The sequence below is a fragment of the Rhinoderma darwinii genome, chromosome 3 (assembly GCF_050947455.1).
Source record: "Rhinoderma darwinii isolate aRhiDar2 chromosome 3, aRhiDar2.hap1, whole genome shotgun sequence".
NCBI classification, from domain to species: Eukaryota; Metazoa; Chordata; class Amphibia; order Anura; family Rhinodermatidae; genus Rhinoderma; species Rhinoderma darwinii.
In genome coordinates this window covers 274,205,447-274,493,804 of record NC_134689.1, presented here as the reverse complement: position 1 = coordinate 274,493,804, position 288,358 = coordinate 274,205,447, and the positions used below count along the sequence as shown (strand labels likewise).

The 288,358-nt window shown below is 43.6% G+C and overlaps 1 protein-coding gene across 1 annotated transcript; it reads left to right on the top strand.

The window, feature by feature from the left end:
- The first annotated feature begins 73,842 nt into the window (after positions 1–73,842).
- LIPC (lipase C, hepatic type) lies at positions 73,843–280,617 on the top strand. The gene is made up of 11 exons (XM_075857942.1): positions 73,843–73,923; positions 74,086–74,212; positions 135,504–135,572; positions 175,072–175,262; positions 176,914–177,093; positions 215,734–215,851; positions 225,215–225,448; positions 230,282–230,524; positions 270,952–271,072; positions 276,498–276,707; positions 280,194–280,617. Exons 2-11 carry the CDS (start codon positions 74,134–74,136, stop codon positions 280,306–280,308), a joined length of 1,560 nt encoding a protein of 519 aa, XP_075714057.1. The 5' UTR covers positions 73,843–73,923; positions 74,086–74,133; the 3' UTR covers positions 280,309–280,617.
- The last annotated feature ends 7,741 nt before the right edge of the window (positions 280,618–288,358 follow it).

The following is a 288,358-nucleotide window of genomic DNA, read 5'->3' as shown; positions in this document are numbered from 1 at the left end:
AGGGGGCCATTCAACTGGCCCACGACGACCAATCTACTTTCCAGGAAACTGTTCATCTAGGAATGCTCGGACCTGACACCCATAATGACATAAATAACTCATGAAAGAATAAAGTAACGTTAAAACCAAGCACACCATTGTTTTTCTTGTGAAATTTTCGATAAGTTTGATGTGTCACATGACCCTCTTCCCATTGAAAAAACTAAAGTTGGATACAAAATGGCCTACTTCAAAATGGCAGCCATGGTCAACACCCAGCTTAAAAAGTTTCCCCCTCCCATATACTAATGTGCCACAAACAGGAAGTTAATATCACCAACCATTCCCATTTTATTTAGGGTTTTACACTTTTTCGTAAAGACAGGACAAATAGGAAAGGTGGTGGTGTATGTCTGTATGTGAAAAGTGATATGAAGGCGAGTGTGAAAGAGACAATAGTGGGTGAAGACTGTGAGGAGGTTGAAACCTTGTGGGTGGAACTAGAAAGGGAGGTAAACACTGAAAAAATTACTTTTGGTGTAATCTATAGACCCCCCAATATAACTGAGGAGATGGAAGGTCAGATATATAAACAGATGGAGCGGGCTGCACAGGCGGGTACTGTAGTGATAATGGGAGATTTTAATTTCCGGGATATTAATTGGTGTCATGGTTCGGCTTCAACTGCAAAGGGGAGACATTTCCTCAACCTGTTGCAGGAAAATTTTATGGGCCAGTTTGTGGAAGACCCGACTAGAGGTGAAGCTCTGTTGGATCTGGTCATTTCTAATAATGCAGATCTTGTTGGGAATGTCAATGTTCGTGAAAACCTCGGTAACAGTGATCATAATATAGTTACATTTTACCTATACTGTAAAAAACAAACGCAGGCTGGGAGGGCAAAAACATTTAATTTTAAGAAAGCCAATTTCCCCAGGATGAGGGCTGCAATTCAGGATATAGACTGGGAAGAACTAATGTCAAATAATGGAACAAATGATAAATGGGAGATTTTCAAATCTACTTTGAGTTATTATAGTGCAAAATTTATTCCTACAGGTAATAAGTATAAACGACTCAAATTAAACCCCACATGGCTTACACCTTCTGTGAAAGGGGCAATACATGACAAAAAAAGGGCATTTAAAAAATACAAATCTGAGGGTACAGCTGTAGCCTTTGTAAAATATAAAGAGCTTAATAAAATCTGTAAAAATGTAATAAAATTAGCAAAAATACAAAATGAAAGGCAGGTGGCCAAGGATAGTAAAACAAATCCTAAAAAATTCTTCAAGCATATAAATGCAAAAAAGCCAAGGTCTGAACATGTAGGACCCCTAGATAATGGTAATGGGGAGTTGATCACAGGGGATCAAGAGAAGGCAGAGTTACTAAATGGGTTCTTTAGCTCTGTATATACAACAGAAGAAAGAGCAGCTGATGTAGCCGGTGCCAGTGCTGTTAATATATCAGTTGATATACTGAATTGGATGAATGTAGAGATGGTCCAAACTAAATTAAATAAAATAAATGTGCACAAGGCTCCGGGACCAGATGGGTTACACCCTAGAATTCTTAAAGAGCTTAGTTCAGTTATTTCTGTCCCCCTTTTCATAATATTCAGAGAATCTCTAGTGACTGGTATAGTGCCAAGGGACTGGCGCAGGGCAAATGTGGTGCCTATTTTCAAAAAGGGCTCTAGGTCTTCCCCGGGTAATTATAGACCAGTAAGCTTAACATCCATCGTGGGGAAAATGTTTGAGGGGCTATTGAGGGACTATATACAGGATTATGTGACAATAAATAGCATTATAAGTGACAGCCAGCACGGTTTTACTAAGGACAGAAGTTGTCAAACTAACCTAATCTGTTTTTATGAAGAGGTGAGCAGAAGTCTAGACAGAGGGGCCGCTGTGGATTTAGTGTTTTTAGACTTTGCAAAGGCATTTGACACTGTCCCCCATAGACGCCTAATGGGTAAATTAAGGACTATAGGTTTAGAAAATATAGTTTGTAATTGGATTGAGAATTGGCTCAAGGACCGTATCCAGAGGGTTGTGGTCAATGATTCCTTCTCTGAATGGTCCCCGGTTATAAGTGGTGTACCCCAGGGTTCAGTGCTGGGACCACTATTATTCAACTTATTTATTAATGATATAGAGGAAGGGATTAATAGCACTATTTCTATTTTTGCAGATGACACCAAGCTATGTAATATAGTTCAGACTATGGAAGATGTTCATGAATTACAGGCAGATTTAAACAAACTAAGTGTTTGGGCGTCCACTTGGCAAATGAAGTTTAATGTAGATAAATGTAAAGTTATGCATCTTGGTACCAACAACCTGCATGCATCATATGTCCTAGGGGGCGCTACACTGGCGGATTCACTTGTTGAGAAGGATCTGGGTGTACTTGTAAATCATAAACTCAATAACAGCATGCAGTGTCAATCAGCTGCTTCAAAGGCCAGCAGGATATTGTCGTGTATTAAAAGAGGCATGGACTCGCGGGACAGGGATGTAATAATGCCACTTTACAAAGCATTAGTGAGGCCTCATCTAGAATATGCAGTTCAGTTCTGGGCTCCAGTTCATAGAAAGGATGCCCTGGAGTTGGAAAAAATACAAAGAAGAGCAACGAAGCTAATAAGGGGCATGGAGAATTTAAGTTATGAGGAAAGATTGAAAGAATTAAACCTATTTAGCCTTGAAAAAAGAAGACTAAGGGGGGACATGATTAACTTATATAAATATATTAATGGCACATACAAAAAATATGGTGAAATCCTGTTCCTTGTAAAACCCCCTCAAAAAACAAGGGGGCACTCCCTCCGTCTGGAGAAAAAAAGGTTCAAGCTGCAGAGGCGACAAGGCTTCTTTACAGTGAGAACTGTGAATTTATGGAATAGCCTACCGCAGGAGCTGGTCACAGCAGGGACAGTAGATGGCTTTAAAAAAGGGTTAGATAATTTCCTAGAACAAAAAAATATTAGCTCCTATGTGTAGAAATTTTTCCTTCCCTTTTCCCTTCCCTTGGTTGAACTTGATGGACATGTGTCTTTTTTTTCAGCCGTACTAACTATGTAACTATGTATCCATATAAATAGAAAAATTAATAGAGACCCTAGCAGCTGGCAGGGATGATTGAAATAGACGAACAGATAAATGTGCTAGGCACAAGGGAATCCCCAATTTCCCAGCTGCTATAGAATTGTTATAATCATTAAAATATAACTTTTATTGTTTAAATTAGAAACAAGTTGCAGCAGATAAAGTAGATAATTGTACAATAGTTAGTTGAGTTAAAACTGTTTTCAAAGATGGTTAATCTAACATTTGAGATCTAGTGTATATTTAGATCTCAGGAGTTAAGTGTGTCAGGCATGGACGGCAGCTGCAGACTGCTCGGACAGCCTCTAATATCACACAGTAATGGAGTTCATTTGTTAGACCAGCAATGATTTAAAAAAAGCGCTAGCCCCCGCCGACATGTTTCACTGCTTCAGCAGCGTCCTCAGGGGATAATTTCAGGGCTATTACTCGCGCGTGCGATTTCCTCTTCCTTATATAGTGGGGAGACACACCTATCAGGTGTGTCGTCACCCCTGGGGCGGCCAATAGAGATTATGGACAGAGACGAGCCTTCTCTGTGTTTGACTGACACAGAGACCAGCCTATACAGTGAGGAGGCCGTTGTTCTAGATGCATAGTGTTCTTGGCGCATGCGCACCACAGTTAAGTCAGATGATAGAATTTCTAGCTCTCGAAGGATCGTTGTCATCACCAGACGAAAAGGTAATGACTGGGGCTGAACGATGCGCTATGTATACAAGTGCATACTGTATTGCCGGCTGGGTCTTAATTGTTCACCGTACAGTGGGGGTATTTGATGAATGAATAGACGGTTCCATAGATGTATATATCTGTATGTATACAGATGGTGAGATTGTTGTTGGGATCAAACTATCAGTAACGGCGCATGTGTGCCTTAGTCAGATCGGATCATAGAGTTGTGATGTTAAGGAGAACCGCTGTCATCATCAAAGACGCCGTAATAGGAAAGAATGCGCTGTGTGTTCAGACGCACTGCATCTTATCGGTTACGTTTGAGTTTACCTATATATAGTGTAACTCACCGTGTTTGTAAGTAGTTACACCTAGAGATATATATATATATATATATATATTGGGATGGTGATTTAGTGTGGCCATTGTTAGGACCGCTGTTATCATCAGTAAGTGCCGCAATGGATCAATGCGCTGTGTATTCAGACGCATTGCATATTGTCAGCTGAGTTTAGGTTTACATACGTGTAGTATCGCTATTGTATACCACATCTAGATTTACCTACATGTGGTGAGACTGCCATGTGACAAATACTCTTACTAGGGCTGTCTCGAGAGACGAACTCCTATATGGAAACAAACATTTAGTTAAAAATAAAGACAAACACCCCCCTAAGATCAGATGCATTGGAAACTTTGATACCTGTTCACCTCTTGTATCGAACATACTACGCAAACACTGGCCCATTCTGCAAGCAGATCCCGATCTATCTGAGGTAATCACTGACAGTCCAAGTATAACGTATCGACGTGGCAAGAACCTCCGAGAACATCTCACGCACAGTCACTACACAACAACATCCATTCCTCGTCAGACATGGCTCCCACCACCTGCCACAGGTTCATACCCCTGTGGCAGATGTTCCTTCTGCCCTTATATGTTAAAAAACAAAACCTTTAAAAACCCAGTGGACGATAAACAATATACTATAAGGCAATTTATCAACTGCCAGAGCAGCGGTGTCATATATGCTGCCATATGTCCATGCCTAAAACTCTACATCGGTAAGACCGTCCAACAACTAAGAAGAAGGATCTCAAAGCACATCAGCACTATCAACACACGAGAAGACACACCCCTCTCGAGGCACATCAGATACTTTCATCAAGGAAACACTAACACTCTCAAATTCTGGGGTATCGCACAAGTCAAATTGGGTCCAAGGTCCGGAAACTTAGACAAAAAACGACTACAAGAAGAAGCACGTTGGATACACAGACTCAATTCTCTCAGTCCCAATGGTCTTAATGAAGGCTTCACTTTTGCTGCCTTCCTGTAGTCTACTTCATAGCTCTCTTATAATCTTCTTCACAGCTCCCCTTATGTATCTACCAACAAAAATTTCCCCAGATACTCACTCACCTATACCATCACAGTCACTAGTACTGTCAAACACACAAAACACTAACTACTACTTACTAACCAATTAGTATGTAATACAGGACTTTTTCAAAAAATATACTAATATTAATATATATATACCAGTACACTCACTTAAGCAGACCTTACAATAGGCCTACAATTCACTGTTCTGTACAATTTGAAAATAAGACAATTTTCCTCTCCTTTATATATGTCATCACCATGGACACTACTGCCAGCATTCCAATTACTATTACTGTCCCTAAAGATACACATACATTTATACAGTCAATCTAAGCAGTATAACTACACTAGAGAATGGAACTAAGACGTAGCTGTCAATATCTAATGCGCCAGCACACACGGCGCTTCTCTCGGCCTCTGTCAGAAAGAGTATTTGTCACATGGCAGTCTCACCACATGTAGGTAAATCTAGATGTGGTATACAGTAGCGATACTACACGTAGGTAAACCTAAACTCAGCTGACAATATGCAATGCGTCTGAACACACAGCGCATTGATCCATTGCAGCACTTACTGATGATAACAGCGGTCCTAACAATGGCCACACTAAATCACCATCCCAATATATATATATCTCTCTAGGTGTAACTACTTACAAACACGGTGAGTTACACTATATATAGGTAAACTCAAACGTAACCGATAAGATGCAGTGCGTCTGAACACACAGCGCATTCTTTCCTATTACGGTGTCTTTGATGATGACAGCGGTTCTCCTTAACATCACAACTCTATGATCCGATCTGACTAAGGCACGCATGCGCCGTTACTGATAGTTTGATCCCAACAACAATCTCACCATCTGTATACATACAGATATATACATCTATGGAACCGTCTATTCATTCATCAAATACCCCCACTGTACGGTGAACAATTAAGACCCAGCCGGCAATACAGTATGCACTTGTATACATAGCGCATCGTTCAGCCCCAGTCATTACCTTTTCGTCTGGTGATGACAACGATCCTTCGAGAGCTACAAATTCTATCATCTGACTTAACTGTGGTGCGCATGCGCCAAGAACGCTATGCATCTAGAACAACGGCCTCCTCACTGTATAGGCTGGTCTCTGTGTCAGTCAAACACAGAGAAGGCTCGTCTCTGTCCATAATCTCTATTGGCCGCCCCAGGGGTGACGACACACCTGATAGGTGTGTCTCCCCACTATATAAGGAAGAGGAAATCGCACGCGCGAGTAATAGCCCTGAAATTATCCCCTGAGGACGCTGCTGAAGCAGTGAAACATGTCGGGGGGGCTAGTGCTTTTTTCAAATCATTTTTTTTTTTTTAAATCATTGCTGGTCTAACAAATGAACTCCATTACTGTGTGATATTAGAGGCTGTCCGAGCAGTCTGCAGCTGCCGTCCATGCCTGACACACTTAACTCCTGAGATCTAAATATACACTAGATCTCAAATGTTAGATTAACCATCTTTGAAAACATTTTTAACTCAACTAACTATTGTACAATTATCTACTTTATCTGCTGCAACTTGTTTCTAATTTAAACAATAAAAGTTATATTTTAATGATTATAACAATTCTATAGCAGCTGGGAAATTGGAGATTCCCTTGTGCCTAGCACATTTATCTGTTCGTCTATCCATATAAATGGCCCACCCTGTATATCGACGGAAAAATAAAGACGTTATGGCTTCTGGAATGTGGGGAGGAAAAAACGAAAATGAAAATCTGAAAGTTGTTTACGACGGGAAGGGGTTAAAGTGTTTAGCTGTGTTCAAATTGAACAGATATAACAGTAAACAATATTGAGGAAAAGTATGTCCTAAATGTATTACCTTCTCAAGTAACACAGATAACCAACGACAAGGTGTGCAAGCAGATGATGAAGATTCTAACTGTGATTCTGATCTTAAAGAGGAAAGTCGATCCATGACAACCTCCCGTTTGTACACAGTCTCTTAGTGGATTCACCAGTGTATAATGTCATATCTTTCCTCTTTATAGCAATATATTCTTACTCTTTATCAATTTTAATATATTTGTGTATTTATTTCAAATAAAATTCTTTACTTTATGTAAAGATCATTTCTAACTTTTATGTTATATGTATAGTTCTTATTCATGTAGTTTTTCTTCATTAGTCTCAATGGCTTTTAATCTGTCAATTTGCTGTAGTATAGTTCTATCCCCTGCTATCATCTGCATTTTGTTGTAGATGGCTTTTGGCTAGATTATGAACCAGGTCTAATGACTGAATAAAATAATAAACCTAATGTTTAGGTACCGTATTAAGAACATACAGTATGTACATGTACCTCCTGCACTGGAGAAGTGTCTCCTCTCTACGTTTCTTGTTCAGGCCAACAAATTAGAGGAGACTGCCTGTTGTCAAAGTGTCTTCTGGATAATTGTTCTGAAATTTAACAGCTAATAAAAGAATTTCACCCAAGTCCAGCATTGAAAAAAAAAAAGCAGTTTACATCAGTTTTTAGCATAAAATAGCAGCTAAAATGGCACAAATTATGACATTCAACATTTTAGCTGTAAAATTTGCGACTTTTTTTGTCACTTGCCAAATTTGGAAAGTGACCCGAAACGTAGGCATAGTCTCCAAAGGAGACATAGTTAAAATCAGTTTTATTATATGCATAAGATGAAAATGGTGCAACATTTGGCAGAAATTGACGCCTGCTACACCTGACTGTCAAACAGTTAAAAATGCACAAACATCATTAAGAGGTATGCTCCTTTTAATACATTTTTCGAAAATCACTCTGACGAGCTTCTTTACTAAAACAAAATGCCAGACTTAGTAAATATGGGCCATTGACTTTTTAATGTTACATTCCTGCTGAAGAGATTCTCACCAACCAATACTGCCTGTTTCATTTCTCCCTTTGGATGATTGAAATACTGGATAACATTTCAGGAATTCAGTTGATTGTGAATTAAAAAAAGTCATTGTAATATTTTTTTCCAAATGGCAGAACAAATATATGTGCAAGGACTAAGAGCATAAAATATACAATACAAAAGTACTGCATATAATATATAATATACTTTGCACCAAACTAATAAGGCGCTCTTCACTCATCTGCATTATGAGTCTTGTAGAACCTTACTAAACACTGTCCTTTCATGAGTTAGGTTAGCTTCTTGCGAGCTCCGTCCTTTCATTTGGCAGGTTAACAAAAAGTAGGGGACAGATGGAAGGGGGTTTGACTGCAGGATCAGACTACAGAGGGTCGTCTTCTGCTGCCCATTATTGTGTCAGAGCCTGGGCACGTCAAAGAATTCTGGAGGGCCAATTCAACTCTGCAAATGAAGGAATTTGGATTAAGCTGAACCATGTGTGATTCGGCTGCAATGACATTCCATATGGCATGTCATGTGTCTCTATTTCCACAATTCTGTCATCATTGTTTCTAATGATGAGAGTTCTTGTCATCTATTACACATTTCATAGTAGAAATGTTGCCATATTTAAATGGGTATTCCCATCTTAGACATTTATGGCATATCCAATGGATGCCATAAATGTCTGATAGATGTGGGTCCCACCTCTGGAACCCGTACCTAAATTGAGAACCGGGATCATCCGAACCCCAGTTCGACCGGTGCAGCAGCCACTGGCCGCAGATTCCAGATGGTACTAGTGGAGAGAGGACCGCGCATGCATGCGGCTGTCTCCATTCTGTTCATTTGGAGTTACGGAAATAGCCAAACTAGCACTGCTCGGTTGTTTCCGTAACTCCCATACAACAGAATAGAGAGAACGGCATGCATGCGCGATCTTCTCTCCACTAGTACCGTGTGGAATCTGTGGCCAGTGGTCACCGCACCAGGCTAAATGGGGTTCAGGTGACGCCCATTATCGATATAGGTGCGGGTCTCAGAGCTGGGAACTGCATCTATCAGAAATGTATGGCATTCTTTGTATTTCTAAAATGGGAACATGCCTTTAAAAGCAGCTGATATTTGCTCAAATTTAATATCCAACATTGATGTGCAGTGGAATGAAGCTGTAGTCAACCAAAACAGAATAAAAAAACCATCCCTCTTTAAGTCTGGGAAACAGTATTCTGAGATATAATAGATCTTCCTGTTCCCAAATTATCTGAATAAATAGTTAATACTTTTGAAATGACTTCAATGAATAAATCAATAAAAAGGAAGATGAGCAAAAAGCTCTCTGCAGATTTCCCTGGACATTTAACATGGCATAGTTTATTTACTTTTTTCCCTCCATATTTCACTACTAATGCATTGTATACAAATTGTCTTCAGCGGCATGACAAACCATGTATCTCTGCTTTTTATTCTAGTGCAATCTGGAAGCTGTCTGCTCTCAAGGACTTAATCTGTACAGCTTTACAAAATAAATTAGAAGGAAAAGAGCTTGTGTGAATGGGATGGCATTGCACAAAAGAGAATGTAATCAGTTAGTCTAGTGCCATAAGTGTGATATAACTGTAACCACTATTATATATCACGATAATTGCAGCATGGCAACCACAGGTCAAACAAGTGTGTCTATGTTTGTCCACATATTTGGTCATTAATTTGACTGAAATTTAAACCTAATGTGACCTAGGCTACCTTCACACGGCTGTTTTCAGAACAATGAAGTTCTACAGGTACATTCACAAAACTATTTTTTTTAATAGCCTGTGATTACTGGCTGTTAAAAAATAGAACATGTTCTGTTTACGGCCATTGTTTTTCAGAAAGCTATCCTTGGGATAGCCGTTAAAATTGATCCTGGCTCTTACAAGGTGCTCAAAAATACTTTAAGCGCTGACCTCGGTGATGCCCCTGACATCATTGTCCATATATGGATAGTGATGTCAGGAGCTTTTAACTATGGAGTCCCAGGCCAGAGCATCGCTCTCTTGGGAAAGTCCTCTTTGTATGGTGAGAATCCCTGGCCAGAGTGTCGGCAATGCTTTGGCCATGGATTCCCTCCTAGAGGAAGCCACTTATATCACTGCCATATATGGACAGTGTCCACAGGGGCTTTGAGATGCCGGATAATATCCGATGCTCTGGCCAGGGTTTTAATGCATCTCAAAGCCCCTAACATCACTGTCCATCGGAGGATTTGAGATGGTGGAATCCCCGGCCAGAGGGTCGGCAACACTCTGGCAGGGGATTCTGCTCCTGGAGGAGTCGCTGGACAGTGACATCAGGAACGGAAGCCCCGGGAGGGGGGAGTGGCGCTATCTACAGTGAGCGTGTGCAACTATCTACATGGACACTGTGGCATTATGCAGGCCCTATCTACATGGGACACTGTGGCACAATCTACATGCGCACTATGTGTGGCTTTACCTACATGGGTACTGTGGCAATATCTATGTGGGCACTGGCACTTTATATGTGGGCATTATCTAGAGTGGGCACCATTGTACTATGTGAGCACTGGCCACAGTGGGCACTGTAGAACTATCTACAGTGGGCACTATCTACAGTGGGCACTGTGGCACTATCTACAGTGGGCACTGTGGAACTACCTAGAGTGAGCACTGTCTATAGTGGGTAATGTGGCACTATCTACAGTGGGCACTGTCGCACTTTCTATAGTAGGCACTGTGGCACTACTTATATGGGCACTGTCTACAATGGGCACTGTGGCACTATCTAAAGGGGCGTAGTGGCATTATCTACATGGGCACTGTGGTGTTTTTAGCAGGATGGGACCAAAAACATCCTGACAAATGAAATCCAAACAGATTACAAGCGGGCATTAAAAATGGTCAGATGGACTTGAAGTGGATGAAATTTTAGAGACACACTTATGCAAAACGGCCATAAAAAACTGACAGTTGATCTGTTTTTAACGGTCGTTTTTTTCACTGTCGTGTGAATATGGCCTTAAGCAAAATATCTACTAAATAGGACAGCTACTTCATCACCCACTATGTAAGGTTTCCCATGTAAGGTTTGTCTTCAGTTAAAATAAAGTATCTTTTTTAATTATATTATTTTGCATCTGGTAGTGGCTTCACGGTGACATTTCGCCATGTGCAAGTCGTGGTAAAATCGCAAGATTACTACAAAGCAATTTCAGTGTTTTCCAGTGAAAAAATAAAGTAGCAAGCAAACTTGTGAACATCGCAAAAAATCCAAAACACTCAGTAATTGCTTGTCACCAGATTTTGCAACCCCTATCTGCTATTGCAGCAGATAGGCGCTGCAATGTAGATTACAGTAACGTTTTTATTTTTAAAAAACGAGCATTTTTGGCCAAGTTATGACCATTTTTGTATTTATGCAAATGAGGCTTTCAAAAGTCCAAGTGGGCGTGTTTAAAGTAAAAGTCCAACTGGGCGTGTATTATGTGTGTTACATCGGGGCGTTTTTACTACTTTTACTAGCTGGGCGTTCTGACGAGATGTATCATCCACTTCTCTTCAGAACGCCCAGCTTCTGGCAGTGCAGACACACAGCGTGTTCTCGAGAGATCACGCTGTGACGTCACTCACTTCCTGCCCCAGGTCCTGCATCGTGTCGGCCACATCGGCACCAGAGGCTACAGTTGATTCTGCAGCAGCATCAGCGTTTGCAGGTAAGCCGATGTAGCTACTTACCTGCAAACGCTGATGCTGCTGCAGAATCAACTGTAGCCTCTGGTGCCGATGTGGCCGACACGATGCAGGACCTGGGGCAGGAAGTGAGTGACGTCACAGCGTGATCTCTCGAGAACACGCTGTGTGTCTGCACTGCCAGAAGCTGGGCGTTCTGAAGAGAAGTGGATGATACTTCTCGTCAGAACGCCCAGCTAGTAAAAGAAGTAAAAACGCCCCGATGTATACACATAATACACGCCCAGTTGGACTTTTACTTTAAACATGCCCACTTGGACTTTTGCAAACCTCATTTGCATAAATACAAAAATGGTCATAACTTGGCAAAAAATGCTCGTTTTAAAAAAATAAAAACGTTACTGTAATCTACATTGCAGCGCCTATCTGCTGCAATAGCAGATAGGGGTTGCAAAATCTGGTGACAGAGCCTCTTTAAATGCAACATCAACTCTATTTAAGTTTTAAGTATGTTATTATTTAATCTGGGTGGTAACATTATGTTGGAGTTTGTGGCCAAAATTTCATTGCACTTAAAGATTTATGGCATATTCACAGGATATGGCATAAATGTCTGATAGATGTAGATCCCAGCTCTGGAACACGCACCTATCTCGAAAAGAGGACTCCCCTAACCCCCGTCTTTTCTGGTGAATGTGTGCATCTCTCTCTATTGATTTCTATGGAAGTTACGGAACCGACCGAACCCACTTGCGTGGCCACCTCATCAGGCATGACCCCCATTATCGAAATAGAATCCCAGACCTGAAAACCACATCTATCAGACATTAATGGCATATCCTGTTTATGGCCATAAATTTTATAAGACGGAAATACCCCTATAAAGTGTTATTAATGTTATTGAAATTTTATGATTTTGTAAAATCAGTTATGGCTAAACAAACCTCAGTAATGGATACATTTTATTATTCAAAGATATAGTAGAGTTCCTTTAGTCCAGTACCAAATAGTCTAGAAATAAAAAAAATATATATATTAATAACAACTCCATAACTCCTACAAATTCAGTATTGTCTAACATTTGGTATTTTGAAGTGTGTGCATTTATATATTTGTGTCTTTATACATGTCTGTGCATGTGCATATATATATATATATATATATATATATATTATATACATAGATATACATATGTCAGCGTTCATCTATGAGTATATATAAATGTAGATCTGTTATTGCTGATGTTTAATAACCATCTTTATGCCATAAAATAATTATTTTATTTTTTCTCTAGTATTTATAGTACAGTGCATAGTATACACACAACAATTGGTGCCACTTTGTGATTTTCTGACATTCTATAGATTACAGACACCCTTTTACAACTGGGGTAACATGTCACATGTAAGAAGATGATCTTAGTTGGAGTTACCTTTTAATTACAAAGCACCTGTGCACACCAGCATAATGACAGAAAAGGAGAGAATAAAAATAAACTAAACCTGCTTTATTTTTGTAGAAACAATAGAATAGCCAGCTCATGATAGCAAAAGTGAATGGGGACGTACATGTATCCTACTCAGTTTGGGTGTCACTGTTTCAGCGAAACATCCTCTTTGCGCTTTACCTAGCAGTTAAATCTAGAGATCAGTGGGGATTCCAGCAGATGGACCCTCACCGATCAAATGTTATTCCGACATCTTATGGCTATGTCATTAACATCCCTCATGGGAAAACTCCTTTAACTCCTATTTGACACCCACCAAGCACTCACATGCAAGATGGAAGCAGATGGAATGGGAAAACAGACAGTTGCCTTGAATTATTATTGAATTATAATTAATCCACATTGCAGAAAAACCAAACAAAATATAAATGATAAGCTTGATGTTCTCAGCTTAGATTAAAAGCAAAATCATGTCATACTCAAGATATATTGCTACCTTCCAAAGTCCTGCAGGAAGCCAGAATAAAACGATATAAATCAGTCTAAGGCAATGAGCAGCTCATTGGCTACACTGTAAGTTTTAGTATGTATCAGTTGAACTGTAAATTCCTTTTCAGAAACATTAAAGAATAAGCTAAATGTGCGGAGATCAAAATGTCCTAGATGCTCCACTAAGTATTTCTTGCAATGTTTCCGTATTTATTTGTAACAAATGCAAAAGCCATTAAAGCAGAGAACATTTCCTATAAAGAAGTAATGGCCTGCATAGCAATTTTGTGAACACAAATGGGAACAATATGAAAAGCAAAGATACTTTTAGTTAAATGAATCTACAATGTTTTCAGCATTGTGTCAATGTTTCACTTATTTTAAGCAATTGAGCAAGATCAATAACTGAAAATATATATTAGATCTATGCAATGTGTCAAATATAATACAGAAAAAAGGTGTTTTCCAGGAGCTTAAGAAATGTGGCGCACTATAATAAAGTGTAAGGCCTCATGCACACAACCGTATTGGCTTTGCGCAAAACTACGGGTCCGTTGCCGGCCATCAGACCACAAAAAACCTTTGTTGTGCATCCACGTGTCATCAGGATTCACGGATCCACAACAACTTCGCAAGTAGTGTGAACCCGCAAACTTGGACCGTAAAATGACATGTCCTGAATTTACAGCCCAAGCACGGATCCATGAATTACCACAGTCGTGTGCATGAGGCCATAGAAATGAATGGGTTCGCTATTTATCTGCAAAAATGCTGATAAATTGCGGCCACAAAAGCGCGGTGTCATGTGTCATGTGCTTGGGGGTCTAACTGTACATTTGAAGCTAAGAAATCCTTAATTATTCCGTACTACCCTTTACTATGTTGCCCCTATTGTTTACACTGCTGAGCAGCTCTTTGTGGGTGTGACTGTAAATTAGATACTGTTTGAAAGCACTATTTTAAAAGTATAGGTACTATTATTCTGCAGTCATCACATGTTTATAAGCGCTGTGCTGATCTTTGTGAAAACCATGTGAGGGACCCCACATCGTTTTTTCCAATTTTATTTATTTTGAAATAACGTGAGGTCTTTCCCATTTTTGATAACCAGCCAGATACAACATAGCAGCAGGCTAACATTACAAGCATGGGAAGGGCCACAGTTTCTGACCTTTCCCAGCCTAATAATACCAGCCTGCCCCAGTGCCCAACCGTCACTACAGATGGTCGGTTACTGGATCACACCTTGCTCTTCCCGGTACCCCTGGTGGCTGTGTATATCGGAGTAATAATGGGGGTTAGTGTTAGCCTCTGCACCAGCAGGCCCGCCTTAGTAATGGACGCTGTCAATCAGCCATCAGCCACTACTAAGGCGGAAGTAATAAAGTTGAAAAAACTACAAAGACATAGAAAAAATATATTTATAAAAAAAACACACAACCCTCGTTAACCATTTTATTGAAAATAAAAAAAAACTGTCATTGAAATAGACCTCAAATTCTACAAAGTCCAACAACCGAACCTGTAAAAAAAAAAATCACAAACACAAAAGAACCCCATTAGTAACACATAAAAAAGCAAAACAATTATTATACTTACCTTTCTTGGGTCCGTTACAGTTAACAAAGCAGTGACAGCTCTAAGCTGTCATTGGGTAGTTTATATCACGTGGTGAGAGAATAAACTCAGGTAACTGGGCACTACATGATGTAAGCTTAGAGCTGTCACTGCTTAGTTTACTGTTGCCTTTAACCCCTTCGCGCACCCAGACGTGCTGTTACGTCTGGGTGCGGGGTGTTAAGTTTGGAGCGCGCTCCATATGCTGCGGGTGTCGACTGTATTTGGCTGTTCCTGGCTGTTCAACCCCTCAAATGCTGCGGTCAATCGCGACCGCAGCATCTGAGGCGTTGAAAAGAGGGGGGCAACCCCCTCCGACAGCTCATTGCCCCCCCCCACAGTGAGATCGGGGGGTGATGACGGTTGTTATGGCAGCCTAGGGGCCTAATGAAGGCCCCCAGGGCTGCCTTCATTCGGCCTCTGTTAAGCTCTGCCTATGGCAGGGCTTAACAGATGCCTGTAAAAATGACGATATACTGCAATATACTGCAATACGTTAGTATTGCAGTATATTGTACCAGCAATCTAACGATCGCTAGTTAAAGTCCCCTAGGGGGTAATAAAGTGTGTAAAAAAAAGTGAAAAAAGTTTTTAGTAGTGAAAAAATAAAATAATAAAAGTTCAAAAAACCCCCCTTTTGCCATTTTCTCCCTAAAGTAATGTAAAAAATAAAAAACAAAACAAAATTGGTATCGCTGCATCCATAAAAGTCTGAACTATTACAATATAGCATTATTTAATGCGCACGGTGAACGGCGTAAAAATAAAAATGTAAAACGCCAAAATCACCGCTTTTTGGTCACCTTAGCTCTTAAAAACAATGTAATAAAAAGTGATCAAAACGTTATACATACCAAAAAATAGTAGTGATAAAAACTACAGCTCATCCCGCAAAAAAATAAGCCCTCACACGGCTCAATCGGTGGAAAAATAAAAAAGTTATGGCTCTCAAAATGTGGCGACACAAAACATTTGTTTTCTTTAACAAAAAGTTTATTATCAATAAAAGTAGTAAAATATAAAAAAAAACACTATATAAATTTTGTATCACGGCAATCATATTGAGCCACAAAATAAAAATAAGTTGTCGTTTATACCGCACGGTGAAAGCCGTAAAAACTAAACCCAAAAAACAATTAAGGAATCGCAGTTTTCTCCAACTTCAGCCCACAAATAATTTTTTTTCAGTTTCCCAGTACATTATATAGAACTATAAATGATACCAAAAGAAATTACAACTCCTCCCGCAAAAAATAAGCCCTCACACCACTCTATTGAGCGAAAAATAAAAAAGTTATGGCTCTTGGAATGCGGGGAGTGAAAAACTAAAATGAAAAATAAAAAAATGGCTTAGTCTCGAAGGGGTTAAGGGGTGAGGAATCAACACCAGATGTGGCAGAATTTTTGCGCATCTCGTGTGCGTGCGCCACTAAAAAAACAGTCATCTGTCAGAGGAGTAGAACAATGAAAATTACGTAATTGCATGAGACAACCGACGCCCGAAGAAACCCATTGACTTAATGGGTTCCATCGGGGTGTCTGTGGTTTTACTAGACACAACTGCGCTAATGTTTTTGGTATTTTCGGCAGAATCTGCGATGGAGGCCCCTAACGGAGTTTCCAACGCAGATGTAAATTAGGCTTGGTTGACGGATGCAACTGTATGGCATCCATCACAGATATACGTTAAACTTATACCTAGGGAAGCTCCCAACATCACTGTCCATATATGGACAGTAGAATTGGAAGAAAAATGTATGGATATACACTGGAGCGCTACTAGTAAGTAAACGGTTAACAATGGTAAATTCCTTGATTTATTAAATATAGGCAACGCGTTTCAACACAGGCCATGTGTCTTCGTCAGGCCAAGGAAGAAAAAACAGTGCAAAGAGACATCTTAAGTAATAAGCCAAACATGATTAAAAAATCCAGAGCAGCCCAAAAAAACCGCGAAAGAAAAGCTCAAGGAGAGAGCAGCTGTCAGTGACGTCATATAACCGTTTACTTACTAGTAGCGCTCCCCTGTATAGCCACACATTTTTCTTCCAATTCTACTATTACATTGCGGTACCACGTTTCCATGTTACCGGCATCTGGATTGGGGAGCAGCAGCTGTTTGTTTAAATTCTTACATGCTTACATCAGTGTTGTACGTGACTTGTACAACCTGTAAAGGTGAGCGCTATCACCTTCCTTTATATTTGTTCTACCTTATCCATCAGGTTTATCTTGCACCATGTGGCGCTGTGTACTCTTTTTTTTCCCTTAGGTTTCACATATATGAACAGTGACGTCGTGAGCACAGCTGGAGTCCCCGGGCAGAGAACTAGTGCCTAATGGCAAATACGGGCCTGGATACAGAGCCCAGCATACAGTATCACACCATATCTGATACTCTCTCCTGGCCCCTGTATCTAAGCCTACCACAAGGTAGGCTTAGATACAGTGCCCAGCTGACAGAATCACACCATGTGTGATCCTGTCTGCTGGGCCCTAAACCTGTAAAAAAAACCAATACAAATATCCTTAGATTCAATGCTGTATCTAAGCCTACTACACGGTAGGCTTAGATACAGGGCCCATGTGTGATCCTGTCTGCTGGGCCCTGTATTTAAGCCTACCACATGGTAGGCTTAGATACAGGGGCCCAGCAGACAGTAATGTTATACTTAGTGTCCTCTTTGGCTCCGGGTGCAGCCGAGGTCCTGACACCATTCAGCATCACGATGTTGTGCGCGGCACACATAGTGTGGTGAAGTCATGTCACGGAAAGTCATCAGAACCTCCGCTGCACTCAGGAACGAAGAGGTTAAGTATACTGTTCCTATAGTAACGGGCCCATGTAGTTTATTACATAGGCCCCAGTTACTATAGTGGAGAAAAATAGAAAGGAAGAACGGGTATTTCTCAGCGCCAGAGAAATACCCGTTCTTCCTTTCTATTTTTCTCCATTCCATCATTGAGGCTTCCTGCTAAGCTCTCAAACAGGGTCCCAGGCTGCAAACCAAACTCAATCACCACTACACCTTCGAGGTATCCTGGATTTTGCTCTACTGGATGTTATGCTTCCTAGCATAACCGCACAAGGTTAGCATAACTTGAACCCAGTACACACCCAATTTTGTACCGTTTCATGCACTATTGTGCGCTTTGATTTTTTCTGTCATTTGTCCAGTTACTATAGTGACTTTTAATAGACGTGGTCCGGGGGGTCGTGGGTCCCCCTGGCTTCGGGTCCCAGTTGCATTTGCGATCACTACGACCCCTATAGCTACGCCACTGCTTAGATACCAGACTATAAAAATCATGTTTCCTTTTTCTGAAGCAACCATTGGGGGATGAGACCATGTAGATTTAATGTACATTAGCAAAAAGTTTTTTTTCTATAACCCCTTCGTCATGGGTCGCATGCCTAAAATGAACGTCATGGAGCGGGGGTTAAAGTTTGGAGTGGGCTCACGCGCTGACACGCATAATACACTACAGGTGTCAGCTATGTTTTACAGCTGACACGCTGCTCTTATAGCCAGGAACAGCGATCGCGCTGTTCCTGGCCATTTAACTAGTTAAATGCCGCGGTCAATAGTGACTGTGGCATTTAAACTGCTAGAAGGAGGGGGGCAACAGCCTCCAACACTATTGGGGGGTGCCGCTGGTTGTCATGGCAACCCAGGTGCCTAATAAGGGCCCCCAGGTCTGCCTTCTGTCTGTAAAAATGACAGTATACTGCAATACATTTGTATTGCAGTGTATTCCACCAGCGATCTGATGATTGCTGGTTCAAGTCCCCTAGGGGAACTAATAAAATGGGTAAAAGAATGTTAAATAAATTTTTCAGGAGCGTAAAAAAAATACAAAATATTAAAAGTTCAAAAAATAACCTTTTCCCATATTTCTCCAAGCACAATGTAAAAAATAAATAAATAAACAAAATTGGTATCACCGCATGCGTAAAAGTCTGATCCACTATAATATAGCATTATTTAACTCGCATGGTGAATGGCGTAAAAAAAATAATTAAAACACCCAAATCGCAGTTTTTTGGTTGCCTTAGCGCTAAAAAGAAATTAAATAAAAAGTGATCAAAAAATCATATGTACTAAAAAATGGAACCAATAAAAACGACAGCTCGTCCCGCAAAAAATAAGCCATTCTTTGTAAAAGTAGTAACATATAAAAAAAACTATATAAATTTGGTATCAACATAATCATATTGAGATACAGAATAAAGTTAAGTTGTCATTTTTACTGCATGGTGGAAGCCGTAAAAACAAAACCCAAAAAGCAATATAGGAATTTCGTATTTTTCCAATTCCACCCTACAATGAATTTATTTTTCGTTTCCCAGTACATCATATGGTACTTTAAATGGTACCAGTAGAAACTACAACTCCTCCCACAAAAAAATAAGCCCTTACAGCACTCTATTGATGTAAAAATAAAAATGTTATTGCTTTTGGAAAGCGGGGAGTGATAAAAAAACAAAACGTAAAAACGAAAAATGGCTAAAGCTTTATGACTATTGTCTATTAATTACACTTTACAAGAATCTTTTTAGAACTTTCAAAATCCTCTTACACTAAGTAGTGACATTGTGATCCACAACCATCTTTTAATACAGATTCTATGTAGAAAATTTATGTAGGAAAATGTGCCAGATTTCCACCGCACAAGGGGCCAACGAAATAGAGCGCATGTTATGCCACAATGCAATACGACATATAAGAAATGCTTTTCAACATTTTTATACTTATCTTTGTTTGGAAAAGCGTAAAGAGAAAGGGGAGTGGCAAAAATAAGTTGTTAAATATGTATTAAACTAATTAAAAATGAGCCTTTTTTTTTTATATTGTCACATATGTGCGCCAGCCATTGGGTGGAATAAGAAAGACATATTTGCCTGGTAAATATAATATGCCACATGTTTCATTTTGATATATTTAGTGTAATTTGCACTGTATTTGCCTTGATAATCACCCATAAATCATTTTATTTAAGATACACTATATGGCCAAACGTATATGGAAACTTGATCATTACACCTATAAGAGCTTGTTGGACATCCTATTCCGAAAACATGTCCGTTAATGTAAAGTTGGGCCCCCTTTTGCAGCTATAACAGCTTCCACTCTTCTGGGGAGGCTTTCCACAAGAATCGTCTGTGGGAATTTGTGCCCATTCAGCCCAAAGAGCATTTGTGAGATCAGGCGCTGATGTTGGAAGAGTAAGTTGGCCTTCCAATTCATCCCAAATGTGTTTGATAGGGGTTGTGGTCAGTGCTCTGTACTGGCCACTCAAGTTCTTCCATAGCAAACCTTGTCTTTATCGACCTCGCTTTGCGCACAGGGACACAGTCATGCTGGAACAGGAAAGGTCTTCCCTAAACTGTTGCTGAAAAATTGGAGGCATACAATTGTCTAAAATGTCTTTGTATGCTGTAGATTTAACATTACCCTTTACAGGAAATAAGGGTCCTAGCCCAAACCCTGAAATACAGCGCCAGATTATTAATCCTCTTCCACCAAATTTTACAGTAATCCATCAGACTTCTAGAAAGCGAAACAGGATTTTCATTTGCAATACATTACTGTACCTTATACACAGTATTTTTCAGTTTATTTTCAATGCACAGAACTATTTAAAAACAAACATACACTAGATGGACAAAAGTATTTGGACACATATACTTTACACCTATACGAGCTTTTATGACATCTCATTCTAAATCCATAGGCATTAATATGGAGTTGGTCCCCCCTTTGCAGCTGAAACAGCTTCCACTCTTCTGGAATAGTTTTCTGCAAGATTTTGGAGTGTGTCTTTGGGAATTTTTGCCCGTTCATCCATAAATCCATTTGTGAGGTCAGACACTGATGTTGAACGAGAGGACCTAGCTCGCAGTCTCCGTTCTAGTTTGTCCAAAATGTGCTTGATGGGGTTGAGGTCAGGGCTCTGTGTGGGCCAGTCAAGTTCTTCCATACCAAACTCACTCAACCGATCGCAACCGAACCGATGCCTTTATGGACCTCGATTTGTGCACTGGGGCACGGTAATGTTGGAACAAAAAAAGGCCTTCCCCAAACTGTTCCTACAAAGTTGGAAGCATACAATTGTCCAAAATGTCTTGGTAGGCTGAAGCATCAAGATTTCCCTTCACTGGAACTAAGAAGCCCAGGTAAATCCCTGAAAAAAAAACCCATAGCCTTATCCCTCCTCCACCAAACTTTACAGTTGGCACAATGCAGTCAAGGCAGGTTACGTTCGCCTGGCATTCACCAAACAAAGACTTGTCCTTCAGACTGCCAGAACACTCCACAGAACACGTTTTCCACTGCTCCAGAGTCCAGTGGTGATGTGCTTTACACCATTCCATCCAACAGTTCGCATTTCATCTTAGGCTTGTGCACAGCTGCTCGACTGTGGAAACCCATTTCATTAACCCCTTCCCGACATTTGTCATAAGTATACGTCATGGAAAGACAGTGCTTCCCGCAAAATGTTGTATACTTACGACAAATGCATGGCACCGGCTCAGAAGCTGAGTCGGTGCCATCATCCTCGGATGTCAGCTGTATCTTACAGATGACATCCTGCTGTAAGGGCGGGGACCGAAGTTAACTTCGATCCCCACCATTAACCCCTTAAATGCAGCCGTCAAATGCGATCGCAGCATTTAAGGTGTTTGCAGCTCATCGACACCCCAGCAATGAAATCGCCGGGGTATCGGTGGCTGCAATGGCAACCGGAGGCCTATTATTGGCCCCCTGGTGTGCCTAGCACGGAAAACTTTCAGCCCCCTGAAAGGCTCAGAGGCTGAGCCGGCGTCATCAGCGGTGGATGCCAGCTGAACTGGCAGGAACTGGCAGGAACTGGAGCTAGCTCAGATCACTGCCATTAACCCCTCAGATGCAGCGATCGGATGCGATCGCTGCATCTTTGTGGTTGATCGCAGATCGGCAGCTGTGCTCTGCAATCACACGACTGCCGACTACTATTATGGCAACAGGAAACCTAATAATGGTCTCCTGTCTGCCATTACGGAAGCAGATTAGGCCCCGCCCGGAGGTGAAGCCTAATCGGCTTGCTGTCAGTGAATGACTGACAGATCTAATACATTGCATTACATAGGTAGTGCAATGTATTAGAAAAAAACATCTGACAGTTAGAACTTCAAATCCCTTAGTGGGACTAAAGAAAAGTGTAAAGAAAAGTGACAAAAAAAGTTGTAAAAAATATAATAAAAATTTCAAGTAATAGAATAAAACACAATCAGCCTCTTTCCCTTATCAAGTCCTGTATTATTGAAAAATAAAAATAAACCATACATATTTGATATCGCCGTGACCGTAACGGCCTAATTCCACGTGGTGAATGGTGTAAATAAAAACGTAAAAAAACAATGCCAGAATTTTTGTTTTTTGGTCACTTTGACATACAAAAATGTAAATAAAAAGTGATCAAAACGTCGTATGTATCCAAAAATGGTACCTATAAAAACTATAGCTCGTCTCGCAAAAAACAAGCCCCATACAGCTCCGGTGACAAAATAATTAAAAAGTTATGGTTCTCACAACATGGCGACAGAAAAAATACATTCTTTTAACAAACTTAATTTTGTTGTGCAAAATGTTGTAAAACATAAAAAAGTGCTATAAATTAGGTATCGCCGGAATCGGACTGACCCGGAATTTGGTCACCTGGCCCCCTAAAAAATAGGATAAAAAGTGATAAAAAACTTGCATGCACCCCAAAATGGTACCAATAATAACTACTGCTCATCCCGCAAAAACACAGCCCTCATACCACTACGTCTATGAAAAAATCAAATTAGTTAAGGCTTCAATAAGTCAGGAAATAAAAATAAGCGGTTGTGCAGATCAGAGGGGAACATTTCCTCTGTTTCAAGAGGCAATTTATCGGGGCCCTAAAATTAGGGAACCAGGAAGGGTAGGGCCCAAACATATCTGCTAGAAGCGAGGGCGCCCCTATTATACCAGGACTACAATTCCCAGCAAAATTCCCCAAACTGCAAAGGTGCGAACTGTGGACAAAAAGTGGGATAAGTAAAGACACCATTTATCAGTGCGACACTGGCCTGTGCAGAATGGATTATTTTATTGTTTACCCCATTATTATACCACCTGACTATGCCCCTGATGTACTCCGCACAGCTTACATGTGCCCCACATTATAAACTGAAACACCAGCAATACTCAAACAAAACTACTATCAAGCAAAGCCTATCCTACAAAAGCCAAATGGCGCTCCCCCCTCCCCCCCCCTCTGAACCCTACAGCGTGCCTAAACAGCAGTTTACTTCCACATATATGGCATTGCCATACCCGGGAGAACCCTTTTAACAATTTTTGGTTTGGGTGTGTCTCTCCAGTGGCTTAAGCTGGGCACGACATCTGGGGGAAAAATAAAATTTTTACTTTGCACCATCCGCAGCGCATTCATTTATGGAAGACCTGTGGGGTGAAAATGCTCACTACTCCCCTTACTAAATGCCTTGAGGGGTGTCGTTTCTAAAATGGGGTCACTTCTCAGGTGTTTATTTTATTACTTCACATCAGAGACCTGCAATTGTGAACCAATACTTCATATGTCGCCAAATTAGGCCTCAATTTCACATGGTACTCTTTCACTCCTGAGCCCTGTCGAATGTCCAGGCAAAAGATTAGTGCCCCATGTAGGGTGATGCTAAAACCGGGAAACACAGCGTAATAATTATCGAGCTGTCTTGTTATGGTGGTACAAGCCAGGCACCACATATTGGCATATCTATTGAAAAATCCAATTTTCACTCTGCAATATCGAGCGCACACTAATTTATACAAAACACCTGCGGGGTTAACATGCTCACTACATCACTACATCCCTACATTCTCACTACATCCCCTAGGTGAATACCTTGAGGGGTGTAGTTTCCAAAATGGGGTAACTTTTGGGGGCTTTCCACTGTTTTGGTCCAACAGGGGTTTTGCAAATGCGACATAGCGACCACAAACCAATCCAGCAAAATATGTACTCCGAAAGCCAAATGGCGCTCCATTCTGAGCCCTGCTGTGTGCCCAAAAATTAGTTTATGACCACATATAGGGGATTGCCGTACTCTGCAGAAATTGCTTTACAAATGTTCGGGTTGTTTTTCTCCTTTATTTTTTGAGAGAATGAAAAATTTTGCGCTAAAACTACGTCCTATTAGAAACATTTTTATTTTGTATTTTAACTGCCCAATTCAAATAAAATCTATGAAACACCAGTGGGGTCAAAATGCTCACTACACCCCTAGATGAATTCCTCAAGAGGTGTAGTATCCCAAATGGAGTCCCTTTTGGGTAGTTTCCACTGTACTGGTACCTTAGGGGCTTTGCAAAAGCGACATAGTGTCAAGAAACCAATCCAGCAAAATCTGTGCTCCAAAAGCCAAATGGCACTCCTTCTCTTCTGATCCTTGCCGTGTGACCAAACAGCAGTTTATGACCACATATGGGGTATTGCCGTACTCCGGAGAAGTTGCTTTACAAATGTTGGGGTTCTTTCTTTCCTTTTTTTGTTGAGAAAATGAAAAATTTTCCGCTAAATCTACGTCTTATTGAAGAAAAAGGATTGTTTTTATTTTCACTGCCCAATTCTAATAAATTCTATGAAACACCTGTTGGGTCAAAATGCTCACTACACCCCTAGATGAATTCCTCAAGGGGTGTAGTTTCCTAAATGGAGTCACTTTTTGGGCATTTTCACTGTTTTGGTTCCTCAGGGGCTTTGCAAATGTGACCTGGCCTCCGCAAACTATTCCAGCTAAATTTGAGCTCCAAAAGAAAGCAAAATAGTGCTCCTTCCCTTCTAAGCCCTTCCGTGTGTCCAAACAGCCATTTATTACCATACGGGGGGTATTGTTTTACTAGGGAGAAATTACTTTACAAATATTGTGGTGCTTTTTCTCCTTTAGTCCTTGTGGAAATGAGAAAAAATTGGCTAAACCTACATTTTCTTTGAAAAAATGTAGATTTTAATTTTTTACGCCCTACTTCTAATAATTTCTGCATTGAACCTGTAGGGTCAAAATGCTCACTATACCCCTAGATAATTAACTTAAAGAGGCTCTGTCACCACATTATAAGTGCCCTATCTCCTACATAAGGAGATCGGTGCTATAATGTAGGTGACAGCAGTGGTTTTTATTTAGAAAAACTATCTATTTTTACCACGTTAGGAGTGATTTTAGCTTTATGCTAATTGGTTTCTTAATGCCCAAGTGGGCGTGTTTTACTTTAGACCAAGTGGGCGTTGTACAGAGGAGTGTATGACGCTGACCAATCAGTGACCAATCAGCGTCATGCACTTCTCCCCTTTCATTTAGTCAGCGCATAGTGACACTGCGTTGTTCACTATGTGCTGTCTTATACTGACATATTAACTTTACTGAAGTGTTTAGACAGTGAGTAGACATTCCTTCCAGCCAGGACGGGATGTCTATTCACAATCCCGGCACTCCGTTAATGTTTCTGCGGTACTTACAGCAGAGCAAGCGTAATCTCATGAGATCACGCTGTAAATGACAGGTTACAGCGAGATTACACTTGCTCTGCTGTAAGTACCACAAAAACGTTAACAAACTGTCGGTATTGTGAATAGACATCCCTTTCTGACTGGAAGGACTCAGAATCGGTTGGATAGGTGAAAGCATTCCGAAGTTATTACCACATAAAGTGAAACATGTCAGATTTGAAAAATGAGGCTGTCAGGATGGTCAAAAGTGGCTAAAGAGGGAAGGGGGTTAAGCTCCCGACGCACAGTTCATGTGCGGATGTTACTTCCAGAGGCCGTTTGGAACTCCGTAGAGAATGATGCAACAGAGAATAAGCAATCCGTGGCTGAGCTATTGTTATTTCGAAACACTTTTATTGCACTATAATAGCATTTACAGTTGATGGAGGGAGATCTAGCGGATCAGAAATTTCACAAACGAAATTATGGTAAAGCTTGAATTCTCCACGTTTTAGGTCACTGTGCAATGTTTGTCTATGAAAATTGTATAAGTATGTGCTTGATTTTATGCACCTGTTTAAGCTGGGTGTAGCTAAAACACCTCAACTCAATAAGCAGGAGGGTTGTCCACATACATTTGGCCATATAGAGTATCTTTAACCTCTTCGCACTCAGCGACGTACTATTCTGTCGTGCTAACCAATACGTTCGCGCTCAGCGACGGAATAGTACGTCGCTGGGAAAATGAATCGCCATTTTCCATCGGCGCGTGCATGAGCTGTGACAGCTGCTGTTTCCGACAGCAGGCTATCACAGCTCAATACGCCGGGACCTGACGCGATGATCCCGCCTCCACGATCGCCACTATTGGTCAGTTAGTGTGTAACTGTCCAATAGTGGCGATCGGTCACTTCACTTCCTCTCTGTGACCTCACATCCTGCCGCTCCCGCCCTGAACGCCTCTGTTGGAGATAGTGAGGCATTCGGAGCGGTTGTGAGATAGAGAGAGAGAAGATAAAGTCAGAGAAAAGTTAAAAAATTGTCTAAAAAACAGCTTTTTTCAGGATCCCACCTCTCCCATCCACTTCCCATTCCTGTACCCTTCCTCCTTGTGTTCCCCCCACATTTTTGGTCAGTGATCACCTATCACTGACCACTTCTTAGTCTTCAGGACCAATTTATTGGTCCCTGGGGATTATTTTTTCTTTTTTTTCTTTATAAAAAACATATAAACAAAAAAATATATAAAAATTGAAAAAAAAATAAAAAAAAATAGTTAGTTTAACCAATTTTGACAATTTAACTGGTTAGTTTAGTATTAGGGTTAGTTAGTGTCAGGGAACCGTCCAAGAGCGTAGTTAGGTATAGTGTCAGGGAATTTAGCGTCAGGAATCCATCACCGTAGGTAGATCTAGCGTTAGGGATCCATCACCGTAGTTAGGTTTAGCGTCAGGGAAGCTCGGAATAATCCAGATAGGTTTAGTGTCAGGCACCCGTCACCGTAGTTAGGTTTAGTGTTAGGGAAGCTCGGAATAATCTAGTTAGGTTTAGTGTCAGGGAATAGTCGCCGTAGTTAGATTTAGTCTCAGGGAAGTTCAAATAAAATCTAGTTAGGTTTAGTGTTAGGAACCCTCGCCCCAGTTAGGTTTAGTGTCAGGGAAGCCCACTCGTTCTATATAAACATAATATTTTTGGCTGGTTTAGGTAGCAGCCGATTGCCCCTAGTTAGGGAAGCAGTCAAGCATGTCCAAACGGACATTTAGTGCTGAAGAGGCATATTCATTTCTTGCCTCTGACACAGAGTCATAGGGTGGTGAGACTCTGTTTTACCTATCCACCTCCTCATCCAGTGATGAAGAAGAGGAACCCCCTAGGAGACGCCCCAGGACCACTACCACAGTTGAAGCCCCCGAGCGAGATGACCCCGCCGCAGTTCAATCCCCAGAGCGAAGTGACCCCATTTGGACCCCCACACCAGACATTTATGAGCCCCAAATCCCAGAGTACACGGGCAGCTCAGGGATAAAATTTAATACGGCAGGGCTCAGTGAAATGGACTTTTTCAAGTTCTTCTTCACTGATGACTTTATAGATCTTATGGTCTCCCAGACTAATTTATATGCCCAACAGTATATTACTAAGAACCCCACATCATTTTATGCCCAATCCCACAGGTGGACCCCTGTAGATGCAGCAGAGTTGGGCAAGTTCTGGGGACTTCATTTGAACATGGGGCTTCTGAAAAAAGCCATCCATTAGGACCTACTGGAGCACGGACATCTTATACCACACCCCGATGTACCGTATGGCCATGTCCAGGATGCGTTATGAGGCAATACTTCGCTTCTTACATTATACGGATAATGAGCAGTGCCCACCCCGAGATGACCCCAGTTTTGACCGTTTGTACAAACTGAGACCCCTATTAGACCATTTCAGTGCCCGGTTTGCCCAAGCATACACCCCCGAGAAGTGTATTTCCATTGATGAGTCCCTGGTACATTTTAAAGGGAGGCTTCAATTCCGCCAGTACCTGCCGAGTAAGAGGGCACGGTATGGCGTGAAGATGTATAAGCTGTGCGAGAGTGCATCAGGGTATACCTACAAATTTAGGATATATGAAGGGAAGGACAACAGTATTCAGCCCCCAGAATGCCCCCACTTATTGGAAATTAATGCAAAAATTGTGTGGGATTTGGTGCACCCACTGCTGGACCAGGGTTACCACCTCTACCTGGATAATTTTTATACCAGCGTCCCACTCTTCAAGTGCCTCGCTTCCAGAAGTATTGTGGCATGTGGCACTGCTAGAAAAAATCTGAGAGGCCTCCGTAAGACTCTGCTTGGGCAAACACTCAGAAGCGGTGAGAGCAGTGCACATTCTAGCAGCAACATATTGTGTGTCAAGTACAAGGACAAGAGAGATGTCCTTGTATTGACAATAATACATGGCCACACCAGTACCCATGTACCTGTACGAGGTACCAGTACAGAGACCCCCAAACCAGACTGCATCCTGGACTACAATAGGTACATGGGAGGGGTGGACTTGTCAGATCAAGTCCTGAAACCCTACAGCGCCATGCGGAAAACAAGGGTGTGGTATAAGAAGCTGGCCGTGCACATCATACAGATGGCATTGTACAATGCGTACGTGCAGGCCAGAGGGGAACTTTCCTGGAATTTCAAGAGGTGGTTATCAAGAACCTAATCTTTAGGGACCAAGAAGGGGGGGCACCCAGTACTTCTGGAAGTGGGGCCACACGCATCGTACCAGGGCAACACTTTCCAGGAGAAGTTCCCCAAACTGGCAAGAAGGGAAAAAGTCAAAAGAGGTGCAGAGTCTGCTCAAAGAGGGGGATAAGGAAGGACACAACATACCAATGCGACACGTGTCCCGAAAAACCAGGGCTCTGTATGAAAGATTGTTTTCGAATTTATCATACATCCCTTAATTTTTAATTTACCCTGATGCACTCCGCACAGCTTATCCCCCTCATCTTTCCCTTCTGAGCCCTGCCGTTTTCCCAGGCAGCAGATAAAAGCCACATGTAGGGTATTGCCGTACCCGGGAGAACCCACATTACAGCTTATGGGGTGTATATCTCCGGTGGCACATGCTGGGCACACTATATCGGACACTGACATGGCATATATATATATAGAAAATTGCAAATCTCACTCTGCACCATCTGCTGTGCATTATCTTTTACACAGTACCTGTGGGGTCAAAATGCTCACTACACCTCTACATGAATGTCTTAAGGGGTGTCGTTTTTAAAATGGGGTCACTTCTCGGGGGTTTCAACTGTACTGGTACCTCAGGGGCTTCTGCATACATGACTTAGCACCAGAAAGGCTCCAGTAGGCCAAATGGTGGTCCTTTCCTTCTGAGCCCTGCCGTGTGCCCAGGCAGCTAATAACAGCCACATGTAGGGTATTGCCGTACCCGGGAGAACCCACATTACAGCTTATGGGGTGTATATCTCCGGTGGCACATGCTGGGCACACAATATCGGACACTGACATGGCATATATGTATAGAAAATTGCAAATCTCACTCTGCACCATCTGCTGCACATTATCTTTTACACAGTACCTGTGGGGTCAAAATGCTCACTACACCTCTAGATGAATGTCTTAAGGGGTGTAGTTTTTAAAATGGGGTCACTTCTTGGGGGTTTCAACTGTACTGGTACCTCAGGGGCTTCTGCATACATGACTTAGCACCAGAAAAGCTTCAGTAGGCCAAATAGTGGTCCTTTCCTTCTGAGCCCTCCCATGGGCCCAAACGGCAGTTTATCACCACAAATGGGGTATTGCCGCACTAAGGACAAATTGGGCAACAAAATGGGGTATGTTGTTCCCTGTGAAAATAAGAAATTTTGATCAAAAATGACATCTTATTGGAAAAAATATCATTTTTTTCATTTCACAGCCCAATTCAAATAGGTGCTGTGAAAAAACTGTGTGGTCAAAATGATAACAAAAACCATGAATGAATTCCTTGAGGGGTGTAGTTTCCAAAATGGGGTCACTTCTGGTGGGTTTCCATTGCTTTGATACCTCTGGGGCTCTGCAAATGCGACATGGCAGCCAAAAACCAATCCAGCAAAATCTGGACTCCAACAAACACATAGCGCTCCTTTCCTTCTGAGCCCTCCCATGGGCCCAAACGGCAGTTTATCACCACAAATTGGGTATTGCCGCACTAAGGACAAATTGGGCAACAAAATGGGGTATGTTGTTCCCTGTGAAAATAAGAAATTTTGATCAAAAATGACGTCTTATTGGAAAAAATATAATTTTTTTCATTTCACAGCCCAATTCAAATAGGTGCTGTGAAAAAACTGTGCGGTCAAAATGATAACAAAAACCATAAATGAATTGGTTGAGGGGTGTAGTTTCCAAAATGGGGTCACTTCTGGTGGGTTTCCATTGTTTTGATACCTCAACACCTCTTCAAACCTGGCATGCTGCCTAAAATATATTCTAATAAAAAAGAGGCCTCAAAATGCACTAGGTGCTTCTTTGCTTCTAGGGCTTGTGTTTTAGTCCACGAGAACACTAGAGCCACATGTGGGACATTTCTAAAAACTGCAGAATCTGGACAATACATATTTAGTAGTATTTCTCTGGTAAAAGCTTCTCTGTTACAGAAAAAAATTGAACAAAATTGAAATTCAGCAGAAAAAATGAAATTTGCAAATTTCACCTCCACTTTGCTTTAATTCCTGTGAAATGCCTGAAGGGTTAAAAAACTTTCTATATGCTGTTTTGAATACTTTGAGGGGTCTAGTTTTTAAAATGGGGTGTTTTATGGGGGTTTCTAATACATAGGCCCCTCAAATCCACTTCAAAACTGAACTGGTACCTTAAAAAAAAGGCTTTTGAAATTTTCTTAAGAATATGAGAAATTGCTGTTTATGTTCTAAGCCTTGTAACGTCCAAGAAAAATAAAATAATGTTCAAAAAACGATGCCAATCTAAAGTAGACATATGGAAAATGTGAACTAGTAACTATTTTGGGTGGTATAACCGTCTGTTTTTCAAGCAGGTGCATTTAAATTCTGAAAAATGCTATTTTTTCTACATTTTCTCTAAATTTTGCAATTTTTCACAAATAAAGTCTGAATATATCAACCAAATTTTACCATGAACATGAAGCCCAAAGTGTTACGAGAAAACAATCTCAGAATCGCTTGGATAGGTTTAAGCATTCCAACGTTATTACCACATAAAGTGAAATATGTCAGATTTGAAAAATGGGCTCTGAGCCTTAAGGCCCAAACTAGGCTGCGTCCTTAAGGGGTTAATTCCTTGTTATTTGCAAATCTCCAAGAATCTAATGCAACTACATTGTTAAAAAACAAATTGCTATTTATGATCTGGCCAATCTGGCGAAAATCAGCTTATATCTAGAATCATATGGCTATTTATGCCTCCAAAGTTTGATTGCTTGAGATCCTCTGTCAGCATAGGAAATATTTCAACTGGCAAATGCCGTAAAGAAAGTCTACACAATGGCCTCAGCAATATTAGAATAACCAAATCTTCATTCATATCAAACCCTACCTGAAATTAATGGTGACAGCAAGGATGTTGACATTGATTTGTGTGAGGATTTGGGTTTTGTGTATAAAAACTATTACAGACATCAAGAAGAGCAGCTGCTGATGGATATCAATTAATATAAAAAAATCTGTTCTCACCCGAATTGTAAAAATAAGGGCCGGGATCTCATTGGTTGACATGGGCAACTGTTTCGCTGTTTGTCTGCAAAAGTAAATATCAGGTCTCACGATCCTGCTGTTCCCATGACAATAGTAAACTGTTGGAGCACAGGTGAAGTAAACTGGCACAGATGTGCTGCTCAAAAAGGAAAAATGCAGCAAAAATATCATGTTTGGCGACCACAAAAATGTAATTTCAAAAAACACAGTGAAGTAGACCTGGATTAGGAAATGAAGTATATACAAAGATCAGCCATATTATTAAAACCACCTGCCTAATATTGTGTTGATCCCCCATGTGCTACTAAAACAGCTGTGACTCGTCGAGGCATTGACTCCACAAGATCTCTGAAGGTGTCCTGTGGTCTCTGGCACCATGACGTTAGCTGCAGATCCTTTAAGTCTTGTAAATTGCGAGGTGGGGCCTCGGAGGGACAAACTTGCATTTCCAGAATATTTGACAGATCAGATTGAGATCTGAGGAATTTGGAGGCCATCCCTTTAAACTCGTCGTGTTTCTCAAACCATTCAAGAGCAATTCTTGCAGTGTGGCAGGGCACATTATTCTGCTGAAAGAGGCCATTGCCATTAGGGAATACCATTGCCATGAAGGGGTGTACTTGGTCTGCAACAACATTTAGATAGGTGGTACTTGTCAAAGCAGCATCCACATGAATGCCAGCAGGTTTCCCAGCAGAACATTGCCCAGAGCATCACACTGCCTCTACCAGTTTGTGGTCTTCTCATAGTGCATAGTGGTGCCATCTCTTCTCGGCCTTCCACATGATGTAAAAGAAAATGAGAGTCATCATACCAGGCCACCTTCTTCCATTTTTCCACGCTTCAGTTTTCATGGTGAATTGCCTATTGTAAGCACTTTCGGCGCTGGACAGGCGTCAGCATTGAACTCTGACCGGTCTGTCCATATACAGCATTAACTTTTTCAGCAGTGCATCAATGAGACTTAGGTGTTCATGACCCTGTCGCCAGTTCACAGCTCATCTTTCCTTGGGCCCCTTTTGGTAGGTACGAACCACTGCATACCGGGAATACCCCACAAGACCTGCCTTTTTGGAGACCCAGTTTGGAGACATCCTTAGAAAGCTCTTTGGTCTTGCCCATGTTGTAGAGGTTAGAGTCAGACTGATTAATTGAGTCTGTGGACAGGAGTCTTTTATATAGGTGACCATTTAAGACAGCTGTCTTTAATGCAGGCACCAAATTGATTTGGAGCGTGTAACTGGTCTGGAGGAGGCTGAACTCTTAATGGTTGGTAGGGGATCAAATAGTTATTTCTCTGTGCACAATGAAAATAAATATATATAATTTTGACTATGTGATTTTCTGTTTGTTTTTTTTAATATATAATCTATCTCTAACTGGTAAAATTAACCTAGCCTAAAAATTCTAGACTGTTCATGACTTTGACAGTGGGCAAACTTACAAAATCAGCAAGGGATCAAATACTTATTTCCTTCACTGTATATATATATATATATATATATATATATATATATATATATACATATATATATTTTTATATATATATATATATATATATATATATATATAATTTTATTTTATTTTTTTTCCCTGTGGCAGACAGTTTTTTGCTTGTAGGCGTGGAATTTGGTACACATCCAATTAAATTTGCAGCATTTATCTAAATGTACCCCAGTATGCTCTGTGTAAAATAGCGCACGTACAAACGCCAATGCAAATGTCCTGTGTCGACTCCAACTTAAAGGGAAGGTGTCACAAAAAAATTTTTTTTATATATATTATTGCTTTTAGTATGTTATTAAAATACATTTTATTTATTTGTGTTCTTGTGTTGTACTTTTTTCTTTCTTTAACTTCTCTATGGGGGCTGCCATTTTTTTTCCATCTCTGTATGTGTCGATTAACGACACATACAGAGATGGAATACGGCACATACAACCCCATAGAGAATGCCGGAGCCGTTCCATTCACAATAGCGTAAGCCGTCTGTGTGGGAATGGCGCATGCGCCGCGCCCACACAGTCCAAAAGGAAGGTCTTTGGCAGAGCGACATCCGGCGCCATTTTCATGTGGACCGGAAGCCGCGGCCGGACAGTAAGATGACGACAGCAGGAGCAGGTAAGTTATGTTTCTGTATGTGATGTGTGTGTATGTTCGTGTTATACTGTCTGATTACCACTGTATCTGAACATTAGCTCTAGCCAGGATAAAGGAGGGGGGATTGTGTGAGAACACTAGAGCGAGTGTGTCTTCTCCAATTTTGCAGCATAAAGCAATGAGGTTGCTTTACCACATGCCAATGCTGCCATTTTGGGAATTGCTCCCTCTAGTGTCCAGCACATGGAAATGTTATAAATTAGAATCTAATTTATAATATTTCCTGACTTGTGAAAAAATGTAAAAAATTAAAACAATGTGTAATCATTTATATACTAACTGTTTTTAAAAAAAAAAAATTCTAGCGACACATTCCCTTTAAAAATAACTATTTATGCAGGTTTCGATACATCTGCTCAGCAGAAACTATCAGCAGTTATTCCTGGAAATCATTTCAGTACAGTATGTTGGCAACTTTGCCACAGTGGTGTTTACCTAGCCGGCACAAAATGATTAATCATTTGGCAAGTCAAAGAAAGCTATTTAGCAACAACCACAGTGCCGCATGTTATAATGTTATATTACATTATACAAGTACCTGTATCCTTATTTGAACTTTGACACTTTATTCGAGAGAGAAATGAAAGAGCATTTTGAATGTGTATGTGTCTTTGTCTGCTTACACATTAAACATTATTCTGCTGAGACGCTTCTTCACAGAGATCTCGTACAGGAACAGCTTGAAACATGCTCATTATTTGATTGTCTTTATGAAAGTGCACAAATAAAGCAGGTAAAGCCTTTGAACCCCCGTGGCTATGGTTACCTCCAGTGAAAGATTTGAACAGCGATAAGAGAGATGAAATGCAAATGCTTGCTGCTGTTTGCAGTGGAATCCAGAACATTTGCATCATATGAATATTGCACGTTCAGGCTTCAGGATTTCTATATCACATGTGGCAGATCTATTTCACACATACGTAAATAAGAACAGAGAACCGATTTTGCTTCATGCACTTACGCATTTTATCTCTTTTAATATCAAGACATTTAAAAAAATGCAGAATCTGAAATGGACAATCTACATGTTAGAGTTATGTGTGCAGAGACCAAACACTATATTCAAAATTTTTGCACAACCATCATGAAAAATTTGCAACAGGGTCCCTACTTACCATGTGCCTTTTATAACACTGGTGTCTACTTATCTGGCAGAGGGGCACTTAGGCCCCCTAAAGTGCCAGGGGACCACTTTTGCACCCCCTGTAGCGTCATTACTGTCTGTTAAAGGAGCGCCAAATAACGATACAGACACACATAGCAGCCCCTGTCGGCCTCATGTGATTTTACTGCAACTCAGCTTGGTTTTCAAAAGATTGTTAATGTCTACGCAATTTATGCAGGTAACCAATTTGCAATAATGACACATGTCGCATTTGTTTAATCAGTTTTCTGCAGCATAGTGTCCACCCCTCACCAGACAGGGGCCGCTAGATGTATCTCTACCCTTAGACTTTTCATTGAACAGTCCGTGTCTGCTGATCAATCTTTAAGCCAAACTCAAAGATTGTAGAATTTCCCGTAACCCTACAAGTTATAAGATAATAATTGAATATTAAAGAACATGTCCACCAAGAACGTAAAATGGTCATATATTAGTAAATCAGAAGCAGTCGCCAAAGTGTAGTAATTATATTTTATTTTCTACTGAGATAATGTCTTTTTTCTATTTTCTTGTATCAGGATTTTTGCATACGTGACAAGGAAGTGCATCTATTGGTTGTCACCATTGAATATGCTTCTCAGATACTGATAGCATTTTTTTAGCATGTCTTTTTAACAACAAAGTGACAGATTTACCATCAGTTCCCGACAAGCTAAGTCACAAGTGACAACCAATATTGATGCACTTCCTGATATCTATAAGTAAAACGAAGAACTTTTGAATTGTTATGTCTACATTACTATTTAACGTCGCTGCAAGGGGGGCTTATATGACAGGCATGCCATTATTCTAGAAGCAGTTATCTTCAGTGCAATAACTTAGCTTCCCAATGGTATATACCTAATACAAATGATTATGGAACTGTCTCTGAGCATTATGATAATAATTGCTGCTTGGAAAAACAAACTTCTATGCACATTCACAGAGGATAGGACAATACATCACCAGTTAATCGCCTACTAAATCATATAGATAACGTTTATTGCTCAGAGATGGGCTATTAAAGCTATCAAAGGGTCAACCTATAAGTAAGATTAATACAGAGATAATCATAGTGACTTGATTTCGCAAAGATTACAACCAGTAATGTAAACAGCACTTTATTATTAATCATTGGTTATAGAAATGGCTGATATAAAATCATGCCTGTTAAAATTATTAGAAAATGAACATATTTTTATTTCTTTTTTTATTTTAGGTGCCTTGGGGCAATAAGAAATGGTTACAGCATTGGACATAGTTTTTATGTAACATTGCTGTTGCCTAGAAAAAGTAGTCATGAGTTGTCCATATGTATTTACATACTGGATGCCAAATACTAATTGAAGGCCAGTAGAGTTGGTCGGGTTGTCATCCAGCTTTTTACATAGGGATCTATGAGGCTATAAATTCTATTTTATACAGACACTTAAAGGGATTGCCCAGAATTATTATAAAGGATCTGCTTTTTTTCCCCACAGAAATAACACCACATATGTCCATGGCATGAGTCTAGTACTTTAGTTCTATGCCATTAACCTGTCAGATGCGCCCCCCTGGCCTTGAGTACATTCACTTGGTGTTCTTGCTCTAGGGAGACAGTACCTGTACAAATGCCACATAACTGCCATTATTCAGGCTCAGACGAGGATTGTATAAATTGTTACCATAGAAACATTTTATTTGTTTAAATTATATTGTTTACTTTATTGTTTCTTAAAAACTAGTAACTAGTTTTATTTTTTTTATTTTTATGTTTTTTCCACCTTTTTATTTTATACCTTTTGCGTACCGAACATTTCTCTTTGTAATTAGCTTTCCCCTGCCTCATCTCTCTCTGGATAATAAAGGTAATATAATAGCTTAAAACATAACATTTGTATGAGAAATACTCAAATATACTTATGAGATAAAGAGGAAAGTGGACATAAAATGAGATCAAGAAAAGAAACACATTAACATGGAAACTCTGCTTGCGGTTGACAAAACAGTTAAGTTAAGAGATGACGATTTAACCCCTTAATGACCAGCCTATTTTGGACCTTAATGACCAAGCTATTTTTTACGTTTTTCAATCGTCGCATTCCAAGAGCTACAACTTTTTTATTTTTGCGTCGACATAGCTGTATAAGGTCTTGTATTTTGCGGGACAAGTTGTATTTTTTAATAGCACCATTTTTAGGTACATATTATTTATTGATTAACTTTTATTAACTTTTTTTTGGGGGGGAATAGAAAAAAATCGGAAATTGCGCCACTCTTTTTTGCGTCCTAAATCTACGCCGTTTACCGTGTGGTATAAATAACACAATAACTTTATTCAGCGGGTTGTCACGATTGCAACGATACCAAATTTGTATAGTTTTTGTATGTTTTACTACTTTTACACAGTAAAAACTTTTTTTTTTCAAAATTATTTGTTTTTGTGTCTCCATATTTTAAGAGCCGTAACGTTTTTATTTTTTCGCCGATGCGGTTGAATGAGGGCTTTTTTTTTGCAGGACGGCTTGTAGTTTTTATTGGTACCATTTTGGAGTAGATGCGACTTTTTGATCACGTTTTATCACATTTTTTTAAAGTCAGTATTCACAGAAAACAGCAATTTTTCCATAGTTTTTTATTATTATTTTTACGGCGTTCACCGTGCGGGTTAAATAATGTAATAGATTTATAGTCGGGGTCGTTACGGACACGGCGATACCAAATATGTGTAACTTTTTAACTTTATTTTGTTTTTTTTAATAGTAAAGCATTTTGTGAGGGGAAAAGCTGGGTTTTTCATTTTTTTTCAATTTTTTTTTTAAATTAACTTTATTAAACTTTTTTTTCACTTTTATACTAGTCCCACTAGGGGACTATAATATGCGATTCTCCAATCGCATTTATAATACACTGCAATACTTTTACTTTTACTGCCTGTCCGTTTAACACGGACAGGCATCTGCTAGGTCATGCCAGGCAGACCTGGGGGCCTTTATTAGGCCCCCGGCTGCCATAGGAGACACAGACACTCGGCGATCGTATCGCCGGGTGTCGGTGGGGGAGAGAGGGAGCTCCCTCCCTCTCTCCAAAACCACTCAGATGCGGTGCTCACTATTGCGCACCGCATCTGAGGGGTTAAACGTGTGAGATCGATACTAATATCGATCTCACACGGCAGAGCAGGGACGCTCCCAGCCCTCAGCTGCCTCTAGCAGCTGAGAGCAGGGAGATTTGACAGCTCCCTGCTCTGTAAACTTATTCCGATGCCGCGACGTAAAAAGTCTATGGCATTTGAATAAGGCCCGTTAGTGACCGACGTAGAAACACGATCGGCCGGTCACTAACGGGTTAAGTGTAACTTCCTCCACTTAAAGGGAACCTGTCACCAGCATTTTAGCTATAAAGCCAGTAATACCTGGTGAAAGTGGGTGAAAAATCATTGTCATCTAAGCTATAAGTATGTTCTAAGTAAGCTCTGTACCTTTAGTATTCAATTTTTCAGTGGTCCCACGCCGTATGCAAATGAGCAGAAAAGAGTCAAATCTTCATCTGAAAAGAGTTAGATTTTCATTCCTCCAGCATCTCAGAGTGGACTCCACCTCCTTCTTTTTGATTGACAGCTCCTTAGCCAGTCAGGGCCGGACAGGTGGCAGCGGTGGGCGGGGTTAAGAAGCTGCATCCCAGAGGGAAAAATAATTACCATAAAATGCGGGAAGAGTGTAAATGACTACATTTACCGACAGAGGAGGACTTCAGGAAAGAAGAGAACAGGAACGAACTCTGGACAGCTGCGGCCATTGAGGGGGTCAGGCGAGTTTGACAGGTAAGATGTTGATGACAGGATCCCTTTAAATCACTGGAGTAAAAAAAGTTCAATTGCAATTTTTATACAGTATTGATTTGTATCATTTTTTTTTTCAATTTAATAATAGCAATCAGACATTACCTTCTCTAGTCCTGTCCATGGGTACGACTACAGGAGTTTAGGGTCCTGTAATTTGTGCATTATGAGTTTGGCACCTCAGTACCATTTTGGCCTAAAGCCTGATTTCTATACCAAAAAAGTCAATTTCCCACACCTGACTAGCCCAATGACTTCCCTCCCTAATGGAATGGATAGTAGTTAGATAATATCTTAACACAGGAATAGTCTACAATTATGACAGCACTGGGTCTCCGCATGGCCTTGACCCACTTCAACCAGAGAATGCTATATATATTATACCACCCTTGATTAGGAAACTTATAACCAGTCCTATGAGGACAGGTTCCCTACCTATATCTTCTCCCCTATGCCTCACACTCTATGCTGCTAATTCACTTGTGAATCCAGGATTGAAAACTTGAGGTGACGAGGGGTAAAACTGGGTCAAGCAACGTGCTTCACGGCTAATTGTGCCTTATGTGGGCACCCCTCTTCACCACTCTCTTAAATATGTAAACCACATCATTAACACAAGAAAATAAAACATAAAAACACCTGATCATGTGGTCAACAACAGGCATCCCTTTCTCAGTAGCAAAAAAAAGGTATGACCCTGCACTTTGTGAAGAAGTCTCAGGACTTCATTTTATAAACATAAAAAATTCACCCAGCACATAAAGACAAAGGACCAGTACGCTTATGCGTTCTTAATCATAGCACCTGGTCAAAGAAACAACATACCATTTCAAGTGGATCAGCACCAATCAGTGTAAAAAACAAGATCACATGTAAAAAGAGTTGGAGCAAGGTGTGTGGGAGGAGGGTAAATGTGAACATTCCACTATTAACCCCTAACTTCCCTGCCAACAGCTATAATACGAGCTTAGTGTTAAAGAGGCTCTGTCACCACATTATAAATGCCCTATCTTCTACACAATGTGATCGGCGATGTAATGTAGATTACAGCAGTGTTTTTCATTTAGAAAAATGATAAATTTTGACCAAGTTTTGACCTATTTTAGATTTATGCTAATTCGTTTCTTAATGCCCAACTGGGCATGTGTAAAGGATCTGCCAGGCACAGCTTCGGGGTTAACGCCCATAGACAATCAGTCTGCACCTGCTTCTATGTCTGTGAGACTGACTGCATCTTCCACCACTCAGGGTGGCAGGCTTAGGAGTGGGAGAACCTATCACAGCCTGGCCAGACGGAGCTAGCTCCCGCCCTCTGTCTATTTATACCTGCCTTTCCTGTTCCTCCTTTGCTTGTGATTCTTCTCGTTTGGTTTCCTGGCCCTTCTGCAGCTTCTTGTACTTTTGTCCTTGCTTCATATTGAACCCGGCTTGCTGACTACTCTCCTGCTCTGCGTTTGGTACCTCGTACACTCCTGGTTTGACTCGGCTTGTTTACTACTCTCTGCTCTGCGTTTGGCACCTCGTACTCTCCTGGTTTGACCCGGCTTGTTCACTTCTCTTGTTGCTCACGGTGTTGCCGTGGGCAACTGCCCCTTTCTCCCCCTAGCTCTGTGTACCCTTTTCTGTTCGTCTGTCGTGCACTTATTGAGCGTAGGGACCGTCGCCCAGTTGTACCCCGTCGCCTAGGGGTACAACTGTCTGTCTCCCCACCCCCGTCATTACATAATCACAAGCCCATACCTAGTCTACCCTGGTCCCTGACACCACTATGGACCCCCTTGAGACCCTGGCTCAGCAAATGCAGGGTCTCTCCCTACAGGTCCAGGCCCTGGCTCAGAGGGTCAACGAGCCTGATGCTACCATGGTAGTCCCCCTCACCTCACCTCTTGAACCCCACCTAAAGTTGCCCGACCGGTTCTCAGAGGACCGGAAGACTTTTCTCTCCTTTCGGGAGAGTTGTAGGCTCTATTTGCGTTTAAAGCCCCACTCCTCAGGTTCTGAGAGCCAGCGGGTGGGTATAATTATGTCCCGGCTCCAGGAAGGGCCCCAAGTGTAATGATAGGGGAAGGGAAGGGGACAAGTGAGCCCTAATCTACCCGCCACTCTGTCCCTGCCTACTTGCAATGACCCGCCCTAGGCGACGGGGTACAACTGGGCGGCGGTCCCTATGCTCAGTAAGTGCACGAGACAAACAGATAAGGGTACACAAAGCTAAGGGAAATGGGGCAATTGCCCACGGCAACACCGCGAGCAACAAGAGAGGTGAACGAGCAGAGTCAAACCAGGAGTGTACGAGGTACCAAACGCAGAGCAGAAGAGTAGTCAGTAAGCCAGGGTCAATATGGAGCAGGATCAAATAGTCAGGAGCTGTAGCTGGGCCAGGAAACCACACGAGAAGAATCACAAGCACTGGAGGAACAGGAAAGGCAGGTATAAATAGACAGAGGGCGGGAGCTAGCTGAGTCTTGCCAGGCTGCGATAGGCTCTCCCACTCCTAAGCCTGCCAGCCTGAGTGGTGGAAGCTGGAGTCAGTCTCAGAGACATAGACTCAGGTGCCGACTGATTACCTATAGGCGTTAACCCCGCTGTGCCTGGCAGATCCAATGTGCACATGCTCAATGTGGGAGGACAGGTCCTTGGAAAACACCAGTATGTCATCAAGGTACACTACAAGAAAAACTCCCAGGTAATCCCTTAAAATTTCATTTATGAAATTCTGGAAGACCGCAGGAGCATTACACAACCCAAAGGGCATGACGAGGTATTCGAAATGACCTTCGGGCTTGTTAAACGCAGTCTTCCACTCATCCCCCTCTTTGATGCGGATAAGGTTATACGCCCCCCGTAGATCAAACTTAGAGAACCATTGGGCCCCCTGAACCTGATTAAAGAGATCAGGAATCAAAGGAAGGGGATACTGGTTCCTTACAGTGACCTTATTCAAGTTACGGTAGTCAATGCATGGCCTAAGACCACCATCCTTCTTCCCTACGAAGAAGAAGCCAGCTCCTACCGGAGAAGTAGAGGGGCGAATGTAACCCTTGGCCAGGCATTCCTGGATATACTCTCTCATGGCTTCACGTTCGGGACAAGAAAGATTAAATATCCTACCCTTAGGGAGCTTAGCTCCTGGTACCAATTCGATAGCGCAATCGTATTCTCTATGAGGAGGTAACACTTCGGAGGCCTCCTTAGAGAAAACATCAGCAAAGTCCTGCACAAAATCAGGTAGCGTGTTCACCACCTCAGGGGGAGAAATAGAATTAACAGCAAAACATGACATCAAGCATTCATTACCCCATTTGGTAAGCTCCCCAGTATTCCAGTCAAACGTGGGATTATGCAACTGCAACCAGGGAAGGCCTAAAACCAAATCGGACGATAATCCCTGCATCAACAGTACAGAGCACTGCTCCAAATGCATGGAGCCAACAAGGAGTTCAAAAACAGGGGTATGCTGTGTAAAATAACCATTAGCAAGAGGAGTGGAGTCGATACCCACTACCGGAACAGGTTTAGGCAAATCAATCAAAGGTATAGCTAGAGACATAGCAAATTCAACAGACATGATATTAGTAGAAGACCCTGAATCCACGAAGGCACTGCCGGTAGCAGACCTACCACCAAAAGAGACCTGAAAGGGATGCAAGATTTTATTACGTTTCATATTTACGGGAAATACCTGTGCGCCCAAGTGACCTCCCCGATGATCACTTAGGCGCGGAAGTTTTCCGGCTGCTTATTCTTACGCCTAGGACAGGTGTTCACGTGATGCTTGTCATCCCCACAATAGAAGCAGAGACCATTCTTCCTGCGGAACTCTCTACGTTGTCTGGGGGACACGGAGGTCCCGAGTTGCATAGGTACCTCCGAGTCTTCCGTGGAAGAGCGAAGCAACGGGACCTCGGGAGGCATCATGGGGGAGTCAGAGGGGAAAACACAAAAACGTTCAAGTTGTCGTTCCCTGAGACGTCGGTCAAGTCGTACCGCTAAAGCCATAACCTGGTCTAGGGAGTCAGAAGAGGGATAGCTAACTAGCAGGTCTTTCAGGGCGTTCGACAGACCCAACCTAAACTGGCACCTTAAGGCAGGGTCATTCCACCGAGAAGCTACGCACCACTTCCTAAAGTCAGAACAATACTCCTCAACAGGTCTCTTACCCTGACGTATGGTCACCAGCTGACTCTCGGCAAAGGCAGTCCTGTCAGTCTCGTCATAAATGAGTCCGAGAGCAGAAAAGAAACGATCAACGGAGGAAAGTTCAGGGGCGTCAGGAGCCAAGAAGAAGGCCCATTCTTGGTGTAAAGGATCTGCCAGGCACAGCGGGGTTAACGCCCAAGGGTAATCAGTCGGCACCTGAGTCTATGTCTCTGAGACTGACTCCAGCTTCCACCACTCAGGCTGGCAGGCTTAGGAGTGGGAGAGCCTACTCATGCCCTTTGGGTTGTGTAATGCTCCCGCGGTCTTCCAGAATTTCATAAATGAGATTTTAAGAGACTACCTGGGGTTATTTCTTGTAGTGTACCTTGATGACATACTGGTGTTTTCCAAGGACTGGTCCTCCCACATTGAGCATGTCAGGAAGGTGCTCCAGGTCCTTCGAGAAGACAAACTATTTGCAAAGACCGAAAAATGTGTGTTTGGGGTGCAGGAGATACCATTTTTGGGCCAAATCCTCACTCCTCATGATTTCCGCATGGACTCTGCGAAGGTCCAGGCTGTGGCGAAATGGGTCCAACCTGCCTCCCTGAAGGCGTTACAGTGCTTCTTGGGGTTCGCTAATTATTACAGGAGGTTTATTGCTAACTTCTCGGTCATCGCTAAGCCTCTTACGGATCTCACTCGCAAAGGTGCTGATCTCCTCCACTGGCCTCCTGAGGCTGTCCACACTTTTGAGGTCCTTAAGAAGTGCTTTATCTCGGCCCGGTGCTGGTTCAGCCCAACCAAATGGAGCCATTTATCGTGGAGGTTGACGCGTCCGAGGTGGGAGTGGGGGCTGTCTTGTCCCAGGGTACCAGGTCCCTCACCCATCTCCGTCCCTGTGCCTACTTCTCCAGGAAGTTTTCACCCACTGAGAGTAACTATGATATTGGCAACCGCAAACTCTTAGCCATTAAATGGGCATTTGAAGAGTGGCGCCACTTCCTGGAGGGGGCTAAGCACCAGGTAACGGTCCTTACCGACCACAAGAATCTGGTTTTCCTAGAATCTGCCCGGAGGCTAAACCCGAGACAAGCTCGTTGGGCGTTATTTTTTTACCAGATTCAACTTTGTGGTTACCTATAGGGCTGGGTCTAAAAATGTTAAGGCTGATGCACTGTCACGTAGCTTCATGGCCAGCCCTCCTTCGGAGGAAGATCCTGCTGGTATTTTGCCTCCAGGTGTAATCATTTCCGCTATTGATTCTGATTTAGTCTCTGATCAACGTTCAGCTCCCGGGAGCCTTCCTGAGAACAAGCTGTTTGTTCCCCTGCAATTCCGGCTAAGGGTACTTAGGGAAAATCATGACTCTGCACTATCTGGCCATCCAGGCATCCTGGGTACCAAGCACCTCATTGCCAGAAACTATTGGTGGCCTGGGTTGCCTAAAGACGTTAAGGCCTACGTCGCCGCTTGTGAGGTTTGTGCTAGGTCCAAGACTCCCAGGTCCCGACCAGCGGGCTTACTATGTTCTTTGCCCATTCCCCAGAGACCTTGGTCGTTGCAAGTAGGCCGGGACTGAGTGGTGGGTAGATTAGGGCTCACTTGTCTGCCTCCCCACCCCGTCATTACAGCGTGTTTTTACTTCTTACCAAGTGGGCGTTGTGGAGAGAAGTGTATGACGCTGACCAATCAGTGACCAATCAGTGTCATACACTTCTCATTGTTCCAGCCCAGCTTCTTTCACTGCACAATCACGCTGCAACAATCACACTGTGCAGTGACACATGCTGGGCTGGAACACTAAGAAGTGTATGACGCTGATTGGTCTGATTGGTCAGCGTCATACACGTCTCTTTACAACGCCCACTTGGTAAAAAGTAAAAACATCCCCAGTGGGTGGGCGATCTGATGACAAAAAGTAATACCCCCAGTAAACGCTAATATAGCGACTAAATAAGAGAATAATAACTTTTTTAAATACGATATTACAAGTACAGCCGTAAAATAGACAGTTCTAAACACCAATTATAGGCATCAATTAAAGAATCCTTCATTACACCACTGTCCCTATAGATAGCGCCACACAGTCCGCCTGTGGATAGCGCCACACAGACCCCTGTAGATAGCGCCACACAGACCCCCTGTAGATAGCGACACACACATACCCTGTAGATAGTGCCAAAGACCCCCTGTACAGAGCGCCACACAGCCCCTGTAGATAGTGCCACACAACCCCTGTAGATAGCGCCACACACGTCCCCTTGTAGACAGCTTCACCCCCCTGTAGAAAGCGACACACACAGCCCCCGTAGATAGCATCACACACATCCCCCTGTAGATAGCATCACCCCCTGTAGATATCATCACACACAGCCCCCTGCAGATAGCGCCACATGCAGCCCCTGCAGATAGTGCCACACGCAGACCCCCCTGTAGATACTGCCACACAGCCCCCCTGTAGATAGTGCCACAGAGACCCCCCTGTAGATAGCGCCACACAGAACCACTGTAGATAGAGCCACACAGACTCCCCTGTAGATAGTGCCACACAGACCCCCCAGTAGATAGTGCCACACAGACCCCCCTGTAGATAGTGCCACACAGCCCCATGTAGATAGTGATACACAGCAATTCCCTCCTGTATATAGTGCTACACAGCCCCCTTCTCCCCTTGTATATAGCGCTACACAGCCTACCTCTTCCCCTTGTGTATATAGTGCTACACAGCCCCCCTCCCCTTGTATATAGTGCTACACAGCAATTCCCCCCTGTATATAGTGCTACACAGACCCCCTCCTCCCCTTGTATATAGAGCTGCACCGCAATTCCTCCCTCTGTATATAGCGCTACACAGCCCCCTCTCGCCTTGTATATAACGCTACACAGCCCCACTTCTTCCCTTGTATATAGCGTTACACAGCTCCCTTTCCCCTGTATATAGCGCTACACAGCCCCCTCTCCCTTGTATATAGCGCTACACAGCCCCCCTCCTCCCCTTGTATATAGCGCTACACAGCCCCCCGACTCCCCTTGTATATAGCGCTACACAGCCCCCTCTCTCCTTGTATATAGCGCTACACAGCCCCCCTCCTCCCCTTGTATATAGTGCTACACAGTCCCCCTTTCCCCTTGTATATAGCGCTACACAGCCCCCCTTGTATATAGTGCTACACAGACCCCCTCCCCCTGTATATAGAACTACACAGCCCCTCTCTCCCCTTGTATATAGCGCTACACAGCACCCAGGCACCATGATGTCAAATCCACATCCAAATGACACATATCTGGGAATAACGACCGCAATACACAGAGGTAAAGGACAGTTGAACACATGGTGCCCTGCTGGTCAAGTTATTGTCCCTATTAATGATGGAACATCATTTCCCTTTTTAAATTAAAGCCTGCAGGGTACATTGTGTTCAAATAAAATATCCAAAATGCCTCCCTATCAAGAAGGATTCGCTTTAGATCACCCCCCCCCCCTGTTCCTTACTAATTTCCTGGTCTTTTCTATAGCATATACCTTAAAACAATTCGTTGTGCCCCCTTGTATAGAAATGATAGATGCACTCGAAATGTTTAGATCCCTAGGATTGGATATGTCCCCTAAGTGTTCTAAAATTTGTACTTTCATTTTCCTAGAGGTACATCCTACATAGTATTTGTTGCAATCGGTGCATTGTATGATATATATAACAAATTCACTTTTGCTATTTGTGTATTTCTTAATGGGGTAAGACGCAGAGTTATCTGTATTGAAAAAGGACTTGCATGGAGCTGGAAAAGTACATATATGGACAAGTGACATCAGGGGCAGCTCCTGAAGCGGAATCCCCATCCACAGCGTTGCCGACGCTGTGACCGGGGATTCCACTCCAGGAGAATACCCTGTCGCCTGTGTCCATTTATGGACAGAGACATCAAGCACTTTGTTCAGGAGGGGAATCCCCGGCCACACAGGGATTTCGCTCCTTCAGGGAGCTACAGTGGTGCTACTAGATAGCAGAGAAGGATGATACCTCCCTGCTCTGCTATAGTGGCGTCGCTACTGCTGTAGCAGCCACAGCGGTGGCTAGCGTTGCTGCCGGCCATGGGGAGCCAGGCACGGGCGCCCTCATGCCCGCTGTCGGCGCTAGCAGCCGCTATGACTGCTACAGCAGTAGCGACGCCATTGAGTGAAGAAGCGCCCGGGCGGAAAGGTGGCTGCTGAGTCGCCAGGCCAGGGCGCTTCTGAAACAAGCAGGGGAAGGGAGCCAGCGCAGTGCCCTCTTCCACCTGCTGGAGTGATGCGCACTGTGTCATGGCACAGGTCGCACAACCCTAAGGCTGGCCCTGCGCACATACATGCACATATATGCAAAGACACACATATATAAAGTGGACATAAAACGTCTATACACCCCTGTTAAAATGCCAGGTTTTTGTCATGTTACAAAATCAAACCAATATAAATAATTTCAGAACTTTTTCCACCTTTAATGTCGCATATAATCTGTACAATTGTATTGAAAAACAAACTGAAATCATTAAGGGTGGAAAAATAAAAATAAAGAACAAAAATAATGTGGTTGCATAAATATGCACACGCTTAAACTAATACTTTGTTGAATTAACCTTTGACTTTATGACAGCATTCAGTCTTTTTGGGTCTAATTGTCTTGGCAATTGTTGCCCACTCTTTCTTGCAAAAGCGCTCCAAATCTGTCAGATTGTGAGGGCATCTCCTGTGTACAGCCCTCTTCAGGTCACCCTACAGATTTTCAATGGAATTCAGGTCTGGGCTATGGCTGGGCCATTCCATATCTATGATCTTCTTCTGGTGAAGCCATTCTTTTGTTCATTTGGAAGTATGCTTTGGGTTGTTGTCGTGCTGAAAGGTGAAATTCCTCTTCATCTTCAGCTTTTTAGCACAGGCCTGCAGGTTTTGTGCCAATATTGTCTGATATTTGGAACTGTTCATAATTCCCTCCACCTTGACTATAGCCCCAGTTCCAGCTTCAGAAAAACAGCCCCAAAGCATAATGTTGCCTCCACCATGTTTCACTGTGGATATGGTGTTCTTTTGATGATGTGCAGTGTTGTCTTTGCGCCAAACATACATTTTGGAATTATGGCCAAAAGCTTCAACCTTCATCTCATCAGACCATAGCACATTTCCCACATGCTTTTGGCAGACTTGATGTAGGTCTTGGCAAAACATACCCGGGTTAAGATGTTTTTCTTTGTTAGAAAAGGCTTCCGTCTTGCCAACCTTCCCCACACCTCAGACTTATGAAGAATACAGGAGATTGTTGTCACATGCACTACACAACTTGTACCTGCCAGAAAGTCCTGCAGCTCCTTTAATGTTGCTGTAGGCCTCTTGGTAGCCTCCCGGACCAACTTTCGTCTTATCTTTTCATCAAGTTTCGAGGGATGTCCAGTTCTTCGTAATGTCACTGTTGGGCCAAATGTAATCCACTCCTTAATGACCGTCTTCACTGTGTTTCATGGTATGCCTAATGCCTTGGAAATTCTTTGGTACCCCGCTCTAGACTGATGCCTTTCAACAATCAGATCCCTTTGATGTGTTGTAAGCTCTTTACGAACCATGGCTTTTGCTGTCACATGCAACAAAATGTCAGGAATGTTACCAATGCTAAACTTGACCTGCAAACCTGACCCGGTAGTTCTTAACCTAAACCAACCTCCTGTTCGGTTATTTAACATGCACCCCACCTATCAACTCATTTGTACGCTACCTGAGGAAGAAACCGGTCTGGTTTCGAAACACTCTGCTGTTTTTTCGTGTACTGAATAAAATAAATCCTTTTTTTCACTTACCTTGTCTTCATCACCGAGACGAATGAACAACTCTAACCTTGGATAATTCACCGATCGGCTGCGCCAGGGAGACAATCGTCCTGTTTCCATACTCTTGCCCATTCATGGGTAAGGCACTTTGTCTCTGACATCTTGATGGGACTCTGTGTTGTACATATTTCCATTTGGGGAATTTTATCTTTGGTAAATTAATCTGGGTTGTCTTATTTACATGCAACCCTTACCTCTCATTTTCTATTTTCATATTACTGCTAGTTTATGACTCTTTGTGTTCTCTTGTTTTGTTTATGATATTTTGGAGTTTCTATCTTTTCCACACTTTGGAGGTGGTATGCTGTACACAGGAACCACCTAGCCTTTGACCCACTGTCTTGTGAGACAAATGTTGACCATCAGGTGTATTGTACAGACTTCTTTTCTGGCTCTTCCAGTGACTCTTCCCTGTAGTGTACTCTGACGTGCACAAGCACACACACACACACACACACACACACACACACAGAGACTCAATGTCCCAGTTCCTGATTGATGTCATTAGGAGCAGCCCGGCTGTATGGTATGGACAGGATAGGGACAATGTAAAGTGTACAAACTTTATTCATGTTTATTGTGTTTTTGTGTTTGTTTGTTTGTGTGTGTGTGTGTGTGTGTGTGTGTGTGTGTGTGTGTGTCTGTGGGGTGCAAGTGCTTGATGCAACTTACTTGACGCTGTGATCCGAATGCTGGTAAATGTCCAGTTCGTGAAGTCAATAAAGAGCCCAGTAGTGTAGCTAGCGGGGGGCAGGTGGGGATGGTAGCCCCGGGCCCACTGAGGTGGTGGGACCCACCGCGACCAGCGCGCCGTGCAACTGAAACCAGCCGCCGCCACCCCCTCCTGCACTAATTGTACCTGGTCTGTAGGACGCAGTACAATTTCACGCATAAGCGCTGAATGGCCAGGCACGTTCCGTGCCCGACCATTCAGCTTCTAACAATGACACTTATTGGCAGGGCAGAATGAATCGCCACACCAATCAGCACCTTTCAATGATGCTAAGCGCTTCTGTTGTTGAAAGGTGCTTATTGGCGGGGCAAGTCATTCTGCCCTGCCAATCAGCGCCTTTCAACAACGCTCACCATGTGATGATTTCTTCGCGCCGCTTGCGTCGTTCAGCCACAGCAGACCTGCTCAGAAGAGAGCAGTCCTCCACTGACACAGGACGGGATCAAGGTGAGTATGTAAAGTTGTTTTTTTTACTTAAAAGTGTGAGTGGCATTATCTACAGGGGGAGCTATATGTGGGGCACAATCTACAGGGCAGGCTATATGTAGGGCATTATCTACAGGGGAGGCTATATGTGGGGCACTATCTACAGGGGTGGGCTATATGTAGGGCACTATTTACAGGGGGCTATATGTGGAGCACTATATACAGTGGCGCTATATGTAGAGTGTTATCTACAAGGGGGCTATATGTGGGGCACTATATACAGGGGGTGCTATATGTGGGGCACTATCTACAGGGGGCCATATATAGAGCGCTATCTACAGGGGGCTATATGTAGAGCGCTATCTACAGGGGACTATATGTGGGCACTATCTACAGGGGGGCTATATCTGGGACACTGCCTACAGGGGGCTGTATGTGGGTACTATCTACAGGGGGCTGTATGTGGGTACTATCTACAGCGGGATCTATGGGGGACACTATCTACAGGGGGCTCTATGGGGGCACTATCTACAGGGATCTCTCACGAAGGGTCTGTGGACCCACTGGGCCTTACCGCCTTGGCCGTATGGCAGCTGGCCAACAGGGCGCAGGACAATGTCTATAGTTCGTATAGGTACCTGTGGCAGCTCGGACAGCAGTTAGGCAGACTCGGCTGGGACTAGGCAGCAGGTAGACGTCAGGCGAGGTGAAGCAGATCAGACGTGGGATACAGCACGACACAACTTTGGCACAACACAGTGCTCGACCAGGATAGTATGGAAAGCAAGGAACAGGAACCAGGAACAGGAACCAGGAACAGGAAACAGGAACACACTAGGAGGCCATCACATAGACAAACTTAGAAAACATCAACAACGCTCAGGCATAGAAGCAGGGGGCTGGACCCCTCTTATAGTCCAGGGTACTCACGGGTTCAAAGTTCATCAAAGGTCCAGTGCGCGTGCTGCCCCTTTAAGAGCGTGCACGAGTGTGCACGCGCAGCCTATGGGATATGGCTGAGGTGAGTGGACGCGAGCGCTGGCATCCCCTGAGGAGGAGGCTGGGGCTAGTGCTTGCCGACTCGTGGCTGTCAGGTAGTGGTTGGAGCTGATGGCCCGCAGCCACGAACATTACAGTATCCCGCCTCTTACGCCCCCTCTTCTTGGGACCAGAGCGAGAGAGAAACTTTTTCAGAAGAGTAGGCGCATTGAGATTCTCCTCTGGCTCCCAGGACCTCTCCTCAGGACCAAACCCCCTCCAATCCACCAAATAAAAAGTTTTTCCTCTCACTTTCTTGGTGTCCAAGATCTCCTTAACCTCAAAGGTGTCCGAAAGGCCGCTGGAGGCAACCGCAGGGCTGGGAGTCTTGGAATAGCGGTTCACAACCTCCGGAAGGAGTTGGGGATCCTGAGGGTAGGAGGCAGCCGAAGCTTGTAGGCGACAGGGTTGATCTGCTGCAGGATCTCGAATGGTCCGAGGAACCTGGGAGAAAATTTGCACGACGGCACCCTCAGTCGGATATTCCTAGAAGACAGCCAGACCCTTGTGCCAGGAAGAAACTGAGGAGATTCTCTTCTCCTTGTGTCCGCCTTCTGTTTCATGCGGTCGACCTCCAGCAGGATGGAGGATCAAGTCTGCTGCCAGATCTGCAGAAAGTCCCTAAAAGCCGTGTCGGCAGCTGGTACCTCGGACGTATCAGGCACCGGGAGAGGAATTAGTGGGTGTTAGCCGTAGACAATGAAGAACGGTGTCGTCTGTGTGGACTCGCTGGTGTGATTGTTGTATGAGAATTCAGCCCACGGAAGCAACTGCACCCAGTCATCATGCTGCTTGGAGATGAAGTGGCGTAAGTAGTTCTCCAAGATCTGATTGATCCTCTCGACCTGACCATTGGACTTAGGATGGTAGGCCTAGGAAAAGTCCAACTTTACACCTAGGAGTCCACAGAGGGCTCTCCATAACTTTGAGGTGAACCGAACCCCCCGATCAGACACAATATGCTGCGGTAAGCCGTGCAGGCGGAAGATGTGTTGGATGAACAGCTTGGCCATTAGAGGAGCAGAAGGAAGACCTGTCAGAGGAGCGAAGTGGGCCATCTTCGAAAATCGATCCACCACCACCCAGACAGCACTGCATCCAGCAGAGAGAGGCAGGTCAGTAATAAAGTCCATAGCTATATGCTGCCAGGGAGCATCGGTCACAGGCAATGGCTGGAACAGGCCAGCAGGTCTGGAGTGAGTGACCTTGTTAGCTGCACACACTGAGCAGGAAGAAACAAAGTCCAAAATGTCCTTGGGCAGCGAAGGCAACCAGAAATGATGGGCAATCAGGTCTCGGGTCTTACGGGTCCCCGCGTGACCTGCCAGTCTAGAGGAGTGTCCCCAGCGTAGGATTCTCCCTCGCTCAGCCAGGCGAATAAAAGTCCTCCCCAACTTGCAAGGGATTGACAGAGACAATACAAGAAGGATCAATAATGTTCTGTGGCATCTCCATAGTGTCCTCTGTCTCGAAAGACCTGGACAAGGCATCGGCTCTCACATTCTTGTCGGCCGGGCGATAACGGAGCTCAAACTGGAACATGGTAAAGCGGCCACCTGGCCTGATGAGGATTCAGCCGTTGGGCCGTCTGGAGATAGGTGAGGTTCTTATGGTCCGTAAAAATCAGGATGGGATGAGTTGCGCCCTCTAGTAGATGTCTCCAATCCTCCAGAGCCAACTTGATGGCCAGTAACTCCCTACCCCAATCGAGTAGTTGCGTTCTTGCGGAAGAGAAGAACTTAGAGAAATATCCACATACCATAGATTTACCCTTGGAACCTTTCTGGAACAGGTGTGCACCAGCACCAACAGAGGATGCGTCCACCTCCAGCGAGAACTGTAGAGAAATGTCAGGATGATGGAGGATAGAAGCTGACGTGAAGGCACTCATCAGGCTATTGAATGCAGACTCTGCCTCAGGAGTCCACACCTTGGCGTTCATGCCCTTGTTAGTGAGGTCAGAGATAAGAGAAGTCAGTGAGAAGTTTCGAATAAACTGTCTGTAAAAATTGTCGAATCCCAGAAAACACTGTATGGCCCTCAAGCCTTGAGGGTGTGGCCATTCCAGAACGGACTTTACCTTTTCAGGATCCATCTTGAGACCTCTATTCGAGACAATGTAGCCAAGGAAGGGCAGAGCATCCTTTTCAAGCACGCACTTCTCCAACTTAGCGTACAAGTACAAGTATCCCATTCTCTCTTAACCGCAGCAAAACTTGACGGACATGTCTCTGATGAGTCACAGGATCTAGAGAAAAAATCAAGATGTCATCAAGATAGACCACAACACAAACATAGAGGAGGTCACGGAAAATTTTATTAACAATCTCCTGGAAGACCGCGGGAGCATTACGCAGGCCGAGGGGCATTACTAGATACTCATAGTGTCCATCACGGGTGTTAAATGCAGTTTTGCATTCGTCACCCTGGCGAATCCGGATTAGGTTGTAAGCCCCACGCAGGTCTAGTTTGGAAAAAAAAATTATCCAAGTTCTCCTTAACAAAGATGGACATGGACAGAGTCTCTGGCAAGGAGAGGATATATCCTACCACAGGGAAGGGATGCACCAGGGATCAGCTCGATAGGACAGTCATACGTCTGATGTGGGGGCAGTGTCTCCACCTCCTTTTTACTGAAGACATCCGAAAATGCAGCATAATGACCAGGCAATCCTGCCAATTATCGAGGCAGAGAAGGCTGGACCGAACGAATCTGCACCAGGCATCGGCTGTGACACTCGGGATCCCACTGGAGAACCTCTCCAGCGTTCCAGTCCAGGACTGAGGCATGTAGTCGGAGCCAAGGCAGAGCCATCAGCACAGGGTTAACAGCCTTGGACAGAACATAGAACGGTAGAAGTTCGGAGTGGAGAGTCCCTGCTTGGAGCCTTAGCGGCTTGGTCACAGCTATAACTGGGTCTGGCAGAGGTAGTCCATTTACTGATGCAACCATCAACGGTCTCTCCAGAGGGGTAGTAGGTAATTGGAGAAGGTCCACCACGTCTCTACAAATGAAATTAGCAGCGGATCCAGAGTCCAGATACGCAGAGACCTGATGCGTTTTCTCACCAGACACTATGGTCACGGGTATGGACAACATCTTTACCCAAGGTTGTCTCTCCTACCAACTTTGGGGCTTTTGGGGACACAGACGCACAAGATGGGTCTGTGTTGTCTCTCCTGGGTAGATAGCTTACATTGGTCCAACCTCACAGACTCCTGAGTAGGATCGGCATCTGAGGACGGCAGGGGTTGCTGCAAGGTAGGGGCCAGACTAGGAAGGCCTCCCTCCCGACGAACCTCTTGGAGCCGTTCTCGGAGCCTTCTATCATTCCGGGCAGCCAGGAGGTAGATGGCAGGTCTCAAGCGGCAAGTTCGTCTTTAATCTTAGTGTTAGGGATCTGCCAGGTACTTCATCTAGGTATACTCCTGGGATTAATCAATCCACACCTGAGGCCAGACCTGTTCGACTGACACCATCTCCCACCAACCAGGGTGGCAGGCTCAGGAGTGGGAGAGCCTATCGCGGCCTGGTCTGTCGGAGTTAGCTCCGCCCCCTGTCCTTTATTACCTGCCCTGTTCTCTCCCTCAGTGCTTGTAATTCTTTTGGATTCCTGGCCCCACTGCTGCTTGCTCCAGCCTGCTTCTGCCGTGCTTCTGCCTTGCTGCAGTTCTGCTTGTCCTGCTTTGCTTTGCCCCTGGCTTGCTTCTGTCTCCTTGCCCGCTTGGGTGTACTCACTTCGTCCTGGTCCTGACTGTCCGTTCGCCGCTCCGTTTCCTCGTGGCGTTCCGTGGCTACTGCCCCTTCCCTTGCATGTTCCCTGTTTGTTTCCCTGTGCACTTAGACAGCGTAGGGACCGCCGCCCAGTTGTACCTCGTCGCCTAGGGCGGGTCGTTGCAAGTAGGCAGGGACAGGGCGGTGGGTAGATTAGGGCTCACTTTCCCTTCACCTCCTTCCGGCCATTACATAATTACAAGCCCTTACCTAGTCTACCATTTCTCCTACGCTGACGCTATCATGGACCCCCTTGAGACCCTGGCCCAGCAGATGCAGGGCCTCTCCCTACAGGTCCAGGCCCTGGCCCAAAGGGTCAATCAGGGTGACGCTGCTTTAGTAGTACCCCTCACCTCACCTCTAGAACCCGACCTCAAGTTACCTGACCGGTTCTCAGGGGACCGTAAGACGTTTCTCTCCTTCCGGGAGAGTTGCAGACTGTATTTCCGCCTAAAGCCCCACTCCTCAGGTTCCGAGAACCAGCGGGTGGGTATCATCATATCCCGACTCCAGGAAGGGCCCCAAGAGTGGGCCTTCTCCTTGGCTCCTGACGCCCCTGAACTTTCCTCTGTTGATCGTTTTTTCTCTGCCCTCGGCCTCATTTACAACGAGACTGACAGGACTGCCTTAGCCGAGAGTCAGCTGGTGACCTTACGTCAGGGTAGGAGACCGGTTGAGGAATACTGTTCTGATTTTAGGAAGTGGTGCGTAGCTTCTCAGTGGAACGATCCGGCCCTAAGGTGCCAGTTTAGGTTAGGATTATCTGACGCCCTGAAGGATCTGCTGGTTAACTACCCCTCGTCTGACTCCCTTGACCAGGTTATGGCCCTAGCAGTACGACTTGACCGACGTCTCAGGGAACGTCAGCTAGAACGCTTCAGTGTGCTCCCCTCTGACTTTTCTGCGATCCCCCCCGAGGTCCCGTCTCCTCGCCCCTCCACGGAGGACTCGGAGGTACCTATGCAACTCGGGGCCTCCATGTCCCCTCGACAGCGTAGGGAGTTTCGCAGAATGAATGGTCTCTGCTTCTACTGTGGGGACGACAAGCATCTACTGAACACCTGTCCCAGGCGCAAGAATAAGAAGCCGGAAAACTTCCGCGCCTAAGTGATCATCGGGGAGGTCACTTGGGCGCACAGGTATTTCCCGTTAATGTGAAACGCAATAAAATTTTGCTTCCCTTTCAGGTCTCGTTTGGTGGTCGGTCTGCCACGGGCAGTGCTTTCGTGGATTCAGGGTCATCTGCTAATATCATGTCTGCGGAATTTGCTATGTCTCTAAAGATGCCTTGTATTGATTTACCTTATCCTATCCCTGTAGTAGGAATCGACTCAACTCCCCTTGCTAATGGTTATTTTACTCAGCATACTCCTGTTTTTGAACTCCTTGTTGGCTCCATGCATGTGGAGCAGTGCTCTGTACTGGTGATGCAGGGATTATCGTCTGATCTGGTTTTAGGCCTTCCCTGGTTGCAGTTGCATAATCCCACGTTTGATTGGAATACTGGGGATCTCACCAAATGGGGTAATGAATGTCTTATGTCATGTCTTTCTGTTAACTCTATTTCTCCCCGGGAGGAGGTAAACACGCTTCCTGAGTTTGTTCAGGACTTCGCCGATGTGTTTTCTAAGGAGGCCTCCGAGGTGTTGCCCCCCCATAGAGATTACGATTGCGCTATCGATTTGGTGCCTGGTGCCAAGCTTCCTAAGGGTAGGATATTTAATCTTTCATGTCCTGAACGTGAAGCCATGAGGGTGTATATCCAAGAATGCCTGGCCAAGGGTTTCATTCGCCCCTCGACTTCTCCTGTAGGTGCTGGCTTCTTCTTCGTGGGGAAGAAGGATGGTGGTCTTAGGCCGTGCATTGATTATCGTAACCTGAATAAGGTCACCGTAAGGAACCAGTACCCACTTCCTTTGATTCCGGATCTTTTTAATCAGGTTCAGGGAGCCCAATGGTTTTCTAAGTTCGATCTACGGGGGGCATATAACCTTATCCGCATCAAAGAGGGGGATGAGTGGAAAACTGCGTTCAACACACCCGAGGGTCATTTCGAATACCTGGTCATGCCCTTTGGGTTGTGTAATGCCCCTGCTGTCTTCCAGAATTTTATTAATGAAATCCTGAGAGAGTACCTGGGTAATTTTCTTGTTGTGTACCTTGATGACATACTGGTGTTTTCCAAGGACTGGTCCTCCCACGTGGAGCATGTCAGGAAGGTGCTCCAGGTCCTTCGGGAGAATAATCTGTTTGCTAAGACTGAAAAATGTGTCTTTGGGGTACAGGAGATACCATTTTTAGGGCAAATCCTCACTCCTCATGAATTCCGCATGGACCCTGCCAAGGTTCAGGCTGTGGCGGAATGGGTCCAACCTGCCTCCCTTAAGGCGTTACAGTGTTTTTTAGGGTTCGCCAACTATTACAGGAGATTTATTGCCAACTTCTCGGTCGTCGCTAAGCCTCTTACGGACCTTACCCGCAAGGGTGCTGATGTCCTCCATTGGCCCCCTGAGGCCGTCCTGGCCTTTGAGACCCTCAAGAAGTGCTTTATCTCGGCCCCCGTGCTGATTCAGCCCAACCAAGAGGAGCCATTTATTGTGGAGGTTGACGCATCCGAGGTCGGAGTGGGGGCCGTCTTGTCCCAGGGTACCAGCTCCCTCACCCATCTCCGCCCCTGTGCTTACTTCTCTAGGAAGTTTTCGCCCACGGAGAGTAACTATGATATTGGCAACCGCGAACTTCTAGCCATTAAATGGGCTTTTGAGGAGTGGCGGCACTTCCTGGAGGGGGCCAGACACCAGGTAACGGTCCTTACGGATCACAAGAATCTGGTTTTCCTAGAATCGGCCCGGAGGCTTAATCCTAGACAAGCTCGGTGGGCACTATTCTTTACCAGATTTAATTTCTTGGTTACCTATAGGGCTGGGTCCAAGAATATTAAGGCTGATGCTCTGTCACGTAGTTTCATGGCCAATCCTCCTGAGAAGGATCCTGCTTGTATTTTACCCCCTGGTATAATCGTCTCTGCCACGGATTCTGATTTAGCTTCTGATATCGCGGCTGATCAGGGTGCAGCTCCCGGGAACGTCCCTGGGGACAAACTGTTTGTTCCCCTGCAATACCGGCTGAGGGTACTCAGGGAAAACCATGACTCCGCTCTATCTGGTCATCCTGGCATCTTGGGCACCAAACACCTCATTACCAGAAACTATTGGTGGCCTGGGTTGCCTAAAGACGTTAGGGCTTACGTCGCCGCTTGTGAGGTTTGTGCTAGGTCCAAAACCCCTAGGTCCCGACCTGCGGGCCTACTACGTTCCTTGCCCATTCCCCAGAGACCTTGGACCCATATCTCCATGGATTTTATCACCGATTTGCCTCCATCTCAGGGCAAGTCGGTGGTGTGGGTGGTAGTCGACCGCTTCAGCAAGATGTGCCACTTTGTGCCCCTTAAGAAGCTACCTAACGCCAAGACGTTAGCTTCTTTGTTTGTGAAACACATCCTGCGTCTCCATGGGGCCCCAGTCAATATCGTTTCTGACAGAGGGGTACAATTTGTTTCCTTATTTTGGAGAGCTTTTTGTAAAAAGTTGGAGATTGATCTGTCCTTCTCCTCCGCCTTCCATCCCGAAACTAATGGCCAAACGGAAAGGACCAACCAATCCCTGGAACAATATTTAAGATGTTTCATCTCTGACTGTCAATTCGATTGGGTCTCATTCCTTCCCCTTGCTGAATTTTCCTTGAATAACCGGGTCAGTAACTCGTCAGGGGTCTCCCCGTTTTTCTGTAATTTCGGGTTTAACCCAAGATTCTCCTCCGTCTCCCCTGGTTGTTCCAATAATCCTGAGGTAGAGGATGTTCATCGGGAACTGTGCACTGTCTGGGCCCAGGTTCAGAAGAACCTAGAGGCGTCCCAGAGCGCACAAAAGATTCAGGCGGATAGTAGACGTTCTGCTAACCCCCGGTTTGTCGTCGGGGATTTGGTCTGGTTGTCGTCCAGGAACTTGCGCCTTAAGGTCCCGTCCAGGAAGTTTGCTCCCCGATTTATTGGACCTTATAAGATCATTGAAGTCCTCAACCCTGTATCCTTCCGTCTGGAGCTCCCCCCATCATTTCGCATACATGACGTCTTCCATGCCTCCCTCCTTAAACACTGCTCCCCGTCCTGGTCCCCCTCGAGGATACCTCCTGTTCCCGTTCTCACCCCTGAGGGGGTGGAATTCGAGGTGGCCAAGATTATGGACAGTAGGATGGTCCAGGGCTCCCTCCAGTACCTGGTCCATTGGAGAGGATACGGGCCGGAGGAGAGGACTTGGGTACCTGCCCGTGATGTTCACGCTGGGGTATTGATCAGGAGGTTCCACCTTCTCTTCCCCACTAAACCGGGTCCCCTTAGTAAGGGTCCGGTGGCCCCTCATAAAAGGGGGAGTACTGTTAGGGATCTGCCAGGTACTTCATCTAGGTATACTCCTGGGATTAATCAATCCACACCTGAGGCCAGACCTGTTCGACTGACACCATCTCCCACCAACCAGGGTGGCAGGCTCAGGAGTGGGAGAGCCTATCGCGGCCTGGTCTGTCGGAGTTAGCTCCGCCCCCTGTCCTTTATTACCTGCCCTGTTCTCTCCCTCAGTGCTTGTAATTCTTTTGGATTCCTGGCCCCACTGCTGCTTGCTCCAGCCTGCTTCTGCCGTGCTTCTGCCTTGCTGCAGTTCTGCTTGTCCTGCTTTGCTTTGCCCCTGGCTTGCTTCTGTCTCCTTGCCCGCTTGGGTGTACTCACTTCGTCCTGGTCCTGACTGTCCGTTCGCCGCTCCGTTTCCTCGTGGCGTTCCGTGGCTACTGCCCCTTCCCTTGCATGTTCCCTGTTTGTTTCCCTGTGCACTTAGACAGCGTAGGGACCGCCGCCCAGTTGTACCTCGTCGCCTAGGGCGGGTCGTTGCAAGTAGGCAGGGACAGGGCGGTGGGTAGATTAGGGCTCACTTTCCCTTCACCTCCTTCCGGCCATTACACTTAGGAGACAGTCCATGCCAGAATGTAGCCACCAGGGCCTCATTGTTCCACAACAGTTCTCCCACCAGAGTGCGGAAGTGGATGGCGTACTCGCCCAGAGAGATGTCTCCTTGGCGTAGGTTCAGCAAGCAAGCCGCAGCAGAGGAGACTCGTCCAGTCTCCTCAAACACTGTGTGAAATGTCCGGAGGAACCCCTGAAAGTCATTGGTCTCTGGTCCTTGTCTCTCCCAGATAGGGTTTGCCCATGCAAGGGTCATGCCAGTAAGAAGAGAGATGATGAAAGCGACCCTTGCACCATCAGACGAAAATGCCCTTGAATACAGGATGAAGTGGATCTGGCACTGGTTCAAAAATCCACGACAGGTACTTGCATCTCCATCATAGCGGTCAGGAAGTGGCAAAGAAAAATGAGGATCAACACTGCCAGGAGGTGCAGTCTGAGGAACAGTACTGCCAGGAGGTGTAGTAGGAGGAACGGCAGCTCGTGTCTCCTGCCGACGTGCGAGAATGTTCAAAGCCTGGAGGAGTTAGTCCTGTAGAGACCGGAGTTCTAGCATATCCGCCCGCATCTCTTGTGACGTCATCATGGTCTTGGATCGACTAGCGGGCTCCATGGCCTGAGCGTACTGTCACTTAGGGTTTGTGGACTCACAGGGCCGTACCGCCTTGGCGGTATGGCAGCTGGCCAACAGGGTGCAGGTCAGAGTCTATAGTTCATATAGGGTACCTGTGGCAGCTCGGACAGTAGCAAGGCAGGCTTGGCTGGGACTAGGCAGCAGGTAGACGTCAGACGTGGAGTAGCAGGACAGGCGTGGTATACAGCATGGAAACAGCCCAACACGACACTAGATCAGGTTACAGGATACAGGAACAGGGAACACTGGGAGAAGGAAACACTAAGGGACCATTTGCAAGACAAACTTAGGATACGACAACAACGCTCAGGCGTGGAAGGAAGGGGCTGAACCTTCTTATAGCCCAGGGTGCTCTTGGAGCAATCAGCTAAATCTCCCACATGCGTGCACTCTAGCTTCTTGAGTCTGGACTGAGCTCGCGAGCACACCCTGGTGGTCACTGTGGAACAGGACGGCCGTATGTGCAGACATCTCTGGAGAGAGGGGCGTCGACTGGATGGAAGGAGTTCGTGGTCAGCGACTACGGACGTTACAAGAACCTTCCTCGACCGGAATCCCTGGACAGAACATTGCCGACGCTCTGGCCGGGAATTCCTCTGTTGGAGGATCCCTGTCATCACTGTCCATATATGGACAGTGACGTCTGGGGCTACCTCTAGGAGCGGAATCTCTGGCCAGAATCTCTGGCATTTTTTTGGCTGGGATTACGGTCTAGAAGGGAGTCCCAATGGAGCTACCTACATGGAGGGGGTGTGTAGCGCTGTCAACAGGGTGGGGAGTGTGGGGCACCATCTACAGCACAGAAATCCAGGTCAGTGCGTCGGCAGCGTTCTGGATGGGGATTCCGGTCCTACAGGGAGCCCCAATGGAGCTATCTACAGGGAGGGGGGGTGTAGCACTGTCAAACGTGGGGTGTATGGGGCACTATCTACAGGGGAAGGTTGTACTACAGGGGACTGTCGTGCCACTGCTCACCTACCCCCAATGCGTCGGCAGCGTGGGAAAATGACTGATGTCATGTAGGAGCGCCTGAGCGCTCCTCCTTCTGTCTGCACTCTCCTCTCCCCATGGGGCGCAGATGACAGCCTCGGGCCGTGTGTTTGAGACCCCTGCTCTAGACTGTCTCTCATACAGTGTGAAGCAGCTGCATGCTGATAGGACAGCGTCAGAGGCTGTGACGTAGCTCCACCTCAGGAGAATCGCTGCTGTTACCTCCCACTTGTCTAATCAAGGCTCATTTACATATTTAGAAAAAAGCTCATACATTTTTGGGACACAATTTTCACTCTCATTATCAGTGTGGCGGCGCCTATTAGATTAGCTAGGATATAGGGCATTACTAAACTGTTTATTCAGTATCCCGACACTTCGTTAACGTTTCTGTGGTACTTACAGCACAGCAAGCGTAATCTCGCGAGATCACTCTGTAAATGACAGGTTACAGCGAGATTACGCTTTGCTCTGCTGTAAGTACCAAACAACCATTACCGAAGTGTCGGGATTGTGAATAGACATCCCGTCCTGGCTGGAAGGAATGTCTAGTCACTGTCAAGACACTTCAGTAACGTTAATATGTCAGTATAAGACAGCACATCGTGAATAACGCAGTGTCACTATGCGCTGACTAAATGAATGGAGAGAAGTGCATGACGCTGATTGGTCAGCGTCATACACTGCTCTGTACAACTTGGTCTAAAGTAAAAACACGCCCAGTTGGGCATTAAGAAAGTAATTAGCATAAAGCTAAAATCGCTCCTGACGTGGTGAAAATAGATCGTTTTTCTAAATAAAAAGCACTGCTGTCACCTACAGTACTGCACCGATCTCCTTAGTTAGGAGATAGGGCACTTATAATGTGGTGACAGAGCCTATTTAAGCCTCTGTGCACACTGCGTTCTGCTGTTACAAAATCATTAGGAAATACTATCAATGTTTGATTGGTAGTAGTCCAACCTGCATGACCCCTACTAATCTGCACAATGAAATGGAGGAGCTACCACGTACGGACCAGTCTCTTTGCCTATTCAAACAATGGGTCTGTGCTGATCATCGAGGGGTCGAGGGTCCCGGATTTTGGACCCCCACCAATTAAATATTGATATCCTACTTTAAGGATTTCCTAGCAATGTCCTAGTGCTGGAGAACCTCTATAAGGCTCTCTATGAACCTCTACATTCATTTTTATTAGTTCGGTGTAAGATCCTAAAGAATCCCATTGACACGTAATGATTCAGGCATATTTCCATTCTCTTTATTGGCCAGAATAACGCAGTAGACTGTCAGACATCAGGGGCAACTAAAACATGAAATAATGAAACAATGCTGCCAGAGAGAATAGATTCTAGTGATATGATTTTATTTAGCTATGATTATTATTATTTATATAGAGACATTTTATCATTATCAGTCTATATTTGTGAAGCAGTGTACAAAAATATAGGGACGCACCTCTTAATCATTGAATTTAGGTGTTTCATTCAGTCCCATTGCCACAGTTAGAGATGAGCGAACCGGGACAACCGAACCCGGTTTCGGTCCGAACTTCAGGAAAAGTTCGGTTCGCAGCGAATCCGAACTTTACCGGGTTCGGCCGAACCCGTTTTGACCGAACCCGGCTACATTTTGGCGCCTGCCACATGTTACATCTAAAATGGAGGATTACAGAAGATCACCTGACATCAGGCTACCCCATAATGCCTTGCAAACGGCTCTCCCAGCCAATCGGGAGGCAGCATAGGGGCGGGCTCAAGCCTGCAATAAAAGTCTATGCACGGAGCTCAGCGGCCATTTTACAGACAGGAGCTGTAGGAATAGCATCTCTGTGCAGTAAGGGAAAGCTTTAGGAATCTAAAAGGCAGGAATTCAGAAATCGAAGGGGCTCATCCACTACTCACTACTCAGCCAGTGTGTGAATACGCTTTTATAAGGGGCTCATCCCCGTTGCATCCAACTTGCAATACAGGCAGCCTAGTAGTACTATAAGGCCCAGCATTCCCTGAGTGCACTGCAGCGAGGCTGATTGAAATTCTCATTCATTGCCATTTGCCAAGCCAGTGTCCGTGTGTGAATACGCTTTTAAAAGGGGCTCATCCATGGAATAACAATCCAACTTGCCATACAGGCAGCCTAGTAGTACTACAAGGCCCAGCATTCCCTGAGTGCACTGCAGCGAGGCTGATTGAAATTCTCATTCATTGCCATTTGCCAAGCCAGTGTCCGTGTGTGAATACGCTTTTAAAAGGGGCTCATCCCTGGAATAACAATCCAACTTGCCATACAGGCAGCCTAGAAGTACTACAACGCCCAGCATTCCCTGAGTGCACTGCAGCGAGGCTGATTGAAATTCTCATTCATTGCCATTTGCCAAGCCAGTGTCCGTGTGTGAATACGCTTTTAGAAGGGGCTCATCCCCATTGCATCCAACTTGCAATACAGGCAGCCTTTGTAGTAGTGGTAGTAGTAGTACTACAAGGCCCAGCATTCCCTGAGTGCACTGCAGCGAGGCTGATTGAAATTCTCATTCATTGCCATTTGCCAAGCCAGTGTCCGTGTGTGAATACGCTTTTAAAAGGGGCTCATCCCTGGCCGTTATTAACAGGATAACAATCCAACTTGCCATACAGGCAGCCTAGAAGTACTACAACGCCCAGCATTCCCTGAGTGCACTGCAGCGAGGCTGATTGAAATTCTCATTCATTGCCATTTGCCAAGCCAGTGTCCGTGTGTGAATACGCTTTTAAAAGGGGCTCATCCCTGGAATAACAATCCAACTTGCCATACAGGCAGCCTAGTAGTACTACAAGGCCCAGCATTCCCTGAGTGCACTGCAGCGAGGCTGATTGAAATTCTCATTCATTGCCATTTGCCAAGCCAGTGTCCGTGTGTGAATACGCTTTTAAAAGGGGCTCATCCCTGGAATAACAATCCAACTTGCCATACAGGCAGCCTAGTAGTACTACAAGGCCCAGCATTCCCTGAGTGCACTGCAGCGAGGCTGATTGAAATTCTCATTCATTGCCATTTGCCAAGCCAGTGTCCGTGTGTGAATACGCTTTTAAAAGGGGCTCATCCATGGAATAACAATCCAACTTGCCATACAGGCAGCCTAGTAGTACTACAAGGCCCAGCATTCCCTGAGTGCACTGCAGCGAGGCTGATTGAAATTCTCATTCATTGCCATTTGCCAAGCCAGTGTCCGTGTGTGAATACGCTTTTAAAAGGGGCTCATCCCTGGAATAACAATCCAACTTGCCATACAGGCAGCCTAGAAGTACTACAACGCCCAGCATTCCCTGAGTGCACTGCAGCGAGGCTGATTGAAATTCTCATTCATTGCCATTTGCCAAGCCAGTGTCCGTGTGTGAATACGCTTTTAGAAGGGGCTCATCCCCATTGCATCCAACTTGCAATACAGGCAGCCTTTGTAGTAGTGGTAGTAGTAGTACTACAAGGCCCAGCATTCCCTGAGTGCACTGCAGCGAGGCTGATTGAAATTCTCATTCATTGCCATTTGCCAAGCCAGTGTCCGTGTGTGAATACGCTTTTAAAAGGGGCTCATCCCTGGCCGTTATTAACAGGATAACAATCCAACTTGCCATACAGGCAGCCTAGAAGTACTACAACGCCCAGCATTCCCTGAGTGCACTGCAGCGAGGCTGATTGAAATTCTCATTCATTGCCATTTGCCAAGCCAGTGTCCGTGTGTGAATACGCTTTTAAAAGGGGCTCATCCCTGGAATAACAATCCAACTTGCCATACAGGCAGCCTAGTAGTACTACAAGGCCCAGCATTCCCTGAGTGCACTGCAGCGAGGCTGATTGAAATTCTCATTCATTGCCATTTGCCAAGCCAGTGTCCGTGTGTGAATACGCTTTTAGAAGGGGCTCATCCCCATTGCATCCAACTTGCAATACAGGCAGCCTTTGTAGTAGTGGTAGTAGTACTACAAGGCCCAGCATTCCCTGAGTGCACTGCAGCGAGGCTGATTGAAATTCTCATTCATTGCCATTTGCCAAGCCAGTGTCCGTGTGTGAACACGCTTTTAAAAGGGGCTCATCCCTGGCCGTTATTAACAGGATAACAATCCAACTTGCCATACAGGCAGCCTAGTAGTACTACAAGGCCCAGCATTCCCTGAGTGCACTGCAGCGAGGCTGATTGAAATTCTCATTCATTGCCATTTGCCAAGCCAGTGTCCGTGTGTGAACACGCTTTTAAAAGGGGCTCATCCCTGGCCGTTATTAACAGGATAACAATCCAACTTGCCATACAGGCAGCCTAGTAGTACTACAAGGCCCAGCATTCCCTGAGTGCACTGCAGCGAGGCTGATTGAAATTCTCATTCATTGCCATTTGCCAAGCCAGTGTCCGTGTGTGAATACGCTTTTAAAAGGGGCTCATCCCTGGAATAACAATCCAACTTGCCATACAGGCAGCCTAGTAGTACTACAAGGCCCAGCATTCCCTGAGTGCACTGCAGCGAGGCTGATTGAAATTCTCATTCATTGCCATTTGCCAAGCCAGTGTCCGTGTGTGAATACGCTTTTAAAAGGGGCTCTGAAATGTCTGGGAAAAAAAAGGTTGTGAAAGGACGGGGTAGAGGAAGAAACACCCATGCCGTCTCCTCTTCCAGTCCAAATGTTGGATCTGTTGGTGCCAGACCCAGTAGCAGCATTTGTGGCACAAGACATGTGCCCAGTTCCACTAGTAGCAGCTGCCATGTGCCTGCTAGTAGTAGTATCAGCAAGCCAGACTTGTCCATCTCCTCCGGTGGGCGGGTTACTTTAGACAATACGGCCATTGTGGACTGGTTGGCTGGCTCGCGGTCATCTCAGCAGGAAGACTCTGACCATCTGGCTTCAAGCCAGGTTTCGTTGGATTCCAGATCCTCTACAGTTCCTTGGCACGGTGACAGTAGTAATATAGGTATTTCTAGCGTTTCCATTCCATCATCTATGTCTTCGCTCCCCCTTCCTAGCGGGAAGCCATCTTTCCTGAGAGTCCTAAGAGACATCTCCTCGGGTGCGAAGGAAGATACTGAACAACATAGTGATGATGATGATTTGTTTTCCGCGAGTCAGCCAACGGAGTGTGTTGCGGCGGTGGTGGAGGTGGAAGCGGTGACCGAGACGCATAGCTGCGGTAGTGGGGGTGTTGGTGGTGGTAGCCGTGGTGGCAGACGCAGTAATGAGGGGGGGCATGGAGCCCGCCATGATGTCACATCACATTCACAACACAGTGACAGAAGTGGCGGGGATGATGAGGAAGGCTATGATGATGATGTTGTTTTAGACAGGACGTGGGAACCAGGTGACGAGGTGATGACGGCGTCAGAGGAGGAGGGTAGTAGTGGCGGCACTGGATGTGATAAACAGCCAAGCCGAGGTAGGGGCAGAAGTCAATCTGCAAAACGTTGCAGCGGTAGGGTCAGCTCAGGAGCCGGTGACGGCGACACAGATGCTGGTGTAGGTTCCCGAAAAAAGCCTGCCAGACAAGGGGCAAGCTCGGGTGGTTGTGGTGGTGGTGGTGGTGGTGGACGTGGTACTACCTCTTTACGGTACTCTGCCGTGTGGCAATTTTTCTGTACCTTCCCAGAGGAGGAAAACATGGCACAGTGCCGTATCTGCAAGCAGAAAGTAAGGCGTGGGCAGGGCAGCAATGTAGGAACTACTGCTCTACGTAAACACATGGAACGGCATCACAAGGCCATGTGGGACAATCAACATGCCCCACCATCATGTACATCTAATGAAGACCCCTCTTCCGCTGCTGCTGCTGCTCCGAGTCCCTGTCATCTAAGTAGTAGCCAGGCCTTATCCACCATGTCGTTGTCATCATCATCATCACTGTCATCTAGTGCTCCTCCTATGTCCCGTCAGTTATCCATTACGGAATCGTTGTCCAATAAGCAACAATATATACCCAGTCATCCACTTGTCGTGCGGCTTAATTCACACCTGGCAAAGTTGTTGGTGGTGCAGTCGCTGCCGTACCACCTGGTCGACTCCGCCGGCTTCAAGCAATTGATGGCGTGCGCTCAGCCTAGGTGGCGAATACCTAGCCGACATTACTTCTCCAAAACAGCTGTCCCTGCCTTGCACAAGCATGTGGAGGAAAAGGTGTCCAAGTCCTTGCAATTATCCGTGTGCAGCAGGGTACATGCCACCGTCGACACGTGGAGCAGCAACTATGGGCAGGGACAGTACATGTCTTTCACGGCCCACTGGGTCAATATTTTGCAGTCCGATGCACCACCGCAGCAATGCCAGGCATTACCACCTCCACGCTTGTATGTTTCTAGTTCAACTCCGGACACCAGGCGCCTACCATCCTTCTCCTCCTACTCCTCCTCCTCCTCCTTGCCTTCCTCCTTGGAGGTCTTCCCGTCCCCGACAGGACACAGCGTATCTTCCACTCCTCCTCCCTCCTCTTTTCATAGGTGCAAGGTGAAGCGCCACAACGCTGTCTTACACCTGCTGAGCCTGGGCGAGAAAAGCCACACAGGGCAGGAGCTGCTGCTGTGCATCAAGGAGGAAATCGCACGCTGGCTGTCTCCTCTGAAACTCACACTGGGCAATGTTGTCTCTGATAACGGCAAGAACGTTGTGGCTGCACTGCGTCTAGGTCACCTGACACACGCTCCTTGCATGGCACATGTGATCAATCTGGTCATAACACGCTTCTTAAAGTCATATGTTGGTTTGAAGGGTGTGCTGGCCATGTCCAGGAGGGTTTGCGTTCGCTTTAGACGTTCGTATGCATTTAAGCACGCCCTCCTGGACTTGCAGCGTCAAAACAATCTCCCAGAACACAGCCTGATTTGCGACGTTCCAACACGATGGAATTCCACCCTGCACATGTTGGACCGTCTGTACGAACAGCGGAAAGCCGTGAATGATTTCCTGATGCAGCAGACGGGCAGCGTTTGGAGCCAGTGTAATTTCGAGCTCAGGCACTGGCAGCTGGTTAGAGACGCATGTCGCGTTTTGAGGCCCTTTGAAGAGGCCACACGATTTGTGAGCCGTGACGCTAGCGGAATGAACGATGTTATGCCGCTGATATTCATTATGGAGCAAACGCTCACAGCGATGATTCAGCAAAGGATGGAGGAAGGATCACATCTGGCTATGGATGTTGAGGAGGAGGAGGAGGATGAGGAAACAGGACCTGAAGAGGAGCTGGATTTGGAGATGGAATCACAGGAAGGGATAGGGGACGAGGCAGCCGCACAACATGACAGTGATGGTGGTGATGACGAGTCTGACGACGACCTTGATGATGGACAACCATGGCAGTATGGGGCGGAGATGGAACCAACCGGGCCCTCTGAAACGCTGGCCAGGATGGCGAGCTGTATGCTTCGTTACTTGCGCGCTGACTGTCGTATTGTTAGCATGAAGCAAAGAGATGACTACTGGATAGCCACACTTTTAGACCCTCGGTATAAAGCCAGAATGGGGGAGTTTTTTGCGCCTTCCGAGAGGGAGGCAAAATTGGCTTATTATAGAGAGAAGCTATGCAGCCAGCTTGTCATGGCTTTCAAACGGCAGACACCCGCTGCAAGCATGTCTGACCGGGGGGCCACTCTCCGCTCCCCACTGTCTCATCGTTCCACCGCCTCTGGCAGAGCTACCTCTGCAATAGGCGGCAGCCGTGGCAGCAGCGGCAGCAGCAGCAGCAGCCAATTCAGTTTGGAAAATATGATGACAACATTTTTACATCCAATACCCCGACCTGACACACATCGTAGCACTAGTCACCAAAGGGATGTTCACCATCTCCAGGTGCAGCACCTAAACAACCAGGTTCACTCGTACTTGGACTGTGCCCTTTCTCCGTCAGAAATGCTGATCCCAGACCCCATGGACTTCTGGGTCAGCAGATTGGATCATTGGCAAGAACTGGCCCAGTTTGCCATGGGTGTACTGTCTTGTCCACCCTCCAGTGTAGCGTCAGAGAGGGTATTCAGCGCAGCAGGGGGCTTCGTCACCCCTAAGCGAACAAGATTGTCCGCCAACAGCTTGGAAAATCTCACGTTTCTGAAAATGAATCAAGCGTGGATCGGTGAGGATTTTAAAACCCCTGTACCTGATGCCACTGATTAGATCTTACATTGCTGCTGCTGCTGCCACTGCCGCCTGCTACTGCCGCCTGCTACTATGGGATTCTGTCCTGTCCACTCTTTTTTTAATGTGCCGCTGTTGGTGCTGCAGCTGCTACTACTTCTACCACCAATCCACCCCAGTGCCGTCTGCTACAAGCAGGCCTGCCCCACCAGAGGGCTTTGTCCTGTGACTCTCCAGTCTCTTTTTTTAATGTGCTGCTACTACTGCTACTACTGCTTGCACCCTTGCTGTCTGTGTTGGCTAGTACCTCTACTACCACCAATACACCTACACTGCCATCTGCTACAAGCAGGCCTGAGGCCTGCCCCACTACAGGGCTTTGTCCTCCTGTGACTGTCCAGTCTCTTTTTTTTAATGTGCTGCTACTACTGCTACTACTGCTTGCACCCTTGCTGTCTGTGTTGGCTAGTACCTCTACTACCACCAATACACCTACACTGCCGCCCGTCTGCTACAAGCAGGCCTACCCCACCACAGGGCTATGTCCTGTGACTGTCGTCCAGTCTCTTTTTTAATGTGCTGCTGCTACTACCAGTCCTACCACCCTTGCTGTCTGTGTTGGCTAGTCTACCTCTACTACCACCAATACACCTCCACTGCCGTCTGCTACAAGCAGGCCTGAGGCCTGCCCCACCACAGGGCTTTGCCCTCCTCTGACTGTCCAGTCTCTTTTTTTAATGTGCTGCTACTACTGCTACTACTGCTTGCACCCTTGCTGTCTGTGTTGGCTACCTCGGCTACTACCACCAATACACCTCCACTGCCGCCCGTCTGCTACAAGCAGGCCTGAGGCCTGCCCCACCACAGGGCTTTGTCCTCCTGTGACTGTCCAGTCTCTTTTTTTTAATGTGCTGCTACTACTGCTACTACTGCTTGCACCCTTGCTGTCTGTGTTGGCTAGTACCTCTACTACCACCAATACACCTACACTGCCGCCCGTCTGCTACAAGCAGGCCTACCCCACCACAGGGCTATGTCCTGTGACTGTCGTCCAGTCTCTTTTTTTAATGTGCTGCTGCTACTACCAGTCTACCACCCTTGCTGTCTGTGTTGGCTAGTCTACCTCTACTACCACCAATACACCTCCACTGCCGTCTGCTACAAGCAGGCCTGAGGCCTTCCCCACCACAGGGCTTTGTCCTCCTGTGACTGTCCAGTCTCTTTTTTTTAATGTGCTGCTACTACTGCTACTACTGCTTGCACCCTTGCTGTCTGTGTTGGCTACCTCGGCTACTACCACCAATACACCTCCACTGCCGCCCGTCTGCTACAAGCAGGCCTGAGGCCTGCCCCACCACAGGGCTATGTCCTCCTCTGACTGTCCAGTCTCTTTTTTTAATGTGCTGCTACTACTGCTTGCACCCTTGCTGTCTGTGTTGGCTACCTCGACTACTACCACCAATAAACCTCCACTGCCGCCCGTCTGCTACAAGCAGGCCTGCCCCACCACAGGGCTTTGTCCTGTGACTGTCGTCCAGTGTCTTTTAATGTGCTTCTACTACTCACCCTTGCCAATAAAAAGGGTCAATTTTTGGAGGGCTTGTGAAAAGCCATTGCTTGTTGCTTTTACATCCATGTATGGAAGAACCCCGGCAGGCATCTGCCAATAAAAAGGGTCAATTTTTGGAGGGCTTGTCAAACCCATTGCTTGTTGCTTTAATGCTTTTACATCTATGTATGGAAGAACCCCGGCAGGCATCTGCCAATAAAAAGGGTCAATTTTTGGAGGGCTTGTCAAAAGCCATTGCTTGTTGCTTTTACATCCATGTATGGAAGAACCCCGGCAGGCATCTGCCAATAAAAAGGGTCAATTTTTGGAGGGCTTGTGAAAAGCCATTGCTTGTTGCTTTTACATCCATGTATGGAAGAACCCCGGCAGGCATCTGCCAATAAAAAGGGTCAATTTTTGGAGGGCTTGTCAAAAGCCATTGCTTGTTGCTTTAATGCTTTTACATCCATGTATGGATCCATGTATGGATAGAACAAAAAAAATATTAGCTCCTATGTGTAGAAATGTTTCCTTCCCTTTTCCCTTCCCTTGGTTGAACTTGATGGACATGTGTCTTTTTTCAGCCGTACTAACTATGTAACTATATATGTAACTATGTAACTATGTATGGAAGAACCCCGGCAGGCATCTGCTAATAAAAAGGGTCAATTTTTGGAGGGCTTGTCAAAAGCCATTGCTTCTTCTTTTACCACCTTATATGTATGAACCCTGGCAGGCATCAGCCGCCTAAAATGGTAAATTTTTGTACCTTTTTTAACAATGCATTAAGCATACAACATGCACAAGTGCAGTGGTTTCTGTTAGTTATCTCCGTGTCCCATCCGTTTTCCTAGAGCCATACATGTTGGCGTAACTTTGACACCAACTTTGCATTAAAGACAGCTCAAAAGTACTTGGATACACTCATGGGTGACCTAAGAGTGTTATACAGGGCTTCTAGGGCTTTAAAACAGTGTTATACACGATTTTTAGGGGCTTTCTTGTATTACAGGTTCGGTCAGAACTAGTTCGGTCCGAATCGAACTTTTGCACGAAATTCGGCGAACTTGCCGAACCGAACTTTTCATAAGTTCGCTCATCTCTAGCCACAGTTGTATAAAATCCAGCACCTAGCCATGCAGTCTGCCTTTAATAACATTTGTGAAAGAATGGGTCATTCTAAAGAGATCACTGAATTCAAGCATGGTCCTGTGATAGAATGCCACTGTTGAAACAAGTCAGTCCATGATATTTCTTCCCTCCTAGATATTCCATGTTCAACTGTGAGTGGTATTATTGCAAAGTGGAAGCGTTTAGGAACCACAGCAACTCAGACACAAAGGGATAGATTTACGAAGCGGGGTCGCTGAGTACTGAGGTGCATAAGTCGCCAACACTCTGCTGACTCAATAACCACAGAATTCCAAACCTCCCGACATTAACATCCACATAAAACCTGTGCACCGAGTGCGTCATGGCATGGGTTTCCATGGCCGAGTAGCTGCATACAAGCCTTACATCACCAAGCACAATGCCAAGCGTCAGATGGAGTGGTGTAGAGCACGCCGCCATTTGACTCTGAAGCAGTGGAAATGTTTTCAGTGGGGTGACCAGTCACCCTTCTCTATCTGCCAGTTTTATGGACGAGTCTGGGTTTGGTGAATTCCAGGAGAACGCTACATGCCTGACTACATTGTGCTAACTGGAAACTTTGATGTAGGAGGAATAATGATGGGGACATTTTGGGGAAAGCCTTTTTCTGTTCTAGCCTGTGTCCAAGTGCACAAGCAAGGTCCATAAAGGCATGATTGGGTGAGTTTGGTGTGGAATAACTTGACTGGCCCACACAAAGCCTTGACCTCAACCCCATCGAACACCTTTTGGATAAACTAGAAAGGAGATTGTGAGCCAAGCCGTCTCATCCAACATCCGTGTCTGACTTTACAAATGCTTTTCTGGATGAATGGGAAAAAAATCCCACAGACACACTTCAAAATCTTGTAGAAAGCCTTCCGAGAAGAGTGGAAGCTGTTTTAGCTGCAAAAGGAGGACAAAATCCATATTAATGCCTATGGATTTAGAATGTGATGTCATGAAAGCTCCTGCAGGTGTAATGTATAGGTGTCCCAATACTTTTGTCCATATAGTGTATGTTTGTTTTTAAATAGTTGTGTGTATTGAAAATAAATTGAAAAATAATGTGTATAAGGTACAGTAATGTTTTGCTAGTGAAAATTCCTATGTATTTAGAAAAGAAGGTAAGAGTATTTATCTGCTGGAATATATGTATAAGAAATTCCCTTCATGCTGTATAGGCGTAATTTACACCGGTCTGATATTTAACACGTTTGTCAAAACCTGCTTGTACTCCTAAGTAAGTGAAAGTAGTAGGGGAACCTTTGTTTGTGTCTAGGTTATGGCCATTTCCCAAGGTAAATGAATTGAACCATTTATCATCCAGCATGTTTCACGTGACTTATTACAAGCTTTAAAAAGGTGTGACACATATTTTTATTTTTTTTTCCAAAGCCAACAGTGACATCCTTCTAGTATCAGGTATTTACAATGTCTCATTTGAAGTGATTTTTTTTCCAATATATTTTACATTCTAAAAAAAATGGGCAGATTATTTATTTTATTTTTTTTGTCTTTAAAATTAAAGTTCAAAGCTGTGTGGTAAAAATTTAATAATTAACATGTCTCCTGACTTCTGTGTAGGTACATAAAGTACAGACACATTGCGTCAGCAAACTCATCTCGGTGACTATGGGGAAAATTCAAATTCTCTGTCTCTTTCTGATTTTTCTGATCTTTAAACAGACAGTTGCAGAAAAGCGATGCAAATGTAAGTAAAATAACATTCTATACATTTTACTAATGACTTAATATTACAAATAATATTCAAATCAATGTATTCAAATTTAAGTTTTTTAACTATTTGGTGGTATACAATTACTTATTAGATTTACAGCAATCCAAAACACCCAAAGTAAGAACAGTGGATGACAAAGTAAGAACTCATAATAGTAGATAATGTTTATTTACATTTTAATAATTAATGTTCATCAAATTTTGGTGAGAGAAAAGCCGACTTACAGTAAAATAAGTTACCACACAGAATGTCAGCATGCAATATGCATTCATAATGATGTTGAAAATCTAACTCACACCCTATGAAGACCTGTGAAGAAATCTAAGTTGTTATAATTTATACAATGCAAAATATAACACTACTAATTCCAAAGATAAAAGTTTCATCCTAAACACATGGACACAAAGTAATGAGTTCTATTAAAGACCCAGCTGGAAGTAAATACTATATGATACTTACATACAAACCAAATACACGCTCCAGTTTTCTCTAAAAAGAAGCAGGATCACCACTAGAGGTGAGCTCTGTTGGTTCGCAGAATAACTTATCGGTGAATTTTGCTTATTTTCTCAATGGAGGCTAAATAGAAATTCCCGTTTAAAAAAGAAACACTTTCCTAGTAAGCCTGTAATAAGATTTAAAATAGATTACCAATATAGTTGTATTTTCATTTTCGTTTTCACCAACAGTATGTGCCAAAACAGCCCCATGTGACTTCTTGCTGCTTCTTACTACCGTTGGTGTCGGCACGTCAACAAACATGTGATCAAAACCAGCCCCTTTCTAAGTCCCGGCTCTCTACTATTCAAGAGGCCAAACAGAGGGAAGTTGTGGGCGGCAAAACGGCTGCCGAGAGGGCAGTAATGCATGACAGGACATGTAGTAAAGCAGCAATAGTCCAGCACTAAGTCCCGCCTACAAACTGGAAGTGTGGGAGCGTTTTGGCTGTGATATTGGGGGTAGGTGACAGACACAAGAATATACTCTTTCTTTAGATAATGATCTCTTAGCATTAGTTAGGCATTTTGTATGTGTTTGAGGAGTTCTTTTTTTTTTGGGGTTGGGCCGTCGGACAACCCCCTTTAAGCTTCTGTAGTCTTAAATGAGGCAAATACAGAATAGAAATAAGTAATTTGTCAATCAGTAAATCTGCAAAATTGCTAATTTTCAAGGTTTACCTAATCACCACCAAAAGCTGTCATTAAAGCCATCGGTATTCCCTATATCACAGTGAATGAACTGTGAACATCATCCTTCCCATTTCGATCAGAAAATCTAAGACAATCATTCACAATAGTTATCATATTCATCTGGCCTAGTGTTAGGAGAATTTTCCATTCTTATCAATAAAAATTCAAGGATTCATCTGAATAAGTGATTCAATTATTCTTGCGGCAAGGAGACAAATGGCAGATCAGCAGTTGTCTGGTCTTCATCACATAAGCACAGGTTTATATACACATATCAAGGAATATAGCGATTCAGACTAACTGAAAACCGTTTGTGGCTTTCCTGTCATATGAAATGTTTTACACCTCAGAATGAGATTAGGCCACAGTTGAACTTCCTCTGGAGAGTGCAATCTTTATTCAGAAGTTCAACCGCCTCACACACTTGATCTGTACAGCATATTTAACACTTTGTCAGCTAAAACATTTTCTCGGAAGCTTGCATAGCTTAATGCACATTTAATATCCATTACATGAAGTTAATATAAATTTAGAATAAAACTTTCCTGACACCTAGTCATCAAACTGGCCTAGTAGAACCTGAATCAGTCCAAGTAGGTTAAAATGAATTAAATTGCAACTCCCAATGGAATTTTAAGTGCAAAACACAAAAAAAAAAACACATTCAGCTGCATACCATTCAGTACAAAAGAACAAAAATAGTCAATTTCCACTATCGCCTCTAATATGTATTGAGTAGAACTTTTCCAGCAAGGTTATGATACGAAGCATGTATATTATTTTCTGGTTTGTAATAAAATGTATTAATTGTAAAAAAAAAAAAAAATTAACTTTTTCCATTGTAATTTCTTAGTCATTTTTAGTACTATTTTTGTAATGCCATAATGGATGTTTTATTAATTATTAATATATTTACATAGTAACATATTTGCATACACATTATGTAATTATGTATGCAAGTACACTAGCCTGTGAACTAATAAGTACACAGGCGGTGGCTACGGCAAACCTTAGTATGCCCTAACAACAAGTATCATAGAAGCCCTGGGGACTAACGCATTAACAATACTGAAGTGCTTAGACAGTGAATAGACATTCCAAAGGATGTCTATTCACAATCTCTGCACTTCGTTACTGTTTTTGTTGTAGTTACAGCAGAGCAAAGCGTAATCTCGCTGTAACCTGTCATTTACTGCGTAATCTCGCGGGATTACACTTTGCTCTGCTGTAACTACCACAAAAACAGTAACGAAGTGCAGAGATTGTGAATAGACATCCCGTGGAATGTCTATTCACTGTCTAAACACTTCAGTATTGTTTCAGTATTGTTAATGTGTTAGTATAAGACAGCACATAAGGATCTAAAAGGATCCCTATGCGCTGCCTAAATGAATAGAGAGGGGTGCATGACGCTGATTGGTCAGCGTCATACACTCTGTACAACGCCCACTTGGTCTAAAGTAAAAATACGCCCACTTGGGCATTAAGCAACTCATTAGCATAAATCTAAGATCGCTAATAAAGTGGTGAAAAAATATGGTTTTATTAAATAAAAAGCACTGCTGTCATTTACATTATAGCGCCGATCTCCTTATGTAGGAGATACTGCACTTATAATGTGGTGACAGAGCCTCTTTAAGGCCAAAGTGTGCAACTATACTGTGCAAGCCAAAGTGTACCCAATTCCAGCAAAAAAAAAGTGAAGGGGAGACAGCCAGGGTATCATGCCAGCCTTCTCTCCTACAAAGGATAGTAGCTGTAGAAAGGCATGGTATGGGGCAACAAGGCCTGGGCCATCGTTTCCCAGGAAAGTAGGGAGTTAAGGCATCAACTATCCCTAGCAGAAGGGTCTGTTTGGGTTTTGCTTTAGAGACCCTTCTGCTCTAACACATACCAATAAATATATTTATACATGTTCCTGGATTCCACCATAGCAACCAAATATTGTTTTAATTGGTAGCTTATATAATCGAAGAAATATAAAATGTTGCACAATACAAAATATTTTATATCGCAAAATTACATACTAGTATTTTTTTACTAAAAAGCTTTATTTGCTAAAGTAAAATAAAAATAAAAAATATGAGTCTACCCATTTAAGAAGTGCACAGACCTGTTGATTTTAAGATGGGCTCCACTGATCACCAATCAAGAGCAGATGTAAATATGGATAAGAAAAAGGATTCATATGCCAAGCACAGAGTGTGGATATATCTGTGATAGGCTGAAATGAGAACTGCGCTGCCATTTAGATGAGGATGATAATCTGTATTAGCATTCGAGGACTCTGGACTTGAAGCATAAGAAGGGGCTAAAGAGGGGACATACAGATGTGTCCACCCTTACCTTTGCATTATTTTGGTTAAAGAGAACCTGTCACCACTCCTGACATGTCTATTTTAGTAAACAATTCTATTCCCCATAAAATAACAATTCTGTAACATCTTTTCTTAGAACTCTGCGTCATACGGTTCCTTTAATATTCCTCCGATAAATTTATGAATAAATTGTTACCTGGGTGTTACCAGTTGGGCGTGTGTCCCTACGCAGACTGAGACTGTCCAATCAGTGCTGACAGAGTGAGACTGTGTAGGAACACGCCCCTTTGACAAGGGAAATGGTAACACCCAGTTGTCCATTTATTTATAAACTTCTAGAAGGAATAACAGAGGAACGGCACAACTCAGAGCTCTGAGAAAAGATGCTCCAGAATTGTTATTTCACGGAGAATACAAATATTTACTAAAATAGACATGTCAGGAGAGGTGACAGGTCCTCTTTAAGGACATTAATTTCCCATGAAAGAAATTCAATGAAATATCACACCATGATGCCCTTGACAAGCTGTAGCTCACATCACAACCACTGGGTGGCCACACATAGACACATATAGCATAGATATTTTTTGACAGAATATCGCAAAATAATGTTTTTTTTCAAAGTTGGTCATCACACGCCACACATCTCAGGATTTGTTGAAATTTGACGAAAGGTAAGGAAGGACACATCTGTAGCGGGCTTTAGACTGTGATATTCGTGAAGCTAGTAAGTATGAGTATGGTACATTTCACTAACTAGGTATAACTACCTTTGGTGGATATATGGATGTGTATAAAGGGTAAGATGCTATTATACTGGACATAGTATTTTAAATTTTATATTTGAGTCTTTTTGTTGAGGTTTGTTGGCGACTTTTTGCTAAACGTTGTTATTTGTAAAAGTTTATTACCTAATTCTGCATACTTTCCAGTATAAAAGACTTTTATTGTGCAACCATGGTCTTTGCCTTTGATCCTATCTTTCCACAATTGGATTTGTGTCTAAGTAGAGCTCTCCTATAATAAATAGGTTGTTGTGCAGTGTTGTAAAATTATTTTTTATAACAAAGTATATGCATATAGACAGATTTTCTTTCTTACAAATATTACTTCTATTCCTTTTATTTTATTTTTGTTAGTCAAATTACTTTTATTATGGTTGCTATTATAGCTATGGTTCTAAGTCCATAGTTGCAGGTTATTTTACATACACAGCTAGATTTTTTTTTGATGAAGTAATGTTGGTTTATTCCATACATGGGAATGTAGGCTGATTGTACTTTGTGTAACTGTATTGTTTATTTGTGCTCTGCAAATAACTTGCAGCATAGATGCCCTTCTAAAATGTCTTTGAATGTCAAAGATGACGTGGGGTAGTTACAGTTAAACATTTCCATTTAGAAAAAAGTATTTTTAACCACAAAATACTGGCCAGGATGAAAAAGCTTTATGTGGTTTTGGGCGCATGGATTGCTTTGTCACTTATATCAAACTTTATATGTCAACACGAGTGTCCATTCAGATGATCATATGTTGTCAGGGCTAAATAGCGATATTTAACCCTGATATCCTATCTTTAATCTCGCAATCTCGGGTCTCGGGTCCAGACATCCTTTTCCACGTCTCCATCATGTCCACCGGTATGTTTTACAGCCATTACTGACTTTATGCCTGCCATTGGCCTGTTACCCCTTTGTAAGCCCATGCACATTGTTGTTATCTGAAACATTGATTCTGCAAATACACATTATGGCTTATATTAGTCTATCACATACATGCAGACAATCACTGCACTCAGGTACTCACATGTAACGATTGCCACACATTTTCTCTCACAGAGGTGACCCAGGCATTACATACATGCATCTTATCCCATGTGGATCTTTTTTTGTCATCACCCATTTGGCTCTATTAGCTACAGGTCTACATAGGTATATGTACTATTCTCTTTGCTGTATTAACAAACAAACAGTGTTGTATAGATTTATGTTACATCTACAACTGGTACATGATCGTTCTCGATGTCTTTTTATTGAGTGACTCATTCCCTGTTCCAGTTTTAACCTTGTTACATTTTCATGTTAATAAAATTTTGTATTTTTTGTTATTAATCTGTTGTGCTTTAGTCGATCATTTCTTCTTTTGGGTTTACTACTTGTTCAGCAGCCTGCCTGACACAGTGATCACTGACATAATGTGTCAGTAGTGCTGCTGCGGGCTCCTGGCCTACTTCCAGATGAGTCCTATTCTGGCAGGCGGCGGTAAATGCGGCACTGTCGAGTTCCAGACTCAAAAAAAATGGCGGTCTCAGAGAACACCCACCCTCCCATTATATATCAGGACTCCAGCTCCTCCTATTCTCCCATAACCACGCGTAACATCGATGTAAAGGAGGATAGGAGAGTAGAAGAGGGGGCAGGCCTGCGCTGTCATGTCTGTAACTGGCATCTGCCAGCATGCTGCGCTATTGTTTCATGTATTTTCAGTCAGGTCTATGATGGGGCCCCTAACGATGCCTTCAACGCAGACGAACTAAGAAATTATTGCATTCTGGTAAAAAAAAAACATTTTTACTCATTTTATTTAGACACTACATTTTAGAATATTTAAGAACTGTGTGGTGTTGGTATTTAGCTGTATACCTTTCATCTTTTACCTGTAGTGGGATTTTTCAGAGATATTCTGTTTGGTATCTTCCAAAAAAAGCGAAGGGGTCCAGACAATGTTTTACTTGCTAACCCCTACAGATCTTGATCCAGCTGTACTCTAAGGGCTGGTCCACAGGTAGCGGAATTGCTGCAGAAAATCTCTGCAGCAATTCCACAGAAACTAGTAGGATTTCCGCTGTGGAAAAAGCGCACCATTTCCTGCATTTTTTTACTGCAGAGAATGTTGTGGATTTTTCTCAATGCTGGGAGATGGTGACATCTCCTCTGAAAAATGCAGCAATTCAGTCCACTTTCCGCAGCAGGAATTGACATACTAAAACTTTGCACTGCAGGTCAATTTCTGGTCGGAAATTTTACACAGCGAGTGGATGAGATTTGTTGAATCTCACCCACTTTGCTGCTACTGTATTCTGCTGCGTATTTTCCGTCCGCAATTCTGGACGGAAAATACGCAGCAATTCCGCTACGTGTGGACAAGCCCTAGGACTCCACTACCCTCACCTTTCTATATCAGGGAAATAATTTGCTTCTGAGTTTAGGGGCCTCATCCTCTAGATCTAGACTGCTTACTTATAAATCAAAGAGCAGTGAGCTGAGTGAGTGATAGCCTGAGTGAGTGATTTAACATACATTTAAATATATTGTGGTAAAGTGATCACGTTTTATGCCATCTGACTAGCTGTCTAGCAGTGAAGATCATATTGTAGCAAAATCACAAATTAGCTTACGTTCAGCGAATCCAATCACTTATTAACGGAAACAACTCATTCATCTCTAGTAATTTCATCACCTCTCTCTCCTTGTCATGTTCTGGAAGAAAAATTGTAATGTGTTGTTTATATTGTTGCAATGACTTTTCAGCTGCGGGTCTTTGAAGTTCTCAATTCAGTCAGACAGCTGTCGCGTTTTCAGGAATTAAATGAGGACTCCACTTTGATACTTATGAAGTAAACGAGTGTTGCCCCATGAAATAAAAATCACCAGTAAATATAAGATCTTGAGCTGTCTTCTTCTGTGAAATTGTTGTAAATTCTATTGAGCCATTTCTTAGTTATATCTGTTCTTTGAAAAGCAGGCTTACAACCAATATGGCTGACATTACAGATTTTACCGGGTTATCATGGCATATTTCAATACCTATAAATTCCAAGCCAGACAGAAAACCTGTTTCAGCAATAATATCAATATATATCAACACTGGAAAAAGAATACCTATCAAGACATATATAGGCAAAAATTCTAGAACTATAAGTCACCAATAGTACAAGTAAAGCACTAACCAATATATCAAAAAATATCTTTATTTAGAAAATATTTTATAAAAACATACATCACATACAATATAAAACAACACATAATAAAAATGTAATAATGTAATAATTGTATCACATTACATATACATGTGATCAGGCAGTATAATATCAAGGTATTGACAACACTGTACAAAAAACACATCTAAAAAACTATCGATACATAAATATGTAGTCACTGGATAAAGAGTACAGGTGAAAAAGTCAAAGAATGATCCAAGATCCAAGACCCAAGATCAAATTCATATTAGATAACAACCGATATTTTGTATGTCTGCCCCACAAAAAAAACATCATCTTGCTGCAGATCATACAGTGACTACAGTACTGATTAGAGGCAGAATAAACATTTACATTAAGTGACTCACAGGTGACGTCTTCTCAAATTCTAGTTGTTCCTTTTCTCTTTTCTTCTCCATCCGGTCCAGACCTCTATGATGACTTCTCCCGCCACAGCCAATTTCTGCAGTTTTTTGCTCAGATGTCTTCAGCTTCTTTGTTTTCAAACATTTCTGAACCTATAAACGAAGATAAAATTTTCATGGTGCCACACACTACACCCCTAAATATAATAGCGCCCTACACTGCCCCTCTAATTATAATAGCACAAAACACTGTGTCCATTACTATAATAGCACCATACACTGTGTCCCTGAATATAATTTCACCATACACTGTGTTCCCCCCACACACACACACAATGCCCCATGTAGATAGTGCCCCCCATAGAGCCCCCTGCAGATATTTCCCCCCAAAGAGCCCCCTGTAGACAGTGCCCCTATAGAGCCCCCTGTAGACAGTGTCCTGCATAGAGCCCCCTGTAGACAGTGCCCCACATACATAGTGCCCCCTATAGAGCCTCCTGTAGATACTGCTCCTCACAGAGCCCCTGTACATAGTGCCCCCATAGAGCCCCCTGTAGATAGTGCCCCCTGTAGATAGTATCCCCCAATAGATCCCCTTGTAGATGCTAGCCCCTCTATATAGTGCCCCACATACAGACCCCTGTAGATAGTGCCGCACATGTAGACCCCTGTAGATAGCACCCCAAATATAGCCCCCCTGTATATAGTGCCCCACATATAGCCACCCTGTAGATAGTTCCCCACATATTGCCACGACACAACAGTCGCAAGCAGGGGCGTAACTAGGAAAGACTGAGCCCCATAGCAGACTCTTGACTGGAGCCCCCAGATGCCACAAGCAGCCCCCCTTATAGATAGTGTCCCCTGTAGAATGTGCCATACAGTCCCCCTGTAGACAGTGCTATACAGCCCCGCCTATAGACAGTCACACCCCACTAGTAGATAGCACCCCACCTCCCCTGTAGATATCGCCATAAAGCCCCCCTGTATATAGCGCTATACAGCTGCCACTGTATATAGTGCCACACAGCCCCTCCCTTGTATATAGTGCCACACAGCCCCCCTTAGTAGATAGTGCCACACACAGCCGCCTGTAGATAGGGCCACAGCCCTCCCCCTTGTAAATAGTGTCATACAGCCCCCTAGTAGATAGTGCCAAACAGCCCCCCCTTAGTAGTGCCACACAGCCCCTTATATATAGTGCCACCCAGCTCCCCATGTGTATAGTGTATAGTTACACACAGCTCCCCCTTGTGTATAGTGCCACACAGCTCTCCCTTGTGTATAGTGCCACACAGCCCCCCCTTGTGTATAGTGCCACACAGCCCCCCTCCCTTGTATATAGTGCCACAAGGCAATGGCTCATCCGACAAAGTTGTATCAGCCAGGGGGATGTCAATCAAACATGGAAAGGTGGGTTTGGAGGCAGGACTATGTGACTCTTCAGGATAGCGGCACTGCCCCATGACCCTCTAATGAGTAATTAGCATATAGTGTGCGACGTTTTTAAAGTGGATTTTAAAGATTTTGCTGCATCTGAAAAAAACATACATTTGGAAATATTGTCTTGTCATGTATTACCGCATGGGGGTGGTTCAAGGATTTAAAACTACCAGACAGGTTCCCATGAAATATACAATGAAATGAGAACAATTCCATCTGCCCTGCAATTTTGTTATTATAAATATATCCTATATAATTACAGCTCCAGAACCACATTCTGACATATATACAGTACCACAACCAAGCTCAGTACATAAATACAGCACTAGAACCAAGCTCTGACATATATACAGCACCAGAACAAAGCTCAGTACATATATACAGCACCAGAACAAAGCTCGGTACATAAATAAAGCACTAGAACCAAGCTCATACATATATACAGCACAAGAACAAAGCTCATTACATATCTACATCCCCAGAACCAAGCTCATTACAAATATACAGCACCAGAACAAATCTCATACATATATACAGCACCAGAACAAAGCTCAGTACTTATATACAGCATCAGAACCAAGATCAGTACATATATACAGCCTCAGAACCAAGCTCAGTACATATATACAACACGAGAACAAATAAAGCTCAATTTAGTGCAACCCCTGCCGTATAGGTTTGTACAGAGTAAAAACTACAGCTCCCAGCATGGCCCGACCAATGGTAAGGATACGCTGGGAGATGCTGTTTCACAAAAAAATATCATACCACCCATTATCTCGCTGCAGATCATACAGTGACTACATTACTGATTAGAGGCAGAATAAACATTTACATGAAGTGACTCACTGGTGACGTCTCAGATTCTAATTCTTTTCTTCTCCCTCCGGTCCAGACCACTATGATGGATTTCTTCCGGCCACGACCCATTTCTGCAGTTTTCCGCTCAGATGTCTTCAGCTTCCCACTTTTAAAACATTTCTGCACCTATAAACGAAGATAAAATTCTCAACACTTCTAAATATAGCAAAGGGTCATAGACTGCACCTCTAACTATAATGGCGCCATACACTCTGTCCCTGATTATAATAGTACCATACACTGTGTCCCACACGCACACCGTGCTCCCTGTAGATAGTGCCCCCATAGCCCCTGTAGATAGTGACCCACATAGAGCCTCTATAGATAGTGCCCTACATAGAAGCCCCTGTAGATAGTGTCCCACATACAGCCCTCTGTAGATAGTGCCCACATATGGGCTTCAGAGCTGCAAAGCAACAGTGCTAACCAGTGCTCCACGTATAGCCCACCTCTGTAGATAGTACCTCACATATAACTCCCCCTGTATATAGTGTCCCACATATAGCACACCCCTGTAGACAGTGCCCTACATATAGCCTCCCTGTATCTATTGCCCCACAGGTAACCCACCCTTCTATATAGTGCCCCACATATAGCCCACCCCTATAGATAGTGTCCTACAAATAGCTCCCCTATAGATAGTGCACTACATATAGCCCACCCTTGTATATAGTGTCTCACATATAGCTCCCCTTATATATATTGCCCCACATCCCCAAATATAGACCACCCTGTATATGGTGCCCCACATCCACACATATAGAACCCTCTGTAGATAGTGCCCCACATCCCCACATATAGACCCCCCTGTATATAGTGGCCCACATCCCAACATATAGACCCCTCCCTGTAGATATAGCCCCCACTGTAGGTAAAGCCACTCAGTTTTAGTAGATAAAAAATGACATACTCACCCTGATCCCGTTCCCGCGCTGTCCGGTGGCAATGCAGATCTGATCTCTTCTGAACAGGTCTGCTGGAGCTTAAAGACGCAAGCGGCGCGTCATTCAAAGGCGCTGATCGGCAGGGCAGAATGACTTGCCCCGTCAATCAGCGCTTTCAAGCACGGAAGCGACACGATGATGTCATCACGCCGCTAGCGTCGTTGAAAGGTGGTGATTGGCGGGGCAAGTCATTTTGCCCCGTTAATCAGCATCATTGTAAGGGCGCTGAATGGTTGGGCTTCCGTGTCCAGCTATCCAGCGCTGATGCATGTATTTGTACCTGCGTGCTATAGGCGCTGGTGCAATTACTGCAAGAGGGGGTGACTGTCGCTAGCAGCGGGGCCCCCTCCGGTGCTAGCAACCCTCCCAGGCATGAGAGGGCCTCTGTCGCCCGGCCCATACATGTTAGAGGCTCGGCGGCGTGGGCCCCGTAGTAGCGTCACTACCGCTGTAGCAGCCATAACGGCTGCTAGCGGCGCCACCGGGCATATGGAGGCCCTCTCAAGCCGCCGGCCCCACTACAGCTGATACCACGGTAGTTACGCCACTGGTCGCAAGGAAGTCAAACCTGCTGGATTTTTTTTCAACTGTCATGTCATGATAACTCCTAATACTGTCCATATGGTTAGCAGTAAAGACAAGTCCCGTGCACGGACCAAGGCTATTGTGATTAAATTAGGTAAACTTTGAAACCTTTATATTTGTGCTATCTATATGGATATCACAGATATCACAGTACAGATGGTCATCTGTTTCACACTATTTGTGGTTTCCAAACTTTTATTTCTGTATGGATTCTTATAAAGGAATTATGTGACAATAAACAAGGTCTCTTTATCACATGCATAGGCATGTACTTAAAGCAAATCTGTCACCTTAAACTTTTTATATTAATTAATTACAGAGGCCCAATAGTCATTCTCAAGCTTTTTCATTTAACCCCTTCCCTCACCCCACAGGGGGTCGATAGGTAGCCATCGTTAAATGCTCTAAGCATGGTCTAATAGGAGACTGTCAGTGACCGATGACAACAATGCCTTGGAATACATAAGCATTTCAATGAATTATTTCTTAAAAGTAAAAATCATTAAGTCCCTTAGTTATAAAAAAAGTCACACAAGATAGAGCTTATGCACATGACAGAGCCGTGTACATGAAGCCTGTGAAGCCGCGGATGGAGGCTGTACAGCCCCATAGTACGAAGCTGCATGGCCTCTGTGTGTTGCCATACAAGTTTTGTTGGGTGCCAGAGTTACCCAGTATACCCAGACTTACCCAGGTTCTAGAGCAAAATACCTCTATACATTTGGAATCTAATACTAGATGCCCCTTTTTTTGTTGGCTTGGTTTGCAAACCAACAACAACAAAAAACTCTGTATGGCTCCATATAAAATTGGAGGTATACTGTACCGAGTTAAAGTAGGGAATCATACACTTGTATCAGTGCTCTGTACACAGGACCGGCCTTAGGGGTGTGCGAGCTCACAGGGCGCTGCCCCCTTCAAGCATGTAGGGGGCGCTACTGGGCTACTAAGTAGCAGATAACAGTAACAGATAAAATTAAGATATCTGTGCTGCCTCCTATATACCCTGCTGCCCCTATATACCCTGCTGCCCCTATATATCCTGCTGCCCCCTATATAACCTGCTGCCTCCTATATACCCTGCTGCCCCTTATATGCCCTGCTGCCCCTATATATTCTGCTGCCCCTATATATTCTGCTGCCATTTATATACCCTGCTGCCCCTATATACCCTGTTGCCCCTATATAATCGCCTGCCCCCTATATATCCTGCTGCCCTATATATACTCTGCTGCCTCCTATATACCCTGCTGCCCCTATATCCTGCTGCCCCCTATATATCCTGCTGACCCTTATATAACCTGCTGTCTCCTATATACCCTGCTGCCCCTTATATACCCTGCTGCCCCTATATATCCTGCTGCTCCTTAAATACCCTGCTGCCCCTTATATACCCTGCTGCCCCTTATATACCCTGCTGCCCCTATATACCCTGTTGCCTCTTATATACCCTGCTGCCCCTATATACCCTGCTGCTCCTTATATGCCCTGCTGCCTCTATATACCCTTCTGCCCCTATATACCCCACTGCCCCTATATACCCCATTGCCCTTATATACCCATTCTGCCCCTTATATACCTTGCTTCCACTTATATACCTTGCTACCCCAATATACCTTGCTGCCCCCTATATACCCTGCTGCCCCTATATACCCTGCTGCCCCTTATATACTCTGCTGCCCCTTAAAAACCCAGCTGCCCCTTATATACTCTGCTACCCTTTTATATATATATATATATATGCCTCTGTGTGTGTGCGTGTGTGTGTGTGTGTGTGTGTGTGTATAGTTATCATCTATGACATTATCTGTACTCAGAGAGTTATCACTGTGTTATCAGTGGTGTTACATAGGACTGCAGGTAACATTTACGGCATTATCTGTATTCAGAGAGTTATCACTGTGTGCTATATGTGGTGTTACATGGGACTACAGGTAACATCTATGACATTATCTGTACTCAGAGAGTTATCACTGTGTTATCTGTGGTGTTATATAGGACTGCAGGTAACGTCTACTACATTATCTGTACTCCTTATTATTGTGTGTTATCTGTGGTGTTACATAGGGCCGCACGTGAAATCTACGACATTATCTGTACTCAGAGAGTTATCACTGTGTGTTATCTGTGGTGTTACATAGGACTGCATGTGAAATCTACTACATTATCTGTACTGGGTATATATGGGTCTGTTTGTGAATGTGTCTCTGTGCTTGTATTTGCCTTTTATGTGTTTTTCTATATGTTCCTGTCTGTTTACTTATCTGCTGGTGTGTGTGTGTGTGTGTGTGTGTGTGTGTGTGTGTGTGTGTGTGTGTGTGTGTGTGTGTGTGTGTATATGTGTGTCTGTATACCTATATTTTTACCTGTATGTATATATTCCAGATGTGTGTATGTATATTTGCCTGTATGTCTAAATATCTGTCTTTCTGTCTTTATGTATGTACAGTATATATGTTCCAGTATGTGCATGTCTATATATGTGGTTAATTTTTGGTTTGTGTAGAGGGCGGCAATAGAGAGTCCCGCACAGTGCACCATCCAACCTAAAGCCGGCCCTGTCTGTACCACTCTGAGGTTTTTTATGAAAATAACAAAAGTAATTAAACATAAACATAACTATACAGATTTAGTATCCCTGTAATTTCTGTGATAACCAACAAAACATAGTTAACATGTTGAATCTTTGGTGAACAATGTAAAAAATAAAAAATAAAAAATCGCTGGATTGCATTTTCTGCACTCCTTCTGCTAGAAAAAATAAATAAATGAATAAACGTTAAAACTATATGTACCTGAAATGGTGGCACGCAAAATAAAACTTGCCCCACAAAAAAACAAGACCTCATACAGCTACATCAACTGGAAAAAAGTTATGGCTGCTGGAATGCTGTGAAGCAAAAATGAAAAGATTAATTAAAAAAAAGAGCTCCTACAATGTGCACAGGAAACAGAAAAGTGACAGGTCTTCTTTCAAAAGCATTAACCTGTAACATAAAGCAAAATCTAACACTTTAAATTGTCTTTTGGTAAGGTACAGTATGACATAATTTCAGCTATTTCTTAACTTAAAGAGGTATTCCCATTTCATACATTTATGGTATATCCACAGGATGCCATAAATGTGTGTGATAGATGCGGGTCTCACCTCCGGGACCCACACCTATTTGGAGAACGGGTGTCCCCTGACCCCCGTCTCACCTGGTGAGGCGGGTGCTGACTGACGCATCCAGGTGGGGAATGAATGGAGAAGGGGGCACACATGTGCATGGATCTCTCCATTCTGTTCTATGGAAGTTAGGGTGCAGTCACATATAGCAGATTTTGATACAGAAATTTCTGCGACTGAAAATCAGTTCCATTCATTCGAATGGGGTTGTTTCTACAACAGATGCATGGATTTCTGCAAGTTCCATTAAGATGAATGGAACTGATTTTCAGTTGCAAAAATACCTGTAACAAAAACTGTCATGTGTAAATCCACCCTTACTCCGCAGCTCGGCTGTTTCCGTAACTTCCATCGAACAGAATTGAGGGAGACGCACGCATGCATGGCCACCTCTCCACTAAGCCTCTGCCTAGAATCGTCTGCCAGTGGCTGCCTCACCAGGGTTGACGAGGGTCAGGTGACCCCTGTTCTTGCTATAGATGCGGGTACCAGAGACATTTATGTCATGTTCTGTGGATATAAATATGTGAGATGGGAATACCCCTTTAACGTATCACTTTGTAGGAAAACTGGTAAGAAAAATATGGTAGCCTTTACAGTTCCCACAGGAGTGTTTACCCAACTTCCCTACGCAGCCATATCTGAGATTTTTTTCTTTAAGGGTCTGGGCAACAACCACATAGGAGCTGTAATAAGGACTCAAGCAGCCGTGAGCTAAAGTTTAAATGCACAGAAGTATTAGAGGGGTGAATTCATTCCTCATTCCATTTCTTTTATTTTATCAAAAGCAGAAACAGATCCCAGAGGAAGAGCAATTCCTCAATTTCCCTTCCCTTCTCCAGATATCGGTTCCAATGTTTCATTTAAAAAAATGTATCCTTTCAGTGTAAATGGATAGTTCTTGGCTTTGTACAACAAACATGTTAATGTTTTGTGTCCAAAGGTCGAACTACAATTATTTTTTCTATGTTCTCTGCTTCTTACTATCAATTCTGTAATAGACTTTGTCACGATCTAAGGGTATGTGGACCCACTAGGCCGCTCCGCCATAGACTTACTGTGTATATGATGCATTTTTTGATCGTGCAGTTTGTGAAATATAGTACTGTTTCATTAATACTACATGTTATGCTGCTGAAAAACGAAACTCAATTTCATAAGAGACTACCGCAGATCGATTTTTTTCAAGAAACTTAGTTGTAACAGACAATGAAAGATCCTCTGTAAAGAAAAATGCTTTAGAGAGTTCCCCTTTTGATATATTAAATCTAGCTTATGAGATATTTGTAGTGAACAGTGTCTTTCTTCAACGAACATGAAAGGCAACAGTACCGTGTTAGCATATTCAATTCAGAATACAGTTACATTCAAGACTACACCTAAAGAATAGACTCTTTCACCTCCAGTGAACCTACAGAAATATGTTTAGAAATTACATTCAAATTGAATACAGATAGATAGATAGATAGATAGATAGATAGATAGATAGATAGATAGATAGATAGATAGATAGATAGATAGATAGATAGATAGATAGATAGATAGATAGATAGATAGATAGATAGATATGAGATAGATAGATATGAGATAGTTAGATAGATATGAGATAGATAGATAGATAGATAGATAGATAGATAGATAGATAGATAGATAGATAGATAGATAGATAGATAGATAGATAGATAGATAGATAGATAGATAGATATGAGATAGATAGATATGAGATAGTTAGATAGATATGAGATAGATAGATAGATAGATAGATAGATAGATAGATAGATAGATAGATAGATAGATAGATAGATAGATAGATAGATAGATAGATAGATAGATAGATAGATAGATAGATAGATATAGTAAACAATCTGTGGGTAAAGTAGTTGATGGCAGATATGTGTCATTGAGGCTTCTTGTCTCAGTAATGTAAGTAACTGGAGTTTGGGTCCGGGCTTTATGGGTGACTAAATATGTAAGAAGGTTGCTCTATACTCCATGCCTGGTGTTGTCTACCTGGAGTCCAGGTGTGTCCAGAGAGACTAATAAAGAAGACTGCCAGGAAGCAGGGTGGAGTGTGTGGTGTTGCAGGAAGACCAGAATGGGAGTGCAAAGCCTGAATTCACCAGGGTGCAAATAGCAAGTACATTTGGACTGAACCTACAAAGCTTGGTGAGAAGCATTGAACTTGAGTTGTATGTTATCCTGAAACTAAGGACCTTTTATTTTCTACATTTCCTGCTAAAGCAAGCCTGTTTACATTGCTGTTTGTCACTGTGCACAATAAACTCTGGACAACTGTACATGTAAATCTGCCAGTTTCTGCCTGATTGTTTGGCTACAAGATTGACTGGAAGGTCTCGTCTTATAGTATATATGAGGCAATTATGGTCATGCAATTTTCTAATGTATATCTGTAAATTAATCAAAAATTGACCCTACATGCATAGAAAAGGCTCATACATACGCTTTTTGAGGTGCTCAACTACTTAGACTATGAGGTCTGTCGTGGTCTGGGCATCATCGACTACATGGCAGTGGTGAGCTAAATTTCTTGGTCACTAATTGTGAGACAACTATTTGATAAGAGAACAAGTTACTTACTTTAAGGTCTTCAAGAAAGGGTTTGATAGTAAATAGACATAAAATAAATATTCAAGTTACTCCAAAGAGTTTGGGTGCTTAACAGAGCAACATCAGACCTCCATGTGGAAATTAAATAGGTGTCTAGTTTATAAAACCCATTTTCATACACCCTATTCGGGAATATTGCATTAATAGAGAAGGTTCCTATGTTCAGGATCTTCATCTTTAGGCCAGAGTGGAGAGAAAATACAAAAGCATCTCTCACTGTGGAGGACCTGCCCTGCCCTGCGTTACGCAGACATCCATTGTTTTGAATGGGCACTGTGTAATGCTTCATTTATTCTGTGACGGTTCTGAAGGAGAAATTGAACACTAAATGCCCTTTTATATGGGCCAATGATCAAGCAAACCAGTGATTCATATGTGTAAACATGGCCAATGAACATGCAAATGCTGGTTTATTTGCTCATTTATGAGGCCAATAAATTGGTCGCTAGTTGGTAGCACATAGTGTAAATAGGGAGATGTGCTGCTGAGATGACGGAAATGCATGAGGATGAACAATCATGGTAACGATCGCACATCCCCATACAAAACCGATCATTGCTTCTTGTAAAAGGAGCAAATGAGTGCCGATCAATAAGCTGTTTCAGCACTCGTTTTCACGGCCCAAATCGGGTCATGTAACAGGAACATCAAATTATCAGCTCATACGAACGATCCCTCCAGCAACAGAAGATCCCTCCAGCAACAGAAGCGACTTAAAAGGGTTGTCCACTACCGGACAACTGATGACCCATCCACCAGATAGGTCATTAGTATATCATTGGTGTGGGTCCGACACCCGGACCCCGCAACAATCAGCTGCTCTGGTGGCATGCGGGCACCGGATGTTACTTCACATTATGTGATGAATAGAGCCGGAAGCAGTTGGCTCCATACATAGCATAGCCAACTGCAGCTCTACTCCTATTCACAGTACTGCAGCTCGGCCGCTATTCCGTGGCAGGAGCCAACTGCTTCCGGCATGTACGTCCGGTGCCCAGAGGCAGTCAAAACGGCTTAACGGTGCGTGGTCCGGGTTTTGGACCCCCACAGATCATGTACTGATGACCAATACTGGACAGGTAATCAGTTGTCCAGTAGTATGCAACCCTATTAACTGGCCAATCAGGGTGTTCGTTTTAAACATTTTTCGGCCAACATCTCATATGTGTGGGCAGTGGGAGACCTTTCAATTATTCAAACATAATTTTCCTAGACTTCCGGGTTTAAGGCCTTATTGCAACGGCCGATTTTGGCCGGGGCAGCGAGCGCCGATCAACGAGACAGCTCGTTGATCAGCGCTCGTCTGCTCCTGTCACAAGGAACTATATATGGGGATGAGCGGTCGTTACTCTGATCACTCGTCCCCATACATTATCATGTCAGCAGCACAGGGAGATGTGCTGCCGACAACGATAATATTTAACTTTTTTAAAACTATACGATTAGCAGATAAACGAGCATCGTTCATCTGCTGTTCGCTGCCCTTTTTACACTGGGCAATTATCGACAACGAGCGTTCTATGAACGATCGTTTGGCCGATGATTGCCCAGTGTAAAACCCCTTTTAGTCTGACTCATCGCAGCAAACATTCTGCCCAATCTATTATCGGATGTGGCTCAACTGACATTTATCATTGGGCAAACAACCAAAAAAGTGACTTGTATTTCCACAAACTGGACCTATTTATGAGACAAAAATCCCTTTGTTTTATCTTTAATAACATGTGTTACAGTGGCTACTGCAATGTTGCCTTCAACAATGAACCAGCAACCGACACCAGCCAATTGGGGCTAATCCTGATACAATTACACACCCAGGCTTCAGTAAAAAGGAATCACTTTGCCAAGAGCATTAGGCATTGTCACTGCCAAATGTAGTACAACTGTATAGAAGCACACATTTGTCTATGAGCACATGGGTGCACATCTTCAAATAATGTAGTCTGCCACCAGGTCTGCAATTCGTGACCAAGCTATTTTTTGTGTTTTCCGTTGTCGCATTTAAAGAGCTGAGTTTATATACTCCATGCCAGGCACAGCTTCTGTATCCACGCCCATAGGTAATCAGTCTGCACCTGCTTCTATGTCTGTGAGACTGACTCCATCTTCCACCACTCAGGATGGCAGGCTTAGGAGTGGGAGAGCCTATCACAGCCTGGCCAGACGGAGCTAGCTCCCGCCCTCTGTCTATTTATACCTGCCTTTCCTGTTCCTCCTTGCTTGTGATTCTTCTCTGTTGGTTTCCTGGCCCTGCTGCAGCTTCTTGAACTACTTGTCCCTGCTTCGTATTGACCCTGGCTTACTGACTACTCTCCTGCTCTGCGTTTGGCACCTCGTACTCTCCTGGTTTGACTCGGCTCGTTTACAACTCTTGTTGCTCACGGTGTTGCCGTGCGCAACTGCCCCGTTTCCCTTTGTTCTGTGTTTCCTTGTCTGGTTGTCTGTCGTGCACTTACTGAGTGTAGGGACCGTCGCCCAGTTGTACCCCGTCGCCTAGGGCGGGTCGTTGCAAGTAGGCAGGGACTGAGTGGTGGGTAGATTAGGGCTCACTTGTCTGTTTCCCTATCCCTGTCATTACATAATCACAAGCCCATATACCTACTCTACCCTGGTCCCTCACACCACTATGGACCCCCTTGAGACCCTAGTTCAGCAAATGCAGGGTCTCTTCCTACAGGTCCAGGCCCTGGCTCAGAGGGTCAACCAGCCTGATGCTACCATGGTAGTGCCCCTCACCTCACCTCTTAAACCCCACCTCAAGTTGCCTGACCGGTTCTCAGGGGACCGAAAGACTTTTCTCTCCTTTCGGGAGAGTTGTAGGCTCTATTTTTGTTTAAAGCCCCCCTCCTCAGGTTCTGAGAGCCAGCGGGTGGGTATAATTATGTCCCGGCTCCAGGTATTTCCCGTAAATATGAAACGTAATAAAATCTTGCTTCCCTTTCAGGTCTCTTTTGGTGGTAGGTCTGCTACCGGCAGTGCCTTCGTGGATTCAGGGTCGTCTGCTAATATCATGTCTGTGGAATTTGTTATGTCTCTAGCTATGCCTTTGATTGATTTGCCTAAACCTGTCCCGGTAGTGGGTATCGACTCCACTCCTCTTGCTAATGGTTATTTTACACAGCATACCCCTGTTTTTGAACTCCTTGTTGGCTCCATGCATTTAGAGCAGTGCTCTGTACTGTTGATGCAGGGATTATCGTCCGATTTGGTTTTAGGCCTTCCCTGGTTGCAGTTGCATAATCCCACGTTTGACTGGAATACTGGGGATCTTACCAAATGGGGTAATGAATGCTTGACGTCATGTTTTTCTGTTAATTCTATTTCTCCCCCTGAGGAGGTGAACACGCTACCTGAGTTTGTTCAGGACTTCGCTGATGTTTTCTCTAAGGAGGCCTCCGAAGTGTTACCTCCTCATAGAGAATACGATTGCGCTATCGATTTGGTACCAGGAGCTAAGCTCCCTAAGGGTAGGATATTTAATCTCTCTTGTCCCGAACGTGAAGCCATGAGAGAGTATATCCAGGAATGCCTGGCCAAGGGTTACATTTGCCCCTCTACTTCTCCGGTAGGTGCTGGCTTCTTCTTCGTAGGGAAGAAGGATGGTGGTCTTAGGCCATGCATTGACTACCGTAACTTGAATAAGGTCACTGTAAGGAACCAGTATCCCCTTACTTTGATTCCTGATCTCTTTAATCAGGTTCAGGGGGCCCAATGGTTTTCTAAGTTTGATCTACGGGGGGCGTATAACCTTATCTGCATCAAAGAGGGGGATAAGTGGAAGACTGCGTTTAACACCCCCGAAGGTCATTTCGAATACCTCGTCATGCCCTTTGGGTTGTGTAATGCTCCCGCGGTCTTCCAGAATTTCATAAATGAGATTTTAAGAGATTACCTGGGGGTATTTATTGTAGTGTACCTTGATGACATACTTGTGTTTTCCAAGGACTGGTCCTCCCACATTGAGCATGTCAGGAAGGTGCTCCAGGTCCTTCGGGAAAACAAACTGTTTGCGAAGACCGAAAAATGTGTGTTTGGGGTGCAGGAGATACCATTTTTGGGTCAAATCCTCACTCCTCATGAATTCCGCATGGACCCCGCTAAGGTCCTGGCTGTGGCGGAATGGGTCCAACCTGCCTCCCTGAAGGCGTTACAGTGCTTCTTGTGGTTCGCTAATTATTACAGGAGATTTATTGCTAAGTTCTCGTCATCGCTAAGCCTCTTACGGACCTCACTCGCAAGGGTGCTGATCTCCTCCACTGGCCTCCTGAGGCTGTCCAGGCTTTTGAGGCCCTTAAGAAGTTCTTTATCTCGGCCCCGGTGTTGGTTCAGCCCAACCAAATGGAGCCATTTATCGTGGAGGTTGACGCGTCCGAGGTGGGAGTGGGGGCTCTTTTGTCCCAGGGTACCAGGTACCTCACCCATCTCCGTCCCTGTGCCTACTTCTCCAGGAAGTTTTCGCCCACTGAGAGTAACTATGATATTGGCAACCGCGAACTCTTAGCCATTAAATGGGCATTTGAAGAGTAGAGCCACTTCCTGGAGGGGGCTAGGCACCAGGTAACGGTCCTTACCGACCACAAGATTCTGGTTTTCCTAGAATCGGCCCTGAGGCTAAACCCGAGACAAGCTCGATGGGCGTTATTTTTTACCAGATTCAATTTTTTGGTTACCTATAGGGCTGGGTCTAAAAATATTAAGGCTGATGCACTGTCGCGTAGCTTCATGGCCAGCCCTCCTTCGGAGGAAGATCCTGCTTGTATTTTGCCTCAAGGTATAATCATTTCCTCTATTGATTCTGATTTAGTCTCTGAAATTGCTGCTGATCAAGGTTCAGCTCCCGGGAACCTTCCTGAGAACAAGCTGTTTGTTCCCCTGCAATTCCGGCTAAGGGTACTTAGGGAAAATCATGGCATCCTCATTGCCAGAAACTATTGGTGGCCTGGGTTGCCTAAAGACGTTAAGGCCTACGTCGCCGCTTGTGAGGTTTGTGCTAGGTCCAAGACTCCCAGGTCCCGACCAGCGGGCTAACTACGTTCTTTGCCCATTCCCCAGAGACCTTGGACCCATATCTCCCTGGATTTTATCACCGATTTGCCTCCATCTCAAGGCAAGTCGGTGGTGTGGGTTGTAGTAGACCGCTTCAGTAAGATGTGCCACTTTGTGCCCCTCAAAAAATGACCCAATGCTAAGACATTAGCTACCTTGTTTGTCAAACACATCCTGCGTCTCCATGGGGTCCCTGTCAATATTGTTTCTGACAGAGGGGTACAATTTGTTTCTTTGTTTTGGAGAGCCTTCTGTAAAAAGTTGGAGATTGATCTGTCCTTCTCCTCTGCCTTCCATCCTGAAACTAATGGCCAAACTGAGAGGACTAATCAGTCTCTAGAACAATATTTAAGGTGTTTTATCTCTGACTGGGTCTCATTCATTCCCCTCGCCGAATTTTCCCTTAATAACTGGGTCAGTAACTCGTCAGGGGTCTCCTCCTTTTTCTGTAATTTTGGGTTTAATCCACGGTTCTCCTCCGTTTCACCTGGTAGTTCCAACAATCCCGAGGTAGAGGTCGTTCATCGGGAACTGTGCACAGTCTGGGCCCAGGTTCAGAAGAGCCTAGAGGCATCCCAGAGCATAGAAAAAACTCAGGCAATTAGAAGACGTTCTGCTAACCCCTTGTTTATGGTCGGGGATCTGGTGTGGCTATCGTCAAAGAACTTGCGCCTTAAAGTCCCATCCAAGAAGTTTGCTCCCCGGTTTATAGGGCCGTACAAGGTAATTGAAGTCCTCAATCCTGTCTCCTTCCGACTGGAGTTGCCCCCTCATTAAACGCTGCTCCCCGTCCTTGGCTCCCTCGAGGAAACCTCCTGTCCCCGTTCTCACCCCTGAGGGGGTAGAATTCGAGGTGGCCAAGATTGTGGACAGCAAGATGGTCCAAGGCTCCCTCCAGTACCTGGTCCATTGGAGAGGATACGGGCCTGAGGAGAGGACTTGGGTACCCGGGATGTTCACGCTGGGGTATTGGTCAGGAGGTTCCACCTTCGTTTCCCCAATAAACCAGGTCCATCTAGAAAGGGTCCGGTGGCCCCTCATAAAAGGGGGGGTACTGTTAAGGATCTGCCAGGCACAGCTTCTGTATCCACGCCCATAGGTAATCAGTCTGCACCTGCTTCTATGTCTGTAAGACTGACTCCATCTTCCACCACTCAGGATGGCAGGCTTAGGAGTGGGAGAGCCTATCACAGCCTGGCCAGACGGAGCTAGCTCCCGCCCTCTGTCTATTTATACCTGCCTTTCCTGTTCCTCCTTGCTTGTGATTCTTCTCTGTTGGTTTCCTGGCCCTGCTGCAGCTTCTTGAACTACTTGTCCCTGCTTTGTATTGACCCTGGCTTACTGACTACTCTTCTGCTCTGCGTTTGGTACCTCGTACACTCCTGGTTTGACTCGGCTTGTTCACTACTCTCCTGCTCTGCGTTTGGCACCTCGTACTCTCCTGGTTTGACTCGGCTCGTTTACTACTCTTGTTGCTCACGTTGTTGCTGTGGGCAACTGCCCCGTTTCCCTTTTTTCTGTGTTTCCTTGTCTGGTTGTCTGTCGTGCACTTACTGAGTGTAGGGACCGTCGCTCAGTTGTACCCCGTCGCCTAGGGCGGGTCGTTGCAAGTAGGCAGGGACTGAGTGGCGGGTAGATTAGGGCTCACTTGTCTGTTTCCCTATCCCTGTCATTACGCTATAACTTTTTTCTTTGGGCGTCAACATAGCTGTATAAGGACTTGTTTTTTGTGGTATAAGTTCTATTTTTTTTACCACTTTTGGGTACATAGAATTTATTGATTAACTTTTATTAACTTTCTTTTGGTGGGGGGGATAAAAAAAAACAGCAGTTTCGTCACCTTTTTTTTTGCATCCTAAATTTACACCGTTTACCGTGTGGTATAAATAACATAACTTTATTCAGCGGGTCGTTACGATTTGATACCAAATTTATATAGTTTTCTTAAGTTTTACTATTTTTACACTGTAAAACCACTTTTTTTTTTCAAAATTATTTGTTCTTGTGTCACCATATTCTAAGAGCCATTTTTCGCCGATGCAGCTGTATGAGGGCTTTTTTTTTGCGGGTCGACTTGTAGTTTTTACTGATACCATTTTGGAGTACTTGCGACTTTTTGATCTCTTTTTATCAAATTTTTTTGAAGGCAGGATGAACACAAAACAGAAATTCAGGCATTGTTTTTAATTTTATTTTTTATGCCGTTCGCCGTGCGGGTTAAATAATTTATTAGCTTTATAGTTTGGGTGGTTACAGAAGCAGTGATACAAAATATGTGTAAATGTAACTTTTTTTTTTCATAATAAAGAATTTTGTAAGTGGGTTTTTCATTTTTTTTACTTGGAATTTTTAATTATAATTAACTTGATTAAACTTTTACTTTTTTTAGTGGTACTCAGGGACTTCACTATGCGTTATTTTTAACGGCCATCACACGGTCGTTTTTAGAACAATGCAGTTCTATGGGTGTGTTCACACTGCCATTTTTTTAACAGGCATATTTTCACGGCACCACAGATCCCATAGAAGTCAATAGATCAGTTTTTAACGGCTGTTTTTCAGGAATCAATCCTTGTAACGGCCGGTAAAAACTGATCCTGGCTGAGGACACCCAGACACAGTGCTACTTGAGCGTTGAGCCCCTAATATTACTGTCCATATAGGGACAGTAAAGTCAGGGCTTTCAACTATGGAGTCCCGCCCATAAATAGCACCCATTGTAGATGACACCCCCCCCCCTGTAAATGGCACAGAGGGCTACTCCTGGAGCAGAATCCCCTGGACAGTGACGTCAGGGGCTACTCCTGGAGCAGAATCCCCGGCCGGAGTGCTACTGACTCTCTGGCAGGGGATTCTGCTCCTAGAGGGAACCCCTGATGTCTCTGTCCATATATGGCCAGAGGGATTCCGCTCCTATAGGCAGCTACAGTGGCACTATCTACAGGGGGGTGCCATTTACAGGGAGCTTCGTGCTATCTACAGGGGGTGGTGCTATCTACAGGGGGTGTGTCGCTATCTACATGGGCACTTTGGAACTATATTAGGGGGTGTAGCATTGTCTACAGGCAGTGCCGGCCTTAGGGGTGTGCGAGCTGTGTGAGATGGTGAGTGTCTCTGTGTGTGTGTGTGTGTGTGTGTGTGTGTGTGTATACAGTATGCGACTGTGTTTGTATGTGTATATGTTACAGTGTGTGTATACAGTGTATGTCTGTGTATACAGTATGTGTCTCTGTGTTTGTTTGTTTGTTTGTTTGTGTGTAGGTCTGCTTGTGTTCATGTCTCTTGTAAAAGTGCTTGTTCAATATTAAAGTAGAACAGATAAAACAAAGATATCTGTGCTGCCTCCTATATACCCTTCTGTCCCTATATATCCTGCTGCCCCTAGATATCCTGCTGCCCCCTATATAACCTGCGGCCCCATATATACTCTGCTGCCTCTATACATCCTGCTACCCCTATATATCCTGCTGCCCCTTATATACCCTGCTGCCCCTTATATACATGCGTGTGTGTGTGTGTGTGTGTGTGTCTGTGTGTGTGTGTGTGTGTGTGTGTATTTATATGTGTCTGTGGGTATAGTTATCATCTACAACATTATCTGTACTCAGAAAGTTATCACTGTGTTGTCTGTGGTGTTATATAGGTCTGCAGGTAACGTCTACGACATTATCTGTACTCACTTATTATTGTGTGTTATCTGTGGTGTTACATAGGACTGCATGTGAAATCTACTACATTATCTGTACTGGGTATATATGGGTCTGTTTGTGAATATGTCTTTGTGCTTGTATGTGCCTTTTATGTATTTGTATATGTTCCTGTCTGTTTATTTATCTGCCTGTGTGTGTGTATATGCGTCTGTACGTCTATATATTTATATGTATGTATGTATGTATGTATGTATGTATGTATATATTCCAGATGTGTGTATGTATATTTGCATGTATGTCTAAATATCTGTCTTTATGTATGTACAGTATATATGTTCCAGCGTGTCTATATATGTGGTTAATTTTTGGTCTGTGTAGGGGGCGGCAATAGAGTCCCGCACAGGGTGCCATTCAACCTAAGGCCAGCCCTGTCTACAGGGGACACTGAGGTGATATCAACATGGGCACTGTGGCTCTATCCATGTGGGCTCTGGCACTTTGTATATGGGCACTATGTCACTTTATATGTGGGCACTGTGGCACTATCGACAGTGGGCGCTGTGGTACTATGTTGGCACTGACACTTTGTGGCCACTATCTACATTGGGCACTGTGGCACTATCTACAGGGACATTGTGGCACTATCTACATGTTTTCAGGGTGTAGGGACAAAAAAAAACAAACACACTAAATCCATCTTTTTTTTTTGTTTTGTTTTGCTTTTTTAACGGCCATGAAAAACGGATGGCAAACGGATAAGGCCATTAAAAACGGACAGAAGAAATGGGTGAAAATTTGGAGACACACTGATGCATAATGGCCATGAAAAAGTTGATTAGTTTTTAACCCCTTAAGGACGCAGCCTAGTTTGGGCCTTAAGGCTCAGAGCCCATTTTTTAAATCTGACATATTTCACTTTATGTGGTAATAACGTCGGAATGCTTAAACCTATCCAAGCGATTCTGAGACTGTTTTCTCGTGACACATTGGGCTTCATGTTCGTGGTAAAATTTGATCGATATATTCAGCGTTATTGGTGAAAAATTGCAAAATTTTGAAAAAATAGCATTTTTCAGAATTTAAATGCATGTGCTTGTAAAACAGATCGTTATACCACCCAAAATAGTTACTAATTCACATTTCCCATATGTCTACTTTAGATTGGCATCATTTTTTGAACATTATTTTATTTTTCTTGGACGTTACAAGGCTTAGAACATAAACAGCAATTTCTCTTTTTTTTAAGAAAATTTCAAAAACCTTTTTTTTAAGGTACCTGTTCAGTTCTGAAGTGGCTTTGAGGGGCCTATGTATTAGAAACCCCGATAAAACACCCCATTTTAAAAACTAGACCCCTCAAAGTATTCAAAACAGCATTTAGAAAGTTTTTTTTAACCCTTCAGGCATTTCACAGGAATTAAAGCAAAGTGGAGGTGAAATTTGCAAATTTCATTTTTCTTGCTGAATTTAAATTTGATTCCATTTTTTTTGTGTAACACGGAAGGTTTTACCAGAGAAACACTACTAAATATGTATTGTCCAGATTCTGCAGTTTTTCGAAATGTCCCACATGTGTCTCTAGTGCGCTCGTGGACTAAAACACAAACCCCAGAAGCAAAGAAGCACCTAGTGCATTTTGAGGCCTCTTTTTTATTAGAATATATTTTAGGCAGCATGCCAGGTTTGAAGAGGTGTTGAGGTGCCAAAACAATAGGAATCCCCCAATAGTGACCCCATTTCGGAAACTACACCCCTCAAAGAATTCATTTATGGTTGCTGTTATCATTTTAACCACACAGTTTTTTCACAGCACCTATTTGAATTGGTCTGTGAAATAAAAAAAATTAAATTTTTTCCAATAAGATGGCATTTTTGATCAAAATGTCTTATTTTCACAGGGAACAAAATACCCCATTTTGTTGCCCAATTTGTTCTTAGTGCGACAATACCCCATTTGTGGTGATAAACTGCCGTTTGGGCCCATGGGAGGGCTCAGAAGCAAAGGAGCGCTATGTGTTTGTTGGAGTCCAGATTTTGCTGGATTGGTTTTCGGGTGCCATGTCGCATTTGCAGAGCCCCAGAGGTATCAAAGCAATGGAAACCCACCAGAAGTGACCCCATTTTGGAAACTACACCCCTCAAGGAATTCATTTATGGGTGGTGTGACCATTTTGACCCCACAGTTTTTTCACAGAATTTATTTGAATTGGGCTGGGAATTAAAACAAAATTATTTTTTTCCAATAATATCTAGTTTTGGCTGAAAATTTCTAATTTTCACAAGAAATAAAATACCCCATTCTGTTGCCCAATTTGTCCTGAGTGCGGCAGTACCCCATTTGTGGTGATAAACTGCAGTTTGGGCCCATGGGAGGGCTCAGAAGGAAAGGACCACCATTTGGCCTACTGGGGATTTTTTGGTGCAAAGTCATGTATGCAGAAGCCCCTGAGGTACCAGTACAGTTGAAACTCCCAAGAAGTGACCCCATTTTAAAAACTACACCCTTGAGGCATTCATCTAGAGGTGTAGTGAGCATTTTGACCGGAGACATACACCCCATAAACTGTAATGTGGGTTCTCATGGGTACGGCAATACCCTACATGTGGCTGTTATCAGCTGCCTAGGCACGCAGCAGGGCTCAAAGGGGAAAGACGAGGGGGGATAAGCTGTGTGGAGTGCATCAGGGTAAGTAAAACTGGGGTAGATTAAAAATCAAGGGTTGTATGATACATTTTGAAGCACTCTTTCATACGGAGCCTTCGTTTTTCAGGACACGTGTCACATTGATATATTGTGTCCTTCCTTATCCCCCTCTTATAGAAGACTTTGTACCTCTTTTGACTTTTTCCTTTCTTGCCAGTTTGGGGAACTTATCCTGGAAAGTGTTGCCCTGGTACGATGCGTGTGGCCTTGCCTTCAGAAGTACTGGGTGCCCCCCCTTCTTGGTCCCTAAAAATTAGTTTCTTGATAACCACCTCTTGAAATTCCAGGAAAGTTCCCGTCTGGCCTGTACATCGATGTAGCACGTACGCGTTGTACAATGCCATCTGTATGATGTGCCCGGCCAGCTTCTTATACCACACCGCATGGTGCTGTAGGGCTTCAGGACTTGATCTGACAAGTCCACCCCTCCCATGTACCTATTGTAGTCCAGGATGCAGTCTGGTTTGGGGGTCTCTGTACTGGTACCTCGTACTGGTACATGGGTACTGGTGTGGCATCTCTCTTGTCCTTGTACGTGACACACAATATGTTGCTGCTAGATTGTGCCCTGCTCTCACCCCTTCTGAGTGTTTACCCCAGCAGAGTCTTAGGGAGGCCTCTCAGATTTCTTCTAGCAGTGCCGCATGCCGCAGGACTTATGGAAGCGAGGCAGTTGAAGAGTGGGACGCTGGTATAAAATTTATCCAGGTAGAGGTGGTAACCCTGGACCAGCAGTGGGTGCACCAAATCCCACACAATTTTTGCATTAACTCCCAGTAAGGGGGGGGGGCATTCTGGGGGCTGAGCACTGGTGTCCTTCCCTTCATATATCCTAAATTTGTAGGTATATCCTGATGCACTCTCGCACAGCTTATATCTCTTCACGCCATACCTTGCCTTCTTACCCGGCAGGTGCTGGCGGAATTGAACCCTCCCTTTAAAATCTACTAAGAACTCATCAATAGAAATACACTTCTCGGGGGTGTATGCTTGGGAAAACCGGGCACTGAAACGTTCTAATAGGGGTCTCAATTTATACAAACGGTCAAAACTGGGGTCATCTCGGGGTGGGCACGGCTCATTATCAGTATAATGTAAGAAGCGAACTATTGCCTAATTTTTTTTTTTTTTTAGGTTCCAGTTCAGTTCTGAAGTTGCTTTGAGGGGCCTATATATTAGAAACCCCTATGAAACACCCCATTTTAGAAACTAGACCCCTCAAAGTATTCACAACAGCATTTAGAAAGTTTATGAACCCTTTAGGTGTTTCACGGCAATTTAGAGCAAAGTAGAGGTGAAATTTACATTTTTTTTTGTCAGAAAATCCTTTTTATACCATTTTTTTTTTATAACACAAAAGGTTTTACCAGAGAAACGCAACTTAATATTTATTGCCCAGATTCTGCAGTTTAGAGAAATATTCCACAAGTGGCTCTAGTGCGGTAATGGACTGTAGCAGCGGCCTCAGAAGCAAAGGAGCACCTAGTGGATTTTGAGCCCTCCTTTTCATTAGGTACCATGTCCGGTTTGAAGAGGTCTTGTGGTGCCAAAACAGTGGAAACCCCCCAAAAGTGACCCCATTTTGGAATCTAGACACGTTGAAGAATTTATTGTAGTTTTCATGGGGTGCATGCGACTTTTTGATCAGTTTTTATTCTATTTTTAGGTGGCGCGGTGACTAAAAAACAGCAATTCTACTATTGTTTTTTATTCTATTTTTTTACAGCGTTCACCGTGCGCTATAAACTGCATATTCACTTTATTCTGCGGGGCGATATGATTACAGCGATACCATATGTTTATAGTTTTTATTATGTCTTATGGCGTTTGCACAATAAAATAAGTTTTGTAAAAAATAATTTACTTTTTGTGTTACCTTATTCTAAGAGCCAGAACTTTTTTATTTTTCCATCAATAAAGCCGTGTGAGGACTTATTTTTTGCGTAACGAACTGTAGTTTCCATCAGTATTTTTAGGTACATGTGACATTTTGATCTCTTTTTATTCAATTTTTTTGCGAGGTGAAGTGACCAAAGAATTGTGATTGTGGTACGTTTTATTATTATTTTCTTTTACGGCGTTCACCGTGCGGGATAAATAACAAAATAATTTTGTAGTTCAGGCCGTTACGGACGCGGCGATACCAATTATGTATAGTTTATTTGTTTGTTTATATATTTTTATTAATAATAAAGGACTGATAAGGGAAAAGGGGGGATTTTTACTTTTATTACTTTTAAATCTTTTATTTTCTTATTTTTACACATCTTTTTTTTTACTTTTTTACTTTGTCCCACTAGGGGACTTGAGGGCAGGAGGCCCTGATCGCTAATCTAATACACTGCACTACATGCGTAGTGCAGTGTATTAGAGCTGTCAGATACTCACTGACAGCAAGCATAGTGGGTCCTGACTTCGTCAGGACCCACTAGGCTTCCGTCGATAGCATAGCCGGATGCCATTGTTTGGTGTCCGGTTGCCATAGTCACCATCGCCGGCCGCTATCGTGTAGCAGGCCGGCGATGGCAGCTTAACCCCTAAAAGGCCGTGATCGCTATTGAACACGGCTTTTCAGGGGTTAATCAGCGGGGACACAGCGATGGGTCCCCGTTGTAGGAGCTGCGGCAGCTGCTGTACGAGACAGCAGCTGTCACAGCTCCTGTATGTGTCGGGAGGACGGCCAAAATGGCCGTTACTCCCACGACGTACTATTCCGTCGAACGTATTGGTTAGCGCAATGGAATAGTACGTCGCTGAGCGCGAAGGGGTTAATGGGAATTTTTTTTCGCTGCTGTATGAATGTAGCCTAAACCGGCGTAAGAGATGCCAGTCTTAGTACAGTAAGTTTGACTATTCTCCCATCTGTTGATTTGGTACGGTTTTGACTGTCTTGATTTTTTACACCGCTTTACTCTGTTTTATGATATTAATTATCATTTTGGCTCTGTCACTCACCACTCTGTTACTGACATTTTCTAATTTTGACATTTCTAACTGTTCGCTCTACCGCCAGCAGCTGCATGGTGAACGCAACATATCCCTTACCACCAGCAGGGATACTCAGGGTTTGCTAGCTAGGTTCCTAATTTTTTTATTGAAAGCCCGAGCCGTGCTTTCTATCACCCAAGTGCATAAAAAGTGAAGAGGTGCCACACAAAAAGTGCACAAGGATGCGGTCTATTGCAGCCCTTCTCTTAAAAGAGAGAGGCCCCGCATAACCATTCCCCGACCCTCCAAACCATAGGCCTAGAGGATTGAGGATCGATGATCCCCCCTCGCCGAAGCTTAAGGAGACCCAAACACACTCCTAGGCTTCTACCTGGGCTGCCACCCCAATGTCCACCTAGGAGCCTGCATCAAGGTTGCACCTCCCCTCCGAAGAAGGGAGGCCGGGTTGCAGCGGAAAACTGAACCAGATGGCCACACATTTTCACCCTAGACCTCAGGAGGGTCCCAAAAGGGCACCGCATCCCAAAATCCTTGTGACAAACACACAGTGAAAAAACCAAATTAAATAAGTGGATGTGCGCTGTGATACAGCCTGGACATCCGCCAGGTATAAAAAATTCCTCATATCCCAGCCAAAATGCCGGGAGAATAAAGGTGTGTGCTCATATAGTGTGAAAGAGAGTGCGTGCAAATGTGCCTTCACTCAGTGGGATCCCACCCCCAATGAGTTAGGGCACCCCAGGGTCACCAGCCCTGGGGCACATAGCAACTCGGGCTTCCAAACTACTCGACCTCCTGACCTCGATCCGGTGGTCGCCTGGTCACCTACAAATGGTACCTTTAAACCAAATGTGTACACCAGTGCGATGACCGTTGTGGTTCCCTAACCTCACCTCGGCGTTCTGTCATCCCCCTACGATGGTCCAAGCTTCCACCAGCAGGGATGATTACTAACCTCAGCTTGAGCAGGTGCTACACTTGATCTTAGCCAAAAGGCCGAGAAGCGAGGTTCCTGATAGTGGGTTTGCTCTTATCAGGGCGGTTTATCTGCTTTAGACAGGGCCCTAATACTTTTAGGTGGTCACAGGGCTAGATCGCCACCTCTTGCTGAGTTGGGCAGCTAGCACGAAGTCTGGCAGTGGGTACACATAACAGTACATAGTACCTGGAAACCCTCCTCAGAGCAGTTAAAGAGGATCTGTGACTTGTTTAGTAATGCCCAATCTCCTAGCTAATCTAATAGGCGCTGTCGTGCTGATAATTCTAGTGAAAATTGTGTCCCAAAATGTTTAGTTTAAAAGTTATGAGCTTTTTTCTAAATATACAAATTAAGCTATACTAGCCAAAGGTGCGGCAACACTGCTCTTTCTCTGGGGGCGGTGTTTGGGTGGGCGAAGCCCTCCCAAACTATGTAGCTGGAAGTATATGCCTCACGCTACAAAGTATAATATATCCATCCAAAATTGCATTGAAAAATAGCATTCGAGGGATGGCCTTTTCAAAGAAGATGGCCAGTATAAATGCTAGATGATGAAACTGAAATTCTGTTACATAAAATCTGGCGATGAAGAGGCAATCTCAAAGAGGTGATCTTTTGGAGAGGTATCACTGTATGTTTATTAAATGCTTCCCTACCTTTTAAATCTGCTGTAATAAATATTGTAATATTCTAGTAATTAATAAGTTTTCATTTATTTGTATTATATTCTAGTGTTATTCTGAGCAATTCTTCAATTAAAAATTACCATGTGTCTATTGAGTCAGTCAGCCATATCGAAACAACACATTTGCACCTGGAGAGCATTCCACAGAACAAAACAAATCATTTCCTCTGCTAATCCTGCCAAGAAAAAATGAGATTTAAGTTGGATGCATGGGCAAAATACCTAGTTTTAGAGTGTGCTGGTACAGCAAGGATTTTATGTCATGTTGTTTCTGCTGTTCCCCCTTTAGATGATTATGAAGCTGAAGGAAAAGCCTGTGGCATGTGTTGTTTGTTGAGAATTATATATAAAGGTACTGGAGCATTTAATTGGATATTCTAAATGCGCATTAAGTATGCCCTTTCCTTCGAGACGCGCACCAATGGTGTTGTTTAGTAGAAAATATCCCCATATATTAAGTGAGGGGCTCTATGAAAAATTGCATTACAGCTAAGGTTGACAAGTTAAATTGAATCTCCACCATGTGTATTTCAATGTGTCGCACTTGTTGAAGCAATTGTAGCAAACATAACAGCCAATAGATATGAAGTTTCCACAGCTTTACCAATGTCTAGTGAACCTCTTTTGGCCAGTAAATATTTTTGGCAGGAGGTGCAGTTGGAACCTCCACTTTCAAGAAAACATATTTAAAATTTCCTGGCAGAGCAAAGAATGCTTGGCATGTGAAGTCATAGTAACTATCCATCTGCAAATATAAATCTCGGATGATAAAGTTTTCTCTTCTGATAAAATGCCAATGTATGTACATTTTTCCTGGAGATTTTCTTGGCTGAGTGATCTCATTCCTTTCCTTTAAGGTTAACTTTTGCAGATGAAAGTAAATAAGGCAATGTATTCAGCAAGTGTCCATAGCAATTGAAGATATTTTCTAGCAAACCAGATAATTACCAAGGAGAAATGTTTGTGAAGCAACAACCTTGATGATTTATTGCAATTTCTACTTTGATGTTTCTATAAATTCAATTCAACCTAGTCATTGCAATAAAATATTCAAACATTATTGCAAAAATAGCTATTTTGTAGTATAAAGAGGAGTTGGGATGGTGTCATGGGTAGTTGACTGAGGTGCTGACTAAAATAAGCAAATTGCTTAAATTAACCCTTTGCCAACCCCATGTAACTTAATGGTCTAATGATGCGGACCCTGTGCCATTAGTCCGTTTATTTATGTTCCCTCTTTAATGGCAGTGACACGGAGTATACTGTAACACGGAACTGAAATAATCAGTTCCCTACGTGTAAAAAAAAACATGAATTCAGTACTTATATGGAGTGTTGTGTTCTTGAATAAAGAAGTTGCAGCATTCGGCCAGTTGCTAGGGAAACCTGGATTCCCTGTTGCCCAGAGAGCTGAAGGGCATGCAGAGTCAACACAAACTGTGCCTTCTCTGCATGTTCCACCAAACATATCATTGGTAACAGTGTTGTAATTGAGCTGTATAGGGGATAGTAAGGTAAACACAGGCCATAGTTTCCCTGCTAACCTGAGCACCAATACTAAAAAATAAAGAAATTAATAAAAAAAAACACAGGCCTACACTTGACACACACACATAACAACTTGATGTCTAAGTGTCTACAATTTTTTTTTAAATAAAGTATGACTGGTCCTATACATCCAGTTCTCAGTCACATTTAGGACCAGTCTCATTTCATTTTATTTATCAAAAAATTGTACAGGGTGGGCCATTTATATGGATACACCTAAATAAAATGGGAATGGTTGGTGATATTAACTTCCTGTTTGTGGCACATTAGTATATGGGAGGGGGGAAACTTTTCAAGCTGGGTGTTGACCATGGCGGCCATTTTGAAGGCGGCCATTTTGTATCCAACTTTAGTTTTTTCAATGGGAAGAGGGTCATGTGACACATCAAACTTATCGAGAATTTCACAAGAAAAACAATGGTGTGCTTGGTTTTAACGTTACTTTATTCTTTCATGAGTTATTTACAAGTTTCTGACCACTTATAAAATGTGTTCAAAGTGCTGCCCATTGTGTTGGATTGTCAATGCAACCCTCTTCTCCCACTCTTCACACACTGATAGCAACACCGCAGAAGAAATGCTAGCACAGGCTTCCAGTATCCGTAGTTTCAGTTGCTGCACATCTCGTATCTTCACAGCATAGACAATTGCCTTCAGATGACCCCAAAGATAAAAGTCTAAGGGGGTCAGATCGGGAGGCATTTCTTCTGCAGTGTTGCTATCAGTGTGTGAAGAGTGGGAGAAGAGGGTTGCATTGACAATCCAACACAATGGGCAGCACTTTGAACACATTTTATAAGTGGTCAGAACCTTGTAAATAACTCATGAAAGAATAAAGTAACGTTAAAACCAAGCACACCATTGTTTTTCTTGTGAAATTCTCGATAAGTTTGATGTGTCACATGACCCTCTTCCCATTGAAAAAACTAAAGTTGGATACAAAATGGCCGACTTCAAAATGGCCGCCATGGTCAACACCCAGCTTGAAAAGTTTCCCCCCTCCCATATACTAATGTGCCACAAACAGGAAGTTAATATCACCAACCATTCCCATTTTATTTAGGTGTATCCATATAAATGGCCCACCCTGTAGACACTTAGAGATCAAGGTGTGTGTGTGTGTGTGTGTGTGTGTGTGTGTGTGTGTGTGTGTGTGTGTGTGTGTGTGTGTCAAGTGTAGGCGTTTTGCGAATGAGTATACACATGTACATATATATGTAAAGAAAACCATTTTTATAGTGACACACTGTTAGGCTGGGTTCGCACGAGCATGTTCGGTCCGTAAAGGGCGGAACGTATTTTGGCCGCAAGTCCCGGACCGAACACACTGCAGGGAGCCGGGCTCCTAGCACTATAGTTATGTATGATGCTAGGAGTCCCTGCCTCTCCGTGGAACTACTGTCCCATACTGAAAACATGATTACAGGGACAGTTGTCCTATGATGCTAGGAGCCCGGCTCCCTGCAGTGTGTTCGGTCCGGGACTTGCGGCCGAAATACGTTCCGTCCTTTACGGACCGAACATGCTCGTGTGAACCCAGCCTCAGAGATAAGAAGCAGTGGATACTCAATCCCCGAAGTGATCCGTGAATCAATGTGTTGGGTTGAAAACAACCAATCACTTAATCCACTAAAATATTCCTCTTTGTCCTGGGTCACTGTACACCTGTTCTCTTCCTTTCTGACAGTCCACGTTTTGAACCATGTCGGCCACCGTAGACAGGTAGGTTTATCACCCATGCAGCAGCGGTCAGGGATTTAGAAACGCCTTTTCATAGACTGGGACCAACCTATCGCCACTCAGAGCCTCTATAGTCATAACCACAGAAAAACAACAAAAAAAGCTCCAACTGATTGACCAATCAGCACAAAGTCACAGTTACGGGAAAGCTTATAGAAGTACAAATGCGAAGAAAGTGTTCAAAGTATTGGCCATCGAATTGAGGATCAGTCTTTCGAACAGAGGGTCCAAATAATTAATCAAAAACCAATAGGAAACGTAGAGATGAACTGATAATAGATAATAAATATAAAATAAATAACAAAAAATGAAAAATAAAAAACAAAAAATAACAGGATAAATTGTATTAAAACACCAGCTCTCAAAGTAAAGCACTTATCCTTCTCAGCTCCCTTAGGAAATTTCCTAAAAGGGTGCAGTATATGATTTAAGGGAATAGACACAGAGGGAGGGAGCTCTCTCTGCACCCCATTGGCCCCCCCGCGAAAAATCGCGGGGTGCCGATGGTTGCTATGGCAACCAGGAAGCCTAGCAACCACTTCCTGGTCGGCCAGATACGGAAGACTATTAGGTCCTGCCAAAGGCAGGACGTAATAGGCTAAACTGTCAGTTGTAAAATGGCAGTTACAATACACTGCACTACATAAGTAGTGCAGTGTAATGTACAGGGAATCAGAACATCAGATCTTCAAGTCCCCAAGTAAGTGTAAAAAAAAAAAATAAGTTTTAGAAAAATAAATACGTTTTATCTAATAAAAACCATAATCACCCTGTTTCCTTGATCAAGTCCTTTATAATTATAAAAAAAATAAAAAAAAATATACATAATGGGTATTGCTGAATTTGTATCAGCCTGAACTATAAAAATATATGATTTACCCCGCATGGTGAACACCGTAAAAAGATCAAATAAAAAACAATGGCAGAAATTCCTTTCTTGGTCACATTGTTTCCAAAATAATTGAATAAAAAGTGATCAAAAAGTCACAAGTACCCCAAAATGGCACCAATAAAAACTACAGTTTGTCACGCAAAAACAAGCCCTCACTTCGCTTAGTCAGCAAAAAATAAAAAAGTTTTGTCTCAGGATAAGGTGACACTAAAACATTTATTTAGTAAAAAGTGTTTTTATTGTGTAAAAGTAGTAAAACATTTTAAAACGTTATAAATTTTGTATTGCCATAATCGTATCGTATCGAACCGCAGAATAAAGTAAACATGTTGTTTATATTGCAAAGAGAACGGCGTTAAAAATTTATAAAAAACAGTGAGATAATTTCAGTTTTTTGGTCTCCTCACCTCCCAAAAGATTGAATAAAAACTGATCCCAAAAAAATCGCATGTACCCCAAAATGATACTAGTAAAAACTACAAATCGTCCCATGAAAATCAAGCACTCACACAGCTGGTCAACGGAAAAATAAAAAGTTTTGACTCTCGGAACGCAATAATGCAAAACGACGATCCAGACTAATTTATTTGTGCGGCAGTTCTTCACCTAAAACCCCACGTCATCATTTGCTATGCCCCCACTGGTAGACCCTGTAAATGCAGCGGAAACTATGACATTTTGGGGTCTGTGTTACATATGGATCTAGCGAAGAAGTCAAAGATTAGTCAATACTGTAGTGCGGATATTTTGTACAATACCACGGACACCCTTTTTAAGTGTGATTCCTGCACCCAAAAAACTGGCCTGTGCATGAAGGATTGGTTCAAAGCGTACGATATCCATGGATAATTCATTTTATTATACATTTACCCCATTATTACATCATCCTATTCTGACCTGATGCACTCCGCCCAGTTTACATATATCCTGATGCACTCCGCCCAGTTTACATATACCCTGATGTACTCCGCCCAGCTTACATATACCCTGATGTACTCCGCACAGCTTACATATACCCTGATGTACTCTGCACAGCTTACATATACCCTGATGTACTCTACACAGCTTACATATATCCAGGGGCGTAACTAGGAAAGACTGGGCCCCATAGCGAACTTTGACTGGGGGCCCCTCTCCCCTGGGTATCACACAACCCCCCCCCCTTGTAGATAGTGCCTCCCTATAGATTCCGCCACACAGCGCCCCCTATAGATAGCACCATACAGCCCACTGTAGATAGCGCCATACAGATCCCCCTGTAGATAACACCATACCGCCCCCCCCCCCTGTAGATAACGCCATATAGACCCCTTTCGGTCCCCCGTTCTCCTTATCGCGGGGCTTCCCAGCGATCACACATTTATCCCCTATCCTGTGGATAGTGGATGCATGTCTTTTGTAGGAACAACCCCTTCAGTGGCGTCGCACTGTAGCAGCCATAGCGGCTGCTAGCGGAGCCTCCGGCCATGGGAGGTGGGGCCCGTGCCGGCGGGTGGCACGGGCCCCGTCATGCTGCTGGACCCATAGCAGCCGCTACGGCTACTATAGCGGTAGTTACGCCACTGCATATATCCTGATGTACTCCATCTAGCTTACATATACCCTGATGTACTCCGCACTGCTTACATATACCCTGATGTACTCCGCACAGCTTACATATATCCTGATGTACTCCGCACAGCTTAGATATACCCTGATGTACTCCGCACAGCTTACATATATCCTGATGTACTCCACCCAGCTTACATATACCCTGATGCACTCCGCCCAGCTTACATATAGCCAAACAGCAGTTTATGACCACATATGGGGTATTATTGTACTCTGGAGAACCCACTTAACAATTTATGGGGTGTGTGTCTCCAATGGTACAAGCTGGGCACAACACATTGGGCACTGAAATGGCATATCTGTGGAAAAATGGCAATTTTCAATCTGTTTTGTACTAATTTCTGCAAAACCTGTGGGGTCAAAATGCTCACTACACCCCATGATAAAATTCCTTAAGTGGGTGTAGTTTCCCAAATGGAGTAACTTCTTGGGGGTTTTCACTGTACTGGTACCTCAACACTATGCAACATGGCGTCAAAAATCTATTTTGTAAAATCTCCACTCCAAAAACGAAATTGCGCTTTTTCCGTTTAGACCCTTGCCGTATGTCCAAATAGCAGTTTAAGACCACATATGGGGTATTTCCCTACTCAGGAGAAATTGTGTAACACCATTTGGGGTGTCTTTTCTCCTGTATTCCTTGTGGAAATGAGAAATTATGAGCTAAAACGACATATTATTGGAAATAAAAATATTTTTCAGTTTTCACGTCCCAATTCTAAGAAAATATATAAAACACTTGAGAGATCAAATGCTCACTACACCTCTAATTTAATTATTTGAGGGGTATAGTCTCCAAAATGGGATAACACCAGTGGCGTAACTACCGCTATAGCAGCCGTAGCGGCTGCTACGGGGCCTGCGGCAAGAGGGGGTCCGTGTCACCCGCCGGCACGGGCCCCCACCATGGCCGGATGCTCCGCTAGCTGCCGCTATGGCTGCTACAGCGCGACGCCACTGAACACTACGGCAGAGCAGGGAGGTATCTCCCCGCTCTGCCATTAAACGGGTTGTTCCTACATAATACATGTATCCCCTATCCACAGGATAGGGGATACATGTGTGATCGCAGGCAATAGGGAGAACGGGGGACCGAAAGTCCCCTGAAGTTCTCCATGAGAAACCTCGGACTTCCGGGGTCTGTGTCGGCAGCTCCGTAGAAATGAATGGAGTGCCGGTCGTGCTTGTGCGCATGCATGACCAGCGCTCCTTTCATTTTTATTGAGCTGCGCAGACTCCGGAAGTCAGAGGTTAGTCATGGAGAACTTCGGGGGGCTTTTGGTCACCCGTTCTCCTTATCAGTGCCAGCAATCACACATGTATCCCCTATCCTGTGGATAGGGGATACATGTCTTTTGTAGGACACACTATAGGTCAGATTTTTTTGGGGGGTTGGGGCTGCATGGCGTTACCTACAGGGGGGGCTGTATAGCGTTACCTACAGGGGGGGCTGTATAGCGTTACCTACAGGGGGCTGTATGGCGTTACCTACAGGGGGGCTGTATGGCGTTACCTACAGGGGGTTTGTATGGCGTTACCTACAGGGGGGCTGTATAGAGTTACCTACAGGGGGGCTGTAAGGCGTTACCTATAGGGGGGCTGTATGGCGTTACCTACAGGGTGGGCTGTATGGTGTTACCTACAGGGGGGCTGTGTGGCGTTACCTACAGGGGGGCTGTATAGCGTTACCTATAGGGGGGCTGTATGGCGTTACCTACAGAGGGGCTCTATGGAGTTACCTACAGGGGGGGCTGTATGGAGTTACCTACAGGGGGGGCTGTATGGCGTTACCTACAGGGGGGGCTGTATAGCGTTACCTACAGGGGGCTGTATGGCGTTACCTACAGGGGGGGCTGTATGGCGTTACCTACAGGGGGCTGTATGGCGTTACCTACAGGGGGGCTGTATGGAGTTACCTACAGGGGGGCTGTATGGCATTACCTACAGGGGGGGCTGTATAGCGTTACCTACAGGGGGGGCTGTAAGGCGTTACCTACAGGGGGGCTGTATGGCGTTCTCTACAGAGGGGGCTGTATGGCGTTATCTACAGAGGGGGCTGTATGGCGTTATCTACAGGGGGCTGTATGGCGTTATCTACAGGGGGGGCTGTATAGCGTTATCTACAGGGAGACTGTAAAAAAGCCACTATCTACAAGGGGGGGTTGTGTGACACCCAGGGGAGGGGGGGCCCCAGTCAAATGTTTGCTATGGGGCCCAGTCTTTCCTAGTTACGCCCCTGGATCACACCTAGGGAATTTCTACTGTACTGGTACTTCAGGGGCTCTGCAAATGCGACATGGCCCCCAGAAACCAATTCAGCAAAATCTGCGCTGCAATACCCAAATGGCTCTCCTTCCTTCTGACCCCCGCTGTGGGTCCAAACAGCAGTTTATTATCACATATTGGGCATTCCCATAATTAGGAGAAATTGCTTTACAGATGTTGGGTTGCTTTTTCTCCTTTTATTCCTTGTAATAATTAGAAAATTCTATGTTTCTTCAGAAAATAAGTAGATTTTCATCTTCCTAATTCCAATAAATTCATCAAAAAACCTGTTGGGTCAAAATGCTAACTATACCACTAAAATTCCTTGAGGGGTGTTTTTTCCAAAATGAGGTCACTTTTGGGGGGTCTCCACTGTTTAGGTCCCTCCAGTGCATTGCAAATGCGACATGGCACCGAAAACCATTCCCGTAAAATCTGCGCTCCAAAATCCAAATGGCGCTCCCTCTCTTCTGAGTTCTGCCATGGGACCAAACAGCAGTTTATTACCAAATATGGGGTATTTCCGTAATTGGGAGAAATTGCTTTACAAATTTTGTGGTGCTTTTTCTCCTTTATTCCTTGCAAAAATGTGAAAATATTTTTCCAGAAAAAAAAGTAGATTTTCATTTTCACAGACTAATTCAAATAAATTTAGCAAAAAATCTGTGGGGTCAAAATGCTAACTATATTATCCCTAGATACATTTTTTGAGGGGTGTAGTTTCCAAAATAGGGTCACTTTTGTGGGGTTGCGACTGTTTTGGCACCACAAGACCTCTTCAAACCTGACATGGTGCCTAAAATATTTTCTAACAAAAAGGAGGTGCCAAAATTCACTAGGTGCTCCTTTGCTTCTGAGGTCTGTGTTTCAGTCCATTAGCAAACTAGGGCCACATGTGGGATATTTCTAAAAACTACAGAATCTGGGCAATAAATATTGAGTTGCGTTTCTTTGGTAAAACCTTCTGTGTTGCAGAAAAAACTGTATTACAAATGAATTTTGGCAAAAAAAATAATTTGTAAATTTCACCTCTAATTTGCTTCGATTCCTGTGAAACGCCTGAAGGGTTAAAACACTTTCTGAATGCTGTTTTGAATACTTTGAGGGGTGCAGTTTTCAAAATGGGGTGATTTATAGGGGTTTCTAATATATGGGCTCCTCAAAGTCACTTGAGAACTGAACTCGTCCCTGAAAATATAGCCTTTTGAAATTTTCTTGAAAATGTGAAAAATTGCTGCTAAAGTTCTAAGCCTTTTAACGTCCTAGAAAAATAAAAGGACGGTCAAAAAATGATGCCAACATAAAGTAGACACATGAAATATGTGAAATAGTAACCTTTTAGTGTGGTATTACTATCTGTTTTACAAGCAGATACATTTAAAATTAGAAAAATGCAAATTTTTTCAATTTTGGTGTTTTTCACAAATAAGCAATGAATTTATCGACCACATTTTTCCACTAACATATAGTACAATATGTCACGAAAAAACAGTCTCAGAATCGCTTGCATAGGTAAAAGCATTCCCAAGTTATTACCACATAAAGTGGCACATGTCAGATTTGAAAAAATGGGTCTGGTCCTAAAGGCCAAAATTAGCTTGGTCCTCAAGGGCTTAAGAACGACAGAAACCTCTTCCCTTTATTATGCCCGATTAAGACCTGGGTCCTAGGTTGAAACGTGAAACATGTTGACACTTTTTGTTTTATCCAGTTGTATTTTGTTCTATCATAAAGAAAATTTTTATCTTCCTAAAATAAATTACTTTTATTACCAGAAATACATACCAGGATTGTGGAGTTTTCTTTCCTAAAATGGAATACCAAAAGCTATCTACCAGGACTACAGGAGCACCACAAGAAATAGTGATCCCTCTTTCGAAATCCATTAGATAAGGAATGGTAAACGCATGATTTCCCAGACAGTCCCAGCATAAGTTTTGTCTTACAGACAAACAGATCCTTCAAACTATAAAATGGATTCTTCATACTAAATGGAGTCACATAAAACATACTTTATTCACTTTCACACTAACTTCTATATGTTTGTTTTTTTCCTTTTTACACTGCTTATAAACAGACATACTTAGGCGGGATTCACGCGACCGGGTCCCGCCCGAGCCCGAGTATCGGCCGGTAAAATCGGCCATTTTGCCCGGCCGGTTTGCATAAAGTTTTGCATCCGTTCCGGGCCAGGCAGATCTGGACAGTGACATCAGCGGCAACTCCTGAAGGGGAATCCCCATGTGTTCGGGGATTCCGCTTCAGGAGTTTCCTCTGATGTCACTGCCCAGATATGGACAGAGACATCAAGCGCTCTGTCCAGGAGCGGAATCCCTGAAAAATGAGGGATTCCGCTCCTTCAAGGAGCTAAAGTGGGGCTAGCACATAGCAGAGCGGGGAGATACCTCCCTGCTCTGCTATAGTGGCGTTGCTACAGTAGTAGCAGCCGCAGCAGCAGCTGCTAGCGGCGCCATGGAAGGTGTCGCCGGGCCAGGGCGCTTTTAAAACAAGCAGGGGAAGGGAGCCAGCGCAGCACTCCCTCCACCTGCTGTACACCCCGGCCCTGCAACACAGTGTACAGCGTACAGCCATTCGTCCGAATGGCATCAACTCCTCCTCCTCACATGCACTCTGCGCTGTTAGGAGGAGGAGATAGAGCGCAAGCCACGGAAACCCCAGCCATCACTCGGGACACATTCCGGTGATGGCCGTGTATTACCCGGCCCCATAGACTTCTATGGGAGCCGGGCGGCCGGGTACCCGGCCGAAAATAGAGCATGTCCTATTTTTTGATGGCCGGTTTTCCCGGCCGTCAAAAAATCGGTCGTGTGAATAGCCCCATTAGCGGTCTATTATTCCTAATGCAGCCGGGTGCCGGCCGATTTATGAATGGCCGGCACCCGGCCGGGAAACCCTGTCGTGTGAATGAGGCCTTAGATCGCTTAAAAAAAGACACATCCATCAAGTTCAACAGTTGTCACAACTATCTATTTGATACACAGGAAGAAAAAGCAAATACACCGTTTTTTCCAGAAGTCGGGAAGGAGAACAACTGCAGAAAACATTATTGCATTTTGTTAGAAATTAAAAATGCCTAATTGTAATTTTTCTTGTGTGAAAATACTAATACACTAATATTTTTATGTCATTGTCTAGTTAGACAGGAAATAGTTAATTTAGAAATTGTCTACAACCACACATATTCACCTTACTAAATGTCAAGAATAATATGCACTGATGTTCTTCTAAGATTGCATCGTGTTTGCCTTTGGGGTTTGTTGGCACAATTTTCAAATTATTCATGGTTCTACCTTCGACCAGTGACAGCAAAATGTGCCTGCTGTTCTGATTTTAGCGGCTGAATGTCTGAATATACAGTAACCTTAAATGTTATAACTGCAAATTCTCTAGATGAATGGATATCCTGGAAGTTTCTTGGCGCACATTTTAGAATGCAGCAATAACGGGAAACATCACTGTGTTTAGGGAATAATTTACCCAAAGGTAAAATGCCTGGAGCAGAACAAGTTAAGCATATTACCTGAAGCGTTTAACAAGATTACTCATAAAAAAACGAAAAAAGAAACATTGTACATTTAAAGTAAAAGAGGTCTCAATCAAAATAGAATATTGCATAACACAAAAAGATAAAGGGGCCTCATGTGTAAAACTATGTGAACAGATTGCCTGCTATGGGCAACTGCTACACATCTTACCTGTTTTAGATTTTATAAATGAAACTGATACATTGTTTCTATTATACAGCATAGCTGGATACATTTATTCCCAGGAATTGAAAGCAATGTAGCATCAAAATATTTCAGTAGCCCTGGTTCAGGGTTTCAGCCAGCTATCCAACCATCATTACATATACGTGAATGACCCAGGTCTATTCATAGACATGTTCCATTTTAGACATTCTCTGATCAAAATTCTTTATAATACATTGCAATTTACACAAAGTTATGCAGAAGTCAGAGTCAGTGAAAAAACATCAATGTAAAAAATTAAAAGCCCTATTCAGTGGTTTTATGGGTGAGGAACAGGACCCCGGGCTAGGTATGCTTGTCATTGGGAAGATTACTCATTAATATATTTTATCATTCTGAAAATCCACACTTTTTTCCAACCATTTGTTTTTCAATATTCCTTTGATAGGCCATAATAATAACAAAGATTATTTTTATTATTTAGCACCAGCATAATCCACAGCACTGGACAATTCAGAGAGTACATGTAAAGACAATATCAGACATTACATAGCGACAAAACTAATGAACAATGTAAACAAGAAAAGTGCGGGCCCTGCTCACAAGAGCTTACAATCTATGAGGAAATAATGGAGACGCAAAATGTAAAAGTTCTTGTTCAGTACAATGGTCCAGCCATTATACAAATGGGGTAGTACACATAAAGCTGTATGAGCCGGTCACCATCCAGTATCTGTGTATAACAGACATGAAGTGCATTAGGGTGCAAGGAGTGTGGGGGATACTGCTGAATGAGGGGGTCAAGTTCTCATGACTAATGTAATTGGGGGGGGGCATAGGAAAGGTGTCAGATTATGGAATATGATAGGCCTGTCTAAAAAGATATGTTTTTAGGGCACGCTTAGAACTGTGAATGTTGGGAACTAATCTGATTGTCCGGGGTAGCGCATTCCAGAGGACGGGTGCAACACGAGAAAAATCTTGGAGACGGGATTGGGAGGTTCATATTATGGAGGATGTTAATGTAAGGTTTCTGGCAGGAAGTAGAGCCCGAGTAGGGTGGTAGATAGAGATGAGGGAGGAAATGTAGGATGGTGCAGCACTGTGGAGAGCTTTGTGGGTGAGAGCGATATGTTTTAATTTGATTCTAAGGCCAAATTCACACGAGCGTGTGCATTTTGCGCACGCAAAAAATGCTGTGTTTTGCGCGCTTTGCAGTTCTGTGTGAAATCAGTGTTTGCTGCGTGGCTGCGTGATTTTCACGCATATGACATGCTTATGACACGCGGTTTTGAAGTTGAGAAAAAGAAATGAAGGAAGTGCTTTTATTTTTTAATTCATTTCTTTACCAGCTGTAGCGCGAATCACGCGCGACACACGGAAGTGCTTCCGTGTTCCGTGCTTGATTTTCACTCACCCATTGACTTCAATGGGTGCGTGACGCACGAAAAATGGCCAAGTATAGGACATGTCGTGAGTTTTACGCAGCGGACATACACTGTGTGAAACTCACGGACTGTCTGAAAGGCCCCATTCACTAACATAGGTCCGTGTGACGCGCGTGATTTTCACGCGCGTATCACGGACGTTAAACACGTTCGTGTGAATAAGGCCTAAAGGTAATGGGTAATCAGTGCAGTGACTGGCACTGGGTAGAGGAATTGGTGTAGCGATTGGTCAGAAAGATGAGCCTGGCTGCTGAATTAAGGATGGATTAAAGAGTTCAGTGTGGGGAAGACTAATTAGCAATGAGTAAGGCTATGTTCAGATGGCAAACCAAAAATGGGCGTAAAATACGGAGCTGTTTTCAAGCCCCTGATTTTCTGCAGTTTTTTAAGCAACTTGCATTTTTTGGGCGTTTTTTACGGCCGTTTTTAGAACTTTTTTTCTATTGAGTCAATGAAAAACTGCTCCAAAAACAGCTCAAGAAGTGACATGCATATGCTTAAGGCCAGTCTTGCTCATTATGAAAGGGGTATATATTTGAGGCCATTTCTGCTTGTTATCAAATGGTCATATGCTTAACCCTTTCCCGCACCTTGACGTTAATGCACGTCAATGTGAGCAGTCACTTCGGGCACCTTGACGTGCACTAACGTCAGTGCTTTGACAGTTAACGGCCGCGCGGCGCTACACCGCAGCGGCGGTTAACTGTGCAGGGTGTCAGCCCTGCTCTCCCTGTTGCCGATCAGCGGCCCATCGCCGCTGAAATCGGCAATTAACCCCTTCGATGCGGTGGTCGATTGCGATCACCACATTGAAGAGGTTTACAGCGGATCGGCAGCCCCCCACATCTATTTGCGGCGGCTGGCGATCCTTCTCACGGCAACAAGAGGCCAGACAATGACCTCAGGGTTGCCATGTACGGAAGCCTCGGTGGATCAGCCTCCGGCCGGTCCTCCGATACTTCTTGTCAGTGTGACAGTCACGTCACAATGACAGTTAGAACACATTACACTACGTGTGTAGTGTAATGTGTTCCAGCAGCGATCAGAGCTGCAAGTCTAAGTGTCCCCTAGTGGGACAAGTAAAAAAAAGATATTAAAAATGTTTTTAAAAAGTGTAAAAATAAAAGTTAGAAGTGACATAATGAATGCTTTTTTTCCTATAATAAGTCTTTTATTATAGGAAAAAAATTAACACGTTAAAAAAAGTACACATATTTGGTATCACCACGTTCGTAACGACCCCAACTATAAAACTGTAATATTATTTTTCCCGCACAGTGAACACCGCGAAAATTTTTTACGAAAAACTGTGCCCGAATCACAATTTTTTGGTTACCAACCCTCCCAAAATATACAATAATAAGTGATCAAAAAGTCGCATGTACGCCAAAATGGTACCAATACAAACTAAAACCCGTCCCGCAAAAAACAAGCCCTTACACCGCGTTTTTGACTGAAAAATAAAAAAGTTATCGCTCTCAGAATATGGTGACACAAAAAATAATTTATTTTATAAATAAGTGATTTTATTGCACAAACACTGCAAAACATAAAAAAATGATATACATATGGTATTGCCATAATCGTACCGACCCGCAGTATAAAATATAATGGTAATTTATAGCCCAGGGTGAACGCCATAAAAAAAAAGAATAAAAAACATTGTCAGAATTGATGGTTTTTGGTCACCTTGCTTGCCAAAAAATGGAATAAAACGTGATTAAAAAAATTTCTGGTACCCCAAAATGGTACCAATGAAAACTACAGATTGTCCCGCAAAGAATAAACCCTCACACGGCTCCGGTGGAGAAAAAATAAAACCGTTCTGGCTCTCAGAATATGGCGATGCAAAATGTGCAGTGTTCCAAAAGCAGATAAGATCGGGCGCCATTTATCAGTGCGACACCGGCCACATATCTGCGGATTATTATTTATTTACTGCATTATTATACCCTCTTATTATACCCTGATGTACCCCGCACAGATAACATGTACCCTGATGTACTCCGCACAGATAACCTATGCCCCCACATTATAAACTGAAACACCAGTAAAACCCCAAACAGAACTACTACCAAGCTACATCTGCGCCCCAAAAGCCAAATGCCGCTCCCTCCCTTCTGAGCCCTGCAGCGTGCCTAAACACCAGTTTACGTCCATAGATATGGCATCGCCATACCCAGGAGAACCCGGTTAATATTTTATGAGGTATTTGTCTTCAGTGGCACAAACTGGGCATAACATGTAGTGCACTAAAATGGCATATGAGTGGAAAATTTTAATTTTCACTCTGCACCATCCGCTGCACATTAACCCCTGCGCGCACCATGACATAGCATGTTGTAGTGTGGGGGGTGATGTATGGAGCGTCTCACGTGAAAAATAAAGCATTTAAAATGGCAAAATCACAGTTTTTTTGGTCACCTTGGCTCTACCTAAAAATGTAATAAAAAGTGCTCAAAAAGATGTATGTACCAAAAAATGTTACCAATAAAAACGACCGCTCGTACCTCAATAAATAATCCCTCATACCGCTCTATTGACTGAAAAATAAAAAAGTTGTGGCTCTTGGAACGCGGGGAGGAAAAAACTAAAAAGGAAAATAAAAAAATGGATCAGTCCGGAAAGGGTTAATTACTTTCTAATGAAAAACCATTTATGACCACACGTGGGGTATTGCCGCACTCGGGAGAAATTGCTTTACAAATGTTGGGCAGCTTTTTCCCCCTTTATCCTTTGTGAAATTGAAAAAATGCAACATTTTAGTGGAAGAAATGTCGATATTCATTTTCACGGCCTAATTCTAATAAATCCTGCAAAAGACTTGTGGGGTCTAAATGCCCACTATATCCCTAGATAGATTCTTTAAGTGGTGTCATTTCCACTTTTGGGGGGGTTTCCACTGTTTTGGCCTCTCAGGGGCTTTGCAAATGCGACATGGCACCCAAAAACCATTTCAGCTAAATTTGAGCTCCAAAAGACAAATAGCGCTCCTTCCCTTCTAAGCCCTGCTGTGGGTCCAAACAGCAGTTTATTACCACATATGGCATATTTCCGTAATCGGGAGAAATTGTTTTACAAATGTTGGGGTGCTTTTTCTCCTTTATTCCTTGTAAAAATTAAAAATGGCTACCTTTTTTTCAGAAAAAAAGTGATTTTTACCTTTACAGAATAATTCCAATGAATTCAGCAAAACAACTGTGGGGTCAAAATGCTAACTTTACCCCTAGAAAAATTCCTTGATGAGTGTAGTTTCCAAAATGGGGTCACTTTCCGGGGGTTTCCACTATTTTGTTCCCTCCAGTGCATTTCAAACGTGACACGGCACTGAAAACTATTCCAGCAAAATCAGAATTTCAAAATCCAAATGGTGCTCCTTCCCTTCTGAGTCCTGCTGTGGGTCCAAACAGCAGTTTATTACCACATATGGGGTATTGCTATAATCGGGAGAAATTGCTTTACATATGTTGGGGTGTTTTTTCTCTTTTATTCCTTGAAAAAATTAAACATTTCTATGTTTTTTCAGAAAAAAAGTAGATTTTCATCTTCACATACTAATTCAAATAAATTTAGCAAAAAAACTGTGGGTTCAAAATGCTAAATATACCCCTAGATTAATTCCCTGAGGGGTGTAGTTTCCAAAATGAGGTCACTTTTGGGGGGTCTTTATTGTTTTGGCCCCACAAGACCTCTTCAAACCTGACATGGTACCTAAAATATATGCTAAAAAAAAAGAGGCCCCAAAATGCACTAGGTGCTCCTTTGCTTCTGAGGCCTGTATTTCAGTAAATTAGCGCACTAGGGCCACATGTGGGATATTTCTAAAAACTGCAGAATCTGGGCAATATATAATAAGTTACATTTCTTGGGTAAAACCTTCTGTGGTATAGAATTTTTTTTATTACAAATGAATTTTGTAAAAAAAAAATTACATTTCTAACTTTCACCTCTACTTTTCTTTAATTCCTGTGAAACGCCTAAAGGGTTAAAACACTTTCTGAATGCTGTTTTGGATACTTTGAGGGGTGCAGTTTTCAAAATGGGGTGGTTTATGGGGACTTTCTAATATATAAGGCCCTCAAAGCCACTTCAGAACTAAAATGGTCCTTGTAAAAATAGCCTTTTGAAATTTTCTTGAAAATATGAGAAATCGCTGCTAAAGTTCTAAGTCTTGTAACGTCCTAGAAAAATAAAAGAATGTTCAAAAAACTATGCAAAACTAAAGTAGACATATGGGAAATGTTAACTAGTAACTATTTTGTGTGGTATTACTATCTGTTTTACAAGCAGATACATTTAAATTTAGAAAAATGCTAATTTTTGCACATTTTCTTCAAATCTTGGTGTTTTTTACAAATAAATATTGAATTTATCGACCAAATTTTTTCCCTAACATAAAGTACAATATGCCACGAGAAAACAATCTCAGAATCACTTGGATAGGCAAAAGCATTCCGGAGTTATTACCACATAAAGGGACACATGTCAGATTTGAAAAATCGGCTTCGTTCTGAAGGCCAAAACAGGCTCAGTCCTGAAGGGGTTAAAGGGAATATATCACCTATATTTTGTGTTCTGATTAAAACTCGAAAGTAAAACAATCTTTTTTTCTAATCTGTTTCTATTTTTTGATTTGTAGATTTTTTTTTTAAAAATTCTATTATCTGTACATGATTATGTGGCCAGCCATCTTGCCTGAGCTGCTTTTAACAGCATTTAGAGAAATTCTTTATAGTAGCCACATGGACCATACCAGGGGCGTAACTAGGAAAGACTGGGCCCCATAGCAAACTTTTGACTGGGGCCCCCCCTCCCCTGGGTGTCACACAACCCCCCCCCCCCTTGTAGATCGTGCCTTTTTTACAAACCCCCCCTTTTGATAACGCCATACAGCCCCCCTGTAGATAACGCCACACAGTCCCCTTTGTAGATATCTACAGAGGGGGCTGTATGGCACTATCTACAGAGGGGGCTGTATGGCGCTATCTACAGAGGGGGCTGTATGGCGTTTTCTACGGGGGGGCTGTATGGCGTTATCTACGGGGGGGCTGTATGGCGTTATCTATGGGGGCTGTATGGCGTTATCTACGGGGGGCTGTATGGCGTTATCTACGGGGGGGGCTGTATGGCGTTATCTACGGGGGGACTGTATGGCGTTCCCTACAGGGGGGTATATGGCATTCCCTACAGGGGGGGACTGTATGGCGTTCCCTACAGGGGGGGGACTGTATGGCGTTCCCTACAGGGGGGGGGGTATATGGCGTTCCCTACAGGGGGGGACTGTATGGCGTTCCCTACAGGGGGGACTGTATGGCGTTCCCTACAGGGGGGGCTGTATGGCGCTATCTACAGGGGGGGCTGTATGGCGCTATCTACAGGGGGGGCTGTATGGTGCTATCTACAGGGGGGCTGTATGGCGCTATCTACAGGGGGGCTGTATGGCGCTAGCTACAGGGGGGCTGTATGGCGCTAGCTACAGGGGGAACTGTATGGCGCTATCTACAGAGGGGGCTGTATGGCGCTATCTACAGGGGGAACTGTATGGCACTATCTACAGGGGGGCTGTATGGCGCTATCTATAGAGGGGGCTGTATGGCATTATCTAGAGGGGGGACTGTATGGCGTTATCTAGAGGGGGGGCTGTATGGCGTTCCCTACAGAGGGGGCTGTCTGGCGTTATCGACAGGGGGGACTGTATGGCGTTACCTACAGGGAGTCTGTATGGCGTTCCCTACAGGGGGGGTCTGTAGGGAATGCCATTCAGCCCCCCCTGTAGGGAACGCCATACAGCCCCCCTGTAGGGAACGCCATACAGCGTTTCCCCCCCTGTAGGGAACGCCATACAGCGTCCCCCCCCCTGTAGGGAACGCCATACAGCGTCGTCGTCCCCCTGTAGGGAACGCCATACAGCATCCCCCCCCCTGTAGGGAACGCCATACAGCGTCGTCCACCATGTAGGGAACGCCATACAGCGTCCCCCCGTAGGGAACACCATACAGCGTCCCCCCCCCGTAGGGAACGCCATACAGCGTGTCCCCCCCTGTAGGGAACGCCATACAGCGTCCCCCCCTGTAGGGAATGCCATACAGCCCCCCCCCTGTAGGGAACGCCATACAGCCCCCCCCTGTAGATAACGCCATACAGCGTCCCCCCTCCCAAAAAAATGCGACCTACACTGTGCTAATAAAATACATGTATCCCCTATCCACAGGACAGGGGATACATGTGTGATCGCTGGCAGCGATAGGGAGAACGGGGGACTGAAAGTCCCCCCAAGTTCTCCATGACTAACCTCTGACTTCCGGCGTCTGCGCAGCTCTGTAGAAATGAATGGAGCGCTGGTCACGCATGCGCACAAGCGGGACCGGCGCTCCATTCATTTCTACGGAGCTGCCGACACAGACCCCGGAAGTCCGAGGTTTGTGATGGAGAACTTCAGGGGACTTTCAGGCCCCCGTTCTCCCTATCGCTGCCAGCGATCACACATGTATCCCCTATCCTGTGGATAGGGGATACATGTCTTTTGCTTAATGGCAGAGCGGGGAGATACCTCGCTGCTGTGCCGTACTGTTCAATGGCGTCGCGCTGTAGCAGCCATAGCGGCTGCTAGCGGAGCCTCCGGCCATGGTGGGGGCCCGTGCCGGCGGGCGACACGGGCCCCCTCATGCCGCGGGCCCCGTAGCAGCCGCTACTGCTGCTACGGCGGTAGTTACGCCACTGGACCATACAACAGAAAGTTGTTATGGGATAGTTTTCTAGGTATGCTCTGTGACCTGTGCAGAGGTCATTGTGCAGGAAGGGATAGGAGGGGAGCTGTGTCCATCACCTATTGTCAATGGTGGATCCCGCATTGTGTATATAGAGATGTTACCTTTCATTGTTATCCTGCCTGTGATGATATGATGACTGCTAAGAAGTGATCTCTACAGAACAGGAAGTGTCAGTCTATACGGCTCAGTGGCCATTGTGAAAGCTGCAAGATTTTAGGATTATTCTTTAATATAGATAATGACCGTAAATTCTTAAAATATGTTTAATCCTTTGCTGACATTTGTCATAACTGTACGTCATGGTCGACAAGGGGTTGCCGCAATTTGTCATACAGTAATGACAAGCTAATGGTGTGGGCTGAGCAATGCCATCAGCTGCGGGGTTCAGCTGTATATTACATCTGACACTCTACTGTAACAGCCAGGACTGGAGCTAGCACCACTCATGGCCGCTTAACCCCTTAGATGCCACAGTCAATAGCGACTGTGGTATCAAAATGATTTTTAGTTTATCGCCCCATGATGGTTGCTATGGTAACCGGAAGCCTAACAATGGCCTCCAGGTCTGCCATGTACAGAAGCCTGCAAGGCCCTGACAGTTGCAATACATTGCACAAAAGAAGTAGTGCAATGTATTATCACAGAGATCAGGAGCTCAGTTCTTCACGTCCCAAATCGCCTACCTTACTTATCAAGTTCTTTCTCACTGGAAAAAAAATAAAAAAATTCAATTAACTGAACAGAACCTGAACTATAAAACAATTTATTATTTATCCTGTGCAGTGAATGTCATAAAAAAAAACAAAAGAAAAAAAACCATGCCAGAATTGCTGGTCACCCTGCCTTTCAAAAAATGGGAATAAAATGTGATCAAACAGTTGCAGTTATTCTAAATGGGACCAATACAAACTACAGCTCGTCCTGCAAATTAAAACAAAAAAAAACATGCCCTTATACAGCTCTGTGGACATGAAAAACAAAAAGTTATGGCTCTTAGAACTTGGCGACACAAAAAAAACATTCTTTTTGCACAAAAGTAATGTAATTGTGGAAAAACTTGTAAAACACAAAAAACTATATCCGTTTGGTATCACCGGAATAATATTTACCCGTAGAAAATAGTTAACGTCATTTATAACGCATGTGAACGCTGTAAAAAGAAACCTAAAAAATATTACATAAATTTGGTATTGCAATAATTGTACTAATTCACTGTATTTCAAAGATACATTCAATTGTGCTCCCACAACATAACAATTTTAAAGGATTCACTGGTGTGATATATGAGTAAAATATAACATTTATTTATAACTCTCTAAAAACAGGGGTACAATCACCACTGTGAAAAAGCCCCACCGTGTGTATAAAAACGTATTAAATAATAAACTCTGAGTTCTAATTCAATTGTGAACCTACTATAGCTCAGTGTTCAACAAGAATATCAATACGGAATCAGCATTTGAAAAATGGGCATAACAATAGTCTTGACCCTAATTCACACTAGAGTCCGTGATAGCCGCACCGGAAGCTCCTAGTGTTGAGGTATACAAACAATGCTAGTGTTCCCAATGCTAAAAAATTCCTATTCACAACCGACCCAACGCGTTTCAATACTCATCATCAGGGGTCTGTAGCTTGGTCACTCTGGCCAGGGATGCCAGCGATATTTAGTTCAGCAGCAGGTATTCTGCTGTACTCCACGGAAGCATGCTCGCATAGATGTCAGCGGCATCTATGCGAGCATGCTTCCGTGGAGTACAGCAGAATACCTGCTGCTGAACTAAATATCGCTGGCATCCCTGGCCAGAGTGACCAAGCTACAGACCCCTGATGATGAGTATTGAAACGCGTTGGGTCGGTTGTGAATAGGAATTTTTTAGCATTGGGAACACTAGCATTGTTTGTATACCTCAACACTAGGAGCTTCCGGTGCGGTTATCACGGACTCTCGTGTGAATTAGGGTCAAGACTATTGTTATGCCCATTTTTCAAATGCTGATTCCGTATTGATATTCTTGTTGAACACTGAGCTATAGTAGGTTCACAATTGAATTAGAACTCAGAGTTTATTATTTAATACGTTTTTATACACACGGTGGGGCTTTTTCACAGTGGTGATTGTACCCCTGTTTTTAGAGAGTTATAAATAAATGTTATATTTTACTCATGTATCAATAATTGTACTAACCTGCAGAATAAAGTTAACATGTAATTTATATACACGGTGAACAATGCATTAAAAACAAGTAAAAAAACTATTCAGGAATCGCCATTTTTTTTTTATCACGTTACCTCCCAAAAAATTGAATAAAAAGTGATAAAGTCAAATGTACCCCAATATTGTTCCAGTAAAAACTACAGCTTATCCTGCAAAAAAACAGCCCTTATAGCACTACGTCTATAAAAAATAAAGTTATGGCTCCTGTAAGTTGAGGATGAAAACACATCCCGATGTGCAGGCCACTGGGGAACATTTCCTCTGTTTCAAGAGGTGGTTATCAAGGCCCTAATTTTTAGGAACCAGAAAGGGGAGGGCCCAAGCACATCTGCTGGAAGCGAGGGCACCGGTATTGTACCAGGGCAACACTTTCCACCTGAAATTCCCAACACTTCAAAGGTGCAGTATTTGTACTAAAAGGGGATAAGCAAGGATACCATCTATATGTACTACATTGGCCTGTGCATAAAGGATTGCTTAAAAGCGTACCAAACATCTATGAATAACTTTATTATTTATTTACCCCATTTTTATATCACTTTTTATGCTCTAATATACTCCACCAGGCTTACATATGTCTGCACATTAAAAACTGAAATACCAATAAAACCCCAAACAAAACTACTTCCAAGCAAATCCACTCTCCAAAAGCCAAATGGCGCTCGCTCCCTTCTGGGCCCTGCAGTGTGCCCAAACAACATTTTACGTCCACGTATATGGTAATGCCATACTCAAGAGAAACCTCTTCACAATTTATTGGGTGTGTGTCTCCAGTGGCACTAGCTGGGCATAACATTTTACGGACTGAGATGGCATATCTGTGGATAAATTTGCAGTTTTCACTTACCACCATGCGCAGCGCATTTATTTCTGGAAAACACCTGTGGGGTCAAAATGCTCACTTACACCCCTTGATAAATGACTTGAGGGGTGTAGTTTCCAAAATTAAGTCACTTCTTGGGGGTTTCTTTTACTATTTGACCTACGAGCCTACATAATTGTGACCAAATGCAGTGTAAATTGCAAAATTATGCCTCAAATGCTCATGGTACTCTTTCACTCCTGAGCCCTGTCGTATGTCCAGGCAAAAGATTAGGGCCACATGTAGGGTGTTTCTAAAACCAGAAAACACTGCATAATAATTAGAGAGCTGTCTTTTCACGGTGACAAAAGCTGGACAACATATTGGGCACTGAAATGGCATATTTATGGAAAAATTTCAATTTTTCACTCTAACATCAAATCTTTACTTATTTACGGAAAAAAACAGGTGAATGCCTTAGGGGTGTAGTTTCCAAAATGGTCACTTCTGGGGGGTTTCCATTGTTTTAGTCCCTTAGGGAATTTGCAAATGCAACATGGCACCCAGAAATCAATCCAGCAAAATCTGCGCTCGTAGTTTCAGTTGCTGCACATCTCGTATCTTCACAGCATAGACAGCATAGCGAGATGTGCAGCAACTGAAACTACGGATACTGGAAGCCTGTGCTAGCATTTCTTCTGCGGTGTTGCTATCAGTGTGTGAATAGTGGGAGAAGAGCGTTGCATTGACAATCCAACACAATGGGCAGCACTTTGAACACATTTTATAAGTGGTCAGAAACTTGTAAATAACTCATGAAAGAATAAAGTAACGTTAAAACCAAGCAAACCATTGTTTTTCTTGTGAAATTCTCGATAAGTTTGATGTGTCACATGACCCTCTTCCCATTGAAAAAACTAAAGTTGGATACAAAATGGCCGACTTCAAAATGGCCGCCATGGTCAACACCCAGCTTGAAAAGTTTCCTCCCTCCCATATACTAATGTGCCACAAACAGGAAGTTACTATCACCAACCATTCCCATTTTATTTAGGTGTATCCATATAAATGGCCCACCCTGTAGAAAAGACAATTAAGCATTTTTATTCTAGGTGCTGAATTTTATCTTGATGTGAAGTTCCCTTTTGTGCCACTTTTTAGATTTCACAAGTTTGGTTCCTAAAGACTTTAATTTTAGGGTCTTCTATGTGTCATTATAGCTCAATTTGCAGTTAATCCACTCGGCTGTATGAGATCGCACCTGGGATTTATTAGCGCCTAGTTTTTTTTTAATGACATACATTCTTTGCACCGCAAATATCCATCTTTAAAAATTAGTCAGTTGTGATTTAATACACACTTTAGCCATTGTTCTTCTGACCAAACCTGCGGAAATTCTGTATTCTGAATACCTATACTGTGTTGGCTAAATTGACTAGTATGTGCTGACTCTAAGGCTGGGTTCACACGACCTATTTTCAGACGTAAACGAGGCGTATTATGCCTCGTTTTACGTCTGAAAATAGGGCTACAATACGTCGGCAAACATCTGCCCATTCATTTGAATGGGTTTGCCGACGTACTGTGCAGACAACCTGTCATTTACGCGTCGTCGTTTGACAGCTGTCAAACGACGACGCGTAAAAATACAGCCTCGTCAAAAGAAGTGCAGGACACTTCTTTCAGACGTAATTTGAGCCGTTCTTCATTGAACTCAATGAAGCACAGCTCAAGATTTACGGCTGTCAGAGAAGCCTCGCAAAATGCGAGGAGGAGCATTTACGACTGAAATGAGGCAGCTGTTTTCTCCTGTAAACAGTCTGTCTTTTCAGACGTAAAAGCCTGCTACCGTGTGCACATACCCTAAGGGTCCTCTTACACGGCCTAACATGGGCCGTGTAAATGAGCGCCGATCAATAAGACAGCTTGTTGATCGGCACTCGTTTGCTCCTTTCACAAGGAGCTATTATCAGTAATAAATGGGGACAAGATTTATCGGAATTTAGTGATTTGTCCTACTTTAGTGGTGGGAAAAAAATGGTAATTTGAGACGCACTGCAGTTGTGCACAAAAAATGTGTACTTTCTTTGCTTTGATGCCGCACTCACAACTTTTTTATTTTTTTCTTAAAGTGCGTGGCTTAGTAAAAGGTGCGGGGCCTCCACAGGCCAACATATTTACTATCTTTTACGCCAGCATAAATTATTGCAGAAAGTTACATATCTACCATAGATTTCACTTTCAGGTGCACTTATTAAGAGGTGTTTACCTTTTTAATCAATTACTCCTACATGCTTATGACTAAGACTTGCATATAAAACGCGAGTCTGTTTACCTGGGCCATTGTATTTTTGTAACATTATATGGTATATTATGATAAGCTTAACGTCAATTGTGGGAAAAATATTTGACGGGCCCTAATAATAGACTGTTTTACTAATTACCAAAGTTGTCAAACTAACCTGATTGAAGAGGTGAGTAAAAGCCTGGACAGAGTGGCAGCCGTGGATTTAGTGTTTTTGGACTTTGCAAAGGTGTTTGACACTGTCCCTCATAGATGTCCAATGGGTAGAATAAGGTCTATTAGTAATTTTATCTTGGACACCCTAAAAGTTTAGACATCTAGTCCATAAATAAGGTTCACACAGATTGGTCATGCCTTTATGGATTTTTTTTTCTTCTAACTCTGCGTTAGGGGATAGAGGAAAGTTACAAAATTTACCTCTACCTGGTCCCTACACCACATCCTCTCCTTTCTACAGGTTGAACTTGATGGATGTGTGTCTTCTTTAAACTTTACTATGTAACTCTGATGTCTAACCCAACAAAGACGTATTCTCATCATATAATGTTATGACATATTTCTAGGATATGCCATAACATTAAGATCCGTGAGGGCCCAACCTCAAGACCCCAACCAATCTCAAATATGAAGAGGCAGTGCAACACAAACCCATTGGAAGCACCACTGTGTAAGGAACCGAAACACCACTCCATTCAAGTGAAAGGGGCTGTGTAGTTACCTTCACAGCAGGTGGCTGGGACCAGCCACAGAGCTTAATTCCCTTCATTCTGAGGATTGTGGGGGTCCCGACAGTCCGATCCCCACCAATTAACAAATGATGGCAAATACTAGCAATTGGTCATCACTTGTAATAGTGGGAAAACCCCTTTAGTGGAGGCTTCTTCCATCATCAGTCATTTCATCAGATAATACTTATGGCAACATTGTGATGTCGTTTGTGTCGTGCATTTTTATGTTTTCCATATGTTTGATATGCAGATCTGTATGGTTATCAGTTTTATTATGTTTATTGTGGTGTTATGTATATTGTGCGATGATCAACGTTGATTTGATGACCAATGTATGTTAAAATAATTTATCTCAGTAGCAGACAGTAAGGCCCTGTTCACACAGTTTTTTGGCACAGAAACTGCTTTGGAAACCGCACCAAAAAAGGTCCGAAAACGCCTCCCATTGATTTCAATGGGAAGTGGAGGCGTTTTTTTCTGCGAGTGGAAAACATGCTCGTGGGGAAAAAGAAACGCCATGCCCTTTCTTTGGGCGTTTCCGTCTCTGACCTCCCATTGACATTAATAGAAGGCAGAGAAAGCGGTTTTCGCTGCATTTTTTGCCAGCGGAACTTAATGGCAGCGGCAACGAGTGCAGGTAGGTCAAAATCTGCCTCAAAATTCCTGAAGGAATTTTGAGGCAGATTTTTCGGCCTTCATAAAACGTTGTGAACAGGGCCTTAGTAATTACAGCACTACCTTACACCTTGTAAAAGAGGGACATACAGGAAGCTGTCAATCTAGGCAATGTCTGTGAAAGAAGAAATAAATAATGGGAACTGTAGTTCTTTACATAGTAATTTCACCCACAGAAAGCCCTAGCAAAATGAAAATAACAGTGCTGCACAGAGCTGGGCAACATAATGAAAATGAAAAATAACTATTTCTGAGGTATGGTGACATCATTTAGTGACCATTCAGATACATATAGTTACTCTTCTATGTTTTTCATGCTGGGAAAACCCCTTTAATGTTTTTGAAAGTTCCTATTGCCTGGCAAAAAAAAAATAATCAAACTGGTCACCAAATTTTAAAATAATAGTCCGCTCCTGCTGTACCAACTCACTCCCCTACGCATCATTCCTAGAAACTCCATGGGTACCTTGAAGCATTTAATCATGTTTATTAGTAGAAATGCCTATTTTTGGACACTAGCAAGTTTTTTTACATTTTATATTTGGCGAATTGTAATTGTAAGGGCTTATTCAGACGAACGTGATATACGTCCGTGCAACGCGCGTGATTTTCACGCGCCTCACACAGACCTATATTAGTCTATGGGGCCGTACAGACAGTCCGTGATTTTTACGCAGTGTGTGTCCACTGCGTAAAACTCACGACATGTCCTATATCTGTGCGTTTTTCGCGCCTCACGCACCCATTGAAGTCAATGGGTGCGTGAAAATCACGCGCACCACACGCAAGCACTTCCGTGGGACGCGCGTGATTCGCGCAACAGCAGTGAAAAGTATGAATGAAAACATACAAACAGTGTCATGATGATGGCGGCTGCGCGAAAAGCACGCAGCCGCGCACCATATGATCATGACACACGGAGCTGTTAAGTGCCTTTTTGCGTGCGCAAAACGCACCCGCTCGTGTGAATCCGGCCTTAATGTGGTGTTTTGTAGAATTGCAAATCCTTGGATCTTGATTTCAAACTTATAAAATTTCCTATTGTCTATATTTCTAGGTCTTTCTGATAGAAATACTGAAAAAAATCCATTGCAACACCATCTCCGTAGCAGTTCGTATTCTGCAGGTAATTATGCATCCATAGTATTTTGCTTTGATGCGTTATATCAGATGTGATCATATTAAATTATTTTCAGAAAATATTGTTTCTCTGTAATTTCTTATCGACACTCTTAACCCATTGGAGACACAGCCAGTTGTGGCCTTCTGGACACAGACTATTTTTTTCAAATCTGACGTGTCACTTTATGTGGTAATAATTTTGGAATGCCTTTACTTATCCAAGCGATTCTGAGATTGTTTTCTCATGACATATTGTACTCTGTTAGTGAAAAAATGTGATCGATAAATTCAATACTTATTTGTGAAAAAACCACTGAGATGGCGTCTTTGCTCCTGTGCCCCATCTCAGTGGTCTCTCTTTTCCACCATGTCTTTAGGTATGTGTTGCCTCTTTCATTATTAGGCTATCATTGGATGTTGCTGTTACTGCTATTACCTTGCTTGGTTATCTCCATAGCTTCCCTTACATATTTTTAGATTATTGTTCTATACACACTATGCAGTTTCCGTAGCGTCTTTTGGTATATTTATTACTACAACACATATTCATTATCTCTATATTATTCATCTTTTCATTATTTTGTTATCTGATTTTGGACGTTAGACTCTGAGTTGGGTCAGGTCTGCTAACCCTTTGGTACACTTATCAGTTTACCGTGCTGCTGCTCTCCATGTGTTTGTCTGTATATTTATTATGTTTTATGTGATATCATGTATTGTTATTTATTAATAAAGATTTATATATTCTTCTACAATACGTGACTATTATATATATAATATCATTTATTGGGGTGTTTTGTCCCCTGTGCTTCAGTGCTTTTAGGTTGTCCCTAGTGTGCTAATGGACTGAAACACAGGCCTCCGAAGCAAAGGATGCACCTAGTGGATTTTCAGGCCTCCTTTATATTAGAAAATATTTTAGGCACCATGTCGGGTTTGTAAAGGTCTTGTGGTGCCAAAACATTAGAAAAACCCTACAAAAGACACCATTTTGGAAACTACACCCCCAAAGAACTAATGTAGGACTACAGTGAGCATTTTGATCCCACAGATTTTTTGCTAAATTACTTTGAATTAAGCCATAAAAATGAAAATCTAAATTTTTTTTCAAATAAAACATACAATGTTTTCATTTTTACAAGGAATAAAGAAGAAAAAACACCAAAATTTATAAAGCATTTTCTCCCGATTATGGCAATACCCCATATGTGGTAATGAATTTATGTTTGAATACACGGCAGCCCTCAGAAGGGAAGGAGTGCCATTTGGCTTTTGGAGCTCAAATTTTTTTTGCTGGAAAGGTTTGCGGAGGCCATGTTGCATTTGTAAAGCCTCTGAGGGACAAAAACAGTGGAAACCCCCCAAAAGTGACCCCATTTTGGAAACTGCACCCCTTATGGAATTCATCTAGGGGTGTAGTGAGCACTTTGACCCCACTGATTTTTTTGCAGAATTAATTGTAAGTAGGCCGTGAAAATGAATATCTAAATTTTTTTTCCCCATTCCCATAAAATGTAGTATTAGCTTAGATTTTTTTCATTTTCACGAGACCTAAAGGAGAAAAAGCACCCCAATATTTGTAAATAAATTTCTCCTGAGCACGGCAATACCCCATATGTGGACATAAATTGGAGTTCGTACCCACAAGAGGGCTTAGAACGGAAGGAGCGTTATTTGGCTTTTGGAGCTCAAATTTTGCTGGAAAGGTTTGCGGCACCATGTCACATTTGCAAAGCCCCTGCGGGACCAAATCAGTAGAGATGTAAAGTGTGAGACACGTACAGAAGAATTTTAACGATTCTGACTTTATCATAAAAGAAGCTTTATTGTGGAACTTGTAGGAAACAGTGATATATAACTTTGAACAAAAGAATGTAGCGTGTAGTAACAGTTTAAGAATAACACTGTCTTCAGCGGCCTGCCTGTGGGGAGGGAGCCTCATTCTCCTCCCACGCGTAGTCTCCCAGGGCAACAACTACTTTAGGTCATCACAATGATGCTCTCTTTTTTACATCTGAGTACTATTCTGCAATTGCTCATTCCCCTGGGAATGGCTCTACTCACTGACTGTTGTCTCTGCGCACGTCTCACTATGGCCGCCGGCCTTCACGTGCCCCTCTCCGCGTTTCCTGTTGATCTGAGATCTGCACTGTATGTGTTGCCTGCCAGGTCTTGACACAGCCGGTGAACATGCAGGGGATCTCCTAATCCCACTTTTCCCTGTGTCTGTGGTGCTTCGCTAGCAGTTGAGAAACCGCTCTTTTCACGTCGTCTGCCTCTGCTGATTTAAATCCAACTGCACATGACTTCAACTCTCCCCTGGGACCCAGCTTCCTCCAGACTGCTGCATACATTGGGGACGGCTCCCTCTGCTGGCTTATTTTTTTTAGAATTTAGTGTGATTATGCTGTGACATTGAAAATGTAATTTCTTCTGATAAAATGTGGACATTTTAAATTTTTACAAGGAATAAAGGAGAAAATGCACCCCAACATTTGAAAAGCAATTTCTCCCAATTACAGCAATACCCCATATGTGGTAGTAAACTGCTGTTTAGACACACGGCAGGGCTCAGGAGGGAAGGAGCAACGTTTGGCTTTTGAAGCTCAAGTTTTGCTGGAATAGTTTTTGGGTGTCATGTCACATTTGCAAAGCCCCTGAGAGACCAAAACAGTGGAAACCCCCCAAAAGTGACCCCATTTTGGAAACTAAAGCCCTCAAGAAATCGAGGGGTATAGGGAGCATTTAGACCCCACAGGTTTTATTTTGCTGAATTTAGTGGAATTAGGCCGTGAAAAAAAAAAAATTTAGTGTAAAAAAATGTTGATATTCATTTTATTTCCACAATGGATAAAGGAGAAAAGGCACCTCAACATTTGTAAAGCAATTTCTCCCTAGTACGGCAATACCCTATATGTGGTCATAAACTGCTGTTTGGACACACGGCAGGGCTCAGAAAGGCAGGAGCGCTATTTAGCATGCAGATCTTGCTGATTGGATTTTTGGGCACCAGGTCGCATTTGCAAAACCCTGAGGTACCAGAGTACAGTGGAAGCCCCCTAAGAAGTGACCCCATTTTAGAAACTACACCCCTCAAGGAATTTATCATTTGCATGGATAAATGACAGGGCTCAGAATTGAAGAGCACCATGTGCATTTGAGGTCTATTTTGGTATTTTCACAGCATTGGCACACAATTGCAGGGCTCTGAGGTCAAATAGTAAAACAAACCCCAAGTATTGACCCCAATCTTGGAAACTACATCCCGTAGGACATATTAATGGGTGTAGTGAGCATTTTGACCCCATGAGTTTTTTTATTAGAATAAATGCATAGCGGATGGTGCAAAGTAAAAATTGCAATTTTCCGCTGATATGCCATTTTAGTGCACTGTAGGCTGCAATGTACTGTGTGCTCTGACTAACATAAAAAATCACTGGAATAAGGATAGAGCTTATAAAATATAACTTTTACTTCTTATTTGTTTAAAAATGTGCAAAAACATACACGCCGTGACAGGCGTTTATCCCAGCATCGTGGGAACAGATGCATTTAACTATCTTTGCCACTGCATAAGATTTATCTTTTTCTTTCTCCAAAGCCTCCGACTATAGAGGCTAATTGGCCTAAACTCCCCATAAGAATTCTGGCCACAAGGAAACGCGTCAGGAGAAGGCATAACACTATTTGCCTGGACATACATAAAAGGAAAACAGGAGGTTTCCCAGTCCCCAGTTACAGGATCAAGATGGACTTGGATACACTATAGAATGGGTAGGGAGGTGGATTACCCCAAATATACCTTTTGAAAAACCTCTTCCTTATGCGTTAATATTTGGAGCTTTGCATTTACTCTGTACAAACGTATAGAATGTCAGTTTTCTCTCACAAAAGAGAGCACATTTTTAGCTTAGAAATTTGTCCTGTGTGTATGTTTTTGCACATTTTTAAACAAATAAGAAGTAAAAGTTATATTTTATAAGCTCTATCCTTATTCCAGTGATTTTTTATTAATTCTAAATAGAGTATTTATACTACAAAAAACCTTTGGTGGAAGGAATAAAAACACCACCTGACGTCTATTCACCATTCTAACATAGTCAGCATTGACTTTTTCAAAATTTTGTGCTACAGTAGCTCTTCTTTGCAATTGGACCAGACAAGCTAGCCTTCACTCCCCACGCACTTCAATGAGCATTTCGCACCATGAACCCTGTTGCCAGTTCACCAGTTGTCCTTCCTTCCTGTCTTTTCCATTTTTGGTAGGTACTTACCACTTTATACCAGGAACACCCCACAAGACCTGCCATTTTAGTAATGCTCTGACCCAGTCTTCTAACCATCAAAATTTGGCCCTTGTCAAAGTCACTTACTCTTGTCCATTTTTACTGCTTCCAACATATCAACTTCAAGAATTCACTGTTCACCTCTCCCTTATATATCTCACTCCTTAATAGGTGCCATAGTAATAAGATACTAAATGTTATTCACTTCATCGGTCAGTGATTTTAAGTTTATGGCTGATCCGTAAACGCATATTGTATATTAGACATGATGCTAAGGTTTAATATGACACTCTGCCTCTAGTCTTGAGTAAAGAGTTGCCATCTCTAAAGTGATTACATTGTTCTCTTTCATTGTTTTTAATGGACTGTTGATTCCAATAAATGTATAAGATCTATGTCAGAGTATTGACCCTGTATGGTTGGAGATATGATAAAGCAGATATACTATACTTTGTGACAATGTGTTACTTGTAAAAAGCTATTTATAATGTAAGAGCCAATAATTGCAAACACAGAGGAGCATAGTTATTAGTGTTTCACCTTGAAAACTTGTGTTAGTCTCTGTTCACAGTTGCATTTGAGGGTTTCCCTCAAGCTTTGCAGTATTTTTGATGGCAAGAATAGCACAGTCTGCAGCGCTGTTCTTGACATCAAAAATTCTGGAAGTCTGATGAAACCCCAACAGACCCTATTTTAGTCAATGGGGTCAGTCAGGCTCGACTTGGATCAATTTAAAAATGGATCCATTTAGAACAGCAGTGATGATGCTAGTTTAAACAGACTCTTAAACCCAGGTCCTAATAGTTGTTACAGGAGAGGTGTCTCACATTTATTAAACAGAACGTTTTTTTGAAGCTGCTTAGAACCCCTTAGAAAATTTTATTTTCTCTCCAAAAAATGGTGTTATAGTGATGAAAGGGTTTATCAGATAGTGTGGTAAAAGGCAGGGCCGGTTTTAGACAGTGTGGCCCCCAGGCAAAGTTATAAGTGGGGCCTCAAATGCTGAATTAGGGCCTGTTCCCATCAGCGTCGGGGGTACCGTTGATGGGTTCCGTCAGACTTTCCGTCAGGGGAACCCATGAACGGAAACCATAGCTTTTCGTTTGCATTACCATTGATATCAATGGTAATGCCTCCTTTGCAAATGGGTTCCGCTTGTCTCCGTTCCATAAGTTTACCATTTTAGGGCATAAACAGTAGCGCAGTCGACTATCCTATATAGTGGTAGATGGCAGTTATACACAGGAACTCTGCAGATTATATAAGTGATTACAGCACATGTATATCAAGTGACTCACAGGTGATAGTGCAATTTTTTTTTTCCTTAGTATGGTTGAAAACTACATATGTCCATCAAGTTTAACCAAGGGATGGGAAAAAGAAGGGATGAAACAAAAATTCTACACAATCACAGGATGTCTTCTCTGATTAGTTGTTCACTTTCCCTTTTTTTTTTCTCCATTCGGCCCAGAGCACTGTGACAACTTATTCCAGCCACGACTCGTCCCTGCAGAATTTGACACAGACATGTTGGTTTCTTGCTTTTCCAGCACATATACCCCATCCTCTAAACAAACTACTATTCCACAGTGCCCCAGACATTAATAATGATCCCTCAGTGCTCGTCACAATAAAAGTGCCTCATCAGTAACTATGCCCCCACAGTAATAATGCCACATTTGTGCACCCTGTAGATAGCGCCACAGTCCTCCCTTGTACATAGTTCCACAGCACCCCTTTAGTAGATAGTGCCACACAGCCCCCCTAGTAGATAGTGCCATACAGTCCTCCTCTTGCATATAGTGCCACACAGCCTCCCCTTGTATATAGTGACAAACAGCCCCCCTTGTTTATAGTGCCACATGGCCCCTCTCCCTTGTATAGTGCCACACGGCCCCCTCCCTTGTATATAGTGCCACACAGCCCCCCTTAGTAGATTGTGCCACACACAGCCCCTGTAGATTGCACCACACAGCCCCCCCTTAGTAGATAGTGGCACACAGATCCTCCCCTTGTATATAGTGCTACACAGCCCCTCTCCTTGTATATAGTGCCACACAGTCCCCCCCCCCAAAAAAAATATTGTACCTAACTTGCCTCGTTTCCGCGACAGAGCGCTTCACGCACAGCCTCCGGGCGGGATGCTTGTACAGACTAGCGTGATGCAGTGAGTCATGCTGGCCTGCGTGGGGAGTCCTCCCAGCGCCTTATAGGCTGCAGGCCGAATGTAGCCTGCAGCCTATGCATCCTGAGGACACAGATACAAGTGAATGTGGCTGTTGCTAGCACTGGGGCCCCCTCCGGTGATAGCGACACCACCAGGCATAAGGGGGACCTTGCCTCCCCGCCTATAAATGTTATGGGCCGGGTGGGGCGGGCTCCCATAACATTTATAGGCTGGGCAGCGTGGGCTCCTCCATGCCATGGGCCCTGCAGGAGCTGTGGGCAGGGGGCCCTGGGCAATTGCCCAGTTTGCCCCCCCACATAAGGCTGGCCCTGATAAACGGTGCACATTAGTCATGATTTGAAACAATAAACTTTTCTAATAGTTATGAAGGAGGTAGCTTTTACATTGGCGAGATGTAGTCCAAAATGCAATAAATGCAGCAGTCTCTTTAACCCCTTCCCCCTGCATGCATTTTGGGCCCTAATGACCAAGCAATTTTTTTGTTTTTTTCCATCGTCGCATTCAAAGAGCTCTAACTTTTTTTTATTATTTTCACGTGGACATGGCTGTATGAGCACTTGTTTTTTGTGGGATGAGTTGTATTTTTCAATGGCGCCATTTTGGGGTATATAGAATTTTTTTATTAACTTTTTTCGGGGGGATATAAAAAAAACAGCAATTTAGCCATTGTTCTATTCGTTTTACATTTGAGACAATTACTGCGCGGCATAAATAACATGCTACCTTTATTCTATGGGTCGGTACGATTACGGCGATACCAAATATGTATAGTTTTTTTATGTTTTACTACTTTTGCAGAATAAAAACACTTTTGAACTAAAATCATTTTATTGCATCGCCGCATTCCAAGAGCCATAACTTTTTTATTTTTCCATTAATGTCGCCATATGAGGACTTGCTTTTAGTGGGACATCATTGCTACCATTTTGGGGTACATGGGACTTATTGATTAACCTTTTATTCTTTTTTGGGGGGGAATGGAAAAAAATAGCAATTTTGCCGTTGTTTTGTGCGTGTTTTTTTTTATGGGGTTCACCTTCTAATTTAAATAATATGATAACTTTATTTTTTGGTTCATTACGATTGCGGGGATACAATATATGTTGTTTTTTTATATTTACACTTTTTTTACTAAATGTAACCATTTTTTTATGGCAAAAAATTTTTTTTATTTTTTTTAATATGTACCTTTTTATTAATTTTTATTTCACATTAATTATTTTTTTAGTCTCACTAGGAAACTTTACTATGCGATCTTTAGATCGCAGATATCATGCTTTGGTATACTTCGTATTCCAGAGCATTATTGCCTGTCGGTATAAAACAGACAGTCATCTATTAGGCCTTATTCAGACGAACGTGTGCGTTTTGCGCTCGCAAAAAACAAAGCGTTTTTTGCGCATTGCAGTTGCGTGTGTCATCAGTATGTGCTGCGTGGCTGCGTGATTTTCACGTATATGCCATGCTTATGACACGCGGTTTTGAAGTTTAGAAAAAGAAATGAAGGAAGTGCTTTTATTTTTTCCTTCATTTCTTTATCTACTGTTGCGCGAATCACGTGCGTCCCATGGGTGCGTGATGCGCGAAAAACGGCCAACTATAGGACATGTCGTGAGTTTTATGCAGCGGACATACGCTGCGTGAAAATCACGGACTGTCTGAACGGCCCCATTTACTAACATAGGTCCGTGCGACGCGCGTGATTTTCACGCACGTAATACACGTTCATGTGAATAAGGCCTCTGGCACGTCTTAATAGGTATATAGCCAGGGCAGACCTGGGGGCCTTTGTTAGGCCCCCGGCTGTCATGGCACCCCATCAGATGCCCACATTTGCGGGCCGCCGATGGGTGACAGAGGGAGCTCACTCCCCTGTAAACCACACAAATGCAGCAGTCGCTAATGACCGTGGCATTTGAGGGGGTTAAACGGCCGGGATCTAAGTAAACTTTGATCGCTGCCGTTGGAGGAGGAGCCCAGCTGTCATTAGACAGCCGAGTCCCGGCTCCAGCCTGCACAGGAGACCCATGCAGGACGTTGATTAGGCCACCGTGAAAAGGCGGCGGCGGCCTAGAATAAACACCATTAATGACCACCGTGAAAAGGCGAATCGGCGGTCATTAAAGGGTTAAATATTCATAAATACGACTATCTATGTCCGATTGGAAATCCTCTCTTTCTATAATTTATGATTACAGATTTGCACATAGTTTGTATCTGGCAAGACATACTTAGTTCAGTTTGAAATACGCACAATATCTCTTTTCAATTAATACATGTTTATTTTTTGCTTTGTGCAATGTGACTCAGTAAATGACTAATGTTTTTAACGGAATGACTATGCATGTCACCTTAAACCCCAAGCATCTGCATTTCTTCAGATAGTCTGTTTCTATGGAGAAAATAATATAGTAAAAAATCTGTTCAGTCACATTTCTGCTTAAAATATTTGTGATTCTTCTGTAGCATCTTAACACCCACAGTGTATTTAATGAGAATTTAACTGATCTGTATCTGGGCTGCCGTGTTTATGGTGCACACAGTTGTGGCCAATAGTCCGTTATGTTACGTCACTAGGGTTCAGAGCTGGAACCTCATTCCACCCTGATGTATATGCATGTGTTTTCAGATCCTAGCGATTTTTGAATCAGCCAGTTGATACAAAAATAAAATTTCTATCAGCAAATAAAGGTTCATTGTATAATGTAAAGTGATACCATATTCTAATATACTACCTAGATTTTCAAGATCTCTGCTTGCAGTCATTCAATGGGAACCTTCATTTTTGGATAAAAATCTTTCTTGGTTAGGTGCAGGACTAATACAAGACTGTAAAAATTACAGTACAATTATCAGTAGGGATGCACGACATATCGAACCTTCGATACTGTTTCGATGCCGTGTACCCTCAAGCGGTTTGATATCGTTATTTCATGTATTTCGATACTAAGCTGTGCTGCCGTTGTAACACACGAATCTATGAGAGTGGGGCTGTGGCTGTGTGATACACCCATTGCCCCACTCCTGAGTCCTGACAAGTCGGCGCGAAAAGCATGAGGTGATGCGACCAGCGCTGCACTAATGAGAAGACAGAAGACTGAAGACAGAACATGGCGGGCGCACTGCAAAACACCTCCATGTTCTGTGTTCAGTGCCTGCGCTCATTAATGCAGCACCGGCCGCATCACCAATGGCTGTATTACACAGCCGCAGCCCAGCTCTAACGGCGGAGATCAGAGAAACCTCTGACCTCCGCCGCTATTCCCCTGAATGCTGCGATCAAAGCTGACCGCAGCATTCAAGGGGAAAATGAGAAGGGGGATGCCCCTTGGATTGGGTCACAGGGAATTCCTGTGACGCTTTCCTGTGATGCGATTGAGGGACATACCATTTATGGGCAGACAGCACAGGGGCAATTGAAAGACCCCAGGGCTGTCTTACCATATTTCCTGTTGTTAGGGCATACTTAGGTATGTCATAACAACTGTCTATTTACTACCAATACACACTATAATGTACTGGCATATTGATATATGCCAGTACATTAAAGTTTATAAAATAAACAAGTAAAAACATAGTCATGTTAAATTAAAAAAAATACACATACACATTTTTTACAATAAATATTAAAATAAGTCTCGATACATAAAATATACACATTTGGTATTGGCGTGGCCGTAATAACCTGCACAAGTTTTTTTGCATCATTTATGATGCGTATGCTATAAAAAAAAAAAAAAAAAAAAAATGTTTTCTTTCACTTATTAATGTAAGGTACGAGGTGTGATGAATTTAACCTCCATGTGCCTCACGTTAATAGTTAATAACCCCATCATGTACCTCACACATTAACCCAATGTTGTCCATTATGACTGAGAAACACGATGGGGTTAATTACTATTAATATGAGGCACGTTCAAAATTCATCACACCACGTGCCTCACATCAGAAAATGGAAGAACTTATGTTTTTTATTATTACTGTTGACAAAGTATCGTATTGGTATCGAAAATCGCAATACTACACAAAGTATCGGTATCAAAGTCCAAATTCTGGTATCGTGACAACCCTAGTTATCAGAGCTGTGTCATGTAAAGCTGCCCATACAGTTTAGATAGACTGTATAGAACACACCTGACTCCCACAAATAGATGTACGCTCAGCATGTATTGTTAAATGGGGAGAGGGAAATAAGACTCTGCCAGTCTCCTCTGGCATCAGCTTATTTCATGTGTCAACAAAGGATCAGGCATGGTAAAATTCATCCATGTGTTTGATACGCCAGTTATAATCTAAAAAGCGCATCTCTGGCCATCCGTGCTGAAAGGGAAATCTACGGCGGCTATGAGCTGGCATAGATTTCAGCTATAATTTACACTTTTTAGTTTAAGTGGGCGTGTCTAAGTGTAAGGGGAATGGCTACCGAGTCCCAGCAAACTTATTATTATTTACCACAGAAAATGTGGTAAATAATAGTAAATTTGTCGGGACTTCATGGCCATGCCCCTTTACACTAAGCCACGCCCCTTTAAATTTAAACGTGGCGGAGTATTTCGGCATAACTTGCAACTTTTTAACGCCGGTGCAGCCGTTGTTATATTTCTCCCATTAATTGTAGAATTTCCGTACAAAATTGTTGGCATCATTAAAATTGATTTGTTTATAGAACACTAAAAGCATGAAATGATCAACAAAAAAAATCAGGCATTAATGTGCTTTCAATAAAATCCATAACATTTCTTGATAGCTTTATGTACTTAAAAATAAAGTCCAGTCTGTAAAGAGTAAAAAATCCTCATCTATAGAAAAGTTACGGTTATTTAACCAGCGCAGTAAAAGCCATAAATATCACATCGCTACAAGCGCCCTCTGTCACTGCTTCCAGGAGGCTATGAAATGCGTTGACAAATGAGCTCTAAACATTTTCAGATATTTCTGTGTGCTACTTTCTTCTGCAGTTTGTTTTCTGCTGTTTGGTCATCTATAATCTGAAACGGATAAATTGTCGCTACGTCTTCGCCATCTGTCATCTAATATAACGTGTGTGATCTCCATTTGCATGTGCTCCGCATATTCCAGTTTCCTAATTCCCAAGAGCCCCACCTTACATCTGTTGTCACACACAATACATTCTTTCCACTTTTCACATCTCTGTCTGTCGCATCTCAGCAAAATGCGGAAGTGATTAAAAGTGTGATCCTGTTATCTGGATTTGGTATATTTTGATGGCAACGCTTAGGGCAAGAACAGCTGCTAGCTAAATGGCACAATCTCTTAGCTTCTTCATCTTCCTCTACCCAGGCATCCATCTCTCTTTGGACTTCTTGTCTGCAAAGGTTTTGCAGTGACCATACAAACTACATTCAATTTCTTTTTTCTTTTTCTAGTGCATTAAAAAAAAATACTTTAGAGACCTATTGTAAATTGAAATTCTATCTGTTAAAGGAATAGAGAGCATTACACTTGAGTGTACTCCATATAGTGAAAATTTATTAGCTATTTGTGATGGTCCCACTGTGCATTTTTTATTGTCTGAGTGTATTGCTTGATCCTCTGGCGTTGAAAGAGCCAAGTTAACCTGCGGATCTTATTTTGTCCATCTAAAATTGGTTTTGAATCTAGATGGGATTAGCAGCAGTCCCTGGAACTTGTTTCCCTGGTCATCGATCATAATGCTCCTCACATATGAGTAATTGCTCTTCAAAAATGAATGGAGAAAAGAAAAGCGTTATTCTGAAGGGCCAGAACAGGAGATGGTGAGATGAAATACACCATGCTGTCTTCCTAATCCACTCTTTGGCCTTGAAGTTACAGTTGGAGGAATACACGGTGATAAGTTATATAAAAGTAATTTCATGAAATTAGTAAATCAAGGATATTCTTTTCACAAGGTGCATAAACAATTATCGAAACCCCGAGGTTCAGCAGTGGAGCAGTGGAGGAAGACCATTTATAAAAGAGATAACATTTCTAGCATACTTAGAATTAATTGATAGACCTTGGACCATTGCTCTGAACAATGCCTTGTAAAAATTTAATTTGTTTTGCAGTGAACTTTGTCTTGGCAGAATTATAGTTGATATGGATATTGGAAATATTCAGGAATGTTTTCCATTACTGATAAATTAATTGACATAACAAATTTCTATTTTGTTTTATTCTGTACCAGATACATATGATCAGGATTATTATGTTATTCTAATTTAATTTAACCACTTAAAGACGCAACCACTTTTGGACCAAATGACACAGCCTCATTTTTTAAATCTGATGTGTAACTTTATGTGGTAATAACTCCGGAATGCTTTTACCTATCCAAGCGATTCTGAGATTGTTTTCTCATGACATATTGTACTTTATGTTAGTGAAAAAATTTGCTTGATAAATTAAATATTTTTAGTGAAAAACACCAAACTTTAGAGAAAATTTGCAAAAAATGTGCATTATTCTAAATTCAAATGTATCTGCTTGTAAGACAGATAGTAATACCACACAAAATAGTGACAAGTTAACATTTCCCATATGTCTACTTTATGTTTGCATCTTTTTCTTAACATACTTTTATTTTTCTAGGACGTTACAAAGCTTATAAGTATAGCAGCAATTTCTCACATTTTCAAGAAAATTTCAAAAGGCTATTATTTTAGGGAACAGTCCAGATCTGAAGTAGCTTTGAGGGCCTTATATATTAGGAACCCCCACAAATGACCCCATTTTAAAAACTTCACCCCTTAAACTATTCGAAACAGCATTTAGAAAGTTTCTTAACCCTTTATGCGTTTCACAGGAATTAAAGCAATGTGGAAGGGAAATTTGCAAATTTCATTTTTTTGCAGAAATTCCATTTTAATAAATTTTTCCTGTAATACTGAAGGTTTATACCAGAGAAACACAACTGAATATTTATTGCCCTGATTCTGCCGTTTTTAGAAATATCCCACATGTGTCCCTAGTGTGCTACGGGCCTGAAACAAAGGCCCCAGAAGCAAAGGATCACCTAATGGATTTTTCAGCCTTCCTTTTCTTAAATTATATTTCAGGCACCATGTCAGGTTAGAAGAGGTCTTGTGGTGCAAAAACAAAGGAAAACCCCCCAAAAGTGACTCCATTTGGGAAGCTACACATCTAGAAGAATTCATCTAGGGGTGTAGTGAGCATTTTGACCACACAGGTATTTCATAGATTTCATTACAATTGGGCAGTGAAAATGAAAAATTACATTATTTTCCAATAAGATGTAGCTTTACCTCAGAATTTGTAATTTTTTCAACAAATAAATGAGGAAAAGCACCCAACATTTGTAAAGCAACTTCTCCACAGTACAGAAATACTCAACATGTGGTCATAAATTGCTGTTTGGGCAAGCGGTAGGACTCAGAAGGGAAGGCACGCCATTTAGCTTTTGGAGTACAGATTTTGCTGGATTGATTTCTCTGCACCATGTCGCAATTTTAAAGCTCCTAAGGTACCAGTACAGTGGAAACCCCCCAAAAAAGACTCCATTTGGGAAACTACTCCCCGAGAAGAATTAAACACTAGGGGTGTAGTGTGAATTTTGACCCCCCCCCCCCCCAGGTGTTTCATAGATTTCATTAGAATTGGGCACTAAAAATGAAAAATTACATTTTTTTTCCACTAAGACGTAGCTTTAGGCCAAAATGTTTCATTTTCTCATCAAATAAAGGAGAAAAAGCACCATAACATTTGTAAAGCAACTTCTCCAGAGTACGGAAATACCCCATATGTGGTAATAAACTACTGTATGAATACACATCAGGGCTCAGAAGGGAAGAAGCGCCATTTGGCTTTTGGAGAGCAGATTTTTATGTATTGGTTTTTCTGCACCATGTCGCTTTTGCAAAGCCCCTTAGGTACCAGTACAGTGGAAACCCCCCAAAAGTAACTCCATTTGGCAAACTACACCCATTGAGGAATTCATCTAGGAGGGTAGTGAGCATTTTGACCCCACATTTTATTAGAAATGGGCAGTGAAAATGAAAAATTACATTATTTTACAATAAGACGTAGCATTAGTTCAAAATTGTTCATTTTCTCAACAAATAAAGGAGAAAAAGCACCTCAACATTTGTAAAGCAACTTCTTCCGTGTAGGGCAATACCCCATATGTAGTCATAAACTGCTATTTGGACACACAGCAAGGTTCTAAAGGGAAGAAGTGCCATTTAGTATTTGGAGTGGAGATTTTACAAGATTCGTTTTTTGACACCATGTTGCATTGAGCTATAGTACCAGTACAGTGGTACCCCTGAAAAATTACCCCATTTTGGAAACTAGGTCCCTCAAAGAATTTATCTAGGGGTGTAGTGAGCATTTTGACCACACAAGTGTTTTGCAAAAATGAGTAAACAATAAATGTTGCAGATTGACAATTTCCGTTTTCCACAGATATGCCATTTCAGTGCCCAACGTGTTGTGCCCAGCTTGTACCACCGTAGACACACATCCCATAAATTGTTAAGCGGGTACTCCAGAATACAGTAATACCCCATATGTGGTCATAAATTGGTGTTTTGGCACACTGCCAGGCTCAGTTAGACCACCATTTGGCTTTTGAAGCGCAGATTTTGCTTGGTGTATTACTGGTATTTCAGCTTATAATGTGGGGGCATATGTAAGCTGGGTGGTGTACATCAGGGTATATGTAAGCTGGGTGGAGTACATCAGGGTATATGTAAGCTGGGCGGAGTACATCAGGGTATATGTAAACCGGGCGGAGTACATCAGGGTATGTGTAAACTGGGCGGAGTACATCAGGGTATATGTAAGCTGGGTGGAGTGCATCACGGCATAATAGGTTGATGTAATAATGGGGTGAATGAATAATCCATTGATTGGTGTGGTATGCTTTGAACCAATCCTTTATGCACAGGCTGGGTTTATTGGGTATTATACAAAATATCTGCGCATTTTGCATCATTGCGTTTTGAGAGTCATAACGTGTTTATTTTTCCGTTGACGGAGCTGTGTGAGGGCTTGTTTTTTGTGGAACGAGCTGTAATTTTTATTGGTTCCATTTTGGGGTACATGCTGTTTTTTTTTTTTTATCACAATTTATTACATTTTTTGGGAGATGAGGAAACCAAAAAACAGTACCTGTGTTTTCATCCCAATAATGTTAAAGCAAGGAATGTACTGACCATAGTAGCGCATAGATAGAAACCACAGGAAAATCCAGCTCTCCAGTAGTAACCCCCATTTAAAAGGGGTTATATGGGACTTCCTAAATAAAGTTAATTGAAGTGAGAAAATTATGTGTTTATATTTGAAAATATAGTGTATGAAGCCGTGGGTTTTACCTAGCACTGCCCACTGCCAATGTTGTATGGCAAACATTTATAAGTCAGTCACTCTTGGTGTAACTTGATGGCTTTACCGACTTTTACTTACACAAGAGACAGCTGGTGAATGTGTCAGGGGGGGCTTCACAGATATTAGGTAGCTAATGTTAGATACAAATGCAAGTCTTATTATTGCACTTATCCTAGAAAATGGTTATAATAACATTAATAAAACTTCTTAGAGTTATTATAAATATTTAGTACAACGACCAGTCAAATACACTAATGAATGAGATTTTTTTGGAATGTGTTTTCTAGCTAGTATATTATATACCCACAGTTAGGCCTTATTCACACAAAAATATACAGTTGCAGTATGGACAAGTAACATAGACATGTGAAAGGGCACAAATACTGATAGTAAATATTCTCATGTGAATGAGTATTACTGTCTTTGTATCGTTGTAGCCATGGGTTCAGTTTTAAACCTGATCTGTATAGAGTTATAACTCTTCTTTACACGTTTCGTTTCGCTCTCACATACTATGACATACTGGTAGGTTCATTAGCTTCTAACAACTAGTGAATGTATATTTGCCTCATGGAGGGAGAAATGCATCTGTTCGATCAGGCAGACAGATTTGGATAGTATCTTGGTCTTCATCTGTGTATACTACTATGTCTCATTTTCTTAAAAAGCTTTTCACACTAAGAACATTTATTAACCATCAATTTTCTTCACTTCACGATCGTAGTGAGGGGGAGTTCAAATGGAGTGACGGTCATGTGTAAGGTGGGTGCCTAAGGTGAAGAGGCGGAACAGAGACCGGGCGCTAAAGCCAACAAAAAATTAACTAAGTCGGTGTTAACGGCACACCCGGGCAAAGGGGGAAAATTAACACTTCTCAGCTGGAGAGGCACAGATTTTGGTACAACTGCGGTTCAGGCAACCAGTTGATGGCTGGTTGGCTAATTCACTCTTTTATTGGGCAGAGTCAAGGGCACTCCTCGCTCATGCAGATGACATCCAGTCATTCCTGGCCTACTGGGCTGTGAATGACTTGCTGCATGCTGGCACATTTGGGGAGGCTCCTGCCCATCACCTAACACACTCTCACTGGGTGGCCCCTGCCATCAGCAGCACCAGGACCCATATACTTAGGAAAAATATTCGTCCCTTTTGCACCCTCCGCAACCTCAGCAGCTCTCTCTTTCCAGCACTTCTTACACAGCAGCTCTCACTCTTGTTAGTCAGTCGGCAAAAACTACTGGTGGGAACAGCAGCCGTTTTACATAGTAGGTGCTGCCAACAGCGACAGGACATGATGTACCCACATGACAACATCCTGGTGCTCTTATGGCGCAGCATGAATTTAATAAATATTTAGTTTGGGCTATAAATCATGGCGCCAAACAATTTAGACTACTACAAAGCTAGTCATCCGCTGCCACTGCCATAAATGAAAAGTAACATTACAATGCAAAAACAGCACAGCATAACTAGAGAAAAAAGGACAGGCCACTTCTCCCGCAGAACGCAGAAAACAACATAAACAGCACAAAACACAACACTTAAAGGCACAGTGCATAAATTAGATAAACCACATTGTGGTATATATGAAAATGTACAATTACACTAAAGTCCCCTTAGAAAGTTAAGGTTTCCTCCCCACTTTAACACACAAATGCACCCTGCTGCTTTATTTAATGTCTATGGGGCTGATGGAAACAGCAGAGCAATGTATACGGCTGTGCCCGTTGGCTCCATAGACTTTGAATGGAGTGGCAGAGCGCATACATGACCATCGCTCCATTCAAACTTCTCCTCACTGTGATCATGCAGTCAGGAGGAACAGGGAGCTCGGGTCTCTCATTCTAGTTATCGGTTGGGGTCCCAGCAGTGGGGCTCCAGCTATGATACATTTATCAGCTATTCTGTAGATAGGTGATAAATGTTCTTGGTGGGAGAACCCCTTTAATGTTTCTTAGTATATGCAGGGGGTATGTATTGTCTATAGCAGGGGTCTCAAACTCGGCCAGGTAAGTGGGCCGCACATAGAAAAAATGGGAAGTTGACGGGCCGCATTACTTCCATATTTGATACAATACAAAATTATTGTTAATCAATTAGTTATTTGAACTACAATAACACTATATTACTATAATAATACTACATTACTATAATAATACCGCTAGGTTTAAAATTTTAGATATTTCTCCACATGCTTATTTCAACAATCCAGTTTTCCAGCTTAAGTGTCGCTAAATGCAGTCCGGCGGCTCAGTTGGCAACGTTTGGCAGACACACATGTCAAGATTGGGCAGCCCCTTTTTAAATAGTGCCGCAGTGCCCTCTGTGGATGCTGCCGCAGTGCCCTCTGTGGATGCTGCCGCAGTGCCCTCTGTGGATGCTGCCGCTGTGCCCTCTGTGGATGCTGCCGCAGTGCCCTCTGTGGATGCTGCCGCTGTGCCCTCTGTGGATGCTGCCGCTGTGCCCTCTGTGGATGCTGCCGCTGTGCCCTCTGTGGATGCTGCCGCTGTGCCCTCTGTGGATGCTGCCACTGTGCCCTCTGTGGATGCTGCCGCAGTGCCCTCTGTGGATGCTGCCGCAGTGCCCTCTGTGGATGCTGCCGCAGTGCCCTCTGTGGATGCTGCCGCAGTGTCCTCTGTGGATGCTGCCGCAGTGCCCTCTGTGGATGCTGCCGCAGTGCCCTCTGTGGATGCTGCCGCAGTGCCCTCTGTGGATGCTGCCGCAGTGCCCTCTGTGGATGCTGCCGCAGTGCCCTCCGCAGATGCTGCCACAGTGATCTCAGGGGCTTGACCAGAGCCGCTTCTGGCACTCTGCCTGGGATTCCAGCTCTGCTCCTGACATCACTGTCCATATATGGACAGAGATGTCAGGGTCAACCCCAGAACTGGAGTCCCAGGCAGAGCGCTAGTAGGCTCTTTCTGGGAGTCCAGCTGTGCTCCTGACATCACTGGGACTCCTGCTCTGGGGAAGCCCCTGACATCATTGTCGATGTATGAACAGTGATGTCAGGGAATTCCACAGAGTCCCGGAGCAGAGCCTATACTAGCACTCTGCCCAAGACTCCGCTCTGGGGAAGACCCTGACACACTGTCCATATATGGACAGCAAAGTCAGGGAATTCCACAGAGTCCCGGAGCAGAGCCTATACTAGCACTCTGCCCAAGACTCCGCTCTGGGGAAGACCCTGACACACTGTCCATATATGGACAGCAAAGTCAGGGAATTCCACAGGGTCCCGGAGCAGAGTCGATACGAGCGCTCTGCCCGGGACTCCGCTCTGGGGAAGCCCCAGACATCGCTGTTCATATGTGGCAGCGATGTCAGAAAATTCCAGAGTCTCGGAGCAGAGCCCATACTAGCGGCTCTGTGACCCGTGGGCCGCAGATGACAGCCCCAGAAGCCGCATGCAGCCCGCGGGCCGCGTGCTTGAGACCCCTGGTCTATAGCAACTGGGTCAAAATAAAATTAGGCCCTGGCACTAACCCTCTATTCTTAATGTATTAATATTTCAGAAATCATATATTTCTCCCTAAGATCATTTTAAAAATAAACAAAAGTTCCATGCAGTCTAAATCAACTACAAACTGAAAATCTACATAAGCAAAATTGCTTTTTTGTGTCTCTCCTGCCTCCCAAAAATGGAATAGAAAGTGATCAAAAAGTCATATGTACGACAAAATGGTAAAAATGAATGCTATATCAACATATACTGCAAAAAACAAGCCCTCCTACAGCTCTGTCGATCGACTTACGGTATGGATAGAGTAAAAGCTCACTATTTAAATACCTCTCAGTATGAATTTAATTGCTACCTCTCAATATGAATTTAATTGCTAGAGAGTGTAAATAATGGTATTGGAAGCATAAAAGAAATGAAATGAAGCAATATAGTCATTACAGATTTAGGCCTCATGCACACGGACGTAAAAACGCCTGTAATTACAGGAACATAGACTTCCACTGGTAGCTTCCCGTTTGCTGACGGGAAGGTGCCCGGGCTGTTGAAAAATATAGAACATGTCCTATTTCAGGCCATAATTACGGCACGGGCAGGCCCATATAGCTTCATGCCCACTTTAGTCTTTTTCTTCAGGGTGCTAGCCGTTTTTCAGACGGCTAGCACCCAGACCCATTCATTTCAATGGGGCCATGCACACTTCAGTTTTTTTGACGGTCCCGTTGCTCCGTTCCGACAAAAGTAGAGCATGTCCTACTTTGGTCCGAGATTCCGTGACTGTGAGGCACATGCAAGTCAATGGGGCTGTCAAAAAAACTGAAGGCACACGGAAGGCATCCGTGTGCCGTCCGTGTGTGACGGAGCCGTTAACTAGCAACGGCCGAGGTACACATACAGACAGGCACTGCACTAATCAGAGGCTGCTGAACAGTGCTGGAATGCAGCGATATTAAGAAAAATAAGTTCATACGTACCCCGGCAATTGTCTTGGTGACATGTCCCTCTTCTGACATCCAGTCCGACCTCCCTGGATGACGCGGCAGTCCATGTGACCGCTGCAACCTGTGATTGGCTGCAGCGGTCACATGGTCTGAAAAGTCATCTCAGGAGGCCGGACTTGAGGAAGAAGCACGCAAGCAGGGAGTTCTGGGTAAGTAGTAACTTTTTTTTTTTGTTGCAGGCTTTTTTTAATTAACCATTAATCTATATTGTGAGCGCCGCACATGGTATTCCCTGTCCAGCGGTAGTCTCTGTCCAGGGTGCTGTAAGGGTTAAGGGGCTGCACTGATCGGCAGTAACTCTTTCAGCACCCTGGACAGTGAGTACCGCTGGACAGGGAATAGCATGTGCGGCGCTCACAATATCATGTTCATAGTGTGAACGGGTTTCAGTTTCCTCTAGGAAACTGAAACATGGAAGTGTACAGGGAGTACATACGGGAAGCACACGGTTCCAATCACGGACACACGGATCCATGAAAAACGGCGGTGAAAACGTTGATGTGCATGAGGCCTAAGTCTATGGGACTCCCGTAATTATGGGTGGCTACGTGTGTGCACCCGTAATTACGGGAGTGTTGCTATGCGATGTCAGGGGATAGTCACTGTCCAGGGTGCTGAAAGAGTTAACTGATCGGCAGTAACTCTTTCAGCACCCAGGACAGTGACTACCACTGGAGTTAAAAGTATTAAAAGTTAACTTACCCAGAACTCCTGCTTCTTCCTCCAGTCCGGCCTCCCGGGATGACGTTTCATCCCATGTGAACGCTGCAGCCAATCACAGGCCAATCACAGGCTGCAGCGGTCACATGGACTGCTTTTAAACCAATGACAAATGGGGCCTCAAACAAACTTTCCAAAATATATATTCGATGCTCAAAGGTTAATGTTCGGCACACACATAATGAGATTTTCACAGCATATACTCCGAACATAAGTACAAAGCATTATGTGAACACAGCCAAAAGGATTTGAAACACATTCAAAATAACCCATTCCCTTTTTTATTGACCTTGAGAGCACATACCTTTCTACTGCCAGCAACAAATGAGTGCATTAGAGTACAACATCAGCATTTGCTTTTCAGGTTTGTATTCTTGCAACATCATAGATGACCTTTTGTTCTGCTTACAACACAAATCTTTTTCTTACATCTTGTGTCTCAAAAAGACCTGTAGTTGCTTCACCTGGTGACCCTGTATGAAGAAATCCTGTTAGTAAAACTGTTAAAAACAGAGGCATCTGACAGGAATCAATGACATATGGCAACTATACGTTGAACGCTAAGAAGGCTGACAGGATTATCTCTTCTGAACGCAAGAATTTGGAAGCTCAATGTCGCCCACTTGTTTTTCCCTCCTATTATAGATTCGGTCAGCTCTATGTTTCATAAACCAGCATTTTGTTTCATCCCAACATTATTAAAGTATAAAGGTATATTTCCCACAGAATGTAGGCCATGAATAAATCCTCCTTCTTACCCTCCTCCACAAGGCTGCCAGTTAGCTGAGACTTATCAGCCAGTAACATATGTAACTGGCCTTCAACATCAAACATTATAGAGTCTAGCTAGGCTAAATATCTCCATTACATCTGTGACAGCACTGACTACAGGTAGTTTTTGATACAGCGCGAATTAACCTATAAAAAGAAAAGGAACTATTTTTATAATGCTAGCTCAATGCTATGTAGGCTAAATAAAAAAAAAATACAATGGTTCCGAGTATGGAGACTCACTCTATCAGACTGATCTCAACAATAATTAAATGTGTCAAGCTAGAAAACATTTTTAAGTACCTTGGTACCTTAAAATAGATAACAGTGCAGCTTTATTGTATCACATAATATATAGTTTCTATAAGCTACAGTATGTACAGAATAAACAGCAGCACAGAGCTCTATTACAGAGCTCCAGTGCAGGCCCCCCTGTACCAGAAAAAAAGCAGTCAATTCTTTGGTTGCCCAGACCCTATAGAGACAGTGACGTAATTTCAAATATTTCCATTATGGCAGCAGCAAGCTAGGGGGAAAGCCTGTTCCAAATTTATGTTTAGTTCCCTTCTCTACACATAGATTCAAATATTTGCTCTATTTGTTCGTTATTTTTTACCTGTTGTTTATACAGACCCGTGTAACATGCCCAGCGATCAGTCGACAAACGGGCAAACACTCATTTATTTGGTGATCATATTTTTTTGGGGGGCATTAAAATTAATGGTTTTGTGCTGCCGACAATGATGAAACTATATGTGCCCCAACGATCACGCTAATGATCGTTCGGGTACATTCAGTACCGATCATTGGATTATTTTTACAGTCCATTAAAATGAGGCAATGACAAAGGACTTTTTAATTATATTTACAGATGCATACAATATTCATTCAGCGGGAGGAGGGCGCCAGAGGTTATGCCCCAGAGGTTATGTTTTTATCCTAGAAAACATCACTGTTTATACTCCGTTGAGCTTCCCCATTTAAACATGGACACAGCCATGCTTCATGGACTGGACTTTACACTAGCTAAAGACCTCCCCCCCCCCCCCCCCCCCTCTCCTTTGGACTTACATGACTATAGCATTGGCAAAGATTCAATTAACCTTGATGACCAGTAAAATAATATCCCTGGTTACTTCATACTCTTAGTAATTATAACTGCAATATTTTTATTAATAGCACATTAATTTGCATGCCCATTTTTCCCTTTAGATATAAAATTTATTGGATTCTGTAATTTTATGGCCAATCAGAAATCTCTGTGAATGTCACCTTGTCTTGATATGTTAAATCAACTTCACTTTCCAATTAACGTTTTAAAATGTAGAAGGCACAAAGGAATTTGATTAAAAAGTAAAGGTCACAGAAGAATAAACTATTGAAAATATTCTAAATGTTGTCTTTTTTCGTAATGACAGTCTAGTTGAATTTACATTTGAAGCAGTGGTGGGAACCTGGCTGCATTTTGAAATTTTCTACAGCAAAGCTACTGCATCCCAATGCAAAATCTAGAAAAGCCCAACACACACCTATCGTGTAATTTGTACTGTTATTCTCCTCATATGGGGCAGAAGGACAGTTCGGACCCACTTCGGCTCCAGAGCGCACGGGGTACTGTCCTGCACTCTCTATAACTACGCCCCTGATTATCACTAATACATTTGGAAATGGGCAGAAATTGTAGTGATTTGCTCTGGGAATAGTAGAGAGTTGTATGATAGAATGTACAGAAACTTTGACAATCTACATATGGTATAGTAATCTTAAAAGCCAGTGTGTTTTCTAAGTGACCTCCTAGCCACAGCAACCTTCATAACTGTTATGATCAGTAATAGTCCACCAACTGCAGTTAAGTCCAGTAAAGAATTGGCTGTAGCAATGACAGGGGGTGGGCCCACTGGGATACTAACAAGTTTGGCAAAGGCTAGACCAAGGACCAGAGTCTAAGAAATTATCAGTTCTTCAACCTTAACCCCCTCCCTGGAGGAAATCCCCAGGTCGCTATCTCAGAAAAGTAACCATTAACAACAGCTGACATGAAGACTGGCTGTAAATTTGTGCAACAGTACCAAGAAAAGAGACCATGACCTAATGAGCATAAGCTTGGGTTAAGGGGGTTTTACACTGGGCAATTATCGGTCAAATGGTAATTGCCCAGTGTAATTCATCTGCTGATTGTATCGTTCTAAAAAAGTAAAATATTATTGTTGTTGGTAGCACATCTCCCTGTGTAAACATGATGATAATGTATGGGGACGAGCGATCGGAGTAACGATTGCTTGTCCCCATACTAGCTCTTTGTGACAGAAGCAAACGAGTGCCGATCGGCGCTCGCTGCACGGGCCAAAATCGTCCGAAGTAATAAGGCCTTTAAGCCAGGTGGAATTCTTGCAACAAGGCAGGCACAGAAGCAAATTCAGGAGTCGAGCCAGAAAAAAAAAAATGTGAAAAATACTGTTGCAGATTACAGGAACAAAATGGACCTATTTTTCCAGGTACAGAGATGTTCTTCAGCCATAGGCTGAATACTAATTTAATCTCACACAGGCACTGCGTGCCACAACATGGGTTTGCTGCTGGTCAAACAAGTAATCCGCTTGTGTGTTACAGTACCCATCCCCCCTACATCCCTGGCTGGTGGAATCTATGAATAAGTGCAGGAGCATTGAGGGTTTTCTTCAGATTTCCAAGACATTTCTACAAAACTGAAATTACATTTAAAATATAATACATGATACATTCCCTTTAAAGGGAGAGGACACTTGTTCTTGACCGTGATTTTATGTAATACCTGGCAATAAACAGCAAACGGATCTTAAAAATGGTGAAGATTTGAAACAAAAAGTATATTAGAAAGTTATTTTACAGTGATTAACCCCTTAATGACTAGCCTATTTTAGACCTTAATGACCAAGCCATTTTTTAAATTTTTCCATTGTCTCATTCCAAGAGCTATAACTTTTTTATTTTTGCGTCGACCTAGCTGTATAAAGTCTTGTGTTTTGTGGGACAAGTTGTAATTTTTAATAGCACCATTTTGGGGTACATAGAATTTATTGATTAGCTTTTATTAACTTTTTTTGGGGGGAATAGAAAAAAACCTGTAATTTCGCCACAGGTTTTTGCGTACTAAATTTACGCCATTTACCATGCGGTATAAATAACATAACTTTATTCAGTAGGTTGTTGCGATTGCAACGATACCAAATTTAGATAGATTTTGTATGTTTTACTACTTTTACACAGTGAAAACACTTTTTTTCTAAATTATTTGTTTTTGTGTCTCCATATTTGAAGAGCCATAACTTTTTTTATTTTTTCGCCGATGCAGTTGTATGAGGGCTTTTTTTTTGCGGGACGACTTGTAGTTTTTATCTGTACCATTTTGGAGTAAATTCGACTTTTTGATAACTTTTTATCAATTTTTTTAAGGCAGGATTCAAAGAAAACAGCAATTTTTGCATTTTTTTTTTATTTTGTTTTTTTACGACGTTCACCTTGAGGGTTAAATAATGTAATAACTTTATAGTTGGGGTCGTTACGGACGCGGTGATACCAAATATGTGGAAATTTTTAACTTTTGTTTTTTAATAATAAAGCAGTTTGTAAGGGGGAAAAAGGGGTTTTTTAAATTTATTTATTTTTTACTTTTTTTTTTAACTTTTTTACTAGCCAAACCAGGGGACTTCACTATACGATCCGACGATCGCATTTATAATACACTGCAATACTTCTATATTGCAGAGTATTATGTCTGTCCATGTAATTCGGACAGGCATCTGCTAGGCCATGCCTCTATGAACACTATGGGGCGGTCACTAACTGGTTAAAGAAGCACTCTCGCAATTTTCTTTTTGCACATATAATGCTAACTCACCAGCAATATTCTAACAGTGTAATTTGTTTCTTCCCAAGTCGGTTGCATTCATACATTCTGAACCATTTTATTATGGGCAGCTGTGTCATGTGATCTCAGTCTGACCACCAAAATAGACCATGCTTTCATGTGTAGACAAGAGGTTAGTCGTCCCTGTGTAGATGACGTCCTGTGAACTACAGGATTACATCATGACCATATAAACCTCTACTGGCAGCTCTCAAAACACCTCCTCTTCCCACCCAGCAACTCCCTCCTTGTTCCCCTGTATGTCCCTCACATGCATATAGTGCTACTGAAGAGATCATTTCTCCCCTATCTATGGGAATAGTAGTGCAGTCATATAATAGGTCAGTCCATACAATCATTAGCTGCAGATTATAGAAATGACGCTGACTCACAATGCCTGTCTATGCTATGCTAAGTGCTGTGTGCAGAATCCCCAGTGTATTTCTATAAGATGCAGCTTCTCACTGCCTAATGTGTAAAGACTGACATGGAGAAACCTATCAATAGCAGGCGGTAGAGGAGACAGGCTGAATCTGCATCACATAGAATATACTGAGACTCTGCAGTGTTAGTAAAGCAGTTCTATGCCACTGATCTATCACTTGCTGTACTTACCAAATATGCAACTCAGCTCTCTACTCACTGAAATATCTCAACAAGGAGATGAACAACCGGAGCAGGTAAAAAAGAGGTGAAATCCTCAACACCACAAAAAACAGAGACAAAATGATAGTTTTTTACCGCTCAGACGGTTGTAGATGTAAAGTCTGAAGTGTCCATCAAGGGTTTGACCTTCCCCTCAGCTAGCATGCAAAAAGAACGATCCAAATTTCCACTGGTGTGTATATCTCGCTGGTACTTGTGGTTCCACACAGAAATTAAACTTCAGAAATGTAACTGCTTGCTGTGTAGATCCTCGTACTTGATGTTCTAAATCTCCAACAAGGGAGAAAAAGGAGATAGTGCACTACCTTTTGGAAACAACAAATTCCACGAGTTTATTCCATACTTACAAAAATAGATATAGATAAAAGCATAAGATAAGCTCTTGTAACACGCCAAATAATGCAACCCGACCCTGGGTTTCACCCTTCTGGCTTCCTCTCGGGCATGCAATGTAAAAAAAATATATATATTGGTATCGCCGCATCCGGAAAAGCCTGAACTATTACAATATACCATTACTTAACTCGTACGGTGAACGGCGTAAAAATAAAGTAAATAAAACACCCCAATCTTTGTTTGTTGGTCACCTTAGCGCTTAAAAAATTGAATAAAAAGTGATCAAAAAAATCGTATATACCACAAAAATGACACCAATAAAAACAACAGCTCGCCCCCAAAAAAATAAGCCCTCCCACCACTCAATAGTTTTTTCTTTGTAAAAGTAGTAAAATATATAAATTTGGTATCCCCGTAATCCTATTAAGACGCAGAAAAAGTTAAGTTGTCATTTTTACCACACAGTGAAAGTCGTAAAAACAAAACCCAAAAAACAATGGAGGAATTTAGTTTTTTCCAATTCCACCCAACAAAGAATTTATTTTTCTGTTTCCCAGTACATTATATTGTACTTTAAATGGTTTGAATAGAAACTACAGCTCCTCTCACAAAAAATAAGCCCTCCCACTACTTTATTGACGGAAAAATAAAAACGTTATGGCTCTTGGAAGGCAGGGAGTGAAAAACGAAAACGTAAAAATGAAAAATGCCCTATGCTGCACTATTTAGGAAAATAAATAGCTGGAGTGTATCTTTAAGGCTATGGACACCTTTGCACTGAATTTTATTATTGTTCATTTGCTGCCTAAATGCAGAATTAACTTTCCAAAATCTCTTCATAAAAATTTCCTATGATTTTGCTGCTGTGGAATCTGTGCAGCTACTGTAGATAACTGACTGTTCTGCTGCTTCTAACTCAGATTTGTCAGTTCACTTCTCCTGACGGGCTGATGTAATCTGCTCTCCTGCTATCTCTAAGGGGAGATACAGACGGACGTTGTGTTTTTGCGCGCACAAACAACGCTGCGTTTTGCGCGCGCAAAAACCATTTGACAGCTGCGTGTGTCATCCGTGTCTGATGCGCGGCTGCGTGATTTTCGCGCAGCCGCCATCATAGAGATGAGGCTAGTCGACGCCCGTCACTGTCCATGGTGCTGAAAGAGCTAACTCTTTCAGCACCCTCGACAGTGAATGCCGAACACAATATCGAAAAACCTGTTGAAAAAAAAGAAAAAGTTCGTACTTACCGAGAACTTCCCGGCCGTTGCCTTGGTGACGCGTCCTTGGTGACGCGCCTCTCGACATCGGGCCCCACCTCCCTGGATGACGCGCCAGTCCATGTGACCGCTGCAGCCTGTGCTTGGCCTGTGATTGGCTGGAGCTGTCACTTGGACTGAATTGTCATCCCGGGAGGTCAGACTGGAGGAAGAAGCCGGGAGTTAAAGGGTAAGTCAGAACTTCGTTTTTTTTTCTACAGGTTCATGTATATTGGGATCGGAAGTCACTGTCCATGGTGCTGAAACAGTTTAACTCTTTCAGCACCATGGACAGTGACTATCTCCTGACGTCGCGTACCGATAATTTTTTTGCCGGGTTCAGCCAAAACGAGTTCGGCCGAACCCGGTGAAGTTCGGTTCGCTTGTCCGGCTTCGCTCATCGCAAAGACACTCCGTTTGGATGTTCGGAAACAGAAAAGCACGTGGTGCTTTTCTGTTTACATTCATCCTTTTGACAGCTGGTGCGCTGTTTCAGTCGGTTCGCACGGAAGTGCTTCCGTGCGACCTGCGTGGTTTTCACGCACCCATTGACTTCAATGGGTGCGTGATGCGCGAAATACGCAGAGTTATTGAACCTGTCGCGCTTTTTGCACAGCAGACAAACGCTGCGCAAAAAGCACGGACTGTCTGTACTGCCCCATAGACTTGTATTGGTCCATGCGTGCCGCGTGAAAACAACGCGGCCCGCACGGACCGAATACACGCTCGTGTGAATCCCCCCTAACATTGAGAGAAGGAAGGGAGGGGGAGGAGATTCTACATGGCAAATCAGACAGTGGAGAGGGAGGAAAGCATCCAAGTGTTTAAGGAGGCTCTGTCACCACATTATAAGTGCCCTATCTCCTACATAATTGAGATTGGCGCTGTAATGTAGGTAACAGCAGTGTTTTTTATTTTTTTAATCTATTTTCACCAAGTTATGAGCCCTAATGCCCAACTGGGCGTGTTTTTACTTTTGACCAAGTGGGCGTTGTGGAGGGAAGTGTATGACGCTGACCAATCAGTGACCAATCAGCGTCATATACTTCTCTCCATTCATTTACACTGCATATAGTGATCCTGCATTGTTCACTATGTGCTGTCACATACTCCCATATTGCCAGTGTCACACTGATAAATGTTGCCTGATCTGCTTTTGGAACACATTTTGTGGCGCCATATTCTGAGAGCCAGAACTATTTTATTTTATCACCAACGGAGCTGTGTGAGGGCTTATTTTTTTTTATGGGACAATATGTCGTTTTCATTGGTACCGTTTTGGGGTACATGCTATTTATTTATTTTTAGCACTTTTTATTCCATTTTGTGGCAAGCAATGTGACCAAAAACCTACAATTCTGCCAATGTTTTTTTATTCATTCTTTTACATTTTTTTACAGTGCTCACTGTGCGCTATAAATGAAATTTTTACTTTGTTCTGTGGGTCAATACGATCACTGCAATACCATATGTACATATAGTTTTTTTATTTTTTTTAATGTTTTGCAGTGTTTGCACAATAAAATCACTTTTTTTTAATTTTTATTTATTTTTTGTGTCACATTATTCTGAGAGCCATAACTTTTTTTATTTGTGCGTCGATAAGGCTGTGTAAGGGCTTTTTTTTTGCTGGATGGGTTCTATTTTTTTATTGTTACAATTTTGGGGTATATGCGAATTTTTGATCACTTTTTTTTTATTCTAGGTTTTTGGAGGGGTAGTGGCCAAGAAATAGTGATTCTGGCATTGCTTTTTTTTTGTTGTTTTTTTTTTCTGTGTTCACCGTGCGTGAAAAATAACATTAAAGTTTGGGTCATTACGAACGTGGTTATACAAAAAAAACCCCGTTTTTAACAGTTTCATTTTTTTCCTATAATAAATGACTTCTTATAGGAGAAAATGCAGTTTTTATTTTTTTAACTTATATATTTTATTTTTACAATTTTGTACAACATTTTTATTAACTTTTTTTTGTCCCACTTGGGGACTTGAAGGCCTGCACCTCTGTTATTTATTCTAATACATTCGACTACCCATATAGTGCAATGCATTAGAGCTCTTAGTTATTCACTGACAGCAAGCCTATTAGGCTCCGCCTCTTGGCAGGGCCTAATGGAATTCCGTACGTGGCAGACCAGGAGGCCAATGTTGGCCTCTGGTTGCCATAGCAAAGCTTGGTACCCCCGCGATCACATTGCGGCGATCAGGGCCGGCCTTAGGATAGATGGCGCCCCATGGGAAATGATCCTTCGGCGCCCCACCCCATCATTAAAAAACAAGCCCCATAAAAAAATTATAATGCCCCTTTAGTGCCCCCCATACAGTATAATAATAATATTTAATAATATATATTACAACCCCTTCAAGGACACAGTATTTTGTCCTCTAATTTTGCCCACAGTATTATGTCACCTCTAGTACCCCTGCACAGTATAATGTCCGCTTAGTGGCCCCCACATAGTATAGTGCCCCTCTGTAGATTTTGCCATACAGCCTCCTTGTAGACAGTGCCATACAGCCCCCCAAACTCCCCCTTGTAGATAGTGCCCCCAAACAAAAACAAAAATTGTACTCACCTAGGCCCCATTCCCATGACGAACTGAGCTGCTCCACGACGGGATCCTGTAGCCTAGTACAGAGTTTCCCAACCTTTTCGGACTCGAAGCAGCACAGGAAAAATAGCATTTCCTCAGGGCACCCCTACCAAAAATTGTTTTGAGAGAGACCGTAAATGGCTAAAAAAAAAAAGCACTACACTCGTAGGGTATGTTTACACACATTTTTTTGTAAGGCAAAAAAATCTGCCTCAAAATTCCTTCAGGAACTGACAGCATTGTTTGACCTTTTTTATTTTTTTTGTGTTTTTTCTTAAGCCGTTGAAGGTAATGCAAAAGATGCAGGCAAAAAAAAGCGCCAAACGGGCGCCGCAGGTATTTTCTGCCTCCTATTAGTTTAAATTGGAGGTCAGAGGCGGAAACCACTTGAAGACCCTCAGTTCGCCACTCACAGTAAAATGACCATCAGCCCCCCACTCACAGTAAAATGACCATCAGCCCACCACTCGCAGATTCCCATTGTAGGTAGCGCCACACAACCCCTTGTAGGTAGTGCCACACAGCCCCCTCATAGGTATCGCCACACAGCCCCCTCGTAGGTAGCGCCACACAGCCCCCTCATAGGTAGCGCCACACAGCCCCCTCTCAGGTAGCGCCACACAGCCCCCTCTTAGGTAGCGCCACACAGCCCCCTGGTAGGTAGCGCCACACAGCCCCCTGGTAGGTAGCGCCACACAGCCCCCTGGTAGGTAGCGCCACACAGCCCCCTGGTAGGTAGAGCCACACAGCCCCCTGGTAGGTAGCGCCACACAGCCCCCTGGTTGGTAGCGCCACACAGCCCCCTGGTTGGTAGTGCCACACAGCCCACAGCCTCCTTGTACGTAGTGCCACACAGCCCACAGCCCCCTTGTAGATGGCACCACTGTAGCTCACTGACGTAGCGGAATCCATGTGTGTCCGGGGATTCCGCTCCTGGAGCACTCCTTGATGTCTTTGTCCATATATGGACAGTGACATCAGGGGAAACTCCTGAAGCGGAATCCCTGTCCACAGCGTTGCCGACGATGTGACCGGGGATTCCACTCCAGGAGAAGCTCCTGTCGTCTGTGTCTATTTATAGACAATGACATCATTGGCTTCTCCTGGAGTGGAATCCCCGGTCACAGCATCTGCAATGCTGTGGATGGGGATTCAGCTTTAGGAGTTTCCCCTGATGTCACTGTCCATATATGGACAGAGACATTAAGGAGCGCTCCGGGAGCTGAATCCCCGGCCACACAGGGATTCTGCTCCTTCAGGGAGCTACAGTGGCGCTAGTAGATAGCAGAGCAGGGAGATACCTCCCTGCTCTGCTATAGTGCCATCTCTACTGCTGTAGCAGCCGCAGCAGCTGCTAGCGGTGCCACCGCCCTCATGCCTGGTATCGCCGCTAGCAGCTGCCATAGCTACTACTGCGGTAGTGACGGCCACTAAGTGAAGAAGTGTGATTGCTGAGTCACTGGGCCCGGGCGCTTCTGAAACAAGCAGGGGAAGGGAGCCAGTGCAGCGCCCCTTCCACCTGCTGGAGTGATGCACCCTGTGCGAAGACACAGGTCGCACAGCCCTAAGGACGGTCCTGGCGGCAATGTCAGTCGGCTAGAAACCACTAAGATGCTGCAATCGCTTTTGACTAAGGGGTTAATGGCAGAAATCTCAGTTAGCTCCGTTCCCTGCCGTTACAGAAGGGTGTCCGCTGTAACATACAGCTGACACCCACGGCTGATCGCGCATGGTCAGCTTTTAAGCCCACTGCCATCTTACATTTCCGGCTGGAAGCCTCCGGGCGGGGCCTAACAGGCCACCGTACTTTGCAGACAGGAGGCCATTGTTTAGCCTCCTGTTGCCAACAGCTGATCATCTAGCAAATTGGCTCCATGGCTCTTTTTGCCAGGTAACCATGCTGCAATGGCTGTGATTGGACGACTGACTGACCAATCACAGCTATCGCGGGCAGCACCACGCCGCAATTGTTTCCACACCGCATCATAGTGCCTATCGGCTGTCTGTGACAGCTGATATGACGGTTCTGCCACCATGTCTTTTGACATGGTGACAGAACAAAACCATGACATAACTGTACCTCATCGTGCATGACGTACAGTTGCGTCATGGTGCGATAATGGGTTAAGCTAATGACTGTACTGACATATATAGAATATTTATTTGAAGCAAATCATATACTGTCTTCATTTTATTTTTTCATGAGGGAGGCAGTTATGAATTAAACAAAAGTACATAGTCTATTGACAGTTGAAATATTTTCCAGGAAAGTTCCATGAATAATGAATGTAGATTTCAAGCTCCCATTTTTCTGGGAAGGAATGGAAAGCAAACAATTTCATTAAGTATTGATTAAGAAAAAAAATAAATCTTTACTTTCAAGCCGATTAAAGCGTAACTTTTCAACCCTATATTTTAAATAACAATATCTCTGTTCTGCAAAAAATTTATCTTGCATATTTATAGATAAGTAATAGACTTGATGACATTGTTACAGAAAAACTCTTTAAATGAATGTGAACTTTAAGGCCAGGGCTAGACTGAGGCTTTGTAGTGCTACTGATTGTTTTTAACTATTGAGTAACAGCTGAAATCTAAGATTGCATGCAATTAAATGTACTTATTTGGAGTTCAGCTGTAGCTCAATAGTTAATAGCAATCAGTAGCACTACAAAAGGTCTAGGTGTAGTCCTGGCCTAAAATGTAAAATTTATTTTAAAATGCAGCATATGATTTGCTAGATATTAATACAACTGAACTCTATCAAGAAGACACTTTATGTGCAGGAAAACGTGTAAAGTTCATTTCTAATTTCTGGGACTTTGATACCATACACGTTTGCAGTAAATAGGTGTACAACTGATTCTCATTGGGATCAGTTGTGCCAATTAATTCCCTCCAACTTTTATATAAAAATCCAGAGGCAAAAGATCGAAGGGTACACAGGGCAGATACGATGTGTAAAATCACACAGCGTATCCGCCCTGGTCGCTGCAGGGAATTCCGTCTGAAAAACCGCACTAAATTGTGGTGCAGTTATCTTGGCCGGGATGTCTGTTGTGGAAAACTGCACGTGAAAATAAAAAGTTTCATACTTACCCGTAACCATGGCAACGCGTCCCTCTGCCGTCCTGCAGCCCAACCTCCTGGTGTGACGTTTTATCCCATGTGAACGCTACAGCCTTGATTGGCTGAAGCGGTCACATCGGATGAAACGTCATTCCAGGAGGCCGGCCTAGACGAAGAAGCACAGAATTATTGGTGAGTATAAGATATTTTTATCTTTCTAAGTTACGATTTTTGCGGCAGGATCGCAGCTTTTTCACCGCAAAAATCGCAATATCTGCTATTTGTTGTGGATTTTACCTCCCATTGAATTCAGCCCCCTGGTAGGTAGCGCCACACAGCCCCCTGGTAGGTAGCGCCACACAGCCCCCTGGTAGGTAGAGCCACACAGCCCCCTGGTAGGTAGCGCCACACAGCCCCCTGGTTGGTAGCGCCACACAGCCCCCTGGTTGGTAGTGCCACACAGCCCACAGCCTCCTTGTACGTAGTGCCACACAGCCCACAGCCCCCTTGTAGATGGCACCACTGTAGCTCACTGACGTAGCGGAATCCATGTGTGTCCGGGGATTCCGCTCCTGGAGCACTCCTTGATGTCTTTGTCCATATATGGACAGTGACATCAGGGGAAACTCCTGAAGCGGAATCCCTGTCCACAGCGTTGCCGACGATGTGACCGGGGATTCCACTCCAGGAGAAGCTCCTGTCGTCTGTGTCTATTTATAGACAATGACATCATTGGCTTCTCCTGGAGTGGAATCCCCGGTCACAGCATCTGCAATGCTGTGGATGGGGATTCAGCTTTAGGAGTTTCCCCTGATGTCACTGTCCATATATGGACAGAGACATTAAGGAGCGCTCCGGGAGCTGAATCCCCGGCCACACAGGGATTCTGCTCCTTCAGGGAGCTACAGTGGCGCTAGTAGATAGCAGAGCAGGGAGATACCTCCCTGCTCTGCTATAGTGCCATCTCTACTGCTGTAGCAGCCGCAGCAGCTGCTAGCGGTGCCACCGCCCTCATGCCTGGTATCGCCGCTAGCAGCTGCCATAGCTACTACTGCGGTAGTGACGGCCACTAAGTGAAGAAGTGTGATTGCTGAGTCACTGGGCCCGGGCGCTTCTGAAACAAGCAGGGGAAGGGAGCCAGTGCAGCGCCCCTTCCACCTGCTGCGGCAGGATCGCAGCTTTTTCACCGCAAAAATCGCAATATCTGCTATTTGTTGTGGATTTTACCTCCCATTGAATTCAATGGGGAAAACTTGCAACAAAAAAGCAACCATTACGCAAATTCAATTGACATGTTGTGGTTTTTCTGCTTATTTACGCAGCACGTGGATGAGATTTGTTCAAATCTCATCCACTGCTGCTATTGTATTATGCTGCGGATTTTCCACAATGAAATCTGTTGTGGAAAATTTGCAGAATTTATGCTACGTGTGAACCCTTCCTTAAAGAGCTAATCTGGGAATTTTTAAAATTTGCAGCAGATCAGGGGATAGCATGACATAATAAACTAACATATACTCACCCCCTGAAGTGCCGTCTGACCCAGCGTTGTATTACAGCACTGACAATAGGTGATAGACACATCTTAGCTTTTCCCCCTCCCTGCACCATGACAAAGGCTTCGTTCGCATCTGTGTCAGGGTTCCGTCAGACCCTTCTGTCAGAGGAACCCATGAACGGAAACAATAGCTTTCCGTTTGCATTACCACTGATTTCAATGGTAACGCTTCTGTTGCTAATGGTTTCTGTTTGTCTCCATTCCGTAAGGTATCCGTTCTTTCGGCGGAATCAATAGCTTAGTCGATTACGCTATTGATTCCAGAAAAAAAAACGGACACCTTACAGAATGGAAACAAACTGAACCATTAGCAATGGAAGCATTACCATTGATTTCAAAAATCAAATGGAAAGCTCTGACGGAACCCATGAACGGAACCCCCACGCAGATGTGAACGAAGCATAATGCATAAGTCACAGAGCATTCCCAAAACACTCTAAGGGTATGTTCACACGGGCTCTTTTCAGCCGTTTTGCGGTCCGTAAACGCCCAGAAAAACGGCTAAGAATGCGGTGGCTGAACGCCTACAAACATCTGCCCATTGATTTCAATGGAAAAGAACGGTGTTCCGTTCCCACGGGATGTTTTTTACGCGACCGTTTTTAAAAACGGCCGCGTAAAAATATGCCTCGTATAAAGAAGTGCATGTCACTTCTTGAGCCGATTTTCAATGACTCAATAGAAAAACAGCTCCAAAAACAGCTGTAAAAAACACTGCAAATAACTCAAGTTGCTTAAAAAACGGCTGAAAATCAGGAGCTGTTTTCCCTTGAAAACCGCTCCGTATTTTCAGCCGTTTTTTGCTAAGCGTCTGAACATAGCCTAGTGATTCAGCTATTTTCTTGACTTTAGTTACTTATGTCGATGTGGCTGCTGTAAAGCAAATCTCAGTGAGAACAGTAGTAGGTCTTGAAAATTAGAAATGATGTCAAACAACGGTATCCTAGACTGACCATCGACTTCACCAACCTGTATCAGTAAAATATTATGTGCAGTTTATTTTTAGGCACAAAAAAAAGACAGATACTTGAGAGTACAAATCCTTATGTGAAGGTTATTTTAAGCACAACCAATAAAAAATAAAACCAGATGCTTGAGGGTACAATGACTTTACAAAACTGATTATTGTACAATTAAAGAAAACAAAATGCTGTCACAGGCTTGGATATACAATATTAATATACAGCATCCATGCTGAATTATACAATTGTACTAACGGTGAAACCATTCTCTTGCCAAACATGAATGTAATGTATGATAAACTGTAATGCAATGTATGACTTGTGAAGTAGGTACTCCGGAAATGACGGTTTAGTAAATACGACTGGTCATAGAGGCCAGAAGCTTTGTGTGTAACATGAAATGACTTTATCTTATGCATGCAAAAGGGATCATACATATATAATACGTTGTTAATCCATGAATAAACTGACAGAAGGGTGATTATAATGTATGCATTTTACCTGCATATGATTAACAAATAGAGCTGCAGCACAAAGCAATTAACCTTAATTATTAATGTGCATTATGAGTTCTCAGAATATCAAACAAATCTTAATTAACAAGTCAATGTAAGGCATTGACCAGGCACACTACATTTTACTGATACATTGTGAGAAATGTGTATGCCTAACTGAAAATGGGAATGAATGAATGAATACCTGTTATTTATATAAATATAATTATTTTTAATTCAGATGGTTAGAGTAAATACTTTTAGACATTTGGTACAATCACTCCTGCATCATTTCATATTCAATCCTTTACTATTTGGATATGTATTTTCATTAGAAACAATAGAAAAGTTTTTCCGATTTAGGAAAAACATTTTCAAATACCCTTTCGGGGAATTCTGTGTTAAAGGGGTATTCCCATCGTAGATATTTATGGCAAATCTACGGGATATGCTATAAATGACTGAGAGATGCCGGTCCCAGATCTGTGTGGCTACCTCTCTATTTATTCCATGCCTGGATGTGGCTTGTATTACATGTTTAGCCCATTGATTTTGATAGAAATTAAGTGTAATCCTTCCTTTCCCATGTGGTGATCCTGCAGGAGAATCAAACGCTTGATGCCGGCATCCAGCGCAGATTACAGCTGAATACTCAAGGGTCCCAGAAGCGGAACACTATGTATTTGGCTTTTTGTGGGGGGACCCTTCTAATAAAAAAAATATTGTTTGGGCTGGGTTCACACGACCTATTTTCAGACGTAAACGAGGCGTATTATGCCTCGTTTTATGTCTGAAAATACGGCTACAATACGTCGGCAAACATCTGCCCATTCATTTGAATGGGTTTGCCGACGTACTGTGCAGACGACCTGTAATTTACGCGTCGTCATTTGACAGCTGTCAAACGACGACGCGTAAAATGACTGCCTCGTCAAAGAAGTGCAGGACACTTCTTTGAAACGTAATTTGAGCCGTTTTTCATTGAATTCAATGAAGAACAGCTCAAGATTACGGGCGTCAATGACGCCTCGCAAAATGCGAGGAGGAGCAGTTACGTCTGAAACGACTGAGCTGTTTTCTCCTGAAAACAGTCTGTAATTTCAGATGTAAAAGCCAGTTATCGTGTGCACATACCCTTATAGTGGACAGCTCCTTTAATTCTCATTAATAATACCAAATCTGTTTGAGTGACCTTGACTATCGGAAGAGCATGTCTCTATATTCAATATGTAATTTTGGAAATTGTCTAGAGTTGGCGTGAAAAGAAAAAGAATGAATGTACATGTTACTTAAGAGCTGTACGCAAAGGAATTGTAAAAACTTTTTTTTTTACTTTAGTGGATTATGTTTGCTAGTAATTACTGTGGGGAGAATTTATCTAATGCTCTACGCAAGTTGCAATATGCATTAAAAAACCTTGCTTTTGCAAGTTTTTCATTTGTATGCCTCCTTTGCCATTTTAAAATAAATGTGAGGGCTAAGCGGGAGGGTCAGGGGCAGAGTGGGCCAATAAATTTACTATAATTTACTCCAGACAACTAGTGTAATTTGTAGCGCAAATCTACGACCCCTCCGAACTGGCATCGATTTTGTCTGCCGCATGGCCAGCGAGTGATGCTTTTAATTTATTAAGAGGCAAGCGCGTCATACTTCAGCATTTTCAAGATTAAGACTGGAGCATGAAATGAGCACTAACGGTCTTCAGAAGACACGCCTGCGTTTTATATGAAAATGTCGAGCTTATGTGTGATGCAGAGCAGGTCTGTCTTTTCAATCTTTGTACGTATTAAATTTATGCAAATTAGCTCTCCTCTGAGAGAAGGAAAACCATTTCTCTAGTGCCACATATTGAAGGTAGCTTCCCTGTAATGACCATCTCCGACCCGCAGAAGATCCTTGAAACACGACTAGGGATGTTAGCCAAGCCATGGTCTCCTTCAAAAGGAAGAGAAACCCATCTGTAGACAGCTGTTTCTGAGGTTTTTGCCCCTTGTTAGTACAAAGCAGGGTGCTGGCTGGGTGAGATGCCTTTGACTTAGCCTCTGGGGGTAGTTGGTTCTCTTTGAAGAAAGAACGCTGGTATGAAGTCTTACAGGCTATGCTCCATGTCAATGGCCTCTCACCCAGGCATTCTTCTCAGCCGCTCATACAGGGACAGAGCCACTAAAACTGGTACGCCTGCTGTCCGATACATCATTGCAACTTTCGGAGCAGTGTCAAAGTTTTTAATGCAGTCACATCAGAAAATTTGTATTAGCAAGTCTCCCCTACATATGCGGGACAGTACTCAAATAATACCACATCCAGTGACCAAATAATAGCTGCATACATACATTAATCTAATAATAGAATTATACAATGTCTAAATACTACTGCTAAAAGATTAATATTCGGATATATGAAGGTTGCAAGCCTTGAGTTCTAGGCCATAGGTAAAATAAATTTGGAATTGTAGTTGAACTTTATGCATGGTAGGTATGAAATACAGAATTTAAAAATAAATTTATGTAAATGAATTTCTTATTTAACTTGTGATTGTTTACTCTATGAATTTATGTTAATATCAACTGAGTATCTAATATGTTATATACTAGTTATATACTATAATATGTTATATAAGTTTGGGATGACAAATGAAAATAAATTGGGATTATTTTAAGATTTTATAATAGTTATTATGTAATCTCTACTTTATATTATGATTTATACATTTAAATATTCTGTTGCAATTTATACAATACATATAGAATACATCTTTTTGCGTTACTATGGTTTTTTCTCTCTAGCTAAAAACATACTGTACTTGCCTACTTTGTTTTTTATATACTTAGAATTAAAAGTATAATGCCAACTCTATGGTACATGCAAGATTGGAAATTGCGCGTTCCATCATTTGAGTTTTGCTGATGTTACAAAAATGTTTTTGTAGACTATAAAGAAGGACTACGCAAAGCAATACAAATCAAGAAAGATCCAACAACCACAAAGGCCAAGTTCTTGTTGTACAATGAAGGAATAGGCAACAATATGTGCCTGGTTGTAGCACGTCAGCCAGAAACCCTAAAGAATTGTGCCTTTAATGCAACATTTCCCCTTGTTATAATAGTACATGGATGGTCGGTATGTATTTTAATCTGCTTCTATAGTTTTCATTTTTTGTTTGTTATTTAAAACTGCATAGTATGAAAAGAGTTGTCTCACCATGACAAAGCCTTTTTAGTTTAAAGCTGCCTCGGGTCCAGCTTCAGATACCGGGATAATCTCTAATAAATGTTAACACATTATTTAAACTGCATGGTGAACGCCGTACAAAAAAAAGCGCAAAAAAAAGTGGGATTGGGGTTTTTTCATCCCCCTTAAAAATAAAAGTTAATCAATAAGTTCCATGTACTTCAAAAAACAAGCCCACATACGGCTACATTAATGGAAAAATGAATAAGTTATGGTTTTTGGAAGGCAGCAACACAAAAACAAATTTTATTTTTTGTTCAAAAGTGTTTTTATTGTGCTAAAGTAGTAAAACATAAAAAACTATTCATACTTGGTATCGCCATAATTGTATGACCCATAGAATAAAGATAACATGTTATTTATGCCACTGAGTGAAAGGCATAAATTTAAAATGGAAAAAAACAATGACGGAATTGCAGTTTTTTTTCCATTCCCCCTAAGAAAAATTTATAAAAGTTAATAAATAAATCAAATGTACCCCCAAAATAGTGCAATTAAAAAATACAACTCATCCCGCAAAACACAAGCCCTCAGACTGAAAAATAATAATGTTATGGCTCATGGAATTTGTTGATTTAAAAAACAAAAAATAATTCTTGGTCTTTAAGGCCAGAGTAGACCTGGTTGTTAAGGGATTAAATAAAATAAATAAAATATTATTTTTGGTAAACAAAGGATGTCTCCTTTCATTAGTCTAGGATTCTATAAGATCATCTATTCTACTTATTTAAATGGGTTATACACTTTAGACGATTAGTTTTCTATAAAAGGCCCTCCTGACAATAAGCTGATAACAGGGTGTCCCTGGCGATTAGCTCTAATCTGTAAGAGAACCCGACATCAATGTAATAATTTCCCTGCAGCACCACCACAAATAGTCTGTCCGTATAATGCATGGACGTGCCAGGCCTAGCAAGAGAGACACACACTCATTGAAGCTGCTCTTAACTCAAGCTAATAGATGAGGGGCCTACACGGGAGAATTTGTCTAACTGGCAATACCCTAATAGGGCATTTGAAAATGACAACCCCTTAAAAATGTAGGTAGGAGTTGAGGGAAGAGGATGCCATGTATAAAACTTGGAAGTAGCTTTATATGTTAATATATAGGTAGGCAATATATCTTAAAGGGGTTGTCCACTATCGGACAACTGAGGACCTATCCACCGGATAGGTCATCAGTATATCATGGGTGCTGGTCCAACACCCGGACCCTGCGCTGATCAGCTGATCCGGTGGCCTGCGGGCACCGGATGTTATTGCACATTGCTATTACTGAGCCAGAAGTTGTTGGCTCTGTACATGCCGCCGTGCTGCAGAACAGCAACTCTGCTCCTATTCACCATTCGATCGCTATTCCATTGCCAGAGCCAACTGCTTCCTGCATGTATGTCCATTGCCCGCACCGATGATGTACTGATGACCTATCCGGTAGATAGGTCATCAGTTGTCTGGTAGTGGACAACCCCTTTAATACATAGAAGCATTGCATGTTGAAGTCCATCATCATTTTTAATACCTTTGCTATGTTTGTTTTTAGCTTGATGGAACTCTGGAGGCTTGGATTCCGAAGATGGCTTCTGCGTTCAAATCCAGTAAAAGGCAAATTAATGTCATCATCGTGGACTGGCTGTCCTCAGCTCATGCACATTATGCAGTTGCAGTACAGAATGCTCGATTTATTGGTCTAGAGATAACAGAATTCCTCGAATGGCTTGAAGTAAGATTAACATTGGGAAGGAAAAATTATCAGATTTGAAAGATCCAGTTTAGCCGGTCATAGCAGGGTGGTAAAGAAAAGTCAGAGGTCGCTCAAAAGCATGCAACCAGATTGATAAATAAGGATGAGAAGGGACTTTTACAACAGAAGAAAGGTTGGGCTTGCTGTATTACTCTGATTCACTATTTCTACATTTACATTCAATTCTACAGAAATATTATCTGACACTGTAGATGAAAAATAAAAGACTCACTTTGAAGCTAAAATACAATCTAACACTGAAACAAAAGATAACCATATAACATCAAATATAGTTACAAAATGGAGTATTATGTTAGGTTTGAATGAAGGGATTCAAATAGCTTTGGGGTCCTATGGAGGCATAAAGATCCAACCTCTCCTGAGGACAACAGCAGGATCGCAAGGCCTTTACCTAGACACTGTTAAGAGTGAGACCGTCCTTGTTTTGGGCCATAAAGTGTAGTCACGCTTCCCACCACATGCAGACTAGATCAACTCTGGGTGACAAAGTTGCTTGCTCTACAGTACCTTGCAAATGCATTCACCCCCTTGGTGTTTTTCCTATTTTGTTGCATTACAACCTGGAATTAAAATGGATTTTACATTGTATTTTAGGTAATGGACCTGACAAAATAGTATAAATTGTTACAGTGGATAAAAAAAAAATAGCTTGTTTTAAAAACAAAAAAAAGTTGAGTGCATACATTGTACAAAGTACCCACATTGCTACCCCTGAGGCCTCATGCTCCATATTTCCCAGCACGGTTCTACGGCACAGACACCCTTCCCTAGCGCTACAGAAAGGTGTCCGCGGACATTAGAACCGGCAGGTTCGTAATTGCGGACTGTATTTCGGTCCACAATTACAGAGGTTTTTTTTACAGTATTGTGCATGGGCCCTAAATCAGGTCTGGTCAAACCAATTAACTTCAGAAGTCACATAATTAGTTGAATAAGGTCCCACCTGTGTGCAATAAAAGTGTCACATGATTTGTCAGATGATGTCAGTATAAATATACCTGTTCTGAAAGGCCCCCGAGTCTGCAACACCACTAAGCGTGCAACATTAAAACCAAGGAGATCTCCAAACAGGTCAGAGACAAAGCTGTGGAGAATTATATATCAAAATTCGGTTATAAAAAATAACATATCCCAAACTTGGAAAATCCGACGAAACACCATTATATCCATTATAACAAAATGGAAAGAATATGACACAACTAGAAACCTGACAAGAGAAGGCCGCCCATCAAGACTCACAGACTGATAAAGGAGGGCATTCATTATGTGAATAGGACGAATGGTGGAATAATGATAAACAATTGCTTCACTGTCTCTAGATGATTTATGAAATAACTGCCTGTCTCTAGGGGATGTTGTCAATAAAGTTAAATTTAAAAAGCAAACACACAGAGGAGACAGTGAGAAGAATGTAAGAGCTGCTCCTCACAGACACTGACAGACATGATGATGAGATGTTGCTGGAGGTAGAAATACTTTATAACTTCTGCTCCTCGATAATCTACTCTTTACCTGTTAGATACCTGGACAGTGTTACCTGAATGCCAGTGGTCACATGATGTTGGTCACATGATGTTGGTCACATGACTGTCCATTCAGTTATCATCTGGGTGCTTTTTTATGGACATCTGTGGGCTATACAATTTTTTTTATTTTTAGACAGACAACTGCACTGATAATGCAAAAGTGGACAACCCCTTTAATCAGAGATTAACAAAGACACCAGCGATAACCATGAAGGAGCTCCAAAAATTTACAGCGGAGATGGAAGAATCGGTCCATAGGAAGACTTCACAGAGTGGACCTTATGGAAGAATAGCCAGAAAAAAGCCATTGCTTAACCCCTTTTTGACGTACACTGACATAGTTAGGATCATGGGCTGAACCTGCTCCATACTCAGCGGGTATCGCCTGTATGTTACAGCCGATACTTCACTGTAACATCCTGGATCGGGGATAACTCCATTCTCGGCCATATAACCACTCGGATGCCGCGGTCAATAGTGTCTGCAGCAGCTAAGCTGTTAGAGGGGGGCCGCCCAACTCTTTTTCTATCAGTTCATCACCCCCCTCGCTTTATGCAATTGCGTGGTGATGGTTGTTATGGCAGCCTGGTGGCCTACTGAAGACCCCCAGGTCTCCCTTATTTTTTTTTTCCCCTGATGCAAAGTATGGTAGTAGCAATAAAACAATCAATTGTTCAAATTCCCTAGGGAAACAAGAAAAGATTTGTAAAAATTGTTAAAGTGTGTGTGTATGTGTATGTATGTATGTATGTATGTATGTATGTGTGCGTGCGTGTGTGTATATATATATATATATATATATATATATATATATATATATATATACACTACCGTTCAAAAGTTTGGGGTCACCCAGACAATTTTGTGTTTTCCATGAAAACTCACACTTATATTTATCAAATGAGTTGCAAAATGACTAGAAAATATAGTCACGACATTGACAAGGTTAGAAATAATGATTTTTATTTGAAATAATAATTTTCTCCTTCAAACTTTGCTTTCGTCAAAGAATGCTCCATTTGCAGCAATTACAGCATTGCAGACCTTTGACATTCTAGCTGTTAATTTGCTGAGGTAATCGGGAGAAATTTCACCCCATGCTTCCAGAAGGCCCTCCCACAAGTTGGATTGGCTTGATGGGCACTTCTTGCGTACCATACGGTCAAGCTGCTCCCACAACAGCTCTATGGGGTTGAGATCTGGTGACTGCGCTGGCCACTCCATTACAGATAGAATACCAGCTGCCTGCTTCTTCCCTAAATAGTTCTTGCATAATTTGGAGGTGTGCTTTGGGTCATTGTCCTGTTGTAGGATGAAATTGCCTCCCATCAAGCGCTGTCCACAGGGTATGGCATGGCGTTGCAAAATGGAGTGATAGCCTTCCTTATTCAAAATCCCTTTTACCTTGTACAAATCTCCCACTTTACCAGCACCAAAGCAACCCCAGACCATCACATTACCTCCACCATGCTTGACAGATGGCGTCAGGCACTCTTCCAGCATCTTTTCAGTTGTTCTGCGTCTCACAAATGTTCTTCTGTGTGATCCAAACACCTCAAACTTCGATTCGTCTGTCCATAACACTTTTTTCCAATCTTCCTCTGTCCAATGTCTGTATGCTTTTGCCCATATTAATCTTTTCCTTTTATTAGCCAGTCTCAGATATGGCTTTTTCTTTGCCACTCTGCCCTGAAGGCCAGCATCAGGGAGTCGCCTCTTCACTGTAGACGTTGACACTGGCGTTTTGCGGGTACCATTTAATGAAGCTGCCAGTTGAGGACCTGTGAGGCATCTATTTCTCAAACTAGAGACTCTAATGTACTTGTCTTGTTGCTCAGTTGTGCAGCGGGGCCTCCCACTTCTCTTTCTACTCTGGTTAGAGCCTGTGTGTGCTGTCCTCTGAAGGGAGTAGTACACACCGTTGTAGGAAATCTTTTGTTTCTTGGCAATTCCTCGCAATGGAATATAATTAATTTCTAAGAACAAGAATAGACTGTCGAGTTTCACATGAAAGCTCTCTTTTTCTAGCCATTTTGTGAGTTTAATCGAACCCACAAATGTAATGCTCCAGATTCTCAACTAGCTCAAAGGAAGGTCAGTTTTATAGCTCCTCTAAACAGCAAAACTGTTTACAGCGGTGCTAACATAATTGCACAAGGGTTTTCAAGTGTTTTCTAATCATCCATTAGCCTTCTAACACAGTTAGCAAACACAATGTACCATTAGAATAGTGGAGTGATGGTTGCTGGAAATGGGCCTCTATACACCTATGTAGATATTGCATTAAAAACCAGACGTTTGCAGCTAGAATAGTCATTTAGCACATTAACAATGTATAGAGTGTATTTCTGATTAATTTAATGTTATCTTCATTGAAAAAAACTGTGCTTTTCTTTCAAAAATAAGGAAATTTCTAAGTGACCCTAAACTTTTGAACGTTAGTGTGTATATATATATGAAAATAAAAAGTATTAAGTTCAAAAACCCCTTATTTCCATTTTTCCCCTTAAGTAATATAAAAAACAATAATAATTGTATTGTCACATTTGTAAAAGTCCGAACTATTATAATAAACATTTATTCAACATGTACGGTGAACGCGGGAATTTTTTTTTTTTTACAAAAGTCTAAAATTGTTTTTTGGTCATCTCCGTCTCCCCCAAAAATTGAATAAAAAGTGATCAAATAGTTGCATGTACCCAAAAGGGTACTAATAAAATCTGCAGCTTGCCCCTCAAAAAATAAACCCTCACACCACCCATCGATAGAAAAATAAAAATAAATGTGTCTTAAAATATGGTGACACAAAACACATTTTTTTTCTAATAAACTGTTTTTTCTTTGTAAAAATAGTAAAACATTAAAAAAAACTATATACATTTGGCATTGCCATAATCGTATTGACCCGCAGAATAAAGTTAAGATGTAGTTTTTACTGCATGGTAAATTCCATAAAAAAGAAGTACAATAAATGGTGCTGTTTAAAATCTACAATGAAAACTAAAACGAAAACAAAAAATGAAAGGGGAAAAAAGGCTGCGGCAGCAAGGGGTCAGACACACACATAAGAAGACACCAGTTAGCCAAACAGCATATGGCAGACTCCCCAAACACATGGAAGGAGGTTCCCTGGTCAGATGAGACTAAAATTAAACTTTTTTGCAATCATGGGAAACGCTATGTGTGAAGCAAACCCTACATTTCCCATCACCCCAAGCACACCATTCCCACAGTGAAGCATGGCGGTGGCAGCATCATGCTGTGGGGAAGCTTTTCATCGGCAGGGACATGAAAACTGGTCTGGATTAAAGTAAAGATGAAGGTCAGTAAACACAGATTCTACAGGAAAACCTTGTTTCAGTCCACCAGGGGTTGAAGACTGGGACGGAGGATCACCTTTCAGAGGGACAATGACCCTAAACATACTTCTAAAGCTACACTGGAGTGGTTTAAGGGGAAACATCTAAATGTCTTGGAATGGCCTAGTCAAAGACCAGACCTGAATCCAGGTGAGAATCTGTAGCATGACCTGAAGACACTTGTACACCAACACAACCCATCTAACTTAAAGGAGTTGGAGTCGTTTTGTCTGGAAAAATTAGCAATTATCCCAGTGTCTAAGTTAATAGAGACATACCCCAAGAGACTTGTATCTGTGGTAGTAGCACAAGGTGGCTCCACAAAAGTATTCACTTTCAGGGGGCAAATATTATGCACATTAAAGTTCTGTGTTCTTTTAATTATTGTTTGTGCCACAGTAAAAAATATTTTGCATCTTCAAATTGGTAGGCATGTTATGTAAATCAAATGGTACAAAACCTCCAAAAATTTTAACACAAGGTTGTTATGCAACAAAACAGGAAAAACACCAATAGACTGAAATATTAATGGTGGTTTAAAATATTTGTTTCAAGGGAGGAGGTTTAGAGGGGAAATTCTGTCAATTTTTTACCATAAGTATTTTTTTTTATTAACCACTAGATCCTCAATTGCCCTTAGATGTCAGTCCATGGATCATTTTCAGATTTGTGTTATACCAATGCCAGGGAAAGAGACTCTAACCCTAATAACAATACAGCAATTCACTGACAATAAGTAGATAAGGTTCATATTACCGCTAAGAAAAAAAGGTCTGATCCTCGAACCAGAACAAGCAAACACAAAGATGCAGCCACATTCTTGTGGCGTTAAGATATATAGATGTCATTTCTGCTATATTTACTGCAATTTAAATCCATCCATATATCCAAAGTTTGCTTACATCTCAGCACTAACAGCGTGCTGCTGCATCTTTGTGTTAGTTTGTTATTGCATTTACAGCAGATTTTCACCAGTCCATTTATTTCACTTTATTAGAAGGTCTTTTGCATTGTACTTTTTTTTTTTGGGGGGGGTAACTTAATCCACCATTGTCGTGCACTCCTCCCACCTGTCCAAGGCTTTTTATAGTAAATTAGCACAGAATAAAGCTAGTTCCTACCTACTCATGGGTTCATTTTGTAGGCCTTAACCCAAGTGAGAGGTCTCCTGTTGTATAGGTATAATATTTAGTGTAGGGACCCATCTATATGAGGTCGCCTTGTGCTGGCCGGTGAGCGCACACAATTATTAAATGATTAAAATATGCACTAAGAACCTCACATTTAGGGTATGTTCACACGGCAGCCTCCGTTACGGCTGAAATTACGGAGCTGTTTTCAGGAGAAAACAGCTCCGGAATTTCAGATGTAATGGCAGACGTCTTTTGACAGCGACGCTTTGGTGCCGTATTTTCGGACGTAATTCGAGGTTAAAACGCCCGAATTACGTCCGTAAATAGGGTGTGTGAACCCAGCCTAATAACTGTAGCAGTAATGCAATTTAAAATAATCAATTTATTCAATATTTGCACATACTGTATCTCAGCGCCCGCTGAGAGCTGCTTTATTTTTTTGTTTATTTATTTGTTTGTTTGATTTCTCATTGCAGTCCCAGCAGATTTATACTTGCCCTTTTTTTTTACTTTGTTAGGAGTAGCTGACAGACCTTGGGGGGAATTTATCAAGCTTTCTACGCCAGTTTTCTGCCGTAGAAAAGTCGCAAGAGGCCCAAAAGTCGCAATTTGCGTTGAAAATCTGGACTTTTGGGAATTTTACGCAGCCCTTGCCACTTTTGTGAAAAGGAGGCATGTCTTAACAATAGGGGTGGGCCACCACGGCCTGACAAATTTATTATAATTTCTGCCAGAATGCTGGCATAAATGAGAGTGTAAATTACAGTGTAAATCTACGCTAGCTCCTAGCTGTCGTAGATTTCACTCTGTGGAGCGTAACAAGGCAGATGCCCATGCCAGGCTTTATTCCTTGCTCCCCCGCCTTGATCAGACCACCCACCCTGCCCCATCAGGCAATAAAAATTGTAAAAAATAATATGTATACTTACCTCACCCCTCACCACTCCTCCTCGCTTCTCCCCACCGGGTCCCCTCAGGATCCCTCGGCATGCCGTGGCTCATACAATGCCCTGACGCTGGGTAGTTTCAGCACGTTGTATGTGAACAAGCACTCAGGACGTTGAATGCTGTGTCGCATATAAGGCCTTGAAGCTGCTCCGCGTCAGGACATTGTATGAGCCACGGTATGCTGAGGGACCCCAGGGGTGAAGCGAGGAGGACGGTGAGGTGAGTATACATATTTATTATTTTCTGTCCAATGGGGGGATGGATGGCGCATAGCCACGGTCTTTACGTCACAATTGGCACAAATGGCGCATAGCCAGCCGAAAGATGCAACACATTTGTTAAGAGGCGTTCGCCTCTTAATAAATGAGTTGCATCTTACTCCAGCGGAGCAGAGAGGAAAGCACCAGTCTTAGTATATCTGCCCCCTATGTCTTTTGCTTAGAACCACCAGAACGGTCCAGCAGAAGAAAGATCTATTAAAGTTCTGATTCAAATTGAGTTAATTCCAATGGAACGGTACATTTAAAGAGTGTTTTCCCAGAGATGAGAATGCTGTTTTCCATTAGCCTGTGACTATTTTGTTCCTTTATATTAATTAATATGTAATAATGATGAAATTGTTTGAAAAGTACTGTTCGAGATCAATTACAGTGGCAGTCAATTAAATATGAAAAAAATCACTATTATTATTAACGAAGCTTAATCCATCTCCCTAGTTATCACTCTCTGTACTTGTATCCTGTCATTTACAATAATATCTTGTCACTTAAAGGGAACCTGTCACTAGCATTTCACCTATTACACCAGCAATACCAGGTGGTAGTAGGTGAAAAATCATTTCTATATAACCTAGAATTGTCTTCTTAGTCGGCTCTGTAGCTTTAGTATTCCGTTTTTTAGTGTTCCCACACCATATGCAAATGAGCATAAAAGAGTCATATCTTCATTTGAAAAGAGTCCTATCTTCATTCCTCAAGTCTTTCCGAGTTAACTCCGCCTCCTTACTTTTGATTGACAGCTCCTCGCCTTCCCCAGCGCACAAAATCCTGCACTTGTGAATTGATCTCCTCTTCTGGAGTTTGCGTACAACAGGACACCGGATTATTACGATAAAAGGCGCAAAATGTTTGCAGACCGTTATTTACAGTCGGAGGAGGAGTTTAGGAGAAGGGATAACGGCAATGAACTTTATAGCAGCGGCCAGTGAGGGATATGTAAAGGTCAATAGGTGAAATGCTGATGACAGGTTCCCTTTAACTCCTTAACGCCGAAGGACGGATATATCCGTCCTCAGCAGCTGCTAGTTCGCACAGGAGGACGAATATATCCGTCCTGTATTGGCGCGGGTACTGCCAGTGTACCCACGCGATCAGCAGCAGGAGCACGGCTGTTATACTCAGCCTGGCTCCTGCTGCAACTGCCGGAATCGAAGCGCGCTCCGATTCCGGCAGTTTAACCCATTAAATGCCGCTGTCAATAGTGACAGCGGCATCTAATGTGTTTGACAGAGGGAGGGAGCTCCCTCTGTCACCCCATCGGCGCCCCCGCAAACAAATCGCGGGTCGCCGTCGGGTTTCCATGACAGCCGGGGGTCTAACAAAGACCCCCAGGTCTGTCTTCAGCAACTGCCTGTTAGGCGATGCCGGAGGCATGACCTAACAAGTTGCCTGTCAGTTTTACACTGACAGGCAATAATGCTTTGGTATACAAAGTATACCAAAGCATTATATATGCGATCGGCACATCACATAGTGAAGTCCCCTGGTGGGACTTAAAAAAAAAAATGTCAATCAGTTAAATAAAGTTTGTGGAAAAAAAAAATAATTACAGTCAAAATCAAATAAAACTACTTTTTTTGCCCAAAATGTGGTTTTATTCAGTAAAAGTGTCAAAACAAATAACACATACACATATATGGTATCCCCGCGATCGTAACAACTTGACCAATAAAATGAACACATTAATTAAACCGCCGGATTAACGGCGTAAAAAAAAACGCAAAAAACTACGGCAAAATTCTCTCTTTTCTCCCATTCCCCCCATAAAAAATAAAATAAAAGTTAATCTATAAGTCCTATGTACCCCAAAATAATACTAATGAAAACTACACATTGGCCCGCAAAAATCAAGCCCACATACGGCCACATCGACGGAAAAAAATAAAAATTACGGCTCTTGGAACGCGGCGATGCAAAAACAAGTAATTTTTTTCTAAAAGGGTTTTTATTGTGCAAACGTAGGAAAACATATAAAACCTTTACATATTTGGTATCCCCGTAATCGTGCCGACCCATAGAATAAAGTTAACATGTTATTTACGCTGCATAGTAAACGGCGTAAATTTATAACGTGAAAATGAATGCTGGAATAGCTGCTTATTTTCAATTCTCTCCTAAAATAAAGTTAATAAAAGTTAATCAATATATTGTAAGCATCTAAAAATGGTACAATTACAAAATACAACTCGTCCCGCAAAAAAACAAGCCCTTATACGGCTATGTCGACGGAATAAAAAAAAGTTAAGACTCTTGGAATGCGACCATGAAAAAACAAAAAATAATCCTTGGTCATTAACGTGCAAAATGGCCCGGTCATTAAGGGGTTAAGGAGATTGGACTGAGGCTTTAGCAGACAAAGCATTTTGCAGAATGTTGAATACCAATGAATTCCCTGATAGGGCTGTATTCACACGTTGTGAATTTGCCTTTGAGGCTGACACTTGGTGCCCTTTTACACTTGGCAATTGTTGGGCAAACGAGCGTTCATAGAATGCACGTTCACGATAATTGCCCTGTGTAAGCAGGGCAACGATCAGCCAATGGCAGCTGATCATATCGTTTAAAATAATGAAATTATTATAGTTGTCAGCAGCACATCTCCCTGGGGAGACGTGCTGCCGACATGATACAAATGTATGGGGAGAACAGGGCCCAACCACAACAACATTCATGAGGTCCAGTAGCAGACACTTCCATTGAGTGGCGTAACTACCGCGGTAGCAGCCGTAGCGGCCCGCCACCCGACACCCCCCATATGCCCGGTGGCGCCGCTAGCAGACGTTATGGCTGCTACAGTAGTAGCACCGCTACTACGGGGCCCGCACCGCCAAGTCCTCTCATGCCCGTAGGCATCGCTAGCACTGGAGGGGGCCCCGGTGCTAGCGACAGCCAAATACATGCATTAGCGCTGAATGGCCGGACATGTTTCGTGCCCGACCATTCAGCACCTTGCAATGACGCTGATTGTCGGGGGAAAATGACTTGCCCCGCCAGTCAGCGTCAATGAATGACAGATCGTTCAGCTCCAGCAGACCTGCTCAGAAGAGTGCAGGTCTGCATTGCCATCGGACTGCGCGGGAACGGGATCATGTGAGTATGTAAAGTTTTTGGGTTTTTTTTCTAATAAAACTGTGACTGGCAGTATCTATAGTGGGGGCTCTATCTACAGGGGCGGTTGTCTATATGTGGGCCGCTATATATGGGAGGTCTATATGTGGGGATGTGGGGCACTATCTACAGGGGTGGTCTATATGTGGGAATGTGGGGCACTATCTACAGGGGGGGTCTATATGTGGGCCACTATATACAGGGGGTCTATATGTGGGCCACTATATACAGGAGTGGTCTATATGTGGGCCACTATATACAGGGGGGTCTATATGTTGGCCACTATCTACAGGGGGTCTATATGTGGGGCACTATCCACAGGGGGGTCTATATGTGGGACACTATATACAGGGGGAGCTATATGTGAGACACTATACAGGGGGGCTATATGTAGAGCACTATGTATAGGGGAGCTATTTTTTTAGGCCACTTTCTATAGGGGTAGGTTATATGTGGGACACTATATACAGGGATGGGTTACCTGTGGGGCACTATCTACAGGGGGGCTATATGTAGGGCACGGTCTACAGGGGTGGGCTATATGTGGAGCAATAGCTATAGGGGAATCTATATGTAGGGCAGAATGGTGGCCCAGTGGTTAGCACTATTGCCTTGCAGCTCTGGAGTCCATATATGGGCACTATCTACAGGGGCTTTTATGTAGGGCACCATCTACACACTATCTACTGCCGACACAGTGCCCTGTTAATGCCCTGACGTAATAGTCCGTCAGTTTGCGTTAATAGTCCGTGTGTGTGTGTGTGTGTGTGTGCGTGCGTGTGTGTGTGTGTGTGTGTGTGTGTGTGTGTGACAGTGTATGGTACTGTTATAATCAGGGACACAGTGTATGGCGCTATTATAGTCAGAAGTGCAGTGTATTGCTCTTTATTATAGTTAGAGGGGTTGAGAATTTTAACTTTGTTTATAGGTGCAGAAATGTTTTAAAAGTGAGAAGCTGAAGACATCTGAGCGGAAAACTGCAGAAATGGGTCGTGGCCGGGAGAAATCCATCATAGAGATCTAGACCAGAGGGAGAAGAAAATAACTAGAATATGAGACATCACCGGTGAGTCACTTAATGTAAATGTTTATTCTGCCTCTAATCGGTAATGTAGTCACCATATGATCTGCAGCGAGATGATGGTGGTATGATTTATTTTTGTGAAACAGCATTTCCCAGCATATCCTTACCATTGTTCGGGCCATGCTGGGAGCTGTAGTTTTACGCCGTACAAACCTATATGGCAGGGGTTGCACTAAATTGAGCTTTATTTGTTCTGGTGTTGTACATATGTACTGATCCTGGTTCCGATGCTGTATGTAAGTACTGAGCTTGGTTCTGGTGTTGTCTTTATGTACTGATCTTTGTTCTGATGCTGTATGTAAGAACAGACCTTTGTTCTGGTGCTGTATATACGTATGAGATTGGTTTTGGTGCTGTATATATGTAATGAGTTTGGTTCTGGTGTTGTATATGTGTACTGAGCTTGGTTCTAGTGCTGTATTTATGTACTGAGGTTGGTTCTGGTGGGGATTTATGTACTGAGCTTGGTTGTGGTACTGTATATATGTCAGAGCTTGGTTCTAGTGCTGTATTAATGTACTGAGCTTGGTTGTGGTGCTGTATATATGTCAGAGCTTGGTTCTGGAGCTGTAATTATATAGGATATATTTATAATAACAAAATTGCAGGGCAGATGTAGTTGTTCTCAATTCATTGTATATTTAATGGGAATCTGTCAGGTAGTTTTAACCCCACGTGGTGATACATGACCTGACAATATTTCCAAACATTCCCTTGTATGTTTTTTTAGATGCAGCAAAATCTTTAAAATCCCACTTTTAAAACTGCACACACTATATGCTAATTACTCATTAGAGGGTCATGGGGCGGTGCCGCTATCCTGAAAAGTCACATAGTCCTGCCTCCAAACCCACCTTTTCATGTTTGAGTGACATCTCACTGGCTGATACAACTTTCTCGGATGCACCATTGACCTGTGGCACTATACACAAGGGGGGGCTGTGTGGCACTATACACAAGGGGCTGTGTGGCACTATACACAAGGGGGAGCTGTGTGGCACTATACACATGGGGGAACTGTATGGCACTATTTACAAAGGGGAGGGCTGTGGCTCTATCTACAGGGGTCTGTGTGTGGCACTATCTACTAAGGGGGGCTGTGTGGCACTATATACAAGGGTGGGGGCTGTATGACACTATCTACAAGGGGGAGGTGGGGATGCTATCTACAAATGTGGTCTGACACTGTCTATAGGCAGGGCTATATAGCACTGTCTACAGAGGGGCTGTATGGCACATTCTACTGGGGGCACTAATTATAAGGGGGGCTGCTTGTGGCACCCAGGGTGGGGGCCTGGTCAAGAGTTTGCTATGGGGCCCAGTCTTTCCTAGTTACGCCCCTGCTTCCATCTGAAACTGACAATACATAGATAGGCGGAACACTTGGTGCTAGGTTTAACCACTTGTACATCTCATTTCACAAGAACACTAGACCTCTTTTATATACATGACAAACCTAAACTTCGGAGTCTGACACACCAAAATATTTGAAACAAAATATCTTTATTAAATACATATTAAAATATATTACATGAATTAAAAACAGAGATGAATTTCCACAGTGCAGAAAAGACAACCAGATCACACGTATATATCATATAAAATCCGAAAATATGGGTAATGGGCGACACTGTTAAGCTAAAAAAATGCAAAGGTACATCAGTGGTGTATTACCTTTATATGATGTGCATATTCTATTACATAGCCAGCATGAAAGAACAAAAATTGTTATTTTAACAGCAGAAAAGAGAGGTGCTATTCAACAGCAGAATAGCTCAGTATAACTCTCTACACAACAGGTAGAATCAGAATAGATGTGAATTACAGCGTGTATACCAATGTCAGGGCCCCTAATAAGAGCCAGACTAAGGAAACAATGTCCATACTATGCATACAAGATACGCACATAACCACATAGGTAAAGGGCACAATAACAAAATCAAAGCTGTGGCTGTGTTAACAGCCATGGATGCAAACAAACTCTACCCATGGTGATAGTCTGAATACAAGACTCATATTGCTGAAGGTGAACACATGCTGGGAACGGAGCTCATACCCAGGGCCGCCATCAGGAATTTCAGGGCCCCCTACAGCTACATTTTCTGGGCCCCCCTACCGTGGCACCGCCTGTTAACGGTACTCCGTCCAGTACTATATCATGGTACCCAGGGCCGCCATCAGGGGGGGTATTAGGGGTACTGATGTGAGAGGCCCGGCCAAACCTAATTGAAAGGGGGGCCCGGCAAACTGCCGCGACTTGCCTTTGGTAGAAAAAAAACAGGCCCCGTTTTTTTCACCAAAAGAATGTCATGAGCTGCGGGCCCCCCTTTCAATTAGGTTTGGCCGGGCTTCTCACATCAGTACCCCTAATACCCCCCTGATGGCGGCCCTGGGTAGCATGGGGGCCGTCAAACACCGCCGCCCGTGCGACCGATCACGCGCACCACGCAAACTCCCGCGCATGCGCACCGGCGACCGCCTGGAAGCGCGCACCGAATTTTGAGGCAGATTTTGACCTGCCCACACTATCTTGCCGCGTTTTTTGCCTGCGGCGATTGAGGACAGCAGACAGAAAACGCAGCGAAAAATGCATTTTCTGCCTCCCATTGATTTAGATGGGAGGTCAGAGGCAGAACCGCGGCAAGAAAGGATGTGCTGCTTTTTCTTTTTTCCGCGACTGGCTCCCATTGATTTCAGATTAAATCAATGGGAGGCGGTTTTGGAAGTTTTTTGGTGCTGATTCTGACGCAGTGTCCGAGTCAATATCAAGGCCCAAAAACGTTGAACTGGGCCTTATTGTTAGGGCTTATTCAGACGAACGTGTAATACGTCCGTGAAACGTGTGTGATTTTCACGCGCCTTGCACAGACCTATGTTACTCTATGGGGCCGTTCAGACTGTCAGTGATTTTCACGCAGCGCTAGTCCGCTGCGTAAAACTCACGACATGTCCGATATTTGTGCATTGTTCGCGCATCACGCACCCATTGAAGTCAATGGGTGCGTGAAAATCACGCCCAGCGCTTCCGCAGCCGTATAAACTATGAATGAAAACAGAAAAGCACCACGTGCTACAAACATACAAACAGAGTGTCATAATGATGGCGGCTGCGCGAAAATCACACAGCCGCGCATCATACGCTGCTGACACACGGAGCTGTTATGGACCTTTTGCAAGCGCAAAACGCCACGTTTTTGCGCGCGCAAAAAGCACACGCTTGTGTAAATCCGGCCTTAGGGTAGGAACACACTAGGCATGAACACTGCGGATTTTATGCAACACATTTTATTGTGGAAAATCCGCAGCGTATCACAGTCGCAGCAGAGGGGATGAGATTTGAACAAATCTCATCCACACGCTGCAAAAATAATGGACCTGCAGTGTGACTTTTTGGCTTTTTAAGTCGCATGTCAATGTATTCTGTGGAATCGCCGCTCCTCTGTTGCAGAAATGCTGCGGTTCTGCCGCAAAAATCACAAATGAGAAAAAAAAAAAAAGCCACTTTTTTAAATTGATAAAGTTTAGACTTGCCCCGGCCGTAGTCCTGGTGACGCGATCCTCTATTCTTAGCGTAGCCCCGCCTCCTGTCATGACGTTTCATCCCATGTGACTGCTGCAGCGGTCACATGGTCTACAGCGTCATCCCAGGAGGCGGGGCTACGTTCAGAAGAGAGAGATGCGTCACTTAAACTACGGCCGGGGTAAGTCTAAACTTTTTTTCCCTGCAGGATTCCCGCAGCGGACACGCCTCACGAAACCTGCGCCACTATTTGGTGCGGTTTTGCTGGCGGAATTCCCTGCGGCTCCCGGGATAAGCTGTGTAGTTTTACTCAGCATATCCGCCTAGTGTGTCCCTTATGATGTCGCTCCTGGAGCTGCTGCCGGTCTCTAAATAGGCAGTTGGTCCAGTAGAATTTGGAATTATTTTTTTTTGTGAACCAGCTTAAAAAAATACAAAACTTTGGTGTTAGGGCCTGTTCACATCACTGTTCGCTTCCGCTCCGGGGTTCCTTCTGAGGTTTCTGTCGGGTGAACCCCGCAACGTAAAGTAAAAGTGATAGCACAGCTTCCGTTTGCATCACCATTAGCGCAGTCGACTGCGCTATTAATTCCGTCCGAAAACCAGCCGGAATGGTGACGAACGGAAACCATTAGCGATGTTTCCGTCACCATTGAGATCAATGGTGACTGAAACGGAAGCTGTGCTGTCACTTTCACTTTCCGTTGCGGGGTTCACCCGACAGAAACCTCAGACGGAACCCCGGAGCGGTGGTTCGTCACCATTCCGGCTGGTTTTTGGACGGAATTAATAGCGCAGTCGACTGCGCTAATGGTGATGGAAACGGAAGCTGTGCTATCACTTTCACTTTCCGTTGCGGGGTTCACCCGACAGAAACCTCAGAAGGAACCCCGGAGCGGAAGCGAACAGTGATGTGAACAGGCCCTAACACAAAAGTTTTGTATTTTTTTAAGCTGGTTCACAAAAAAAAATAATTCCAAATTCTACTGGACCAACTGCCTATTTAGAGAGCGGCAGCAGCTCCAGGAGCGACATCATAAGGGACACACTAGGCGGATATGCTGAGTAAAACTACACAGCTTATCCCGGGAGCCGCAGGGAATTCTGCCAGCAAAACCGCACCAAACAGTGGCGCAGGTTTCGTGAGGAGTGTCCGCTGCGGGAATCCTGCAGGGAAAAAAAAGTTTAGACTTGCCCTGGCCGTAGTCCTGGTGACGCATCTCTCTCTTCTGAACGTAGCCCCGCCTCCTGGGATGACGCTGTAGACCATGTGACCACTGCATCAGTCACATGGGATGAAACGTCATGACAGGAGGCCGGGCTGCGCTAAGAATAGAGGATCGCGTCACCAGGACTACGGCCGGGGCAAGTCTAAACTTTATCAATTTAAAAAAGTACCTTTTTTTTCTTCTCTTGTGTGATTTTTGCGGCAGAACCGCAGCATTTCCGCAACAGAGGAGCAGCGATTCCACAGAATACATTGACATGCGACTTAAAAAGCCAAAGCCACACTGCAGGTCCATTATTTTTGCAGCGTGTGGATGAGATTTGTTCATATCTCATCCACTCTGCTGCGACTGTAATACGCTACGGATTATCCACAATAAAATGTGTTGCATAAAATCCGCAGTGTTCATGCCTAGTGTGTTCCTACCCTAAGGCCGGATTTACACAAGCGTGTGCTTTTTGCACGCGCAAAAAACGTGGCGTTTTGCGCATGCAAAAGGTCCATAACAGCTCCGTGTGTCAGCAGCGTATGATGCGCGGCTGCGTGATTTTCGCGCAGCCGCCATCATTATGACACTCTGTTTGTAGCACGTGGTGCTTTTCTAATTTCATTTATAGTTTATACGGCTGCGGAAGTGCTGAGCGTGATTTTCACACACCCATTGACTTCAATGGGTGCGTGATGCGCGAACAATGCACCAATATAGGACATGTCGTGAGTTTTACGCAGCGGACACACGCTGCGTGAAAATCACTGACAGTCCGCACGGCACCATAGAGTAACATAGATCCGTGCGAGGCGCGTGAAAATCACGCACGTTGCACGGACGTATTACACGTTCGTCTGAATAAGCCCTAACAATAAGGCCCAGTTCACAGAGTTTTTGGGCCTTGATATTGACTCGGACACTGCGTCAGAATCAGCACCAAAAAACTTCCAAAACCGCCTCCCATTGATTTAATCTGAAATCAATGGGAGCCAGTCGCGGAAAAAAGAAAAAGCAGCACGTCCTTTCTTGCCGCGGTTCCGCCTCTGACCTCCCATCAAAATCAATGGGAGGCAGAAAATGCATTTTTCGCTGCGTTTTTTGTCTGCTGTCCTCAATCGCCGCGAGCAAAAAACGCAGCAATAAAACGCGGCAAGATAGTGTGGGCAGGTCAAAATCTGCCTCAAAATTCTTTAAGGAATTTTGAGGCAGATTTTTTTTTTGCCTGCAAAATACTGTGTAAACAGGGCCATACATAAACAACACTTTGAGATAATTTACTCACTGTGTCAGAAGAGCTGCTCCCACTCCAGTCCTCTTCCGGCGATGTCTTCCAGGGGAGGTCTTCGGTCCAGACGTCCAGTCCTTCACCTCCAGCCAGGCTCCAGGTAAGTTTTGTCCATGTGTGTCCGCGGCTGCGCGCGCTTCGTTCGCGGGTGCGCGCGCGGCCGGTCGCGGGTGCGCGCGCTTCGTTTGCGGGTGCGCGCGCGGTCGATCGCGGGTGCGCGCGCGGTCGATCGCGGGTGCGCGCGCGGGCGGTCTCCAGTGCGGGCGTTCGTGGATGCGCGCTCGCGAGTGCGCACGCGCGGCAGTTTCATTGTGCGCGCGATCGGGTGCGCGCGCGGGCGGACGGTTTGACGGCCCCCCATGACGAGGGGAGGGGGCCCGCAGCAGCAGCAGCAGCAGCAGCTCACGACATTCTTTTGGTGAAAAAAACGGGCCCCATTGCAGGGGCCCGTTTTTTCCTACCAAAAGAATGTCGAGGCAGTTGCCGGGCCCCCCTTTCAATTAGTTTTGGCCGGGCCCCTCACACCACTACCCCTAATACCCCCCTGATGGCGGCCCTGCTCATACCCATTAGGAACAGGTCACCCTCACTGGCGTCACCCCGACGCGCGTTTCGGCCCGGAAGCCTTCGTCTGGGGGTGACCCCAGACGAAGGCTTCCGGGCCGAAACGCGCGTCGGGGTGACGCCAGTGAGGGTGACCTGTTCCTAATGGGTATGAGCTCCGTTCCCAGCATGTGTTCACCTTCAGCAATATGAGTCTTGTATTCAGACTATCACCATGGGTAGAGTTTGTTTGCATCCATGGCTGTTAACACAGCCACAGCTTTGATTTTGTTATTGTGCCCTTTACCTATGTGGTTATGTGCGTATCTTGTATGCATAGTATGGACATTGTTTCCTTAGTCTGGCTCTTATTAGGGGCCCTGACATTGGTATACACGCTGTAATTCACATCTATTCTGATTCTACCTGTTGTGTAGAGAGTTATACTGAGCTATTCTGCTGTTGAATAGCACCTCTCTTTTCTGCTGTTAAAATAACAATTTTTGTTCTTTCATGCTGGCTATGTAATAGAATATGCACATCATATAAAGGTAATACACCACTGATGTACCTTTGCATTTTTTTAGCTTAACAGTGTCGCCCATTACCCATATTTTCGGATTTTATATGATATATACGTGTGATCTGGTTGTCTTTTCTGCACTGTGGAAATTCATCTCTGTTTTTAATTCATGTAATATATTTTAATATGTATTTAATAAAGATATTTTGTTTCAAATATTTTGGTGTGTCAGACTCCGAAGTTTAGGTTTGTCATTTATTCAGCGGGTTCACCGTTATTACCATGCCTTATTCCCCATAAACTAATATATATTGGGTCATATTTGTGACTTGAATAAATGTATCCGGGGGATAACCTTTGTGGTGTTCTTCATATAGGTTTACTACTATACTCTTTTATATACATGCCTATGTGGGGAATTAAAACAGCAGAACTTACCATGCAATTGAAAGTGGATATACACTTGTTTGGAAAAGCTGTAGGATAGTCCCCCAGAGTCATGCCCTCTGGTAGTACCAAGGTACACCAGTCTTAAAGAGGCTCTGTCACCACATTATAAGTGCCCTATCTCCTACATAATCTGATTGGTGCTGTAATGTAGATAACAGCAGTGGTTTTTATTTTGAAAAACGATCATTTTTTAGCAAGTTATGAGCTAGTTTAGATTTATGCTAATGAGTTTCTCAATGGACAACTGGGCGTGTTTTTACTTCTTACCAACTGGGTGTTGTACAGAGGAGTGTATGAGGCTGACCAATCAGTGACCAATCAGTGTCATACACTTCTCATTGTTCCAGCCCAGCTTCTTTCACTGCACAATCACACTGCTGTGGATCATGCTGGGCTGGAACAATGAGAAGTGTAGGACACTGATTGGTCACTGATTGATCAGCCTCATACACTCCTCTGTACAACACCCAGTTGGTAAAAAGTAAAAACACGCCCAGTTGTCCATTGAGAAACTCATTAGCATAAATCTAAACTAGCTCATAACTTGCTCAAAAATGATCGTTTTTCAAAATAAAAACCACTGTTGTTATCTACATTACAGCGCAAATCAGATTATGTAGGAGACAGGGCACTTATAATCTGGTGACAGAGCCTCTTTAACTAGGAATATTAGGGGAAGGATCTGAGGATCCTTGTGCACGCACTGCTCCCCAAAACCAATAACACTGATGCCATAATTCAGTATTTCATAAAGAAAATAGTTATCTGTGATAGAACAATTCCTTTAACACAAAGATATAAAAATCTCTCTTCCTATAATCACCTCGTTTCTGTTCGTATGCTTCATAAAGAAGTAATTTACTCTACAATAAAAACAGAATGCAAAATCGAGATTAGCCATAAACAAAAATGATATCATTGCCATATTAGAATATATAGTCAATGGCTAACAGTGGACAGTGATTGAGATAGCAAGTGGCAGAAGTGCCTGTATCTATTTGAGGCCCAGCTAAGAATTAGTACTTCTTTCCTTCTGGACAGTAATGTACCTGCCAGATTTACTCCTTTCCTTTCATTTTTATGGCATTGTTAAAGCAGTAGTTCAGCAGCCATATAATCAGCCTCAAGATGTTCAGCTAAGTTAACTACTCTGCTGTGTGTACTGGTGCCAGCACAAACATTTGCATTGTAAAATATAACCGCTATATTTATTTACCTTAGCTTCTGCTTTCTCATTTGCATTGGTGACTTGTCATTTCCAGTAGCTATGAAGCAGTTTGCTCACAAAGAGAATCATAACCAGGGGAAATTATCTTGTTTATACCATGCATGTCCACATAGAAAGATTATGGAATGAGTTACCCTTCCTGCATAAGTAGAGCAGTATTACAAGTATTACACTATCACAGCACAGCTGGAACAGAAATAGAAAAGGTTATTGTGCTGTAAAAAGTGTAACATCCCTTTTCTGGACATATTTGAATATATATATATATATATATATATATATATATATATATATATATATATATATATATACATACACACACACACTAGGGGTATGTTTAAATAAGACTTATCAAATGTAAATAGGATAATGTACCCCCTACAGCAAACTATAAGAAGCCAGGGGCGTAACTAGGAAAGACTGGGCCCCATAGCAAACTCTTGACTGGGGCCCCCCAGGTGCCACATGCAGCCCCCCTTATAGATAGAGCCCCCTGTAGATTGTGCCATACAGCCCCACTGTAGACAGTGCTGTACAGCCCCACCTGTAGACCGTGTCACACCCCACTTGTAGATAGCGCCCCCCACCTCCCCTTTGTTGATAGTGCCATACAGCCCCCTGTACATATTGCCATAAAGCCCCCCTGTATATAGCGCCATATAGCTCCCCCTGTATATAGCGCCACACAACCCCCCTCTCATGTATATAGTGCAACACAGCCCCCCCCCTTAGTAGATAGTGACATACAGCCCCCCCTTTTAAATAGTGCCATACAGCCCCCCTGTAGATATCGCCATAAAGCCCCCTGTATATAGCACCATACAGTTCCCCCTGTATATAGCGCCACACAGACCCCCTCCCTTGTATATAGTGCAACCCATTAGTAGATAGTGCCACACAGCCCCCCCCCTTATTAGATAGAACCACAGTCCCCCCGTTGTAAATGGTGCCATACAGCCCCCCTAGTAGTTAGTGGCACACAGACCCCCCTTAGTAGTGCCACACAGTCCCTTGTATATAGTGCCACACAGCTCCCCCTTGTGTATAGTGCCACACAGCTCCCCCTTGTGTATAGTGCCACACAGCCCCCCTTGTATATAGTGCCACACAGACTCCCAGTGAGTAAAAGGCAATGGCGCATCCGAGAAAGTTGTATCAGCCAGGAGGATGTCAATCAAACATGAAAAGGTGGGTTTGGAGACAGGACTATGTGACTCTTCAGGACAGTGGCACCGTCCCATGAACCTTTAATGAGTAATTGGCACATAGTGTGCGCCGTTTTAAAATTTGATTTTATAGATTTTGCACAATCTGAATAAATCTTGTCATGTATTACCGCATGGTGGCGGTTCAAGGGGTTAAAACTACCAGACAGGTTCCTATTAAATATGCAATGAATTGAGAACAATTCCATCTGCCCTGCAGGTTTGTTATTTATAAATACCGTATATCCTATATAATTAGGTCCTGTTCGCACTGAGTTTTTTGCAGGAGGAAAATTCTGCCTCAAAATTCCATTTGGGATTTTGAGGCAGATTTTGACCTGACTGCACGCCGTTTGCCGCGATTTTCATTGCGTTTTTCGCTCGCTCCCATTGAGTCCTACGGGCAAAAAACACCGCAAAATACGCTTTCTCTGCCTCCCATTGATGTCAATGGGAAGTCAGAGGCGTAAACGCCCGAAGATAGGGCATGACGCTTCTTTTTACCGTGAGACGTTTTTTCCGCTCGCGGTAAAAAATCACCTCCGCCTCCCATGGAAATCAATGGGAGGCATTTTCGGCCATTTTTTGGCGCGGTTTCCGCGTCAAAGTCAGTGTAAAAAAACTCCTTGTGAACAGGGCCTTACAGCTCCAAAACCAGGCTCATACATATATACAGTACCACAACCAAGCTCAGTACATAAATACAGCACTAGAACCAAGCTCATACATATATACGGCACCAGATCCAACCTCAGTACATAAAAACAGCACTAGAACCAAGCTCTGAAATATATACAGCACCAGAATCAACCTCTATACATAAATACAGCACTAGAACAAAGCTCAGTACATACAGTGAAGGAAATAAGTATTTGATCCCTTGCTGATTTTGTAAGTTTGCCCACTGTCAAAGACATGAACAGTCTAGAATTTTTAGGCTAGGTTAATTTTACCAGTGAGAGATAGATTATATTTAAAAAAAACAGAAAATCACATAGTCACAATGATATATATTTATTTGCCTTGTGCACAGAGAAATAAGTATTTGATCCCCTACCAACCGTTAAGAGTTCAGCCTCCTCCAGACCAGTTATACGCTCCAAATCAACTTGGTGCCTGCATTACAGACAGCTGTCTTACATGGTCACCTGTATAAGACTCCTGTCCACAGACTCAATGAATCAGTCTGACTCTAACCTCTACAACATGGGCAAGACCAAAGAGCTTTCTAAGGATGTCAGGGACAAGATCATAGACCTGCACAAGGCTGGAATGGGCTACAAAACCATAAGTAAGACGGGTGAGAAGGAGACAACTGTTGGTGCAATAGTAAGAAAATGGAAGACATACAAAATGACTGTCAATCGACATCGATCTGGGGCTCCAGGCAAAATCTCACCTCGTGGGGTATCCTTGATCCTGAGGAAGGTGAGAGCTCAGCCGAAAACTACACGGGGGGAACTTGTTAATGATCTCAAGGCAGCTGGGACCAAGTCACCAAGAAAACCATTGGTAACACATTACGCCGTAATGGATTAAAATCCTGCAGTGCCCGCAAGGTCCCCCTGCTCAAGAAGGCACATGTACGGGCCCGTCTGAAGTTTGCAAATGAACATCTGGATGATTCTGAGAGTGATTGGGAGAAGGTGCTGTGGTCAGATGAGACTAAAATTGAGCTCTTTGGCATTAACTCAACTCGCCGTGTTTGGAGGAAGAGAAATGCTGCCTATGACCCAAAGAACACCGTCCCCACTGTCAAGCATGGAGGTGGAAACATTATGTTTTGTGGGTGTTTCTCTGCTAAGGGCACAGGATTACTTCACCGCATCAATGGGAGAATGGATGGAGCCATGTACCGTCAAATCCTGAGTGACAACCTCCTTCCCTCCACCAGGACATTAAAAATGGCTCGTGGCTGGGTCTTCCAGCATGACAATGACCCGACACATACAGCCAAGGTAACAAAGGAGTGGCTCAAAAAGAAGCACATTAAGGTCATGGAGTGGCCTAGCCAGTCTCCAGACCTTAATGCCATCAAAAACTTATGGAGGGAGCTGAAGATCCGAGTTGCCAAGTGACAGCCTCGAAATCTTAATGATTTACAGATGATCTGCAAAGAGGAGTGGGCCAAAATTCCATCTAACATGTGTGCAAACCTCATCATCAACTACAAAAAACGTCTTACTGCTGTGCTTGCCAACAAGGGTTTTGCCACCAAGTATTAAGTCTTGTTTGCCAAAGGGGTCAAATACTTATTTCTCTGTGCACAATGCAAATAAATATATATAATTGTGACTATGTGATTTTCTGTATTTTTTTTAATATAATCTATCTCTCACTGGTAAAATTAACCTAGCCTAAAAATTCTAGACTGTTCATGTCTTTGACAGTGGGCAAACTTACAAAATCAGCAAGGGATCAAATACTTATTTCCTTCACTGTATATACAATACCAGAACAATCGTCAGTACATATATACAATACCAGAACCAAGATCAGTACATAAATAAGGCATCAGAACCAAGCTCGGTACATAAATACAGCACCAGAACCAAGCTCAAAACATAAATACAGCCCCAGAACCCAGCTCAGTACATATATACAGTACCAGAACAAAGCTCATTCATATATACAGCACAAGAACAAAATTCAGTATTTAAATACAGCATCAGAACCAAGATCAGTACATATATACAGTCAATAGCAAACTCTTGACTGGGCCCCCCAAGGTGCCACACGCAGCCCCCCTTATAGATAGTGCCCCTTGTAGATTGTGCCATACAGCCCCGTCTGTAGACCGTGTCACACCCCACTTGTAGATAGTGCCCCACCTCCCCCTTGTAGATAGTGCCATACAGCCCTCCCTGTAGATATCGCCATGAAGCCCCTCTGTATATAGCACCATACAGCTCCTGCCGTTTATAGTGCCACACAGCCCCCTCCCTTGTATATAGTGCCACACAGCCCCCCTCATTTGTATATAGTGCCACACAGCCCCCCTTGTCTATAGTGCCACACAGAGACCCCTGTAGATCCTATCGCGGCCTGGTCAGTCTGAGTTAGCTCCGCCCCCTGTCCTTTATTACCTGCTGTGTTCTCCTCCTCAGTGCTTGTAATTCTTTTGGATTCCTGGCCCCACTGCTGCTTGCTCCAGCCTGCTCCTGCCGTGCTTCTGCCTTGCTGCTGTTCTGCTTAACCCGCTTTGCTTTGCCTCCGGCTTGTTTCCTCCTCCGTGCTCACTTGGGTATACTCCACTTCATCCTGGTCCTGACATCTCATTCACCACTCCGTTTCCTCGCCGTTCCGTGGGCTACTGCCCCTTCCCTTGCGTGTTCCCTGTTTGTTCTCCCGTGCACTTAGTCAGCGTAGGGACCGCCGCCCAGTTGTACCCCGTCGCCTAGGGCGGGTCGTTGCAAGTAGGCAGGGAAAGGGCGGTGGGTAGATTAGGGCTCACCTTCCCTTCACCCCCTTCCTGCCATTACATAATTACAAGCCTCTTACCTAGTCTACCATTTCCCCTACGCTGACGCTATCATGGACCCCCTTGAGACCCTGACCCAGCAGATGCAGGGCCTCTCCCTACAGGTCCAGGCCCTGGCCCAGAGGGTCAACCAGGGTGACGCTGCCGTAGTAGTTCCCCTCACCTCACCTCTAGAACCCGACCTCAAGTTACCTGACCGTAAGACGTTTCTCTCCTTCCGGGAGAGTTGCAGACTGTATTTCCGCCTTATACCCCACTCCTCAGGTTCCGAGAACCAGCGGGTGGGTATCATCATATCCCGACTCCAGGAAGGGCCCCAAGAGTGGGCCTTCTCCTTGGCTCCTGACGCCCCTGAACTTTCCTCTGTTGATCGCTTTTTCTCTGCCCTCGGACTCATTTACGACGAGACTGACAGGACTGCTTTAGCCGAGAGTCAGCTGGTGACCTTACGTCAGGGTAGGAGACCGGTTGAGGAGTACTGCTCTGATTTTAGGAAGTGGTGCGTAGCTTCTCGGTGGAACGATCCGGCCCTAAGGTGCCAGTTTAGGTTAGGATTATCTGACGCCCTGAAGGATCTGCTGGTTAGCTACCCCTCTTCTGACTCCCTTGACCAGGTTATTGCCCTAGCAGTACGACTTGACCGACGTCTCAGGGAACGTCAGCTTGAACGCTTCAATGTGCTCCCCTCTGACTTTTCTGCGATCCCCCCCGAGGTCCCGTCTCCTCGCCCCTCCACGGAGGACTCGGAGGTACCTATGCAACTCGGGGCCTCCATGTTCCCTCGACAACGTAGGGAGTTTCGCAGAATGAATGGTCTCTGCTTCTACTGTGGGGACGACAAGCATCTTCTGAACACCTGTCCCAGGCGCAAGAATAAAAAGCCGGAAAACTTCCGCGCCTAAGTGATCATCGGGGAGGTCACTTGGGCGCACAGGTATTTCCCGTTAATGTGAAACGCAATAAAATTTTGCTTCCCTTTCAGGTCTCGTTTGCTGGCCGGTCTGCCACTGGCAGTGCCTTCGTGGATTCTGGCTCATCTGCTAATATCATGTCTGTGGAATTTGCTATATCTCTAAAAATGCCTTTTATTGATTTACCTTATCCTATCCCTGTAGTAGGTATCGACTCAACTCCCCTTGCTAATGGTTATTTTACTCAGCATACTCCTGTTTTTGAACTCCTGGTTGGCTCCATGCATTTGGAGCAGTGCTCTGTACTGGTGATGCAGGGATTATCGTCTGATCTGGTATTAGGTCTTCCCTGGTTGCAGTTGCATAATCCCACATTTGATTGGAATACTGGGGATCTCACCAAATGGGGTAGTGAATGTCTTATGTCATGTCTTTCTGTTAACGCTATTTCTCCCCGGGAGGAGGTAAACACGCTTCCTGAGTTTGTTCAGGACTTCGCCGATGTGTTTTCTAAGGAGGCCTCCGAGGTGTTGCCCCCCCATAGAGATTACGATTGCGCCATCGATTTGGTGCCTGGTGCCAAGCTTCCTAAGGGTAGGATATTTAATCTTTCATGTCCTGAACGTGAAGCTATGAGGGTGTATATCCAAGAATGCCTGGCCAAGGGTTTCATTCGCCCCTCGACTTCTCCTGTAGGTGTTGGCTTCTTCTTTGTGGGGAAGAAGGATGGTGGTCTTAGGCCGTGCATTGATTATCGTAACCTGAATAAGGTCACCGTAAGGAACCAGTACCCACTTCCTTTGATTCCGGATCTTTTTAATCAGGTTCAGGGAGCCCAATGGTTTTCTAAGTTCGATCTACGGGGGGCATATAACCTTATCCGCATCAAAGAGGGGGATGAGTGGAAAACTGCGTTCAACACACCCGAGGGTCATTTCGAATACCTGGTCATGCCCTTTGGGTTGTGTAATGCCCCTGCTGTCTTCCAGAATTTTATTAATGAAATCCTGAGAGATTACCTGGGTAATTTTCTTGTTGTGTACCTTGATGACATACTGGTGTTTTCCAAGGACTGGTCCTCCCACGTGGAGCATGTCAGGAAGGTGCTCCAGGTCGTTCGGGAGAATAATCTGTTTGCTAAGACTGAAAAATGTGTCTTTGGGGTACAGGAGATACCATTTTTAGGGCAAATCCTCACTCCTCATGAATTCCGCATGGACCCTGCCAAGGTTCAGGCTGTGGCGGAATGGGTCCAACCTGCCTCCCTTAAGGCGTTACAGTGTTTTTTAGGGTTCGCCAACTATTACAGGAGATTTATTGCCAACTTCTCGGTCGTCGCTAAGCCTCTTACGGACCTTACTCGCAAGGGTGCTGATGTCCTCCATTGGCCCCCTGAGGCCGTCCAGGCCTTTGAGACCCTCAAGAAGTGCTTTATCTCGGCCCCCGTGCTGATTCAGCCCAACCAAGAGGAGCCATTTATTGTGGAGGTTGACACATCCGAGGTGGGAGTGGGGGCCGTCTTGTCCCAGGGTACCAGCTCCCTCACCCATCTCCGCCCCTGTGCTTACTTCTCTAGGAAGTTTTCGCCCACGGAGAGTAACTATGATATTGGCAACCGCGAACTTCTAGCCATTAAATGGGCTTTTGAAGAGTGGCGGCACTTCCTGGAGGGGGCCAGACACCAGGTAACGGTCCTTACGGATCACAAGAATCTGGTTTTCCTAGAATCGGCCCGGAGGCTTAATCATAGACAAGCTCGGTGGGCACTATTCTTTACCAGATTTAATTTCTTGGTTACCTATAGGGCTGGGTCCAAGAATATTAAGGCTGATGCCCTGTCACGTAGTTTCATGGCCAATCCTCCTTCCGAGAAGGATCCTGCTTGTATTTTACCCCCTGGTATAATCGTTTCTGCCACGGATTCTGATTTAGCTTCTGATATCGTGGCTGATCAGGGTGCAGCTCCCGGGAACGTCCCTGGGGACAAACTGTTTGTTCCCCTGCAATACCGGCTAAGGGTACTCAGGGAAAACCATGACTCCGCTCTATCTGGTCATCCTGGCATCTTGGGCACCAAACACCTCATTACCAGAAACTATTGGTGGCCTGGGTTGCCTAAAGACGTTAGGGCTTACGTCGCCGCTTGTGAGGTTTGCGCTAGGTCCAAAACCCCTAGGTCCCTACCTGCGGGCCTACTACGTTCCTTGCCCATTCCCCAGAGACCTTGGACCCATATCTCCATGGATTCTATCACCGATTTGCCTCCATCTCAGGGCAAGTCGGTGGTGTGGGTGGTAGTAGACCGCTTCAGCAAGATGTGCCACTTTGTGCCCCTTAAGAAGCTACCTAACGCCAAGACGTTAGCTTCTTTGTTTGTGAAACACATCCTGCGTCTCCATGGGGCCCCAGTCAATATCGTTTCTGACAGAGGGGTACAATTTGTTTCCTTATTTTGGAGAGCCTTTTGTAAAAAGTTGGAGATTGATCTGTCCTTCTCCTCCGCCTTCCATCCCGAAACTAATGGCCAAACGGAGAGGACTAACCAGTCCCTGGAACAATATTTAAGGTGTTTCATCTCTGACTGTCAATTCGATTGGGTCTCATTCCTTCCCCTTGCTGAATTTTCCCCGAATAACCGGGTCAGTAACTCGTCAGGGGTCTCCCCGTTTTTCTGTAATTTCGGGTTTAACCCAAGGTTCTCCTCCATTTCCCCTGGTTGTTCCAATAATCCTGAGGTAGAGGATGTTCATCGGGAACTGTGCACTGTCTGGGCCCAGGTGCAGAAGAACCTAGAGGCGTCCCAGAGCGCACAAAAGATTCAGGCGGATAGTAGACGTTCTGCTAACCCCCGGTTTGTCGTCGGGGATTTGGTCTGGTTGTCGTCCAGGAACTTGCGCCTTAAGGTCCCGTCCAGGAAGTTTGCTCCCCGATTTATTGGGCCTTATAAGATCATTGAAGTCCTCAACCCTGTATCCTTCCGTCTGGAGCTGCCCCCATCCTTTCGCATACATGACGTCTTCCATGCCTCCCTCCTTAAACGCTGCTCCCCGTCCTGGTCCCCCTCGAGGAAACCTCCTGTTCCCGTTCTCACCCCTGAGGGGGTGGAATTCGAGGTGGCCAAGATTATGGACAGTAGGATGGTCCAGGGCTCCCTCCAGTACCTGGTCCATTGGAGAGGGTACGGGCCGGAGGAGAGGACTTGGGTACCTGCCCGTGATGTTCACGCTGGGGTATTGATCAGGAGGTTCCACCTTCTCTTCCCTACTAAACCGGGTCCTCTTAGTAAGGGTCCGGTGGCCCCTCATAAAAGGGGGAGTACTGTTAGGGATCTGCCAGGTACTACGTCTAGGTATACTCCTGGGATTAATCAATCCACACCTGAGGCCAGACCTGTTCGACTGACACCATCTCCCACCAACCAGGGTGGCAGGCTCAGGAGTGGGAGAGCCTATCGCGGCCTGGTCAGTCTGAGTTAGCTCCGCCCCCTGTCCTTTATTACCTGCTGTGTTCTCCTCCTCAGTGCTTGTAATTCTTTTGGATTCCTGGCCTCACTGCTGCTTGCTCCAGCCTGCTCCTGCCGTGCTTCTGCCTTGCTGCAGTTCTGCTTAACCCGCTTTGCTTTGCCTCCGGCTTGCTTCCTCCTCCGTGCTCACTTGGGTATACTCCACTTCATCCTGGTCCTAACATCTCATTCACCACTCCGTTTCCTCGGCGTTCCGTGGGCTACTGCCCCTTCCCTTGCGTGTTCCCTGTTTGTTCTCCCGTGCACTTAGTCAGCGTAGGGACCACCGCCCAGTTGTACCCCGTCGCCTAGGGCGGGTCGTTGCAAGTAGGCAGGGACAGGGCGGTGGGTAGATTAGGGCTCACCTTCCCTTCACCCCCTTCCTGCCATTACAAGATCATACAGTGACTACATTACTGACTAGAGGCAGAATAAACATTTACATTAACCCCTTTCTCGCTACTATGTGACATAATAGTCCGTCACAGGAGATGTCCTGTTAACGCAAACTGACTGACTATAGTGTAGATAGTGTGTAGATAGTGCCCTACATAAAAGCACCTGTAGATAGCGCCCACATATGGACTCCAGAGCTGCAAGGCAATAGTGCTAACCACTGAGCCACCATTCTGCCCTACATATAGATTCCCCTATAGATATTGCTCCACATATAGCCCACCTCAGTAGATAGTGCCTCGCATATAGCCCACCCCTGTAGACCGTGCCCTACATATAGCCCCCCTGTAGATAGTGCCCCACAGGTAACCCACCCCTTTATATAGTGTCCCACATATAGCCCACCCCTGTAGATAGTGCCCTACAAATAGCTCCCCCTATAGATAGTGCTCCACATAAAGCCCACCTCTGTAGATAGTGCCTCACATATAGCCCACCCCTGTAGACAGTGCGCTACATATATCCCGCTGTAGATAGTGCCCCACAGGTAACCCACCCCTCTTTATAGTGTCCCACTTATAGCCCACCCCTATAGATATTGCCCTACAAATAGCTCCCCCTATAGATAGTGCTCCACATATAACCCACCCCTGTATATATTGTCCCACATATAGCCCACCCATGTAGATAGTGCCCTACATATATCTCCCCCTGTATATAGTGCTCCACATCCCCACATATGGACCCTGTAGATAGAGCCCCCCACTGTAGATAATGGCACTCACAGTTGTAGTACAAAAAAAACTTTACATACTCACCCTTATCCCGTTCCCGTGCCGTCCAGTGGCAATGCAGATCTGCTCTCTTCTGAACAGGTCTTCTGGAGCTGAACGATGCAAGCGCCTTTCAATCAGCCACAGCTGCATGCACTTATTGTCAGTCACAATGCCCTTATTGCCTGTCATAATGCCAGTATCAGCCACATCTCCATCCAAGCCCCTTTTGTTCCATTATTGCTGTCCTTTCTTTTGGGTGGAGAATAACTAGGAGAATCATTCTGTAACATGCAGAAAATAAAGAAATGTATAGTCATATGTACAGTTGTACTAATAGATCCCTCTTCTATCCTCTTTTGCCATCCCCCCAGTAACAAGTATAGCACTGATTTCTTGCGACACCTGCAGTCAGTTCACAAGTGACTGCCACGATCTCAGGGTATGTGGACCTACTAGGCCGCACCGCTGTAGCGGGGTGTCAGCTGCCTGAACAGTCTATATAAAGTCTTTAGCACAGGAGTACCTGTAAGAGTCCAGACAGTAGCAGAGACTTTGGCGCGGATGGAGGTTGACGTGGCAGATGACTCCAAACGTGGCAGATGACATCAGGCATGGCAGATGACACATCATGACTCCAAAACTAGATAAGGCACAGGAACAAACACAGAACAGGTTACAGTTGTAACGGCTGCCGCGCCGTTCCCCGCCGTTCCCACAGCCTCCGCTCCGGTTCCGGCACCCTCCCTCATCAGCTGCTCGTCCCGAGCTCCATTTACCTGGTCCGGACGCTCTTCTGGCCCTGGACGGTGTCAAGTGAGTGCAGCCATCACCTCCTTCCGCGGTCGGCATCCCCGATGTGCGGCTGCTGTCACTAGAGGGTGCACGCGCTGACTCGTCCTGCCTTAAAGGGCCAGCGCGCGCCTTAATTCCCTGAATTTCCTATTTAAGGTTCCTCCTCCCTACCATCCCTGCTTGTTCAACCAAGTTCCTCGTGAGTTCCCTGTGCCCTAGTACCCTGTTTCCGTTCCTTCTGCCTTTTTCTGGATTTCCTGTTACTGACCTCTGCTTGAACCTGACTATCCTTGTCTGCCGCCTGTCTTGACCTATTGCTGCCATACCCATTACGACGTCTGCCGCCTGCCTTGACCTATTGCTGCCATACCCGTTACCTGTCCTGACTTCTGCCTATCCATCCGACCGCCTCTACTCGCTGTGCCAAGCGTTGCCTGGGTTCCAAGCAACATCTCCCAGACGACAACGAGGATCCACGAACAAACCGGTGAGAACCGTTATAGGTTGAACACGCCATGGATCCCCTTGACACAGCCCTACCGGACACGGCTGATATAGCTCAGGAGCTTTCTAGACAACGAGTCCGCCAAGGTCAGCTTTTCCAGCTTCTGCAGAACGTGTCCACTCGCTTGAACGAACTAGCACCTCCGGCACCTCCGATACTACCACCACCACCGCAACAAGCTCCTGTCTACAGTCCCGGTCTTCACCTACCTACGCCTGCTCGCTATGAGGGAGACCCCAAGACCTGCAGGGGATTTGTTAACCAATGCACCATCCACTTTGAAGTTATGGCACATCATTTTTCCTCAGACCGGGCTAAGGTGGCCTATATCCTGACCCTGCTGTCTGGTGAAGCGCTGGCTTGGGCATCACCCTTGTGGGAGAGAAACGACCCGATCATGTACAACATTCAGAACTTTCTCTCTACTTTTAAAAGGGTGTTTGAAGAACGGGGCCGAGCCTCTTCTGCAGTGTCCTCCCTACTTAAGCTCCAACAAGGAACCTCCACTGTAGGCCAATACGCCATTCAGTTCCGCACCTTGGCTACAGAACTCCAGTGGAATAATGAGGCTTTGGTATCGACCTTCTGGGAGGGTCTGGCGGGCCGAATCAAGGATGAACTTGCCGGCCGAGACCTTCCACCATCCTTGGATGACTTGATTACTCTTGCTAATCGTATAGATATAAGTTTCCGTGAGAGACAACAGGAATCTGGTCGAGGCAATCTGACATCACGATTGGCACCAACCTTCCAAAGACCTCTTCTGGCCTCATGTTCCTCCCGGTCGGACGAACCCATGCAGGTGGAGCGAACAAGACGCAAGTTGAATTTATGTCTGTATTGTGGTGGAAAAACGCACTTCCTCAGAGACTGCCCAGTGAGGCCGGAAAACTCCAATGCCTAGGGCAAGTAGGAGAGGCTACCCTAGGTGGAATACCTTCCTCTCAGAAGATGACCATACCAACGAAGCTGTCCTTTGCAGGAACCACTTTCGGCGTTCAAGCCTTCTTTGATTTCCGGATCCGCTGGGAATTTTCTGTGCCAGTCCTTGGTAAATTGCTACCAAATCCCAGTACAAAGACTCACCAAACCGTTGTCCATTGCTTTTGTAGATGGGAGGCTCCTACAGGAAACTATCTATCTCGTCACCGAACCCATTCTCCTGTTAACAGGGGCGCTGCACCAGGAACGTATCTCCTTCTATGTGTTAAAGAACTCTCTGAACCCTTTGCTTCTAGGTCTACAGTGGTTGCAGAAGCACTCTCGTCTGTTATTGACTAGACTGGAGGTCAAATTACCCACTGGAGTGACTTCTGTCACCAACATTGTCTGCTATCTATTCGCCCACCTAAGCCTCAGTCTGCAGAACCTGACTCAGCAGGACTTCCTACTCCATACAAAAGCTTCTCGGATGTCTTCTGCAAACATAAGCTGAATCACTGCCTCCTCACAGGCCATACGACTGTGCCATAGACCTGGTCCCCAATGCCACGCCTCCCAGAGGTAGAGTCTACCCTTTGTCTTTGCCTGAGACTGAGGCCATGTCTAGGTATTCCAAGAAAAGCTGGAGAGAGGATTCATCCGTAAATCCTCCTCTCCTGCTGGCGAAGGGTTTTTCTTTGTGGGAAAAAAAGACGGCTCCCTGCGTCCTTGTATTGATTACCGAGGATTAAACAATATCACGTTAAAGAACAAGTACCCTCTACCATTGATCTCAGAACTCTTTGACCGGCTACAGGGGGCGAAGATCTTCACCAAACTAGACCTTCGTGGAGCTTATAATCTCATCCGTATCCGCGAGGGAGACGAATGGAAAACCGCCTTCAATACTCGTTATGGGCATTTTGAATACCTTGTCATGCTCTTTGGACTTTGTAATGCTCCTGCGGTTTTCCAGGCCTTTGTTAATGACATTTTTTTAGATCTGTTGTACAGCAGTGTGGTGGTTTGCGTGGATGACATTTTAATCTTCTCCCCCAATATTCAAACCCATCGTGTGCCAGGTGTTACAACGTCTTCGAGAGAACTCTGTTTGCCAAGCTAGAAAAATGCCTCTTCGAGAGAACCAACCTGCCTCTCTTGGGGTATGTTATTTCCGACCAGGGTCTTCAAATGTATCCAGCCAAGCTGTCCTCAATTCTCAACTGGCCTCGTCCGCAAGGACTCAAAGCGGTCCAACACCTACTAGGATTCGCAAATGATTACCGCCAGTTTATTCCTCATTTCTACTCTATGACGGCTCCTATTTCTGCTCTGACGTAAAAAGGGGTTAATGCTAAAGACTGGACTGCGGAGGCCGAAGCCGCATTCCAAGCTCTCAAAGCTGCCTTCTCTTCTGCCTCAGTCCTACATAGACCGGATTCCACCAAACCATTTGTTCTGGAGGTCGATGCTTCTTCTGTGGGAGTTGGAGCTATTCTGTCCCAGAAGACTTGTAGAGGGAGACTCTTGGCCTGCGTTTTTTTTCTCCAAATCGTTCACATCCGCTGAAAAAAATTATGGAATTAGAGATAAAGAACTTTTAGCTATTAAATTGGCCCTGGAGGAATAGAGACATTTGCTTGACGGTGCACGGCACCCCATCATCGTTTACACAGACCATAAAAACCTCCTATACTTAGAAACTGCTCAACGCCTAAACTCTCGTCAAGCTCGTTGGGCATTATTCTTCTCCAGATTCGACTTTCAGCTTCATTACAGACCTGCTGGAAAGAATACCAAGGCTGACGCCTTATCTCGCTGTTCTGACCCCTCAGACCAAGAGCCCAGCCCCCAGTTTATTATAGATCCGAAACGTATTGTGATCGCTGCTCCAGCTGAAGTGGTACACATTCCCCGAGGAAAGACCTACGTACCCCCTAAACAAAGGGATTGTGTTCTGCGTTGGGGTCATGCCTCCAGGGTTTCTAGGCACCCTGGCATCAAAAGGACTCTCAATTTGATTGATCGTCAGTATTGGTGGCCTTCCATGTCCCAAGACACTAAAGACTTTGCTTCTGCCTGCTCCACTTGCTCTCAAAATAAAGTCTCCCATTCAAGACCTGCTGGCCTTTTGCACCCCCTGCCTGTGCCTGACTCTCCCTGGTCGCACATTGCCATGGACTTCATCACCGATCTGCCTAGTTCTGCTGGGTGTACCGTAATCTGGGTTGTGGTGGATCGCTTTTCCAAGATGGTGCACTTCGTACCTCTCTCAGGCCTTCCGTCATCTTCCCGACTGGCAACGCTGTTTGTTGAGCACATCTTTCGCCTGCATGGTCTTCCTAAGCACATTGTTTCTGACAGAGGAGTTCAGTTCAATCCAAGTTCTGGAGAGCCTTGTGCAAACTGCTGGAGGTCAAACTAGACTTCTCTTCCGCGTACAATCTCCAATCCAATGGTCAAGTAGAGCAGATAAACCAAATACTTGAAGGTTTCCTCAGGAATTTTGTGTCTCCGAGACAAGACAATTGGGCAAGTCTGCTTCCATGGGCCGAATTTGCCTACAACAACCATACGGGGGAATCTACCCGCTCTTCTCCCTTCTTCTTGGTGTATGGCCTGCACCCAGGAATTCCTCTACCAGTCTCTGTGCCTTCTGAGGTTCCAGCTGCTAACACGGACCACCGCGACTTTCTATGAATTTGGCAGACGGCCAAGGACTCCATCCACAAAGCCGTAGCCAGGTTTAAGAGAGACGCGGATAAAAGACGTAGGATCCCGCCGCAGCTCCTTCCTGGGGATAAAGTCTGGCTATCCACCCAGTACATACGTCTGAAGACCCCTTGTTACAAGCTAGCTCCTCGGTTTCTGGGCCCCTATGAAATAACTAAACAAATTAATCCAATAACCTTCAAACTTCATCTTCCTCAGTCCCTAAAAATCTCTAATTGCTTACAAATTTCTCTGCTAAAACCCACCATTCTCAACTGATTTTCTAAGAAAATTCCGGTCCATCCTGTACCGGCGGCTGATGCCGAATTTGAAATTCAAGAGATCCTGGATGTCAAACGATCACGGGGGAGATTATGGTACCTAGTGGACTGGAGATATTATGGTCCTGAGGAGAGATCATGGGAGCCCGTGGAGAATATCAACGCCCCAGCTCTCATCAAGGACTTTAAGCGAAGGCTTCCAGGCAAGCCTAAAAAGAGGGGGCATAAAGGGGGGGTACTGTAATGGCTGCTGCGCCGTTCCCCGCCGTTCCCACGGCCTCCGCTGCGGTTCCGGCACCCTCCCTCATCAGCTGCTCGTCCCGAGCTCCACTTACCCGGTCCGGACGCTCTGCTGGCCCTGGACGGCATCAGGTGAGTGCAGCATCCCCGATGTGCGGCTGCTGTCACTAGAGGGCGCACGCGCTGACTCGTCCTGCCTTAAAGGGCCAGCGCGTGCCTTAATTCCCTGAACTTCCTATTTAAGGTTCCTCCTCCCTACCATCCCTGCTTCAACCAAGTTCCCCGTGAGTTCCCTGTGCCCTAGTACCCTGTTTCCGTTCCTTCTGCCTTTTTCTGGATTTCCCGTTACTGGCCTCTGATTGAACCTGACTATCCTTGTCTGCCGCCTGCCTTGACCTATTGCTGCCATACCCGGTACGACGTCTGCCGCCTGCCTTGACCTATTGCAGCCTGTCCTGACTTCTGCCTATCTATCCGACCACCTCTACCCGCTGTGCCAAGCGTTGCCTGGGTTCCAAGCACTCTTAGCACTTGCTAAGACTATGGGAATACAAAAACAACGCTCAGGCAATGAGTGGAAGGGCAGAGCCCTTTTTATAGACCAGGGTGATCTGGGAATAATGGGATAATTAAATGTATGTGCGCGCTTGTCCTATAAGGCCGGGGAAGAGCGCACGCACCCTAGAGGAAACCACAGAGTGGTGCGGCTGTGTGTGCTGGCGTCTCCTGGAAGGGAGATGCCGGGAAGAAGAGAGAGGTTTGTGGTCGTGGCTGTCGGGAGTTAAGGAGAGGCGACGGTCCGCGACTGCGGCCGTTACAGTGACATACAGTAAGAGTAAAAGGTAACAGACTTGGACTGGAGGCTAAGCAAGCAGTAAAGTCTCCATTTAACCAAGACATGGCGGGATATTTTATTTCAGCATTGGGAACAGAAAGTATCCTTCAGAAGCAATGTAGACAAATTATTGACGCATGGTGACAATAGACTCTTTATAACCCTTGGTTATAATGTCATCATGACATATCACATTAAAGGGGTTATCCCATGAATCATTTTCATACCAAAAGTCTAGAAATGCTGTTAATAGCTGTTTATATGTATTTTTGCAGCATTTCTAGCATATTAATTTCCTTTCCAATCTTTTTTTGCTTACCAGTGTCTCTCTTGTTGCTGCTGCTAATCTGTGCTGCTGGGGCAGGGGTTCTAAACAGAATCGGTCTTCTTTCCCCTCTGGCAGCTGCCAATATAGTCCTTTATTAGTGAAGATATATACTGTGTGAACTCCCTTAGAAACCAATAAAACATAATGAAATAAAACAATGCAGACTGACTGAGCATGTACAGGGTTAACATCTGCTGTCAGGAAGCAGAGCTTTACAATCTTAACAAGCTGAGAAGGAGAATATTCATCTATACTGACATACTACTGCAGAGGCTCTGCTCCTTCCCTGGCAAGCAGGAAAGAAAGCTATTGGCTGCTCTGCAGTAAACAGAGGATCACTATGCAGAGGCCTGATAGTGGGAAGAGTGAGCATGCATGTCCATGAGCAAGCACTCTGCTCATTAGGTGGGCTTGCACATTACTATGCACTTTTAACACTAGGTGGTGCCATACTATGTAAGTAAATGCCATAACTCTTCACTGTATCATTTTTTTTACATCATGTAAATGGAAAACGTTGTTCACTTTTTATGATCTATACCAAGAGTCAGCAACCTGTGGCACCGGTGCCACAGCCGGCACCTGGGGCATGGTTTGCTGGCACATTACTCTCTCCCGGTGTTCAGCGCCATTGTGTGTTTGGCGGCGCTGATGACCAGGAGAGAGAGCAGTGCTTCATTGTGTTTGTCGCTGTGGTAAGCACACCATGCAGTACTGCTCTCCTTGTGTTCAGCGTTGCCAAGCGCATAATAAAGTGTTGCTCTCTCCTGGTGATAAGCGCCGCAAGGACGGAGTTCTGTTACCACTCAATAAAAGGAAAAGTTACCAAAAGTTGGCAGCTCTCTCTCCTATGATTACCCCCCCAGCTGGTGTTCAGTAGCCACAGTCTCTCCTATGTGCACCCCCAAATCTGGTGTTCAGTAACCACGGTCTCTATGTGCACCCCCAAATCTGGTGTTCAGTATCTACAGACCCTCCTACATGCACCTCCCAAAGCTAGTGTTCAGTAGTCGCACTCTCTGTACTCTGTGCAGCACCCCCAAGCTGGTATCCGGTAGCCGTGGTCTCTCCTATGTGCACCCCCTACCCCAGCTGGCATCCAGTAGCTGCGGATGGGTTCGAAGGTGTTCATGTTTACATGGCACACAGAGTACTTCGAGTTTTATTTGATTTTTTTTATTTTTTTATTTTTAAATCGGCACACCATACAAAAAGGGTTGCCTACCCCTGATCTATACAATGAACATGATATTAAATGGTGGGACAATCCTTTTAAGGCTAGACATACAATGAAATCTGATGGATATCAACATTAAAAATGCATTTGTGATTAGGAATCCTGAAAATCTTTTTCCCCAACAATGAACGTTTGCCATAACTGCTAGTGTATCCCTTTGGCAGCCATTACATTTAGCTGGTTTTAATGTCAATCGTTCTGTCTTCTCAATACCACACATTGTCCTATCCTCATCCTGCAGTTGTCTTGATCTCTAATTTATGATGTTTTCCAGTCATCCATCCAATTTCCAAGAAGTAATGTTCATTTGATTGGATACAGTCTTGGAGCTCATGTATCAGGATTTGCTGGCAGTTATATTAACGGATCAGACAGGATTGGAAGAATTACTGGTAATTTCTAATTATTTACTACAATCCTGCAACACAATTCATTGCAATAACGTATTGATAAATTCTGTTCACAATCACATATTGCATTGCGTGATGAATAGTATGTTTCCAGGAGTCACATGTAGACAAAAATATTACAAAGTCAATACTAGAGTGCAATCATTCTACGGAACTTAAAAGAAAAAACATGAAAAAAAAGTACATTTTGTTTATATTGAAGCATAGAACTCCAACTGTTCACTATAAACCTCCATCTTTCTACTATAATTGCATTTTATGGTTAGCTGCCCCCTTAATTATGCAGCTGTTTTGACTGCTATACACTTGGAAGAATACTAGTCTTATGTAGCTCTATAATTCTACATACTACAGTATATGGCTTTTTTTACAAGTTTATATTTCTGTGTATATTTTGACCAGAAAACGGAAGGGTTTTGTTCATTGCTTTGCTTTATTGTCTTATTTCATGATTTTTATTTCTGTTGATTAGCTTTTCTACATATAAATTTAAGATTGCAAATAAATATAGAATTGGCTAAAAAGGAGAAGAAAATAAAGTGTTTCTATAGCTTAATATGAATATGACTGGATTTATAGAGCCTGTGAACGCTTCTAAATATACAATTTAATATACAATATAGACCATGTTCTGATTTGGCTCATGTGTGATGATATATTGACTTACATCTCTTTAGATTGTCTCGGTTAATAATTTATGGCCGTAATGAGCTTGCTGGGTAGAGCACAGAGAAGTGTAATCGCCTGCCTAATAGCAGGTCCAACCCTCAAAATGACTATGCAGAATCTTAATGTTCTTGTGAAGGTTACCACCAGCACTTCCAATTGAGAGCCAATGTCTTAGAAGTATTAATACTATGCTAACATGCTTTGGGCGTATTAATTTGCATATTATGACCTGAAACGTGTAGTCCAACGTTTAGCCGATAATGAGGCCATTTAGTAGGTGCATATGTTTCCACTAACTTCCATATGTTAGGCCTACTTAAAGAAGCCCTAACATCACAGGTTCTGTTCGGTGACAGAACCACTTTAAAGACTTTATTCAGTGGAGTCACAATATCCTCATAACACATTAGAAATGTTTTAGAAGAAAATATGACTTAGTCAAATACATATCTTGTAACTTTCTTATTTTAAGCACTGGAGAAAATAAGGGCAACTATTTAAACACACTGTTAAAAATGGTATATGCAGAATTGTATTATCTAATAGACATAGTATAGAGCTATGAGGCAGGCAGCCAGGGTAGAAACTGATTAGAATATTGTTTGTTAGTGCTATATTTATAGAGATTAGCTGTAGCTTCGCTGTACTAATCCCGTACAATCATTAATAAGAAAAGTTTGGAAAAATAAAAATATCTTAGAATATCTCTAATCCCTCTACCAATTAACAATGAAGAATTACAATATGGCTGATTAGTAATTTGCACCTAAATATTATAGGATTAGTATGGATTTGGTACTATTGTTCCTTTAGCACAGTAGTTTCTTAATTTAGCACAGAATTTATCGTAGTGTCCTTAAAAACTTTGATCAGATGTTTATTATTTCATGTATTATTTTTGATCGCATATCTGTTTTTAGTAAATATGAATAACAGGTCATCCTAAACTCACAAAGGCTTTCTCATTGTAATGGATGCTGACACATACCAGTAAATTTACTAATAAGTCTGTAAAATACTGTTATTGCAAAACAATCTTTAAAGAGGATCTGTCACTAGTTTAGTAATTCCGTATCTCCTAACTAATTTATAGGCCCTGTCACACTGATAATGCTAGTGAAAATTGTGTCCCAAAACGTTTATTATTTAAAAAGTTATGAGCTTTTTTCTAAATATGTAAAATAGGCTATACTAGCCAAGTGGGTGTCAACACCAGCGATTCTCTTGAGGTGGAGCTACCTCACAGCCTCTGACGCTGTCCTATCAGCAATGGCGGATTATCATAGGGCATTTTGGGTGGCCGCCCGGCGGCCGAGGCTCCCAGGGGGTCCATGGTCGCCCAAAGTACATTGTAGTTTTGCCACGAATCGTGGCAAAAAGCGCGACGAAACTGCATTGTCTATGTCCTGCCAAAGGACCTTTAGATATAAGATCACATGACCTTATCTCTGAAGTTCTTACTACTGCTTAGAGACCTACTGGTCACATCACCACAGGACCTTGAGCAGCAGCAGCAGCAAAATTCCACATAGAAGACTGATGTGAGCTGCTATGTAAGTATAAGGGGATGGATTTGTTTAAGAGGTCTGTATTTAGGGGGACTGTATTTAGGGGGTCTGGTGTGGGGTCTGTATTTAGGGGGCCTGGTTTGGGGACTGCATTTAGGAGGTTTGGTGTCTGTATTCATTTAAGGGGTCTGTATTTAGGGGGTCTGGTCTGGGGTCTGTATCAGTTTAAGGGGTTTAGGGTCTGTATATTTAGGGGTCTGTGTTAGTTTAAGGTGTCTGGGGTCAGTATTTAGGGGGTCTGTATTAGTTTGAGGTCTGTATTTAGGGGGTCTGGTCCGGGATCTGTATTAGTTTATAGGCTCTATTTAGGGGGCCTGTTCTAGGGTCTGTTTTAGTTTAGGGGTCTTTTTTTATGGGTTTGCATTTAGGGGTCTGGTCTGGGGTCTGTATTACAATAGGGGGTCTGGTCTGGGGTCTGTATTACTTAAGGGAGTCAGGTCTGGGGGTCATTATTAGTGTAGGGGTCAGGTCTGGGGTCTGTATTAGTTTGAGGTCTGGTGTCTGTATTTAGGGGGTCTGGTCTGGGGGTCTGTATTTAGGGGGTCTGGTTTGGGGTCTGTATTTAGGGGTCTGGTCTGGGGTCTATAGTTTAAGGGGTCTATATTTAAGGGTCTGTTTTAGTTTAGGGGTCTGTATTTAGGGGTCACTATTTGTTTAGGGGGTCAGGTCTGCGGTCTGTATTTAGGGGTCTGGTTTGAGGTCTGAATTTATTTAGGGTGCTTGTTCTGGGGTCTATTTGTTTAGGGGGGTCTGGTCTGGGGACTACAATAGTTTAGAAAGTCTGGGTCTGTATGTATTCTATGATCTAGTCTGGGGTCCAAATTTATTAGTCTGAGTAAAAGGGATTGTCCAGGCACATCGATAGGTCATCAGTATAAAAAACGGTCCGTACCCGGACTACTCCTTTTAATGTATGGGCCTGGTCCCTGGTTTCTAAATTAGTGTGTTTCTATAGGAAATGGCTGCAGAAGTGATGGGCAAAGATACCTCATCAGGAGAAGTCGCCATAACGGTCTGCGTCAGATGGAGAAGGAAAGAAAACGTCTCTCACCAGAGAAGACGTTACTTGTGAGTCACTGGATCTATAGGGGATCTGTCACCTCTCCTGACATGTCTGTTGCAGGTAATCCCTGTATTCTACATCTCTGTGTACCCAGGACTAATAGACAAATGCGTGTTACCATTCCCATTGTCAGGAGGATGTGTCCCTACACAGTGTTTTACTTTCAGAGATGGTTGGAGACTGTCAGTATATAGGGATACAGCCCTTTGACAAGGGGAATCATAACAATCATTTGTCAATGCTCGCACAGAAAGGTGGTATTCGCTATAGACACGGCAGAGCAACGGTGGGGAAGGGGGGGCCCAAGTTTGTGGAACAGCCCAGGGCCTATGGTCTACTTAATACGCCACTGCCTATCAGCATGCTTAACACACTGTGAGACACATTCTAGAGGGAAGGAGGATCCCTTCAAACAGCCATATCTCCACCAAGAGAGTGGTTCTCGTGTTATATGAAAGATGAGATTGTAATTCTACCAGTGAAAGAACCGGAGACCAGTTAAAAACACAGTCTGGAATGTAAGCTGTATACTATATAATCACGCTGTGTTGCTGGGCTGGGAAGAGGAGAACTGTATATCGCTGATTGGACAGCGTTATACAGAAAACGATATACCGCCCAGAGTGAAAAGAAAGTGTAACCTCCCATTTGGCAAGTATAGCCAAATTAGCATATTTAGGAAAATGCACACAACTTTGCAAATAATTAACGTTTGTGAAAAAAAAATTACATGGTAGTTATCAGAATCATAGCGCCTATTAGATTAGTTAGGAGCAGGGCTGCACCGTCCATGTGGTGAGATGAGCTTCTCGCCTCAGGCGGCGGCCTGCTGCCTCTCTGAGGGTGCGGCCGCACCACTGAAACAAGCCACCGCTTCCCCCTCCTGAACTAATTTTACCTGCGTCCAGTGGCGGATTAAGTGTACCATGGGCCCCGGGCTGTTGACACAACTTTGGCCTCCTCCTTCCCACTCACACGCAATTCAACCTCCCCCCAACCCGCTGACACTGTACCCGTCAGTGCCACTGACAAGACGGATACAGGTTTTAGCACTAGATACAGCTGCTCTGTATTCAGGATATAAAGCAGCTGTATCTCAAAGTAAAAATCATTTTTAATAAAAAGTATTTAGAAAGTTGCACCAAACACACTTATAGACTATTTTATTAAAGAAAAAAAAAATAATAATAAAAATTATAACACCTCTCTTTAAGTGTAACTAAACTTTTAACGTGTCATAGTGATATGTCAGAACTTTTAATCGGTGGAGGCTTCGAGCACTGATACCCCCATCGATCGCTAAAGTGAAGTGGCAGAAGCGCACGATTGAATGATGCGCTGCTTCGCTTCTGATCGGCATTCCTCGGAGTGGTGTACATCCGTACACCGCTTGCTCGGCTTTCTGAGAAAAGCAGATCAGAAACTAAGTGGCACAGCGTTCACCTGAGCGCTTCTGTCACTTGGGATCCATGGGGGTCTCAGTGTTCGGACTCCCACCGATCAAAACTTCTGACATTTCACTATGACATGGCAGAAGTTTTTTTGAAGTTTAGTTACACTTTAAAGGGGTTTTCCCATGAGGGAAATTTATGACATATACTGTGAATCCTGTCAGATAGGTACAGTTCCCAGAGGTGGGACTCGCAACTATCTCTAAAAATGGGCCCCCTAAACCCGGTTCTACCTCTTTCTGCTATCGCTGCCCCTCGGCCACTTCCTGACCATGGACTTTTCGTAACTCAGTACATAAATACAGCCCCAGAACCAAGCTCAGTACATAAATACCGCCCCAGAACCAAGCTCAGTACATAAATATAGCACCAGAACCAAGCTCAGTACATAAATACAGCACCAGAACCAAGCTCAGTACATATATACATACCAGCACAAATACAGATAAATTTAGTGAAACCCCTGCTGTATAGGTTTGTATGGATAAAACTACAGCTCCCAGCATGGCCCGATCAATGGTAAGGATATGCTGGGAGTTGCTGTTTCCCAAAAATCATACCACCCATCATCTTGCTGCAGATCATACAGTGACTACAGCACTGATTAGAGGCAGAATAAACATTTACATTAAGTGGTTTACCGATGACTTCATTTCAGATTCTAGTTCTTTTTCTCTTTTCTTCTCCATCCGGTCCAGACCTCTATGACTTCTCCCGGGCACAACCCATTTCTGCAGTTTTGCACTCAGATGTCTTGGGCTTCTCACTTTTCAAACATTTTTGCATCTATAAACAAAGATAAAGTTATCATGGTGCCGCACAATACGTCCCTATATATAATAGTACCATACACTGCACCTCCAATTATAATAATGCCATACACTGTCTCCCTGATTATAATAGCACCATACACTGTGTCCCACACACACATATAGTGCCCCCTGTAGATAGTGCCCCCATAGAGCCCCCTGTAGATAGTGCCCCACATATAGCCCCCATGTTGATAGCGCTCTACATATAGCCCCCTGAAGATAGCGCTCTACATATAGCTCCCCCTATATATAGTGCCCTACATATAGTCCCTCTGTAGATTGTGTCCCACATAAAGTCTCCCCTGTAGATTGTGCCACACATATAGCCCCCTGTAGATGGCGTCTACATATAGTGCCCTACAAATTGCCCCCCTGTAGATTGTGTCCCACATATAGCCCCCTCCCCTCCTGTAGATAATGCCGCCCACACTTTTTAGTTGAAAACAAAAAAATGTACATACTCACCGTGATCCCGTTCCCACGCCATCCTTTGTCAATGCAGGCTTGCTCTCTTCTGAGCAGGTCTGCTGGGGCTGAGCGACGCCATCGCACCGTTGAAAGGCACTGACTGGCAGGGCAGAATAACATGCCCTGTCAATCAGCGCCCTTCAACAATGGAAGCTGTGCGATGACATCATCGCGCCGCTACCATCATTGATTGGCAGGGCACAATGACTTGTTGAAAGGCGGTGATTGGCGGGACAACTCATTTTGCCCTGCCAATCAGCGTCATTGTAAGCCGCTGAATGGTCAGGCACGGAACGTACCCAGCCATTCAGCGCTTATGCATATAATTGTAATAATTGTACCTCCGTTCTATAGACGCAGGTACAATTAGTGCAGGAGGGGGTGGCAGCGGCTAGTTTCAGTTGCGCCACCGCCCCCTCAGAGGCAGCAGGGCGGACGGTGCGGCCCTATTCCCTCTCAGCCCACCCCTCGTCCACATTTTAAATGATGTGCGGTTCGGGCGGCCATGGGCCCACTGGGAGCCGTGGGTCCTGCGCGGCCACCCGAACCGCCCATATGATAATCCGCCACTCCCTGCATTTATAGGACACAGATGCAATTACATGCATAAGCGTTGAATGGCCCCAGCCAATCAGCGCCTTTCAACGATGCTAGCGGTGCGATGACATCATCGCGCCGCTTTCATTGTTGAAACGCGCTGATTGAGAGGGCAGGTCATTCTGCCCTTCCAGTCAGCGCCTTTCAACGACACAAGCGGCATGATCACGTTATCGCGCCACTTGCGTCATTCAGCCCCAGCAGACCTGCTCAGAATAGAGCAGGCCTGCATTGACACAGTACGGCACGGGAACGGGATCTGGTGGGTATGTAAAAGTTTTTTTTCTCACTTAAAAGTGTGAGTGGCATTATCTACATTGGAGGAGCTATATGTGGGGCACAAACTACAGGGGAGCTATATGTGGGGCTCTATATACAGGGGGCGCTATATGTGGGACACTACAGGGGGACTATATATGGGACACTGTATACAGGGGGGCTATATGTGTGGCACTATATACAGGGGGAGCTATATGTGGGGCACAATTTACAGGAGGGCTTTATGCGGGGCACTATCTACAGGTGGGGCTATATTTAGAGCGCTATCCCTGGGGGGAAATATGTAGGGCACTATATACAGGGGGGCTGTATGTGGGGTACTATCTACAGGGTCATCTATGTATGGCACTATCTACAGGGGGCTCTATGGGGGCACTATCTACAGGGAGCACTGTGTGTGTTGGACACAGTGTATGGTGCCATTATAATCAGGGGCACAGTGTATGGTGCTATTATAATTAGAGGTGCAGTGTATGTAACGATTATATTTAGGGGTGTAGTGTGTGGCACCATAAGCATTTTATCTTCGTTTATAGGTGCAGAAATGTTTGAAAAGTGAGTAGCTGAAGACATCTGTGCGGAAAACTGCAGAAATGGGCTGTGGCTGGGAGAAGTCATCATAGAGGTCTGGACCGGGTGGAGAAGAAAAGAGAAAAAGAACAACTAGAATCAGGGATCGTCACCAGTGTGTCACTTAATGTAAATGTTCTGCCTCTAATCCGCACTGTAGTCACTGTGTGTTCTGCAGCGAGATGATGGGTGGTATGATTTTGTTGGGGTGAGAAACGGCAACTCCCAGCATATGCTTACCATTGTTCGGACCATGCTGGGAACTGTAGTTTTATGCCTTATAAACCTATACCACAGGGGTTGCACTAAATTGAGCTGTATTTATGCTTGTGTTGTCTTTATGTACGGAGCTTGGTTCTGGTACTGTATATATGTCATGTGCTTTGTTCTGATGCTGTATATATTTACTGAGCTTGGTTCTGGAGCTGTATATATGTCCTGAGCTCGGTACTGTATATATCTATGAGCTTGGTTCTAGTGTTGTATATATATGTACTGAGCTTTGTTCTAGTACTGTATTTATGTACTGAACTCTGTTCTGGTGCTGTATATATGTACTGAGCTTAGTTCTGGTGCTGTATATGTGTATTGAACTTGGTTCTGGAGCCGTATATGTCAGAGCTTGGTTCTGGAGCTGTAATTATATATGATATATTTATAATAACAAAATTGCAGGGCAGATGGAGTTGTTTTCAATTTCATTGTATATTTAATGGGAAACTGTCTGGTTGTTATAACCTCTGCCACCATGCAGTAATACATGAGCTGACAATATTTCCAAACATTAGCTTGTATGTCTTTTTTCAGATGCATCAAAATCTATAAGATAAACTTTAAAACAGCGCACACTATATGCTAATTACTCATTAAAGGGTCATGGGGCTGTGCCGCTATCCTGAAGAGTCACGTTGTCCTGCCTCCAAACCCAACTTTCCATGTTTGATTGACATCCCCCGGGCTGTTATACATCACTACCAGTCTCCTCCAACTTTCTCAGATGCATTGCCTTGTACTACTTGGGCAAATATTGTGCAGTGAAATGTTTTCTGCCCAGCTGCACCGCGCATGCCAGGGGAGTACAAGGCAACGGCACATCCGCAAGAGTTGGAAGAGGCTGCTAGTGATGTAGAACAGCCAAGGGGATGTCAATCAAAATCTGGGGGGGCGCCATTTCAATTTTCACCTCAGGCAGCAGAAAAGCTAGAATCGGCCCTGGTTAAGAGATAAAGCATTAATAAACTAGTGACAGGTGCTCTTTAAGACCAGAGACTCAGATAGAATAGAAGTGGCCCAGCACAAAAACTTCACCACTATTGCGTAAAATGGCATAGAAGGGCCTGGTGCTTGTTCTCCCACTTCTAAATTTTATCAGAGAGAGGCCAGACTCTCAAATTGGTTCCTGCCTTTGCTAAATTTGCAGTACCTCATACATGAAAAGTCCTACATAGGTTCACAATTTTAATGGGAAAGGGAAACAAGATCACCCAGAACTAGAACCATTCTCTACAAGACTCATAGCAGACCCTACAAATCTGCAAAAATGGTTTTAGATTAGCTGAATTAGTAAAAAAAAAATGGAATGAAGAAAGCTTTCTCAAGAGGTTGCACCGTAAATGGCAGAAGCCGAGAACTTGTAGTAGTCACAGGACATCCTTATGTCCAAGTGCAGTTATCCAAGCCTGTGCCAATGGTAAGTGCAAGGCTGGGGCTATTATGAAGACATCTGGGGCAGGCACTAATGGAGCGCTGCTTTGGTACATTCCAATTTTGCTTAAAACAAAACGAAAAACACAGAAATAGAACATCATGTTGACAATATACAGTTTATCTGTAAGTGATAGCCTTAAAAGCATGTCTTCTTTTTATAGGTCTTGACCCTGCTGGTCCTTTATTTGAAGGAATGTCTTCAATAGATCGCCTGTCATCAGATGATGCCACCCTTGTTGATGCCATTCATACAAACACACAACAACATATTGGATTAAGTATTGGCATTAATGAGCGAGTTGGTCATTATGATTTTTACCCCAATGGAGGTGACATTCAGCCTGGCTGCCAATTTCGAGACTTGTACAGCCATATAGCAGAGCATGGAATCTTTGGTAAGAAGTTTGTTTTAAAGCTAAATCTGACTTTGCAGGCAAGACAACTTCTACAGACAGGGATCCAACACTAAGGCCCCATGCACACGAACGTAAAAACGCCCGTAATTACGACCCGTTTTTACGGGCCCATGGACTTCTATTGGCCACGGGTACCTCCCCGTATGCTTACGGGAAGGTGCCCGTGCCGTTGAAAAATATAGAACATGTCCTATTTCAGGCCGTAATAACGCACGGGCAGGCCCTAGAAGTCTATGGGGCTGACGTAATTACTGGTGACTATGTGTGTGCACCCGTAATTACGGGAGCGTTGCTAGGCGACGTCAGTAAATAGTCACTGTCCAGGGTGCTGAAAGAGTTAAACGATCGGCAGTAACTGTTTCAGCACCCTGGACAGTGACTTCTGATCACAATATAGATAAACCTGTAAAAAAAATAGAAGTTCATACTTACCCAGAACTCCCTGCTTCTTCCTCCTGTCCGGTCTCCTGGGATGACGTTTCAGCCCATGTGACCGCTGCAGCCAATCACAGGCCAATCACAGGCTGCAGCGGTCACATGTACTGCCGCGTCATCCAGGGAGGTCGGACTGTATGTCAAGAGAGAGACACGTCACCAAGACAACGGCCGGGTAAGTATGAATTTTTTTTACTTTTTCTGCGGAAAGAGCTGTCCCTTCTCTCTATCCTGCACTGATAGAGAGAAGGGGCTGCCGATTACTGCAGTGCAATTTTGCAGCAAAAATGTGCCCGTAAATACGTGTGGAATACTGGTGACACCGGACCCGTATTTACGGGCACGGGTCCGTAAATATTGGTGCAATACGGGTCGAATACGTGTGACCAAGGACCCGTATTTACGCCAGTATTTACGGGAGGACAAAAATACGTTCATGTGCATGAGGCCTAACTTTGGAGTTCCTCAAAATATAAATAATATTAATATTCTTTATTTTGATTCTCTTTCATGTTTTGTAGTCCAGAGTCACACATGGTAAAGTGACCATTAGAAACGAGAGGTATAAACAATAAAGACAAAGTAAGATGAACCCTTTTTTAGGGCACTGACAAAGGAAGAGTGGACTGTCATTGCGTGACAGATGCCCACTGTAACCAATCATGATCTCCATGTAGAGCAAATTAGTTAAATCAAGAGGGTGAACTTCAGGTGGCAATATATATATATATATATATATATATATATATATATATATATATATATATATATATATATATATATAAATATATTTATATATATATATATAATGTGTGTGTGTATATGTGTATATATATATATATATATATATATATATATATATATACACTACCGGTCAAAAATTTAGGGTCACTTAGAAATTTCCTTATTTTTGAAAGAAAAGCACAGTTTTTTTCAATGAAGATAACATTAAATTAATCAGAAATACACTCTATATATTGTTAATGTGCTAAATGACTATTCTAGCTGCAAACGTCTGGTTTTTAATACAATATCTACATAGGTGTATAGAGGCCCATTTCCAGCAACCATCACTCCAGTGTTCTAATGGTACATTGTGTTTGCTAACTGTGTTAGAAGGCTAATGGATGATTAGAAAACACTTGAAAACCCTTGTTCAATTATGTTAGCACCGCTGTAAACAGTTTTGCTGTTTAGAGGAGCTATAAAACTGACCTTCCTTTGAGCTAGATGAGAATCTGGAGCATTACATTTGTGGGTTCAATTAAAGAGGCTCTGTCACCAGATTTTGCAACCCCTATCTCCTATTGCAGCAGATCGGCGCTGCAATGTAGATTACAGTAACGTTTTTATTTTTAAAAAACGAGCATTTTTGGCCAAGTTATGACCATTTTTGTATTTATGCAAATGAGGCTTGCAAAAGTCCAAGTGGGCGTGTATTATGTGTGTTACATCGGGGCGTGTTTACTTCTTTTACTAGCTGGGCGTTCTGACGAGAAGTATCATCCACTTCTCTTCAGAACGCCCAGCTTCTGGCAGTGCAGACACACAGCGTGTTCTCGAGAGATCACGCTGTGACGTCACTCACAGGTCCTGCATCGTGTCGGACGAGCAAGGACACATCGGCACCAGAGGCTACAGTTGATTCTGCAGCAGCATCAGCGTTTGCAGGTTAAGTCGATGTAGCTACTTACCTGCAAACGCTGATGCTGCTGCAGAATCAACTGTAGCCTCTGGTGCCGATGTGGCCGACACGATGCAGGACCTGGGGCAGGAAGTGAGTGACGTCACAGATCTGCACTGCCAGAAGCTGGGCGTTCTGAAGAGAAGTGGATGATACTTCTCGTCAGAATGCCCAGCTAGTAAAAGTAGTAAAAACGCCCCGATGTACGCACATAATACACGCCCAGTTGGACTTTTACTTTAAACACGCCCACTTGGACTTTTGCAAGCCTCATTTGCATAAATACAAAAATGGTCATAACTTGGCCAAAAATGCTCGTTTTTAAAAAATAAAACCGTTACTCTTATCTCCATTGCAGCGCCGATCTGCTGCAATAGCAGATAGGGGTTGCAAAATCTGGTGACAGAGCCTCTTTAAACTCTCCAAATGGCTAGAAAAAGAGAGCTTTTATGTGAAACTCGACAGTCTATTCTTGTTCTTAGAAATGAAGGCTATTCCATGCGAGAAATTGCCAAGAAACTGAAGATTTCCTACAACGGTGTGTACTACTCCCTTCAGAGGACAGCACACACAGGCTCTAACCAGAGTAGAAAGAGAAGTGGGAGGCCCCGCTGCACAACTGAGCAACAAGACAAGTACATTAGAGTCTCTAGTTTGAGAAATAGATGCCTCACAGGTCCTGATCTGGCAGCTTCATTAAATAATACCCGCAAAACGCCAGTGTCAACGTCTACAGTGAAGAGGCGACTCCGGGATGCTTGCCTTCAGGGCAGAGTGGCAAAGAAAAAGCCATATCTGAGACTGGCTAATAAAAGGAAAAGATTAATATGGGCAAAAGCACACAGACATTGGACAGAGGAAGATTGGAAAAAAGTGTTATGGACAGACGAATCGAAGTTTGAGGTGTTTGGATCACACAGAAGAACATTTGTGAGACGCAGAACAACTGAAAAGATGCTGGAAGAGTGCCTGACGCCATCTGTCAAGCATGGTGGAGGTAATGTGATGGTCTGGGGTTGCTTTGGTGCTGGTAAAGTGGGAGATTTGTACAAGGTAAAAGGGATTTTGAATAAGGAAGGCTATCACTCCATTTTGCAACGCCATGCCATACCCTGTGGACAGCGCTTGATTGGAGCCAATTTCATCCTACAACAGGACAATGACCCAAAGCACACCTCCAAATTATGCAAGAACTATTTAGGGAAGAAACAGGCAGCTGGTATTCTATCTGTAATGGAGTGGCCAGCGCAGTCACCAGATCTCAACCCCATAGAGCTGTTGTGGGAGCAGCTTGACCGTATGGTACGCAAGAAGTGCCCATCAAGCCAATCCAACTTGTGGGAGGGGCTTCTGGAAGCATGGGGTGAAATTTCTCCCGATTACCTCAGCAAATTAACAGCTAGAATGCCAAAAGTCTGCAATGCTGGAATTGCTGCAAATGGAGTATTCTTTGACAAAAGCAAAGTTTGAAGGAGAAAATTATTATTTCAAATAAAAATCATTATTTCTAACCTTGTCAATGTCTTGACTATATTTTCTAGTCATTTTGCAACTCATTTGATAAATATAAGTGTGAGTTTTCATAGAAAACACAAAATTGTCTGGGTGACCCCAAACTTTTGAACGGTAGTGTATGTATATATATATATATATATATATATATATATATATATATATATATATATATATATATATATAAAGAGAGGTGCAGATTGAGCCTGAAAAGAGCTGGGGGACTATACTACAGCTACGGTATGTTGTAGGGTGGCCAGATGGTCACACTTTCAGAACTGTATATGTGCAGAGAGTATAGGGATAGAGGGAAATGAGTAAGTACTATAAATAAGAATGCTAGGAATTGGAGGTAAGTAAGGAACGTAGGAGTCCAAGGACAATATAAAGAACAGTTATCCATCTGATGCAGTACTTAAAGGACAGTGGGTGGTAAGACACATTCAGAAACCCCTGCCTTGTGCATCAAGAGAGCTTGTCCCACAACTAGACCAGAAATACAGGTCTTCAAACATTTTCCAGAACTGTATGCAAATAACAATAAATAGATGACGTTTTCTAACCATAATAAATCAACTTCACATGGGAGTATACTCTCCCTGATGTCGTGCGATATCAGATGCCTGGGTGTCTCATAACATTTCCACTTATCGCTCATGTGATGGAGTAAGGGCACGGCCAGACGTGGCGGAGTTGCTGTGGAATTCCGCTGCGGACAGTCCGCAGTGGAATTCTCCAGCGGCCGTTTTTTACAGTTGTTTCAATACATTTTGAGGCAAGTTAGTTCAGACATTGCGGAAAACTCCGCTGCGGACCATAGGCTGCGGTGCGGAATTTTCCCTCTGACTGTTACGGAGAAGAAACTGAAATCTGTGGCAAGTCCGATGTCTTTTCGGCAACGTCTGAATTACCTGTCAAATATGCAAATGTTGGTGCAGAGTTGTTGCGTAATTGCCCCAAATCTGCACCAACATTTGCAGCGGAATAACGCCGCCACGTCTGGCCGCCTAAGACTTTAGGGTTGGGAAAGACTAAATCAACAACTAAAGCTAAAAAGCAGAGCCCTGTAATCCAAGGGTGTCCACTTTTTATATATAAAATAGCTGTAGCAAATTTGTATGCTTTTGGTAAAATGATGATAGAGGACATTCTTAAAATGAATATTGTATTTTTATCTCAAGGGTTTACACAGTCTGTGAAATGTGCTCATGAGAGGTCAGTTCACCTTTTCATTGACTCTATACTAAATGAAGAAAAGCACAGCACTGGCTATGAATGTAAAGATGTTAAAACCTTCGAGAAAGGGATGTGTATGAAATGTCCAAAAAGTGGATGCATTGCTTTGGGGTACAATATCAACAGGAAAGGAATGCTGCCTGGACACAGTCTCTTCCTCAAAACCCGTTCAAATATGCCATTTAAACGTAAGTGATGGAGAAGGAAAATTTTATTAACACATTTCACATTTTCCTGAAAATTAAATTGTATAAGTAGGTACAGTATGGCTTGTCTGGTAGGTAGATTAGTGATAGTAGTGCATATTTGGGTAACCATGACTTTTAATTATATGAATGAATATATATGTCTTTTTTAAATGGTTTAAATACATCAAAATATATTTAGTATTTTCTACATGGATGCAGGTATGACTACGACATATGTATTTCTTTAAAGGCTATGTAAACCTTTTGAACCCTTTTTTTTTTAACTAAAACAATGTATTCTAGTATTAGGGCATGTTCACACGGCGCTCATAAAAACCGATGTGAAAATGTGTCAAATACATTAGCGTTTCTTGTGAAGTGCTTTTTGTGAGTTTTTGGCGCGCAATTAGGACTTCTATTGACTATGGGAACATTTAGCACATTTTCGGCGCATTTTACGTGTCAAAGAATTGACCTGATGCTGCTTTTTTACACAACGTGTTTTTTCTAAATACGCTTGTGTAAAAAAAAACGTGTTGTATGTAGTACCTGTGCGTTTTTCCATTGATTTAGATGGGAAGATTAATGAAGCATTATTTGAAACGCACCAAATACACGTCAAATACACGCCGAGTGAACAGTGCCTAAAATGCAACTTTTATAAAAAAAAATAATGTTTTACATTTTGAGATATAGCTTCTATGTGGTACCGTCAGAAGCTTTTTCCTAGAACCGTCTCTTCTAAAACTTCTCTTGCAATCAAGCTAACACCACCACTTTATGTATTTACAGTTTATTTTTCAGTTCTGTAATGATGAGACGCTCTGCTGCACCACTATTGTCCCATGTGTATATAGTTAAAATCCATATGACCCATAAAAAAAAAATAGGGGCGCCGTCATCAGAATACAGGTCCAGTTTACAGCAGCTTGTATTTTGAGAATGGGCAGTTTTGTCAATCTATTCACAGAATAAAGGTTGCTGTAAAGGATTATATTCAGTTCATATGGCTGTAGGCAGGGGCGTAGCTAAAGGCTCATGGGCCCCGATGCAAAAATTCTTACTTGGCCCCCCTCCCCCCCGCAAACTTCTCATGGCCGACGGTCCGCAGCTTTCAGCTGCATCACTGGGTCTTCTATGTGACCCAACAATGCAGCACTAGCAGCCGGGGCGTCACTAAGGCTGGGTTCACACACCCTATTTACGGACGTAATTCAGGCGTTTTAGCATTGAATTACGTCCGAAAATGCGGCTCAAAAGCGTTGGCAAACATCTGCCCATTCATTTGAATGGGTTTTACAATGTTCTGTGCCGACGGTCATTTTTTTTTACGCGCCGCTGTCAAAAGGTGGCGCGTAAAAAATACGCCCGCGTCAAAGAAGTACCTGTCACTTCTTCAGACGTCAATGGAGCCGTTTTCCATGGACTCCTTAGAAAAACAGCTCTAATTACATCCGTAATGGACGCAGCAAAAGACGCCTGCACATGTCATTACGGCTGAAATTACGGTGCTGTTTTCTCCTGAATACAGCACCGTAATTTCAGCCGTAACAGACGCTGCCGTGTGAACATACCCTCAGGGCTTAAAATGTCAGGGAAATAGCCCCAATACATATGTGTCCGTCCCAAAAAATGTGTGTATATGAGACAGCATAGCATATCTATAGCACTACGACCCTATAAACTATGGATAGGATTAGATACAGTGGCTCAACAGACAGTATCACACATGATAGGATTAGATACAGTGGCTCAGAAGGCAGTATCACACATGATAGGATTAGATACAGTGGCAAAGCAGACAGTACCACACATGATAGGATTAGATACAGTGGCTCAGCAGACAGTACCACACGATAGGATTAGATACAGTGGCTCAGAAGGCAGTATCACACATGATAGGATTAGATACAGTGGCTCAGCAGACAGTATCACACATGATCGGATTAGATATAGGGCCCAGCAGACAGTATCACACAAGATACGATTAGATACAGGGCCCAGCAGACAGTATCACACATGATCAGATTAGATACAGGGCCCAGCTCGCTGACATTGTGTCTCCAGCGCTGGACCCAGGATAGGTAAGAATAATAATTTTGCTTCTTTATGTGTTACTGATTATTTTTGTGTGTTTGTGTTTTTTTTACAGGTTCGGTTGTTGGACTTCGGATTAGAGGACTTCAATGACTGCGTTTTTTTTATTCTCAATAAAATGGTTAATGAGGGTTGTGTTTTTTTATTTCAATAAAATATTTTTTCTATGTGCTTGTACTTTTTTAAACTTTATTATCACCGCCTTAGTAATGGCCGCTGGCTGATTGACAACCTCCATTACTAAGGCGGGGCTTAATGTTAGCCGGTGCAGAGGCTACACTAACCCCCATTATTACCCCGGTACCCACCGCCACCAGGAGTACTGGGAAGAGCCGGGTACAAACAAGTACCCGACCATCTGTAGTGACGGGCAGGCACCGGGGTGGCCGCAGGCTGGTAGTATTAGGCTGGGGAAGGCCAAAAACAGTGGCCCTTCCCACCCTTCTAATGCTGCCTGCTGCTACTGTGTTGTATCTGGCTGGTTATGAAAATTGGGGGGGACCCCACATCGTTCTTTCCAATTATTATTTTTTTTTTTCTAAATGACGTGGGGTCCCCCCCATTTTTCATAACCAGCCAGATACAATAAAGCAGCAGCAGCCTAGCATCACCAGGGTAGGAAGGGCCACTGTTTTTGGCCTTTCCCCTCCTGATAATACCAGCCTGCGGCCACCCCAGTGGCTGACTATCACTACAGATGGTCAGGTACTGGATCGTACCCGGCTCTTCCCAGCACCGCTGGTGGCGGTGGGTACCGGGGTAATAAAGGGGGTTAGTGTTAGCCTCTGCACCGGCTAACACTAAGCCCCGCCTTAGCAATGGATGCTGTCAATCAGCCGGCGGCCATTACTAAGGCGGTAGTAATATAGTTTAAAAAAAACACAAAGACATAGAAAAAATATTTTATTGAAATAAAAAAAAAAAACACACAACCTCATTAACCATTTTATTAATAATAAAAAAAAAACTGTCATCGAAGTAGTCCTGGAATCCGACGTAGTCCAACGACCGAACCTGTAAGAAAACACACAAAAAATGATTAGTAACATGTGTTAGGCTTAGATACAGGGCCCATGTGTGATACTGTCTGTGGGACCCTGTATCTTAGCCTACCACAACGTAGGCTTAGATACAGGGTCCAGCAGACAGTAATCATATACAGTATAAGATTACTGTGTGCTGGGGCCCTGTATCTAAACCTACAGTGTGGTAGGCTTATATACAGGGCCCATCAGACAGGATCACACATGGGCCATGTATCTAAGCCTACCATGTGATTGGCTTAGATACAGGGCCCAGCAGACAGGATCACGCATGGGCCATGTATCTAAGCCTACCATGTGATTGGCTTAGATACAGGGCCCAGCAGACAGGATTACGCATGGGCCATGTATCTAAGCCTACCATGTGATTGGCTTAGATACAGGGCCCAGCAGACAGGATCACACAATCTGTGATCCTGTCTCATGGGCCCCCTAAGCCTGCTACATCGTAGGCTTAGGGGTTGTACAGTCCCTAAACATTGATGGCCTATCCTCAGGATAGGCCATCAATAGCTGATGTGTCTCTCGGGACCCACAAATCAGCTGTTTTGAAGGGGCCGCTGCACTCGTACGAGAGCTGCTTCCCCTTCATTTCACTACTCGCTCACACTGTGAATCGCCGACACCGATTCACAGTGTGCCGAAATGAAGTGACAGGAATGAAGGGGAGCAGCTCTCGTACGAGTGTTGCGGCCCCTTCAAAACAGCTGATTGGCGGGTCCCGGGAGTCGGACCCCGCCAGTCAGGGCTATCTTACCTTCCTCTTCGGCCGCGGCGGGAGTTCTGTCGTCTCGATGCTGTGCGCGGCGCATAGCGCTGTGACGTCATGCGCTGCGCACAGCGCTTGACGTCAGGACCTCCGCTGCGATCCGGAACCAGGAAGGTAAGTAAAGTATGTTACTATAGTAACAGGGGCCCGCGGCCCGAGTTACTATAGTAACTTTTTATTGATGTGGTGCGGGGGGCCGTGGGCCCCCCTGGCTTCGGGGCCCGGTCGCAATTGCGACCGCTGCGACCCCTATAGCTACGCCAGTGGCTGTAGGGTAGCTTCAGAGAATTAGATTTTCCTGCTGCTATCCTGCGATGTTATTGCAGCCACTTGTAAAGGGAGAAATGCAGATAATGTCACATTAGATAATTGCTGATATTGATAATGCAGTAAACAACTTTCAGATTTACATTTTTGTTTTTTCCTCCCCACCTTCCAAAAGACATAACTTTTTCATTTTTCCGTCAATATAGTCCTATGAGGGCTTGATTTTTGCGAAACGAGTTATAGCTTTTCGTAGCGCCAATTATTGTGCCATATAATGTACTGGGAAACGGGAAAAATTTATTTGTGGGGTAGAAAATGAAAAAAACAGCGATTCCTCCATGTTTTTTTGCGCTTCGTTTTTACAGAATTCACTGTGCAATTAAAACAACATGTTAACTTTATTCTGTGGGTCAAAACGATTACGGTGATAAAAAATAAATATATTTTTTTCAATGTTTTGCTACTTTTACAAGGCAAAAACGTGTAAAAAATAAAATTTATTTTGTCGCTAAATTCTGAGAGCCATAACTTTTTTATTTTTCTGTCAAATAAGCGGTATGAAGGCTTATTTTTTGCGGGATAAGCTGTAGTTTTTAATGCTACCATTTTGGAGTGCATGCTCACTTTTTTATTCCAATTTTTGTGAGAGATTAGGTGACCAAAAAATAGCGATTCTGGCGTTTACATTTTTTTTTGTTTACGGCGTACACCGTGTGGGTTAAATAATGATATATTGTAATAGTTCAGACTTTTACGGACGCGGCGATACTAATTATGTTTATTTTTTTTATTTTTTTACAATTCTCTGGGGGGAAAATGGAAAAAGGTTTTTTTTTTAACTTTTAATATTTTTTATTTTTTTTATCGCTTACTCATTTATTGCAGTATATCGTCTTTCTGACACGCTTCGATTAAGCCCTGCTGGAGGCAAGGCTTAATAGGAGCACAAAGATGGCAGACATGGGGGCCTTTATTAGGCTCCCATGCTGGCATAGCAACCATCGCCACCCCGCGATTGCATAGCGGGTGTTGCGATGTCTGCTAGAGGGGGTCGCCCCCCCCCCCTCTCTCTAACGATTTTAAATACCGCGGCCGCTCGTAACCGAGAAGTGTCGGCTGTAACATACAGCCGACACCCGCATCGTATGGAGCGGGTTCACTTTGTGAGCCTGTTCCATGCGTCCCCTACCTGGCTATGACGTAACCATACCATGGCAATCAAAAGTCAAATAAAGATGCTAATTTTTCTGCCTAAACCACCTTATTTTTTTGACACATCATTGTTTAGATAGAAATAAGTTGACTACAGACAGACTATGTATGCTCCTGAGAAACCATTCTGAAAGGGTGTTACAAAAAGCTCCATAAATAACCTTTAAAACATGATGATAGGGAGACTTGCACTTGTTATTCGCGGTCTGAAAATACTGCCTTTCTGGGCACCAAAACATCTGCTTTTATGCATCATATTTTTTTATCTTCTTGTAAATGTCACAGATAATATTTCACATGGTCAGGACAGAGGGTGGTAGCGTGCCAGCTGTCTTGAATGTCTGGGAAAACAAATTATTGGCTGAAATGTTAATATTCAAACGGAATTTCACCATATGCTTCAGTAAATATATTTCAGACTTAGTAATTCCTGCAGCCAATAAAGTCAGAAAGGATTCATCAAGATGGGTATTCTACATAGAAATTTGAAGCATTGAATTGGTGGGAACTTGACTGGGCCGCAAAGCAACTCTCATCTGTCATTGTAGTACTTTAGTATCTTAATGAATTTCACATACGTGCAAGAATAATAAAGAAATTAAACCCAGCATCATATATATTACATTGCCTTTTATTATGATACACAGAAATGTATTGCTCAGAAAAGCAAAACAAATCATGATTTAGTATGTATATACTGGTATCCTAAGGCCCTATTCACACGACAGAGATTCTCGGCCATAGGACGGCCGTTCACATGGCCACAGTAGGAACAATAGACCCCAAATGGGGCTATTCACACAGCCGATTTTTTGACTGCCCTGTAAACCGGGCCGTCAAAAAATGGAACATGCCCTATTTTGGGTCGTTCTCCCGGCCACACAGCTCCTATAGATGTCTGATGTCGGATGTGAACCGAGTGCCGTGTATTCTGCCACTCGCTCTCTTCTCCTTCTCACAGTGTGAAGTGCATGTGCGGAGGAGATGGAGGGTATTTTGTTGCTCACTGTGGGAGCTGAATCCCTAATCCCTGGCCACAGCTTCGGCCGAAGCTGTGGCCGGGGATTCCGCTCCAGGAGAAGTCCCTAAATATGTCACTGTCTATATATGGACAGTGACGTCAGGGACTTCTCCTGGAGCGGTCCCCTGCTCCTGAAGCGGAATCCCCGGCGCTGTGGCTGGTGGTACCGATCCAGGAGAAGTCCCTGACTTCACTACCCATACATGGACATTGAAGTCAGGGACTTCTCCTGGAGCGGCCCCTTGCAGGAATAGAGCCTAATGCCTCATTCACACGACCGTTGTGCCACTTGGACCGTTTCTGACGGCAACCGAGAGGCACCCGATAGTCTTCACCAACTCATTCACTTTAGCGGGTGAATCGGGTCCGTAAAAAATGGTCCGAGTCTCTGATCAGAGGAAAGATAGAACATGTCCTATCTTTCCTTGGATCACTGACGGGTCTCGGACAGCGCACACAGTCGTGTGCATGAGGCGTTGGGGTGTGTTCACATCAGCGTTAGTTTCCGCTGAGGGCTTCCGTTGGAGGTTTCTGTCGGGTTAACGCCTCAGCAGAAAGGCAAACGGAAATCTCAGCTTCCTTTTACCTCACCATTGAACTCAATGGTGATGGAAACCTAGTTAATGGTTTCTGCATGTCACCGTTGTGACAGAGTTCCGTCATTTTGACGGAATCAATAGCGCAGTCGACTGCAGAAGTCTATGGGGCTCCCGTAATTACGGGTGGCTACGTGTGTGCACCCGTAATTATGGGAGTGTTGCTAGGCGACGTCAGGGGATTTAATTTTTTGAATAAAGAGAAGCAGAGAAAATGGCGTCTGAGTGATCATGTGACCCTTTTAAGGGGTTTGGACATAATTGTGACGTCATTTCCAGCCCCCCTTTCTTTTATGGGACCGTAAATACGGGTGGAATACGGATGACAACGGACTCGTATTTACGGGCACAGGTCCATAAATACGGGTTAAAAACCTGTGACAAACGACCCGTATTTACGGCTAGTATTTACAGGAGGGAAAAAATACGGTCATGTGCCTGGGGCCACAGGCAGCAACACAAAGACTATTAGGCCGTTGAATACATTCATGTGATGGCCGTTAAAACAACGGCCGCCACACGGACGCATGTTTTTCAATGGGGCCGTTCACTTGACCGTTGTTTCATGACCGTGTGAAGGGCCCATTGATAAATAGAACCTGTCCTATTGTCTTCTGTTTTCACAAGTCTCGAGGCGAGTTTCCACATGCTCGTGTGAATCTAGCCTTAGCCCTTATTCAAACGACAGGGTTTCCCGGCCGGGTGACGGTCGTTCATAAATCGTCCGTCACCCGGCTGCATTAGGAGCAATAGACCCCTAATGGGGCTATTCACACGACCGATTTTTTTGACGGCCCGGGAAACCTGGCCATCCAAAAAATGGGGCATGCCCTATTTTCAGCCGTTTACCCGGCCGCCCGGCTCCCATAGAAGTCTATGGGGCCGGGTAATACACGGCCATCACCGGAATGTGTCCTGAGTGATGGCCATGTATTCCGTCACTCGCGCTCTCTCTCCTCCTCCTCCTCCTCACAGTGCAGAGTGCATGTGAGGAGGGTCTTTTTTTGCTCCCTGTAGAAGTCGGAATCTCCAATTGGGGATTCCGCTACAGGAGAAGTGAGTGACTACACTGTCCATATATGGACACAGCGACGTCACTCACTTCTGAAGCAGAATCCCCGACCCCGTGGCCGGGGATTCCTCTCCAGGAGAAGTGAGTGACTACACTGTCCATATATGGACATAGTGACGTCACTCACTTCTGAAGCGGAATCCACGACCCTGTGGCCGGGGATTCCGCTACAGGAGAAGTGAGTGACTACACTGTCCATATATGGACACAGCGACGTCACTCACTTCTGAAGCGGAATCCCCGACCCTGTGGCAGGGAATTCCACTACAGGAGAAGTGAGTGACTACACAGTCCATATATGGACACAGTGACGTCACTCACTTCAGAAGCGGAATCCCCTACCCTGTGACTGGGAATTCCTCTCCAGGAGAAGTCAGTGACTAAACTGTCCATATATGGACATTGAAGTCAGTGACTTCTCCTGGAAGGGGGGGATGGGTGCAACCTACAGGGGGCTGTTTGGCATTACCTACAGGGGACTTGGTGGCATTACATACAGGGAGCTTGGTGGCATTACATACAAAGGGGCAGGTTGGCATTACCTACAGGGTACTTGGTGGCATTTCATACAGGGAGCTGGGTGGCATTACCTACAGGGGGCTGGGTGGCATTACCTACAGGGGGCTGGGTGGCATTACCTACAGGGGGCTGGATGGCATTACCTGCAGGGGGCTGGGTGGCATTACCTGCAGGGGGCTGGGTGGCATTACCTACAGGGGACTTGGTGGCATTACATACAGGGAGCTGGGTGACATTACCTACAGGGGGCAGGGTGGCATTGCCTGCAGGGGGCTGGGTGGAATGACCAACAGGGGGCTGGGTGGCATTACCTACAGAGGGCTGTGTGGCATTACCTACAGGGGACTTGGTGGCATTACATACAGGGAGCTGGTTGGCATTACCTACAGGGGGTTGGGTGGCATTACCTACAGGGGCCTGGGTGGCATTACCTGCAGGGGCTGGGTAGCATTACCTGCAGGGGACAGGGTGGCATTACATGCAGGGGGCTGGGTGGTATTACATGCAGGGGGCTGGGTGGCATTACCTGCAGGGGGCTGGGTGGCATTACCAACAGGGGGCTGGGTGGCATTACCTACACGGGGCTGTGTGGCATTATCTACAGAGGGCTGTGTGTGGCAACAAATTTAAATGAAATTCATCCGATTTTTAAACGGACAGGGAAAAAAACGGATTCAAAACGGATCAAAATCGGCCGTTAAAAACGGCAACACGGCCCGGAACGGAATCGGAACGGATGCAAAATGGATGCAAACCGGTCGGGGAAAAACGGCCCAAAACGGCCGATTTTATCGGCCGACACTCGGACCCTGTCGTGTGAATGAGGCCTAACTCTACCCCCAATGCTCACAACCCCCTAGCAACAATTTCTAAGGCCTTATTCACACGACAGGGTCCAAGTGTCGGCCGATAAAATCGGCCATTTTGGGCCGTTTTTCCCGGCCGGTTTGCATCCGTTCCGATTCCGTTCCGGGCTGTGCATATCTGGACAGTGACATCAGAGGCAAAGCTTCAAGTGGAATCCCCATGTGGCCGGTGATTCCACTTCAGGAAAAGCCCCTGTCGTCTGTGTCCATTTATGGACACTGAACGTTTTACTGGCTTCTCCTGGTGTGGAATCCCCGGTCACAGAATGGTCGGGGATTCCGCTTCAGGAGTTGCCCTTGATGTCACGGTCCATATATGGACAGAGACATCAAGTGCTCTGTCAAGGAGTGGAATCCCCGAACACACAGGGATTCCGCTCCTTCAGGGAGCTAAAGTGGGGCTAGCACATAGCAGAGCAGGGAGATACCTCCGTGCTCTGCTATAGTGGCGTGGCTACAGCAGTAGCAGCCGCAGCAGCTGTTAGCGGCGCCATCGGCCATGGGAGGTGTCGCCGCTAACAGCCGCTATTGCTGCTATAGCGGTAGCGATGCCTAAAGAAGCGCCCGGGTGGAAAGGCGGCTGCTGATTCGCCGGGCCAGGCTCTTTTAAAACAAGCAGGTGAAGGGAGCCAGCGAAGCGCCCCCTTCCACCTGCTGTACACCCCGGCCCTGCCACACAATACCCCTGTATACAGCACTCCCACATTAATGTCAAACATATGTCTCATGGGACTATACAGACTATGGGTTAAGTCGCCAGCAAGTGCGGTTATATTTATTCGACTCCCCAGTAATGATAGAAACTCCAAATATCAAATTAAACACAAGAGAAAGAAAGAGTCAGAAACTATCAATAAATATAAATGCCAGATGGCATAGAAAAATATAAATTTTATTAGACAATACAAGTAACACGATTAAAAATAGACTACAAATCAAAAAAGACTGTATATCTCCAAAAGTATGGGAGAGTTTTGGAGATATACAGTCTTTTTTGATTTGTAGTCTATTTTTAATCGTGTTACTTGTATTGTCTAATAAAATTTATATTTTTCTATGCCATCTGGCATTTATATTTATTGATAGTTTCTGACTCTTTCTTTCTCTTGTGTTTAAGCACTCCCACATTGTAGAAACTTACCATGCGCTTTGTCCGAATGGCATAAACTCCTCCTCCTCACATGCACTCTGCGCTGTGAGGAGGAGAGCGCGAGCGACGGTAGACACGGCCATCACTCAGGACACATTCCAGTGATGGCCGTGTATTACCCGGCCCCATAGACTTCTATGGGAGCCGGGCGGCCAGGTGAACGGCCGAAAATAGGGCATGTCCCATTTTTTGATGGCCGGGTTTCCCGGCCTGTCAAAAAATCAGTCGTGTGAAACCCTGTCGTGTGAATAAGGGCTAACTGTTGCATATATTGCAAATTTGATGTTCCATTTTTTTCCCATTTGTTTATTCAGCAAATAAACATTAATGCGGAATTAAAATGTGAAGAAATATGACATATTTTATTATGACATAAGTTTATTATTGCCTGCATAGGTTGTGTTGAATTTGTGTTGATTTTTACGTAATTTGACAAGGGTTGTCTAGACGTATACTACTGTGTTATATGACATGCATATCACCTATACAAAAAAGATTAATTACCCTGACCGATAATCGTTTTTTCCTGAACCGATGACAACACCCCTGGAGAGATTTCCTATTCGCTGGACAGGAAACCTGACAAGATGAAAACTGATGTTCCTCTCCACACCCCCAGTTTTAGCAAGAACTCAGAATGAGAAAATTATAGTTTAGGTTATAGAAAAGAATAATCCTTCTCCTCTCCAAATGTATTATATCAGATACATTAAACCGAAAACACCAACAATACATATATATAGTGTGTGTGTGTGTGTGTGTGTGTGTGTGTGTGTGTGTGCGTGTGTGTGTGTGTGCGCGTGCGTGCGTGCGTGCGTGCACGTATATATATCATAAAAAAGTAAATTTATTATCTATTTCCAGCATTTTTTTCTTTTAACCCCTTTCCCGCACTTTCGCGTAAATGCACGTCCAGGTGAGCAGTAACTTCACGCACCTGGGCGTGCAGTTACGTCCGCGCTCTAAACAGTTAACCGCTGCACGCCGCTACGCGGCAGCGGCAGTTAACTGTGCATGGTGTCTGCCCTGCTCTCCCCATTGCCGATCAGCGGCCCGTCGCCGCTGAAAACGGCAATTAAACCCTTCGATGCGGCGGTCGATTGCGATTCCTGTCAGAGTGACTGTCAAGTCACAATGACAGTTAGAACACATTACACTACGTAGGTAGTGTAATGTATTCTAGCAGCGATCAGAGCTGCAAGTCTAAATGTTTCCTAGTGGGACAAGTAGAAAAAAAGTAAAAAAAAGAAAGTTTAATTTTTTTTTAAAAGAAAGTGTAAAACTTAAAGTTATAAGTGACATAAACAAACACTGCTTTTTTTCCTATAATAAGTCTTTTATTATGGGAAACAAATGAACACGTTAAAAACACATATTTGGTATCACCGCGTTCGTAACGACCCCAAATATAAAACTATAATATTATTTTTCCCGCACGGTCAACGCCGCTAAAAAAATAAGTTAAAAAAACGCTAGAATCACTATTTTTTTGGTCACCACTACTCCCAAAATATACAATAAAAAGTGATCAAAAAGTTGCATGTACCCCAAAATGGTACCAATAAAAACTACAATCTGTCCAGCAAAAAACAAGGCCTTACACCGCTTTTTTGACTGAAAAATAAAAAAGTTATGGCTCTCAGAATATGGTGACACAAAAAATAAATTCTTTTATAAATTAAGTGATTTTATTGCGCAAACGCTGCAAAACATAAAAAACCTATATACATATGCTATCGCCGTAATCGTATCGACCTGCAGAATAAAGTAAAATGGTCATTTATAGCCCAACGTGAACGACATAAAAAAAAAAGATTAAAAAAAACATTGTCACCTTGCTTGCCAAAAAATGGAATTAAAGTTGATCAAAAAAATCGCATGTACCCCAAAATGGTACCAATGAAAACTACAGATTGTCCTGCAACAAATAAGCCCTCACACAGCTCCGGTGAAGAAAAAATAAAAAAGTTCTGGCTCTCAGAATATGGCGATGCAAAATGTGCAGTGTTCCAAAAGCGGATAACATCCGGCACCATTTATCAGTGCGACACTGGGCACATATCTGCGGATTATTATTTATTTATCCCATTATTATACCCTCTTATTATGCCCTGATGTACCCCACACAGCTTACATTTGCCCCCACATCATAAACTGAAATACCAGCAAAACGCCAAACAGAACTACTACTAAGCAAAATCTGCGCTCCAAATACCTCCCTTCTGAGCCCTACAGCGTGCCCAAACAGCAGTTTACGCCCACGGATCCGGTATCGCCATACCCGGTAGAACCCGGTTATATGAGGTATTTTTCTTCAGTGGCACAAACTGGGCACAACATATTGTGCTCTAAAATGGCATATCAGTGGAAAATTGTAATTTTCACTCTGCACCATCCGCTGCACATTAAACCCTTCGCGCACCACGACATAGCATGACGTGGTGTGGGGGGTGATGTATGGAGCGGGCTCACGCGCTGAGCCCGCGCCATACGCTGGGGATGTCAGCTGTGTATTAGAGCTGACACCCAGGACTAACGGACAGGAACAGCGGTCGCGCTTTTACAGGAGCCTGTAAAAATGACAATGACTGCAATACATTAGTATTGCAGTGTATTGTACCAGCGATCTACTGATTGCTGGTTCAAGTCCCCTAGGGGGACTAATAAAATGTGTAAAAACAAAAGTAAATAGTTATTATTAGTGAAAAAAATTATATAAATATTTAAAGTCCCAAAAAAAACCTTTTTCACATTTTTTCTCTAAAGTAATGTAAAAAAAATTTAAAAAATACACAAAATTGGTATCGCTGCGTCTGTAAAAGTCAGAACTGTTACAATATACCATTATTTAACTTGCGCGGTGAACGCCGTGAAAAATAAAGAATTTAAAACTGCAAAATCGCTATTTTTTGGTCACCTTGGCTCTACCAAAAAATGTAATAAAAAGTGCTCAAAAAGTTGTATGTACCAAAAAATGGTACCAATAAAAATTCCAGCTCGTCCCGCAAAAAATAAGCCGTCACATCGCTCTATTGACGGAAAAATAAAAAAGTTATGGCTCTTAGAAAGCGGGGAGGGAAAAACGAAAACGAAAAAGCAAAAAATTGTTCAGTCCGGAAAGGGTTAATTACTTTCTAATGAAAAAAAACATTTATGGCCACATTTGGGGTATTGCCGTACTCTGGACAAATTGCTTTACAGATTTGGGTGGCTTTTTCCTTCTTTATCCTTTGTGAAATTTAAAAAATTAAACATTTTAGTGAAAATAATGTTGATATTCATTTTCACGGCCTAATTCTAATAAATACTGCAAAAGACTTGTGGGGTCTAAATCCTCACTATACCCCTAGACAGATTCCTTAAGTGGTGTCGTTTCCCAAATGGGGTCACTTTTGTGTGGTTTCCACTGTTTTGGCCTCTCAGGGGCCTTGCAAATTTGACATGGCACCCGAAAACCAAAAGCCAAATAGCGCTCCTTCCCTTCTAAGCCCTGCTGTGGGTCCAAACAGCAGTTTATTACCACATAGGGCGTATTTCCGTAATCGGGAGAAGTTATTTTACAAATATTGTGGTGTTTTTCTCCTTTATTCCTTATAAAAATTAAAAATGGCTACGATTTTTACCTTTACAGACTAATTCCAATGAATTCAGCAAAACATCTGTGGGGTCAAAATGCTAACTTTACTCCTAGAAAAATTCCTTGAATGGTGTAGTTTCCAAAATGAGGTCACTTTTGGGGGATTTCCACTATTTTGGTCCCTCTAGTGCATTGCAAACGCGACACGGCACTGAAAACTATTCCAGCAAAATCAGAAATCCAAAATCAAAACGGTGCTCCTTCCCTTCTGAGCCCTGCTGTGGGTCCAAACAGCAGATTATTACCGCATATGGGGTGTTGCTATAATCGGGAGAAATTGCTTTACATATGTTGGGGTGTTTTTTCTCCTTTATTTCTTGTAAAAATTTAACATTTCTACGTTTTTTCAGGAAAAAAAGTAGATTTTCATCTTCACATACTAATTCAAATAAATTTAGCAAAAAAACTGTGGGTTCAAAATGCTAACTACACCCCTATATAAATTCCTTGAGGGGTGTAGTTTTCAAAATGGGGTCACTTTTGGCCCTGTTTTGGCCCCACAAGACCTTTTCAAACCTGACATGGTGCCTAAAATATATTTTAAAAAAAAGGAGGCCCCAAAATCCACTAGGTGCTCCTTTTCTCCTGAGGTCTGTGTCTCAGTCTATTAGCACACTAAGGCCACATGTGGGATATTTCTAAAAACTGAAGAATCTGGGCAATAAATATTGAGTTGAATTTCTCGGGTAAAACCTTCTGTGGTACAAAAAAAAACATGCATTACAAATGAATTTTGGCAAAAAAAAATGAAATTTGTAAATTTGACCTCTACTTTGCTTTAATTCCTGTGAAATGCCTAAAGGGTTAAAACACATTCTGAATGCTGTTTTGAATACCTTGAGGGGTGCAGTTTTAAAAATGGTGTGATTTTTGGGGACTTTCTAATATATAAAGCCCTCAAAGCCACTTCAGAACTGAACTGGTCCCTGAAAACATAGCCTTTTGAAATTTTCTTTAAAATATGAGAAATCGCTGCTAAAGTTCTAAGCCTTGTAACGTCCTAGAAAAATAAAAAACTGTTAAAAAGACTATGCAAACACAAAGCAGACATATGGGAAATGTATACTAGTAACTATTTTGTGTGGTATTACTATCTGTTTTATAAGCAGATACATTAAAATGTAGAAAATGCAAATATTTGCACATTTTCTCCAAACCGTGTTGTTTTTTACAAATAAATATCGCATTTATCGACCAAATTTTTTCACTAACATAAAGTACAATATGTCACTAGAAAACAATCTCAATCACTTTGATAGGTAAAAGCATTCCGAAGTTATTACCACATAAAGTGACACATGTCAGATTTGAAAAATCAGCTTCGTCCTGAAGGCCAAAACAGGCTCAGTCCTGAAGGGGTTAATGTTGATGATTATGGCTTACAGTTAATGAAAACCGAAAATTTAGTATTTCAGAAAATAAGAATATTAAATAAGCCCAATTTCAAAAAAGATTTTTAATGCTGAAAAGTTAGCCTACTGAAACGTATATACAGTATATGTACTCAATACTTGGTTGGGGCTCCTTTTGAGTCTGAAAGACCCGTATGGCCAGTAGTGGTGCTAGGCAAATCCTGTGACCGATCACATTGTCTAAGCATGACTGACATAACACTTTGGTATAGAATGCTGCCACCTTCTTTTTACATACAGCGCATTCCTTATTATGCCATTTATCCAATTTTTTCCTAGGCCCCTCCGTAGTGCTCTAAAAAATACAGTATATAAAAAAGACATATTAGAAAATAATATCTTCCTACTATATTGTGGAAGACAACCACCCCATTATTATCCAAGAAGTACTGAACGGGAGGATCTAGTAGCATCAGAACTGACAGCGCGCCGGGCTGCTTCTCCCCAACTTTCAGACATCCTAAAAGTTGTGCAGAGGAAAGAGCCATTGTTGATTTCAGCCGAAGTAGGCTCAGGACTGGCTGGTGCAGCCCAAATCTGAAAATCTGTCCCGGTTATGAGATGAACACACAGGCCGCTCGACTCGTCATATAGTTACATAGTATGGTTGAAAACAGACACATGTGCAACCAGTGAAAGGGAGAGGATGTGGATGAAGGGGTATGGGTACATTTTAAACTTTGTTTCCCCTGGATCCAGAGGAAGGAAAAAAAAATCAAAATAACCTCGTAAGGCATGAGCCAATCTTCCCAAAAAGGTCAAAAATGTCCTTCCTGATCCTAACTGGATAAACATTCCAAAAAATGTTCAATATCTTTTTTCACAAGTATTGATGTTGTTCTCTTTTAAGAAATCATCTAAGTCTTTTTTGAAGTGCCTGAAGTTGTCTATCTCACTGATTTACAGTTCTTAAAGGACTATTCCAATTGTGAAGCATTTTTACCAGCTTTCACCTATCCACTGGATAGGTGATAACTGGTAAATCAATGGGGTCTGTCTGCTGGAACCCCCACCGATTGCTAAAACTGGGGTCCCGTTTCATCCATTCTCCCCAGCAGCAAGACCGCTTGCTGGGAGGAGTTAAATGGACTGTTGGCCGAGTATCTGTCCTGTGGCTGCATTCAAAGTCTATGGCAGTGACGGAAACTGCTGAGCACAGCTGCCCCTCTGGCTTTTACTTACGTTGTTATAAAAACAAATTAGGTTAGTTTGACAACTTCAGTCCTTAGTAAATACTTGCAGGCTATTACATAATATTATTTTTGGTCACATACTTCTGTATGTAGCCCCTCAAATATTTTAGAAAATCATTAGAGAATCTCTAATTATTATTACCAGGGGTACAAACATTACCAAACTCTGTCAGAACTCTTGGGTGTGACCCAACTGGCACCAGAGCCTTGCTCACACTTATTTTATTTGGTTTTACTTGGACCATATCTTTGTATTACCAGCACTGGCACTGCCTACCGTACATCAGCTACTCTTTCTTCTCTGGAATATGGAGCCAAAGAACCCATTTAGTAAGCTCTGCCTTCTCCTGATCCACAGTGATCAATCTGATACACACACTGTAAGAATAATGAGTTCTGCATCCATTACATGACCTTTTTCTATGTCATAAGTGTGAAATGGAAAACGCTTCAGTGCTTATGTGTTATCTGATAGAAACAGGTATGCGTCTTTTTCATTTTTTGGCTGATGCAACTTTTCATAGGCTTTCCATATAATTTTGAAGCCCACTCGTTATCTTATATTACTGCATGTACTACAATTTTAATATTTGCAGTGGTATGTGAGGAACAATGGTACTTTTACAGCACATGTATAATATGTTCTCTGCTTGTATCTCTCAGTTCCTGAGGTTACATAGCTATCTTCCGTACTCAGGATTCTTCCCTAGAGGTAATAGCATGAACTTCTCCAAAGGATTTTTGAATAGATCTTCTGGTTCCTGTTTGACTTTGAAGATAAATAACCCTTGGTTAAATCTTAGCTTCTGTTCCTTGACTCTGGCCAGCTCACTTTATCTCCGTTTGCCTCAGGCAGCACACTGCTATATTTTTCCGACCAGAAGCTGAGTGTACCTGTAAATTCAACCATGTAATTTAGTTTGTACATTGCCTGCAAAGGATAAGAATAAATTATAAAAATAATCATTATAAAAGTCGATTTCAGCGAAAGCTGTGGAAACACAGAATATTACCTACGACACAAATTTAGCTTTCTTTGTATAATCAGATACAGTTGTCATATTTGATGAGTTATGTTTGTTTGTCTGTTACTTCTCAATATCTTACCCAGAGCTCAAGTTGTCTGGGTTATGACCTAGTTATGGCTCCATGAGATTTAACATATTCTAATCTGTAAAACGAGCAATTTTACAAAGACCTTCCTTCCTGCTTTTTAATTATAAAGAGAAGCAGATTTTTTCGAGACTAATACTGTATGCTTGCTTCTAATATAAATATGCGTACAAGAAGCTGCTGCCTGAATCCCAATGTGCAAGGTTTTATTGTACCATCCCTTCTTTGTGAGCCAGAAGGAACATATGCAGGCGCCCAGCCAAGCACGAGAAAGTCGAAGTAATTGCTCTCCGACACCTGAAAGCATTTCCAATCTGCATACAGACTAACATTTATAGCCGTAATTAGTCTGCTGAGGACTCATTGTAACTCTATAAATCAGTTAATGCTACAGAACATTTGTGGTTATACATAAGAATATACATTATCTTCCATCAGATGACAGAGGTGGGATAAAGGTTCTCCATGTACAAATAACCAACAAATGGTTACGGATGCTTTCATTGAATTTCCAACATGTTCCAAGGGGCTTAGAGTTTACTGAAAAGTTTTCCGTAAATGATGAGCCATAGAACTAAGAATTAGAAAAAAAATATTTTATAAGACCACAATGATTTTTCTGTAGTTTTCCAGGTGTCCAGATTAATGATAGGAATTATCAAATCCATACATACTCAGTAGAACAATCCCATTCAAACACTGATATGGATGATCCCTACGAAGCTGGGCCAACAAAAATGTAAATTGGCGCTGTAATGTAGATAACAACAGTGGCTTTTATTTTGAAAACCAATAATTTTTTAGCAAGTTTTGAGCAATTGTAGATTTATGCTAATTAGTTGCTTGAAGCCCAACTGGGTGTTTTTTAACTTTGGTCAGCGTCATACACTTCTCTTTACAATGCCCACTTGGTCAAAAGTTAAAAAACGCCCAGTTGGGCATTAAGAAACGAATTAGCATAAATCTAAAATTGCTCATAATTTGCTAAAAAATAATCGTTTATAACTTATAATCTGGTGACAGAGCCTCTTTAAGAATATTTAGTGTTTTTAATGTAGGACATTTGACAATTATCATAGGTCAACTCCAATCTTCCATGGCTTAAAGAGGCTCTGTCACCAGATTTTGCAACCCCTATCTGCTATTGCAGCAGATAGGCGCTGCAATGTAGATTACAGTAACGTTTTTATTTTTAAAAAACGAGCATTTTTGGCCAAGTTATGACCATTTTTGTAGTTATGCAAATGAGGCTTGCAAAAGTCCAAGTGGGTGTGTTTAAAAGTACAAGTCCAAGTGGGTGTGTATTATGTGCGTACATCGGGGCGTTTTTAATACTTGTACTAGCTGGTCGCTGTGAAGAGAAGTAACATCCTCTTCTCTTCAGAACGCCCAGCTTGTGACAGTGCAGACCTGTGACGTCACTCACAGGTCCTGCATCGTGACGGCCACATCGGCACCAGAGGCTACAGCTGATTCTGCAGCAGCATCAGCGTTTGCAGGTAAGATCGACTTACCTGCAAACGCTGATGCTGCTGCAGAATCAGCTGTAGCCTCTGGTGCCGATGTGGCCGTCACGATGCAGGACCTGTGAGTGACGTCACAGGTCTGCACTGTCACAAGCTGGGCGTTCTGAAGAGAAGAGGATGTTACTTCTCATCAGAGCGCCCAGCTAGTGAAAGTATTAAAAACGCCCCGATGTACGCACATAATACACGCCCACTTGGACTTGTACTTTTAAACACACCCACTTGGACTTTTGCAAGCCTCATTTGCATAACTACAAAAATGGTCATAACTTGGCCAAAAATGCTCGTTTTTTTAAAATAAAAACGTTACTGTAATCTACATTGCAGCGCCTATCTGCTGCAATAGCAGATAGGGGTTGCAAAATCTGGTGACAGAGCCTCTTTAAGTGGTCCAGGTAGAAATAATAACAAAAAAGATATATATATCAGTTTACCAATCTGCCTTTGTAGACATCAATATAATATTGACTCTCATGTATATAAGCATCCTCAAACACTGGAACGTTATAGACTTGAGATCCACATCTTTATTGTAGTATCACCTGACAATAAGCATGTTATATGTATGTATGTATGTGATAGCATTCAAAAAGTTTGCAAATTGCTGAAAATAAAATCTCTTCTCTCAAGACGGTAGGCAACACAGCTGTATGAAACCTTTAGTTTCTTGGCAACCTCACACATGGAAAAGCCTTCAGTTGCAAAAAAAAAAACACAAGGGGGGCCTGGCTTGGACATGGCGGAGTGAGGTTGCTTTCTTCTTGAGCTCCGAGACTGCGGCTTATTTTCAGCTACTTTTCAACACTTACCTCTCTCCCAAAGCATACCGAAGGGGAAGAAACCGGACCCTAAACCTCCAGCCACTCCAAATACCTCATTGGCACGTTTCTCCCGTCAATCTACATGGGATTCTCCTTCTTCTCCTCATCCTGTCATGGCGCCCACACCGTCGACGAACAGACCGTACCCTGCACAGAAGCCTCCCAGCCTATGCCATCTCAGCCAACCTATACTGGCTATGTTCCTCTCCCAAAATCGAGGATCATCATTATCCGACTCCGCTGATGTTGTGGATCCTCCGGGTGATGTCCTGCTGCATACGGAGCTCCGGGCTATGCTACAGGCCCACCCTACCTGTGTGGACTTAGAGGCCCAATTTACCCACCTAGAGGAACGCCATGCTATGGATATCTCTGCCACCCAGCAGACCGTCCATAAGATCTATACTGCAGTGGCTCAGGTTCAACAACGAACCCAAGACCTAGCTGGCTCTGTCTCCACTCTCACGTCTACCAAACAGTCACTCTCCTTGCTGAGAGACATCACCGTCCATATTGATGATCTGGAGAATCGGGGCCACCGCAATAATATCAATATAAGAGGCCTTCCAGAATCGGTCGGTAAGTTATGGTGTTCCGTTACTGCCCTGTTTTGCTGGTTGTTGGACCTACATGAGGATGATGACCTCGAGCTCGACAGAATCCACAGAATCTGCGGCCCACATGATGTTATTTGTCGTGTCCATTTTTACCAGCAAAAGAAAGCTCTTCTCTGAAAAGCGTGGGAAGTGGGCCCCAGTAAACATGAAGGTGAGTCTATTAGTCTGCTACCAGATGTTTCACACCAAAGCCCCAATATGCGTAGTTTGGTGAAACCTATTTTGGATACGACCCGTGAAGCGGGAGCTTCTTATCGTTCGGGACATCCCTCCCACATCAGTTTGCGCAAGGTCGGCAATGAATTTGCAATCAGATCCCTGGACGACCTACGTGAGGCCTTTTCCTTTCTAGGGGTGGACCCCATCCTGATACCGGACTGGACAGTACTTGGTCTTTTCCTACGAGCTCCTCAACACTCAAACTTGGACAGACCTCCTGAACACTCAAACTTGAACCGACCTCCTAATTTTCCTAGGCAAATAGAAATTGTCCATCCTGCAGATGGCTGGGGACACCCCCTTATCGGGAACTCCCTTACCCAGTGGCGTAACTACCGCTGTAGCAGCCATAGTGGCAGCTACGGGGGCTGCGGCATGAGCGGGTCCGTGCCACCAGCCGACACGGGCCCCCCATGCCCGGAGGCTCCGTTAGGAGCCGCTATGGTTGTTACAGCGTTAGCGACACCACATTCAATCGTGTCTGCGTGCTTCAGATGCAGATACTATTGAACACTATGAAAGAGCAGGGGGGTGTCTCCCTGCTCTACCACAGGCTACAGTATACAGTGGCGTAGCTCTACGGGTCACAACGGTCGCAATTGCGACCGGGCCCCTAAACCTGGGGGACCCGCAGGACCCCCGTAGCTACACAGCGCTCACTGCATTGGTCCCGCTTTCTGAATGCTGGAGCAAGGAGCTGACAGCTACGTGCTCCAGCATTCACTCTGCCGTGAGCGGCTCGGCACAGGCAGGCGCGATGTAGTGAAGTCATCGCCTGTCTGTGCCGAGTCACTCACAGCACAGACTGGAGGAGAAGGATCATCAACCCGTCATGGGAATGGGGATCCGTAAGTAGTTATGTTATTATTTTTCTATTAGGCACTATGGGGCATTATACTGGGTATGGAAGGGGGGCTGATATTGTGGCTGCTATATGGGGTGGCATTGTAATGTATGGGGGCATTATACTGTGGGGGTAACTATGGGGGGCATTATATTGTGGGGACAGCTATGGGGGGCATTATACAGTATGGGGCATTATATTGTGGGGGCAGCTATGGGAGCATTACAATGTGGGGACAGCTATGGGGGCATTATACTGTATGGGGGCATTATACTGTGGGGACAGCTATGGATGGCATTATACTGTGGGAGCAGCTATGGGGGTATTATGCTGCATGGGGCAGCTATGGGGCATTATGCTGTATGGGGGAATTTGTTTGGGCATTTTACTGCATGGGAGCATCTGTGTGGGCATTATACTGTGTGGGGCATTTGTGTGGGCATTATACTGTATGGGGCATCTGTGTGGGCATTATACTGTATTGGGGCAGCTATGGGGCATTATACTGTGTGGGCTAAACTGGATGTTACATAGTTACATAGTTACATAGTTACATAGTTAGTACGGCTGAAAAAAGACACATGTCCATCAAGTTCAACCAAGGGATGGGAAAAGGGAAAAATTTCTACACATAGGAGTTAATACTTTTTTGTTCTAGGAAATGATCTAACCCTTTTTTAAAGCCATCTACTGTCCCTGCTGTGACCAGCTCCTGCGGTAGGCTATTCCATAGATTCACAGTTCTCACGGTAAAGAAGGCTTGTCTCCTTTGCAGGTTGAACCTTTTTTTCTCCAGATGGAGGGAGTGCCCCCTTGTTTTTTGAGGGGGTTTTACAAGGAACAGGATTTCACCATATTTTTTGTATGTGCCATTAATATATTTATATAAGTTAATCATGTCCCCCCTTAGTCGTCTTTTTTCAAGGCTAAATAGGTTTAATTATTTTAATCTTTCCTCATAACTTAAATTCTCCATGCCCCTAATTAGCTTCGTTGCTCTTCTTTGTATTTTTTCCAACTCCAGGGCATCCTTTCTATGAACTGGAGCCCAGAACTGAACTGCATATTCTAGATGAGGCCTCACTAATGCTTTGTAAAGTGGCAATATTACATCCCTGTCCCGTGAGTCCATGCCTCTTTTAATACACGACAATATCCTGCTGGCCTTTGAAGCAGCTGATTGACACTGCATGCTGTTATTGAGTTTATGATTTACAAGTACACCCAGATCCTTCTCAACAAGTGAATCCGCCAGTGTAGCTCCCCCTAGGACATATGATGCATGCAGGTTGTTGGTACCCAGATGCATAACTTTACATTTATCTACATTAAACTTCATCTGCCAAGTGGATGCCCAAACACTTAGTTTGTTTAAATCTGCCTGCAATTCATGAACATCTTCCATAGACTGAACTATATTACATAGCTTGGTGTCATCTGACCATTTAGAGTAGGAATCATTGACCACAACTCTCTGGATACGGTCCTTGAGCCAATTCTCAATCCAATTACAAACTATGTTTTCTAAACCTATAGTCCTTAATTTACCCATTAGGCGTCTATGGGGGACAGTGTCAAATGCCTTTGCAAAGTCCAAAAACACTAAATCCACAGCGGCCCCTCTGTCTAGGCTTCTGCTTACCTCTTCATAAAAACAGATTAGGTTAGTTTGACAACTTCTGTCCTTAGTAAAACCGTGCTGGCTGTCACTTATAATACTATTTTTTGTCACATAATCCTGTATATAGTTCCTCAATAGCCCCTCAAACATTTTCCCCACGATGGATGTTAAGCTTACTGGTCTATAATTACCCGGGGAAGACCTAGAGTCCTTTTTGAAAATGTGTATGAGCGGAGATTGGGTGGGATTAGAGGAGTGGCTTAAAAGAAAAAATATTGCCGCTGCGCACCACATCGATTGTCCCTCTTTGTGATCACAGTCTACAGGAAGGGCTGTATAGCACTGTATGGGTAGGCTGTATGGGGAGGCTGTATAGCAATGTATTGTAGTGTAAAAGGAGACCATTTGTGTAAAGGATCTGCCAGGCACAACTTCTGTGTGTACGCCCATAGGCAATCAGTCGGCACCTGAGTCTATGTCTCTGAGACTGACTCCAGCTTCCACCACTCAGTCTGGCAGGCTTAGGAGTGGGAGAGCCTATCGCAGCCTGGCCAGACGGAGCTAGCTCCCGTCCTCTGTCTATTTATACCTGCCTTTCCTGTTCCTCCTTTGCTTGTGATTCTTCTCGTGTGGTTTCCTGGCCCAGCTACAGCTTCTGACTATTTGATCCTGCTCCATACTGACCCTGGCTTACTGACTACTCTCCTGCTCTGCGTTGGGTACCTCGTACACTCCTGGTTTGACTCGGCTCGTTCACCACTCTTGTTGCTCACGGTGTTGCCGTGGGCAACTGCCCCTTTTCCCTTTGCTTTGTGTACCCTTGTCTGTTTGTCTCGTGCACTTACTGAGCGTAGGGACCGCCGCCCAGTTGTACCCCGTCGCCTAGGGCGGATCGTTGCAAGTAGGCAGGGACAGAGTGGCGGGTAGATTAGGGCTCACTTGTCCGTTTCCCTACCCCCATCATTACATAATCACAAGCCCATATACCTAGTCTACCCTGGTCCCTACCTCTACTATGGACCCCCTTGAGACCCTGGCCCAGCAAATGCAGGGTCTCTCCCTACAGGTCCAGGCCCTGGCTCAGAGGGTCAACCAGCCTGACGCTACCATGGTAGTGCCCCTCACCTCACCTCTTGAACCCCACCTCAAGTTGCCTGACCGGTTCTCAGGGGACCGGAGGACTTTTCTCTCCTTTCGGGAGAGTTGTAGGCTCTACTTTCGCTTAAAGCCTCACTCCTCAGGTTCTGAGAGCCAGCGGGTGGGTATAATTATGTCCCGGCTCCAGGAAGGGCCCCAAGAGTGGGCCTTCTCCTTGGCTCCTGATGCCCCTGAACTTTCCTCCATTGATCGTTTCTTTTCTGCTCTCGGACTCATTTATGACGAGACTGACAGGACTGCCTTTGCCGAGAGTCAGCTGGTGAACTTACGTCAGGGTAAGAGACCTGTTGAGGAGTATTGTTCTGACTTTAGGAAGTGGTGCGTAGCTTCTCGGTGGAATGACCCTGCCTTAAGGTGCCAGTTTAGGTTGGGCCTGTCGAACGCCCTGAAAGACCTGCTAGTTAGCTATCCCTCTTCTGACTCCCTAGACCAGGTTATGGCTTTAGCGGTACGACTTGACCGACGTCTCAGGGAACGACAACTTGAACGTTTTTGTGTTTTCCCCTCTGACTCCCCCATGATGCCCCCCGAGGTCCCGTTGCTTCGCTCTTCCACGGAAGACTCGGAGGTACCTATGCAACTCGGGGCCTCCGTGTCCCCCCGACAACGTAGAGAGTTCCGCAGGAAGAATGGTCTCTGCTTCTATTGTGGGGATGACAAGCATCAAGTGAACACCTGTCCTAGGCGTAAGAATAAGCAGCCGGAAAACTTCCGCGCCTAAGTGATCATCGGGGAGGTCACTTGGGCGCACAGGTATTTCCCGTAAATATGAAACGTTATAAAATCTTGCTTCCCTTTCAGGTCTCTTTTGGTGGTAGGTCTGCTACCGGCAGTGCCTTCGTGGATTCAGGGTCTTCTGCTAATATCATGTCTGTGGAATTTGCTATGTCTCTAGCTATGCCTTTGATTGATTTGCCTAAACCTGTCCCGGTAGTGGGTATCGACTCCACTCCTCTTGCTAATGGTTATTTTACACAGCATACCCCTGTTTTTGAACTCCTTGTTGGCTCCATGCATTTGGAGCAGTGCTCTGTACTGTTAATGCAGGGATTATCGTCCGATTTGGTTTTAGGCCTTCCCTGGTTGCAGTTGCATAATCCCACGTTTGACTGGAAATCTGGGGACCTTACCAAGTGGGGTAATGAATGCTTGACGTCATGTTTTTCTGTTAATTCTATTTCTCCCCCTGAGGAGGTGAACACGCTACCTGAGTTTGTTCAGGACTTCGCCGATGTTTTCTCTAAGGAGGCCTCCGAAGTGTTACCTCCTAATAGAGAATATGATTGCGCAATCAATTTGGTACCAGGAGCTAAGCTCCCTAAGGGTAGGATATTTAATCTCTCTTGTCCCGAACGTGAAGCCATGAGAGAGTATATCCAGGAATGCCTGGCCAAGGGTTACATTCGCCCCTCTACTTCTCCGGTAGGTGCTGGCTTCTTCTTCGTAGGGAAGAAGGATGGTGGTCTTAGGCCATGCATTGACTACTGAAGCTTGAATAAGGTCACTGTAAGGAACCAGTATCCCCTTCCTCTGATTCCTGATCTCTTTAATCAGGTTCAGGGGGCCCAATGGTTCTCTAAGTTTGATCTACGGGGGGCGTATAACCTTATCCGCATCAAAGAGGGGGATGAGTGGAAGACTGCGTTTAACACGCCCGAAGGTCATTTCGAATACCTCGTCATGCCCTTTGGGTTGTGTAATGCTCCTGCGGTCTTCCAGAATTTCATAAATGAGATTTTAAGAGATTACCTGGGGGTATTTCTTGTAGTGTACCTTGATGACATACTGGTGTTTTCCAAGGACTTGTCCTCCCACATTGAGCATGTCAGGAAGGTGCTCCAGGTCCTTCGGGAAAACAAACTGTTTGCGAAAACCGAAAAATGTGTGTTTGGGGTACAGGAGATACCATTTTTGGGTCAAATCCTCACTCCTCATGAATTCCGCATGGACCCCGCCAAGGTCCAGGCTGTGGCGGAATGGGTCCAACCTGCCTCCCTGAAGGCGTTACAGTGTTTCTTGGGCTTCGCTAATTATTACAGGAGATTTATTGCTAACTTCTCGGTCATCGCTAAGCCTCTTACGGACCTCACTCGCAAAGGTGCTGATCTCCTCCACTGGCCTTCTGAGGTTGTCCAGGCTTTTGAGGTCCTTAAGAAGTGCTTTATCTCGGCCCCGGTGCTGGTTCAGCCCAACCAAATGGAGCCATTTATCGTGGAAGTTGACGCATCCGAGGTGGGGGTGGGGGCTGTCTTGTCCCAGGGTACCAGGTCCCTCACCCATCTCCGTCCCTGTGCCTACTTCTCCAGGAAGTTTTCGCCCACTGAGAGTAACTATGATATTGGCAACCGCGAACTCTTAGCCATTAAATGGGCATTTGAAGAGTGCCGCCACTTCCTGGAGGGGGCTAGGCACCAGGTGACGGTCCTTACCGACCACAAGAATCTGGTTTTCCTAGAATCTGCCCGGAGGCTAAACCCGAGACAAGCTCGATGGGCGCTATTTTTTTACCAGATTCAACTTTTTGGTTACCTATAGGGCTGGGTCTAAAAATATTAAGGCCGATGCACTGTCGCGTAGCTTCATGGCCAGCCCTCCTTTGGAGGAAGATCCTGCTTGTATTTTGCCTCCTGGTATAATCATTTCTTCTATTGATTCTGATTTAGTCTCTGAAATTGCGGCTGATCAAGGTTCAGCTCCCGGGAACCTTCCTGAGGACAAGCTGTTTGTTCCCCTGCAATTCCGGCTAAGGGTACTTAGGGAAAATCATGACTCCGCACTATATGGTCATCCAGGCGTCCTGGGTACCAAACACCTCATTGCCAGAAACTATTGGTGGCCTGGGTTGCCTAAAGATGTTAAGGCCTACGTCGTCGCTTGTGAGGTTTGTGCTAGGTCCAAGACTCCCAGGTCCCGACCAGTGGGCTTACTACGTTCTTTGCCCATTCCCCAGAGACCTTGGACCCATATCTCCATGGATTTTATCACCGATTTGCCTCCATCTCAAGGCAAGTCAGTGGTGTGGGTTGTAGTAGACCGCTTCAGTAAGATGTGCCACTTTGTGCCCCTCAAGAAACTACCCAATGTTAAGACGTTAGCTACCTTGTTTGTCAAACACATCCTGCATCTCCATGGGGTCCCTGTCAATATTGTTTCTGACAGAGGGGTACAATTTGTTTCATTGTTTTGGAGAGCCTTCTGTAAAAAGTTGGAGATTGGTCTGTCCTTCTCCTCCTGAAACTAATGGCCAAACTGAGAGGACTAATCAATCTCTAGAACAATATTTAAGGTGTTTTATCTCTGACTGTCAATATGATTGGGTCTCATTCATTCCCCTCGCCGAATTTTCCCTTAATAACCGGGTCAGTAACTCGTCAGGGGTCTCCCCCTTTTTCTGTAATTTTGGGTTTAATCCACGGTTCTCCTCCGTTTCACCTGGTAGTTCCAACAATCCCGAGGCAGAGGTCGTTCATCGGGAGCTGTGCACAGTCTTGGCCCAGGTTCAGAAGAACCTAGAGGCGTCCCAGAGCGTACAAAAGACTCAGGCTGATAGAAGACGTTCTGCTAACCCCTTGTTTATGGTCGGGGATCTGGTGTGGTTATCGTCTAGGAACTTGCGCCTTAGGGTTCCGTCCAAGAAGTTTGCTCCCCGGTTTATTGGGCCATATAAGGTAATTGAAGTCCTCAATCCTGTCTCCTTCCGACTGGAGCTGCCCCCATCTTTTCGAATACACGACGTGTTTCTTGCCTCCCTCCTTAAACGCTGCTCCCCGTCCTTGGCTCCCTCGAGGAAACCTCCTGTTCCCGTTCTCACCCCTGAGGGGGTGGAATTCGAGGTGGCCAAGATTGTGGACAGCAAGATGGTCCAAGGCTCCCTCCAGTACCTGGTCCATTGGAGAGGATACGGGCCTGAGGAGAGGACTTGGGTACCCGCCCGGGATGTTCACGCTGGGGTATTGGTCAGGAAGTTCCACCTCCGTTTCCCCAATAAACCAGGTCCACTTAGAAAGGGTCCGGTGGCCCCTCATAAAAGGGGGGGTACTGTAAAGGATCTGCAAGGCACAACTTCTGTGTATACGCCCATAGGCAATCAGTCGGCACCTGAGTCTATGTCTCTGAGACTGACTCCAGCTTCCACCACTCAGGCTGGCAGGCTTAGGAGTGGGAGAGCCTATCGCAGCCTGGCCAGACGGAGCTAGCTCCCGTCCTCTGTCTATTTATACCTGCCTTTCCTGTTCCTCCTTTGCTTGTGATTCTTCTCGTGTGGTTTCCTGGCCCAGCTACAGCTTCTGACTATTTGATCCTGCTCCATACTGACCCTGGCTTACTGACTACTCTCCTGCTCTGCGTTGGGTACCTCGTACACTCCTGGTTTGACTCGGCTCGTTCACCACTCTTGTTGCTCACGGTGTTGCCGTGGGCAACTGCCCCTTTTCCCTTTGCTTTGTGTACCCTTGTCTGTTTGTCTCGTGCACTTACTGAGCGTAGGGACCGCCGCCCAGTTGTACCCCGTCGCCTAGGGCGGGTCGTTGCAAGTAGGCAGGGACAGAGTGGCGGGTAGATTAGGGCTCACTTGTCCGTTTCCCTACCCCCATCATTACAATTTGAATGGAAAAGAGGAGGACAAAGATGCCAGGGCCGACTGTGTTAGGGAAATATTAAGAGCTTCCGACTTCTGGAAGTTAATTTTATAGTTAGAGAGGGCTGTGTATTAGAATAGCTCAGAGATAAGATTAGGGAGAGAGATTAATGGTTTGGATAAGAAAAACAGGAGGTCATCAGCATAAACTGCAATTTTGTGTTCAGTATTTCCAATTCTGAACCCCGCAATGTCAACATTCTGATGAATAAGTCTAAGGAGAGGTTCTAATGTTAAAATGAAAATGAGAGGGGAAAGGGGACAACCCTGACGGGTACCATTCGTGATAGGAAAATAACAGGACAGTACACATTAACGTTTACGGCAGCAGAAGGGTTCGAGTATAGACTACCAATATATCGGAGCTTGTTGGATCCAAGCCCTATATGTTTCAGTGTTTGGGTAAGACATTTCCAGTCTACCCGGTCAAAAGTATTTTCGGCAACCGTGGATAGGAAGATAGCCGGAGTAGGTGAGGTGTTGAGATAGTGTAGCACATTTATGGCCCTAGTAGTTTTGTCTCTGGTGGGCATGAATCTAACCTGGTCTCGATGGATGATATGTTGTAGCAAGGGGGTAAGGCGGGTAGAGAGGATTTTAGCAAACAACTTAAGGTCTACATTCAGGAGGGAGATGGGTCTATAGTTCGAGCATTGGGAATGATCTTTCCCCTCCTTTGGGATAACCGATATATGGGCCCTTAGTGTATCTGGTGGGAGGGTGATAGACGAGGTAAGGGAATTATATGCAGAAAAAAATGATCCTGGAGGTCAGGGAGGAATGTTTTGTAGTATCGTAACGTGAGGCCATCTGGACCTGGACTCTCATTAAGACGCCATTTCCAAGAACGTGGTTGAGAGGACGGGAGAGACAGCGAAATGGATACAAGCGCGTGATCCGAGAAGGTAATGGTGTCAATGTGAGCAGATTACAATAGGGAAAGGTAAATGTGGGAAAGGAATAAGTAGTCAATGAGTGAGTAGGAATCAAGGGCATGAGAGCAGTGTGAGTAATCCCGGGTGGAAGGGTATACTAAGCGCCATGCCTCTATTAGTTGAAAGTGTTGTAATGTGGTTTTGGCCTTTAGAAGGGAAACAAACGGTACGTGCGAAGAGCTGTTCGAGGTGTCAAGCAAAGGATCTAAAGCCATGTTGAGGTCCCCCCAAGGACAACCACCCCCTCCAAAAAATCCTCAACATCCCTGAGCCGGCTGTCTAGAAAATGGGACTGTCCAGTGTTGAGGAGATAGGCCATACCAAACGTAAAAATAGAATCTGCCATCTTACCTTTAACAAAGAGGTAGCGTCCTGCAGCATCATGATGACAATCCATGTATACCCAAGCTGCAGTGCGAGCAATGAGGATTGAGATTCCTTTAGTTTTAGAGTCAGGTGAGCAGCTGTGGAAGATGTCTGGGAATCGCCTATCCGAGAGTCTGGGGATCTGGTCTTGTATGGGTAGGCTGTATGGGGAGGCTGTATAGCAATGTCTACCGGGGGGGGGGCTGTATAGCAATGTCTACAGGGAGGCTGAATAGGAGGGGGTTGTATGGCACTATTTACAGGGGGCACTATCTACAAGGCCAGGCTGTGTGTGGCACCCAGGGGAGGGGGGCCCAGTCAAAAGTTTGCTATGAGGCCCAGTGTTTCCTAGGTACGCCCCTGCCCTTACACCTCCAATGGCATGAGTCTCCACATGTTCCATACTCACATGACCGTTGGAACTTCGTGAGTACTGTACCCCCTGCCTGATTCTTCTTGCAGGAACCCTCCTTTGTGATGGATTTGTGCAACTCAATCTGTCTGACTTATTGTTGTTTGGGTAAACCGGTGTTTTCCCCTCACTAACCCTTTGTTTGCATTTTATTTGTGCTTTATATCCTCCTGTGTTGCATAGTGACACTGTGCTTAATTACTTTGGGTATTCGCTCATGTTTTTTCCCTTTCTACCTGTTCCCATTTTTACCTAGGTAAATTGTCATCACAATTCCCCTACTTGCCTCTGCTATAGGTTACTTGGCTGAATGAGCTCCTACTGTATACTATAGTTCTCGCATTGCGTCATGGTCACACTGCTCGCTGTCCCTCTAAGTGTATGCTCCTCCCCTTGGTATGTTGCTCTAACTTGTTTTCAGGTTCCTACGTCCCAACATGTTCCATCTGCACATGACCGATGGGACCCTGTGAATACCACACACCTGCCTGATTTTTCTTTAAGGACCCCTATGTATGACGGATTTGTACTGCTCAACTCCGACTGACCTATTGATATTTGGATACACTTGTATATTCCCCTCACTTACCCTGTGTTCCTATGTTGTACGGGACTTGTAATCTCCTGTGTTGCATTGTGAAAATATTTGCTTACCTCCTGGGGGCTCTCTCTTATGTTTTCCCTCCCAACCCACTCCCCCCCCCCTCCCCTTCTCAATTTTACCTAAGAACAAGGTCATCACGACTCCCCCATTTCCCTTTACCTTAGGTACATATGATGGAGGAGCTCCTACTGTCTAATTTTTGGTTACCTTTCAGTCACCTTGCTCATTGTCCCTCCTTTAGCGTATGCCCCCCTTTGGTATGCTGTTCTAACTAGTTCTCAGGTTCAAATACTGTGTGTATGATATGCATTGTAATTTCTTTTTTCAGCCGCTTTCTGTCTCAACATGGAGTGACTTGCTTCGTTCATTCCTTCTACGTTCCTCACAATCTCACAATCAGACACTGTCCAGTGGCCGGATTTCCTGCTGAACGGTCTCTGATTTATAGGGTTTTTTCCTCTGTTTCTATAGGACTGTCTTAAGTCCTTTTTTTCTTTTCTTTTTCTTTCTTCTACTCTCCCCCCCCCCTTTTTTTTTTTCTCTCTCCCTCTCCACTCTTGACGGATAAATGGATCTTCTCACCACGGTGTCCCTCAATGGTCAGGGTCTTAATCTTCCTGAGAAGAGGTCCTCCTTGCTTCACCTCCTGTGGAAGATACGAGCCTCTGTGGCCTTCCTACAGGAAACTCATTTCCGACAAGACCAGATCCCCAGACTCTCGGATAGGCGATTCCCAGACATCTTCCACAGCTGCTCACCTGACTCTAAAACTAAAGGAGTCTCAATCCTCATTGCTCGCACTGCACCTTGGGTATACATGGATTGTCATCATGATGCTGCAGGACGCTACCTCTTTGTTAAAGGTAAGATGGCAGATTCTATTTTTACGTTTGGTATGGCCTATCTCCTCAACACTGGACAGTCCCATTTTCTAGACAGCCGGCTCAGGGATGTTGAGGATTTTTTGGAGGGGGTGGTTGTCCTTGGGGGGACCTCAACATGGCTTTAGATCCTTTGCTTGACACCTCGAACAGCTCTTCGCATGTACCGTTTGTTTCCCTTCTAAAGGCCAAAACCACATTACAACACTTTCAACTAATAGATGCATGGCGCTTAGTATACCCTTCCACCCGGGATTACTCACACTACTCTCATGCCCTTGTTTCCTACTCACTCATTGACTACTTATTCCTTTCCCACACTTACCAGTCCCTATTGTAATCTGCTCACATTGACACCATTACCTTCTCGGATCACGCGCTTGTATCCATTTCGCTGTCTCTTCCGTCCTCTCAACCACGTTCTTGGAAATGGCGTCTTAATGAGAGTCCAGGTCCAGATGGCCTCACGTTACGATACTACAAAACATTCCTCCCTGACCTCCAGGATCATTTTCTTTCTGCATATAATTCCCTTACCTCGTCTATCACCCTCCCACCAGATACACTCAGGGCCCATATATCGATTATCCCAAAGGAGGGGAAAGATCATTCCCAATGCTTGAACTATTGACCCATCTCCCTCCTGAATGTAGACCTTAAGTTGTTTGCTAAAATCCTCTCTACCCGCCTTACCCCCTTGCTACAACATATCATCCATCGAGACCAGGTTGGATTCATGCCCACCAGAGACCATACTACTAGGGCCATAAATGTGATACACTATCTCAACACCTCACCTACTCCGGCTATCTTCCTATCCACGGATGCCGAAAATACTTTTGACCGGGTAGACTGGAAATTTCTTACCCAAACACTGAAACATATAGGGCTTGGATCCAACAAGCTCCGATGGATTGGTAGTCTATACTTGAACACTTCTGCTGCTGTAAACGTTAATGTGTACTGTCCTGTTATTTTCCTATCACGAATGGTACCCGTGAGGGTTGTCCCCTTTCCCCTCTCATTTTCATTTTAACATTAGAACCTCTCCTTAGACTTATTCATCAGAATGTTGACATTGCGGGGGCCAGAATTGGAAATACTGAACACAAAATTGCAGCTTATGCTGATGACCTCCTGTTTTTCTTATCCAAACCATTAATCTCCCTCCCTAATCTTATCTCTGAGCTATTCTAATACACAGCTCTCTCTAACTATAAAATTAACTTCCAGAAGTCGGAAGGTCTTAATATTTCCCTAACACAGTCGGCCCTGGCATCTTTGTCCTCCTCTTTTCCATTCAAATGGTCTCCTTTTACACTACAATACCTAGGGGTTCGACTTAATCCGCATCCGTCTGGTCTTTATCAAGGCAACTTCCATCAACTACTATCCTCTGTCAAAAAAGACTTAGATAAATGGACACAATTTACCTCCACGTGGTTTGGTCATTGCTCGATACTAAAGATGAATGTTCTCCCTAGAATATTTTACCTGCTGCAGGTCCTCTCCATTCATATTCCCCATTCTTTCTTTAACGTACTTGCCTCCCTATTTACCAATTTGTGTGGAATGGCGAACCAGCTAGAGACCTAAATAACATGGGGGAATTGGACTACCTGACATATATGCTTACTACAGAGCTACACATCTCAACAGGCTGGTAGATTGGCATCGTCATGCTGACACCAAACTCTGGGTCCCTATGGAATCTCATTTCTGTTCATTGCCTCTTCAGATTTTACCATGGTTACCTAACTTCCCGCCACTCTCCCACTCCCATCCCACTATCTCCCCTACTTTGGCGATACTCAAAAGCTCTACGGACACCAACATCTACCTTTCCTCTCCCCTATGCTTCCGATATTAGGTCTCCCTTGTTTTACACCAGGCTTATCGAACCCCGTATTTCAGAGTTGGGTGTCTTCTGGTCATTATGAGCCACTCATTTACTAACTGGGGATTTTTGGCCCTCTCTAGAGTCTGTCATTTCTACTCCGGACCCGTGTCCATTGGAATTTTGGAGAGCGAACCAACTCCACCATTTTCCTTTTCTCCCTTCCTTCCCCATCCTCCCTCTCCCATGATAAAACACTGTTGGAGGTCCTTAACGCTGATGGTGGATCAGTGAGATAAGCCCTTATCATCTATCTATGCCATGTTGGTCTTCTCCCTGACGCAGCCTCCACCTCCCTTTTTGACCAAATGGGGACATGATCTGAATCTGTCCTTTTGTACCTCCAAGATAACGAGATTATATAGTTTGACGCATGGGTCCTCTATCTCTCTAGTTGCATTCAGGAAGGGGGATACAAACTATTATCTAGATGGTATTATGTCCCATCCAGACTCCATGTTTCCCAGAGTTTCTTCAATTTGCTGGCGTTGCCAATCCGCTGAAGGTACACTCCTACATGTATTTTGGGACTGTCCAGTGTTACCTTTTTGGCAAAAAGTATGGAGAATAACTTCCTCCTTCTCTGATTTTCACATACCATTCACGCCTGCCTTCTTCCTGCTTCATTTGAGCAACATTCCCAAGAAATTCTACAAAAAATAGATTCTTAGACACTTAGCTAATAGCGCTCATGCTTGTATACCAGCTCTGTGGAAACGGAAGGATACTCCTTCTTTATGACTCTGGTTCCTCAAGATAGAGGAAATAAAACGCAGGGAGGACCTCACTTCCCAGTTGAATGAGAGACATGATATTTTCTCCAACTCCTGGTATCATTGGATTGTCTACCATGACACCCCAGAATATAAGTCAATTTTGGCCACCTGAGGTGATTTTAGACACCTCTTTAGTTGTGATGTGTCTGGAATTAAAAAAATTATATAGATGGGGTGATTATAGTAAAGTGTAGGTAAGTAATTGCACTCACCTAAGGTGGTTTGTACTGGCAGATATAACTTGTGAAGTAGGCAGTAGTAGGTAAAATGGTTGCAGCTTTCAGTATCCAAAGACCGGCATCAAGGTTGTGGTGCCGCAGAAAATAGAAATTTAAAAAGATATTTTGAAAAATTGATATATATGGAAAGCGCTACTCAAGAGGAAAGGATAAGCAGGGTGATAATAGTGAGTAAATTTATTTGCAAAAGCGGCAACGCGTTTCAACGCAGAACCTGCGTCTTCATCAGGCCAAAAGTATCTTTTGCAATTCTTGCATTTTTATGTTTATAATACGAACACTGCCCTTTTTTCTTCTCCTTCCAATGTTTTATTACCTTGTCCCTGCCGCATTGGGACCTCCATTCCCACCTTTTTATTTCTGTATTCCCATTCCCCACCTTTTCTTACAAATTTTTTGGAAAAAGGTTAAATTAAAAAAAAAAAAAAAAAAAAAAGAATGGGAAAAAAGAACCCAGAAATACCTTTCTTAACAAACCTATCAGATGTGTTTCATTTTTGGTGGGGTTTGTCTACCCTATAGGGTCAAGACTATCCATGGCCTCTATGTTTTAAAAAAAATCTGTGTGTTGTTTAGAATGCTAGCTAATTTTTTTCTTTCATGAGGAAACCATCTAAGTGAGTCGACCTCCAAGAGAGGAGCAATGTTTTCTTCCAGAAGTGTGCAATAGTTTCCTTAGTTGCCAGGAATATTAATGTCAAGACCCAGAATTGTGAGTGAGCCATTCGGTATTTACATATAATTATAATGAGTGTTGGGCCAAAGACTCTGGTCCAGAACTTCAGAAAGTCACCATATTTGAGGAAAATCTCCTGCTGCAGAGCAGTTTGAGAAAGTGGTTAACGTTATCCATGGACCACATTTTTTTTTTAATACATTTCATAAAAAATGTAAATGCACATAAAACAGAAAGGGGACACACGTGCGCACACACATACACAAACTTATTCTTGGAACACATGTGGTTATGCTACTTTTTTTAAACATATATCAACAGCAGCCACAACATTTCACCCCACTGATTTACTTTGCATATATATTTTGCATTCCAACTGAATGCACCCATTGTTTAGCTGTAAACAAAAAAAAGGTCTATCATCTGAAGCAACCAAAACACATAAAAGGGATAATAAGCTATTTATATGCACAATGACCTTTCAGAGACTAGAAACAAATACTGACTAAATCCTGCTCACACAGCTGATGGGTTTGATCCAACTCATTAGTCTGGGCAATATTCTGTGAGCTAAATAAAGCAGTACAAATATCACCCCTTTCCTTGAAGATGATAGCTCCAACCTAGGGTATATCAAGAGTTTGTGTTGCTCGAGGTACATATACAGTGAAGGAAATAAGTATTTGATCCCTTGCTGAGTTTGTACGTTTGCCCACTGTCAAAGACATGAACAGTCTAGAATTTTTAGGCTAGGTTAATTTTACCAGTGAGAGATAGATTATATAAAAAAAAAAAAAAAACAGAAAATCACATTGTCAAAATTATATATATTTATTTGCATTGTGCACAGAGAAATAAGTATTTGATCCCTTTGGTAAACAAGACTTAATACTTGGTGGCAAAACCCTTGTTGGCAAGCACAGCAGTCAGACGTTTTTTGTAGTTGATGATGAGGTTTGCACACATGTTAGATGGAATTTTGGCCCACTCCTCTTTGCAGATCATCTGTAAATCATTAAGATTTCGAGGCTGTCGCTTGGCAACTCGGATCTTCGGCTCCCTCCATAAGTTTTCGATGGGATTAAGGTCTGGGGACTGGCTAGGCCACTCCATGACCTTAATGTGCTTCTTTTTGAGCCACTCCTTTGTTGCCTTGGCTGTATGTTTCGGGTCATTGTCGTGCTGGAAGACCCAGCCACGAGCCATTTTTAATGTCCTGGTGGAGTGAAGGAGGTTGTCACTCAGGATTTGACGGTACATGGCTCCATCCATTCTCCCATTGATGCGGTGAAGTAGTCCTGTGTCCTTAGCAGAGAAACACCCCCAGAACATAATGTTTCCACCTCCATGCTTGACAGTGGGGATGGTGTTCTTTGGGTCATAGGCAGCATTTCTCTTCCTCCAAACATGGCGAGTTGAGTTAATGTCAAAGAGCTCAATTTTAGTCTCATCTGACCACAGCACCTTCTCCCAATCACTCTCAGAATCATCCAGATGTTCATTTGCAAACTTCAGACGGGCCTGTACATGTGCCTTCTTGAGCAGGGGGACCTTGCGGGCACTGCAGGATTTTAATCCATTACGGCGTAATGTGTTACCAATGGTTTTCTTGGTGACTGTGGTCCCAGCTGCCTTGAGATCATTAACAAGTTCCCCCCGTGTAGTTTTCGGCTGAGCTCTCACCTTCCTCAGGATCAAGGATACCCCACGAGGTGAGATTTTGCATGGAGCCCCAGATCGATGTCGATGGACAGTCATTTTGTATGTCTTCCATTTTCTTACTATTTCACCAACAGTTGTCTCCTTCTCACCCAGCGTCTTACTTATGGTTTTGTAGCCCATTCCAGCCTTGTGCAGGTCTATGATCTTGTCCCTGTCATCCTTAGAAAGCTCTTTGGTCTTGCCCATGTTGTAGAGGTTAGAGTCAGACTGATTAATTGAGTCTGTGGACAGGAGTCTTTTATACAGGTGACCATGTAAGACAGCTGTCTTTAATGCAGGCACCAAGTTGATTTGGAGCGTGTAACTGGTCTGGAAGAGGCTGAACTCTTAATGGTTGGTCGGGGATCAAATACTTATTTCTCTGTGCACAATGCAAATAAATATATATAATTTTGACTATGTGATTTTCTTTTTTTTTTTATATATAATCTATCTCTCACTGGTAAAATAAACCTAGCCTAAAAATTCTAGACTGTTCATGACTTTGACAGTGGGCAAACTTACAAAATCAGCAAGGGATCAAATACTTATTTCCTCCACTGTAGATAATGTGCCTATGATTTATGCTGCCCATACACATAAGTCAAGTTACTTCTTAGAATAAGCTGTCATTTGTGAGTACATGAGGAATAACACTATTTCTGGCCATTATATGACTTGTATATGTATTTTTTTTTTTTTAGCAGTTTTCACCTCTATAATTCCCAGTATTTTCCGAGCTTGTGGGCAGAGCCTAATGGCTATGATGTCTTCTATACACTGCACACCTAGAAGTGGTTCCCCCTCTCCTATCTCTATCACATATATAGAAGTTGCAGCAGAATGGAGGACATTATACAGCAGCAATGAGCAGTGTAGCTAAGAATCCAGCACTGGGGTGAAACAATTACACTCACCAGGAAGCTGCAGCATGTCTGTGTGTGTTTCTCTCTCACACTGCTCCATCTACCCTCCCCTCTCCATAGAATTGTATGGGCAGCGTGTCTGTGTCTGACTCACTCGCCTGTTGCTCCCCCTCCCCTCTCCATAGACTTGTATGGGAAGAGGTCTGTGTCTATCTCACTCTGCTCCTGCTCCTTCTCCCCTCTTCATAGACTTGTATTGGCAGACAGTGAAGGGACACTCCCCCCCCCCCCATTTCTGCCGTCAGTCAACTCTGCTCTGTAACTAGGGACAGATTTTGCTTGACAACACGGGGTGGACAGCAGATTACAGGGAGGGAGACACCTAATATCAGTAGCTTCTTGCAGAATTTGCATTGATGAAACATTTTTACAGTAAATTAATTACAAAGTTGATATATATATATATATATATTATTGGATTAATGTAATGACGGGGTAAGGAGACAGACAGGTGAGCCCTAATCTACCCGCCACTCAGTCCCTGCCTACTTGCACGACCCATCCTAGGCCACGGCGTACAACTGGGTGACGGTCCCTACGCTCAATACGTGCACGAGAGACAAACAGACAAGGGTACACAGAAGCTACGGGAAATGGGGCAGTTGCCCACGGCAACACCGTGAGCAACAAGAGTAGTGAATGAACCGAGTCAAACCAGGAGTGTACGAGGTACCAAACGCAGAGCAGGAGAGTAGTCAGTAAAGCCAGGGTCAATAGAAGCAGAGGTCAATAGTACTAGCAGGAACAGCAGAGCCAGGAAACCATACAGAATCACAGGCAAGGAAGAGCAGAAAATGAAGGTATAAATAGACAGAGGGCGGGAGCTAGCTCCGTCTGGCCAGACTGTGATAGGTTCTCCCACTCCTCAGCCTACCAGCCTGAGTGGTAGCAGATGGAGTCACTCTATCAGACCTAGGAGCAGATGCAGACTGATTAATCACGGGCGTCGACACAGAAGCTGTGTCTGGCAGATCCTTTACAATTAATATAAGTTGTTTGAAAAGTTAGTTTCCACTTAACTGTTGTCCAAAATGGCAGATTTTGTCCATTTTGCCCAACGATTTCTTGGACAGGACACTACTGTCTGCAAAAAATGCGATCTGTTAGGTTGGAATTTTTTGGCCATGCTCCGCTTAAAATTCTATTGTATGGCATGCATGGCCAAATGCAGATCATTTGCAACTTTGCTCAAGTCCACTCTGTTTTTTTTTAATCACTCCCTGATCTGCCAGTTTAGTCTGGCATGTTGCTGACGGGTTCATTCATCCCACGGACAATTGATCAACTGCATTTTGGCCGATCAAAATCTTATGTGTATGGCTAGCTTAAGAGCCATGTAAATTTGCTTATGACTTTTGTGCGGTGGTGGTTACAGAATCCCATTTAATTGAAGTGAATGGCAGTTCCAACAAAACACAGTGACCAGAACATATATTTATATTTATTTAGCAAATGTGACCATTCTGTGGGCAGTTCAAATAATACTTTGGCCCTGCATTAGCTTTAAAGAAGCAGTGGCCCTAAAGTGACCAGCTTATCAAAGATCCTGCTTATGGAAAAAGCAGCTAACATAATTCAAAAATGCTATTGTATTGATCGTTGCAGTTTACCATTACCAGTTCAAGATGCAAGTCACCAACCACATTGCAGACAAGCAGCTGTTTCCTCAGTTATCCGCATCTCTTACAGGAACTAAGCAAGACGTATATGATGTATCTTTAGAAATGTAAGTATTGAGGTCATTTATGTACATGTTCATCCATGCACATACAGTCAAAATATGTTTCAATATTTAATCTAAAAAGGAATAGAATAAAGTGAGGAAAAAAGAAGCAGCTCAAATTCTCTAAAAATTAATTATTAATTATATATTAATTAAAAAGTAAATTACATTACCCAACATTTTGTATTGCAATATCACACTCCAAAATGTTTGGTAAATAAAGTCAAATTTTTTGGAGAATCTATGCTGTTTCTCATTTCCTCAACGCGTTGTTCTGTGATTCATCCAGACTAGCAATTTTTCATCATTTTTGGTAGTATAATTCCTTAACATACAAAATCATATGCATTATGCATTTCGAAAACAGCTGATCAGAAAATAAGCGGCTCAGCGCCCACCCGAATGCTTCTGCCGCTTCATTTAAGCGATCGGTGGGGGTCTCCGTGCTCACCCCCACACTGATCAAAACTTCTGATATGTCACTATGACATGTCAGAAGTTTTCTGAAAGTTTAGTTAACCTTTAAGCCTTGCCAGACCTGCATAAATGCAGACCTGAGGTCCTTTATTAGGCACCTGGGCTGCCGTGACACCCAGCGCTTACGTTGCAGGGGGGCCGATGGGCTGTTGGAGGGGGTCGCCCCCTCTTTCTAACGGCTTAGATGCCGCAGTCACTATTGACTGAAGCATCTAAATGGTTAAACGGCCAAAATCAGAGTTCTCCCTGTTCTTGGCCATTAGTTCGATGTGTCAGCTGTAAGGTACTGTTTTTCTGTTCTCACTTCAAAATTCTTTATCCAAATGGAAGTGTTGTTTTCAAATTACTGAGAATTAGGACATTCCTAAAGCCTCATTCACATAAGCGTGTCCGATTTGAATTTGTAAAAAAATAGACCGTTTGACTTCCATGTGTATCCATGTGTCATTAACTAACTTCATGAACTTAGATGTGATTGTTATTAGCTGGATCCTATGTGTCAGAGACACGCAGGACCAGCTTTCAGCTGAGCTGTTCGTTCATCGGACCTGATGGAACTATACAGATTCTATGTATACAGGATACAAAGAAGCTGTATCCTTAAAGTAAAAACATTTTTTGAATAAAAATTAATGTAAAAGTTGTTTAAAATCAGATTAAAAAAAAATTCTTTGAAAAGTGTACATTTTTCTGTTTTTGTCTCTGCCTTTCAGCAGCCATAACTTTTTTATTTTTTCATTGACGTGGCTGTATGAGAACTTGTTTTATGCGAGAGAAATAGTATTCCCCCCCCCCCCACACACAGTTTGGGGGTAAAAAATTCATTTTTTACAGCGTGAATATTGAAAAAAGTGATTCTCAGCATTGTTTTTCTTGTTTCTTTTTTATCCCGTTCATGTTTCACACTAAACAACCCATTAGATTAATTCTTCAGGTTATTACGGTTGTTTAGATACCGAATATGTGTAGGTTTTTTGCTTTTATTTCGTGTAGGGGCAATAAAATATTTTTTATGCAAAATAATTACTTTTTTTGGGACTTTTTTAAATGTTTTTTTGTTACTTTTTTTTTTTTTTAACCCCACTAAGGGATATCTTTATTTATAACTTTATTTTTTACTTTAATGTATTAGCATACTCCTGTATGCTAATACATTACACTGTGTCACTATGACACACGCTGCTGTTAGGGCAGCACATAGTGTGCCCGAGCAGCAGGCAAACGGAACAGATAGCCCTGGGGTCCTTTCTAGGTCCTCAGGGCTGACTGCAGAGGGATTCCCCGGTGTTTGATCACATCACAGGAATCCCGGTGATGCGATCAAAGAGGGGAATTTAATTTGATCATGCTGCGGTCACGGACCGTGGCAATCAAAAGGTTAAACAGCTGGGGTCCGAATGTTTTCCGACCCCAGCTGTATTCAGGAGGCTTCTCTAGGATCAGGAGCTGTTAGTTACAGCTCCTGCTTAGAGAATGAGCGCTCATCAGCCTCATCTACGACGACGCCAAAAGACATCGTTGTAGACTGGTGATCTGCACCGCCTGACGTCAAAAGACGGTGGGCGGTCGGGAAGGAGTTAAGGCCTGTTCACATCAGTGTTGGCTTTCCGTTCCGGGGTTCCGTCGGTGATATCCGTCGGATGAACCCCGCAACGGAAAGTCAAACTGAAACCACAGCTTCCGTTTCCGTCACCATTGATATCGATGGTGACGGAAACATTGCTAATGGTTTCCGTTCACCACCATTCCATCAGGTTTCCGTTTTGACAGAATCAATAGCGGAGTCGACTGTGCTATTCATTCCGTCAGAAAAATGGAAACCTGCCTTTGAAAAAAACGCAGTAAAAAATGCAGTAAAAAACACATTAAATTGTGTGGATTTTCCGCAGCGAAATGTCTGCTAGTTGATGTGTAAATGCTGCGGAAATTTTCTGCAGCAAATCCGTTATGTGTGGACAAGCCCTTACGCTACAAACTAAAATGATTTTAACAAGAATTTACTGAAATATCAACACATATATATGCTGTGCTTTTACACTGTATGTATAGTTTTGTATAATACATAGATGTTATTAACAGTATTTGGAGAGATGCTTTACAGCAGCCACATGGACCATACGAACCTGTGAACTGGAGGGGACCCATTGACTGCCAAGGGAGAGTGCTCTAGGCATGCTTTGTGACCTGTGTAGAGGTCATTGTGTCCATCATCAATTGTGAATGATGGACCCTGTGGTATCTATACATAGGGGTTATTTTTCATTGTAAGGGTATGTTCACACGAGGGCGTCCGTAACGGCTGAAATTACGGGGATGTTTCAGCCTGAAAACATCCCCGTAATTTCAGCCGTACCGGCATGTGCAGGCGCTTGAACGCCGCGTCAATTACGGACGTAATTGGCGCTGCTATTCATTGGAGTCAATGAATAACGGCCCCAATTACGGCCAAAGAAGTGACAGGTCACTTCTTTGACGCGGGCGTCTATTTACGCGCCGTCATTTGACAGCGGCGCGTAAATGACGCCTCGTGTGAACAGACAAACGTCTGCCCATTGCTTTCAATGGGCAGATGTTTGTCAGCGCTATTGAGGCGCTATTTTCGGACGTAATTCGGGGCAAAAACGCCCGAATTACGTCCGTAAATAGGCCGTGTGAACATACCCTAACCCTGCCTCTAAAGATAATGAGATGACTGGTGAGAAGTGATCTCTACAGAACAGGAAGTGTCAGTTTATTATGAGGCTCAGTGGCCAGAGTGAAAACCACAAGATTTCAAGCATTTAAAAAATAAAAAAGCATCTAGAAAGTGACATGGAAAATTAAACAAAAAAATCTTAAAACATGTTTATCCTAAAAACTTGATTTAAACAATAGGTAATTTTGTGATGACACATTTCCTTTAATCCCCTGCCACAGGCATTTTTTGTTTCTTCATTTTTGTTTTTTCCTACCCGCTTACCAAGAGCCGTACCTTTTTTTATTTTTCTGTTGACATAGCTGTATGAGGGCTGTTTTTTTGCAGGATGAGTTTTAGTTGATGGCACCATTTAATGTAGCATATAATGTACTGAAAAATGTAAAAAAATAATTTTGTGGGTGGATGGGAAAAAAAAAAGCAATAACTCCATTTTTTGTGGGGTTTAGTTTTTAAAGCATTCACCGTGCAGTAAAAAGAACATGATAGCTTTGTTCTGCAGATCAATAGGATTACAGAGATGCCAAATGTATATAGTTTTTTTAAATGTTTTACTACTTTTATCAAATAAAAACAAGTTGAAAAAAATTGTTTTCTATTACCATATTGTGAGATCCATAACTTTTTTAATTTTTCTATGACAGTTTTTTTTATGTTTGGGAGGCAAACTGAGCCCGCTTCATACTCCCCTTCCCCTCCCGACTGTGATGTACATGTACGCCATAAGTCGGGAAGGGGGTAAGGACCAAGCATTTTTTAATTTTTAATTTTTTTTCCATTGATATAGCTATATGAGGGCTTGATTGTTGAAGGCCACCAGGTCTGCCATCTTTGTGCAGGGCTTAATAGAAGCCTGTCAAAATCACGACATACTGCAATACATTAGTATCCAAGTTTTTTTTTAATGTACAAAAAACATAAAAAGTTAAAAAAAAAACCTTTTCCAATTTTTTTCAGCTAAAGTAGTGTTTCAAAAAATAAACATGAACATAACTGGTATCTCCGCATTCGTAAAACCCCAAACTATTACAATTTAACTATTACAATACAATGTTATTTAACCCACATAGTGAATGCCCTAAAAAATAAAATGGCAGAATTGCTGATTTGTGATCATCTTAGCTCTCCAAATAAATGGAATAAAAGTATTTAAATAAGCCTGCATATCGGTCAATATAAAAAAAAGTTATGGCTCTCTGAATTTGGCAACACGAAACCAATTATATATAAACTTTATAAATTTGGTATCCCCATAATTGTATCAACCCATAGAATAAAGTTAACATGTTGTTTTTACCACACGATGAATACTGTAAAAACGAAACCCAAACAAGTATGGCTGAATCGATGCTTTTGTACATTTTACCCCACAAATATATTTTTTTCAGTTTCCAAATAAATTATATTGTACGTTAAATGGTGCCATGATAAACAACAACTCCCTCCATAAAAGACAAGCCCTCATACGACTATGTCGACACAAAAATAAAGGATTTTGGAATGCCGTGAAGGAAAAACGAACATGAAAAACAAAAAATAGGATTAGTCATTAAGGGGTTAATGTTTTTAGATTCCCGACAAATTATTAATTCACATAATACAAAAAAAGAGTTTGAGGCAGCGCTCTTAAGTAAGGTGAAAAAAAATGAAGATCCTTATTCACCCATATGTGCAATATTTCAACATTGCATGTTTTCTGCAGCTCACTTGTCAACTTTGTGGTGTACATTGTGACAGGGTTAGTAGAGAGTGGGGGATTTAATGACAGCTAAATTTTACTAAGACTTAAAAGGGTTTGTGTGCATCTCCCCTGCCGCTCCCTGGTATCTAGGAAAAGGGGAAGTACTCCACGTCTTAATAAAACTGTAATAGTCTATGGACTCTTTTCTGTCAATGAACTCCCATTGATTGCAGCTGCTATAAAACACACATAGCCTGCTGTTTATACAGACATAGCAGGTAGATAGTGTGTGCCACCAACATGTCAGTCTGCAGGAAAAATTTGCTAAAACCAAACATCTACAAAATGTAACAAATAACGCACAGTAGACTCCAATAATTGAATTTACATTTTTTAAATACTATCAGAATAATCTCAGATAACATATTTTTGGCTGCTACGATTTACAAAACTTTTCTTCATGTTTAACATGTTAAAGATGCAACACCAACAGAGAAATGCTGCCTGTTATATGTGCTTTGTAACATTTAGGTGGCTAATGTGTTGTAAAAATATAAATAATAATTCTTTCCCAGATCTGGAGGTATAAGACAAAGTGGAATCTACTCTTTCCTCGTTACATTAGATTCTGACATTGGAGATCTCATGATGGTTAAATTAAAATGGGAAGGCAGCAAAGACATTAAGAGTATCTGGTATACCCTACAAAAGAAGATATCTTGGGACACACGCCCTGGACTCCTAGTAAAGAGAATAAGAGTATTAGCTGGAGAAACTCAGGAGAGGTTAGTATCTTAAAAGCAGTTCAAGAATCCATTTTCTATGTGGGGATTGAATAATTGTTCATCATATAATAACCTACTTTCTAGACCTTATTTACGATATACAGTGCTGTGAAAAAGTATTTACCCCAACCCAATTTCTTGTATTTTTGTATATTTATCATACTTGAATGTTTTAGATAATCAAACTAATTTTAATATTAGACAAAGGTAACCCAAGAAAACACAAAATGCTATTTTTAAACTATAATTTCATTTATTGAAGAAAAATTGCTGTTCAACCCTACCTGGCCCTTTGTAAAAAAAAAAGTAATTGCCCCCTTAGCTACTAAATCAACCAGTTAAACAAATCCAATTGACAACTGGGTTCTACTTCACTAACCACTACCAGGCATGATTATAGCCAGACCTGTTGAATCTAAACATCACTTAAATAGAACTTGTCTGGCAGACTAGAAGGTCTCAAAAAGCAGAATGTGATGCCACATTCTAAAGAGATTCAAATACAGATGCCAAACAAAGCCATCAAAATCTATCAGTCTGGAAATGGTTACATAGTCATTGCTAAGGCTTCAGGTAACCACAGTGAGCCATAATCTACAAATGGAGAAAATTTGGAACAGTGGTGAACCTTCCCAGGAGTGGCCGGGATACCAAAATCTCACCAAGAACGTATCGATGAATCATCTAGGAGGTAACAAAAGAACCCAGACACACATTTAAAGAACTACTGGTCTCACTTGTCTCAGTAAATACGATAAGAAAGACACTGGTCAAAAATGGCATTAATGGGAGAGTTCTTTTACCTTTTTGAGATACAGATGCTTTGTATCCTGTATACAGAGCAGCTGTATCTAGCTCTGAAACCTGTATTTGTCAGGTCCAGTGGACTGACGGGTTCAGTGTCAGCGGGTCGTGCATGTCTCCGACACACAGGATCACCCTGCTATTGATCACATCTAAGTTCATAACTTAGATGTGATCGATTACAGGTGAATCCTGCGTGTCAGAGACGCGCAGAACCCGCTGTCACTGAACCCATCAGCACCACAGACTTGACGGATTCAGGTCTTAGTAAACTATAAAGCTGCTCTGTATACAGAATACAAAGCAGCTGTATCTCAAAAAGTAAAAACAACTTGTAATAAAATGTATTTTTGGAATTTGCACCAAACAATCTGATGCATAATTTTATTTAAAAAAAAACAAAAAACATTGTGTACATAGCCTCTAAAAGGTTTATCTGCTCTTACAAAATAAAGCAGCGCATTGTGGTCTGTTTCTCGTAGATTTGGCCTTACATCTACAAGCATGGCACATTTGTCTAAGATCATGTCGTGAATTTCCATTGTCGGTTCCGCACTGAAAATCTTTAAAGAATTGCAGCACAATGCCAGTACATTGGGTTTTCAAAACTTTTTGGGCCAGAACAGTGGCTGCTTGCCCTACTCTCCAACTGGGAATAATGACTTGGGACAACTTGTTCTTACTAACAGTGGGGTCCCTAAGTTCGTACATTGACCAAACTTACTTTTATAACCTCTGTGATTGAAAAGTTTTAAAGGAATAAAGAGTATAACACCTTTAAGGATTAAATACAAAGTTTATCATAATTTTTATATATGGCCACACTTTCATACAGTGTCAAAAAGCAGCTTTAGAAAGTTTGAGCCATATCCAGCATGGCATGCAGGCTACAAATAAATCCCATCTAATAACAGGCTTTCATCTAATGGGCCATGAGAGTGTCTATTGATATCTTACAGAATGTGTACCTATATTAGTAATTTACATACAGTGAAGGAAATAAGTATTTGATCCCTTGCTGATTTTGTAAGTTTGCCCACTGTCAAAGACATGAACAGTCTAGAATTTTTAGGCTAGGTTAATTTTACCAGTGAGAGATAGATTATATAAAAAAAAAAAAAAAAGAAAATCACATTGTCAAAATTATATATATTTATTTGCAGTGTGCACAGAGAAATAAGTATTTGATCCTTTTGGCAAACAAAACTTAATACTTGGTGGCAAAACCCTTGTTGGCAAGCTCAGCAGTCAGACGTTTTTTGTAGTTGATGATGAGGTTTGCACACGTTAGATGGAATTTTGGCCCACTCCTCTTTGCAGATCATCTGTAAATCATTAAGATTTCGAGGCTGTCGCTTGGCAACTCGGATCTTCAGCTCCCTCCATAAGTTTTCGATGGGATTAAGGTCTGGAGACTGGCTAGGCCACTCCATGACCTTAATGCGCTTCTTTTTGAGCCACTCCTTTGTTGCCTTGGCTGTATGTTTTGGGTCATTGTCATGCTGGAAGACCCAGCCACAAGCTATTTTTGATGTCCTGGTGGAGGGAAGGAGGTTTTCACTCAGGATTTGACGGTACATGGCTCCATCCATTCTCCCATTGATGCGGTGAAGTAGTCCTGTGCCCTTAGCAGAGAAACACCCCCAAAACATAATGTTTCCACCTCCATGCTTGACAGTGGGGACGGTGTTCTTTGGGTCATAGGCAGCATTTCTCTTCCTCCAAACACGGCGAGTTGAGTTAATGCCAAAGAGCTCAATTTTAGTCTCATCTGACCACCGCACCTTCTCCCAATCACTCTCAGAATCATCCAGATGTTCATTTGCAAACTTCAGACGGGCCTGTACATGTGCCTTCTTGAGCAGGGGGACCTTGCGGGCACTGCAGGATTTTAATCCATTACGGTGTAATGTGTTACCAATGGTTTTCTTGGTGACTGTGGTCCCAGCTGCCTTGAGATCATTAACAAGTTCCCCCCGTGTAGTTTTCGGCTGAGCTCTCACCTTCCTCAGGATCAAGGATACCCCACGAGGTGAGATTTTGCATGGAGCCCCAGATCGATGTCGATTGACAGTCATTTTGTATGTCTTCCATTTTCTTACTATTGCACCAACAGTTGTCTCCTTGTCACCCAGCGTCTTACTTATGGTTTTGTAGCCCATTCCAGCCTTGTGCAGGTCTATGATCTTGTCCCTGACATCCTTAGAAAGCTCTTTGGTCTTGCCCATGTTGTAGAGGTTAGAGTCAGACTGATTCATTGAGTCTGTGGACAGGAGTCTTTTATACAGGTGACCATGTAAGACAGCTGTCTTTAATGCAGGCACCAAGTTGATTTGGAGCGTGTAACTGGTCTGGAGGAGGCTGAACTCTTAATGGTTGGTAGGGGATCAAATACTTATTTCTCTGTGCATAATGCAAATAAATATATATAATTTTGACTATGTGATTTTCTGGTTTTTTTTTAAATATAATCTATCTCTCACTGGTAAAATTAACCTAGCCTAAAAATTCTAGACTGTTCATGACTTTGACAGTGCGCAAACTTACAAAATCAGCAAGGGATCAAATACTTATTTCCTTCACTGTAAGTTGAAAAAACCCATATCGTACATAAGGCAATTCCCTGAGATTATACTCCATTAACTCTTTAAGCTACCTCTTTCTTTGCTATTCTTTTTTCAGAATAACATTTTGCACTGAAAATGTTGATGACTTTGAACTCCATCCTGACCAAGAGAAGAACTATGTGAGATGCTTAACTAGACTTAAGAGGAAAAAGTCTCAAAAACATCTGTAAGCAAATTGCAAGGATAAGGCAAATGACAAACGGATCTGCTGTAGTACAAATTATTCACTTGATAAAGCATGTTGGTCTGGACAAAACATCGGAGCCAATCCAAATTCTTGGAGCCAACTACCATAATGTGCCTAAAAATATTGCTGGCAAATAACATTACTTTTGATTGTTCTTAGAGCACATCCTCCCTGACTCATTGAAAGGCTGGCTTCTTCAGTTTTCCTTTTGTCAAATCCTGTCTTTGCTTTTCATTATCGAATTCTTACATCATATTTCACAACTGCTTGAAATAAAATGTAATTTTCTGTAGTAATATGTCCCATTTATTTGCAGATTCATAATGTCTATTATTCTTGAATGACAACATGCATAATATTTTTGTGTTTTATATTCAAGAACATACTTTGGGTTAGGTTAGGTTTCAAATATCCAATAATTCTATTATACAAACTCCTCATAATCTCACAGTGGGTCCTGGTGCGGCAATATTTCAGAAACAGGTGCGCTTCTCAACACTTTTTAGATAAATAGAAATATTGTGCAATTGACAGTTCTCAAATAGTCACAGAATTCTGCTCCTTCCTTTCATTCTAGAGATGGTAAAGGTAAGTATGGCAAAACATCCACCTGGTAGTTGTAGACAAGGAATACTGAATCTTTAAAACAGAAATAGACTTTTGAGGACGGTGACTGCCTGCATCTTTGTTGTGCACTCCTCCCACTCTTTATTCGTATATTATGTTAAGGATCTGCCAGGCACAGCTTCTGTATCCACGCCCATAGGTAATCAGTCTGCACCTGCTTCTATGTCTGTGAGACTGACTCCATCTTCCACCACTCAGGATGGCAGGCTTAGCAGTGGGAGAGCCTATCACAGCCTGGCCAGACGGAGCTAGCTCCCGCCCTCTGTCTATTTATACCTGCCTTTCCTGTTCCTCCTTGCTTGTGATCTTCTCTGTTGGTTTCCTGGCCCTGCTGCAGCTTCTTGAACTACTTGTCCCTGCTTCGTATTGACCCTGGCTTACTGACTACTCTTCTGCTCTGCATTTGGTACCTCGTACACTCCTGGTTTGGCTCGGCTTGTTCACTACTCTCCTGCTCTACGTTTGGCACCTCGTACTCTCCTGGTTTGACTCGGCTCGTTTACTACTCTTGTTGCTCACGGTGTTCCGTGGGCAACTGCCCGTTTCCCTTTGTTCTGTGTTTCCTTGTCTGTTGTCTGTCGTGCACTTATTGAGTGTAGGGACCGTCGCCCAGTTGTACCCCGTCGCCTAGGGCGGGTCGTTGCAAGTAGGCAGGGACTGAGTGGCGGGTAGATTAGGGCTCACTTGTCTGTTCCCTATCCCTGTCATTACATATTATGTATACAAAGTTGGTTCCTACTTACCCATAATAAATATTTCAGGACTAAGAGAGAGAGGTAAGTTTTCTGTTCTGCAGGTATAATGTTTAGTGTAGGGACCCATCTGTAAGAGGTTGTCTTGTCGTTGGCAGGTAGGATCACACAATTTGATCAAAATGTGCGCAAAGAGCCCCACACTTATAAGTATAGTAAATCTAGAATACAATTTAAAATAATCCATATATTCTATGTTTGCATATAGCATATCGCCACAGAATGCTGCTGAATATTTTGTGTTTTTTTTGCTTTGAATTGCAGTCACAGCAGATTAGCACCTGCCCATTTACTTCACTTTTTTAGGAATGTGCGGACAAACATTGTCTTTTGCATTAAATCTTCCAAACAGCCATTGGACTTAATGCAAACCACTAGAGCAAGTTCTGCACAAACATGGAACCTGAAAAGAAGTGTAGGGATTTATCTCTGAAGCCTGCAAAATTGTAAATGCAGCTCTGGACCATATTACAGGCTGTAACTCGGGATCAGTACAAGAAAATTAATGCACTGTATTTACAAAATTACTCAACCTTTTGGTGGCCATTTATTTTAAAGAGGCTCGGTCACCAGATTATAAGTGCCGTATCTCCTACATAATCTGATCGGCGCTGTAATGTAGATAACAGTGGTTTTTATTTTAAAAAACGATCATTTTTGATCAAGTTACGCTGTGCTGCGAGTACAGCTAAAAATGAATGAAGAGAAGTATATGACGCTGATTGGTCACGGATTGGTCAGCGTCATACACTCCACTGTACAACGCCCAGTTCGTAAAAAGTAAAAACACGCCCAGTTGTCTATTAAGAAACTAATTAGCATAAATCGAATATTTTTATAACTTGGTCAAAAATGACAATTTTTCAAAATAAAAACCACTGTTGTTATCTACATTACAGCACCGATCACATTATGTAGGAGATAGGGGACTTATAATCTGGTGACAGAGCCTCTTTAAATTCTCAGCTCCAACTCAGAAGAAAGTTGCAGCATAAAGAGGCTGAAAATAAAAACAAACCAAAAAGTGCAACATTGTCCTGAAATAACACATCTAAGGCGGGATTCACACGACAGGGTTTCCCGGCCGGGTGCCGGCCATTCATAAATCGGCCGACACCCGGCTGCATTAGGAATAATAGACCCCTAATGGGGCTATTCACACGACCGATTTTTTGACGGCCGGGAAAACCGGCCGTCAAAAAATGGGACATGCCCTATTTTCGGCCGGGTGCCCGGCCCCCATCGAAGTCTATGGGGCCGGGTAATACACGGTCATCACCGGAATGTGTCCCGAGTGATGGCCGGGTCTACCGTCGCTCGCGCAATCTCTCTCCTCCTCCTCACAGTGCAGAGTGCATGTGAGGAGGAGGAGGAGGGTCTTTTTTTGCTCCCTGTAGGAGTCGGAATCCCCAATCCCCGGCCGGGGATTGGGGATTCCGCTACCGGAGAAGTGAGTGACTACACTGTCCATATATGGACACAGCGAAGTCACTTACTTCTGCAGCGGAATCCCCGACTCTATGGCCGGGGATGCCGCTACAGGGGAAGTGCGTGACTACAATGTCCATATATGGACACAGCAAAGTCACGCACTTCTGCAGCGGAATCCCCGACTCTATGGCCGGGGATGCCGCTACAGGAGAAGTGCGTGACTACACTGTCCATATATGGAAACAGCGAAGTAACGCACTTCTGCAGCGGAATCCCCGACTCTATGGCCGGGGATGCCGCTACAGGAGAAGTGCGTGACTACACTGTCCATATATGGACACAGCGAAGTCACGCACTTCTGCAGCGGAATCCCCGACTCTATGGCCGGGGATGCCGCTACAGGAGAAGTGAGTGACTACACTGTCCATATATGGACACAGCGATGTCACTCACTTCTGCAGCGGAATCCCCGACTCTATGGCTGGGGATTCCGCCACAGGAGAAGTGAGTGACTACACTGTCCATATATGGACACAGTGACGTCACTCACTTCTGAAGCAGAATTCCCGACCTGTGGCAGGGAATTCCTCTTCAGGAGAAGTCAATGACTACACTGTCCATATATGGACATTGAAGTCAGTGACTTTTCCTGGAAGGGGGGGATGGGTGCAACCTACAGGGGGCTGTGTGGCATCACCCACAGTGGACTTGGTGGCATCACCTACAGGGGGCAGGGTGGCATCACCTACAGGGGGCAGGGTGGGTGGCATCACCTACAGGGGGCAGGGTGGCATCACCTACAGGGGGCAGGGTGGCATCGCCTACAGGGGGCAGGGTGGCATTGCCTACAGGGGCAGGGTGGCATTGCCTACAGGGGGCAGGGTGGCATCGCCTACAGGGGGCAGGGTGGCATCGCCTACAGGTGGCTTGGTGGCATCACCTACAGGTGGCTTGGTGGCATCACCTACAGGAGACTTGGTGGCATTATCTACAGGGGACTTGGTGGCATTACCTACAGGGGACTGGGTCGCATTACCTACAGGGGCTGGGTGGCATTACGTACAGGGAGCTGGGTGGCATTACCTACAGGGGACAGGGTGGCATTCCTACAGAGGGCTGGGTGGCATCGCCTACAGGGGACAGGGTGGCATCGCCTGTAGGGGGCTGTGTGGCATCACCTGTAGGGGGCTAAGTGGCATCACCTACAGGGGTCTGTGTGGCATCACCAACAGGGGGCTGGGTGGCATTACCTACCAGGGGGGCTGTGGCATTATCTACAAAGGGCTGTGTGTGGCAACAAATTTAAATGAAATTCATCCGATTTTAAAACGGACAGGGAAAAAAACGGATGCAAATCGGGTCCAAATCGGACGGTAAAAACGGCAACTCGGCCCGGAACGGAATCAGAACGGATGCAAATCGGCCGGGAAAATCGGCCAAAAACGGCCGATTTTCCCGGCCGACACTCAGACCCTGTCGTGTGAATGAGGCCTAAATAGATTATGAGTTAAATGCGAAGGGAGAATAAAAATGTACAACAAAGTCTATATATATAAATAGTTGCAATGAACAATTGCAAATTCCCCACTGGAGTTCTGCTTTTTTGTCTTCATCCAAGACAGTTAGAAAATAAAGAAACACACTTAGCCAAGCATACAAGTCAGGAAATAGCTGTTGGGCGATTCAATGTTCAACACTAATGAGCATGGCCGTCCTTACTGATGATGTACATTTTCCCCAAAGAATTAAAATTTCACACCCTACAATCAAAGTAATAAACTCTATAAACTAAACTTGTATCTGAACACCAATGTTTGTAAATCTAAACTATATCAGATTGAAAAATAACAATGCTCAAGACAACGCCAACGAAAATGTAACTATTTACATACAGTAAAATATATTTACCTTTCTAATGCCTTTTAAAAGACTAAACAGTAGGTAAACATGTCCCTCTCTGATGGTTTCTTAACCCTTTAACGCCGAAGGACGGATATATCCGTCCTCAGCAGCTGCTAGTTCGCGCAGGAGGACGGATATATCCGTCCTGTGATGGCGCGGGTACTGAGACTGTACCCACGCGATCAGCGGCAGGAGCACGGCTGTTATACTCAGCCTGGCTCCTGCTGCAACTGCCGGAATCGAAGCACGCGCCGATTCCGGCAGTTTAACCCATTAAATGCCGCTGTCAACAGTGACAGCGGCATTTAATGTGTTTGACAGAAGGGGGAACTCCCTCTGTCTCCCGATCGGCGCCCCCGCAAACAAATCGCGGGTCGCCGTCGGGTTTCCATGACAGCCGGGGGTCTAACAAAGACCCCCAGGTCTGCCTTCAGCATCTGCCTGTTAGGCGATGCCGGAGGCATGACCTAACAGGTTGCCTGTCAGTTTTACACTGACAGGCAATAATGCTTTGGTATACGAAGTATACCGAAGCATTATATATGCGATCTGCACATCGCATAGTGAAGTCCCCTGGTGGGACTAAAAAAAAAAAAAGTAAAACCGTTAAATAAAGTTTGTGAAAAAAAAAATAAAAAAAATTACAGTCAAAGTCAAATAAAACTACTTTTTTGCCCCAAAAAGTGGTTTTATTTAATAAAACGGTCAAAACAAATCACACATACACATATATGGTATCCCCGCGATCGTAACAACTTGACCAATAAAATGAACACATTAATTAAACCGCCGGATGAACGGCGTCCAAAGAAAACGCAAAAAACAACGGCAAAATTCTCTCTTTTCTCCCATTCCCCCCATAAAAAATAAAATAAAAGTTCATCTATAAGTCCTATGTACCCCAAAATAGTACTAATGAAAACTACACATTGTCCCGCAAAAATCAAGCCCACGTACGGCCACATCGACGGAAAAATAAAAAAATGACGGCTCTTGGAACGCGGCGATGCAAAAACAAGTAATTTTTTTCTAAAAGGGTTTTTATTGTGCAAACGTAGAAAAAACATATAAAACCTTTACACATTTGGTATCCCCGTAATCGTGCCGACCCATAGAATAAAGTTAACATGTTATTTACGCTGCATAGTAAACGGCGTAAATTTATAACGTGAAAATGAATGCTGGAATAGCTGCTTATTTTCAATTCTCTCCTAAAATAAAGTTAATAAAAGTTAATCAATATGTTATAAGCATCTAAAAATGGTACAATTACAAAATACAACTCGTCCCGGAAAAAACAAGCCCTTATACGGCTATGTCGATGGAATAAAAAAAGAGTTACGACTCTTGGAATGCGACCGTGGAAAAACAAAAAATAATCCTTGGTCATTAACGTGCAAAATGGCCCGGTCATTAAGGGGTTAAACAGACTTTCCAGTCTAAAACATTTGTTTGTACAGAAAAAAAACAAAAACGATTCTCACCGGTCCTCCATTCCCCTTCGGCTCGAGAATGGAGTGGGTGGGCAGGCGCTGATGAAACATCCCCAGCTGTGCCCCACTCTCCATTTACTTATACTGTGCTGATGTCTAACTAAAGGCTCTACATGTATGGACATCTCAGCTACTGGTTCTCCCATATTGCCATTGCAGGGAAGCAGTAATGTGAAGTCACAGCAATATTGGTCACCATGACTACTGCTAAGATTGGAATAGAGGGCTTTTAACAATTAGGGTATGTTCACACGCACTAATTACAGACGAAATTCGGGCGTTTTTGCCCCGAATTACGTCCGAAAAAAGCGCCTCGATAGCATTGACAAACATCTGCCCATTGAAAGCAATGGGCTGACGTTTGTCTGTTCACACGAGGCGTATATTTACGCGCCGCTGTCAAATGACGGCGCGTAAATAGACGCCCGCATCAAAGAAGTGACCTGTCACTTCTTTGGGCGTAATTGGAGCCGTTATTCATTGACTCCAATGATTAGCAGCGCCAATTACGTCCGTAACTGACGCGGCGTTCAAGCGCCTGCACATGCCGTTACGGCTGAAATTACGGGGATGTTTCCTCCTGAAAACATCCCCGTAATTTCAGCCGTTACGGACGCTGCCGTGTGAACATACCCTTAAGAATAGCATGTCAGGGTTGAATATTGCTATGACATATTAGAATGAAAGCTACTGTCACACCTGACTGTTATTTCAAGTGACTCTCCCACCATAGTAATGAAAGCATACACTAGAATATGCCATCAGTGACTGGTGGGGGTATGAATGTCAGGACCCCACTGATCCTTAGGATGACAGGGCCGTAGTATCAGTAAAGTGATGTGGTTTCTTCACAGTGTTTTCCTGCACAGCAACGCACCTGCCCACCCACTGTGCAGGGTGGTCGGAAATCACGCTATGCAGGAGAAAGGCTGAGGGGACCTCAAGCACTTTGCTCCCTGAAATGGCATATCCCAGCGATATGCCAAAAGATTTGGAGATGGGAAAATTCCTTTAAGGCCTCCCAGAAGTTTTTAATAATGCTACCTCATGTGAATAATATTGCAAGAAGGACGGAAACACATTTGAGGCCAGCGCAAGGAGGTTTATGTAAATACAGTGGGAATGGTATCATGTCATTATAGATTGAGAGAAAAAACAAGTGGTAAATATCAATTCTTTCACCTGGAGCAACAATTTTTCCTAAAGATTGGGAGATAGAATTTGATAGGTGGATGATATGCTCTGACATGAAAATAAAAACGACATATAATATTTTGTGATCATCGAATATAATATTTATTATGGATATATAAACTAAATGTTCTGAATTGTCAAACCTATTTAGCCAGTTCTTGAACAAGCACATCATTATTCGAGCAATGTCATTATCCATGCAGCAAATGTATTCCCTCGGCACTTCAGGGATGCCTTTAAATATGTACATTAATGGAGGAACAGCCATAAAGTCCCATCTTATAACCTAAATCCATCACAGCAAATTCCACAGAAAGATCCCAGCTCCGGTGTACGACTAGTCATTTACGTACTCGCTGCATAAAGTCATTCAGCGCTTTCAAACATTCTCATAATTCAGTTTACCACATAGCAAGATGTCATTGTTATCTTTATGACTTAATGACCTGTCTGCAGCATTGTAGAAAACATTCCTTTTTATAAGGACCACTATGCAATCATTCCTGGAGCCTCGTGTAGCTGGGGCTAATTCTTAGGCATTTATTATTTATGTACTGTTTGTTAAAAATTAGGTTATTAAGCCAATTACTTGTTACAGAGAGACAATCTACAAAGTATACGTATAAAATGAAAT

Excerpts from the sequence above, each read along its gene's own strand:
- LIPC (XM_075857942.1), top strand. The coding sequence starts at position 74,134 with ATGGGGAAAATTCAAATTCTCTGTCTCTTTCTGATTTTTCTGATCTTT. Across the intron at positions 74,213-135,503 it reads TGCAGAAAAGCGATGCAAAT|GTCTTTCTGATAGAAATACT; the intron begins GTAAGTAAAATA and ends CTATATTTCTAG. Across the intron at positions 177,094-215,733 it reads AATTCCTCGAATGGCTTGAA|TCATCCATCCAATTTCCAAG; the intron begins GTAAGATTAACA and ends GATGTTTTCCAG.